Source organism: Crassostrea angulata, chromosome 8 (genome assembly GCF_025612915.1).
Source record: "Crassostrea angulata isolate pt1a10 chromosome 8, ASM2561291v2, whole genome shotgun sequence".
In the NCBI taxonomy this organism is placed as follows: domain Eukaryota; kingdom Metazoa; phylum Mollusca; class Bivalvia; order Ostreida; family Ostreidae; genus Magallana; species Magallana angulata.
The window spans coordinates 44196922-44429801 of NC_069118.1; the positions used below are offsets into that span (position 1 = coordinate 44196922).

General features: G+C 32.9%; 9 protein-coding genes across 13 annotated transcripts in view; 5 read left to right on the plus strand and 4 right to left on the minus strand.

Moving 5' to 3' along the window:
- The first annotated feature begins 1047 nt into the window (after positions 1–1047).
- Positions 1048–3632, plus strand: LOC128158203 (uncharacterized). The gene is made up of 2 exons (XM_052820967.1): positions 1048–2040; positions 2602–3632. The coding sequence occupies exons 1-2, from the start codon at positions 1120–1122 to the stop codon at positions 3424–3426; spliced, it is 1746 nt and encodes a 581-aa protein (XP_052676927.1). The 5' UTR covers positions 1048–1119; the 3' UTR covers positions 3427–3632.
- Positions 3633–11804: 8172 nt separating this feature from the next.
- On the minus strand, positions 11805–34067 carry LOC128158186 (atrial natriuretic peptide receptor 1-like). The gene is made up of 21 exons (XM_052820939.1): positions 33501–34067; positions 27514–27723; positions 26882–27037; positions 25238–25395; positions 24907–25042; positions 24653–24759; positions 23859–23994; positions 22567–22657; positions 21560–21677; positions 18860–19024; positions 18264–18368; positions 17901–17972; positions 17591–17759; positions 17168–17314; positions 16821–16986; positions 16390–16536; positions 15363–15555; positions 13320–13494; positions 12893–12991; positions 12341–12432; positions 11805–12083 (listed from the first exon to the last, which is right to left on the minus strand). Exons 1-21 carry the CDS (start codon positions 33955–33957, stop codon positions 11988–11990), a joined length of 3195 nt encoding a protein of 1064 aa, XP_052676899.1. The 5' UTR covers positions 33958–34067; the 3' UTR covers positions 11805–11987.
- A 14046-nt stretch (positions 34068–48113) lies between these two features.
- Positions 48114–55094, minus strand: LOC128158200 (uncharacterized). 2 transcript variants are annotated; one of them, XM_052820963.1, is made up of 7 exons: positions 54948–55092; positions 51905–51935; positions 51553–51669; positions 50808–50935; positions 50352–50493; positions 49794–49961; positions 48114–48422 (listed from the first exon to the last, which is right to left on the minus strand). In XM_052820963.1, the coding sequence occupies exons 1-7, from the start codon at positions 55065–55067 to the stop codon at positions 48139–48141; spliced, it is 990 nt and encodes a 329-aa protein (XP_052676923.1). In that variant the 5' UTR covers positions 55068–55092; the 3' UTR covers positions 48114–48138. The 2 variants fall into 2 exon arrangements, with proteins under 2 accessions (XP_052676923.1, XP_052676924.1); XM_052820964.1 differs by lacking the exon at positions 49794–49961 and having other exon boundaries at positions 54948–55094.
- Positions 55095–61950: 6856 nt separating this feature from the next.
- On the minus strand, positions 61951–150396 carry LOC128158184 (voltage-dependent calcium channel subunit alpha-2/delta-3-like). The gene is made up of 33 exons (XM_052820935.1): positions 148138–150396; positions 121187–121271; positions 113102–113209; positions 112482–112541; positions 109672–109855; positions 103513–103644; positions 102633–102699; positions 101416–101566; positions 100896–101063; positions 99575–99682; positions 98414–98492; positions 97440–97489; positions 93246–93371; positions 92678–92734; positions 92234–92401; positions 91191–91289; positions 90614–90706; positions 87292–87353; positions 87101–87186; positions 84139–84175; positions 83518–83615; positions 81928–82054; positions 78760–78801; positions 78399–78479; positions 77949–78067; positions 76633–76802; positions 75784–75834; positions 75418–75491; positions 66507–66600; positions 65788–65840; positions 65328–65380; positions 63042–63282; positions 61951–62332 (listed from the first exon to the last, which is right to left on the minus strand). The coding sequence occupies exons 1-33, from the start codon at positions 148326–148328 to the stop codon at positions 62134–62136; spliced, it is 3513 nt and encodes a 1170-aa protein (XP_052676895.1). The 5' UTR covers positions 148329–150396; the 3' UTR covers positions 61951–62133.
- Positions 150397–167313: 16917 nt separating this feature from the next.
- On the plus strand, positions 167314–170495 carry LOC128158193 (uncharacterized). The gene is made up of 2 exons (XM_052820945.1): positions 167314–167378; positions 168523–170495. The coding sequence occupies exon 2, from the start codon at positions 168523–168525 to the stop codon at positions 170254–170256; it is 1734 nt and encodes a 577-aa protein (XP_052676905.1). The 5' UTR covers positions 167314–167378; the 3' UTR covers positions 170257–170495.
- Positions 170496–171216: 721 nt separating this feature from the next.
- Positions 171217–175493, plus strand: LOC128158202 (uncharacterized). Its single transcript, XM_052820966.1, has 6 exons — positions 171217–171379; positions 172974–173082; positions 173444–173505; positions 173658–173756; positions 174179–174281; positions 175398–175493. The coding sequence occupies exons 1-6, from the start codon at positions 171258–171260 to the stop codon at positions 175491–175493; spliced, it is 591 nt and encodes a 196-aa protein (XP_052676926.1). The 5' UTR covers positions 171217–171257.
- A 220-nt stretch (positions 175494–175713) lies between these two features.
- Positions 175714–186839, plus strand: LOC128158195 (serine--tRNA ligase, cytoplasmic-like). The gene is made up of 11 exons (XM_052820947.1): positions 175714–175930; positions 178132–178202; positions 178850–178933; positions 180876–181034; positions 181627–181767; positions 182237–182392; positions 182887–183108; positions 184271–184400; positions 184975–185132; positions 185492–185621; positions 186092–186839. Exons 1-11 carry the CDS (start codon positions 175795–175797, stop codon positions 186232–186234), a joined length of 1530 nt encoding a protein of 509 aa, XP_052676907.1. The 5' UTR covers positions 175714–175794; the 3' UTR covers positions 186235–186839.
- A 2085-nt stretch (positions 186840–188924) lies between these two features.
- Positions 188925–198874, plus strand: LOC128158188 (uncharacterized). 2 transcript variants are annotated; one of them, XM_052820941.1, is made up of 7 exons: positions 188925–189082; positions 193680–194192; positions 194432–194558; positions 194833–195106; positions 195607–195712; positions 196774–196900; positions 197403–198874. In XM_052820941.1, the coding sequence occupies exons 1-7, from the start codon at positions 189051–189053 to the stop codon at positions 198243–198245; spliced, it is 2022 nt and encodes a 673-aa protein (XP_052676901.1). In that variant the 5' UTR covers positions 188925–189050; the 3' UTR covers positions 198246–198874. The 2 variants fall into 2 exon arrangements, with proteins under 2 accessions (XP_052676901.1, XP_052676902.1); XM_052820942.1 differs by having other exon boundaries at positions 188954–189086; positions 197403–198868.
- An 11507-nt stretch (positions 198875–210381) lies between these two features.
- LOC128158198 (carbohydrate sulfotransferase 1-like) overlaps positions 210382–232880 on the minus strand; it is a 24074-nt gene continuing 1575 nt past the window's right edge. For 2 of the 3 annotated variants that reach the window (XM_052820959.1, XM_052820961.1), the window contains exons 2-4: positions 221399–221482; positions 216664–216850; positions 210382–212570 (exon numbers count right to left, since the gene is read on the minus strand). In XM_052820959.1, the coding sequence (XP_052676919.1) occupies positions 211748–212570; positions 216664–216850; positions 221399–221482 (1094 nt within the window). In that variant the 3' untranslated portion in view covers positions 210382–211747. The remainder of the gene's footprint in view (positions 212571–216663; positions 216851–221398; positions 221483–232880) is intronic. The other variant, XM_052820960.1, reaches the window with a different exon arrangement.

Genomic DNA, 232880 nt, shown 5'->3' on the forward strand with positions numbered 1-232880 from the left:
CACTAAATATCTTCAGAACAAACATCAACGCTAATTCAAGAGCAGTGCATTTTATTTGTTTAACATTGTAGAAAAAAGAATTACGCATCGCATTACATTCTTATGTTTTATTGAAATGTCAACAATTACCTACAAGAAACCAAATGTTTGTATATATTGCACTACCGGATATCGATCTCGTTTGTTTTATATATATTGTCGGTAGTTATGCAAGTGATCGAATGGCAGGCTATTCAAGAAAAAAGACCGAGAGATAAAAAAAAATCTGATTATAGCTTTACAACCAGAAAGTAAATTACACAAGTCTCGTGTTCTCTCATTCTGATATCAGGGCCAATCCAATAACTAAAAGGTGACATTGATACACGGTAAGTTAAAGTAAAATAATTGTTTCTACATATCTCATAACGGTACAGAATTCCCTACCGAAATATTAGATTTTGGTCATGAGTAAAGTCAACAAAAGATAATTTTATTTTTTCTCATTTCTGAACCTTAAGTAGAAGCTATTTTCAATAATAAGAATGTGCGTTCTCTACCATCAATTCATACTTCCACCTAATTGCAACTTCTTGTGCTATTCCTGTAGGGCTCGAAAAAACACCTCGGATGTATTACATAAGCGTCCATGACAACCCTCCTTTTTGTAAAACTTGATATAAATGCAACCCATATTTCGAGTTTTTGAGGTTTGAGATATATATATATACTTTATTAAATTCATTGATATGCCCTAAAATATACAACAGAAATGACATACAAGGCTGTCTAGCTAACATTAAAATTGATGGGAAGCTACTTCATATTGTATTAAATTTCAATGTAAATACATTCGAGGTGTTTTCGGAGCGCTTCCGGAAAGGCCCGAAAAGTTGCGATTGACTGCACGAAATAATCAAGATGATGTCAGACTAAAATTCATATATAAGACGAATTGGCTATTTCTTTTATCCAACTTACTGATGTAAATTGATAATAAATTAGTTAATTTTACATACTCTTTACCATCAGTTCATTAATTTGTTTGAATAATACCATTAATTTTTTTGCTATGATTGCTACCTTTATAATCCGCATGAGTGGCAAATTTCTTTTATTTACTAACTTTTCTTTATTCAGATGGCATTATCTATATCCCAAATACCAGCCGACGCCCAGCATTATTTGGTGTGTGGCACTGAAGACTGTGAGAAGAACAGTCAATTTTACTGCAATGAATGTCACCAACCAATATGTGAACAATGCAGGGATGAACATCTAAAGAATAAAAAAACAAAGAACCATGAAATAGTTCCTTATAAGCAACGAAATCGACGACTTCCTGTAGAAAAATGCAAGATCCACCCCGCAAAAGACAAAGATCTTCTCTGTAAAGAATGCCAGATTCCCCTTTGTTCTAAATGTGCTGCCACAAAAGAACATCACAGTCATGTGTTTACCGACCTAGAAATAGTCTTTGATGGAAAGGTTTCCCTATGCCAAGAAGAAATTGCCAAAATTCGAAATTATTTTGAGCCTACTTCGCAAGGCTTAAAAACAGAAATTGCCGGAGATGTCACAGAAATAAAGAAGATCATAGACGGCATAAGAACCTCCATGAAGGCTGAAGCTGAGTCTGTGAAAAAGCTGGTAGACACAGTAACATCAGAAAAAATAGAACAAGTCAACAAAGTAGAACAATCATTATTACATACATTAAACGGTCAAAACCAAGAAATAGATAATTATATCAACTATCTCAGTGATTTAATCAAAACGTTTTATGGTTACCTATCTCCTTCAAACATACAGCAATTAACATTTTCTCTCAAATCAGAGAACTTTGTCATAAGACCCATACCAGAGACATCCAAACCAGTCCCACCCGTATTTACTGCTGGTCAATACAGCAAGAAAGATATCGCCAAACTACTGGGTAGAATAATTGTTCCAAACACTAAACCAGAGAACAGAAAAACAAAACTCATGGAAACTGTCTCAACAAAGTTGAAACCTACAGAGAAGCATAGAAATCGGGAAAGGGAGAAAGGACTATGTGCGGTTTTATGCATTTTTTGCCCCTAAAATCAAAGTTTTAGAAAGAGCTCTAAAAATTAGGTGAAAGATATTTAAAACCATATTGGAAATAAAGGTGTAAAAGGTTATCACCACAGTGACGTCATAATGTAGAAATGACGTCATGAAGATTGCATTATTTTGATAAATTGATGTTTTGTAGCAAAATATGGGTGTTTTCCGATGGTTTTTCGACTTGGAAACATCGAGCGCAGGCTTGCTCAAGTACAATTTTTTAGTATAATGTGTATATCTATCTGACTAAAAATATATGTTAAAATCGCACTTGAGCAGACCTGCGCTCGATACTTCCGAATGCAAAATATAGAGCAAAAATGAGAATATTTTCATTAGTTTGCAAATTTTCGGGAATTAGGTCATTTAGGTGACGTTATAGATAAACAGCAAATAAGCAATGATGACTAAAATCAAGATTAAAGTTATAGGCATCTTCTATACAATTAATTGTGAAGATTTCATTTTTATATGATACTATTTAAAAATTGATTAAAATCGGGGGCAGATATTTCACCAAACCGCACATAGTCCTTTGATGTGAAACAAACATTATTTCTATTTTCCTCTATCACCAAGGTCAGGGAGTACAAAGTACCAGGTGTTAATAACCTATTTCATATATCACTAGGTAAATCAGGCAGACTCTGGGTCAGTGATATATATAGTAACCTTGTCCAAACAGATCTACAGGGAAATAAGCTACAGAAGATACGAACCAGTGGTAGGGATGAAGGCTACCACACAGTCAAACAGGACGGGGATCTGATCTATACAGACAGACCAAATAAAGTTATAAATAGGATAACACCGGATAATACAATCAATGAATTTATTAAAACAGGAGACTGGGCACTACTCAGTATACACTCCTCCCAAATCAATGGGGACTTACTGGTGGGGATGAAGACAGATGAAGAGGGTAAAGTCACCAGGTACAACAAGACAGGGACAGAAATACAGAACATACAGAGAGACAACAATGGACAGGGACTGTGTAGTACACCACACTACATCACAGAAAACATGAATTGTGATGTCTTTGTGTCAGACTATTACAGTAATGCTGTAGTGGTGGTGAATAAATCAGGACAACACAGGTCCTCCCACACAGGTCAGGAGACAGGGTTTACTCCCTATGGAATATGTACTGATGTACTTGGTCACATCCTAGTGTGTGATCTTTTAAGTGACACAGTTTATCTCCTGGATCAGGACGGTCAGTTTTTGTCTATACTACTCACAGAACAACAAGGGGTGAAGCATCCCCGTAGTGTGTGTGGGGATGATGAGAACAATCTCTGGGTCGGACAATGGTACACAAAAACAGTGACAGTGTACAAGTATCTACAGTGAACATTAAAAATACGTTCATCAATTAGGTACTGTGTGTATGTTGTGAGACAATGTGACAACAACACTGTGATAGTGTACAATTAATGGAATCTATACAGTGTAAATTGGAGTACATATACATCACATGACCCTTCATATGTATGTTTGTTCGTATATCAATTAATGGATTGTTTTTATTGCCAAAGAATCGACAAATAAATGTTTAGTACATGGATTAACAATATATATTTTTTATAATCATAAGTAACTGCTTGCATGGATCTTGTTAATAGCTATCAAAAAACAGTATTCAGCCTACTACGGATATATTGAAATTCAGGGGACCATGCAAATTATTTCAATATATCCGTATTTCAATATTTATATAAGCGAAATTGGCTGACGTGGAGCCGCCATTTTTGAAAGTACAAACCCGATGTAAGCATAGAAAACCAAACCCGAACAAATTATTTGGTCATCATTTATCTATCACAGTTAACAGATTACATGAAATATAAGTCCTTCAAAGTTTGATTAAAATTATATTTTTGTTAAGTTTCATTTTGTTTATATCTTAAAACTCATCATAATCTCCGATCGCATTCTTTTACGTTTTAGAGAAAAATCACCATACTCAAACGCTTAAAAAAATGCTGAACGGTGCTTGTATATCATCGTTAGTGTACTCGCGATAATCTCAAAATCCTTAGCTATTACGAATTTAGGCTTTGTCCCCTTATCAATAGCCATAAGTAGTTCGTACTTTGTGTCCGAAGATAAGGTTTTTCTTTCCCGTGAGGCATCCATATTACATCCAGCCTCAATACACCCGTATACTTAAGAACAAAAAATTCAACAGTGAATTAATTTTACTTTTTAAAAGAAGTATAAAAACACACATTATGAGAACTTATCAATTCACACCTTTGTATATCAACCGGTCAGTCAGGCATAATTACTGTCACCAACCGTGAAAACAGCCGCCAGGGAGTACTTCAATATAACTGTTATAAAAACAACTAATTTTCACCTATGGGGACGAACCAGTGGCTTCAATATAAGCGATATTTCAAAATAGCCGATTTCATTATATCCTTTAAATCAATGCAAAGAATATGAGAGGCAAAAACTGGGGATTTATTTCTATTTCAAAAGAAGCGAAATTTCAAAATAAGCGATTTCAATGTAAGTGGAGTAAGCTGTATTTATAAACGGTGCTATCTAAGTTGTATGATGAAAGAAGGTAATATGAGGACTTTCGGAATGATATTTATAAAAAGGAATATAAAAAAAGACGGATGCATGACTGTATTAACCAGTGTCCTTGATAATGGATTAACAAATCATTCTTTGAGTATCATATTTATGATGTGATCATTACGGTCGGGGTGTGATCGAATCCAAGATAGTTGTAAGGACTTTATGATAGATTTGATTACATTCCGAATGTAATGATCGCCTCAAAAGTAACGGCTTTACAAAAAGTTTGCCTGACGAAACAACATTATTCCATAGGAAGCTGGTATCAAATGGTATCAAATAGGTTAATTATATAAGAAAAAATTCAAAATTGTCGATGCAGTTCATAAATCAATAAACTTAACGTGCAGGTTCAAGAAGCAATCTAAGTATTTTCCTTATCCAGTGCATATTGTTTACCTATTTAACTGGCTATGAGGACAATAACTTTCTATCGTTCGAATAGTTCGTATATTATTATACAGAAGAGAACGTTTTTGGTGGTAAACAAATTTGATTTATCCGACTTTGAATTCATCGTAGCGAGTTGATTAAACCATTTCACGGTCAGATAGAATAGAATGTTTATTTATTGCAATTTTACATATTTACAGAGGTATTATAAACATGTATTTCACATGCAATTAAATAATGTTATTGTTTCATATTTTATTAGGAAAACACGTGTATCAAATAATTGTACGCTTGAAAGCGGGAGAGAAAGCAGTCAAATTCTAAAATGCAAAATCAGGGGCCTTTTATTGTTTTCAAATTAAGCTGCAATATGTGCTGTTTGGACTCGTACATTAATGCCTAAAATTATGATTGTCAGTGATATTATGGCGTCAAGTTCTGCTTTACGTTTCACCCAAAGGATGAAATCGTCGATGCTTTGAATGGAACCACCTTCGAACCCATAGTAAGAGGGTCATATCTAATTTGTTGAAATTTCTTTTTTGTTTTGTAATAACGATACATATAAATTTATACTTTCGATTGAATGTTTTAGAAGGAATCTACCGACTTTATACTACTAGTAATTGTTTATTGTACATTTAGTTAGAGACGCTTATGAATGAAATCGCCCAATTGATCGGAATATCTTGGCACGCAGACAATAGGTAACAAATTGTTGCGATAACAGCCCAATTTTCACCGTTCAAACCTTTAAATCATGATTACACACGTACTTTGTGAATCTCTTTTTTTTACTTAAATACTCTTGCTTACTGTTTTTTATTTATATTCCATATAACATTTTGATTAATTGCAAATGTGTCTTTTTATGAACAATTATTGAGATTGCTTGCTTTTATTGCCAGCATTGTTTTGGAGAATGCAGCTTTCGAACCTAACAATGCCTGACGTCATGACGCCAGGTAATACAACTCGGTGAATGATTTCTTATTACTTATATTAATATACCTTTTAGCGATCGTTCAATTAATAGGTCCAGTTTTCACGTTATTTCATTTCGTAAAACTATTCAAGCCCTGCTTGCGATAAACAAGTACGGCATCAAAAACAAGTTAATTATTCAAGACTTTGTTTTGTTGTAAATGTACATACTAAGGAGAACACAATTATTGAACAATACGTTACAAATTTAATTCGTAAGTTTAAAACAGAAAAAGACACTGACAATGTGAACATTAGATACTTATCACTAAATAACAAGTTTTTCCTTTATCACTGCGTCATTAATCTATTTCTTCTTTTCTATTTAGTTTATTTTTTTGCTTGAAAAATGACGCAGACTAATAAAATGAAATTGTTCTTCATTTTTGGGGATTTTGAACATATAACTCATTTATATTGTCTGTCGTTCACTATATTTATAGTTATTGCCGTCATAAAAATTCAATATAAAGCGCAGGAAAATCGAACTCCAATAAAATAAAAATAGAAATGTAGAATGCTGCAAACTCAGACATTTTCTGCAAACTCAGATAATAATATTGGTTATATCGTTCAATTCAGTTGCGCAAACTACTCATTAATATGTAAATGAATGAAAAATTTTTAAAATCAAACTTAAAAGATTAAGATATGATGAAAAGGATGTGTGGTCAATAAAATGTTTAAATGACGAATTCATGAATTCATCACTATATCTGCCAAATTAAATCAAAGCCTAAAAGTATGTTATCTTATTTTGCTTTTTTTCTTTTTATGCTTTTTTTGTTTGTTTTTTTTTTATACGTTTTCATAATTAAGTATTGAACACTCAAGAATATTAAACAGCACCTTGAACACACAAACAAAACATTTCTAAACACTGTTTCAAATTTTTACTTCCGGTTGGTGATAGAGAGGAAGTTATTTACTACACCCATATCTGTTACAGAAATCATTTACAAATTGAAACAATAAAACTTCCATTAAACATCTTTTAAAACAAATTGACATCGGCAATTGATTCGAAATGCAAATAATTTTTTCATGCTCGTTAATTAAATAAACAAGTTGTTTCGTCATAAAAAAAGTTTTTTAGTCGACAGAGTGGATAGTTTCGGAAAGGATTTATTTATTGTTTATTTGTTGGATGTTGCTATTTTATACCTACTGTAGGACTGGTCAGTAAACTTTGTGTAGTAACCCCAGTGTGCACTAGGAAATAGTTCAATGGTTATAAATAACTAATCGCCGTTCGCCATTTTCTGTCTGTATGCGTCTTACATGACGTCACGAAACAGGTGTGCTTGTGATAAGATGATGAAAACTACAAAAAGATTGATAGATACATGGTATGATTATTACTTATAACATAATCAATCATTACGTCAATCAGTATGTCAATCATCAATAAATAAATTTCTTCAATCGACCGACAAAGCAAATCTACATAAGCCGTTGATTAATCTATTTCCGTACAACTGATTGAACATTTTGAATGCTACCTGTAGAACTACAGTGTTATGTAATGATATGTAATGATAGAAAGTATTTCCTGGTATAAAATTCTATGGATCGGTTATTATTTACAGACTTTGACGGAAGTGCCTTATTAATTTTACCTAAGGCGACAATAGGCATCTTCGTCACTGAGTTTCGTTGAATTCCGTCCGATATTGCATGACGTCATTCTAGTTTTATATCATCTCTTAGTTTTGAAATAACAACGTATCTTTTTACCATATTTAAATCAAATCTTAATTCATATATATAGGCCCCATATATATATATATATATATATATATATATATATATATATATATATATATATATATATATATATATATATTCAAAGTCACTTGCCAGACTGTATTCATATTGTGACGTCATAGTATATGTTCTACGTTGTGTTGCTATAGACAATAAACACCGACTGATGAAGACCGGTAACACGGTCGAAATATTTTGAAACAGTGTTTTAAAAGTTTTTTATTATATATATATATATATATATATATATATATATATATATATATATATATATATATATATATATATATATATATATATATCCTTAAAGCTATCAAACTGGGTTATATGAATGATAGTTATTTCCTCAAGATTGATATTTATATTGTACACTCTCCCTGCCGCGTGTTTGTACATGTTGTCTGCCTGTGTACAAAATTCTTCCTCTACCTATTTTCTTAATCCATATACCTTTGTTGTAAACCAAGTAGAAATAAATAAATTTGAAATCAGATTTGGAAGTGTGATGGGAGCAAGACTGTCGATTCAGTTTAATCTAGAGGTAAAGGAGAACATGTCTGTAAAAGAGAGCCTCACTTCTGATGGTGTGAATGGTTCCTCTGTGTTGTTGTCGCTTTGTTTTATAGGCTATTTGTATATCCAGATATCAACTATAACAGACTTAATTTGATGATGTCTTCACTTTGATTCTTCATTTTCTGCGATCGATAACAAGACCGCCTCTGGAAAAACCTTGATTCCACAATTACAAAATTATTTTTGGATTCTTTTAACAAACATATCGTAAAGATTTCAATAAGTGTTGTAGTTTGAGATATAAAAATAGTCACATCACCTTGTAAACTTATCAAAAACTCTAGAGGTAAATGTGTGTCACACAAAAGTAATTTCTATGGAGATGCAAGATAGCCATGCTCATATTTTGACTGTAAGACGACTGTATTCATCTCCTTCAGAAGAAGTGTTCTACATAAAAATACAAAAGTTTCAAAGTTGAAAAAAATGAACTTTTTTTTTTTACTTAATTATAGTTTATTGTTAACATTTCTTAAAATTTGATATAGATCTGATCGCTTAATAATTGACCATCCAGCCTCCCTAATTCATTTGCCAAGGCGTTCTTTCATATCAGTCATGCCATAATTATACAATTACCTCGGAGTCCTTGATCAAGCAGCGTGAACGATGAATGAAAATGGATCACTCTTTTTGATGCATAAAAAGTCATTTTCTTGTTAATATGATATAAGTATATTGTTATCAATCCTTTTGGTAGAAAGCTGCAATATGCGACAATTAATTACATAAATCAGGTTACACGGTGTCGGATAGTGCTATAGACTACAACAATAGCGTTGTGATTGACAGGTTCCTTTTATCAAAGAAAAACCTTTCATTCGTTCTGCAAGCAAACTTGCAAATTGTTTTTCTTCTCCGTGTAATGAGCAGAGATACTATATAACAAAGTACTGTTTCCAGGTCAATTTATCAATGTACAGGTTATATACAGTGTACTTTATATCACGCAGGAACATCTTCATTTCTTATTTGTTTTTTTTTGTGTTGTTGTCAACTATAAGTCCTTTTAGGCACTTATTTCAGCGCCATTGCGTTTTAGGACTTCACAAGTTCTAGCACTTGTAATTGATAAAAATATAATTTCTTAAAGATAACTTTGAAAATGTTGTTATAAATGTTGGCAATGTCCTAATTATTGTTTTTTGAAATTGTGCTGATGCCCGCATTTCTTAGTTATTTTATGATCACACAGTGAATTTAGCTTACCTACATTACCGATGGTACAGAAAAGGATTTTTTACATGTACATGTATTATATTTACATTTTTACATTCAGTTTATATTTCCACTTAATCTGTTCTGTATTCTGTGACTTTATCGTTAATAATATACCTCGAACCTAATTATGGCTTTTGAACAAAAGGAAAACGGCTTACAGTATTTTGCATTGATATATTATTGTACCACTCATACATGTATTTATCTGCAGATGCGCGCCTAATGGCACGCTTTTTGGTTCCTCCGTCTGTTAATTTTACACAGTACATAAACATTATGGCAGTAAAATGACAATACAAAATATCTTATAGAAATAAGCATCTAAAAATAATATGCTGTGTAATGCACACGAATAATGATACAGACGGCTACAGATGCATGTACTAGAAATAACAACAAGCAAGTGGGCTTTTACAGTCACCTAGACATTATGAATACTGGGATTTTAGAATAAATGAAATTGCAAAACATGCTCAACATATTTAAAGTTAAATACATATTGTTCAAATACCTATTGTACAAAAAATGCCGTCAAACAGAAATGAAGAATAAAGATTGGAGAAAATTGTTGATGCTGTTTTATTGTCAAAAGATGATTCTGTGGTTTCATTAATATTCGTTGAATACCAGTTTTCGTTGTAAAGTTTATCCGTGAAATTAAATATTCAATTTTTACTAATGTTTTGTATTGATTCATTGGCCACGAATTTACGTATCCTTGAAACTGTTAACTTCACTTTATCCATGAAAATTTATACTCTTGAATATCAATGAAACCACAGTAAATGGCGGTTTTTAGGCCTCTCTTTTCATTTTTTGGAATTATTTGGACAACAGTCAGCAGTTCGTCAGCTGTCTTGGCAAATGTCGAAATATTTTTTCGTCGGTCGACCAATTTTGTTTCTGTTGGGCCAAGTTAAATTTTTTTGCGCTGAAACAGTCGTTCAATAGTCCATCGAAAAATTCTCGATCCATCGGCAAACAGTTTGTAATGTCTGTCGTCGGTCAGCCGACATTTAAGCATTTAAAACTTTTCTTAAATGTCGGCCGATACTGATTGAAACTTACCGAATACGGATTACGTTAAACATCAACTGTCTATCAGTCGATAAGCGGCGGTTAGGTTAGATTGTTTTCATCGAAAAAATTAAAGCAATTCCCATTTTGCTACAAGTAAATATTTAGCAATTTCAAAATATTTATGTCAATTGCCGACCGTATAAATAAAACTGAATGGCAATGTTCGATGATTTAGCGACAAATCACCGACTACTTGATTTTCAAACTCTTGAAGATATCAATGATCCAAAAAATTTATGTGACTGCTCTGGATCGTCCGATACATATTGATTTTCTGCATGTATTTGACTTGAAAATAATAGAAAGAAAACTTTAAATATAAGGGAAAAAATCAGCATTTAAAATTTTATCGCTATACATGAAAACAAAAACGCAGAAAACTACATCCTTACTGTGTTTGTAATCTGAATCTGAGGGTAAGTTAAGCAATGCTGTACCCATTGTGCTACAGAGGTAAACATCATAGAATTTATCTATTAATGTTACTGAAACACAATTCTGTTAATATCGTAATTGGGTATAAATAATATAATAAAAAATATGCTCTACGGAAAAACTTATAATCAGATCAATAAAATGACGTTTAATGGTTTAAACATAAAAACACAGACTTAACTCATTGTTTTTTTTTAAATTAACACATTGTGTAAACAATGCTACTACAAAAACGACTATGGACTTCCGGTTTTTTCTCCATTCTATTTCTTCAAACGATTTTTAAACCTTTTTGTGAATTGCTTTCAAATTCATCAATTTAATTTTCCTTTTCTTTTCTTCGTAGAAATTATATGAAATTTGGCCTTCTTTTATATCTTGAAATAATATTTATATATTTTAAGCGTAATACAGGTTGATGCCACTATAAGATCTAGATGTACATGTAGATGCCGGTCTTGTTACCCAGGAGAGAACCATGGTTTTGGACTTTTAAGTCATATATATTTTATAATTCATCCTTCCTTATGCCTTTTTGTTAACTTTTTTTAAATGAAACTTCAAATGAATTTATTTGAATTTATCGTTAAAAGTTTTTTTGCTAAAAAAAATCAACATTTTTTGGAAGCATTAATTTTTTTTTTTGGAGAAAGAAAATCATTTTAAACATGTCAATTTTATTACTATTTTTATTTCAAACATTAGTCAACATCATTTAAACAAGTTTATAAAATATTCCTTACGATCATAACAAGTAAAATATTTTCACTAGAAGGACTAAATAAATGAATAGAACAGAAACACATGTCTCTCTCATTAACATATCGAAAACCAATTTTTAAAAAGTCCTGCAAATTTAAAATTTACTAGTCAATGTAATGGTTTTCTAAGTTGTTGAGTGTTGTCTTCAAATCATTCTCTGATTTACTTTCTAACCAAAACGTTTTCATCACTCCTTTTCCCTACAAACATAAACAAACAAATACACACACTGATTTCCGCGATTGCAGCAATAATCGAAGAGAGATGCATATTTTGAGATAAAATGCAGCTATGAGTTTTCATAATAAATAAAAAAGATCAAATTACACACTTTGTGATAAAACGCAGTGATGAGTTTTCAAAATAAATAAAGTTGCCCAATTACAACTGCTCGGTCAATTTTGTATCATAAGTAATCGGTGCGTTGATAGGAATCTGTAGTTGCACATACACTCACCTTTACATCTGTTTCCCCTCTCTCTGTAATGGTGTAATCATGAAATGTTTCAAGAATACTTTTGGTTGACTCAGAAATATGAATCTTCATCCCTGTAAAATGTCCATGAAATTTTGTTATAAAAGTATACATTATTCTGATTTAAATCTTTTAATTGCCGCAAAATTGTACTTAAAATTACTAGTAAACAACCAGTAATATAAAAATAAAATTGTTATATGATGTAGAAATATTTATTTTTTATCTTATATGTTTTGGTTGAAAATATTTCAATAGACATACTGAAAATGCTGGTGACAAAGTACAAAATCGTTTTTTTCTTTGACATTATGATTGACATCTAAAATATTGAAGCTAATTCTCGGAGTATGTCGAAAATCAAATAAAAAATGATGAACTACTGGTAAACATTGAGTAAGTTACTAGAACAGTTTACAGGTTTTCGTTCAGATACTGTTTCGTAAAGACACTGTCATTATTCCATCGTGTTTTAAGAAATATATTAGAGAGAGAGAGAGAGAGAGAGAGAGAGAGAGAGAGAGAAGCGCATGCCTTCTCCCGTGGACTCCATCCTAGAGGCCGTGTTGACGGTGTCCCCAAACAGACAGTACCGAGGCATTGTCAGCCCCACAACCCCGGCGACCACCATACCTAGGGGTTGATCAAAACAACAAGGATCTCAAATCTAACTCAATACAGAATAGAAATAAACAAGAAACCGTATTATCATCGATTTTTGGATTTAAAAAAAACCTCTAAGTGTATTGTGCAAAAATTAAAAAAAAAAACTGACAAAAGTGTGCATTACAGTTCAGGTATTGTAAAATATTTAACTTCTTTTTGTTAACACTGAAAATTACTCATTAATATTTGGCAGATTATAATTCATCGTTAATTGGAATACGTAGGTGTTAAATATCCATACATCAAATCCCGCGGAAAAAATAAGTTGAAGGTATACTTATAATCTTTTGCTTACCTGAGTGTGCGCCTATTCGTATTTTAAGTTGCTCGTTCGGTAGATGGCCAATTTGAAAAGATCGAACGCTTTCTCTGATGGTCAATGAGAGATCGGCGATTTCCTTGGCGTGAAGAGACCCTATCCTCTCTGGCAGGCCGGCTACAACCATATAGGCATCGCCGATAGTCTCTACCTAGTGTAAATATCCATCTTATTGTTAAAAAATATAACCACCTGTGTTTGCTGTTGCACCATATAATTTGATTCTACTGAATATCTAACAAAAGGCCCATCGGCCACATCGCTCACATGAAAAACTAGTTCCTTATTACATTCTATTCTAAGCATATTCTATTTCTATTTTAAACTTGGAAACTCTTTGTGGGGCCCCATGGCCAGTATTGGACTGTGTTTTATGGTTGGCTTTAACAATTTAGAATCTACACTTTCTTAGGATGCTTGCATACTAATCTCACAAACTGTGGCTTTTTAGTTCACGAAAAGAAAAGTTTTTAACATTTTCCATAATACATATTTCTATGTTAAACTCTTAGGGCACCAGTATTAGTACGATGGTCACACCTTGACTGTTTTAGAATCTACATCATTTAAGGAGGTTTGCATAGTATTCACACAAACTGAAACTGAAAAGAAAATTTTTAAACAATTTAACTACACAATTCTATGTTAAACTTTGAACCCTGCCTGTGGCTCCAGTTTTAGTCCGAGGGTCATAATTTTTACAAATTAAAATCTTCACTATATATACAAGCATTTATGTGAATATTGGCAGTTCTGGTGCAGCGATTCTTGAGAAAAAGATTTTTAAAACATTTTCCCTACGTATTGCTATTTTAAAATTTGAATCCCGCATTGGGTTCCAGTTTTGGTCCAAGGGTTACGATTTTTTACAATTTAGAGTCTTCTATATAAACAAGCTTTGCTGTAAATATTGGGATGTTCTTGTGCAGTGAACCCCGCCTTTGGCCCCAGTTTGGCTCTGAGGGTCACGAATTTTACAATTTAGAATCCTTACTCTATATACAAGCTTTTGTGTAAATATTGGCATTTCTGGTGCAGTGGCTCTTGAAGGGAAAATTTGTAAACATTTTTCCTACATTTATCTATATACAAATTTTAATAATTAGAATTATATAGTACACAACCATAAACCACGGCAGGAAGACACACTGGAAACAACATAATTTTAATCCAACGGATCAACAACGAAATCAAGCGTCTTATAGTCAGCGCTTTTAATATTCCTCTCTCACCAAAGACAGCAGTGTCAGAGGATTCGTCCAGGAATGGATCACAATATCCAGCTAACATAAAATGATTGATCACAACGATCAAATAGTAAACCAAACACGTCGTCTAAACTCCAGCTTGATGTAATCAAGAGTTTCTAATTTGTTACTTGGTTTTAATGAAAAGAACAAAATACACTACCTTGACAAAGTCCAACTTACAATCATCGATGAGGGATACCAATACAAAGAAATTTAGGTTCTTACTGTTCCACAGATTGCTTTCCTCCCTTAAACCCGCTAATATAAGCATAAATCAGACTACTCACTAATGCATTGTTTGAAACTCGCTAATGCTAATCAAAGTGATCAACTCTCTGATTTCAAACTCCTGACTGTAACAAATTACTATTTGAAGAATCGGAGATTCACCATAAATCATATAACATTTGTATTGGACCAACCGCTTTCTATTTGAAATATTATTTCTACCAAATTAAGATTTTTGATACCTTCACCGACAGAACGCCAGAACAACCATCACAGTTATAAACTACATAATGTGTCAACATGATTGAGGGAATATCAACCGAACTCAGTTCTTTGAAATAGAAAATCTATAAAACAAAGTGAACGAGGAGGCAGACAACATTTTGATTATTTCATCTTAAAAAGTGCAAAATAATAGATAGATAGATAGATAGATAGATAGATAGATAGATAGATAGATAGATAGATAGATAGATAGATAGAAAGATAGATAGATAGATAGATAGATTTAATGTTAGTAATTTCACCTAGATAGATGTACCTTGTAAACACGCCTTCCATTGATAATGGAATCAAAGCACGTGTAGAGGTCATTGAGAAGCGTCACCACCTGTAATGGCGAGCTCCGGGCAGCCAGCGCCGTGAACCCAACTATGTCACTAAAATATATAGTCACCTCCTCAAATGTTTCCGGGTCAACGGACTGACCTAGCTGTAGACTCTTTGCAACAGACCTGAGAAACAAAAACCGATCACTCAATCAACCATTCTGTTTACCAACTTATCCACCCATTTACTCATCCGTCCACTCATCCATCTATCCATCCATCCATTTATTTTTACACATCCAATTATTTATACATCTTTTTATCGTTCCAAAAGCTGACATAACTTCATCGAAGTATTTGGTTGCCACATCATTTTCGTTTGTTTCTCAACTGCTAATTGGGTATTTTTACGTTATGGTCGGTTGCTCTCCTGTCGATGCATTCGAGTTGATCAGATTTCTATTTGCATGAACTTTACTTTGTAGCAATACATGTGATATATGTATGTTCGAAAAAAAACTAAAAGAAACTACAATCAATAAAAAGTTAATTAAGGTACTTTTAAACAATTGCCAAGGTATCCAAATTATTTTGCATATATAGTGCTGTCTAGCTGCACCTTAACATCGAACACATGTGTCTTATACTGAGTGTCAATTCTGCTTGACTTTTGTAACCTACATCATCTTAATAATATTATTTTGCAATTTTATGCGTTTACTGTATATTGTTTACACCAAGCAAAACCGAGAATAGCTTGCTATCATATGTCCAACCTTTGATGTAAAGCAAGGTCTTTTTGCATGAAGGAAATAAAAATAACCTGAGTTAAATGAAATTACCATCACTTTCTTACAAATGATTGATTTATGAACGAATGTTAAAAAAATCATAAACTAAAGAATAAATCCCAACAGCCTGTGAGCACTTATCACTTTTAAACTGATATTTCCTCTAAATATTGAATTAAACAGTTTATTACAGAAAGTTTGATCAATCAAAATCTAAAAAAGTGCTTACATTGGAAGCATCCGGTTAAGGAGGTTTTCCGCTTTCTTTTTCTCCTCCACGTACGCCTTGGTTCTCTCCTCCACTAGGCCTTCCAGGTTGTTAGCGTACTGCTCCATCCGCCGAATCAAATTGTCCATAATGTTGTTACTACGACCCCTGGCGTGAAAGGGAAAGAACGTTTTTACTTTCAGACTTTTTCAGATCTGCGTTTAACTTGTAAACATGATTATCATATATTGGGCCATTAATTGTCATGTAGTAAAGAAAAATAAAATAAAACAATCTTTGAAATTTGAACACTTTTCTGTATGTTTAATATATAAAGCTCTTCATCGAATGGAGGTAAATATAACCTAAAAATGACCACGGCCATTAAGCCCTCTTAATAAGAACTCGCCTGCCTTCTGAAAAACTGCTATACCTTACATTTACCAGGATACCTGAAAATTGTTTTGAATCTTTTGACAATGACGTCAAATGCGGGTCTGTTGTCTGGGTTTTCCGACCAGCATTCCGTCATCAACAAATTGAGGCTTTCCGAGTAGTTATCGTTGATTTCCGGTCTAAATGGCGGTCTCTCGCCACTTTTTACCTTGTGAACTACGTCTAGAATTAAATGATACAGGTCATGATACCATACCTTCAATTCAGATATGCTTAAAATAATATCAAATCAGTTATAATCAACCCATAATCAATACACTGTAAAAAGAATTCTTCACTTATTTCTTGTTATTATGTCTTTATATGGTGTTTTTTCTTTAGGTCTTAATATTATATTTCTTACCAAATGCCACCATGTCGTAACTGTCAAAAGGGGCAGTCCTGTCTGCGATCTCCTGTAAAATAATCCCAAAGCTGTAAATATCCCCTTTCTGGGTCCCTGGGTTCCACTCCTTCATGCGCAGTAATTCGGGGGCCCTCCACAGGAGCTCTGCCAAAGCCGAAAGTTACTTACGATATAAATAATTCGATGTGCAATGTTTTTTTTTTAAAATCTTGTTATCGGTATTTCTTTCCAAGCATGGATAGCTCAAAGCATAGGTAGAATAACAAAACTAAACTGCAATAAAAAGAACTTTAGACTCTGAAACTATATTCATGTATACTTTTGTGATGTTTATAAATTGTTTTCCCTGGAAAGGGACATAACTTTTGAAAAGATTGGTTTACATGTGTGCATGTAACTATAGAACAGTAGTGTCCTTACTGTTATAATTCATCACTTCTTTCTTTGACTTTTTCTTCTCTTCCACCTCATAAAAACATTTTGGGCCGTAGCATCGCAACTTCAGCAAAAACCTGCCATCAACTACACAAGCAGAACTGCTCAGTCGACCATGAACTTTGACGTCACTTCCGTGCAAAAATTGCATCCCCTTAAATGAATATTTCGTTTGATAATAACCGGTAACCCTTTAATTGATTTATTTAATAAAGGTAATTTAAGACTTATCTTATCAAAAAATGAATAAAGTTTGTGTTGATTTTCGTAAATGAAAATTATGATTTCACCTTACCATGATAATATCCTGAATTAGGGAACACTTAAATGTCCAGTCCAGTTCAATGCTCTCGTTCTGTAGGATATCCTGTGTATAAAAACGAATACAAAGGTATCGTTGTCTCTTTGTACTTTTGTTTTTATTTCTCTCCCTAACTTGCAATTTTATTCATTCTAATTTTTAATACTTTAATACTAGTATATGGAACAAATATATGCAATTTATTTTGTTTTAAAGTTATGTCTGTCCGAAACACATGGAATAAAAACATTCAAATTTTAAATGTATCAAATCTCTCTCTCTCTCTCTCTCTCTCTCTCTCTCTCTCTCTCTCTCTCTCTCTCTCTCTCTCTCCTTGTGTTTGACATCTACTCTCACCTGTAGACTACCTTTAGGACAGTATTCCACCATTACTGATACCTTGCCGACATCTACACAAGCTCCGATAAACGCTGCGACGTTTTGATGACGTAATGAAAATAACTGCGATTTAATCAAAAATTTTAAATATGAAGTTAATAAAACTAATATTTATACAGAGCCTGCAATTTTTTGTTCATGTTTTTACCCTTAATACATTTGTAAAACAGATTTCCTAATTGCAAAAAAAAAACAACATAAAATAACCAAATATTGAAAGACTTTTAAGTAATGTATAATTACAGTTAAAGTTAGTTTTACTCTATGTTTAACCAATTTCAATATACTTTCCAGACAGTTCATGAATATCTTAGACCGTACAATGCTAGGTGGTGGCAAAACGATAGGATAACAAAAATATCTTTACATCAAATAAAATGAAATTTATCATATCAGTACTGGTGCATTAAATAATGAAAAATATATGACGGACGGCTATTTCTTTTTACTGGCCCTCGTATGTAGTTCATGTACATAAAATCAAAAGTTTCCAATTTGTAATACTTGTTAACCTTACTTTGTAAATGAAAAATGTGATAAATCATATAAAGGACCTGTTTCAACTCCAGCAAGTTTTTCTTATTGAGGTCAATGGAAGAGACCGAGAACTTCCGAATGGCAACAACAACTCCTCGGCAATAAGCGATGGTTCCGAACATCTGACGCCCAGTGTCACAAGTACGCGTAGATAACACATCAAGCTCTCTAACACTTTCGTTCTATGGGTTAATATGTAAGAGGAAAAATGACTTTTTTAAAAAACTTTTTTATTACAGATACAAAAGATTTATTACGTCTTTAAATCACGTTAATTTCTGAATACGCCTATAAAATTGTCAATTGTTATTTTTAATCTATAATTAAGGTGTTATTTTACTTTTTATGCTGTACAAAAAAAAATTGGGGAGAGACATTGTCACAAATCGATAAATTTATACAAAAAGCAAAGAAATATGCAACTGGCAAATCTCTAAAAGCTGTCTAATAGACGATTTACACAAATTAATTTGCTTTGACATCCGATACACGATACGTTTGCATGGTTATTTTATATATATAAAAAACCTTAATATACAGTTTTAAACACAGAAAAATAATGTTTCATATGAAACAGTTTTTGCTGACGTATCTTATATCAGAGATGCAAAAAAAAAAAAACCTCGTTAATTATATGAGTAAAAAATAACACATTTTAAACCTGTACATTCTATTAACTGAACATCAGCATTCTCTATTCGATTTTTGGGAGTTGATTTAAATCAACTTTCCTATGCACTTACTCGGGCAAACCGAAAGTGAAACAGTGTTTGGACCTTAGCACAAATCAATACCGCTCACAACACTTAATTCTTCAAAATAATCGATAAATCTGATGCAATGTATTCTGAAGCATTGTTTTTCGAGAAAACTTTTTTATTAATACCTTGAAAATGTTAAGATTTTAAATGGTTCAAACAATTTAGATATTTTTTGAAGCCGTATGTATTTCTACGCTAGAGTTTAATGTAGTCTCGTTCAACCAGCCTGTCTCCGTTAAGGACGTTGGATCCTGCGATCAAAAGTCTTTAAGTTTTTTTCTAAAGTATTTTTTATCATCTACACACATATCTAAACCAAAATTCAAAATAAAATTTTAGGGTCTATATGCTCCTTTCTGTGCTATGGTGTATTTAATATGACCTTTCTGCACTGAACGTGCAAATTGCACATAAATCGCTTTTCCCTCTATATTTTTTTTATCGAAATGAACCATGGTATCAAATACAAATTTACATTATTTAGAATTAATAAAATTAAAATTATCATAATGAAAAAGATTGCAATTTCTTCACCTTATTGATATTTTGACCTTTTTGCACTGAAAAAATACTATTTTTATTCATAAACGATTCAACATGCAATTAAATAATTAAAAAGTCTCAAACTTTTTCTCAAATTATGACAGATTTGTCAAAAGAAACTTAAATATTCAGAAAATAAAACCAAAAGTATGTGTCTATGATGTAAATTTTGAGATATGGCATGAAATAAGCTAATTTAATGGGGAAATTGGAGTTGATTTTTTCTTTACTTTTATGAAATATCACTTAAACATGCCAATATATGTCGATAGAAATATTGAAATATTGTTGAGATATGTTTTTTGAAACAACACGAAGATATCCCAATGCAAAAACTATCTGAAAATTTGGTCTGCACGGAAAATAAGAAAGCTAAAATTACGGTACTCTAAAACAACCGAGTTATGAAAAATGTTCATTTTCTTCTTCAAAACCTTCCGCCACAAAATATAGTCCCTTACTAAGCTCTCTAAATATGGAATTTTTCCTTCTCTTTTTCATTCAATATAGTTTGTTTGTCATTGTAAAAAAAGAAATTTACAAGTAGAATTCATATATGACACAGAATATAAGACTAGAGGTGACCCAAAATGGCTACCCAAAATCAGAGGATCGAACCTCTTTAATATCCGATAAAACATAGAGTCTCTCTTGCTTGTCGGAGGTAAACGGAGACAGCCGAGCGTTTGGTGGAAAAATATTGCCTGGGTCCATACAATTTCTCAGAATTATTTCGATTACTGATAATACTGGACATGCAAAATCATATATCGTTGATTTTAAAATAAATGATAATCGATAAAATCAACTCCCGTCAGTACATTTAAAATCAAAGTATTGAAAACACTGAGAAGCGATTGGCGACACTATTTTCAGCTTGCTGAAAATATTTGCATTAAAAATTCATTTTGGGCCACTGTAAATAGGTCAAAAAATGTTATATCATAAAAATGATATCAAACTGACTCAGCTTTCAATACTTTGATCATTATCATTGGTAGCGCTTAGATTAACTTTCTGGTTGCGTAGTTACTTGACAAGAAACGTGTAAAGCCAATCTCTACCAAGAGTTATCGTTCCTGCTTCGCTCCACTTATACCTCTGTTAACGTCTAAAAAGTAGTGCCACGAAAACATTGGTAATGGAGTATTACTCCGAGAAATAGTTCTTTGTTTGTTACCGTGATTTAACAATAAAAAATCTTTTTATTTCAATATTTTAAGCGAGGCTTTAACATCGAAATGTAGACTGAATACATATAAAACTATAATTTATAATAATTATCATGATTGAGAATGGGTTTTGCCAAGATTCGTGGTATTTAGACGTTAACAGAGGTGTTGTAGCGCAGCGTAATACGCCCTCTGGTGAGAGATTGGTGTAAAGCTTGAGCTAAACGATTAAAATACATACGTTTGAAAACAAATTGCTGGATTTGAAACTTCCGAATATTCCTGCCGACCCGGAAAGTGTGAATTGCACGTGTTCCCAATTAATTTTCCACTTCATCTCGTATAGTGCGTGATTCTTTCTGTGTTAAAAAAAACTTTCCATGAAGCTAAGTTACTAAAGTGAAACAAGGCTTTTTTAATATTTATACATATGAATGTCCAATGATGACACGAAAATATACGAATAATGTATTTTGCTGTTTTTGATTTTAACGTTTTAAACATACATGATAATCCAGGTGTCAGATTAAATGAACCAGTTACTAAACACAGAAATAGATATAAAAAATGTGTACACTATTATTTTCGGTGACATTATCAAATGACTCAGGTTTTGGGTTCAATTTGCAAGATTTCGCGATACATAGTATCGGGTAATTTTAAATGTTTAATAGAAACTGACAAAAAAGTGGTATAACTGCGTGAAATAGCTGCGTTAATGCGTAAAATAAATAAAGTAAATGATGCAAATACAAAATTTAACAGATTGTAGTCTATATAAGAAAAGAGTAACAAATTAGTTTAGACGAGAAGTGTCAAGTCTTTAGTACATTTATGCACAAAAATATGATTTAAAGAATAAAAACTGTTTCAAGATTTTGAGCGTAAAAAAAAATAAAAGCAAAGGAGTCTAGATAATCAACATATCATCCTTGAATTCTTAATTGTAATATCTTAGTCATAAACTATTAATTGGTAAATTTAATCTAAACATTTTAACTTTGAAATTTAAGTCTGGATATTTTTCTTTGTCTTTGAACAGAGCCATTTATTTCAAGGAGATAAATATAGTTTTAAAATGGCCACGTTACCATCGTACCTTCCTAATTTAGATTTATTTCAGATTAAAAGTTTTATTGGACTGTTTCAACGTTTTTGAAAAAAATATGCATGCATGTATATATATGGGCATGAATGATTATAATTAAACATAAAAAATGAATTGTTGATAAAAAAAAAAAGACAAACCTGTGGAAATAATAACCGATAATGAAAACAATGCAGATGGCGATGACAAGGATCAGAAAGCAGACAATAATGACCAAAGTCGTCTGGTCCACTGAAATACAAATTTGTCATAAAACGATTTACACAAAACTAATTGTTACACTTTAATATCAATAAGTTTTGCACATTCAAGTAAGTGTATATATATCTGGAAAAAAAATGCATGACCAGCTCATCGAACTCAAAATCACTGTATCATTAGTTCCACAACAGTTTAGTAACTGGAATAAAATGGCTACCAATTGTGCCTCATTGTTAGCAGACCTTTTTTGTATTCTTATGAATACAGACGAATCAGAATTTATTCAAAAACTTGTACGTGAAAAAATAAATCACTCGTTGTGGCCTTCAACTCAACATTCAGGTATATCGACGACGTATTATCAATTAACAATTGTTATTTCCATTCTTATGTCCCAGTGAATAAAAGATACCACAGAGTCTGTGTCATCTGTTTCATATTTGGGTATTTCACTGGAAATGGATATTGATGGTAACCTAATAACAAAACTTTATGATAAACGCGATGACTTCAATTTTTTCCATAGTCAACTTTCCTTACTTATGTAGCAATATACCTTCATCGCCAGCGTATGGTGTTTTTGTCTCTCAGTTAATTCGATACGCAAGGGCATTGTTTTCTTTTCGATTACGACAAAGAGCACACGGCGAGTGTGACTGTTCAGCAGAGGGTGCTCACTCCTCCTAGGCACCTCATTCTACCTCTCTATTTTTAAGGTCAGTGTGGCTGTGCTTGTAATTTGTATTTCGTTTTGTGGATTTTTGAGATGGTTGCCGGTTTGTTATTGTCATTTTTTTCATTCATTGACGTTTTATAAATGCGTTGAAATAGTGATTAAAATTACATATTCATTTGTTTACTAGTATCGATTATTTAATATTAGAATAATCAATTAACCAACCAATAAATCAAAAAGGCAGTAAATCTATAGATTTATCTTTACCTCAATTCATATCACCTGACAGCCACCCGTCACATTTTTGCGAGGTGCGTTTTAAGCTTAAATATTATTTTTCAAAATCACGTGTTTAAGCTACAAGTTTAACGACTAATTATCAATTACTAGTGCAATACTATTCAATTTGGACCCGATGTTGTAGATTTCTTTTGACTGTGTGTTTACATACACGACATTGTATACGTTCTCTTAATTTCAGAGGATTGTAAATAAAAGTCTGTAAAGAGATTAATTGAAAAAAAGACTAAGGTTTATTTAAATGTCTGCACTAACCATTCCTATTCCTAAGGCACAGTTCTCCGGTAAATCCACAATCTGGCACATCCACGGGAATTCCTTTGATCCACTTGATTTCCACTCCAGGTACAGGACTATAGAGAAGAGTGGATCCGAAAAACTTGCCCACCACCTGCATATAATCAACGCTTGAAATATTAATCCTAGTATCATAGGATGTTCTATATTTTAGTCATTAAATTGTATGACATATTCTGCGAGTTTACGATACGAATTTAAACATTTTTTTTTTAAATACGTCACTTTACAGGCTGTTGTCCAACAGATTTTTTTGTTTTCTTTAACTCTTCGTTAATTTTCCACTTCTTTCCTTGTCTGTTAAAGCAAAATTCATTTTTTCATATAATGTCCGTTTTCAGTCGATTTTTATTGTCCGACAATTTTCATTTTTGTCGAACCTTGTCCATTCTTCGACAAATGTTGTTGCCTAACAACAATTTTTTTCACATAATACCCAACTTTTGATTGTGCTAATTGTCCGATAATTTTCATTTTCAACCAACTCCGTGAACTGACGCTGTCTGCTTTACGACAACAACCCTTGACTGGCGATCGAATTCCGTTTTGCAACATTGTCCGATTTTGAATATATCCACTGCCCAACTATGTCTGTTGTCTAACAGTAAAGAAAACCATTTACCCGACAGTAAGGCATGCATAAGCCAAGGTTTTCATCAATGCCTGCTGTTAAACATTGTTTGTTGTTCGACTAAGTTCAATGTCCGATAATGTCCGTTGTCTAAAAGTAAAACGTGCATAAGTCACCGTACCTCAAATGCCGGGGGGTCCGAGTCCCCGTCCCTCAAATCAAACACGTCAAAGTCGGCAATTCTGTCACCAAACTCATCAATAGCCACCACCTCATCCAGAGCCGGAACTACAATATAACGCCATTAGGGACAAATGTCATAAACCGGTCGTCGTAGAACTTTTAGTCTAATGTTGTAAATTTACTTATGGTGTGTGTTCAGAGAGAGAGAGAGAGAGAGAGAGAGAGAGAGAGAGAGAGAGAGAGAGAGAGAACCTTTATATGTGCTATTCCAAAGTTTTCTGGCAAGTGCAAACCCATTGTTGACATCTCCACCTTCTTGTATCGTTTTGTTATAAGCGGCAGCAAGATAAATGACACTCGCATAGAACGCTCGAATGAAGTAATTATCCTGTAATTTGAACAATGCACTTGGTAAATATGGTTGAGTCATTTTCAAATGATATCAGACACTAAGATTATTCTCTTTCTCTTTATCTCTTGTTTACACACACACACATATACAATAAATAAACAGCTCTCTAAATCTCAAATCATAGCTATTATAAATAATACAGGTTTCTAAAGAAGAAGAAAACCTCCTCACTGTTTCGCTCTCTTCCAGATTATAGCCATAGTCTGCTAAAGCTCTGACTTTCACCTCTGACTTGAACTTGTCGTAAAGGTCACCAGTCTGCCGCATCAGTGAGAGCACGAGCACGGATTCATACGCCCTTTTCACATATTTATTCTTGTAGGAATCTTCTGTAATGGCCATTGTCAAAAAACAAGATTTAAAAATTGTAGGAATCTTCTGCAATTACTGTAATACACAGCAAATCAAATCATATGTAAAATCGAACTCTTAACTTATCATGACTTTCATTTAACTACGAATCATTGACATTGATATGTTTTTTGTCTTTTTGTGATCAGTTGGGGCTGCTCACAGTTGTGTCCATGAAAAAAAACACTTATGAGGTTCTCTCTGTCCATATGAGGCATCTGGCAAATTTGGGTATTTGTGTACGCATTGCGCCTTGCACTACTTCATTAACTATGCAGCGATAGCTTCATGTAGATCTTTAATTGCATGAAAATTACTAACAAAAAAGGATATTATGATTTGTTTGTTTTGATTTTAAAGCATCTACACACTAACATGATGATAAAAAATAATGCTTTTCTTTTCTTGCGTAAGAATATCAACCGGAAGTACAATTAGCCTACTTAATTAGAGTAAAGTTTATTTAAGTTTTGTTATTTTAGAAATCGACAAAACGTTGGGATATGCGATATTTATTATATCTATTTCATGTACCGTAATGTATAATGCATTACGTAAACAGATATTACATGCCGACCATTCCTTCAAAAGGAGTACTTGTGTAGGAATCTTTTATAGTGGTCATATTCATAATTCAAGATTTTCAAGTTTTTGATGATGACAAATGAAATTATGATCACACTTTCAGCCAACTATATAAAAGTAGACTTAAAAAATCATTCGTCTGCGATACGTTTATATTACGTATCGCATAGGAGAGGTGGGTGCTCCCTCCTGTACATGTACAAAAATAATACTGGGCAAACCTTGTTGTTGGCCTTATGAAACCTCAACAAAAAAACACGCGTTGTGGTTTTCAGACATGTATGTACACAAATGCGCCAAAAGTATGTCAAATTGTTTTCCAAATATATATATATATTATTGAAAAAAAGACTTATTTCTAAAGGTTATCTGGTATCATTTTTTCAGATTTTATGAAATATGACTTTTATTTTTGACTCATTCCTATATCTGCCAAATTAAATAAAGGCTTAAAAGTATGTTATCGTATTTTGCTCCCTTTCACTAGGTTTCTTCTTGTTTGTTTTATTTCAAATTTTTATTACTAAAGTATTGAGCACTCAAGAATATTAAACAACACCTTGTACATACAAACAATACATTTTTCAACACTGCTTTAAATTTGATGATTTGGTGATAGAGAGGAAGTTATTTTTTACATGCATATTTGTTACAGATAGATGAAATCAATTTCAAACTGAAACATTAAAATTTTAATTAAACATCTTTAAAAACGATCAGAGATCGAAATTGATTCGAAATGCAAATAAATTTTGCATGCTTGTTAATTACATCACCAAAGTGTTTTGTCATTTAAAAAATCGTTCTCGATAGAGTGGATAATTTCGGAAATGTTTTATAAGTTGTTTCTTAGTCGGGTGATTGCTATAATATACTTACTGTAGGACTGGTCAGTAAACTTTGTGTAGTGACCCCAGTGTGCACTAGGAAAGAGTTCAATGGTTATAAATACATAATCGCCGTTCGCCATTTTCTGTCTGTATGCGTCATACATGACATCACGAAACTGGTGTGCTTGTGATAAGATGATGAAAACTACAAAAAAGATTGATAGATGCATGGTATGATTATTATTTATAACATAATCAATCATTACGTCAATTAGAAGGTCAATCATCAATAAATAGAATGGCTCAATCTCCTGACAAAGCAAATCTACATAAGCCGTTGATTAATTAGTTTCCCAACAACTGATTTAAAATTCTGAAAATTACATCTAGAACTACAGTATTATGTAATGCTATGTAATGATAGTAAGTATTTCCGGGTATAGATTTCTATGGATCGGTTATTATTTACGGACTTTGACGGAAGTGCCTTATTAATTTTACCTAAGGCGACAATAGGCATCTTCGTCACTAAATTTGGTTGATTTCCGTCCAATATTGCATGACGTCATTCTACTTTTTACATCAGCTTTTAGTTTTAAAATAACAACGTATCTTTTTACCAAATTTAAATCAAATCTTTATTTTAAAAAAGATATATATTGATATAAATGGTTGACAAACCTCTTGCGAATTTGGATGCTTCGGACAAAATGCTAGAAAAGTCCACGGTAGATTTTGAAAACGGTCGCTCGTAAGGTCTGTTAAGGGTGTCATCCTGTCTAAAATCCATCGCAAGGTTCTTCCCTACTCGCCGGAAGAAGACCTCGTCTTCATCATACAAAATGGCGGTATGTCTCCATCCGTACTTAAGCAGTATTTGCTTCATCGACACTATTCAATCGAAACAAAACAAATTATGTTAATAGTTTTCTTTTTTAACTATATGTATCAAAGATAAATTTGACAGACTTGCTGTTTTAAGACTGATTGAAGTTGGTGGTTTTCATGCTTATCATTTAATTGGCCCATCTTGACTGATTTAGTTTTGTAACAATTCATACGCAAAATTGCTTAACTTTATCTTTCAAAAACCCTTCAAGTTGATCTAATTAATGCTTACTCAATTTCGTACTCCTTAAAATACCTAATATATAGTATTGAGTGAAAAAAAATTACGTAAAATTAAACCCCAATTAACCAGAAAAATTAAAACATCAGTTTCATCGTTTGGATTCCAAAACTACATTCCACACAGATGAAAACATCACTGTTCATGTATAAGATTCCTTGAAAGTTATTGGTATCTGTTATTTGTATAACCTTAAAGCTATCAAACTCGTTTATATAAATGATAGTTATCCCCTCCAGATTGATATTTAATTATATTGTACAGTCTCCCCGACGCGAATTGTTTGTACATGTTGTATGTACGAAATTCTATCTCTGCCTATTTTCTTAATCCATATACATGTGTTGTATGTCGAGTAAAAATAAATAAATTTGAAATCAGATTTGGAAGTGTGATGGGAGCGAGACTGTCAATTAAGTATAATTCAGATGTAAATAGAAACAGCATTGTTCAGATATCAACTATACCATACTTAATTTCATTACGTCATCACTTTGGTTCTTCATTTTCTGCGATCGATAACAAGGCCGCCACTGGTAAAACCTTGATTCCACAATAACAAAATTATTTTCGGAGTTTTTAACAAACATAGCGTAAACATTTCATTAAGTGTGGTAGTTTGAGATATAAACACAGTCACGTTCCCATGTAAACTTATCAATTACTCTGGAGGTCAATGTTTTCATACAGAACGAATTTCTATGGACATGCAAGATAGCTATTGCAATTTTTAGACTATAAGTTTGTGTTCATTTCTTTCAGAAAAAGAGATCTACATAAAAATATAAAAGTTTCAAAGGTAAAAAACAGATGGATTTTTTTAATTTTCTAAATTATTGTTTATAGTTAACATTTCCTAAAAATTTGATATAGATCTGATGGTTTAATTATTGACCATCCAGCCTCCCTAATTCATTTGCCAAGGCGTTCTTTGACGTCAGTCATGCAATAATTATACAATTACCTCGGAGTCCCTGATCAAGCAGCGTGAGGAAAATATGTGAATGGATATCACTCTTTTATATATCACTCTTTTATGACGTATAAAAAGTCATTATCTTGTTAATATGATATAAACATTACTTTGTCATTAATTCTTTTGGTGAAATGTTGCAATATGTGACAATCAATTATATAAATCAGGTTACACGGTGTCGGATAGTGCTATGGACAACATGTACAACAATAGCGTGATGAATGAAGGACAGGTTCCTTCGAAGAAAAGCCTTTTATTCGTTTTCCAAGCAAACTCACACATTGTTTTTATTCTCCGTGTAATGAGCAGATATATTATATAACACAGTACTGTTTCCTATCTATCTACATACACGTTAAATACAGTGGAACTTTATATTCATTATCACGCAGGAACACCATTCTTCGTTTCTTGTTCTATTTTTAGTTTGTTTGGTTGTGAACCATAGGTCCTAGACTTATTTCAATGCCATTCAGTTTTAGGACTTTGCAAATTTCAGAAGAACACTTTCAAAATGTTGCTATAATGTCTATGTATTAAATAATGTTCTCATGAAATTGTGCTGAAGCCCAAATTTCTTTATCATTCTATGATCAAAAAGTGAATTTAGTTTAGCTACATCACACATAGTTCAAAAATAGATTTTTTTTTTTAGATGTTTATGTACATGCATCATATTAACATTTTTACATTCAATGTATATTTGCACTTAATCTGTTGGTAATCTGTGACTTAAATGTTATTAATAAATAACACAACATCAAACCTTATTACGGATAATGAGCAAAAGTAAATGTCATTGCGCGATTTGTATATAATTACACTAAATGTTTAGCCGCAGATACGCACTTAATTGCACGCTTTATGGCTGTTCCATCTTTCATTCATAACAATTACAAATAAAGTAAACCTGATGGCATTAAAGTGATAGGAATCAAAAAGATGTTTTATACAAATACATGTATGTATCTAAAACAATAAAATGCAATGTAATGCACACGAATAATGAAGCGGACGCATGCGCGGATCTAGAGGGGGGTGGGGGTCGGGGGGGTCCCGACCCCCCCCCCCTGGAAAATGAAAATTTATTAAATTTACATAGTAAAATTATCGCGAAAATATGCCTCGGACCCCCCTGGCAAACACAATTATCCTTCGGACCCCCCCTGGAAAAATTTTCTGGATCCGCGCATGGGACGGCTACAGATACATGTACTGTGAATCACAAGAGGCACATGGGCCTTTACAGTCACCTGGAAATAATGAACATTGGAATTGACAGAATGGCGGTTTCAAAATTAAATGATTATGCAAAACATACTTAATTAAAAGTAAAATACATATTGTTAGAATCATCGCTTTTTACTAGTAAAACTCCATCTATATTTCAAAAATGACCAACGGCCGATGGATTTTTAGACAAATATGGTATATTTTGGGCGAATGTCAGCATTTCGTCAGCCCTTGCCTTGACCAATATCGACCTGTTTTTTTGTTGGCAGACCAATATTTTGTTTCTAGGGCCAAGTTAATATTTTTTCTGCGTCAATAGCCGATTTCTTTATTTAAACAGTCTGTCCTTCTTCGACCCTCAATTATCGTCCGACCATCGGCAAACAGTTTGTTATGTCTTTCGTCTGTCGGTCGACAATGAGGCATTTGAAAGTTTCTTAATTTAATGTCGGGATTGGCACCGATTGACGACTGAAAACCGACCGAAAGTCGACTAGTGTTTCGGGCAATTTTGACAAATCAGCTGATGGAAGATCGACCGTATATAGAATACGTTTAACAACTTTCGTTTATCGTCGTTAAGCGTCGGCCAGGCGGACGATGCCAATCATCATACTTTTTTAGTCAATAAATAAAAGAAATGCCTGCGTAGTATCAAGAAAATATTTAGCAATTTTTGAATTGTTTACGTAATTGGCCGACCGTAAAAATCAAACTGAGGCGCAACGTTTTATGATCGATCAACGATTCACCGTCTATTAAATATGCAAAATTTTGAAGTTATCGGTGTTACTAGAAATTAATGTGACTGCTCTGTGTCGTCCGATACATATGGATTTCTAGCACGTGTTCGACTTGAAAATGACAGGGAAAAAAACTTCAATTTTTGGGAAAAAAATTGCCTTTAAAATTGTATCGCTTGTTATAAAAACAAAAATGCAGAAAACTTAAATCCCTGCTGTGTTTGAACTTAGAACTTGCGGGTTAGTTGAGCAAAGCTTTACCCATTGCGCTACAAAGTTAGACATCAAGGAATGTATTTATTAATGCTACTTCAACATGTTGTCGTTTTTGTTCATTCTTTGCATCTATTGGCTGTTATAATTGTCACCTAGACGGGTGAAATTAATGTTCATAACACGGGCTAAAGGTTATTGTGCACTTAGTCTAATATAACCATTCGAAGGCTCTGTTTCGTGCAGTCATAGACATGCAAGTCCAACCCATCTGCCCATTGCTTCGTTTTGTTTGTAATATGGATATATGCATTGTCTAAAATTTGTAATTGTTTTTGTAGATTTGGAAGATGTGGGTTTGAAAAAGAGAAATTATTTTTATATTGAATGGTACGATTTTGTGCTTATTCATCAATATTTCATGTTTGTTTGAAAAAGAGAAATTATTGTTATATTGAATGGTACGATTTTGTGCTTATTCGTCAATATTTCATGTTTGTTTTAGGAAATGAAGAAAACATAATTAGCGTTATACATATGTAAACAGTTTCATAAAGGATTAAAATCGTTATGTTATAACGTCATTAAAAGTAGAAGTTAAGGGATGTCGAGGATACTTAAATTTACGATCTAAAGCCATGCAATAAATTCCCCTTTAATATGTGAATATTGTGCAAATTATTGTCGATGAGAAAAAATAAAACCTCATTAAATTGTAATGTATTACGTGTGGAAAACGTGAATTGATTTTTCGTTGAAACTTACTTCCATTGCAAAATAAATTTCTTTTCGGTATTTATAAAACTTGTTTTTTTTAGGTTTGGTGATTGCTGCAATATTGATTGCTGATTGACCCCGGCACCTCTTGTTTATTTTTTAAGCAGTGTTTGTTTTCACTTATATAACTAATTCTATATCTTCGTCGTGCGAATTTTCTTTTTTTTTTTGCTGACTAAGGGATTAAACCACCGTTAGAATCCATTTTCATTTTCTTGATAGCTGTAATTGGGTTCTAGGGCTAACTAAACTACAACTTTTAGTTATTTTATTATTTGACAAGTTAGCTGTGACTGATTTATCTCAAACAATCCATTCACAAATTAAGTTTGCATAAAGCTAATTTTATTATTTTCAAGAAATAAAGTTTTGTGGACTTTCTATTTTGGAGAAAAACAATGTGCAAAGTAGACATGCATTGCAAAAGACATCTATAGTCTGTCTGAAGATATTTTTCTTACATTATTCTATATTGATAATACCTCTGGATTCAAACGATATTCATTCAATAGTATGAAAAAAATCCCACGATTTCTCCCCATCTTGCTTGTGATATTTCAATACACGACTTAAAATAAAAAGTCTACGGGGATTTTGCAATGCAAAAGAGTTGAAAGTATCCGGATGATAACATTGAAAAAATGTGCAAGACATTTCCAGATGACTTCCAAATGGAGAGATGATTACGACATTTCTCTTTATAAATCTCTGTAAGAAAATTGTTTTCGTTCCTGTGAATTTTTCTGAGTGAAAAAGTTAATGTGTCAATAAAGAGATATCTTGGATATTTTCCCTACTGACCTTTTTCAATTTCACTTCTTTCACAGGTATGTGTATTTTTAATGAAAAAAAGTGTACAAATGTGGTGCATACCCACATTGGGAAAGACTTTACCAATATTGACTGCCTTGTACAAAAGAATTTCTGGAACTAGTTTTATATTAAATAATCAAATAATTAAAATTTTGGTTACGAAAATTTTGATGTACCATTTTATGCAGTACAGGGTCCATGAGAAGTGCGTTGCATTGTGTGACATTACTTTTAGATCAACCCTGGTATAATTGATTAGTTTTAAATTTATTAACATGTCTGTTAGATACATTTGCCCTATAGGCATTGTTCAGAGAGTTTTGCATTAAATACGGATTGATGACCATGGCCATTGTTCTGACTAATCTTATCTCCTGGGAAATATATAATAGTATATATATATAATAGTCAAGGTATAAACATTCAAAATTTATTGTATTTCTTTTACATGAAATAAATGTAGAATGTGGCGAAAAACTGTTAAAATGTTGTTAACTACCGATCCTCCTTAATTAAGAGGGCTCGATAGCGATGGCCCTTTTTTTTTAGACTGTATTGATCTTCTTTTAAAGAAGAGCTCTGTATAAAGATATCGGAAAATAATCAAATTTAAAAGCTAACATTTATAGATTTTATATATAGTTTATAGCTTATACATGTAACAATCCATCTTTAATGATTAGTACAATGAAGTTTTACAAAAAAAAAAACCAACAATGATTAACATGATTCTAACACAACATAGAGACATTCAGTATCAAACATCGAAAAACACACTTCTTACCTGACATTTTATCAATGGAGTAAGACAAAATGGTCGTCGTCTCGTATCCTTTCTTTTCAATGGGTGATCGCTCTAGTAAGTCCCCCACCCCCGTAACCAGGGGGACCCCCATGTACTCAGCCAAGAGCCCGGCGGACGCCACACCCTGCGAGCAAGCGGGGCCCAAAAACACACTGACGTTTCTGTGGTAGAAAAGCTCCGCCATCTTGCCAACGCTCTCGGTCCATGCACCGTCGCAATCGGTGGAATAGTTGCTGAGAATCAGTTTAAAGGAAATGTTGAACACCTTCTCAGCATCTCTCTGGCCCATGTCAATGGCCGGCGCGATCCTCTGCATGTCAAAAGGTAGAAAGTTGTCCGTCATTAACAAGACACCAACGTCTGTCTGGAAACAAGTCGAAGGAACAACGAACGTCAAAAACAACCATAACAAATAGTTGACTTTAGAATCATCCATCTCTTTGTAAATACTCCAACAGAACTTTTTCTTCTTTATTTCAGGTATACTTTCTACATATTCTCTGCGCCTTCGTTTGTGCGGTCTACGACTGACAATTCATAACTTCGATGTATATATACCCTTAAATGTTTTTGCACACAAAAGAACTGCTGTAGAATGACTTTCAGCAGAACTTAAATAGAAAGAGAGATGCTGACAACTGATCATCACCAATAATCAGGCGGGTAAAGGTAAATACGCTTACCGGCTCTTTATATCCAGGAGGCTCTTTATATCTAGGAGGCTTAATAATCAAGATGATTTCCCTCGACATTATATATAACATCTCTAAATCAACTTTCTAATTTATTGCTTTCATTTGGGTGGGGTGAGATGGGGGTTGAAGGGGGTTAAACATTTTAATGTTGTGCATGCATTTTTTTCAAGATCACACTGTGCTACATTCCTTGATCATTTATATTATTACCGTCGTAAGCTCAGAATAAAGTCGATATTTGTTGAAAATGTCAAGATTTGTGGCAATTCAAATTTATGGTTGGAGTTGGTTGATATGTTATTACTAATACAGATACTCTTTCCTCTTAAATTCTTGAGAATATTTTCTTCTGATGATCAAAGTTCAGTATTCGCCAACTTTAAATTTAACAATGAATTTTACTAGACTGTCATTGATGTACATGATAATTACTGTAAATGTACAACATTGAGCCGTGTGTCTTATTTACCAACTTGTTGCAAACTCAATTTCCGCTAAATATCGTACACGCTTAACATAAGTTTACTGTAATCCATGGCCTACGGATTTCTGACGCAATTTTGTAAAGTGATTATTACAACATGCAAGATATAGAATCAGTTGACACGCAACATGTTTAAATAGTTATATAGTATCAATTTATGTTTATATATTTTATTATATTAAGATATATTTTAGTGTGTACAATATTTCTTATAAACGTTGAAACAATATTTTCGCATGCATCAAAAACATTTTTTGTTAACGTGTTGAATGGCACCATAATTTGTAATATGATGCAATTTAGCATACATAATGTTCCCAATGAAAGGAAATGGGTTTTCAATCTTAATTTACATGTTTATTTAGATCAATAACATTTTTCTTTTTTGGCATGTTCACTAATTTATATATAAATGATTAAGTGTGGGCTGCTTTTCTCCTAAACAAGCTCCAAAAATTAGACAACCAAATCAAACATATTTATGATACACTTCCATTTAATAAACAAAACAAATAGTGAGATGTAGCTTCATTACGGGTTTTATCAAAACATCAGGCCAAAAAAACTTAGACGAGCTCACAAGTGTTTCAGTCTCACTTTTCCAAAAGAACCCTATAGTAAAAAAGTGAGACTGAAATAAAAAAAAAGTGAGCTCGTCTAAGATTTATGCCCCCGGGTCAGGACTCCCTAATAAGAATTTTGAAATGAAAAAAATTAGGTGATCTGAAGTTTTACACAATGAAAAATTACATGCACGATCAATATCTGTTTAATCATATATGACTACCTTTGCGGAAAACAAATATGATTCTTCTATTCAGTGCAAAACCTCTATTTCTGTGATAAATAATATGCATTAGTTAATAATACGTCTTTTCTGAATAATAGCAAATTCGCACAAAATATGGTTCTTTGTAGACCATAGTTCAAACAATGGAGGTATTTCACAAGTTCACCTGGTATATATTTAATTCAGAACGTAAGGGCAAACACTGGCTAATATTGTGATAAGTTTAGAACACTTGGGTTGGAATGAGTGCACGAGGATTGCATTATTTATAGGGATATGTTTAAATTTAACGTATGTTATACGATATAATATACGCTTGGGTAGTTTACGCTTTTTATACCTCGATGCGACTAAAATCAGAAAGTTTAGCCCAACATTAAGCAATATAATGATAATGAATAAATAAAGTTTTAAAGTAACGTCAAACGGATTAAAAATACGCTTAACATGCAGGTCGTATTGTGACGTAGGCAAGGTATGTTATACGCTAGATATCAATTTGTTTAGTCAATTAAATTAGGTGTTGCAACCAGAAATTGTATCGTTTTATAATTCTTTTTTTTTCCTTGTTTTATGCGGTAAACATATACGCTAAACACTTTCGTGTAACTAAAATCTGGAATTTTTGCAAAAGCGCTGCTTATAAGGATTCAAAAATTGAGAGTATTAAATGCTATACAGACTAGTTTGATATGTGCCTCTTTTGAACATAAATGATACATTATCCATAATGTTAACTAATATAACAATTCTACTGTTTAATGAAACAAACGTTTTACTGACTTTTAAATTGATTGATTAAACTACACGTTTAATTACATTAATTAAATCATAAACTGGATCAGTACTTTAAAAAAAACAAATACATCAACAAAGGGAATATATTTTAGCAGTTTAATTTTATTTCTAACAAACATTTTGATTAACAAACAGAAAAAAATAATTTATGTTGTATAACCTGGTTAGATATGTAGCCACGCCCCCTTGACAACCCCTGAACATCCAAGTCTGCCATCACTTTCAGCTGCTCTTCTGCCGTTGCTAAGCATAATCATGCGTGTTACAATTTTAATGTTAATTCAGATTTTATGCAAAATGTAAATAATTTCTGTCTTTAACGTAGCTCGCGGGTTTGCTGACGTCACAATAGGAATCGACGTAAAGAGTTGACCGTCATAGTAAACTCATAATTTTTTTTTTTAAATGACAAATGAGATATTTAGAAGTATAAAAAAAAATATTTTAAAAAGCATATATGCGGTTTATGATTGCTTATACAAAGATTTATAATATCAAGTGCTGAAAATTTACAGATGTCACATACATTGTCACATTTTGTTCTATAAAGATAAAGAATGAGTGTGAGTTAGAACTCTTCAATTTAAAGTCATGTTTTAAAATAGAATGCATGCATTAACTTCGCTTTTTTTTTTTACAATAAAAACTTCCGTAATCTGTACTACCGATTAAATTCTTAAATTTCTTTTGGCTTGAAATAAGTGTTTTATTCGATTACTTACTTATAATGTTAGTAGTTGCCTGGCATTTTATTTTTGCATTGATTGAATCAGAGTTTCATCAAAACAAAAATAGCAATTTTCTGTATCTTTACAGTCTTACATTAATTGCATTTGATAACATTCACAATAATGTCTAATAAGCATTTACATGTTCTAAAATGTGTTAAACAGCTAGTCTTGTCAATAAATGCATTTCAATTTTGGTGTTCTAAGACGTAAGGAAATGATGACGCCAGGCTAACGTCGTAATGAAAATATAATGTTTTGAGAAATCTTTTAAATCTTTAAAGTTTTTTTGCCAAAAATTGGCCGAGAACACATACTGATATTTTTTTTAATGAATTGATTCATAATTATCTCCTCTGTTGTTGTGTTGAGTATGATTAATTTCGTCTGAATCGTTTAAAAGTTTGGAGCATAGTTTTGTAATGCGTTTCTCGGTTAAAATGTGCATTTTACTATATATTTCATTGAAATCGCGTTGCTTCATTTTATTAATGACACTGTATTTGAAACGCAATAACATTATTACCGCGCAGACGAATCTTAAATAAATTTTAGAAATAAAACTATAAAACCTATGGATCACGTCGACAAATTTTCAAGGTAGGTTTTCTCACAAGTAGGTAAACCCGCGAGCTACCTTAATAATTGATTTTTTAAATCTTTGATCTTTAAATTTCAGGGACATGGTCACATTTTTTATCAAATTTCACTTTTCAATTTTTAGTGTTTATAATGCTTTAGAAATGCATTTCTAATGATCAACGGAAAGTTAAGTATCAGTCGTAGAGATATAAGTAAGATAAAAAGCTCTCCATTCCTTGATATGTAAAATAGGCTCCTGTCCTGTTTTTATTTACATTGGTTCATTAAACCGATAAAAGATGTTTTTCAAGCTGATTTTTTGTGTTCAAATCCGTTAATAGCATGAATAAATAGTTCATAGCGTTTATCTCATTCATTTTGGTTCTGAAACTAAAATTTTCACTTCAGCATTCAAAATGTAAAGAAAGCTTTGTTTACATAACAAAGCATTGTGAGTTCTGTATCTTGCTTATAACACGACATATGAGACTCAAATGTTGGTTGACAGTTGTAAATGCCTTATTGCAGCATTGTAAGCATTTAAAAATATATCTGACCAAAGTGTGACCATATCCCTTTACATAATACGAATTGTTTTAATTTTATGCTCAGATTGTCCGATATATCTGCGGTTTATAAAACATGCACTGTCTCAAACCAGATTATATCGGTTAAACTGGCCAACATAATATTCAAGTACACTGAACAATTGAAATAATCTCTTTTGTTCTCTATGCATTTAAATTGGGTTCACTATAAATAAATATATATAAATATTGGTGATTTTGTCATGAAACTAAGTATGCATTATACAAGAAGGAGTACTACAATTTTATACTGGAAATCCTAAAATTAAATTTTCAATGAGGCTGGATGATCAACAAATTAACCACCATATCTCCCTAAAATTTTAAGATATAAACTATAATGAAGTAAAAAATACATATAGTTTAACTTTGAAATTTAGGTATTTTTCGCATATTTTTATATGAACTCTTATTTAATAAGAGACCAATACAGTCAAAAAATGGCCCTGACCATTGATCCCTCTTAACAAAACAAATGTATGATAGCCAGTGATAACTACAAAGAGCACACGGTGGGTGTGACAGTTCAGGAGGGGAGGCTTACTGCTTCTTGGCATCTGATTCTACCTCTAATTTTGGTAGAGGATTGTGTTTTCTTGCCTCCGGTTTTGTATTTTACCTTTGGACTTTTGATTTTGGAACACTATTCGTTATCGCCATATTTCATTTGTAGTCACTACCGGTATCCCACTACATATACATTTTCATGAGATGCAATTAAAGGTTATTTACAAGTGACTCTTTTAAATTAAGTACAACAATTTATTCTTACTTGCGGGATAGCTGGATTCCTGCTATCTTTTATGTAAACTGACTTATTTCAAATCTTTAAATAAAGATAAAAAAAATCAAAAAGTTAATTTCTATCAGGAGTTAATGCTATTGTTATCTATTTTGAAATTGAAGAAATTCATGTAATTTCGCATTGCAAGTAGTTCTTAGCTTTGTTTAAACAATTCCGCACATTTTCCCCCTTAAATTATTGGCCTTTATATTATATATATTTATTATATATAGGTATTTATAAAAAAGTTGAAACACAATGCAATTAAATACATTGCATAAACTTTTTTGATTATCGTCAAGTAATAAGACTTGTCAGTGGTGATTTTTTCCCCTTAGGTCCAAACACTGTTAAATTATCAAAATAAAAAGTTCATATCCGGTTTGTTTGCCAGTGAAATGCTATAGGATGATTGATTGAAAACAACTCCCAAAAACATTGGCATTCCAAGAAAGTGATTATTTTATATGACAAATGACAATAACAAGCCGTCAACCATCTAAAAAATCCATAAAACGAAATACAATTTCAAAGCAGAGCAACACGGACCTCCAAATAGATGGAAGTATTATCAGGTGCCTACGAGGAGTGATCATCCTATGCTGACCTGTCACACCCGCCGTGTGCTCCTTGTCACAATTGGGTATGTCATCATCGAGGTATATATAATGAAAGAAATCCCCATAAGTAAAGAAAATTGAATCGAAGCTTCTAGAAATATCCCGCTAAAAACCAAAATAAAAAAAAAAATACGTTCTTTTTGACAAAATGATGAAAGCAAAGATAAAGTATGACAAAAAGAAACTAGATATTGAAGTAGATTGTAGGGAATACTAGACAAACGATTTTCCAAGCGCTTTGACTTGGGTGTTAAGAAAAAATCATAAACATTTTCTGAATGCGGAGAAGACAATATTTACGCTTTTATAAAGTGTGATTCCTGCTATTAGCGTATGACATTTTTTCCTTGTAGAAATAGAGTACTTTCTCCAATTTAAAATGTTAATCATCATCTCTTATGGCCATTAAAACATTTAAAAGATATCGAAATGAGAATACTAGAAAGGAATTTGCTGAATTTGATTTTTAAAAGTGTAAATGGTGACACTCTATCAATAATTACAATTGTAAATGTAAAGTAATTTCATTGATGTTTTTTACTTTCACTTGAAAATTTCGTCAAATCTTTTTCAAAGATTGTAAATGTCATCAAATGACTAAAGGGGCATGGTCACGATTACATTCAAAAATTATTTTTCCGACTATTACGTTTACAATGTTTCAGTTAGGCATTCTTGATAGGCAACCAAAATTTGAGTGCCATTCGTTTACTTATTAGCGAGTAACAAAGCTCACAATTCTTTTCTATGTAAACAAAGCAAATGCGTAAAACGTTAGGACCTGGTTATTTATCCTTAAAATGAAAAAGAAGATAGATAAATCAGCTGGAAAAGGATTATTGAACCTATGTAAAAAAAACAGGGCGCCAGCCATGTTTACATGACAGAGAATTTTGAGTCATGTATCTTGCTGATAACTCTTCGACTGACTCTCAAAAATTTGACCAAATTCGTGACCATGTCCCTTTAACAAAAATTAACAGCATTCAAAAATATACCATTGATAATTAATTTGCTGAAATTCAATTTTTGTGCTGACTTTCTTGATTTAAGAGAATTTTTAATCTTTCATGGTATTGGGCACGGAAGATTAATTATTTTCTCAAACCTTTTAATATTTTGCCGTCGTATTTGGAATCAATTTGAAAGCAATAATAACAAGATAATAGTCTTCTTGTTCTTCGAGTTCTTGTTGTGTTTCAATATTCATATGTAAACGGCATGTTTTTTTTCAGTACATGTCTAAATTAAAGAAAAAAATTTCTATATAATGTGAAAACCAAGAATTGTCCGTGCAGCTGTCGTGATTCAAAGAACGTTGGTACAGTGAACTTGCAAGTGACACTCGCAACGTTTGAAGGCTGTGAGAAGCGTACCTGCATCTTACAATTATTTTGCTAACTTTTGCATTGCCGACGAGATCTGACAATGGTCCTGACGTCTTTCTTTACCTCACAACAGTGCATGGACAATTACTAGTTTTCACCATAAATAGATACATTTTTCTGTTCTTTAGACATATACTGAAACAATCTAACGTAAGCAAGTGCATATCATAACGTCAAAAGAACTCGAGAAAAAAGAAACCTTTGGTGTGCGCAAAAAACTAAATTCAGCAAATTGATTTTTAAATATTAATTTTCCTGGCCAATATATCATCTTTGAATGCTGTTAATTTTTTGTAAACTATTTGTTGGACTCACATGTATCTTCAAAAAACCTATAACTTAAAGTAAAAATAAACATCGAATTACTTTGTTTTTACGATTTTTTTTAAATTTAAAAAGTGACATTTTTCACTGTCTACAAATTCTTCTCTGGTATTCTGACTTTGATATCCTTATGAAAACAATTTTTCAAAAGTTTTAATGGTGATCAATCTATTCAGAATGGAGAAAACAAACTGTTTACAAACAAAAATTATAATCATACTCACGGGAATTGCTTTGAGCATAACTATCTGATAATTTTATTAAAATCTGTGTGCCCAGTTTTTGCGCTTAATCCTACAACAACTTCCTCTGATATAATGTGTTGGAGTTTTGTGAAGATGGTTTTAGTTTAAAAAAAAAATATTGCTCTGCGCGTAAATATCTTTTTTCCTCACTTCGTAAACGTATATGATTCTATCTTAATTAGCACGATTTCACGTCGCAGTCATTTGGAAATCTTTTTTCCTTTTCTTTACCATCTACTTCAATATATTCCTGTTTTCTTTATTGCCTTTCATCTTTTTGTCAAAAAAAGAACACCCGTATATATTTGGTTCTTTTAGGAGGTTTTTTTTATTTTCTTGTTAGAGAGGAGGGTTAATTTAAGCTTCGATTTAATTTTGATGAATGGTAAAACATTTGATTCTCTTAACGTTAAGGGAACTTCTTAAAATTTAGTTCATATATATCTTGTTGGTGGGCGATTCACACCGACAACAGGCAATTGGTGTACGCATGACGTATGACGTACATTTACTGTGCGTTCAGTTCACGTGTCGATGGTGAGCACGGGGGACATGCAGCCAACGTACGTGTAATGCAAGGGAGAAGTTGAATCTCTATCATTCGTGAAGTCAAATCGTACAGTTATCTAACGTGGTTCTGGAGTCATGCGCAACTGCAACGTACGTTGTCAGATCTCGCAAAGAAACCATTGTGATTGTTGATCATGCCGCCGTGCAACCTTACGAGAAGCGTGCGTCCTTAAAAAATTATGATGAACTTGCGTGTCCCACTAGTTTTTCATTAAAATCCGCATGTATATCACCCGTAGAAACATCAGTTACCAGTTGTGAATGATGCTTTACGTTGCACTCTCAATCACTTTAACGCTTTTTAACGCTACAATCGGCCACGGGAGCCATGACTAGCAAAACCCGTTGTATACGAACGATCACCAAACACCTACGGCCAGTTTTTAACTGAGGTCTATGTTCCATGAAGCCAGTGCTCAGTTTATGATCGTGATTAAATTGGCATATTTTCTGGATTTATCATTAAAATTAAACTCTAGCAGGGATTAACTGAATGTATGAAACAATATTTGGTATTGTTGCCTGCTTGCACTGAAGATTTAAGAGGGATTATTTTTTAATTTACTCAATACATGTATTTATTTTCCTTCATTCTATTCTTCTTTGGGTCCTGATTTTAGTTTAGGTATCACAGTTCGAACTATTTTGAATTTACTCTATCTCAAAAATAGTTTTTAAACTAGCACTACAAATAGAAACTTCATTAAAGGACTATATATGATAAGGGCCTAAAATGGCCCCCTAAAATGAACATCATCATTTTACTGTAATTCTTTGTTTCCTTTGTACATATATATATGTGATGTTTTAATATTATGTTCATTTTGATTCAAGTGCCCACAATTTAGAAATAATGGTATCATGTAGACAGCCTTTTCCCGCCATTTTTGCATTTTTAGCATAAAACAGCTTGTTTTCAAGCAGTTTTTCTTTCCGCAAACATAGAGCGCATGCTTGAACAAACAAAATATTTTAATCAGAGATGTAACTAGCAAAGACTAATAACTGACAAAAAAATGTTCCTTGTTCAAGCATGCGCTCTATGTTTCCCATTCGTTAAAAGGTAAAGAAAATGTCAATTTTTGACTGATTTTGATTGAATTATAGAAATAGCGTCACGTCTGACGTCATATACTGCAAGTGAGTGCAAATAAATCAAATAATAGGTAAAAAATATAATTATATCAACTCCTCTTAAAAATAACATTACATTTTAATGTTCCCGAAACACTATGAAAAATGGCGAATTATGGGGGCCAAATTCAACTCCTATTATATATAGTTCTTTTTAGGTACCCAATTTATTATAGCCCCAAATTCAATTTAATGAATCTGGATGCATAACAGATATATATATATATATATATATATATATATATATATATATATATATATATATATATATATATATATATATATATATATATATATATATATATATATATATATATGTTCGGGCTTAATACTCAGTGCATGTACTTAGTCATAATTTTCATGATTAAGTAACAGTATGAAAGAGAAGAATGTGTCTTAATTGATGACCTTTTTCTGCCCTTGAAGAAGTGATCCCTTTTTAATTCATAAAAATCAATGCTAAAAAATTATTCGGTATTAGATTTGTTTTCAATCGTGTTTCTATTCCTAATGATTAAATTTTCTTTCTTCAAAGCATTCATTGATATTTTTTGTATTTACATTTTTGTTTATTTTCAAAATAAAAATGTGCTTGTCCTCAATAACATAACTGCAATCTTCATTTATTAATTAATGCTTAGGTATTAAGCTTCAGATATGTGAAAAAAATTTATAATCAACAATGATTCGGTTAAAGACTATAGTATTAAAAAAACATGACGGATATGAAACAAAAATTTGGTCGAAAATTGGATAATAACTTAAGATGGTATGGGACTCTTCCATGTTGCAACGTATCATTTATCGAAATAAACAGTAAAATTATGTGAAATTATGTAAGTAGTTTCTTTCCCAGTATTGCCACCTAACAGCGTAGCGCAGTAGGTTAGAGGGTTTACTTCAAATCTGTAAGTCACGAGTTCGAATCTCGTTGAGGGTTTTACAATTATTACCTCTCCTAATATTTTTAAAAGATATTTTTTGGTTAAATATTGTAAAATTTAAACATTCTAAACCTGTGAAAGGATATCAATTATAATGTATTTTAATCGACATTGATACCGACAGATGTACCATACCACCTTAAGAAGAAAACTAGTGAGTATATTATTACATAAATAATGTTCTTAAAAGTGAAATTTTTCTTCGCCTCAGTCCTTATGTACCATTTGCGGGCCTTTAGAGAGGCGAGGGTTCGAATCTTCCTGAAAAATTCCAATTTATTAATCTCAACAGCCAAAGTTCCCGAAAAGATGCCGCGAATCCATAACACCCCCGAAAAAAACTGTCCATCGGACCCACTCCTTCTCCCTATTAAAAACTTTTTTCTGGATCCGAACATGTGCCTCATCATTGATCCAGGGACGATGATTTACCAGCACCGTGACCTTGGAGTCAAGAAATTTACGAGCTCCAATCAACCACAGTGAAATGTGACTTTTTTTCTTAGAGGAAAATGGCATCAAAGAGTGAAAAACTTCCATTTCCACGTGATTATCGGAAAGGACAGAATGTAAATTGCCATATAAATCAGTCGTTGACTGAGTGACACAATATTCCGATGATTAACAAAAATGAAAAGGAAGAAAATTGTAAATTTAAAAAAAATATTACCGAGTCTAGGTCTTACTTATCTAAGTAGAGACAATTTTTTGAGTAGAATGCACAATTAGACGCATATCGCCATGCTTTTCTACGATAATGACCGATCAGGATTATGTCATACTATTTCGTATGATCTCCAACAAGACGTATTAAACTTCAAGTACAATACAAAAGCAGAAATAGGAAGGAAACTTTAAGAAAGAAATAAAAGCTAAAAACAAATGGTCTAGAGGAATTTTATTGTAACGTCAATTTAACTATAATATGAAAATGCTCGTCCTCCTTTTGTCTTTTTGCAGGAGAGCACTACGAAGTTCGTTTTCAAACCTACACAAAATTAGTCATTTATATTTCCTGTTTCGTCAAATTGATAAATATATAGTTTATCAATTACTAAATATCAGAAAGTGTATATTTATAGCCCGTGTAAAAAAATAAAGTATCAAACCGTTTACAATCCTCGACGAACGTTGCAAAATTTATAAATATGGGGGGGGGGGGTGGGGGCTATAACAGCACGCGCTTATCGCTTTAGGGTTGCAATATTTTAAACATAAAAAACCGTTAAATTAATGATTCTGAACGGTTTGCCATTCTCAAAAGTAAATATAAGTAATAAACAGCAATGTTAAAAAGTTCACCGGGATATGAACTTGGTTGGTACGTGACCAAATCTTCTGAGAAGCCCTTCGGGCTTCACAGGATTTGATCATGTGACTAACCGAGTTCATATCCCTGTGAAATTTTTAAATTGCTGTTTATTTCTCCTTTGTATCTCTCATATAACTTGACTTCTTATATTCAAATTCAAAATGAACGAGTAAACATTTCTACATAAAATATAAAAATAACATTTCGATCACAAATTGTATTGAAGTGCCTTTACAGCTGGAAAACTGATTACTTATTGCAGAAATACAAACATTTGCCCAATAAGTAACTTTTAAGCTGATTGGTTGGAGCGTTCAACTACTGTCCTGCAAATCTCGAGTTTTATTGCAGATTTGCGCACGTTGTAAAAGAAATCCCCGTATATTTTAAAATATTGAAAATTTTGTGTACAAATATTCATACGTTACCTTTAAAACTGTGACATGTAGTATGACCAGTAGTACTAAAAAGTACATTCAATTATGTAAAAATGTCGTTTTTATCGCCTGTATTCTAAAAGTTACGTTCACCTCGCCTAAAAGAATCCCATTAATTATCTTTGTAAACAAAGTATGAACATAAAATGTCAATATGAAAGAAACAGACAGTAATCAAGTCTGGTTTAGCATATTATCGACGTCTTTACCGACATTGTTAAAGTTCAAAACGACTCTGACGAAATGCATAGGGACATAGTGTAATTTCTGTGCGTTTTTTGCGACACGCCTTAATTACCATCTACGCAACCAACAGTCTAGGTCCATTTATTTTTTAAAGTGTGCATGTGCATAGACCTACCGTACAGCAATAACAAGGTTTCAGTGTTAAGGGTTACAGAAAATTCCTTTACTGTATGTTCTCTTACATATATACCTATTGGGTAGGAAACTGGTTATTTTAATGATCCCTATAATTGTTCTTGACAACGTTCGTGGTTTTGTCCGATGATCTCTTCCTGCTCTTTATGCTCCTATTTCTTCTCCTATACATGTATGTGCTCTTTTTGCTCCTATTTCTGCTCCTATTCATACTCCTGCTCTTTTTCCTACTCCTACTCCTGTTGTTTTTCCTGCACCTACTCCTACTCCTGCCTCTACTCCTGCTCATATTCCTGCCCCTCAATTTTTGCTCATGTTTCCCAATCTATTTTTGCTGCATTCATTTCTCTTCCACCTCCTTTGAGGTGAATTTTTTTTTTTTTTTTTGTTAAAGACAATGAAAATGATATATATTTATTGGACTAAAACTGCTGTTTTAAGCGTATTTTTTCATCGCACAAATGTCAAATTAGGCTCATAGTCGGGATCATCTACTCTAATCTTAGCACAAACTAAAACAATATTCTTTAGTAATCAACTCTTTTTTTTCATCTCTGTAAATGCTACGATAAATATATTTTTAAGGTCAAAAAATAAAACGGATGAAAATGTAGCACAGATAAATAAGTCAAGAAATTGAAACTGACATTTATCATGAAAATTCCAAAAATATCATTAATTTGCTTGTGGGGTTTGCTAGAACAGTACGAATAATTAAATAATCATATTTCGGGGCAATATGAGAACTGTTTTACCAATATTATTGTCATGTTACCAGCGGAGAACGTGAAGCAGACGCCTCCGGATCATAAAGCTCTCGATGTTTAAGACATAGTCTGAACATTTTTTATATAAATGTCTTATGATTGAAACCAAAAGAAATAAAATCAAATGCTAAATGACACAGTCTGAACATTTTTTGTCTTTTGATTGGACCCCCCCCCCCCCCCACCAAAAAAAAATCAAATGCTATTAAAGATGTATATATATTACGTTTACTTAATAGGTACAAATTTTAAGCGTATTTGAATGATATTGTAATTTTATTTATGATTGGAATTTGGACTTAAGTCTTAAAATGCTTTATCATCCCCAAACTTGGATTCAAAAGCACACATATAAACCTGGGGCCCGTTCCACAAAGCTATCTTATAACAAATATCTGTCTTAAGACCAAAATTTGTCATAAGTTTTTATCTTAGCTGTTTCACAAAAGTGTCTTAATTAACTTATGATAATCTTAAGATTGTTCAAAATCTTAAGACACCCAGATACCTCTCTTAAGTCAATTTTAAACATTAAGGTACACAAGGTTAAACCCATTGTTTAGAATTATATATTATTTCGACTAAACTCTGAATGTTTTTTTTTTCAAAGTGCGTTAACATCAAGGATATCAACGCACTTTGAAAAAAATAATTATTTTTTTTCAAAGGCGTTGACTTGGTCCCAAAATTAACGCACTTTGAATTTTTTTTGAAAGTGCGTAAACTTTCAAAGTGCATTAGAACATAAACATTTTGAATACAAATAAAAATAATTTTTTTTATTTAATCGCTCGCCCGCTCATTCCTTTTTCATTTGGATGTCTGACGAACAAGAAGTTGTTAGCATACCTTCAGTGAAACACAATTACTGCAACGTGATTATCGTTCCCCGTAGCTTTATAAAATGTTGTTAACCTGACGGATATAAGGTATTACGCTCACAATGAAGCCCGCACCTGACCCCAACAATTTATTAAGTGCTATACTCAGGAATTAATAATGATAATAAAAAAGTCTGCACATTTCTTACTTTTAATTTTAATAACATCAAAAACTTGTGTCACTCAGTCTACAATCGTAACGTGAACAAGATTTCACGTTTAAAATTTGTTCTTTCCGATTTTCACTTAAAACTAGAAGTTCTTGTACTTCACTTTTTAAGGTTTTTTTCTTTTCAGAAACACATTCGCTGATTGGAGCCGGTAAATTTCCTGACCCCAAGGTCACTGCGCTGATGAGGTCATCGTTTGACCCTGAGGTCATCTCGCTGATGAGATCCTCTTCAAATTCATTTCGTTTTCTCAGTTGAAATTTGTCCTCGTTTAAATAACCTATTGATATAAATCAAAACAAATAGACTGAATTAGTACATAGAAATATAAATATACTTGCTATGTCCCATTTTCATGTAAATAGGACTTTCAAACATTGAAACTTTGCTTCAAGTAGATATATATTATTAAAAAAGTTATTTAAATTTCGTAAAAATACACAAATACAATATTGAACACGTGTGTGTATAAAGTACTAAGTTATGCACTTTTTCAGTGTTCAAGAGAGAATACTGACTTTAACATAATGTCATATTTTTAAGACGTAGATGATAAAAAAATATGAAAGAACTATATATGATAAAAGTTAAATTTGGCCCCCATTATTCGCCATTTTTCATAGTGTTTCGGGTACAATAAAATGTTAACTAATTTTTTAGAAGAGTTGATATAAAATATATTGCTCATCTATTTATTTGATTTATTTGCACTCACTGGCAGTATATGACGTCAGAAGTGACGCCATTTCTATAATTTAATCAGAATCAGCCAAAAATTGACATTTTTCTTATCTATTTACGAATGGGAAATATAGAGCGCATGCTTGAACAAGGAAATTTTTTTTGTCACTTATTAGTCTTGGCTAAATACATCTCTGATTAAAATATTTTATTTGTTCAAGAATGCGCTCTATGTTTTCGGAAGGAAAAACTGCTTGAAAACAAGCTGTTTTACGCTAAAAATGCGAAAATGGCGGGAAAAGGTTGTCTTTACAATGTCATATTTCTAAATTGTGGGCACTTAAACCACAATGAATATTATGTAAACACATCACATACATATCTGTACTAAGAAAACAAAGAATGATAGTAAAATGATGTTCATTTTAGGGGGCCATTTTAGGCCCTTATCATATATAGTTCTTTCCTCATAGATTTTTGAAGAGGAAATGTGTCCACGGCCGTTATCCACAACAAACTTATTATATTTTTTATGTAGAATGACCGGATAAAGTTTTGCTGTGAATTTCGTTACGGGGACTGCTGATTACATAGTTTTCTATCTAAAAGAAAAAACTCAAGAGAATTGATGTCTCTTTTTCAGTCTTATGAAAATTACGGGAAAAAACATTTTAAATGATGTCATATTTAACCTTGTGAAAGTATTAAAAGGTGTACTTGTGTTAATAAATGTTACACTTTACTTTTTTGCGTTATTTTAAAAAAAAATCACTTTAAACTGGGGCAAGATGTGGCTAAAAATGTTCTCTTAATTCTTTGCATTTATAATAAAATTAGCCCTTTAGACGAGCACAAAAAATGCTATCTTGGCATTTGAATACTATAAGGTTTCCGACATATTGTCGAACACTTTGAATCAATATGTGTATATTCTAGAACTCTCCTATCATACAGATTGCAAAAAGCTTACTGGTAAAACCCGATGACGAGTCTGACTTCTTCTTCTTTGTTATCGTGATGATGAATGCTATGACCCCGAGAGTTCCCGAACCAACGACTAGTATGGATACTGATACTACTGCAAAATATCCACTTTTCCGATGGGACGTCATCGTACCATTTGTGGAGGATATTTTATCTAATTTCATAAATTGTTAATAGGTAGCGTCGATTAATTGTAGTGTTGATGAAGTTGTCATTGTCAATTCAACAAGAATCAATAATGGCAAAGTTTAGTGCAGCCTCATAAATTATGCATTCCAATAATAAAAGGTTTACAGAAGATTAAAGTGTGAAACCCTAATTTATGCACATCAAAAATCAATTGACCTTATGGCCAGTGGGACAAACATTTCTTTGGGGAACGAAAGTCTTAATTCGTTTGTAAAGTGCGACCACAATAGGTATACTATATTGTTATCAATAACAAGTTGTAGAATCTTCAATAACAGTCTCTTCATTTACTTTTAAGGCTATTTGCTTTAAAACACTACTTCTTTTATCCATTTCTTTAAAAAAATGCACACACCCGAGTCCTGTGAATTGAGTTCCATAGAAACCGAGCAAGCGGTTGCGTCATTTTCGGCGATGGTAGGCAGGCTCCAGACGTAAGCGTTGGCCATGTAGCTACCGCTCCTCTTATAGGAACATAACATACAGACAGACGAGCTCTGTTAAAGCAAAAGATATCCGATATATAAGCTTGTTAATTGTTGGGTCGATTCAAATTTGCTGAGTACATAAGAAAGGTGTAATAATGTTTGTTTTATGGCTATTAAAAAGCCGCCTGATTCGACTGTATTGAGTACCCACTGGTAACTACTCAAGATCAAGTTGTTACCTAGAGGTAAAATGTATTAAAAAGAAGTTTTGAAACTAAAAAAAACATCAACTACATTTGTGAAAAATAAAATATATTAGCATCGGAAACTTGCATAGTTTTTATCTTCTTTATATTGTCTTTTCAACATACAACAAACTGTACCTTCTTGACTTTTGTACTAGCTGTCCGCCAGGTGTCGTTGTGAAATGTGATTAACAAGGACAGAATTTCCCTCGGATTGTCCCCCACGGAAAGGAAGACTCGGTAACCTTTCAACCACCCAACCGACACTATATAGAAAGAGAGTAAGCTAAATCATCGTCAGAAACCCATGGCTAGTCTTGCATACGTTCACTAATTTTACCAATCGCGTTATTGCTAACGCTTTCATCCGACTGTAACAGATGCATGTTTTCATGATACGATAAACCTTCAAACACTTCTAAGAGTTACAGATAAATTTCATAAATGGGTCAAATTGATATTAATAGTAATTCCTGTCAATGCGTTGGTCAACGCTCGGTGAATATGAAGAAAAGTGGTTGTAAGTTTTCGACAAATAAAAAACTCTTAATTAGAAAAAAAAACAATAATAAAGCAACTAAATAAACAAATAAAATGAATTGGTGCACAAAGGGGATCTTTAAAATTTGTTATATCAGAAACGAGAGATAAATGACATAATTTTATCATTTTTCCAAAAAAAAAAAATAATGAAACCGCAGGATAGAAAGATTAATGGCCGAGAAAAATTCCATAGATAGATAGATAGATAGATACATGTAGATAGATAGATAGATAGATAGATAGAGAGAGAGAGAGAGAGAGAGAAATGCGTGTAATAATGGAATTTTTATCTGTTTTAAAATATCATCATAATGATTGGTATATTGGATCAGCAGCTTACTATCATTTGGTCCCATCCAACAAAAATAAAACGTGCTGTTATTAGCTGGCCTTATGACGTCATCACATCTTGGGGGACCGGGGTTTTCGTCGGAAATGTCTACATAGCTTAGTATATCTACAATTATATCAATGTAATAAAATTGGGAGAATAAGTTTTTTGGGAGTATACGATGAATATAAAAACTTAAGTGTAGAGGATGACCCCTTGAAATGAACGTATTACTTTAGAAAATATTATGCATAATAGTTGCGTGACAACGAATCGATGGATTGATGGATACATTAATAAAGAGATAGATAATCTTCCAGTTTAAGGATCGATGTTTTAATAATATATCTTTTGTACTTACTATTTAAATTCCAGTGGACAGTACACACACTCTGTAAAAAAAGAAGGTAAAATATTTAACTGATTTTTTTCATTGTAATACTAAAATTATAGAAGAGAGAAAATGAAAAAAAAGTTTAATGCTACATGTAATAACGCGAAAAAGAGTCGAAGTGCCACATATCCTGTACACTTTGAAACCTTTATTTGAATGGTTAATATACTATGTGTCGACATTATTTTTACTTTTATTAACAGGAATATTACATCAAACGCTAATAAAAATGCTCTTATCTGTATACAAAATACTCTGATGCTTTAAGTTATACAAAATAATTAACACTGACTTACAGATATAGTTCAGCTAACTGAACTGTTATATTTTTTCTACATTGGTGTGTACAGAGATACACACATTACAATAATATATATAGTGGGATCTAGAAAATTTTTAAATACAAGTTTTATCTTTTAAATTTTTATGTAGAAAATAGTTTACTTGTGCATTTGGAATAATTGACTGAAATTTAGATCCTTACGTCAGAAGTCAAAATAAAAGAGATACAGAGGTGACAATTCACTGTTTGTAAACAAAGCTTATATTTGTTTGAAAATAATGTAAAATATGGAATTATCCCATTTCTTTGACAAAATGTCTCTTAGTAAACAATGTAGACTGATTTAATATGTTTATAAATAATATTATCAACAGATAAAGGAAAAATTTATTGAAACGTATTCTAATAAACCGGCTTCGTTTCCAAAACAAAGAATGTCAAACTCTGTGTCCTTCTCATACAATGTAACTCAATATTTTACTTTCAAGTTTTGATAAAGCATAAAATTACCTAATTCAACTGTCCAAACACTTAAAATGGAAAAATGAAATTATTTTTTTAAGCTCACATCATGTCTAAGTCTCTTTAAGCGAGTAAGCGTTGACCATCTTTCACTGACAAATGTGTAATTTGTTTATAGTAAACACTAATACTGGACAATGACCGTCAACTTTGCTAAGACGTCATGTACATCAAATTTTAAGGTGATATCAGAAAGGTTGAATCTGAAACTTTTTCAAAGTTGTATTCGAAATAACACAAACCACATATGGTAATGATCATATGATAAGGAGGCTAATACTATATTTAGCATATTAAAGAAGATTTAATCAGCACACGTAGTTTAAAGTTAACATTGACAAAACATTGTCAATTAATAATAAGTTATTTCTGGTTGTAACGCGCTTTCTGATTGGCTAAAAAATTATTTTATATCGTATAAAGAATGTTGCCTACGTCATAGTAAGACTAACGTCATAAACGTATCAATACGCTTGACGTTACGTTTGAGTTTTGTACAATTTTACGTCATTATAAAGGTCAAATGAGCGTTTTATCTACCATAGATAGTAAAAAAATTAAATTATAAGCAATGAATTCAATATTTATTAGTTTTATACGATAATATGTTTTACGGTGTGACCGTTTGGGCGAGCGCAGAAGGAGCCACACATATGTCATCATTGTTAAATGCAACCCGTGGACTTAACCAAACCAAAAAAAATTTGGCTTTGTCTCGAAAACTTTTACCACTGCAAGGAACCGGAAGATATCAAACTTTTATTCCAATGGTCCCTTCCTAGGCTTATACACTTACACAAAAAAATACCACTGAGCATTAATAAAATGTTAAACAGACCTATTAAAATATTTTGATAAACACAAAGCCGGTTTTTTTTTTTATTTTTTATCTCTACTTTACCTTTTAATAATGATCATTAAAATCAATAAATTGTGTGTCTGTGTTATTTCTCATTTTGTTCCTTGTTGTTACCGGTGTTTTAATTATTTTCCTGTGTGACATCAATTTTGTTTTTAATCTTTTTAATTTTTGTACGCTATATAAGCGTTGTAGACATATGTGCCCTCCCCCTCTTTTTAGTGTGTGATCTCCAATATTATTGAAAGGTTTGACCACATATGCAACTTTAACAAATACATGTAGATATTTTTACAGTTTAATTTTTTTCTTTTATTTATTCATTACAAAATGACGTGGCTACACGTAGATCTAATAACGATTAGACTTTTCTTTTTTAATAATTTTTGTCACCTACCTAACGTATACAATGATTAGATCAATATGACAATATTTTTAGCATGGAACTTGCATGTGTATTTACTAAGCAAAAAAAAAAAATCATCAAAACAAAACTAATCAGCCAAAGAGTCACCGTTAATAGCGAGCGCAGTATCAGTATTAACGGTGACTCCCTATATACTGAGTACTTCCTACACATTACATTCAGTACAGATGCTTGATCCACCTCTAAATGTATCGCAGGGATCACTGTGACGTCATAGTTAACTTTTCGTAAACTGTCGGACAAATTCGGGGAAGGAAATGACGTCATAGGTACAGTTTTTTACGTAAGCATATGTGTTGTTTACTTTAATGGTTTTAAACGGATTTTTTATTGTTAAATGAAAATGATGTATGCGATTTACAGGTAAGAATTTTCCTTAGAAACGCTTCCTGTTCCGCCATGTTGCTATGCACTGCAAAGGATCACTGGGATAATAGAACGTTTTCACGCGGGTCCACAAAATTTTCTTTGAACAATGTGCAGATTTCAACTCGAATTTCCTCCGTTCGTACACGTTGTCTATGGAGCTCGCTACGCGAGCGGCGCTTCGCGCCGCCTCGCTGCGCTCGCTATAAAATGGTTTGAAACATTTTACGCTTTTTTATAAACCGTAGCGTTAACTGCCCCGACCCATTTTATATCGTATAAAACAAATAAATATTGAATTCATTCCTTAATAAAAATCAGTTAACATTGGAAATAATAAGGATCAGTACATCTTTGATATCTTCATTTAAGGAATGAATTCAATATTTATTTGTTTTATACGATATAAAATGGTTTGGGGCAGTTTACGCTTTATAAACCGCGAATATTAATGAAACCATAGTACTTCAAATCAAAGCATTGATATATCCTTAAAAAAAAATGTCTCCTTTCTTCCATGCAGTAATACTTGCCTCGTTTCCATAATACTTGCCTCGTTTTCACAATATCCAGTCACGTTACAGGATAGCAGCGAGCAGACACAGTTCACTGAACACAGCACTATACAAACACACGTGGATAAAGATGTACATGTATAGTCATAACTGAACATGGCCAAAAACCTTAGCGATGAGAGTTAATGTATATAAAATCTGTACACAATGATTGTTATCAATGAGTCATCGGTTATTCATTTCGCGGTAATGATATTCTTAACATAGGTCTATGGCCCTCAGGTATGTGTACATTAAGTTGTGTACACACAACACCGACTTTTGTTATCTGAAGCTAGATAGTGCAGCGATACGTGCATCTTTGTATGACAATAATAGTGTGTGTATTTACATGTTAATATAAATATTGAGAAGACATTCCTCCAGCATATACGTCGGAATCGGAGGGTGGGGCGGCTTAGCCTCCACTTTTTTTTTTGCAAAGTTAGACATAACCATTATCCCTTTTTTTGGCTTGTCAAGATTTCAGAATTTCAGATAAGTCGAGTCCCCCCGCCCCCCATTCACTTTGTTTAATTCCAACGCCATTTTCTTGTATACTTTAATTAAAAGCTCTTTTGATCAAATAATCTGTACGCAGAATAAACTACCGAAAACCAAGACTATTAAAGCGAATAAATAACTATGTACGGAGTACATAACTTTGTACATTGCTTTATGAATTGTTTGGTTAGCTTTCATATGTAATACTGTATCTTTAGTTAATACAACTGCGATATTATCGGGGACAGATATTTAAATGAAAAACAAACCAAAACGCCTTTTCAATTTAAGAGAGTTCGATAGTCGTGGCCATTTTTATACTACGTGTATACTGATCTCCCCGAGAAGAGGTGTTCTATGTGAAGATTTAGGAAAATATTCAAAATTTAAAGCTAATAAATATGGAATTGTTGACCCCCTCCTCGGTCCAAGCCTCTTTAAAATGACACTTTTAAAGTATGTTTGATACTTCAGTAGTTCTCGATATCAATAATTCAAATTCTTGAGATCGAGGAGTCGTTATTCCAGATAATGTAAATTCGTTGAAAAGAGTTGTTCAAGAAATGAAGAAATTACGTAAAGTTAACCGGCAATAAAAATCCCAACACGAACATGTCGTTACAAATGAAAAGAGTTTTGAGAAAGGTTGTGAGAGTATCTTTATTCATAACAGTACTTCATTAACAATAAAAAATATCAAACAACCATAAAACAGAAACCGAACAATGTTTGATACATACAGAAAATAACGGAACTGTTTGTCACAGTATAAAAAGAATTAAAACGATAATATATCAGTGCATGTACACCACACCATCATGGGGTGTGTAAATAAAAATGTTTTCTGGAGATTTTGTAGGGAACCGTTTGTCCTCAAGATTATTTAACTTGGACGAGTCAGGAATATTAATCCGGAAAATTTTGACCGAGTTTAAAGTTATGCTTGTCTATGTTTAATTGTTCTGGGACCATATGTTTCAAAGCTACATGCAAAAGCTACATGCTAAATAAATACTTTAATTCAAAATTTAACATTATTTCAACATGTAAAGAACAAGTTGAACTTAGCAACCGAAAGTCGTTTTGCTCCCCGTAAAACTATATTTGTGAAATGCATCTCTATAAAAGACCATATAACATCTAAATGAAATAATTTGTGTCGACAGGTGTTTGTGAAGTTGCCCAGGATTTATTTATAAATGAAAATACCCTACTTCAAAGGAATCTTGCTAGCACAACATATAAATGTGTGAAAATGACACGTTTATAAATCAGTGGGACTCGTAAAATGGTCTCATTTAACGTGACTCTGGTCCAATAGAAAAATTATTGACTTGGTGAGAAAAAATTGATCAAAGGGTTATACAGGTACTTTACCCCTATTCTATAGTAATATTTATCGCCGTTAACAGCCCCCCTTGTCTTTTGTTTTAGATGGTAAATATATGCTGATGCGGGTTTGTAAATATAAATCACTGCCAACCAATTTTTAAAAGGAAATCGCAAAGTAAATTGTCATCTCCATTTATTTAATAATCGACTTACAAGGTGATTTTATATACATGAAGGCAGTACTTTACAAGAACTATCCATTGAGTAAGTAGCAACTGATAACCACTTTACCTGATATAAACTATGCAATATACCGGTATAAACACTAAAGGCTGAACTCTGAGCAAAAATTATTATGGTCAATATCATCTACAGCTACAACTCTATAAAAGGTTGGGATTTCATTACTAAGTTTCAACCACGGAAAATATCTTGAGAAAATGTTTGATGACTAGATACAAGTAAGATGAAACATTACACTTAAACTCCTCTCCTGATTACAATGTTTATAAATATATGATATAAATTTTGTATAAACAATTACCAATTTAATTAATAGTATTCATATAAGACTTACTTATAGGGGCATTATCACAATTTTGGCCAAGATTTATTTTTCTGTTTTTAATGTTTACAATGCTTCAGTAAGGTAAGGTCTACCGAAATTTCAGTTTCAGTCATCAAGTTTTAAGCAAGATACTGAGCTAACAGTTCTTTCTTGTGTAATCAAAACAGGATACGAGCCTTGTTTACATAATAAAGAATCGTGAGTTCTGTATCTTACTTAAAATTCAATATCTGACCCTCAAATTTTGGTTGATCATTAGAAATGCTTTACTAAAGCATTGTAGATGATGAATACAGAAAAATAAAATTCAATCTAAATCGTGACCATGCCCCTTTAACATGTCACAGATAACTAAAAGAATGTATCTAAGACATATTTCACATGTCCATAACTATGTTTATACATTGTAAAGAAAAGTGACAACAAATAAATGAAAATAAACAAAACCAAAATAAATACAACAAGGATGTTCATTAAATATTGTCATAAGGGCCATCAATATATTATACAAATTTCTATATTCAACCATCGCTATAAATAACATATTATTTGGTGATGACATCATTTGATTGTTCTCAGTATATTTGAGACAACAAATACATGGTGGAGAAAAAAGAAACCCAAACATTTTCTATAACTTGAAAAAAATGCACTTATTCTTTGTATTCACATTTTAAACCATACAAATCATGAGTTTTGCATATCACTTTTTAAAAAGACTCCATGCTAATTAACAAAGTCATTGTGAAACATGGGCAAGTATTGAACATTAAATAATAATTGCTAACCAATGATGCTTGACACTCACATTTTGATTGAGCACAGTCTAGAATGGTCAGAAAAGTTGATAAAGTAATATCTATTCAGCTTTAAATTCATAACTATGCAACAAATATATTTCTTATCCTTAATCATAATTAAGCTGATGGTAGTCCTTTTTAACTTAATAGAAACGAGAAAATCCGTATCCTGGTTGTCCAGATCCTATATTCACTGTATGTACTAAGGCAATGTATTTTTGTCCATCTTCTAAATTCAAATGTTAACTCACATACTCATGCAAATACAAGTGTAACAATCTTGCAGTATTGAATATGAAACCCATTACTATAATATTGCAACTGCCAGTATAGCAATTATATCAAATTCTGATAAAGCACTTAAAAACACAATTAATTGTTACATAAATATTCTATCATAAAGTTTTGTGATTTTGAAATGATATAATACAGATTTATATACCGGTACTAAAATACTACTTTGTGAACTTTGTAGATCAATTAGATAACACCAGACCAGCAGATGTGTAGTTTGAAAGTGGCAGAATGTATTGTTTGCACAACTACAATGCAATATAAATTTATCATCATATTTATTCCCCTGAAAATCGCAATTTTTTTAATTACTTATTTCAAGTCATATGCATGCTAGAATATAATATCTTTTAGAAAAGGCATTAGATTGTGCTGATTTGAAATACTTTTCTCAATGGGGAAGGACCCTTGGAAGTAATATTTCAGAGCTCTTTTTCTTCGTATTTGTAAAAGGTTCAAGGGTGATCCTTGTAGGAGGAAAGATGTTCATGCAATAAGATGATCATGTTACTAATATCTACACAATGTCATGGAAAAGTCAATTAAAATCCTACAACCTAATCATGGAAAAATCAAAGTCCTAGGCGACAAAGTTTTTTTTATGGTAGACAGATTGTAAGGGCTGCGACACTTAGCATGGGATAGCAGTATGCACAATATATAAATTAAGAACCATGTAATACTGAATAACAACCAATGATAATATGCACTTCAAGTTTACACAGAGCTAAACACACTCTTTTAATATTCAATTTCTTTGACCATGTTCAATTCCTTAAAAAACCTGTAGATTTTGAGTGTCATGATTATAACCTTGATGCATCTTGAATGAGATGCTATGTATATAAATTTTGAAGGTCAAGGGTCAAAGGTCAAGTTATCTGCTAAACCAAAAGGTCAAGGCCACAGACAATACAAGGACAGGCACAGAGGCAAGGAGTCCACGGCAACCACATTCCGTGGTCTCTTCCTGTAAAATAAAGCCAAATATTAACTTTTAAATGATAATTGAAATATCCTCCGATTCTAAATTGCTACAACATCATATATTAAATTGTCCTGATTGACCTTAGTGTCAGAGCTTAACAACCCTTGAATAAATATCAAACTCTGCATTAAAGACTTCTACATAATCACACATTGTCATCTAAAATAAATTTGCATAACAGAGTTGTTGTTCTTTTAAATTGTACACACGCAACATCAGGAAGACAACTTCGTTTATTATATTTTCATGCTAAATACTGAAATCTGATTGGTTTAGATGAAGTTTATAATCGGTTCTATTACCTTCAGTGTTAGCAACACAGTTGGCAAGGAGTAACACAACGAATTGTTACAGTATATCTGTTTTTCTTTCGCGTGTCACAACATTTGTGAAAATGAGACAAATATGTAGCATATTTAATTTGCTACAGTCATTTTTTGCAATTTCAAAACTTTTTTTATAGAAAATGAAACAAGATATTATTTCATTCCATTCAAAATTTTGCGATTTGACAGAGATCGGGAAAAAAGCAAAAATTAGATCAACACGAAAATTACCGGATATACAGTAGCGGGTAAGGTTAGCTGTACAGTTCACGTCATTTCTAAAGAAGTCAGTTATGCTTGCCTTTCTTTACATTTAAGACAATCAGTGTGAAAAATTAATTGTGCCTGCCTAGGAGGGTAACAGTTGAAATTGACACCCCTCCAATAATATTGTCAACCTCCGCTTCACATTGATTGACAATGGTTACTCGGGGATGTCAATGTCAACTGTTACCCTCCCATAACAGGCACCAACTATATAATGACAGAGCGGTGGTTTTTTCTTATACTACAGTAACTGAAGATTGCGAATTAAATGCAAGGAACTAATATCCATATAAAATCAAAAAATTAAATTCTTGGGTAGAATAAAAAAATTACAATATTACACAAAACATTATTACTGAGCAGAACTTTACACTTTACAAAGCTGTTGCCATGTCAATGAACACACTGTCAGAAACCTTACACAACTTAACACATCATTGCATAACAATTAAACTATTATGGAAACACATCTTGCCAATGTGCTTAGACAAAACCTTACATAATACAATCATATATATATATATATATATATATATATATATATATATATATATATATATATATATATATGTGTATATATATATATATATATATATATATATATATATATATATATATATATATATATATATATATATAGTTACATTCACTCAGAAACAGTCACACTGTTACACAATACTCCTCCACAAACCAAAAGTCACATTGAATTTAACACAATTGTAACAAAGCATAGGTGTGTTGTGTGAAGCAACGAGGAAACAATTGTTCAATTTTCAATGATAAATGTATATAGGCTTATTCATGATTTTTTTACTTGTGTATCAATAGATTCATTGTCTCCTCTCAGAGTCTGAAACCTTAATTGGTGGATGAAAATGATCGAAACTGATAACAATCAATAAAATAACCAAATTGGATCATTATAGCTAAACTGCCCCAAAATGATGCGTCATCCAAAGCATGCAATGTTTACATATAACAATGGGACCTGTAAATCACACTTATTACAATTACAATAGATAAATCAATTACAAGACAATTCTAAAAGCTACCTGTAAATTTATCAAGGTCATATTAAAATAAAAATAAAATACAGACCCTGTCATAATTTTTTCCTTAAAAAACCTATTTTGCTATCCCTTTCAAATAACAACTGCTATGCTCACAGTTTGCAATACACTTGAATGTATTCTACATTCTTAAAGCCCTGTTTTGCTTACGCTTTCAGTCTGTCTTTTGCACAATCTTAGCTTGCTACCATCATAATAAGATAAAATGTAATATAATTATATAGGTCCAACATTGCCATCACAGATTCTCAGGTCCTACACGCAATGATTACTAGATTAACCAATTTGTAATGCGCTGGATTCTATATTGGAACTTTGTACAATTCACTCCCTAAATTACATAACATTTGCAAGTAATAAAAGTTTAATTTTGTGACAAAGATAATTAATAATAATTATAATTGCAAGTTTTTATATAGCGCTTTTAAATTGATGATGCATTTTCCAAAGCGCTTTTACAATTATACGCACTTTATTAGTATCGTAAACAAATTGTCCTTTCACTCTTTATTCAGCATTCACACTTTTGAAAAAAAAAATCCTTGTCAATTCCTTGATGATGTTCCGATTTTGATTTAAACAAGTGCGTCTTACCTTAGAACTCTGATCTACTCTGAAAGACCTACCTTTGGGTTCTAGTCTACTCAGACAGACTTACCTTTGGGTTCTATTCTACTCAGACAGACTTACCTTTGGGTTCTAGTCTACTCTGACTGACTTACCTTTGGGTTCTGGTCAATACAGGTCGTCTCCACCTGTACCCGCTCTGATATTTCCTGCATCAGTTCACATCTCTCTGTTTCATTATGTAATGTTCAGTCAAGGGACAACATTAAAAAAATGTATCATTTGAATAGAAATTCTGTAATAGATGCGAACCTTAACAAGGTTGATTTTTATTGGACTACGTTTTTGCATGTTCTTTTTATACTTCTCCTGCATTCATTGGGGACAAGTGAACAATTAGACCTTAATTACTTGTCCAAAAAACTTTTTCTTTCCGATCTCCTCTCACTTTAAAAAGCGCCAGTTACTTTCATAAATAATTGACTATAAAGTTCATAATATTCATTTTTTTTTTATTATTTTGCCTGCTTCTGAAAAAAGAAAGGATATAAACAATAGGATCGCTATTCATTGTGGCTACCTCATCAACCACGCCTGAGCAGTTGCAGTTCCGGTCGGACGACACCAGAATCAGGTTAGTATCTCTGATCCAGACTGCAGCAAAACTCCTGGGAAAAATAGAACCACACATGCATATTATTTATAATTACTAGCAAAGGAACATTGTCTCACTTTTTCATTAAAAATCTCACTATGAACTGTCAATATGTCTGGGTAAAAAAGTATGTATCGAAGAGGAAATCCTGGATATTTTTTTTTAATTTACACTGATTTTAACTAATTCTTACGTTAAAATAGGTACGTGTATTCGTTCGTTAAGAGAATTGGGCAGGCTATAGATTCTGATCAGGGTAATTTAAGCTAAGAGTTTGATCCTTAGCTCCTAACGACAGCTTTTAAATTTTAAAACAGGCAATGACTGTTCTTTTGCTAAATGAATGAAACCATCTACTTTCCCGTTGTTACTGAGGTGACCCTTAATTAAGTACTGCTGGTTTAAAGCCTTTCACCCTCACCTGGCCGCAATCAACCTACGTCTAAAAATCCCAGGGGATGAAAGAAACAAATATGATGCAGTTGTGCCCATTTTAATCCAAAAAAGACAGGATTGTTTTGGATGTCAGGCTGAATAGGTTACGTTTGGAGTATTCAATAAAAAATATTAAAATTTGTCTTGCAAATGTGACATCAGGGAAGACATTGAGAACATTTGTTGCAACTTGGACTTAAGAAACTCCAACAATTCTGGGTCTTCTATAACCCAGTTGACACCAAGAGAAAAAGTGAAATAGGCGGAAAAGAATACATGTAACTCACTTGGTACAGTTGAATGGAACACATCCTTTGGCCATGCCCTCTACAGAACCTCTGTGCTTCCTGAACACCGTGAAGTTGGCATGATAAGCTCTCTTTGTCATGTGACAAGGCACAAGGTGTATATTCTCTGGTTCCTTGTTACAATAAATGGCTCTTGCAAAGGTTTGGTATTGCTCTTGCATGTTTTCAATAGTTATGTTTAGACCTTGAAACACACATGGGTTGTCATTCACAGGTGCCGCTAAAAGGAATAGAAAATTAAAATCAGATGCATGCACATTTACAGGGTTTGTTGGGACATAGTTTTGTGCAGTACGTAAAATTACTCAAAATGTATTAAAAGATGCTCATGCATTAATAAAGCTTTTTAAAATCATGACACTAAAAGATTAGAAATTTCCATTTGCAAATTTTAAGCATCTGGGTGAATCAGATAGTATGAAATAGATCTGCAGATTCCATTGCAAAGTCTTAACCTGTCAGTTTTAATCATTTATAGAAATCCTGATCTAATTGATGATATACTCGAACAAAGTGAACTAGAAACTACCCGATACTCCTGAAAATTCAATTTCGAAAAATGTGATACCCCTGCAAACAACCCTACTGTATGTTGCCCTGTGTTAGCTGAAGCTAAGACTTCTGAACAATAGTTACCGTTTTGGGTTATTGGCAATTATTTTTTAATTCAAGTATTCATTTAATATAAATAATCAACATAGGTAATCACAGATTCAAAGCTCACCGAGACGAGGCATCATCTTTATGAGGCATCTTTATCATATTATATGAAAACCAGGGTTAATGCTCTTGGATATTGATGGATACTGTTTCGACACAATATCCTATATCATATGTTAAAAAACTGTATGATAATCATATGTTCATCTCATATGGTATTATAAGATACTGAACAATGTTTACCAATACAATAATATAAAATACAATAATGCATCCTATGAAACTTACACTATATTACTGTAATAAATAATGATGCAAAATATAATTGTAACATATGATATGACATTGTATCGTGTTCTACATTATTGTATTTGATCAAATAATACAAAATCATAACTTATGATATATGATCATATCATTTAACTTTCTACAGTGTAATATGTGATATAATTGTATCATATAAACAATACTGTATCATATCATACAATATTATATCATAGGAATCATGTTTACATATATCATTTAACAACAAACACATCTATTAAGCAGGTTTGAATAATTGGAGATTTTTTTTGCATCCTTGATAATGGAGATCTGGCTCTGCATCTGAAGCTACCTCTGCAATTCATTTATATTAGTTAAATTAATTATCCAAGTTTGAAATATTACTATTATCTATTAAATATGTGACATGTTCCAAAAAATTAAACCTCATTCAGCATCTGAAACCTATGGCTCAGAATTAGCATTCAAGCATGTCTGGTGCATCAGTAACATAAGACGCATCATCCAGGCAAGTTTGGCGAAGTTAGGACCAGTAATAACTAAGATATCACCATCAGAGGGCACCTGTTTCAAAAACTTTAACCAGCTCTAAAAACCTTAACCTCCTCCAGCATCTGAAACCTGTGGCATTCAAGCCTGTCAGGTGCATCAGTATCATAAGACACACCATCCATGCAGTTCAGGGAAGTTAGGACCAGTAGAAAATTAGAAATTGTTATGAAAGAAAACCTGCAACAAAAACTTTAACCTTCTCCAAAAACCTTAACCTCCATCAGAATCTGAAATTCATGGCTCAGATTCAGCATCCTAGTCTTTTATGTCCATAAGTAGGTCCAGATGCATCATCCATGCAAGTGTGGTGAAGATAGGACAAGTAATAACTTAGATACAGGACCTGCTGCTACAACAGAAACTTTAACTAGGTCCGGACGCCGACGCCACCGCTGACATGGACGCCAGGGGGTATAGCATAAGACTTCATCTCGGTGAGCAAATAAATTGTATATTAAGTTTTCCCAGATTTCATCAAACAGAACTTGTCTATTATTTTTACAAGCAATATAATTATTTGTGACATATATATTTTTTTATGGATGAAAACAACCTTCTTTATTCTTGGCAATTATTAACAAAATAATAATAAATAATAAGCTAGAACATGATCTTCAAAGTAAATAAATTAATTCATATACATGGTAATAACCATTTCAATTGTCTTCCTTTGATGGACCAATAAAACTTTTCCTTGACAAAATGAAAATTTTGAAATATTTGCAATTTAATTCAATAACTAAGTTCGAAGGTAAGACAAATTTTTACCTGTTGCTTTCTCTGAGTAAAACCATCCACTTAATCCAACATTTGCCAAAGTTCTGAAATTTAAAAATATTCCAACATAAATCCTTTCAGTCATCATTATATGGTGCCGTGGCTCAGGATACTGAACTGGATTTTATTTTTCAGTCGTTTTTTTTAATATTAAGTTAAAAAATTAAAATAAAATCAATAACCTTTTTATATACTTTTGTTTCACTTAAATAAATTATAGAAGTCGGATTTATATATATTTTTAATTGATAAACATGATATTTTATACTGGAATAATCAATCTAAAAAAAAAATCTAAGACCAAGAGTAAAACATGTGGTGTGCACACCCATTTCAAACATAAATTATCATATATTATTATCCTATTAATTGTACAATACTTTACATATTTTTTTTTTCAATATTGATATAATCCTTAACAGGCAAATATCAAGAATGTGTTAGAACTCACATGAGAAATTCCACAGCAGACCACAGCAGAATGTCAAACAGTCTCTTCAAAGGCTTAAATGTAAAAAAAATATAGCATATTATTCATTTTACCTCTGTATTTTTTCTACTAAAATTTAAAAAATGCTACATAACTTGTATAAATTTAAACAGCTAGTGAACTATATTCTTCGAAATTTGTTTATGGTGGATAGTCATCAAAGTATTAAGCAACAACACTTAGATTCCATTTGTATTAATCTGACACCATTTATTGTATACTTTAATTGATTTGAACGGTAACACTCAACTTCGGTAGTTTCATCTCGGCCCTTTTCAAGCTGTAGTTAAGATTATTATAACTAATACTATTTAGTTACAAACATTAACAAACTGATATTTAGAAGTATAATAGTATACCAACCACTCTGTATTTGAAAAATAGCAAGTTTATTGTCCCCTTGTAAATCCACTTAATTAGCCTCAAAAAAAAAAAAAAAATTCCAACACATTTTCACCTAATTTTAATTTCAAGTAAGTATTACTTTTCAAATTTTTATAACAATTTTAAAAGAATTAATCTTAAGATATAAGTGTCAAGGATCATAAGTCAAAATAATGAAAATAGAACCACAAGTGATTTGAGCAGATATGTGGTTTAAGGAAATTAGGGAGGGAGGGAGGATCTGGGGAGGTGAAACGAGGGAGGGGAAGAAGGGAGGAGGATGGTGTAGCACTCACACTGAAGAGGAATGAAGCAGAGCTGGCTCCCTCTTCCTCTGTCTCCTCTTCATATGTCTCCTTGCACTCTGACTGATAATCTGTGTACGTCTCTCTGCAAGAGCAAACACAAAATGTAACATCCTAATACAACTCTCAACAGCCCTAGCACCACCACTTAATGAGATATAATTAACACAAAATAAAACTCCCAAAACCTGCACTATGTATGAAATCTAAAAAAAATAAAATTACAATTCATTTGAGTCAATGTCTATCATCACTCTTTGGTAGTTGTCTTTTCCTTAGCATACAAGTCTTCCAACTCAGGATGAAGCTGTGCCATTCAGTCAACTAAAAAGTGACTGAGTGGCAACATTTTGCCATTTCGTTGCCTTTCAGACCTTTCAGTTAAAAAATAAACAGCAATTTAAAACATTCACTGGAATATGAACTTGGTTGTTCATTTGATCAAATCCTGTGAAGCTCAAAGGGCTTCTCAGAAGATTTGATCACGTACCAACCATGTTCATATCCCTGTGAACTTTTTAACATTGCTGTTTATTACTTATACTTATGTTTGAGAATGGCAAATTTTTTAGAATTATTAAATAACAATGCTTTTACGTTTACAATATTGCAACTGTCAAATGATGAGCACACAGGATGATCATTGTTACGTTATAAAAAAGTTCACACAGAATTGAACGTTTCGCCAACCTATAGGTTCATATAAGGAAGTATATTTGCTAATGTAAGTATTTAAACAACAAAATGCTTTCTTTAGCGATTCATTCGGGATATGAAGGTAGTGACATTGCAGAAAAAATACATAGCCCGCGTTTACGGGTTATATAAATTTTTTCTGCAATGATTCCTACCTTTATAACCCGCATGAATCATCAAAGAAAGCATTTTATTGTTTATATTAACATCTTTCTTTTAGCTAATTGATTATGAAAAGTATGTAAAAGTCTGACATTGTCATGATTATTTAAGGCAATCTGTGATTTTTACTATGGCGCTGAAGGTTTGGACCAAGCGATAAACAGGGCGTGTTGATATCTGTCCTGTCAGTTTCTTCCGCTGTAGATTTCGACCAATCGATAAACAGGGCGTGAAGCTTTCATTCTGGCTGTTCTATAGAGCTATGAATTAACTATAAATTTCCGTAAGACATAGAGGGAATAATACTTGGTAGATGTAACTTTTTAAAGCTGAACACTGGTTTACTTGAAATTGGAAGATAGAAATGTGTTAAACTTCAATTTTTACCAAAACAGGAAAAAGAAAATTGTTGGATTTACAAATCCTATCATGACACTTCATACTCTAAAAGGAAATTATTTGTAATTTTTTGTGTCTTTTGGAATTACATGCATGTTTATTTATACAACTACTTAACTTATATCCTTTTAACACAATCATGAATATTTTCCATTTCCTTAAACTGTATGCTAGCTGTTCATAATAAACACTAAGTCTTGTATATGAAAAACAGCACCCAAAATAAAACAGCAGCATACATTTCCTAGCACACGTTTTAAAATGGAGTCTTTTACACAAATGTAAGTGCATTTTTAATTTTTTTTTTTTAATATAGGCAATAAGAGAACTAATTGTTCTATTTGATGATCTGTAAATTTAATATTGTGAATAATGTAAATGTAAGAAACAAAAAAAGGTTTATAATAATTATATACATTTAAATAATGACACGCATGAGAAACTGCAGCACATGTCAGAGTCAGCGTTTGTGGGGATGTGTCTCACACTCGGGGCCTCACAACAGCTGGCTATCAGGAGGGAGATAGCAGACATTCAAGAAATGGTGCATAGAAAAATGAAAACTAATGATTTCATGGTCACTTACATGTTGAGTGGAAGTAGGCGAGAAGGGTTCAGACTGAAAGGATCAGATGTGGACTCCATGTACTGGCCAGAAGACCATCGAGTGATCATGGACATGTCTCAGATTGAGTATTACAACACAGCCAATACAACCTTGATTCTCTCTGAGAGTTCTGAGTGTCCACCAGGATTCACTTTACTTCAGCTAATAACATCATCAAGATACAGAGCAGTCCTATCAGCATGTGTCCAAATGAATGACAGATTCTATATCTCTAGTTCTATATACAGACAGCTAACTTGTTCATTAATTTATCCTAATTCTACTTTACATGGACCCTGTGGTAGTGGTGTTAGAGGAGGAATAGAATATGACACTGCCTGGTGTTTTGTTTGTGACTTTTGGCCTCTGTCTGCCTCCTCCTGGAAAGACAGATGTTATTCATGGCCTGATCCTGAAGTTGTTAACGACATTGTTAGAAATGGCTGTCACTTTGTAGCAATAGGACACCCATTGGGACCACATGAACATGAAGAATGGAGAATTTCTTTTTCTGAGGCAGAACATAAACTTGTGTCATCAATGAATCACTGCCAGTTTTTGACATATGGGTTGTTAAAACTTTTCTTAAAAGAAGTTGTTAATCAACAATTAGAAGAATCTAATAAACTGCTGTGTTCCTATCACATGAAGACAACAGTTTTCTGGGCGATTCAACAAAACACACTACCTCACTTGTGTCCACAAAATCTCCTGGCCGGTTTCTGGGTCTGTTTCAAACTCCTTCTTAAATGGGTGTATGAGGGAGTTTGCCCAAACTTTTTCATTCCACAAAACAACCTGTTTCTGACAAAGGTCCATGGCTCAGCACAAAACAGATTGTTCCTACAGTTACATGAATTGTACAAGAAAGGTCTGGCCTGCCTGTTACACAGTTCCTCTGTCAGGTCTTACATCATTGATGTCCTACATTATCCTATACTTTCTGTTTGTACAGATGAAAGTACATGAGATCTGAAGTTGAATTTGATGTAGAACTTGTCACGGAGTCCACTATGCCTTACCTACCGGTACTTCAAAAAGACACAGTGTCAAGTTGTTACAATACAGAAACTTACAGCTTACTTTAATGCATGTACTGCGTTTGAATTACACAACTTGTACACTAACAAAGGTTGCAACAAACAGATGTATATTGCAGACAAAATATCCTGTCACATGCTGAAATTAGCAGCAAAGTTTGGATTTGTTTCTGATATGTTGTACATTGCCATGTATTGTTACAAGACACTCAGATACAGGGAAGCTCTATCTGTTATAGAGATGACAAAGATCAAGTTAGATCAGCCATGTCTGATGTTTAATGGACATGTACACAAAGATAGGTATACTAAAGCTGTAGGGGGACAGTCCTGGTCTACAAAGATGAGACAGACTGTAGCATGGGATATCAGACTTCAAAATGATATCTGTTACATCAGTGAACTAATATCAGAACAAAAATCTGCTTTACAAGATAAATGGAAAGTATTAGAAATCCCGTTGTTTGTAATGCTATACTTTCTAGAGTTCTTGTGTTCCAGACACACTGATACAACATTATCACAAACAGTTTTATATATGCTACAGACCCTTGTCCACCTCGGTCAGGTATTGGTTGTACATGATAAAAACAGAGATATCTCCTGGGAGATCCTGGTGATCTGTCAACAGATCACAGGGAACCTCCAGGCTGCTCTATACGCATACCAACAGTCACTCACACAGGACCCATGGAACTACATACAAACTGCTACACAGAGGAGAATACATGGTCTGTTTCAGTCTGCACCATACCAGTATCGTTAATTTAGAATATGTTTATTGATTCAGTCTTAAAATGAAAAGCAATCAGCAAAATCAATATGTATTGTGGAATCAATAGAATTTGTGGTGGCTCAACTTTTTTGGTATTCATGGGCAACGCTTCCCCATGAATTCACATCCACGACAAAAACAAATTTTGAAAGAGTTAGTTTTCTTACTGAAAACCGACACATCTACGAAATTACATTCCCACAAATAAAAAAACACCTACAATCCACCAATGCAGAATCCACATAATTATTTGGCTCCCACAAATTTAAATGATTCTACAGTATGTATAGAACTAATACAATCATTATAACTCTACACAATTAAAATACTTGTACATAGTTACATCCCAACATTTATCTACCGTTCCATAATCACAAGATATTATAGACCTGCTTGTGCGCTGGAGAGCAGAACCCCAAATATGATTCATTGTTTGTGTGCAATCTTTTGTTTACGACTTTCTTTCTTATGATATTTGAAATAAAATTACCTTATCCTTACCATACTTTTAGCAGTGCTATGTATCTTACTTTCCTGAAGTTCTTTAGTCAGCAATAAGTTTGAATAGCATGAGAAAACAGGCTTCATCTGATCGTTCACAGTTAATTAAATGCTTGACCATTATTTATAAACAGAAAAAAGTGATTTGTTTTGATGTTCCATGTTTTGTTTAGTTCAGTTAAGTTTAATTATAGCTGAATTCTGTTTTAAAAATTTCAGTGTAAGATGTTTTAATCTCAAATCTGGTGTTTAATTTTATAGGTAATTATGAATTTGTATACTTGGAAAAAATTAAAATTAAATAAAAAAAAAATGTTTTGGATGTTTTTCAAATCAAACTCTTTTTTAAAAAATTCATAAAGCTTTTTTTTATTTCCAAGATATAAGTTTCATCATGTCATCAGGATAGACAAACAAAAAGTGATTGTGCATAAAAGCACACTTGAGCTTTCAGCTAAGTTGAGCTAAAAATGGATAACAATATACGTAACAGGAAAATAACTTTTGGAGTTCATTTTTGCTATGTAAGCTGAAATTAAAAAATTCCATGGCAAAAAAAAATTGAGTTTAAAAAGTTTTCGTTTGAATGGCATAGCAGTATTTCATACAGCCTAGTAGCAGATCATAAAAGTTGTGAATATGTAATTGTACAGATTGGTACAAATTTATCTCCTAACACTAATTAGTAATTAAACTTCTCTATCATCAGGATTGTAAAAATTATTACATACGTCTCTGATATTGACAGAATAATTGAACTAAGCCCATGCTATTGGAAGACTGTGAACACACGCATCATTACAAATCACCAATGCATATTATTAAGTCTCTATTACCGGTGAATATAACTTTTAAATTAAATCACCCTTAGTCTTTATTAACGCAAGAGGCCCACAGGCCTTGGCGGTCACCTGAGTACCGGACAGAGCCCTTAGACTGACATGTCAGAGTCTCATGTTTGCATTTTCAGCTTTATTTTGAAGTCTAAACCCTATAAATCTGAGACTCCTCTGACTGTTACCCCACTTTTTATATATTCTAATTTGATGTTTGAAAAACATTTATTTACATTATCTATACCAAAAATAGAAACTTTTGGTAATAGAGACCTGCACACCTTTATGGTCAATATTATACAGTTGTTGACTGGGGTCGAGGGCAACAGTTGATCTGTCGGACCGGCTCGCAAACTGTTGCATAAGGCCAAAGGCCGCGGGCAACAGTATGCGAGCCGGTCCGACAGATCAACTGTTGCCCGAGACACAGTCAACAACTGTTTTGTTATACCCCTTCTATTCAATAACACGTTTTCGCGGAATGTGCAGTCACCGGTCAACAGTCTTTTTTAACAGTCGATTTTAATAGTTCCAATCTAACAGTTCCAGTCCAACAGTCAAAATGCTGGACTTTTTTTTCGTATTGAGTTACATAGTAACTGTTTTACAGGGGTGTAACAATTCTTAACATTCCCATTTTCATTTACAACACACACAAAATGCATACAGCAAAAAGGGGCATGGTCACGATTTTGGTCAAAAATTATTTTTCTGGTTTTAATTTTTACAATGCTTCAGAAAGGCATTTTTAATAGGCAACCAAAATTTGAGTGCTATTTGTTGAGTTATATGCAAGTTACAGAGCTTGAAATTCGTCGCTATGTAAACAAGCGTTTGTTTACATTTTGAACGTTGAAGTAAAAATTCCAGTTTTAAACCTAGAACGGATGTGTTAAACGTTAGGAAATGCTTATCTATGATCAAAATAGATAAAATCAAAGGCCGGAACGGCCACAAAGGCGTCGAGCTGACATGTTCTTTTATATAGACAGATATCAATAATTATAATTTGTACTCATTGTCGTATATCAAATAACATTTGAATAAAAAAAGTAACTGAATTACGTTTAAATTTGTGTTGCTTTAAAAACAAAAAATCAGTATATTTCCTTATAAAATAGATAGTGATGCGTTTATAATACAATAACTCATCATGGTTACAAGAATCAAAAAAGACATTTCAAAGTTCAAAAATAAATTATTTTTTTTCTGCTTTAAACAGTCTTTGAACAATTTTCACAGGTTCATAATATGAATACATCAACAGTGTGCCCCTAATTATAATAATAAAACATACTTCTATTTATATTTCAATTCCCGTTTGAAACAAGATTACCTATGGTTGTTTACAAACAAATCCACAACACGTGCTATCTTAAATGCTTGACCAAACCAACTGCATTACCCTGTTTATTTATTGCAACAAAATCACTAGATATGTTTATCGCTTACATTTATATTGGAGACCGTGCCCGATAACAAATAAATTTACATATCAAATTTTATTTCTATCGGGCACGATCTCCACTTAAAATGTAAGCGATAAACTTAAATAATATTTAGTGAATTTTTTCACTTTATTGTATTCATCCGCCATTTCTTGATTAAGCAAATTTAGACTTATGCAATGAGTTGTCAATAGCCAGGGATGCAAAATCATGTTTTTTGTACACAATTTAGTTGAATAAATGGAATAAAAATCTTGCAATACGTTTAACAATTTAAAGAACTTATTTCTTATTCGCATTTAAAAGGCGGTGCAGAGCGTGAATTTTTGGACGATTGCCAATCCAGACGATCGCTAGAAGGCTGCCGAGCATTAGCTCGACGCCTTAAATATACACAACTGACCTAGAAAAAGGTTTTTACTAGTATATTGAACCTATGTAAACAAAAACAGGACACGAGCCTTGTTTACATGACAGAGAATTGCGAGCCCCGTATCTTGCTTATAACTCTACGAATGACTCTCAAATTTTATTATATTTTATTTATTAGAAATGCATTTCTAAAGCATTGTAGATAATAAAAACACAAAAATAGAATTTGACCAAAATTGTGACCATGCCCCTTTAAAGATAGAATTAATTCAATCAAACTGTGTATCAGTAATCAAAACGTTTCTAAAAGTTGTACACGTTCAGATCCAAGTAACATTGAACTCTAGTTTCGTTCAACCAGACGCTTGGCTGTCTCCGTTAATCTTCGACTACCAAGAGAGACCCTCTGCTTGTCAGAGATTTACAGAGACGGCCGAGCGTCTGGTTGAACGAGACTATATTGAACACTAGCGTAGGAATACATGCAACTATAAAAAACAATTAAATTGTTCGTACTATAAATCAAAGTACTGAGAGTACTGAAAGACGGGGTCTTGAAAGATTGAATTTGTAATTGTCCTGGATTTCCTCGAATATGCTTCCAAAATTTATGAGTTTGAATTAGTTGTTACAATTTATGTTAAAATCATAATCCGAAAATCAGAGACATATATAACAGAGATTGTCAACTCCGCCATTAGCGTGTAAATGTTACGGGACCAACCTTATTTTGAGAACTATAAGTGCAACAACAATCTTATATAAGTCATTAAATTTGAACCTGATAGTGAACAAGAACATGCACCTGTAAATATTTTACACATGTTTTATTTATGAAATATTTACAAAAACTCCTTATTTAGTTTTTAAATTACTTTTTTAAAACTTATTGACTTTTCACAAAGTAATGTTAATGCATTACTTTACTCATGTAATGGTAATGTAATTCATTACTTCAAAGAAAATTAAGTAATGGTAATTTAATGCCCTAATTCATGAAGTAATGGTATTGTAATGCATTATTTTACAATGTAATTCACCCCAAGCCTGATTCCAACTAAGCCGGAAAACATGAACATTAACATTTAACTTGGTTCTTCAATTGATACGATTGTATATACATGTATTATATGATGTATGAGTCTTACAAAATGTATAATCTGTTATAAATTTTGCTTACAATGCATTGTTTAAAATTTAAATTCAGTTTAATCAACTTTAACCCAACGAACGAGAAGGCAAATTCAGACTTGTTTTTATTTTCTTTGTACAAAATTCCTTTAGAGACGAACAGCAGTCATACCGCAAGTAGACTGAAAGCCAATGAAACACCTATTTAATTTGTAAAACATCTGTGTATAACCCGTCCCGATTTTAACTTCGGCTTGCGCATGGAGTTTGGTAGTATTAAGGTGAAAGATTGTAAAATAAAATTCACAACTTTTCAAAAATGGCGCATTGCGTTTGGGAACTTTAATTTCGATTCCATCATCAACCTCTTCTATTGATTAATGAGCTCGTACATCAACTGATTCGTCAACGGCGCTGTGCATTCAGTTACGTAACTCATTCCACATTTGAACCCAAGCAAGAAATTTTTTGATCAATAAAACATTTGTTTATTTTCTAAATAGAATTTTGTTTAAAGACAGAGGACTTAAAAATATTTAATGCGTGTTTTTATAATACATATTTACTGAAATGCTTGAAAACTTTCTGCACTATTTTCTTACGCGTAGACTCAATTCATGTGTTCTACGCGTGCCTTCCGGTTTGAGACTTCGGCTGACAGTAAACCAATAGACGGGGTCACGGGACCCCATCTAAAAATCTGACTTTTTTCAAGGTATTTATGGATACTTTTCTTTTGAAAAACAATAGTACAACATACAGAGCACCGATTTTATCCATTATTTACAAGATCTATGTCTTGTCAGCGGTGATGATTTGTGCTTAGATCCAAACACTGTTTCACTTTCGGTTTGCCAGAGTAACTGCATAGGAGAGTTGATTAAAATCAACTCCCAAAAATAGATTTTGAAACATATTTTTCTGATAGTATTCACCTGATGAACACGCCTTCCTTGATCAACATGGCCATCAGTCCTAAATCATCCGTGTCCCCCAGGAACTTGGATACCTACAGAAATAAAAACCACCAATACCAGCACAGTAAATAATCGGGTAATCTTCAGTTCCATAATTTATGTTCAAAATTCATAAAACTCCAAATTCCTATGGGCATTCTCAAAATTCCATGCATATGGGATTTCTCCTGAAATCCCATCAGCACTCTCAAAATCACATGGGAACTCTCAAAATTTTGTAGTAAAATTTGGAATTTAAGCAATCTGTTAACAGAATTAATTGTGGCATAAGACGTAAAATCCTAATTATTGATAGAGGAAAATTGTACAAATAAATAACCATACCCCTTCCATGCCGTAGACAATGTATCCATTGGCATCCAGAAGATGGCACCCCTGCAAAATACAGCATAAAACTAGGGCTTCATGTCACATCAAAATACAGCATAAAACCAGGGCTTCAATACAGCATAAAACCAGGGCTTCATGTCACATCAAAATACAGCATAAAACCAGGGCTTCATGTCACATCAAAATACAGCATAAAACCAGAGCTTCATGTCACATCAAAATACAGCATGAAAACAGGGCTTCATGTCACATCAAAATACAGCATAAAACCAGAGCTTCATGTCACATTAATATTTTAAATGGCAAATACAGGAATATACAAAACAAGCAAGTAAATAGCTAGTTTCCCCAACTAATTTGTATTTATTCCTATAAAAAGGAAAAGCTTAAGTTAATTATTATTGTTTTAAAATTTTATGATATTAAAATGGTCTGCTCAATGGTAGGAAAATTCATGTAGATATATTTGAAGTCCATTTGAATATTGTTATTTCATTAATACTCTTGGGCATCAATTTTCAAGTTAATTTGCAGGTGAAAAATGCAAATTTAAGACCACATAACGTCGTGGTGAATGACTTAAACAATACAACATGCTACAAAGTATTAAACATAGTATTAATCAACATTCAATTTCAACTTAACATCCAACAACGAAATCCACAAATATTGGTTGCTATTCAACATATACTGAAAACCACAGTACATTCAGGTAATGGTATTCTGTCAATTGGTATACAAGCTATTGAGAGTGCAGAGGGAATAAAAAATGCCAAAGGGAATTACAAACTGTTTTATTAAAAAGAAAATAATACACAGAAAAAGAAACTCTCATTAACTTACATATATTTCACATGTGAAACAACCAGAACCCCTGCATTTGTTGAAGAAGAGATACTTCTTAAAGATGTCAGTGAAAGAACTGAAGTTCTGCATCATTCCGGCGACAGCGATGTTAGAACGGTTCACGTACACGGGAATAGTGGACAAAATGGTCATGTTGTTTCCCTCCACTACAACGATCAACAAAACGTACTACAAAGATCAATATTTACATTCTACTGTGTTTTTCCATTAAATTCCGTGATGTTTAAATGCCTCTAAATGCAACACCTATTCACTGCGTATGAATTTACGAGTTATTTACATAAGTAGTTCTAAAACAGTGATTAATTTCTATGTAATCGGTTAAGAAATGTACATCATGAATGTTGTCGAAACACCATCTGATGTTTTATAATTATTCAACAACAAAAAATGACTTTATTGTTAAAAGCAACATTTTAAGAGTTATTTATCATGGATTATATTTTCATGCTTGTCGATCTCATCTCAAAAGTCTATGTCAAAAAACAAGTTTAAACCGGTTTAACAAAACAGCTGTTCTTGCTGTTACTACCGGTAATTCACTCCCTCCATGATCTGCACTTTATATCGATTTATTTAAGTGAACAATTGATTTCTTCAGTAAGGGATTGTAAATATAAGCAGTAAATGATTTAATTTTGACGTCGTTGTGTCAATAACTGCCGTCAGGTGAGTAGACAAATTATCGTTACGCGCTAACGTGCGTTATTCAATTTGTCTGCTCACCTGTTGGCAGTTATTGACACAACGCGTCAAAAATAAATCATTCAATGCTATAACAAAACGTACGATAACATGATTTTTGGTTTGTCCATACTTTGTCTATAGACACAAGCTGAATAGACATGTACCAATGATATGTACAAAGGAAGCATTTGTGATCAAAACTGGAATATTTTAAATTTTCCAGAAAAAATGATTTTTGATAGCATGCGATTTTTATCCAAATGAATGACTTTATTATTTATTACTACATGAGCATTTGCAACACAGTGTTGGATGAAGAGTATTGTAATTTCATTTATTCTACAGTACTGCGAAAAGAAATTATCAACAGAAAAAGGAAACTTTCCGCTACCCCTTGAATGCAAGAGATCATAAGCACTGTAATCCAACTTTTAATCGTGTGCAAGAAACTTCCTCGATGTTCGCGAGGGTCTCGTCGTCGACAAAACAGGTCTGGATAAGGCTTGGTCGTAAACATTGGTTGTCGCAAATCAGTTTTATCAGAGGTAAATTGTGAAATAAATTCATCATGAATAAAAGTTGTTTACAGTATTTGATAGACATACTGTACTCTTTGTTGAGAGGAATAGAGAATGTGTAGTCTATCTTCTTCTCCTCTTTGTTCATGATGGCCTGTCTATAATAGAGCTCCTCAATGGTAGCAGTCATGTTTCCCATCCAGTATCTGTTGGACAAAACAGACAGCAATGATTGGAGAGAGAGAGAGAGAGAGAGAGAGAGAGAGAGAGAATTAAACAAGCTAAAAGCTAAGAGGTGACACATGTACCTGAAAAGGTTAAAAGGTGTTACAGAGAGATTTAAAATAAAAGGGTTTTTACACTTGATGTCTGATACATTGTAGAAAAAGTAAGAACTGAAACTGTATGCTTTACAAAATTTTCCAAAATTGTGAAAGGAGAATGAAACATCGAAAGAGAGAGAGAGAATCAACAAGCTACATTTCAATCTGCATTTTATTTATTTTTTTTGGAAATAAACCTTGTTAATTTACTTACGGACTGATCATATTTTCTTTCGGTGCAACAAAATCTGTCAAGCCCCCTCTGGTTGCAATAAACAAAAGCTCAATCCCCTTCCTAAAGTCACAATTAAATACACAGTTTTGTTAATCGGAACCATTAGTAAGCCATGCACATAACTTTTGGAGAATTTTAAATTATGATAAACAGCAGTATAATTATCCATTTGTAAATTATGCAACATTATTGATGTTTGATATCTGTGATTGGCTCTTGTATATGATGCATTCATGTATTTAATGTTCATATATCTTTATGGGAAGGATAAAGTAAAAATAAAAAAAACATACACATCAATTCACACAAAATCAAAATCAATGCAAGAAAAGTTCCTTACCTTTCATAAAACTTTTTGTATTCAGGCTCAAATGAGTATTCACTATAAATAGTAAGAATTGAAAAAAATTCAAATATTAATGAGGCTTAATGGTCATAACCATTTATACAGTTGCTACTCTTTAAAACTTCAAACATAAAAGAGTCTGGTAGCAGAAACTTTCTTTTGAAATAATTTTTTAAACCTCTGAACAAAGAAGATTTTTTAAAAGTTTCAACCATATACAATAACATATTAAGCTGATGCTATTATATGGTATTATAACAGATAAATAACTTTGTCTAACATAAAAAATGATATCTAATTGAATTTATGGGGTTTTTTTTCATAATGACAATGTTGAGTTCTTAATTAATTTGGCGAGTACTTCAAAGCATTTCTACACCTATTTTTAGATAATATACATATATGTATATATATTCAGGTATGATTTTCATTGTGTCAAAATTAACATATCAAAAGTAATCTAAACAAGAGGCCAAGGTGCCACATTGCTCACCTGAGCAACAATGGCTTTATATTGGGTGTTCAAAGGATAGTTTGCCATTGGCCCCTTGGTAGTAAAACAAAAAAAGAATACCATAAAATAAACTGTATCCAAATTTTACACTTATTTTCCTACACTTAATCTTTGACATTGTACCCTTATGAAATACCATTTTTACCAAAAATAAGATCCTATGCAAGATATAAAACTAAGTTTCTGGTAGGGGTACACTGTTAACTTCCAATTCCCTTTATTTTAGTTCTGCCCCCTCACTTTATAAAACGATCAAATTATATATGAGAATATGCATATAGGTACATATTCATCTTCAACTACATTGTACTAGCTAGTTATTGTTTTTTATTAAAAAAAAATTCCTATTTGTGAAAGAAGAAAATTGTACCTCAAGGCGCTCAAATTAAAAACATTCCAAAAATTTAATTGGTCTTCCGCATTAAAAAGATTGTTGTTTACTAGGCGTGAACTTGTGCAACGTTTTATAACCTTACTCACTTGATCGATGAATTCACTCGAATGAAAAATGTTGTCATGTGATATGTTAAAGAGATTTTAAAATTTAATGTATATTCAATGAATAGGCATCGGAACTGGGTGGAGGAGGGGGGGAGGGGGGGGGGGGGGGAGCCCCCCACTTTTTTGCAAAGTTAGACATAGCCGTACCCAAAATGTTTTTTTTTTGCTTGTCAAGATTTCTGATACGGTCTAGCCCCCCCCCCCCCCCCCCCCCCCCCCCAAATCCATCTCAGTGAGCCTCAGACTGCAATGCATTGACAGGCATATTGCTCTATTTTACTTAGGCCCACCCTTTATTTTTGTCTTTATTCAATATCAACGTTAACACATGGCTAATAATCAAGATGATTTTCGGCTGTATTTTTTTCTTAAGAATAGTGATAATACATTTATCCTTGCAATAGTTTAAAACTGTTTTAAAGAGGTCGTTTTTATTTGTGTCTGAAAAACCAATAAAAGTTGGTGTAGATTCATCGTATAAGGAGGTGGCCCCAAAAAGTTGTTAAAGCATATCATCCTTTTAATTTTTCTGTTCAAGTCTTTAACGTTTAGTGAGACATTTCAGATCTAGTGATAACTCAAAACTTAAGCGTCAATTGTAGAATAATAAGCAAGATACAGAACTCACAATTCTGCTTGGTTTGAGTCAATTTTTTGTTCACAAGAGTTAATTACCTTCAACTTAAGATTTTTAAACTTGGCATTTTCTATTCAAAATGAACAAAAGCATGGCCTCAGTTCTGTGAGCAAAGTTCTGTATCTTGCTTATAATTCGAAACTTGAAACAGCTGAATATGGTTAGTAAAGAGGAAACATGCACTAAAACAAAGAAAGAACACAATTTTTTTTCATAATATATATATACCTATATATTTCTAGCAGCAAAAACAATCTCCGTTTAGACTGAAAATGCTGAGCATCTTAACAAAACACGTTGCATTATAATCAACCATAACGTAGAGATCGTACCGAATTACCAAAAGAATGTATAGTATTTATAATAAAATATGTTGTTAGTGCATCAGATTTTGCTCATTTTGCGCAGGTTAAGAATTAACTGTCTGATTTCCTAAAGTCTATATTTGATTCGATACGTAAAAATTCCAAAATACAGGCGATATTTCCCCTCAAGTTAAAAAGCATAAACGAAATTCAAAACAACGTAAAACCATGGTCACGAGTGAAAATGTCAACGCATTGAAAGATTTAACCTCAATTCACTTCACGAAATCGTCACAAATATATATAGCATGTTTCAAGTATCCCTTCGCATGTAAACTGTTGCACAACAAGCAAATTCACATTTGTCAGTTTGATCTGTTTGTCATGCGTCAACATTCAAACATGGCTGCTTTATACAAAGAACTTTCATTTTCGATATGGAATACCGAACCCGAAGTTATAAACTGATTGACCGCAATTATCTCTTTATTTTTGTAAATAACTCAAATTTGAAACAGAATTCGCCGACAATTTTTGCAATATATATTTTCCTTTCCATAAAGATTATTTATGCAACATTACGTTGAATTTGACTCAGTAGTCGTTGAAAAGAGGATTATTTAAAATGCACCCCCCCTTTTTCTACAGTCACAAGGTTTTCTCCGTTTTAAATAAAGATTGGTCTTTCATTTCTGCAATTTATATTCACCTTCCTATGAGGATGCTTTGTGTTTAATTTGGTTAAAATTGGCCAAGCGGTTTTAGAGAAGAAGTTCAAAATGTAAAAAGTTTATAGATGGACAGACGAATGACGGACAAAATGTGATCAGAAAAGCTCACTTGAGCTTTCAGCTCAGGTGAGCTAAAAATATTGGAGGTCCAATTTGTGACGTACTTCCTATTAAAATTAACATTAAAAGCAACTTTAATTTTACAAAATTCACATACCTGCCAAACTTATCAACTACTGTAGAATCAGAAATTTTCATTGAGGATTTAATTTTGTTATTTTTGTTGACAGTATGAATAAATCCATGACAAATTTTTAACCAAAGTACAAATCAATGAATACAAAGAGATTACGATATGACGAAATGAAATGCCAACAGAATTTTATTTGGTTCACAAACAACGAAATTTTGACCCAACAAAAAGATGTGCTTCTACAGTATATCTTAAAGCCTTAAATTGATCATGCTTTTTACCTCCCTGCTGTCTGCAATTTATTGGCTATGCTGAATCGGTAGTCCTCATGGCTGCCTATTGTGCCTCTTATAATCATCTGATGGTGGACTAACAGGTCGCTGTACAAAAGACTGTCCAGATCTGAGCCTACATGAATTTAACATACAGCATTAAATTCTGTTCACAATTTATAACATATTAGTTATCAAAACATTAATCTAAATTTAATAATTCTAATAATTCTGATGCCAAGATACTGGTTCTCGTGCCACAAAACTAAGGGGTTTTCAAATCCTCGTTACTTAGTGTATTAATTGTCATTATCTAAAAAAAAATTTGTTTTTCCTTTATAATAATATAAAATATCTTAACTACCAGTAAATAATCACGACCAGTTTAAATGAATAATATGAGTAGTTTAAGTTGATTTGTGTATACAAAATTTGAATATTTATAATGCTTTCCAATCAAATTTACACGACATTCCACTTTCAGTCATGACGCCATCAATGTGTGAATCTACCTTATACAATTTATGAAAACAAATTGACTGTTTTGATATTTTTAATTGTTTTTTTTTTATTTACATTACATAGTTTTAAAATATGAATAGGCACAACTAAGGCAAAACTAAGATTTGTTATTTAACAGAATGATTTATATGTAACTGACATTTCATATTGCTTCCTTACACCCCTGTGAATAAATAAAGTCACTTCCTTGAATCATGCATTCATTTTTGGTTCTTTGCGGTAAAACTTATTAAGCCATAGTTATTCATATCTATAAGACTAAGTGTGTAAATCAATATTTAAAGATCAATATATAGTCATTTTCCAACGTAAAAGCCAAAATATGATACATTGTACAAGGAAATAATTTCTGGATTATGCAATATTAATCAAACATTGCTAAAAATCTAACATCATAAAGACAAGCTTATTCATCTCTGAAGTGTCAGTTTTGACAATATTATAGTTTCCTTCTGTTAAAGTTAGATTAAGATTACAAAATAGCATAATTAGCTCATCTCAGTTTAATGGCAGCCAAACCCAGACTTCTGGAGAGATTAATTGTTTAACTTGTGATTTTGTCTTATAACACAGAGTATGATTTTCCAAATGATGATAATTACATGTAAAGTCTGTCCCAAGATATTTTTGCAGCACATTTGGATGATTTTTTACAAAAAAAAATAGACACACCTTTGTAAGAAGTGCTATTGAATTTGATGAAAGTGAAAATATCCAAGATATCTTCAATGACAAAAAAATCACAGGAACAAAAACAGATGTCTTACGGAGATTAAGAATGAAAAATGTTGACATCTTTTATCCATTCGGAGGTCACTCAGAATACGTACCTAGTCACACAATTTTATAACATTATCATCCAGGTACTTTCAACTTTGCAATGCAAAATCTCCGTAGACTCCTAATTTTAGCCATGTATTGAGACCTAACAAGCTAGCCTTTCAAAGGAAAAATCTTCGAAATTTTTCATACTATCAACTAAACATAATATTTTGAACCCTGGGGTATTTATAAATATCGAATATTTAAGAAAAGGCGATGCATAAATATCTTTAGACAGAATGTAGTTACTCTTACAATTTCCTTTCCCATTGACACATTTATATAAATCAAGTATCTTCAATTTTCTGTCAAAGCCAGTGGCGTGCAAAATATCATTGTTCCCACAGTAACGCCTGAAAATATAAAATAATCATCTCTAGAATGGGGGCTTCAAAATGAATTAGATAAAAATAAATTTGTAAAAAAAAAAAATTAAAACCCTCAAAATTCTGAAGTATTAACTTGTAAAAAGTGAGTTCCAAACATTAACAAAAATTTCAAACATTCGAAACTGAAGCAACTTTTCTAATTTCTTTCAATTGAAAAACTATTTAAAAAAAATTAATTCATATTCAATGATGGAGGGTTTACATTTCGTAAAACATTCTTTATCCATACATCATATTATAGTTTGGTGCAACATACTGTAAACGTACTACATTTGGCGGTGTATTCTATTTAGCGCTTTTGGTGGAATGCAGCCCTCCGCTAAATCAAGTACATCGTTAAATGCCATACATCTATGTATTAAGAATAGTCACATTCAGGAATACGTTAATTCAAATCCACGCCAACTTGTTCGAAAACTAATTTCCGCCAAATATCGAACACGCCAAATACAATACGTTTACAGTATTCCACTTTAATAACACTTACCATGGAGCGAACTCATATTGCCTCTGTTTGTTCTGGACTGCAAATAAAAAACATAATATTTTCAAGCAACAGCCAATGCAATAAAACCAAATTTAAAATTATTAATATTCTCAAAAAGATCGAAGTATACTGTAATATGTGCAATTTTTTTAAATTTTGAAATCAAAGAAATTGTATTCATGCTGTTTATATGCAAGATTTAAATTCATATCCTATGAAAAAAACCATATATTTACAATATCCTATTCAATACCACAATACATACATGATATCATTTTTTATCATCATGAAGTCACAGAGTAGAACATGTACAAGAATATGATTTAATACTTTGTGAAACCTTCAGCCATAAGATATGTTCAAATATCTCCGTTTCACAACTTGTATATTTTAATGTATGGGAAAAACAATTTGTAATGAAATCAATTTCATCTGAAATTCAGCAATCAACAATATATACAGAAATAAAATCAACCCATGTTATCTTTACTCATGTAGAAATGAGCATTAAATAATTTTTTCACCATGTAAATTTTTCACTCCTTTAATGAAAACAAGAGGCCCATGGGCCACATTGCTCACCTGAAGAACACTTAAAATCAAATTAATATAATCATAATTAATACAAACTACCTAGACAATGAAGAATAAAACATGTAAATCCTGTATAAATAAAAACCAACCCTACCCCTGGTGATCCTAATTTTCACAATTTTAATCTACACTACCTGAGGATGTTTCCACACAAGTTTCACTTTTCCTGGCAAATTAGTTTCTGAGAAGAACTTTTTTAAAGATTTCCTTTATATATTCCTATACAAAAATTCAACCCCCATTGTGGCCCTACCTTCCTCTGCATGTCATGATTTTCACAACTTTGAATCTACACTACCAGAGGATGCTTTTACATTAGTTTCAGCTTTCTCTGCTGTTTTGTTTTAGAAGAAGATTTTTAAAGATATACTCCATATATATCTATGAAAAAGTTCAACCCCCTTCCCGCATTGTGACATCCTTCCTCTGAGGTCATGATTTTCACAAATCTGAATCTACATTACCTGAGGATATAGATGCTTCCACACAAGTTTCGGCTTTCCTGTCTGAGTAGTTTCTGAGAAGAAGATTTTTAAAGATTTATACTATATATTACTATCTTAAAGTGTGACCCCCCATTGTGGCCTTTCCCTACCCCCAGGGGTCATTATTTCCATAACGTTAAATCTACACTACCTGAAAATGCTTTTACATACGTTTCAGCTTTCCTGGCTTATTTGTTTCTGAGAAGAAATTTTTAAAGATTTCTTCTACATATTCCTAGGTAAAAGTTCAATCCTCCATTGTTATCCCACCCTACCCTCTGGGGTCATGATTTTTTACAACTTTGAATCTAGGCTACCTGTGGATGCTTCCACACAAGATTCAGCTTTGCTGGCCAAATGGCTCTTAAGAAGATTTTTAAAAATTTCTCAAAAAAAAATCAATTATTCCTCATTAACTCCCCTTGAAAAAGAGCATGCTCCTTAAATTTTCACAACTTTGAATCCCCTTTACCTAAGTGTGCTTTGTGTCAAGTTTGGTTAAAATTGGCCAAGTAGTTCTGGAGAAGAATGATGTTGAAAATGTGAAAAGTTTACAGACAGACAAACGGATGGACGACAGACAAAATGTGATCATCTTTCAGCTCAGGTGAGCTAAAAAGTGGGCAAGCTCACAATTACTCTACACTCCAACATTACTTGACAATGCCAAATATATAACAAGTAAAGTATTAAACATATTTCTAAAAGGGGCATAACTCCTAGAAATGTCTGCACACCATCCCATAATATCCCTCTTAAGTTTCTTGAAATTCTATTTATTGGTGTCAGAAGAAATACACTGTGAAACTGTTTTAACTGTTTAAGTAAAGCATAAAATAACATTTATCTGGTAATTTTTGTGATGATCTAGTTTTCAAAAATTTCAAATCGCAAATTACTGTACAGTGGTTTCATTAATATTCAAGGGTATCAATGTGGTTAAAGTGAAAACCACAGTTTCAAGGATACGTAAATTCGTGGCCAATGATCCTATCAATACAAAATGTTAGTAGAAATTGCACTTCAATGAACATTTAATTTCATGGATAACAACGAAATGCACGAAAATTGGTATTCAATGAATATTGATGAAATCACAGTATTGAATATGAAGATATTAAATTCGGTATTATTTTCCTTAAGAAACTTTTACTATAGCAGAAAATGACTGACGCAAATTAAAAATGATACATATTTTCCCCATTTTCACATTTTGTGACACACGAAAAAAACCAGATAACAGTAAATGGCTTGGAATTTCATGTGAATATTCACATCTAAATATCATGTCCTCAATAACTCAAAAAATTTAATGAAATTTTGATGAGTAGTTTATTTAATTAGCCTTTTTTAGTAATATGTTAAAAATAGCTAAAATGTTCAAAGGGAAAACAATTCTTCAGAAAAATTGGACTCAGATTTTTTTGTATAAACAACCTTAAATGACCTAAACTGTATAACCTTTACTCTAACCAAATATTGTTTCATTCAAAGATGAAGTAGACATCAATATAGTCAGAGAAACAGACCCAAGAACACCTGTATATTCAATATATCAGACACAAGTATTATTATCTTTCAGTACATATTTAGAAAATAGACTCAAAGATACTGTCATGGTTAAATGTTTTCTACCACAGACCATCAAGTCGGTCTCTTTGATCTTAGTGTGAAAAATTACTGTATACAGGGAAACTTTCACCCCTTTTGCCCTTGTCAGCAGGTGAATTAAACACTGGGCGATTCATGCAAGAAACACTATTTTGTCTGGGCGAATTCAAGACATGGAAAAACCCTTTGCAAGTGAAAGAAGTGCGAAAAAATACACAGTGTGAGAATAACCCTGCATGCATACAGTAAGCGATAAACAGGTTTCTTATTACCATTTACACAGACCCTGTCAAACTTCTTCACCATGAGAGTGAGCTTGGATCTCCTGGAACTGTATGATGGCAAAGCAATGGCAATTCTAGAGAAAAGAATTTGAAAAAAAACATAATTATGTATTATCAATCCATAACATATAGCAGGGCTTGTTATGGGTAATGAAAAATGGCCACTTATTCTTACTCACTTATAAGGTGTTCCTGTGATGGAAGCAGTGTAGTACGAGTGGGTGACCACTTCTACTCGATTCTAAAACACAAACAGCAGCATGTGCAGTAAATACACAGTTAAACAGGAAGAACGATCTTCTCAATTAGCTTAACAAACTTAATTTCATTTTCCAATCTCTTTAAAAGCTAATTTTTTAAACATTGTCAAGAGACTAAATATGCCATCAACATGTTTATGCAAACATTTGTATAAAATTAAATCAGAAAAATAAAAGAAAAATTTCTTAATAAAAAGAAGTTGGCATACTGTATTAACATGCACATACTTGAGATTCCTTATTTTACGCGAGTACTTAATTTCGCAATTTAATCGTTTTGCTTCAAATCTCGAGAATATAAAATCGCGAACATCGATTTTTCATTGTATTTCCAAACAGTTTACATCAGATCTGTCAGAAAAATGAAAGCAGGATTTTAAAACATGTGAGATGTACTTCTTGCGATTTCACGCGGATAATAATTCCTCGCGTTTAATTAGGAATTTACAGTACTGTAAATGTTGGGTAATTTTAAATGTTTTCCCAAGTAATGGTATTAAGAAGCAATTATGTATTCCTTCCTTGTGGATTAGCCCAAAGTCCATACAGTCATGTATTACTCAAAACAATGGGAGTTAAAGTTTGGTTTGGCTCCTTTTAATTTTGCCAAAAGAGGGTGTAAGATTGTCATGTATACATTTATTAAAATGTTTCAAAAATAATAGTACATATTCTTTGTACCTTGAAAAACTTTGTTAAGGTTATGATTGTGTATCAATGGAATTTAACCTGATGGCCAGTCTTGCTAACATTTCCTGCATGACCACCCACCAAATTTCTCCAGTTTTCCAAACTTCATCGATTATTTTATAATTTATCCCACTGTCTACTTAAATATCACTTGCTACAGCAATCCAATTTAAATATTAAGTGATCTGAAGTATGAGTACTGTAAATTCCTTATTTTACGTGAGTACTTAATTCTTCAATTCCGCTGTTTAGTATCAAGCGAGAATATTAAATTATGAGCACCAATTACTTGTTATAATTTTCTATAGTTCAATACTCCCTGAAAAATAAAAGCAAGATTTTAAAATTCGCGATGGTTGCATCTTGCGATTTTACGTGGAAATTAATTCCTCGCATTTAATTAGGAATATACAGTATACTAGAGATGGATATTATCCCTGCATGCCATCAAGATTGTTTGCACTCACAGATTTATATTAATTTTACACCTACCAAGCATAATTTCCTCTATTTCTTATGGAAACTTAGTTAATTCATAGCTCTATGGAAATAGCCAGACTGAAATCTACACGTCCTATTTATCAATTGGTCGAAATCTACAGCGGCTGAAAGTGACAGGACTGAAATTGACATGCCCTGTTTATCGATTGGTCTGAACCTTCAGCAACCTTAGTAAAATCCCAAACTGCACGAAATAATCATGACGATGCCAGACTCAAAGTCTCACAGGAGTCGATTTTGCTGTTTCCTTTAGCTAATGCACTTTTGTACATTAACAGTAATTTAGTGAATTTTACTAACTTTTCATAATCAGTTTATTAATTAGTTAAAGAAAGATGTTAATATAAACAATACAAGAATAGAATTCCTGGGTCCCCCGCCGGTCAAGCAGTATACTAGTATCGACCAAGGCTGATTTAGGAACTTGACCAAGGTATTAGTGGTATAATCATTTGGTATACATTTCATTTAAATCCGTCAAAATTTGTAGGCATGAGAGCGCTTACAAGGTGAATTTTGGGATAAAACGGAGTCATTATTGTGGTCAAAGTCCCATAACTCCAACAAAAAGTATCGACCAATGCTGATTTTCGAACTTGACCAAAGTATTAGTGGTATAAACATTTGGTATAAATTTATTGAAAATCCGTCAAAATTTGTAGGCATGAGAGTGCTTACAAGTTCAATTTTTGGATAAAACAGAGTCATTATTGTGGTCAAAGTCCCATAACTCCAACAAAAAGTATCGACCAATGCTGATTTTCGAACTTGACCAAGGTAATAGTGGTATAAACATTTGGTATAAATTTGATGAAAATCCGTCAAAATTTGTACACATGAGAGCGCTTACAAAAAAGTGTGATGGACGGACACACGGACGCACGGACGGACGCCCGGCATTTCTATGTCTCCGCTCCGCGTTGCGGCGGGGGACAAAAATGCTTTCTTTGATGATTCATGCGGGTTATGAAGGTAGTGATCATTGCTGGAAAAATTTACATAACTTGCTAACGCGGATTATGTATTGTTCCTGCAATGTTGCTACCTTCATATCCCGCATGAATCATCAAAGAAAGCATTTTATTGTTTAAATAGCCCCAGTGTGAAGCAGGAATGCATAAGCCCAAATTATTCAAGAAACCCAAAACAGTAAAACATTGCATCTGTAGATTCCAAATTAAATGCGAGGAATTAGCTTTTAAATTAGCTTAAAATTTGCGAGAGGCACTTTTTGCGGATTTAAAAATCTCGCTTTTGTTTCTCAGACTAAACTAAATGAAACTATGATAAAATGTTGGCGTTCGCAATTTATATTCTTGTGATTTAATGCAAAATGGTTGAATAACGGAATTAGGTATCTGCGTAAAATAATATAAGGAATCTAGAGTATAACAACCCTGAGCTTAACACCAATTCATGCATGTCCATTTCACTTTCAATACCAAGTGGTTTAAAAATGTATTGAAAACTGATTGGATGTAACAAATTACATTAAATTTATGGTGAATCAAAACTTCTTGCCACTGGTGCTTTGCTTTTACCATGTTTTACAGTACAGTATAGTTTAACAACGTAGCTATATGACAAAATTTACATTTCCCAGTGTCATTGTCTATAATATTACCACAAATCGATTTTGCAATTTATTTCCTTAAGGTGGTATGGAACATCTGTCGATATTAATGTGGATTAGATACATGGAAATTAGAACACTTTCACCGGTTTAGAATATTTAAACTTCACACTATTTATCCAAAAATAGCTTTAAATTTGAAATTTTTTGGAGAGGTGAAAAATGTAAAACCCCTAGAGGGATTAGAACTCATGACTTACAGATTCGTAGTAAACCCTCTAACCCACTGCGCTACGCTGTTAAGTGACAATACTGAGAAAGAAACTGCCGATATAATTAGACTTCATTTTAATATTGTTTCTTTCAATAAACAATACATCACAACATGAAGGTGTCCCATACCACCTTAAATTAACACTCTCATTGTAGAAAAATATTTTCCAAGTACTAGATATAGGAAGAATAATTGGAACCTACCATTCTGTCATAAGGCACTGATCGGTCATAAGGCACTTTCACTTTGAGCTTGATTTTCCCTCGATTTGAGGCACTTAGTAATTTTTGTCTAAACTAAAACAAAATTAATTTTGTAATGTTAGCTAAATTTTGCATATCTCTAGAAAACATTCATCATTAACTTTGAAAATGAATAGAGCTTGACTTATTACAATGCTTTATAAGTACATGCATATTCAAAATTTAAGGAATTTAGGTGCTAAGTTTTTATTCAATCTTGCCAAAAAGCTTTTGTACACTGACACACCCACACTAACACAATCAGTGATGCTATATCCCCTCTAAGGGGATACTGTGGTTTCATTAATATTCAAGGGTATCAATTTTCATGGATAAAGTGAAAATAACAGTTTCAAGGATATACGTAAATTCGTGGCCAATGACCCTATCAATGCAAAGTGTGAATAGAAATGGCACTTCAATGAACATTTAATTTCGTGGATCAACTAAACCTTGAAATCAACGAAAATTGGTATTCAACGAATATTGATGAAACCACAGTAATAAAACCTGTGGAGTGAGGAAATAGTTCCCGTACCTCATGTAATTCTTCGTGATCTACAGCGTACTCCATCTCTGTGATGTCAATGGTGTTAAAAAAGGGACGGAACTCCTTCTCAGCTGACGTGCTTCCTTTCTATCAAAGGATACATCATCAACATCTATACATTTCTACATAATTATATAATGTAAAAAAAAATTCCGAACTATAGGTATAGTAGCATAGCTTTTCTGTCCAAACCCAATACTAAAATGACCAAAACATGACAAGAAATTGTTTTCAGGTTGTGTTTCAGTACAGATTTTTTAAACGTAAATATCGATCAAATCATTTTTTAAAAATTCAACAAAAACTTTTAATTTCTTTTCTTTTCTTTTAACATAAAAAACAAAACTTAAAGCTCACACAAAATTTGTATCAATTCAAAAACTAGACATTGTCTTGAATTCTTTTAAGTTAAACATAAAAAACAAAACTTAAAGCTCACACAAAATTTGTATCAATTCAAAAACTAGACATTGTCTTGAATTCTTTTAACATAAAAAACAAAACTTAAAGCTCACACAAAATTTGTATCAATTCAAAAACTAGACATTGTCTTGAATTCTTTTAACATAAAAAACAAAACTTAAACTGCTCACACAAAATTTGTATCAATTCAAAAACTAGACATTGTCTTGAATTCTTTTAACATAAAAAACAAAACTTAAACTGCTCACACAAAATTTGTATCAATTCAAAAACTAGACATTGTCTTGAATTCTTTTAACATAAAAAACAAAACTTAAACTGCTCACACAAAATTTGTATCAATTCAAAAACTAGACATTGTCTTGAATTCTTTTAACATAAAAAACAAAACTTAAACTGCTCACACAAAATTTGTATCAATTCAAAAACTAGACATTGTCTTGAATTCTTTTAACATAAAAAACAAAACTTAAACTGCTCACACAAAATTTGTATCAATTCAAAAACTAGACATTGTCTTGAATACGCTTATGCGAGACAGCATAGCCATGGTTTTCAGAAAATGAAAGCTTGCAAATATGGAGCCAATTAAATGGCACTCTACTTACTATCTTATGGTACATGGGCTTCATGTTGGGATGAAACAGTACATATCCGTGGTGAGTGTACATAAAGGTGTAGGCGTTGGCCCCAAGCTTGCCTTTGGGCACCAGATTGGTGATTTCTTGGATTGGTATGTCTGTCCCCATCACCCCCAATAATCGCCCACCAGTAGCCTAGTAGATTAACAGAGATCATTGTGCAAACACAGAAAGGAAATTGTTTGATGGTAAACTCAGTATAATTGATCGACAAAATTTCCCTGTCTTAGAGAAATGTAAAACTTTGGATGGTCATATACCAAAAAATCAAAACTACCTTAAGTAACCGGTAGTTCTTAGGCAAAAATACAATGCAACAGTCATTATCATTTTGTATATTATTTCATTATTTTGCTGGAATTCAAAAAAGAGAGTTAATCAAATGTTTAAAAGAACTTTTCATAAACTTACCGATGAATTACTGGTGTCAAACACTGGCATGGACACAGAAATAACCAGGCCCACTCCCTGTCAATCAAAAACAACAAATAAGAGGAATGCTGCCAATGAGTCGCTTACTGAAGCTCAACACAAATTAACTACCAATTCTATGCATTTGTTGTAAACTTCAACATTTCCCACACAGGGTGTTCAACAGAGTGGGTGTATGTTTTTATATTTCAATTTCCTTCTGATGGGCATGAATGCAAGTGTCAGCCCCCCTCTCCTTAACCTGCATACCGTAACTTTACTGCATGTAATGCATTTAAGTTTAAAATTTTAGCTCTCACTAATTTATCTTACTATCGTTAAAATAAAAAGTGGAAAAAAAATCTTCAATAAAAAATCAACATGTGAAATAAAGTTTGGAGAAGCCCAAAACGAATTAAAAATCGGCTAAATAACAAATTAATTCCACAAAAGCTGGACTTAGTTATTATTGCAAATAATTCATTTTAAAACTTTCTAAGAGTGCTTCTGGCAATTTTATGCCAACACTAATTTCTCACATATAATTAGGAATGGAAAGTATGTGTACCTCCCTGAGGTTCTGTGTAACCTCCGTAGTATAATCTGTGTACACCGGTGTCCATTTAGGGGTTCTAGAAAGACCGCCTTCTCTGTGGGCCATCCCCATTGGACGACTCAACACTCGAAGATAATACTGAAAAACAACACTAGAAGTTGAAGAATGCTAAAAAAAACCACTCGGAGATCATACTGAAAAAAATTGAAACACTTCCATGAACCTCTCATAAATAAAACCAGGATCATATTTATAAAACCTTCATTGAAATATATGCAGGACACATAAGACAATTCTTCGGAGAGATTTTTGGAAAACGTGGTGGGGGTTGGATTGAGGAACTAAGAACCTCCTTCTCCATATTGCAAAAACAATTACACATGCCAATAGTGAAGCATAACGAAGAAGCTATTTTGATTCATGAAAACTTTTTTTTAAACTTCTCCCCTAGGGATTTCTTTTTCTGTTCTACATATTAAAGTAATTGCTAAAAGGCATCAAATGGTCAAATAAAAAAACCTTTTTACCTACTGGTTTGCTCCAGGGGTCTTATCAAATTTTGTTTTTTTTATGCCCAATTTCCCAGATTTGTCAGATAATGGCTATTTTTTATTTGACAAAGGCGGAAATGGTGATCTTTATAGTATCATTAAAACATTCAGACATATTTAAGTAATAAATATATACATAACATCAAATATTAAGGGTCGATAAATAAAAAACATTGTTACTGTCTTGAAATATATGAATCAAGCTATATTTAGGTCGGTTAAGAAAACGTGACAGACGGCTAGGCTTGCTGAACTCTCTTCACGTTTTCGACCCGAGCCCAAATATAGCTTATACTTCGAGACATTTATGTTTATTCCACAAAATAATAAAAATGGCGTCAACCAAGCAAAAGATGACGTCACAATACAAATGAAACGCTGCGCGAAAGCGTGCGTACTCAATCTGTCCTCGGCCTCGTTAAATTCAATTAACTCATGTTTGCTGTAATAAAATCTTTGTAGCAGTATAATATCTATTTCAGAAATTGATTATTCAAAATCATAAAAGAAGTGAGTAAGATTAAAACAATTCTAAAGAGGTACTGTAACTGTACAAATTGATAAAGGGAGGAAAAATATTGTTTGTCTTTAAATCCATTTTATCTCCGCACTGGAGCAACAAAAATGAGTAGCTTTAATTTGTTTTGATACTATATTGGGCTATAAAAAAAAATTCCATTCATAAAAATATTTACATAGAAAGGAAATAAGTTCAAATTGCTACAATTAACTCAGTCTGATGATTTTCATGAAATATTGATGTATTTAATAAAATGAATTTGAATGAGATTTCATTCCCTTCCAAATGAGATAAAACAGAGAACATGGAAACTGGACAGCCTGCCTCATTCTTGTTCAGACGTTGATTGCATTGATTAGCTCTCTTTGATGAATCTCAGAGCAGAGAATCGTGAAAATGCCCGCCTTATAATTATTAGCACACAGCCCAAATGATATACCTACATGTCTCCATCAGCGACTGATCGCCTTGTAATCTCGGACGTAATTTAGCGCGTTTATCGCTATTGACACCAAATCAACATATTTCCAGATAAATGACATACCCAGGGGACAAATCACGATTCCTTTGTTCTCAGAAATGACTATCCTACAGAGGCATTTTGCAGACTTAATCTGTCCACCATTGTGAAATAGAAATAAATGAGTGGAGTTTGAGAGAGAGAGATGAGAATGAATTTTGACTTTTTACCCCCTCCCTTCTTGATTAAATGCAGCAATTCCCAATATTCAGTTGCAAAATCTTCCAATCTCTCTGCTTCTCTTAATTTGATTCTTGGTGTCGCAAAGATTTTCTCATTATGAAAGCCTTTCTAGTCGCAATCACAAGTGGTTTTACATTTAATCATTTCTACATGCTACTAAGTCTCATTTGATGAGAAAATTACTTTTCCGTCGCTATCTCTTTCCTGTGTTAAATATCCAAAAGCATTAATTGCATTTTTCTGTAAAACACCTACTTTTACATCTGGTCTGATACAGATAATGACTGTCAGTCTGTATTGCAATTTTTGTTCTTTATGAAGTATAGTCATGTACATAGTTTGTGTTTTGGAAATATCAAGGTGTCATCTGCATCATTTCATTGATTTTATTATACAAACAACATATTATCATAAAGCTGATAAGATTGTTTATTTGTGAGAAAACCTCACAATTAGGGTACATTTCATAAAATTTTAACATGGGGATCCAATGACATTATTACCCAGAAAGCCTGCAGAACAGTAGCTCCACAAGAAATTTGGAAATACGGACCATTGAGCTACAGTTCCATCCATACAAAAAACGTTATACCAATATTTTTTGTGCAAAAAAAATTTTGGAATATAGTTTATGAATATTGTTCTGGGAAAGTTTTAGTACCAAAAAATTTAATGCAATTAACATTTGTTATTTTCTTATATATATTCATACTTGCCAACCTCCAGCATGTGAAAATCTGGTCATGACCAGATGTGGAAAGTAAAAAATCTGGTCATAGCGCGTAACGACATTCACGATATATTAATCATGCATTTCATAGGTATATACAATAGAAATATGTGTTAAAACTTATGTGTAATACATGTACTTTATTGCAAAGAAGCATTTTAACTAACAGTTGCTGATTTTGAATTTTGTAAAGTGATCTAACACAGAAAATAGTAGGTTGTGTTCAGCTGAAAAAAAAAATGCAAAAAGAGTTTCTGCTACATTAACCTTGCTTTTGAACTCTGTAAATGATGGCATGAAAGTTGTAAGCGACTTGGAAGACTTTTGTGTATTAAAAAGCATATCTATACATGACTTAGCGTTTTTGAATGTTTAGTCAGATCATTTTGAGCACAAAATCCAATATTCAAATGTGCGTTACATAGATCGCAAAAGCCTCGTTGGAACCTATGGAAATTCATTTTCCCAGATATGTTGATAGGTAGCGACAAAAAAATCGTTTTCTTTTTGTTGGTTTTGATTCCGTTGGCCCCGATGAAGACCTTTTCTTATTGGAAGCCATCAAACTTAATGATTTAAACCTTCGCTTAGTCAAAACAACTCACGATAATAATTACACTTATTAAATAATGTGTCTATTAAAGCCATCGGCATTGTTTACGCGTTACGTAAATCCAAGCTTAGCTTGGGTTGATAACTGGAAGTCAAACGCGCAACGTAATTTACGAACCAAATCCGGAAATCGGGAGATTTTCGGGTTGTTCGACAAAAATCGGGTGAAAAGCATGACCCGCCGGGTCATAAAAAATAATCGGGTGAAGGGTTGAAAAATCGGGTGTGACCCGACGAAATCGGGTCAGTTGGCAAGTATGTATATATCTATCTACAGACTGAAATCTTTTTCAGTAGATTCCTTATTTTACAGGAGTACTTAATTCCCCGAATTCACCGATTTGCATCAAATCCGTAGAAAATATAATATCCTGAATGCCAAATTGGTTTCATAGTTTCAATTTGTGAACATATACGCAAGGTATGTCCAAAAAATAAAAGCGTGATTTTAAATTTTGCGAGATGTGCTACTCGCAATTTTACCCAGATATTAATTCCTCGTGTTTAATAAGGAATCTGCAGTAGTCTAAAATGGCCAAACCATCCGCCCTCTAGAGAAGTTTCGTGATGGTCTAAATATAGCTTTTTTGCAATCACTTTCACATTGCAAACAAAAAAAAACAACAACAACAAAAAAAACAGTACACAGAAAGTTTGATATCCCATATATTTGTTTCCTATCTTTACAATACTAGATTAACAAAAAATAAAGCTTACTTTGAGATGCAAATTTACCCATTTTTTTTCAAATTTTTTGACTCGCAAAAAAACTGGTACAGTATCGCAGTAACAGTGTACAGTAACGCTGGATTGTTATCATAGTCTCATTTTGTTTACATGATTTTAAAAACAGATTTTAAAATCCCAGCAATGTGCTTTTCGGGCTTTTACGTGGATATTAATTCCTCACGTTTTATTATTAGGAACCTACAGTAATGTATAAGATTACATGTTCTGAGTATGACTTAAAGTACACTAGACTAATTGTTAAACTTAAAATCCACTAGTGTTTAACTTAAAATCCACTTGTGTTTAACTTAAAATCCACTTGCGTTCAACGTAAGTCAATCCATGCAAACATTCAATTTACCTGAACACTTTCTTGTACATCTGCCAGTGTTGAGATGTGAGTGTAATATCCTATAAAAAAAAATCCCCAGAGTTAACATTTCAGGTATTTAAATCATTAAGGATGTCAAAATTTTTTTTTGATTGAATCTACTATCTCACATTTTTGCTTCAAACTATATTCCTTTAAGTATATGTAATTTAAATATATACTCTATACAGGGAAGTATTTGCCCCCGTCTTATTTCCACCCCTTAGTTGCCCGCTTTGTCCTTTTTAAAAATTTAAAACTGGGCAAATTCTAATATCTCAACTAATCTCTCTTCAAACACAACTGGCGTGTCTGGGCGAATTCAAGATGGGGCTAAACTGTTTGCAAGTGTAGAAGGGCGAAAATTACAAAGGGTGAAAATAACCATGTATACAATACTGTGGTTTCATCAATATTCGTTGAATACCAATTTTCGTGGATTTCGTTGATAAGTTGATACACTAAATTAATTGTTCATTGAAGTGCAATTTTTATTAACATTTTGTACTGATAGGATCGTTGGCCACAAATTTACGTATCCTTGAAACTGTGATTTTCACTTTATCCACGAAAATTGATGCCCTTGAATATTAATGAAACAACAGTATTTATTTTTAAACAATTCATGTTTAAGGTGCCACTACTTCTGAGACATTATCTTTTTATCACTGAACCAGAAATTGATTTTTGTTCTCTGAGGTACTATCAAAGGGTCTTCTATTTCATACTTTATTAGTCATACCACAGAAAATGAGTATTGGGAATTCGGTGTATAATTATACTTTGGGCGAATTTCTCAAAAGAATACAATGAAGCAGTCAGTGCATGGTCAAAGGGGACCCTGCTTAATTTCTATCTTTTAGCAGCTTAATTGAATGCCCAGGTCTCAGCTGTCTTCTCTCATGTTTAAACAAAACTTTGAAGTTCTTATACAAAGGAAGAAATTCATTCACCCCAATAATTACCTTTGTTGGCACAGGCCATCCATTTGGCGTACCTATTCTCCTTTACTTCCCGACCAACCAGAAAAGAAAACAGCCTCACCTAAAAAAAGATGTTACTTTAGATTCTAATTTATCCAACACATGTACTTGAGATAAAATGACATCAAAATATTTCATCAAATATAACATAGGCCACACCAATATAATTTCTTGTTCGTCGGACCCCACGCACTTGTCTTTAAATGATTAGAAACTATACAAATAATATTAATATAAATTTCCTGCATCCAGGAAATTTTGCGATGCTTTCTGTTCTATGTCTGCTCTTTTTTTCACATTTTTTAGAGTTTAAATTTATAAATCAGAAACAAGTAGAAGAAATATTACTGTCCCATCAAATTTATTTAATATGTAACCCCTTAAAATTTTATGCTAAAAAAAAAAATATTTTTTTCTTTTAATCGCTCGCCCGCTTGTACCCTTTTCCATGGAATGTCAGATGAACAAGAAATTATATTGGTGTGGCCATAACAACATGGCGGCACAATTTAATATTAACTGAAAAAATATTTCCAGCTGTTTATGATGGATCAACATGATAATCAAAACAGATATAATTTTTCCCTCTTGGACATTCCCTTCCCCATAAAAAAAGAACAAATGGTAGAAAAAAAGAGCAAAATACTAAATGGCCAATGTTGTGTCATAAATTTCCGCTCTCAACAGAAATGCCTTGCATGATGTCTGCCTTCATAGCGTGAAAGACTCGCACCCTACCAGTGAGTTCATCTATATACTATTGCCAAGATTTCATTCCCACAAGGCGAATAATTCCAATTTGCCAAGTTTATATGGACAAAAATAAGTTATTATAGATTTTTTTGTCTACTTCACTTTCTCACTTGTTGTCAGTCTTCGTTTTTAGATTTTGCTAAACACTTTCCAGACCTAGTAATAATGACCCTCTCCGGGGACTAATAATGCACACGCCAACGTCATAGCACTCTTTACGAACATAAAAATTAGAACTATATTGCATCTACTCCAGTAGAAAAAAAAACCAATTATGAATGAGATTTTCATAACTAAATCCCTGAGGAAATTAGAACCCAAAGTATAATGAAAATAGAAAAAAAACCAACTCGTCCTTCATTTAAGACCACAAACATTCTATCAACTCACCGTTTTATTTGGCCAGTTGTGTGTTTCAAAGATTTCTTTATATGTTTCTGACGGTCCGTCTGTGATCACCATTATGGCCTTGTTGCATTGTTCTTGTCCTTTTTTCTTCTGCGAGAAAAAATTTTAAAAATCGTAACCACGACCGCAACCAAAATGATTTCGGAACATCGCTCTCTAAGTAATTGGACCTTGCTGTTAAAGAGGCTTTAACCAGAAAAATGTGATTCACTTATTTATAAGCCAAACCTTTTACAGGGTATTGATATCCATTTTTGAATACCAAGGAAATCTCAGGGGTATACTTCTCTTGATTACGCTCCAATATCAAAGATATAACAAATATTTCTCAATCATCACTGTTCTTCAAAGATTTGAAGATCTGATACCCAATATTACATACAACTGTTAACTTTCAAGATTAAGTCATATTTTTCTAGCTCTTTTCATCATTAACCAGCAAAAAAAACAATTTTAACAAATCTTCATTTCTTAAGTGTTTTAAAAAAAATCCCTTGACATATATTAATTATCCATCAGAGCAACAGAGATTAGCCTGAATCAAATAAGAATGTGGCAGTCAGTCCATCTTTAGTTTGATGTCATCTGACAAGAAAATCATAGAATCTTGATTCTAACCCAGACCATGTCTATAATATTCTCGTCACCTCTAGTATATCAAACCACTGTTGTTTTATGTTAAAGTGCACAAATGGACCTCTGACTTGAACACCTTCATATCAAACACTGATCAATGACTCCATAAAAACAAGCACTGACTTATGACTTGAACAGCTTGAACTCCTTAATATCAGATATTGACCTCTGACATGAACTTCTAAACTGTATCAAACTTTGACCTTTGGCATGAACAACTTAATATCAAACACTGATCTCTGACTATAACCCCTCAATAATGAACACCGACCTCTGACTTTAACACCTCCATATCAAACACTGACCTCTGACCTTAACCCCTCCATATCAAACTCTGACCTCTGACCTTAACACCTCCATATCAAACTCTGACCTCTGACCTTAACACCTCCATATCAAACACTGACCTCTGACCTTAACACCTCCATATCAAACACTGACCTCTGGTTTGAACAGCTTGAACTGTTTAGTATCATATATTGACCTTTGACTTTAACACCTCCATATCAAACTTTGACATCTGACTTTTAACATCTCTTTATCAAACACTGACCACTGAACTGAACTGCTTGTCTAATGAACTCTTTCATATATTGACCTCTGGCTTTTAACATCTCTTCATCAAACTCTGACCTTTGACTTGAATGCCGCTACATCAATCACTGACCTCTGACTTGAACAACTTAAATGCCTCTTCCAGTGCCAGGTTCAGCTCCCCTGTGTCTTTCATCTCGAGCTTCTTGAACAGCTTGACAGCTCGCTGCTTGTTCTGTATGTTCGCCTGCATGAGTGTCCCACTAAAACAGTTGTCCAGGTAACGGGGTTTGTCAGAATACTGGAACCGAGTGAAATACTTAAGTTACTGTTATTGCTGAATTTTTTGCAGTAATATGTTTAATTTATCTTTAATTACAAAATTTAGATTAACCAAGCTATATACTTTAGTGATTACTTGTGAATCAGAAGATTTACAGTAAGAACAAGCAATTTGCTCAAGTTATTTAATGGAACTTACTGAAACCCAATAGAATCGAGGATTACATATTAAGTGGAAAAAATAATGACTTTTATAACATTACTGACCATTATAACTATCAACACAATTTGTCGTATTGATATTTGACACTACTTGCGCTAGAATATGATGTCAATATGACTCAAAATTGGATAATATCAACGAGACTTACCGTTATGATATTGAAGTGGTCATCGTCACTGAGTGTCTCTAGCAGTTTCTGAATGGTTTTGACGGTGATAATCCGTCGACGACCTTTCATGCTTCCGCTGGTGTCCACCAGTATCACCATGTTCTTGGGAGAACTGGCTGCCTTAATGTACCTTTTAAGTAAACACAATACACAAATGACAGATGTAGATTTTCTGTATGTGATAAGTTAAGCACTCAAGAATTTGGAGGAAAATCCACTCGAAACAGGACATTTACATTCAATATGATTCCAAAATTTACTTGCCAATGGTCAGAGTTAAGATCATGGGTATATGTGTGCATGGGTGGGTGGAAGTATTAGGAAAGGGGGGGGGGGGGGGGGCAAATGTTAAAGAATTAATCTGACCATGCCTTTAGATTAATGAGAAAAATGCTTAAGATCTTCTTGGTTTCTTTTATAGTTTTCAGTCTTTCATCTTAATACACGCTCTTCATATAAAATTGGGTCTAAAACTTCTTTTATCTAGTAAACCTTAATATTCTCATTTAGAAATTTTTAAAACGTCATAAAACCTATCCGCAACCATTTTGACTGGCCATAATAACCTTAATCATAACTTGCATGCTTAGCCCATTTCGAGGGTGGTATGTCCATGGCTATTTTTGGACTATAATGATCTCCTTTAAACAAAGAGCTTCGTATAAAGACGCAGTAAATTGTTCATAAATTTTAAAACTAGAATATTTGGATTTTTTCTTACTGATTCCTATTCTATGGCTAAAAATAGAATTTAAAGGTGCATGGATCTGATGGATAATTCGTTGACTATCCGGCCTCCTTAAATATATAGTCAAAGCAAGATACTGTAGAGCATACTGGTTCTATAGATATATCTTTACATTTTTCAGTGTTTTTACCTTAATAACACTACGTATCGATTTTGTACTATACAGTCTAATTATAACTTCAAATGACTTTTAACTGGGGCATCAGCAGGGTTTGCTTATTTATATTTTTACATTCAATCGTACAATGGCTGAAAATTATTATATACATAAGTAATAAGGAATCATTCTTTGAATATTATGAGGCTATAATTTTGATTGGGTCGTGATCAAATCTGTCATAAAGCCCTTAAGGCTTTATTGGATTTTACCACACCTCGACTGAAATTATCACCTCATAATACTTAAAAGAATGATTCCTTATTCCTTAAATATATAGATTGTAGATACCAGCTTCTGACTCTGCAGTCGTACATGTCCACACTCTCTTCTACGTTGTTCTTCGGCCATTTCACACCTGAGCAAAAAAAAACACACAGAAAGAATATTAAAATATATATCAATCAATCAAGCTACAGCTAGTTGTGTTGGTGGCAATTCTTTTTATGTTTTCATGTCTGTGTTTTATGACGTACTGTAAATATTTGTGGGATCTCAACTTTCTTGGTTTTCATAGGTACTTTTTACCAACAAATAAAATTAAAACCTACCTAATTATGAAACCACAGATTTTATTACTTATACATGTAAATAGCATGCAGTTTATCCTTGAATTTAAATCCAAATTTAAAGTATTTTTTTAAAAATTGACATTCTTAATAAAAATGCCACCACAAAATTGAATGAATCACAGAAGTCCGTTTTTTTGCAAGTTCAAACTATTTGGATACATTCTTCACCTGGAGAAATCCAGAGAAATAATCATTTGGACTGAAAACGAAATTGAAGAAAACAAACAAAAATCTGGATAAATTTCTGACCTGGATAAAATGTGGAGGAATAAAAATTTGAATTGAAAATGAAGTTGAAGAAAAAAAATCTGGATTGATTTCTGAGCTGGATAATATCCGGAGGAATGAACATTTGGATTGAAAATGAAATTGAAAAGAAAAAATCTGGATTGATTTCTGAGCTGGATAATATCCGGAGGAATGAACATTTGGATTGAAAATGAAATTGAAGAAAAATATATAGTTTTTTTTTCAATTTCATTTTCAATCCAAATGTTCATTCCTGATTATTATCTGACCTGAATAAAATCCGGAGGAATAAACATTTGGATTGAAAATGAAATTGAAGAAAGAAAAGAAAATCTGGATTGATTTCTGACCTGGATAAATCCGGAGGAATCCGTCGGCACTGCAGTAGTACTGCCAGCGGAGGTCGGACGTCTCCTTCCTGTTCTGTTTGAATATCGGATCTAGCTTCTTAGACCACTGAATCCCATTCAGGATGACTGGGGCTGTAAAAGGAAATGTCTTATAAAACGTATCAGACATATATTACTCATTTTGCTTAAACATTCACTGACAGTGCGATGAAAGTTATAAACTTGCAAATTTACCAAAGAAATTTGAACCAGATTTAAGTCATAGATCAAGAACATCAATCAAAGGATGGCTGAGAGAGAGAACATGAGTTTCCATGTTTAAAGGGAAGAAATGGACAGAACAAGAGTTTTCAAGTTTATGTGTATATAGAAATTTTAAAAGTCATTTTATTTAATAAGGGGGCTCAAAAAAATCATCACATCAAAACTTCCAGCAAACTTGCACATCTATACTTTTGTCACTATATAACAACTGCTGACAACAAAATTTTCAATTCAAAAGTGCCAAAATCCCCCCCCCCCCCCCCAAAAAAAAATTGAACTAGAATTTCCTGCTTATAAGCATTATGTCCTTTATTATTTCTTACATATTTCAAGAAATTCTGTTCAGTGGTTTAAGATAGGAGTCGCACTTAGAAAAATAACAGGAGTGACATACTGACTGACTCATGAAAGAATGATGAGTTAAATACAAGTTGCATGGGGGCACTGTAGATTCCTAATCAAACAAAAGGAATTAATATCCGCATAAAATCACAAGAAGTACAAATCAAAAATTTTAGATTCTTGCATTTTTTTTTCAGATATATGTTAATTACAAGAAACTTTGATAAAAATATGGCATTCATGATTTTTTATTCTTGCGATTTGATGAAAAAGGGTTGAATCTCGGAATTAAGTACTCGCGTAAAATAAGGAATTTACAGTATAAAATAACAAGATGTGCGACATTTAACCGAAAGGTTTTTTTAAAAAGTGTTCATACCTGTTAACCTTTCAGAGCTGCTATGTGGGAGAATCTCCCCCTTACCAACTTGGCTAAGGGGGAGATTTTGCGTAAACGACGTTTTTTCACGTGAAATGCAAATATATATTAAAAATACTGTTAGATACCTTACTTTACCATTGTTATTAATGCATTTGCAATCATTTTAATTTTTTTTATTTTTATGACTACCAGTGTGCAATTACAACTTGTGTTGCTGTACATGTTCAGAAAACTATTATTTTGTTTGCATGGTACAATACAAGAAGTCAATAGTGCCACTTTTTATATTAAGTCTTCTTATTGTTCAGTATTGACCCATCACTGCATGCTGACATCTAGGGTAAATACAGAAAATTTATTTTGCGTATTTTGAATTTGCAGTGAAACCCGGCCAGTTAAGAAAATACCAGTAAATAATATTCATTAAAATTATTTTTTGCCTTATATATAGGATAGATTTTTAATTCACAAAACAACATGTATTTCTCCAGTATCTTTAAAAATGATCTCTGTTGTAATGTCAATAGCATCCCTGTACCGGTATTATAAACTTTAAAAACTCTTGTGAAATGCTTTTACACTTTTTCCTCGAGCTTCACTTTTATCGGTAGCTTGTATAAACACTCAGTGTTCCAAACTCACTTTGATTTTTACCGACTGTGCTGGCCAGACAGAATTAGTCACGACTCACTGCACGTGGCTTGGGTGCTTTACCTGTGCACCTGTTAAGTGACACCACTGGCTGTGTATTGTTTTCTTTGGTGTTACAGAGTAAAATCAAGATGTTTTAAGCTTTTACTTATTTTTTTATAAGGCCTATGCATAACTAACTACGTAACTGATTTAAGTCAAAACCGGAAGTAATCCTAAAATGTAAACTGGACTATAACATGTCGTACTATGATCACGGTAGACAGTACTGGGATGGATTTTGATATATTCAAGCTACACAGCAGCTTTTTGAGCTCAAAATCAGAGAAAAAACCGGCAGTGATTGTTGAAATTAGCATGTAAAGATTCAGAATTTAGGGGGGGGGGCGGGGGTTGGGGGAGACAAATACGATTGCGGGAGAAATTTGTCTCCCGCGCGGGAGATAGGTTGGATGCGGGAGATCTTAGATTTTTAGGCCGTTTTGCGGGAGTCTCCCGCGCAATGCGGGAGGGTTAACAGGTATGAGTGTTCCAGAGTCAGATTTCAGTTTTGACCATAAATCTGTTGGCAAGTCACAATTAAAATATCAAGTTGATTTTAAAATCCACAAAGAAGAAATCATGTGTCAGGAAATTTGAGAAAAAAAAGAAACGAGGAACATAAAAAAAAAAACCAGCACACTACGACAAATCTGCAGATCATTGGGTTAGAAAATGACACATCAGCCAGAGAGATAGAGGGACTGCTTGGCGGCAGTGTTACTCATTAACAAGATAACAAAAATCCAATCAGTGAGGGGATTTAAAAACCATATATCTCTAACTATCACTGCTCGTATCCCTGCAAATGCGGGAATACGCCAATGCAGCCATTTCTGATACTTAGCTCTTTAGTTCTCACAGTATAATCGGCTATATAAATCAGTTCAAACAATATGGGACAGCGTTCAATTTCCCTAGGTTTTTAATCATTTTAAGGACTCATTTCCCTTATTTTGAAACTACTTATAACAATGAAATTCATCCACTTGCAAAAAAGAAAAAAAAAATGGTTACCGTGATAGTATTGCTTAATGACTTTTATTATATTACACTTTAAAAACTCGGATTACCACCAAAAAAAACCAATCATAATTAGGGCCAAAGTCTGAAATATAATGCTTTCAAATCTTTTTTTTTTTTTTTATTTTGACAAACATTGTAATCTCCATCACAATCAGCCTCCTGTTTTAAATAATTACCTACTGTGTAATTAATGGCTCCATCGATCAATACTCCCAATTCCCAGCCTAATAATTCCAAACACTCTAGCTTAGCATATGATATAATGATCACACTACAACTTGCTGATTACCTAACCATCTTTATTACGTACTAGACATATCGTGTCGACTCCATTTGTGATATCAATCCTTTTAGGGTGCAGAAGCTGGGTGAAACAGCTATAAGCAGCGAGATATACACAATATGGCATGCAACACGCTTGCACCACAATCAAAGAATTTAAATTCTCTTCTAGTATTCATAACATGAAGTTCACTTTGATATGTTGATGTTTTTAACAACTGGAGATAGTTTGCAATATGCCTTAAAAAAATAAATGAGTGGGAAAATTTCAATCATGTTTAAATTAGAAGATCAAAACACATTTGTTGAAAATTATTTTTCTCCACACTGAAGAGTTGAATGAAGAATTAAACAAAAATTATTTGAGAATATAACCTTGACCTATTTTTTCTTTTAGGTATAGACCTTGCAGTATATAATAAGATCTTGATCTGTATATCTAAAAAGCTTAAATTGTACAAAATATCAGAGACAGAAAGACTTCCTATAATATTGTATTTGATACACTGTGACACTCTAGAAAACAGGTTATAAGTCAAGGTCAGTGTTAAAAAAATGTTTTTTTGAGAAAACAGGTCATAAGTCAAGGTCAGTGATAAAAAAAATGCTTTTTGACACTCTAGAAAACAGGTCATAAGTCAAGGTCAATGAAAAAATGCTTTTTGACACTAGAAAACAGGTCATAAGTCAAGGTCAATGAAAAAATGCTTTTAGACACTCTAGAAAACAGGTCACAGGTCAAGGTCAGTGATAAAGATAAATGCTTTTCTTGTGCCAGATAGGTGAAATTTTTCAAAACCTTTAGCAGCTACATAAAATATCTCACAGAGAGACTTGATTAATCTTCATTCCATTAACACTGTGCATTTCAAGAATTCATTCCGGGGGGGAAAAAACTCATCATCGACGACAAATAAATGATTAAAGATCAAAGAAATCAAAACATGTTCTGTTGATGAATTTTTGCTCTGGATAAATGTTTGAACAGCTGAGGAAATTGCTCCGATTGTCTGCATGGTTTTACTTGTTTAAATTTTCTTGATCTTTGATGTGTTTTACCATCAAATTTAATGTTTGAGAGCATTATCTAGGGATCAAACATGTCCAATTACACTAATGTAAACAACAAAGGCTAAATAAACATTAGATTCAGATTGAAAAATAACTCATATGGGAAAGAATGTAGAAAATTGATGTTTGTGATGTACAGAAGGACTAACAGAGAAACACATAAAGAGGACAGAGGCAAATCCATGGGGAAATGGTTCAGAAAGTTTAATTGTTCATGTATTTGAGTATGAATGTTTTTCAGTTACTGTATTTATTAAGCCTGTAATTATAATGAACTTCTGAATATAATTCAATTCTATTCATTGGATGAAGATCTATAAAAGTGAGTTCATAAAAAGATGTATTATCTTTCTTCAATATGAACTATTATTGTTTTAACACAATTAAAGTTATATAATGAATGGCATTAAAAAAATATGGCCAGATCATATTGCTTGCATGTGTTGCACTTACTGCATGAAAATAATTAATTTATTGTGATAAACAATTTCAATGGCTTCACAAATCAAATCTCTATATTTTTTAGTACACCGAGATGGTAAACATTAAATTACACTAACAAATTTCATACTTTTTCAAAAAGACTTTGTGATTTATAATTGAAACCATAAAACTGCCTCAGCCCATGCTATTATATTGGACATGCTAGCCATGTCGGCCAACAAACATTAATAAATTCAATTTCCTTCACTGAAAGGATATACCAATTCATCTAAATGCAGCACATTAAGCTTGACAAAAGAGACAAAAAGAATGTTCTCTTAGATGAAGAATCCATTTGGTTACCTGCCCTCTATAAGAGACAGATAAACATTACACACCTTATTAACTATTTTATACAGGTAAAGACTTGTTATTCTTATTCAGTCTGCAATTTCTTGTAGTCTAAGAACAAAAAATGGATAAGCCTAGTTTTTTGTCATCAATTTTTTTCAACAACATGGATGTATTGGCACAATCTTTATATTCAATGTTTTATTATGTTTCATTCAGTATTTAATAAGATCCTAATTTTAATAAAAAAAAATTCAGGGACTGACCAGTTAGAAGAAAAATAATTCCAAAATTTGACATTCATATTGTGTGGGTTACGATGAATAGAGGAAGAGAAAGATGGAAATGATAAAATGGGACTGTGGAATCATTAGAATTTGTGGTGGCTTAATTTTCATGGTATTCATGGGCAGTTCTTCCCAACAAATTAACATTTACAACAAAAACAAATTTAAAAAGAGTTATCTTCGTTACTGAAACTTAAAATTGATGCATCCCGAAATTACATCTCCACAGATAACCAAAATCCAACAATCCATGAAAATTGGCCCCCACGAATTTAAATGATTCCACATTATATAAAAAACTAAAAAAACCACCTCTCATCTCTTTAGACAGCTAGAGGGCGCATACATTTAAACAACGAAATGCTCTTTGGCGGTTCATGCAGGATATGAAGGTGGCGACTTTGCAGAAAAAATACATAACCCACGTTAGCGGGTTTATATGTAATTTTTTTCAGCAACGACCACTACCTTCATCATAACCCAAATGAATCATCAGAGAAAGCATTTTATTGTTTATATTTAAATATTCCATCACACTCCCGTATTTGATACAGCAACACTTCAAATACAAAAGTGTGAAGAATATATAATTTAAGGTACCTCACTACACCTATACTTTTACTTTTTAAGACACTACGTCACAAGTTGGCGATTTAAATGTTTTGTTAAACTGTTTATATTGTTGAATTGGGTTGTATATCGTCGTAGCTCAGTGGTTAAAGTATTGGGCTTCTGAACCACAGATCATGAGTTCGAATCTGCTTGGAGCTTTTGTTCATGTTAACTAAATTAAATTTTTGAAAAATGTAATTTTTCATCCAAAATTGCATATTTTTGGCCTATTAGACTTAAATACTTCTTATCCATAATGATATCTATCATAATCAAGTAATTTTCTGCTGATTAGAGAAAATATTTCACGGTGTAGTGAGCCACCTTAAGTCAGATTGCATCAAATTCATGACAAACCAGTGTAAAGTTAGATTGCGTTGAGGTTCGATCAACTTATTAAGTTCATGTTGAACCAGTGACAGGTTCTACCTTGATCGTAGACATTGGTTGGCACGTGTATGGTGCTGTAGTTCGGGTTGATCTGGACGTCGTTGAACAGGGTGTCCTGCGTCAAGTTGATCATGTAGTAGATATCGAAGACCGACGATGAGTTGAGTCCCATCATCTCCATGTCTTCCTGACTTATTACTTTCTTATTGTTCACATATTCCAGCTACGAAAAAAAAAAATTCAGCCATTTATTTTAGTAGTTCATGTTACACCTGCTGCAATGAAATTTTGATATTTACACTAGAGGAGAGAGAGAGAGAGAAAAAGAGATTAAGACAGAAGCAGAGACAGTTTTGATTTCAATATTCTACCAAGCTCTTACAGATGCAATAGTCAGAGCAGAGCCTAAACATTCTACACCCTTCTACATGTTCTTATCCGAACAACAGAACCTTTAGATACATTTTCAGCCATAGGCCTTCATTTGTACATAATTAGACGCCATAAACCCCAAAATATTAACAGCCATTTTTATTTCATATAAAATTTTGATGCATGTGGTACTAACTAAATCTGAAATATGATAGCCTCAATAACAATATGGAAACTATGTATCATATTGAGGCAAGAGATTGATTTCAACAACAACAAAAAATCCCACAGCATGAAAATTCAATTGATCAGTTTTTGTTGCGAATCTCACTGACCCAGATTTCATGATTTAAAGAAACGAGAATCAGTTCATCAACAAAACTGACGCCGAAGAAACGGAGAACCAAGCGTGCCTTATAAAATCACGCAGTCATAAGATATAACAGCTAATAGGCAAGGGTTTGTGCATCCTGGACTAATAATTCTGATAAAGTCAGGTCATTACTTGATAACTGATAAACGGATGCCGTCACTTCCGATTGTCGCAGCATCGTCAGGGTTCTCACTCTCCATGACAAATAGCCTGCTGCCTGATGCTAGATATACCATTGATTACGTTGGCCAACAGAGAACTGTGCCTGAAGCACATTTTAATGGGAGGGAAAAAGGCATATATCTCGGGGATAATTTCTATCTCTTTCTCTCTGTGTCCTGATCCACAGATCAGGAGATGATGGTTCAATAAGAACAGCTCTTGAGCAAATATTGGGAAGGGATCGCTGTGACTCGGCGATCACTGATGTGTCATTGGCTGATCATTGATACCGGCAAAAAATCCATTAGGGCAAGAAATCAAATGTTCTGCTTCCGAGAAACAGCACGTGTAAATTCCTGGGTCCACTAATGCAATAATTTCAAATTTGTCCCCATTTATCTTTTTTTTTTCTGGTTCACCTAAAAACCACTTGGTAGTCTGTCAATTCTTAGTCCCTTAATTGCAAAAGTTTCTAACTACAAAGTCAAATCCCCTCCCAAAACATTTCACTTTTTTTTATCTGGTCATGCACAGATATAATTATTTCACCCATTAGTCGTTAACTCTTCTGCTATCATTCCAATCCTCTTGACTCTAATCAAACATAGCCACCATTACTATAATGCCACGAGATCCAATACCAATACTGCCCAGAAGAGGTAAATTGAGTTTGCAGGTATATGTTTGCCTGCAAGCGTTTCCTATGTTGCCTATCGAAGTAGTTAGTGTGGGTTTTATACCCGTGTTTGCTATGTTGCAATAACAGGTACCGTATTTCACGGAATTTAGGTCGATACGGTTTATTGGGCGAAGGAGGCCGTTTTTAGCCATAAAATAAAAAAAAGTATAAATAGGTCGACTTCGAAGAATTGGTCGAAAAATTACCGATAGTTTTAATGAATAAATGGTTTAAACCAATAACGTTATCATATAGTAGCCTTTAATCTTATTTCACAGTTTTAAACAAAAGGGAAATAAAATGTATTTCTTGGAAACATCGTAAGAAAATGTCTGAAATTGCGTCAAAATTTTCAAACCAAATAATTCAGTACGGCCGGTTTTAATTTAAGATCGTTTTTTATTACTTCCCTGCCATGTGTACAAACTGGTGTTAACCAGGGGATAGTTACCTAGCCTGGAGGCATGACTACGGTAGCACATGCCACCCTGTGTCTCTATGTGACTTTTACTGTGTATATACACACGAGTCAACCTCTGATCTTATTGAAGCCTGCAGGCATGAGTAGCACGTGCCGAGAGTTCTACTGTGTATAAATAAAGTCAGCGCTACCCAGACTGATTTCAGAGACACCTGGCTAAAATTTCATCGAAAGTTTTATGTTGAATATACAGAAAAAGACTTGTTCATGTATTCTATTATGAAAACAAATTGTGTTTTTTTTTTATTTCTACCCGACGATATTTCCCCCCGTAATTACCCTTTGTACGGTTCACATTTTACTTTTACCGCGCGAAATCGATTTCCTGTTTATCGTAAGCACACGATCAAAATGCATGACAGCATTTAATGATTCAGTCAGTGATCTAAGTAAGAAATGTAAGAAGAAATAAATCTATTTACATTTAATTTTGTTTAAATGATAAATTACTACAGTATATTGATTAAAATCCATACGATTTTTACACAGAAATTCAAGCAGTATTACAGTAAACACTCATGATTTTATTGGAGGGTTGCATAAATTTTTGCAAAATTCCAACCAAAAAAAAAAAAACATAAATTGGGCGAAGCGATGAATAGGGCGAGGTCCACATGTCAGGGGAAAAAAGTATCGACCTAAATTCCGTGAAATACGGTAGTTACTTTGTGGGTTTTATAACTGTGTTTGCTATGTTGGCAGAAGAGGTAGTTAGTGTGTAGGTTTTAAACCTGTGTTTGCTATGTTGCCAGAAGAGGTAGTTACTTTGTGAGGTTTTTTACCTGCAAGTTTTTCCTATACTCATGGTCTTTCCTGGCATTTTCTGCTGCTTTTACCAATTTCTGTAAACAAAAAATTCCAACAAATAACCACTTATTTTTAACCAAATGTACTAATTTAAAATCTTTATTTAAACGTAAGGATAGCATTGTTTTACCAACTATTTTTTGCTTCTTATTGGAATTGGCTATGCATGCATGCAATTAAGCTTGCAGCAGCAGTTGAATTTGTTTGTTGTTCTAGGAACAGCTTATCTGAATTATCACTGAATTCATAGAATTGGGCATGGAGAAAACTACCCTAACACTGACATATTCGCTGTTTCATGTTCGCAAAACGGCCTTTTGAAAAAGCCCCTGACAATGATATATATCATTAACATTAGCAGAATAACAATTCCTGAACTGTTCAAAGTAGGATACCATTAATTGTACGAAACTTTAACATTTGTGCCATTCAAATTTTCCATAGTTTTATTCAAATTTTACACACGGTAAAAGAAGAAAGTAAGACCTATCACAAATTCAGAGCATTTGGTGCATTATTGTCCCTACAAAATGCTAGAATGAAAAGTGCACCAATGATTGATTTCCATAGGTTTTCAAATTTTTTTGAATTTTACCTCAACAGCTTTGACCTTGGTCTTCAGAAGTTCCTCTATCTCACGGGCCATTTTGTCCACCAGGTCCTGGGGGTCAAACACCTTAGCTGTTGTCAGCTGCCTGTGGGCCTATATATAAATTTAAATATATTTATCACATATTAAGCTCAATATGCAGTGGATATCACTCTTGTAATAAATTTTTGATACGTGATACAGTTATAACGTAGTCCCAGGGACAGGCAATTTTACTTCATTATAAGCATAATTCAGTATATACGTCAAGTTTTCAACATGTAATAGGGTCTTTGGGAATGAAATTCACTTGGCTGTAAGCGTCAATTCATGATAAGCGTGTTCGCTATAACCCTGTTTTACTGCATATGGTTTTTACGCCATACGACGTCACATAAATTAAACATTATGTAGGTTGATGATGGATGTAGATTGGGAAAGTAACAAAATCATTCAGTTGAAAGTATAGAGCTTTAAATGTAAAGCATTTACTATTAGTAGATTCCTAATTATACGCGAGGATTTAATATCTACATAAAATTGCAAGAAATACATCTTGGGAATTTATAATCTCCCTTTTATATTTTGAACACATGTAAACTAAACAGAGCAATGGTAAAACTTTGGCGTTCGCGATTTTATATTCTCAAGATTTGATGCAAAACGGTTGAATTGCGGAATAAAGTACTCGCGTAAAAAAAGGAATTTACAGTAATGCTATTTCATTTTTTTCCTAAATTGATAAATATATGTTAGAAAATGCAATGCTAAATGTTTGTTAATCTTCAGGCAACAGTTTTTCATGTGTAAAATTGCTGCTGCTTGTAGTCAATATGTTGAGCGGCTCAAAATTTTAAATGTTAATTTACAGAGATTGAGATTTAACAAAAGATGTGGTAAAACATCGATTAAAAAGAATCTCTCATGATTTGCGATGGTATATGATTTTTATCCAACAAGTTGTTTGTTTTCAATCCATCGCAAATCATGAGAGATCCCATATGTATATTGTTTACTTATAGAAAATATACTCTTTTCCGCCCTGTGCAATTTAAACCACAAATTGCTTACTCGTGTGTAATAAACAGGAGGGGTGGGTATTAAAATTTTTTTACACATCCCTTTCTAGAAACCTTTGACTGTTATTACACACACTCCAGTCATCGGCCATAATATGCTGTAGAATTCGGTATGCATCATTCGATTCCGAGTATCCAAGTATGACATCAAATAGCTGCAATAATGTAGCCCTATCCCGATTTTTTTGGCAGGGTCGGGGATTTCAAGTACATAAAAACATTTTGGACTGAAGTCAGCCCCATTAAAAAAATAACTGCACCATTACGAATATCCTATGGAATTATAGCCCTGAGACTCCAGTAAAAATCAAATAAAAAAGTCGGAGAGGACTACATAATTGCAGCTAGAGGTCAAAAAATTATGTCGACGTCAAATTGACCAGCAAGTTTGTAAGAGAAAAGGATTTATCCATACATCCTATATCCTAGACTTAATTTGTTGCCAATAATCATCACATGATGTTTTTTTATTGTTTCTTTGATATTTTCAAAAAGTGTTATGATCATTAAAACAGAAATATAGTGAAGTAAAGTCATAAAAAAGTTAATGTCAGATATACAAGTAATAGTTACGCGGTCAAATTGCACTCACCAATATGTATAATTTAGTTTTCTAAAAATCTCTTGAGAGCAGGGTTTTTTAAACAAAGTTAAAGAAAATAATGAAATAAAGGGTAATACAGTGAAATAAAGGCCATGAAGAAGTTCAAGGCCAAAGGAAGTTTCAGGGCCATAGTGAAAGTAAATGCCAAACATTCATAACAAAGTTTAATTGCTCTCATTTGCATGTATATTATGCCTTTATTTCCATGCAGTTAAATGAAAAATTCTTAAAGCTGCTTGGTCCAATTTTTTTTGTAATTACAGTATCAAAATTTTTTCCATACAAATCATTTATCTTAGAAAGTTATGGACTTTCTCCTATTTACACCCGCAGAATCAGTCTCCTTTCAAAGTTAGAAATATTCAAAGTAAATAAAAATAATTTCTCTTTGGGCAAACGAAAAAAACAAACCAAAATGCATCACGGGAATGTTTAGAAAAGGAAACCGCTTGGTTTCGTCCCCCGAATGATTGGGGTTATTCAACCCGCATATGCTATGCATCGATTTTAAAGAAAGCAGACTTTGTAAATATAAGCAAACAAAACCTACACATGTTTATTTGTTATTTGTCTGATCATTTCGACCTTTATTTAAAGCGATGTCAAAGTCGTAATACAACCATACCCGTCTCGTCGTCAGTGGTGAAATTTAACATGAAGCGAAATAACGTGGTACCTTTTAATGTCGTTTGCTTTGTTATCAAATTTTGTACGTATTTTTCTTCATTGAAATTTGGCATAATTGATGGGACGTAAAACTACTGCAATGTCTATTATTATACATATACTAAGCATTGCCATTGTTTAAGAGCGTGCATAAAATTTGATATAAAATCGGACCAAGCAGCTTTAAATTAAATGAATTATAACAAGAGTTACTCTGTATGCATTGCCATGGCTATTAACATGATGGAGAATAAAAAAATTCCACATCTGATTCAATAAAACTCAATCTTTGTATTTGATTTCATTCTAATATATGCTAATTATTGTAGGTGTATTGAATTTCAGCTTTAAGTTTAACACTGAAATAATTTCTAAACAAGTGAAAAGCTGTCAATGTGACAGCAAACCGGGTTTTCTTTTATGTGAACTGTATCCATAATCCATGTCAACCCGTATCCAGTGAAATGGTGTACCATTTATGCAATATTTTGCCAAAAAATGACTAAGTTCAAAAGCTGGTATTTTTTTCATAAATTATCGGAAATCAAAATCCTAGCAATATGCACACCTCTGATATATGTACAATTGATCTGCAAAAGAACAACTTCTTATCTTGAAAACTGTAGGAGGAGTTTTCCGTACAATGAGGGTACCCTTTTAGCAGCTGTTCGCCTGCCATTTTCACCATTTTAATAACCAGATTTTTCCGTTGGAAACCCGGTTAAAAAATCTGACTTTTTATGGTTTCATCCAGACCAAAAAAAAATCTCATGACTTTAATGACACAATTCCTGGAGTTAAGCATTGATCCATACACTAAAATAATAGTCACTAATGCCAGAGACAAGATTACATTGAGACGTCTGCAGCGGACGAAAAAAACCTTACACCACATTAAACACTGTGTCTGATAATGAAGATCATCTAAGTTTAACTGGCTTAAGATATCACTTCTTCCGCGAGTTCTAGTGAGTGGCAATAAATAAATGTAGGCTCATAATAAGCGGCAAGTGTCAAAAACAGCCAATCAATCACTCCTTATGCTTATGCTCAGTGTCCAACCTACACACTGCAATTTTCGCGCTCATCATTCTTCATTATCACATAATCAACATGTTTACAGGAAGTTTCGCCGCAGCCAAGTGTATAACTTAATCATAGCATTAAATAAAGAGACCCAAAGACCTTGAACACAAAAAATACTGTATCTTTATAGCACTCTGGAAATTCTATATACTAGCTTGATAAAGAGGCTGGACACATGGTCACCAACATATGTTTTGATATAACATATATATTTATAATTATACTTTTATGTTAAATACTGAAATCTGATTGGTTTAAATGCAGTTGGTAATCCGTTCTATTACCCTCAGCGTTAGCAACACACTTGGCAACTGGTAACACAACGAATTGTTACATGTGCGTAAATTATGCGCGTACGGTACGCCGTTGAATTCACTTCATTTCTATATAAAAGCAGTAAAATTCTCTTTAAAATTAAGACATTCAGTATAATAAATTAAATACAGTGCCTGTTTGGGAGGGTAACTGTTGAAATTGACATCCCTCGAAAACAATTGTCAACCTCCACTTCGCGTCGGTTGACAATGGTTGTCTTGGGGTGTCAATTTCAACAGTTACCCTCCCAAACAGGCACTGTTTATATAATAACCATTCGATCTGCCTTAAAATTTCAGATATCATATCAATGCTCTGCCATGAGCTTTTTATACATAAGGAAAAAATTCATAAATTTAGCTTAAAATTCCAAATATGCTTCTATATCTTTGTACACAGATATTCATCCATCTAAAAGGAGATATGGTCTTAAAATAGCCATGACCATGCATGACCAGCCCTCTTAATTATAATCTGTCCCAAGATATTTATGCAGCACATTTGGACATTTTTTTTAAATTAATAAAAATACAATACCTGTGAAATATAAGTGCAATTTTAATATGTAGAAGGGAAAATAACCTAATCATTTTTTACCTCAAGAAAAATTGACAGGAACGAAAACTGATTTCTTATGGAGATTTATAATGAAGAATGTTGACAGCTTTTCTCCATTCTGAAGTCACTCGGAATACCTCGCACAATTTTTCAATGTTATCATGCAACCAGGTCTGTTGCAAAACAAAATCCCCGTAGATATCACATTTTTTAGCCATTAATCAAAAACTGATAAGCTAGAGGGGACGTTCCAAAATGAAATCTTAGAAATTTTTCATATTTCTTAATGAACATTATTTGAACCCTGAGGTATTAATTTACAAATATCGAGTAATTAAGCAAAATGTGAAACGAGGATATCTTGGGACAGAGTATAATTAAAATAAACACAAAAAAATTATGTTATTGTCAGTATAATGTTCAGAGAACTGACCTTAAAGGTTATAATAACAAATATTGACTGGGTTTGAGGGCAACATTGATTATATCAGCCCCCGAGGGACGAAACATTGCCCAACCCAAAGCGGAGGGCAATATTTTCATCCAAAGGAGGCTAATGTAATGAAGGTTGCCCAAAACACAGTCAACATTTGTTTTGTTATATAAAGAAACATTTTAACCAAAATTTAAGAAAGGATTAGAAAACAGATCCCCATAATTTTCTCAGCTCAACATAGAATTCACGAATTCAATGTAGCACTAAAGTTCATTTCCAAAATATTGTCGGCATCAAACGGTCACTGGTGATATTCAGCTGCCCATAGAAATTTAATTACAGATGTTCTACCCGATTTTACTTCACAGAAATTTGCTAATCCTAAAGCCGTTATGATAGCAATCTGTCACATTGCGCGTCCATTGTTTACTTGACTTGACTCAGATTGCCTATTATGAGGTCATCTTGTTTTTTAAGTAGCGAAGAGTTATGTCACCGTTTACGAATCAACACATCAAAAATGATTAATTGAAATAGAGGGAATATTCTCCAATTAATATTCAACATCAAAAAAATATTGACTGGTCAAAATTTTTCCAACGAGCTAATATTACAATTATTGAGTCATGAGTTGTCTAATTTAATAATACAGTTATTAAGTGAGAATATACTACTGAAAATAACAATAATTATTATCTGTTTCATAATAAAATCTATGACTGAGTCCTTTCTTGTTTTAAAATAATAATGTTGCTATTGGGAATTATTGATTAAAACTATCATTATTTGATTGTTATATGAGCAATATCAAAATTAATGAGCTTAATTCAAAATAAAATTAAAAATATTTCTTATATGCAACTTTTTCATTATATTCTACATGCAAAACTTGATTTAATATTCATTTCAAAATAATTATTGCTTAGAACACTAGCTGTATTAATGCATCATACTTTTTTATAAAATTTCCATTAAAGCTAAAACTTAATTGAAAAATATATTTTTAATCCACATTTATTTGTAGAATCTCATAATCAAAGCTGCATATCGATTTCAAATTCCTTGTTAACTTATTTAAATTGATACTCATAAAAGAAATTGGTTAATTTGTTTATCAGAATCTATAAAGCTAAACAATATATACAGTAATAAAAGCTAGCTGGCAAGGTTACTATAAGAACATGAAATGTTCTGAAAGTTTTATCATTTTATTGATTTAAATTAATGACATCTGTCAAAAGAGTTACACAAATTTTAAGGCTGCAATTAGCTGGAGAGCAGCACAACCACAGGTTTTGAGAAAAATCTCATATTCAACAATCACGATGAAAAATAATCTTTTCACCTAACCCCCCAAAGGGCGTACCGGAAGAAGATGTTAGCTATCGATATTGCTTTGATGATGAATATAATTATCCGATTCTGTCTTGGATTCCAAATATTTCCCTTGAGGATTTTTTTAAGGTAGATTATTGATACCATGTATTTCAATATGATAATTGCAATTCTGTTCCCAGAAAGCCATGTTGTTTAACCATTTAGTGATCATCAAACTAAAAGCCATATTCTGTATGTGACATTGTAAAAGAAGAAAATACATCACTAAAACCATTCTAGTACTAATGAAAATCATGAACAATGATGAACATCATACTTAAAGCTTTGAAATTAAGCAGAATATAATGTCTCGGTTTTTTTTCTCTAGTCTTTCCTTTAGGGCAGCTGGATGGTCAATAGAATATTAACCACATCACATAAATCATAATTTTTTAGAATGATTTGTTAATTTAGCTAGTATATTATACTGTTATTCATAGTCAAGAAAAAATCCATTAATTTAATTATTTAGCTTTTAAGTTTTTCAATGATTATTTCGGAAATCCCTATATCTTTATATGGAACTCTTCTCCTAAAGGAGATCAAGACAGTCTTAATATGGCCACAACCATCCAACCCTCTTAACTAACTTTTGTTTGTCATCTATCAGAAGTACCGGTACTGATCGAATCTCCAAATACTTAGGTCAGTAATCAAGTAGTTCAAAGTAAAAATACGAGGATCAATTATGATAAATTACAGGTTTTAAATTGTAAAGATCGAGGGTTTATGACACAGAGCCATCAACCAACAATGTATTTATACCCGTAACCCTGCTGATCTTTATTTTCCTGGACTTGAAAGGAAGCTCTAGAGAATAACAAATAAAAGACATAATTCTTACTTAACAATTTTTTTTCTAGTAAGTTTAATCTAAGAGCCATACGCTCTCATCCTCCCATCAACAGTGGCAATCACCAAACAAATCTGTCCTAATCCGATAGTGAAACCAATTACAAGACAGAATGTGCACGTTAATTAGAATTTATGTCACGATCTTCAAAGGAAAGCAAAACAATTTTAACAATAACCCATTACTTCTCAAATAGTTTAAAGTTTAGTTTTGGCTTCTTACATTATGCAATATTACATGTGACAGAAAAAAAAAAATCAAACTTTCTCACGGAAGTTATTTAATATAAAACATCAATAATGAACATTCTCAGAATTTGAGCAACTCGGAATAGGCTGACACCAGATATCCCATGAAAAAAAAATTAACAATCACAATAAAGAGAAACTAAAAGCATTATAAGGTCCCCGATCCTCAAACTTGGGAGTCTGTAATCTCCGGGCAATAAGCAACCTGATCTCTGCCCGGAAGCCTTTTATCATCGCAGGGAAAATTATTAAATGAAAGCCATACCATTGCAGGATTATACAAGGAAGACAAACTGTAAAATGCTGCATGTTGCTTACTGATATTTTTTGGGATGATAGTTAATGATGGAATATACTGAGGATTACTTTATTTTGTATTGTACGTATCTTGTATGTCTAGCATAGAACTGTCATTCATGTACTTATAGGTGAGTTTTTCTGTAATGTAGACATACAACACTTGGACAACAGACATATCTTTATAATACTTCGATCAACGACACCAACAGGTCCCCTTCACTTGTTAATTCTAAAGGGACATAACTCCATGGAAATTACTGTAAACCAAATTTTATTAGGAAGCGAGAAAAATTCGCAAGGTTCCCAAGAGCCTCGTCATCGCCAATATTTCTCACAGTGAACCTGCCCTTGTAGTTGTAATAACAAGGGTCTGTACATGGCTTACTCACGAAAATTAGTTGTCACAATCTTGAGTACATCTCCAGTAAATCGTGACATAATGTCGTCGCAAATAAAATGTGGTTTACATTAATCATACCGTTGCTTGGGAACACTGGACCCCTTGACTTGATCATTCTAAAGGGACATAACTCCCTGGAAATTAATCTGGACAGATTTTCCGTTTTTACCTCTTCGTTATAACTCCTATAAGCAGTAAGATTGTAGGTCAGCATTTTGATTTCTTCTCCAAATGCCTCTGTAAAATTCTCCATGCTGAAAAATGACAACAAATTGTAAAATATTTTCATCTTATAAAGGTCAATTTATAATCTTAAATGTTATTAACAATATGCTTTGTACATTCATAATGCTTTTTAATCTATAAATATTTAGCAGTAAAGCAGTAAAAGCAAAATGTTAAAATTTCTCAGCAAATTAAGTATGTGACATTTGCCAAATGTCATATCAGTATCGTCAAGCTTGGGACAGGTATATAAGGCATTCATCAATTTTCAATCATCTTTTCCTCAATGGCGATGATGATTTGCCTCTCGAAATGGAATTCATTTCTTAAAAGGCAAGAAGGACTGTGGACAACAGTTTCAGACAATATCAAATTCATCAAGACAGGACTGAGAATCATTGATAATTATAACTGTTTAGATGTCATAAAAGTACGCAGAAATCTATACTAGTTTATACTTATTCAAATTCCAATCTATGATACCCAAAGTTTCATTATACCAAGAAGAGTGTACTTTTGTAAGGAAGGGTCGAATGTCAATTTAAGGAAATAAAAGCTGTCAAATAATCCCTCAGGCTGTTATCTCAAAACTCTAGACTGCCGGACTTAATTATCGAAGGAAAGATCTTTGAGATATTCTAGGATTCGAGATATGAAGGTGAAAATGCCCACAAAAAAAAATAAAATAGGTAAAGTTGGGACTTTAAAATCACATTATTGGATTTCATGGTTTTCGAATCACTTGTGTTCCAGATATGTTGTTTTAAATTGTATATGGGGCAATAAGCTTCTGCTCCTGTTTAGTATAGATAGACATATGATGTAATGAACAAAATGATTTATCATAATTTCTTGTTAAAGACTGAAATCTGATTGGTTAAGATGCAGTTGATAATCCGTTCTATTACCCTCAGCGTTAGCAACACACTTGGCAACGGGTAACACAACGAATTGTTACATGCGCATAAATTATGCACGTATGGTTCGCTGTAGAATTCACATAATTTCTATATAATAGCAGAAATAATTTCTCTAAAATTAAGACATTCAGTATAATAAAATAAACAGTGCCTGTTTGGGAGGATAACAGTTGAAATTGACAACCCTCGAAAACCATTGTCAACCTCCGCTTCGCCTCGGTTGACAATATGGTCTTCTCGGGGTATCAATTTCAACTGTTATCCTGACCCAAACAGGCACTATTTAAATAGTATACTAAGGTATATGTCGTGAATTTTCTTCTATAGTTAATGAAGTACTACTTTATTATTCATTAAGGATGTGAATTTGTGCACGAGAGGAACCCATTTAATTTAAAAAATTGACCCATGAATTAAATTCTGTTGAATTCCCCGAGATACAATAATTCATAGTCACTTCCATTAAAAAAAAAAGGTCGAATTGTGGGCTTCATTAAAGTAACAAATGACAAGTACTTTTTAAGTTTTGTTGTTTAAACTGTCTCACTGATATTCAATCCTAGTAAAATATTACTCTTCTCAGTTTGCATCATATAATGGAACCATTCCAAAGTGTATTCTATTATTTAAAAGGAACTTGCAGCAGCCAGTAAGTCTGTCAAGGATGTCGAGCATCTGAAGTCAAAGACTCCAAAAGAAGTGAACAATACACTGATAAATCATTTATACAAGCAATATAACCAGTTCCTCAAAGAGCCTTGCTGATCAAGTTCTCCAATGTTTGCCGATCTTGATTTTAAAGATTTTATGCGAGTCAGATTCACAATTTCATGAGACGTTTTGTCTTCGTTTTGTTTTATATACACAGGAATTTGATGCCATGCGTTGCATCATTTCCAGAGTTTGGTGTTTCTCACCCCATGACTCCCCACCAGTGCATTAATTAATCTTCTCCGATAGACGACAACCACTGGTTTCAATTCCCTCTACATTAAAACAACAATTAAGTCTGAAAACTTTGTATTGATATTTCACAATGGCCAGCTGCAGAGTTGATCGTCTTTCAGTGTGCCGTTTCTTCCACTTGGAAACTCTCTTCAGGGCATGATTTCAATATGTTTGCTGCAGACAATTAGGTGTGATTTAATTTCCTTTCCGATCTTTCTATCTTTACATGTGAATCGCATCAGTGCAATCGATATTGCAGTCATTAAACCTTTGTTATAAATTACACTGCAGGAACCTCGTGAAATTTTCAGTGACATTCTTAGATTTATAAATCCTATTATAGTACTGATATTCAATGCAAATTGAATACTGCTGCATTTTTCATATTTTTTTTTCAATTTTTCCAAAACTGCAAATGCCATCTCATATAACCCTAAGTTACCAATCACTGCTGCATTGCATAACTGCAATTAATGGCGATTCCAGCACTCAAAAGCAATTATTCAATTATGATTCAGGACATGTTGCTCAGCTTCATGATGAATAGCTTTACCTCCTTTAAAGTGCAAGCATACTTAATATTAAGCTTTGGGCTCCTGTTGTAGCATTCAGCAGACACTCATCCGGAATCATTACTTTCCTGTTGTCAGTTGGTGCAGCTTAAGGATGGGACTTTTTCCACTGAATATGTCTGATCAGCGACACATCAGAGAGAATCAACTAGATCAACGATATGGAGATTTCTTTAATTGTTGCGATAAAACAGAATATATTGTCTCTCCTAGCACGTTACGATGCATCGTAGATTAATTTCTAAGCATCTAAGACACAACAGTGTCTGCATGGTGGTGGGTTTTTTGTTGTTCTTTTTTTTCAGTCTAATTAACCTAGAAAGTAGTAAGAGCTGTACATATACTATACTCATATAGAGGGTCAAAGAAACCTTTGAATGACACAGATTTAACCCCAACTAATGAAAAGTAGTTCCCCCACAGAATATGCACCTTTTTTTTTATCAGATTCCTTGAAGGAAAATACTGTAGATTCCTCATTAAACGCAAGGGATGAATATCCGCGTAAAATTGCGAGGAGCACCCTTCGCGAATTTTAAAATCTCGCCATCATTTTTTTGAGAGTTGAGAACTATGAGAAAAAAGAATAAAAGTTCCGCGCTCGCGATTTGATACAAAACAGTGGGATCGCGGAATTAAGTACCGAGTCTCGCATTATATAAGGAATTTACGGTTAGTGAAAATATTGACTTACAACTGACTCACAAAGAATATAATTAACCCAACATATAGATCTTTAACCTGACAGAAGTTTGAATTCACATTTCCACAAATTTGTGACCTTCACCTGTATATGACCCTCTGTCGTTAAATCTTCATGACAGGTCATTGGATGATTGAAGTCTGCAATTGTTTTATTTTTTTGATCCCTTAAAATCTTTTCTATTGCATGATGCATTTTGCTTATAAAGACAGCTACTTTAAATTTTTTGTGTGCTAATTTTACATGCCATTTTTTCTTTAATTCAAATAGGAGGAGGGGGAGTAGGGTGTCAGGTTCTTTTTTTTTTAATAACTGCATGTTTACAGCTTAAGGTCAGAGTTTGGTTGTTAAGAAAGAGTAAAATTTGTTGAAAAAATCTGTGTTAAAAAATTGTTGAGAACAAATCTGCAATTTTCCTAAGTTCTTTTTTTCTCTCTCTCTCTCTCTTTCTCCCAACAATTATGTCTTAAACACAGAAATTGACCAAAACTTAGTATTGTTCCATAAAGGAATATTCTGTCGCAATGTCTAGACAATAATCACATCTTAACATTGCATTGTGCATGCACAACAGTTGCCTTCAAGTGCTAACATTGCAACTTAATAACAGAGTCTTTTATATCCTAAATTCCAGCAAATAAACTCGAGGCCAAGTCATCTCAGGGGTCCTTTTTGATGTGAATGCATGCAATGCCTTTCCCAAGCCATAGTTATTGCTAAATTATATGATATTGCTAAATACAGTTAGCCAAAAGGGTGTCTGTAAACAAAGTTCTAAGCACTGTCAATTTGCATTGAATAATAGGGAAGATAGCAGCTCATGCTAGTTCATATTGATTTCTAAACACCACATCATTAGCAATTAATGAATAATGATTCATTGGGAAACCTCTGAGAAATTGTCACCTTATTCGCCCCAAACATAAAAAGTCCATGCATGCCTGTAACTTCCTGTTATCTCATTCCAGTTGATTGCAAGATAACCATGAGTTTGGGACATATAATTTTACATATTGTATCAAATTGTTCCTCCTTCAAATTCCACTTAAACAGCATGGACTGTAAGCACCCGTTCTCGGTTACTGTAAATTCCTTGTTTTACGCGAGTACTTAATTCCGCAATTCCACTGTTTTGTATCAAATAGCGAGAATATAAAATCGCAGTCACCAATTTTTTGTGTTAATTTCCTATAGTTCAAAAGTGTCTGAAAAATAAAAGCGAGACTTTAAAATTCGCGAGGGTTGATTCTCAGGATTTTACAAGGAAATTAATTCCTCGCGTTTAATTACGAATTTACAGTATCAACCACATCTCTAAACTCAACACTTTATATACATGTATCTCAAGTGTCTTCCTCACCAATTTATTTCATTGTTATTAAAAATAATATGTAATTGAAATATTATTTTACATTATTATGGATTACTATAGCACTCAATGCAACTTTTTATTTTCAAATTACAGGAATAAGGCTGCATGTAATTAAACAGATTATGATAGACTGGGCTGCTAAGCCTGTTAAGGAGGCTCTGTATGGTCAAGAAATCAACCATCGGATCTATTGAAATATTTTATCAAATCAGCAGAAAATTCATTGATTATGATTGATAGATATAATGAATAAGAAGCATTTAAGTCAAATAGGAGAAAAAATGTGTAACTTTTGATAAAAAATTATATTTTCAAAAATTTAATTCAGTATACATTAACAAACTTTAAAGCTCCAGGCGGATTCGAACTCAAGATCTTCAGTTCAAAATCCCAATAGTTAAACCACTGAGCTATGACAACATACAACCCAATCGAATGATATAAACAATTTTACAAAACACTTAAATCGCCTTCTTGAGACGTAGTAAACTGTCATAAAAAGTGTAAGTCTAGGTGTAGTGAGGTACCTTAAACTATTATTTCATAAAGAAAAAAATCCATATATTTTACCTTCTAAATTAAATGGGTATTCTTTTCATCCAGCCTTCGGCATATCGGAGTATCAAGTAGCATTATTTCCTGGCTATTATGCTCGGGATCGCCCTTCAAAAAAGCTAAAAACCTACCTGGAAGTGACGTCACATACCGTATAAATAGTGCTCCCACTGCGATAAACACTCATATTTTTTCTGGCGACATCGGGACATGAGCCCTTGTCGGTTATATGGTTATTGCGGTGTTAATAAATTTTCTAAGACGTGGTCTTAGTTGCAAGGTTTGTAAAGCCTTTAAAAACGAATTAAATCTACCAATGACGAAGTCTTGGTTTGAAAGGATTGATAATCCGTGCATTTCGTTTTACACATGGTTCATGTGGTTTTACAACTCAAGTTGTACAATACACGTTGTGTATTTGTTGAATGCACGATTAGAACACGCTGTGTTCAGAATTTTGTCGTGAATATATTTTACCGCAAGTTTTACAGTACACGTTGTGTATTGGTTGATAGTACGATTATAAAACACGTTGTGTTCAGAAATTTGACTACTATAAACTTTACATCGCAAGTTGAATAATATACACGCTGTGTATATATATTAAATAGTACAGTACAATTAGAACACGCTGTGTTAAGATTTTTTATGGTTTTATTGATCTCAATATCAGGGATATAAATGAGACAAGAGATGGAATTTCTCTTAACTGCTGACTGATACTGGAGATAATTGGTTTACGACCTATAATTTACAAAATGTAGTGCTCATAGTAAAATGACCAAAGGTCTGAAGTTTGAACAAAATAACAGTCAGGTTAATAATACAACTGTCCTAAATCATGTAAGTGAAAGAAGATGTCAATTTAGAACATCTGAACAGGCTGATGCAATATTTTACATGAAATTAATGTTGGTTTACTGATCATTATATAAAAAAGTATTCAAGGCATCAGTTTGCACATGATTGAAATAAGTACAACTGATGATATCAGTAATATAATTTGGTGTCATTGAAGACCAAACAAGAAATTGCACAAATGGACTTGAATTTATTTTGCTTCTCAGAGCATTTATACATTGGCTGTAAAATGTTTTAATTCTAGGATGAGAAGCTTACATATACATATGTTTTCTATACCACATAATATATGGTGTTTTCAAGTTATTGTCACAGAAAAGATGATTGTCTACATTACATTTATTTATATTACATTGTACAGTCGAAGTTATACATGTTGTGAAGTTTGGAAGAAAGAAACTTAAAATCTTGGAGAATCATAAATTTTTTGAAAGACGAACTGATTCATAAAATATTAGAGAATTAAATTGATAACTGTTTGGAATGGGTGCAAAAGACAATTTATGCAGTGTTTTGAATCGAATCAATTGTTTGTGCAGTTTTATTCAGATATAAAGTTTGAGTTAAGAGTTATAAAGTTTGACTGAAGTGACAGTGAATGTTGAAAACAGGAGTACCAGTATTGATTAAAAAATTTGAATGAAAGACATATATATGTCTAAGTTAGTAGTAGAGAGAAATCAAACAAACATTAGGGTACTTGACTTGAAAAGTACTTTTAAAACAAGTACATGTACCGGTAATATACATGTATTCAGTCAAATAATTAATATGGTTTTACTATTTAATTGTTTTTTGCATCCATAATTATTACAAAAGTCATAAACCTGCACATCATTATATGATTAATGAGGATGATATGAGGAACAAAGAACCAAACATTTATTGACTTAGATGATTTGATTTCAGACACCATACATGAATTTATTTTAAGCTAATTGAAATGAAGATAGACTTCATGGAAACTAAGGCTTGATAAGTATTGTTATGACAATGTATGACATAAAGAAATGAAGTTGTTTGATACATTGCTGAAATCCTGAGATATAATACAAAAGAAAAGGTTCAGAGTGAAAGAGGATCAATGTGATGAGAATGAAAATCCATAAATAATACAATGTTCACTATAACCCTATTTGTTATAACAATAAACATTAAAACTTATTACCAAAGTATGGTACATGTTCAATTAGATTGAAATGAAAGAGTATGGTATATATTAAAGAAAGAGACTATATGTGACTATCTTTTATTTCTATCCTAAGAATTTGGTGAATTAAATTTTTACCATATGTCATGTAGAATTAGATCAAATATAAAAGCTATATATACTAGCCTGTCTAGATCATGAAATGCAAGCAATTTTATACCAAGACAAATTGTCAATGGAGATCAGTTGTTTTACAACCTTCCTCTTTAGGGAAAATCCAGTGATAAGGATTATAAATGTAACTAGAGCAAAGCTCGTTGCAAAGCAACGAGTGGGTCTTCCGTTAGTGTCGAGAGTAAAGCTAGAAGTTCCAGTAAGAAGCAGAGATCTAAAACCAACTTCAAGAGAAAATTAAAAAAAAATAAAAATAAAAATCGAATAATTCTTGGTACGACTAAACAGTATCTGAATGATTTCAAGAACGAATTAACAGAAACCTTTACAATTTCCAGAACGACTTAATAAAAAAAAATCCCAAATGTGTTCAAGTACGAATTAACAATTACCGATTTTTTTAGAAACGAGTTAATTTAACTTAGAACATAACACTATTTTCTGAACCAAAAAACGTGGAATTAAAATTTCCGGAAAACTCAATTTTTAAATCACAATATCTCTGTAATGCATCGTCTGATTTTAAAACGGATTTCAGTTTTTAATTAAGCTTAATAAAAGCTCCTTTGTTACTTTATAATAAATATCAAATTACTGATCAGAGAAGAGTTATCATAAAAAGACTGAGTAGCCCTTGTGGCCCCTAATTTGAGGGGCCAGCTCCTTTTTCTTGATATCAAATAAAAGGTCTCGCTAATATAAACATATTTTGTTATACAAGTGTTCATGAATTGTAAACCGTTCTCGAAATATTTGTACAAATGTGTTTTAGGGGCCGACCCTTTAACCCCTTACCAGGCCCACTAACAACAAAATTTTTGGTATCACATTGTTAAGAACATTATTTTGAACAACTTTTGTTCTACATTGCTTTTCAAAATATTTCTCCTTTTTCAGATATTAATGATCAGAGTTTTGAGTTTTGGCCCCTTGAAACCCCTTATTACGTAATATATGCCTTAGGTATGGTATTGTATAGATGAACAGCTGTACAATGAACATGTTTGCTTCTATAATTATTAACAAAATATGTTTCAGTAAAGAGTTATTGTAAAAAGACATTAGAGCCCATTTGGCCCCTAATTTGAGGGGCCAGCCCCTTTTTCTTGACAACAAATAAAAGGTCTTGTAAATATAAACATATTTTGTTCACCAAGTGCTCACAAAGTGTTAACCGTTCTCGAGATATCTGTATAAATGTGTTTTAGGGGCCGACCCTTAAAATCCTTAGTATGGCCATCATCAAAAAATTAAAGGTGGCATATTGTACAGAACATTATTTTGAGCAACTTTTGTTCTACATTGCTTTTCAAAATGTTTCTCTTTTTTCAGATATAAATGATCAAAGTTTTGAACTTCTGGCCCCTTGAAACCCCTAATTACGTAATATATGACTAAGCTATGGTACTGTATAGATAAACAGTTGTACAATCAACATTTTTGCTTCTATGATTGATAACAAATTATTGTTCAGTAAAAGGTTATTGTAAGAAGACTTTAGAGCCCTCTAGGCCCCTTATTTGAGGGGCCAGCCCCTTTTGATTTATATCAAATTAAAGGTCTTGCAAAAATAAACATCTTTTGCATTACATTATTTCACAAAATATGTATACATCAAAAGATATTTCAGAAAATGTTCAAAAATTTCGTGGACAAATTTGGTGCTTATTTTCAGGTTCAGGCGAGCTTCGAAGCCTTCAGCAATTTTCATAAGTGAAGGCAATGGGGTACATCTACATACATTTATCTACAATCCCTGAAAATTTCAAGCTTCAACCTTGATTAGTTTCGGAGGAGATGCGTGGACAAAATGACCCTTAAAAATTTACAAAATCGTCAATATCTGAAACCGGAAGTGACGTCATAAGTTTAAATTTTAATAGCCTCGAGTATTTACGTTACCAAATAAGTTCTGAAAATTTCGTGTAAATCGGTTGAATAGTTTTTGAGATATAAGCTACAAAAAAAGTCAGAGGAAGAATAATAATAACTAGAGCAAAGCTCGTTGCAAAGCAACGAGTGGGTCTTCCGTTAATGCCGGAAGTAAAGCTGGGAGTCCTGTAAGAAGCAGAGCTCTTAAACCAATAACAAGAGTAACTGAAATAAAAAAATGAAAAATATCGAATTATTCCTGGTACGACTTAACAAAATCCGAGTTATTTTAAGCACAAATTAACAAAAACCTTTTTGATTTTAAGAACGACTTAACAAAAAAATTCGGAATGTGTTCAAGTACGACCTACCAATCATTTTCGGTAAGAGTTAATTTTATTTTGTACATTACGCTTTTTTTTAAACCAAGGATGCGGAAACAAAATTTCCGGAAAAATCAATTTTTAAACCCCGATTTCTCTGCAATGCATCGTCCGATCTTAAAACGGATTTCAGTTTGAAATTAAGTTTAATAAAAGCTCCTTTGTTGCTTGATGATTAATATCAAATTATTGGTCAGAAGAGAGTTATTATAAAAACACTTAGTAGCCCTTCTGGCCTCTAATTTGAGGGGTCAGCCCCTTTTTCTTGATATCAAATAAAAGGTCTCGCTAATATAAACATGTTTTGTTCTACAAGTGTTCACGAATTGTAAACCGTTCTCGATATATCTAAACAACTATGTTTTAGTGGCCGACTCTTAAACCCCTTACCGGGGCCACTAACAACAAAATGTTTGGTATCATATTGTTAAGAAAATTATTTTGAACAATTTTTGTTCTACATTGCTTTTCAAAATATTTCTCCTTTTTCAGATATTAATGATCAATGTTTTGAATTCTGGCCCCTTGAAATCCCTTATTACGTAATATATGACTTAAGTATGGTACTGTATAGATAAACACCTGTACAATGAACATTTTTGCTTCTATAATTAATTACAAATTATTTTTCAGTAAAGACTTATTGTAAGAAGACATTAGAGCCCTCTTGGCCCCTAATTTGAGGGGCCAGCCCCTTTTTCTTGATATCAAATGAAAGGTTTTGTAAATATAAACATATTTTGTTGTACAAGTGTTCATGAAATGTTAACGGTTCTTGAGATATCTGTACAAATGTGTTTTAGGGGCCGACCCTTTAACTCCTAAATGGGGTCATAAACAAAATCATTTAAAGTTGCATATTGAACAAAACATTATTTTGAGCAACTTTTGTGCTACATTGCTTTTAAAAATATTTCTCCTTTTTCAGATATTAATGATCATAGTTTTGAACTTCTGGCCCCTTGAAACCCCTAATTACGTAACAAATGGCTTAAATATGGTACTGTATAGATAAACAGCTGTACAATGAAAATTTTTTCTTCTATAACTAATAACAAATTATTGTTCAGTAAAGAGTTAATGTAAGAATAATTTAGAGCCCTCTTGGCCCCTAATTTGAGGGGCCAGCTCCTTTTTCTTGATATCAAATGAAAGCCCTTGTAATTTGGAGCAACTTTTGCATTACATGTTTTAACAAAATATGTACACATCGAAAGGTATTACAGAAAATGTGCAAAAATTTCGTGAAAAAATTTGGTACTAATTTTCAGGTTCAGGCGAGCTTCAAGGCCTTGAACAATTTTCATAATGGGAAGCATGGGGGTACATCTACAGACATTCATCTACAATCCCTGAAAATTTTAAGCTTCTACCTTGATTAGTTTCGGAGGAGATGCGTGGACAAAATGACCCTTAAAAATTTACAAAATCGTCTATATCTGAAACCGGAAGTGACGTCATCATTTGAAAATTTGATAATATGTAGCGACGACGTTGTTCTATCAATCCTGAAAATTTCGTGCAAATCGGTTGAGTAGTTTTTGAGAAATGACGCTCGAAAAAAGTCAGAAAAAGAAAAAAAAGAATAATAAGAACTAGAGCAAAGCTCGTTGCAAAGCAACGAGTAGGGTCTTCCGTTAATGTCGGAAGTAAAGCTGGAAGTTCCTGTAAGAAGCAGGGCTCTTAAACCAATAACAAGAGTAACTTAAATATAAAAGATGAAAAAAAATCGAATTATTCCTGGTACGACTTAACAAAATACGAATGATTTTAAGTACGACTTAACAATCACCTTTCCGATTTCAAGAACGACTTAACAAAAAAAATCCGAATGTGTTGAAGTACGACTTAACAATTATTTTTGGTACGAGTTAATTTTACTTTAAACATAACGCTATTTTTTAAACCAAGGACGCGGAATAAAAATTTCCGGAAAAAAATAATTTTTTAACCCCGATATCTCTGTAATGCATCGTCCGATTTTAAAACGGGTTTCGGTTTTAAATTAAGCTTAATAAAAGCTTCTTTGCTGCTTGATGATTATTATCAAATTATTGGTCAGAAAAGAGTTATTATGAAAAGACTTAGTAGCCCTTCTGGCCCCTAATTTGAGGGGTCAGCCCCTTTTTCTTGATATCAAATAAAAGGTCTTGCTAATATAAACATATTTTGTTCTACAAGTGTTCATGAATTGTAAACCGTTCTCGAGATATCTGTACAAATGCATTTTAGGGGCCGACCCTTTAACCCCTTACCGGGGCCACTTACAACAAAATTTTTGGTATCATATTGTTAAGAACATTATTTTGAAGAACTTTTGTTCTACATTGCTTTTAAAAATAGTTCTCCTTTTTCAGATATTAATGATCAGAGTTTTGAGTTCTGGCCCCTTGAAACCCCTAATGACGTAATATATGACTTAGGTATGGTAATGTATAGATTAAAAGCTGTACAATGAACATTTTTGCTTCTATAATTAATAACAAAATATTGTTCAGTAATGAGTTATTGTAAGAAGACATTAGAGCCCTCTTGACCCCTAATTTGAGGAGCCAGCCCCTTTTTCTTGACATCAAATGAAAGGTCTTGTAAATATAAACATATTTTGTTTTACAAGTGTTCACAAAATGTTTACCGTTCTTGAGATATCTGTAGAAATGTGTTTTAGGGGCCGACCCTTTAACTCCTAAATGGGGTCATAAAAACAAAAACATTTAAGGTAGCATATTGTACAAAACATTATTTTGAATAACTTTTGTTCTACATTGCTTTTCAAAATAGTTCTCCTTTTTCAGATATTAACGATCAAAGTTTTGAACTTCTGGCCCCTTGAAACCCCTTATTACGTAATATATGACTTAAGTATGGCACTGTATAGATAAACAGCTGTACAATGAACATTTTTGCTTCTATAATTGATAACAAATTATTGTTCACTAAAAAGTTATTGCAAATAGACTTTAGAGCCCTCTTGGCCCCTAATTTGAGGGGCCAGCCCCTTTTTCTTGATATCAAATAAAAGCCCGTGCAAATTGAAACAACTTTTACATTACATGTTTTAACAAAATATTTATACGTCAAAAGATATTACGGAAAATGTGCGAAAATTTTGTGAAAAAATATGGTGCTAATTTTCAGGTTCAGGCGAGCTTCTAGGCCTTGCGCATTTTTCGCAATTGGAAGCATGGAGGGAAATCTACAGACATTCATCTACAATCCCTGCAAATTTCAAGCTTTTATCATGATTAGTTTCAGAGGAGATGCGTGGACAAAATGACCCTTAAAAATTTACAATATCGTCCATATCTGAAACCGGAAGTGACGTAATCATTTGAAATTTTAATAATCAGTAGCGACATTGATGCTTTATAACTCCTAAAAATTTGGTGTAAATCGGTTGAATAGTTTCTGAGAAATAACGCTCCAAAAAAGTCAGAAAAAGAAAAAAAAGTATAATAATAAAGAAAAAGAAACCGTAGAATAACAAAAGGGTTTTCCGTTGAAAACGGAAAACCCTAATAAAGAAAAAGAAACCGTAGAATAACAAGAGGGTCTTCCGTTGGAAACGGAAGACCCTAATGAAAAAGAATCTGAAGAAAAACAATAGGGTCTTCCGTTGGAAACGGAAGACCCTAAAAATACATCTGTAATAGAATATTGCAATGGAAGAGATATAGTTGAATGGTAAATTGGCAATAAACAGTTATAAGTTATTGAATAGAGTATTGAATATACTGAAACATGAGAATATGTTTGATTATATATTTATAGAGACACTGAAATTTGATTTTTTGAGATTCTCTTGATACAAGATGGGTTACATGAGTAACTTTAATTTGGAATTACGATACACTAGCAAGCACCATGTTTACAATGTTCATATTGAGAAAAAGCAAAGAACAAGCTGATTTTCATACATTTATTATATAATTACCATATATGTATTAGTTGATGCATTGGAATGGTTTCCAGTATATGTGAATAATTATTGATTATCTCTTCAGAACTTATCATCATAACTGAAGTCTTCATGAAAAGACAAATGTTACAGTGTATATATTTACTCGCTAATGGTGTTTAGTATATATGATACTACAAATTTAAAACAGATTTTAGAATGTTTCTGGTAATATTTAGAATTTGAATCGGAAATAAGGCTATGTAGTAGCTGCAACAGAAAATTAAAATGATGGAAAAACTTTTAAATATTAAAGATGATTGAATTTCTTTGCAAAAGATTGAGAAAGTTCTTTTTCTGTATTTTCTAATTGTGTTACGGTATATTGATTGAATATATGAATCAACAGGATTTATACTTTCGCTTATTTCATATTATGAAATTTGATTATAATAAGTTATTTCAAGATAGTGATTGTGTTTAATCATATCACTCGATCAAAGGACAAAGATATTATAGTACAATATTTACTATTGAAGAAATGTTTACTCATATTTAGCTGCTGGCATATATGTAAATAATGTTACACTAGATATAACATATCTGATTCATAAATTCCAAGAAAGATTACAGGGAACACATTTGTTCCTCTTTTTGCCAGTGGGTGAAATTAATAAAGACAAGGTGAATTACAATGCCCTACATTGTCTCTCAATGAACAAAGCTTTGTCTGGGCAAGTTTTAATTGGGACAAAACTGTTTACAATCTAAGAAAATAACATGGGGCAAAAATAGTTCTGTTTACAGTTCCCAATTGTTGGTCTTATTGTGATTACATGAATATAGATATATTGACGACCAAAAAATGACATTACAAAGAACTTAATATTAGATTTCATATCTTGTCATAAATTGTTAATACACAAAAAATTAATGTCATACAATGTTCCCACTTTATAGGGAAAAGTTACATATACTCCATGAATATACATGTATATGTAAATACATGTAATAGATTGTTTATTATGATACATATATTAGATTTATGGAAAATGCAATGTGAATTCCATATATTCTTAGAGAAAACAGTACCTAGCTAGAGGTTAAAATCTTTATAGGTCATTTATATTAACTTAAATCATATTGAAGATATAATTATCAAATTTAGAAAAGATTGCAAGTTTTGAAATTAGTTTTCTTAAAACTAATTAATTCATGCAGAGTTTGGTTGTACAGTGTATTAATATATCAAAATGGATGTGTTATGAAAGATTAACATTTTGATTTTTGTATAAATACCACATACCAGGAAAGTCATAGATATTGATTTAAGAATTTTCAAAGGAAGGAATGTTGATGTTCAAAGACATCAGACAAGATTATACCTGACATCCTTCTGTACACAAGTGAAGACTATATTGCTTTTACTGATAATATCTAAAGTTTCAAAGAAAACTTAACTTATCCTAATATATAGCTATATGAGCTAGAAAAAATAGGACATACATGTATATATAAATATGATTTTAGTTTACAAAAGAATGATTGACATATAAGTAATTAATGAAGAGTAAATATTTTTCTGATCAGAGGGTCATTGTACCTTAGTTATGTTGCAAAACTTAATCATAGTTACATGAATATGATACAGGTACTTTATATTCAAGGAAGAAAACATTTGTTTTCTACATTACATTGGAAGCTAGAAGATCATACATTTGATTACATTATAGCTGTATTATAAGTGTATATGTACCCAAAATACATCAGACAGTAAAATCTGACATTTCAATGAATGCAATTCATTCTTTTTTCTATTAACATCTTACAGACAGAAAATTAGATATAGTTTGGATTTTACAAACAATGTATTTATTTATATCACAGAGAAATGAGGCAGAATGGTTTTAAAACATTATTTTCTGAGAAAACATTAATCATGCAGCCACAATATGGACAATTATTAAAGAAATTGGTGGGGAAAATAATGGGTACATTTGATGTGTTTTGTGGCTAAGATGATCAAGCAATTTTGTGTTTCCACATGATGAAACCAAAGTTGATTTATTAAAATGGTCTATGTTATTTATATCATTGATTGAGAATCTTCTCTATTTGGAAGAATTTTTTATTTATTGTCAAATACTTTGAAGATGCTACTTGATACTCCGATATGCCGAAGGCTGGATGAAAAGAATGTCCCCCTCATCCAAGCATTCCCCCGGATGTGATGGATGAGGGGCATTCTTGGAAGACAGCCTGAGGCTGAGGAGTATCAAGGTTCCCTCCCTGTATGGGTTTTGAGAATTGTTTATCCCACCTCAAATTAAAATACATATTTGACAATAAATCTGCTTTAAAATTATGAGTGTTTATCGCAGTGGGAGCACTATTTATACGGTATGTGACGTCACTTCCAGGTAGGTTTTTAGCTTTTTTGAAGGGCGATCCCGAGCATAATAGCCAGGAAATAATGCTACTTGATACTCCTCAGCCTCAGGCTGTCTTCCAAGAATGCCCCTCATCCATCACATCCGGGGGAATGCTTGGATGAGGGGGACATTTTCCTACATTTTTATAGAGCTCTTTTTTCTAAAGAAGATCAATATAGTCTTAAAAAGGTCACGACCATCATGTTCTCTTAATATATCACCAGCACATAAACTGCCAGTATATATAGATATATGAGCACCTAATTGGTTGATGGCATTTATACCTTCAATTCCGAATCTTTTTATTACATCCATACTCATAGATTTTAATATCAGATGAACTAACAGGATGTAACGTATACATCTAATTTATTTTATTGCTTAATTAAAAAAGGTTCACAACAGGGTGTCTTCCGCCCGGAGTAGCATATATTTGCAATATTGCCTATAACAGCAACACAAGAAACTAGCCTTTTTTAGTTTAATATAAAGTCTGAAAATAAAAAATGTAGGTATTAACAAAAAGAATTCTACTGCTGCTATAGACCCTGAAACATTCTCTTTTCCCATTTTTCTGCATGTTCACAGTACATTCACACTGCGCTCACCATTTGTTCACTTACCCTCTCCAGTCCACTCCAATCGTGCTCGTCATTTACAATGCACTCACCATGCGTTTACCTTGTGCTCATTGTTCAATCAGCATTCACTTATCATTCAGTCAGATAATATTATATTTAGGCTGATAAAAAACATACATACATCCATGTAGTTTTTTTGTTATTTTCTCCTGATTACCGAAGAAGACAATGTAAGGATAACTCCAGAGGCACTCAAAATAAATCGTTCATCTTGCGTAAGCCTTCGCCATGCGATTCACCGTTCACTTTGTGCTCTCGTTTGTGCTCTATGTTTTCTCACCATTTACCACTCATAAGCCTTCACCAAATTCTGTTCAGGGTGCATGCACTAAATGTTCACTCAAGAGTGCGCTCGTCGTGCCCTTAGTGTCACTCATGCTCGCGTTTGTGTTCTGAGTTCGCTCATCATTAACCACTCATTTTATAAGACAAGCCCTCACCAAATTCTGTTCAGGGTGCATGCACTCAAAATTCACTCAAGAGTGCACTCACTACTCAAGAAGGAAAGTAGAAGGCTTCTTGTTACCAAGATCACATTTTTTTTTTATTTCAAGCACATTAGTTTGTCAATATCATCCTTATAAATGATTGTTCAATTTGTCAATGATAATTTCTTGAAGAACTAATTTATACTGCAGATAAATTCCTTACTTCATGCGTGTTCTCAATTCTGCGATTCAGCTGTTTTGCATCAAATCATGAGAATATAGAATTATGAAAATAATATATTGATCATAGTTTCATATTGTTCATATCTGTTGCTATTATATATTAATTCCTCGTGTTTAATTAGGACTACTACAGTATTAATAAGTAAAGGGCAACGTCAATAAACATTTTCTGAATCAAGTGCATCAATTTCTTTGAGCAAATATAAAATTGTTTTGCTAGTTTGTACAAGAGTTAAAGCTGACATAAAAACTGTTTGTCATTTGTCCTATTTATTGGCATTAATTAATATGACAATACATGATGCAAACAAAACTGCTTTTTTGTGATATAAAATTATCAGAAAAATTTGACGGTTAAAAACTATCATTCTTGGGCGCATGACTTAACAATAGTTGATAATTAATAATAATTATGGTGCTTGTTCAAGCCTAATGGGCTAATTGTTTGTTTGCAATAAATGAAACTTACGTTTTAAAAATGCTAATTAATATAACATTAAAACTTCCTGATGCCATATTTTTAAACGGAGGGCAATTGGATCAAATTTTTAATCATGAATAAACTTCTTCTGTTTACCATTGCTATAATATATAGACCCTTTAATATTGAGCAAGCACTGACTATTGGTAAAGAATAGGACCAAGGGAAGGTAGAGATGAGCTAGGGTCCAGGGTAAGATTTAAATTAAAACAGAGCTCTGCTAAGACCTTGACCTTAGACCTTAAAAACTTGAATTTAACCTCCTTGCTGTCCCCACTAGAGCTTTACCTATAAACAGTCTTTTGGTAAATCTGATCAAGATTATGCCAAGGGTGGAGAAACTTAATGTTTAGTCCTGAAAAAGAGATTTTGCTTCTGACTAAATGATTGAATTTTAAGTCACTGCATACTCTATAACACCAACATTTTCACTTTGTGTAAATTCAGTAAATATGAGCAAGATGATCAAAACCTCAAGGTTTGGTGGGTTTTTTTATTCAAAAAGGCATTATCTTGACCTAGAAAAGTTGTTTATAAGATTACGGTGCACATCCTTTACGCAAAGATTAATATACTGATTGGGTGAAATATAAGCCCAGTTTACGGCAAAGAAAAGGGAAAATATTCTCCAGACAAGGGATGAATTTATGAATATAATATTAATGATTAGCAGTTGCCAATATTTTATCAACTCTTCATTATATAACATCAGAAATGCTGCTCATTGACACCAAATCCATCTCAATGGCATGAGAAATTCCATACGAAAAATGTACAAAAAACCAAATTTATGGTGGATATATAAATAAACTAATCCGAGTTACAATGAAGATGTTTCATGACAGAGAAACATACAAATCCCTGATTTGCTTCAAATTTCCTCCTTAAATGGTCTATCAAACAGGGCTAACTAAGTGTTGCCGATGTTTTGCCATCTTAATGTATAAGCTCCATTACGATGTTAGTGAACCATGTTCTTGTTATTGGGCCTCCGTTAATTGAGGTTAAAACAATTTTCTACAGAGAGGTAGTCAGGCATTATTAGATTTCTTAGACTATGATGTACTCAACTTCCAATACCTTTAATGGTCGTGGTTATTTGTCAATGTTTTCTTGAGATTATTTTACTTCGCATGCTGTCCAAGAGATAATTTATAATGGCCATGCCAATAAAGATTCTTTAAATTAATTATTCTGTGATCAATTTTTACTTTGCATGTATTACTAAATGAAAAAAATATATTTATTAAAGAGGGCTGGATGGCTGTTGTGGTCTGCCATTTCTAGACTATATCAATCTCCTTTTGATGAAGAGTTCTTATTGAAATTTAGTGAAAATTATTTGGATTTTCAATCATTTTCTTTATAACAAAATAAAGTTCAACTTCGATATCTGGAACACTGATCGATATCTTGAATACAATAAACATGTTGAAGTGATTTGTAAGTCATGACTAAACCACTTAATATTTTTTAAAAATTGTTTACCCTTGAAACCTTGAATACTGTAAATTCCTTATTTTACGCGAGTCTTAATTAAGTGATTCAACCGTTTTCAATCAAATCGCGAGAACATAAAATCGCGAATGCCGAAATTTTTAATGTAGTTTCATGTAGTTTACATATGTCCGAAAATAAAAGCGAAATTTTAAAATTTGTGAGATGGGCTTCTCGTGATTTTACGCGGATATTAATTCCTGATGAGAAATAGGAATTTACAGTACCCAAATATCTCAAAATTTTTAAACAGTCCCATTTACTTCGAAATAACAAAGTTTGACTGTAATAATTAATGGCCTTAAAGAAATCATGATCTGATGGTTACATTAGACACACTGAGTTGATGTCAACAGTTGTATCTTCAAAGAAAACTTTTGAAATTGCATTGCAACTAAGTCAGCTTATAACCTTGTGTCCTACATTAAAATCAGTAAGTCTTTTTTTAGAGATATATCCAAAACCCAAAACACCATATATTTACACTGAAACTGAAAGGAGCACCTTCTCCATGTTTGACCATGACCTTATTCTTGTACATGGATCTTAAAAACAAGTGGATTTGCAATTAAACTTGGGGAAATAATATCCACATTAAACTGCAAGAAGAAATTCCTTTGCAGAATTTAAAACCTCTTAAAAGGTCTTATTTTTCAGACGAGTGACAGTTGTGTACTACAAAAGTTGGGTACTCGCGATTTTATTGTCTCACAAATTGATTCAAAACAGCAGAATTTCGGAATCAAGTAGAAATCTACAGAAGGTGAACTGCAACATCTTCTGCTATGATTGCTCCCTTTATCAGATTCTTTTTATCACCAATTAGGGATCTCCTATCATATGTATATTTTCTACCTGCTAACAGCCTGGATAAATGCTTAACATTTCTGTTTATGATATGACTTTCACAGCTGACACAACAATTTTTTATAATTGTCCACGATACCTTTAATGCCATGGAAACGCTGGAGAGAGTGATAACATGTATATTAAAAAAGTCCATGATATTTCTGGATCTCATTTTTTTTTCAAGATGACTGTGCACAATCTCAAGCAGGATTCAGGCATTGCACTGAACAATGAATTCTTCTTTTTCTGATTGAAAATAATTGGGGTAGGAACAAGGATATCTAGCTACCTTAATATTAATGATTTTAGCCAGGTTGAATTTCTGAATACACAGTCTTGGGAAAGAACTCAAGCTGGTTCATGGGGGATAAATGGTCATGACCAATTTTACAATTATATACATGTAATAATCTCCTTGAGAGGAAGAGCTCTGTAATCTAAAACAAGTATTCCTTTTAAAGGAATGATCGGCAATAATGATATATAGATTAAGCTAGAAGCAATCAACATGATCAGTTTGATGTAAAATAATTCACTGTATTTTTACAAAATATAGAATATTCTGAATCTGTACACCATAATTTCATCATTATAAACCGTCAACAAATTTAATTTTGAAATAAAGGGGAAAGCCGTTCGTAAACTTTTATTGCTTTATATTTTTAACGTAATTATTAAATGTTAATGTATCTTCTTTTTCAGAATACTAGGTAGGGCTCTTCAAATAGCATTATCACGTATAAAAAGAAAGAGTTGTATTAAAATAATTTAATTAATGCGACTGAAAAACATTGAATGCCATCATAACTTGCCATTGAGGTCACATTATAAGGTATCAAGCCGTCTTCCTAGCTACTATTATGCAACATCAATAGATCAAGGTCCTTCTTATGATCGAGGTCAGTTCAACGAGGTCAACTGCATTACTGAATGAATCTTTCGATCAAAATTCTTACGCGTGAGACAAAATGTGCATTCTTGAATTAACAGGTCGAACTGTGTTTAATGTGTATTTGCATCTCTTAAGGTAAATGAATAGAAATAAAACTGAGCAAAATGTTATATAAATACTAAACGAAAGCTTCAAGTTTTATAAGAACTACTTATGCAAGCGGAATGTGTGCGCACGTGGAAGCATTTGCCGGATGCCTCATATGGACTCAATAGTGATCGGCCGAAGCCGATCACAAAAATATATATTTTAAAAAATTTAAAAAAAATTATGAGAAAACCATTACTATTTAATTGTTTCCAATTTCTTTTTTTTAATTCTTCCATGCAATTATCTGATTTGATAGTTTGTTTCGTATTATTTTAAACACACAGAGATAATTTACCTAGAATTTATATTCATAACTTCTACAACTATAGTCAAACTTGACATAAAAAGTTCAAGATATCCAAGTATTTGAAATATTGAGGGTAATATAATTGTAAAACAAGATATCTGTGAGCCAATGTTCACTAGTAATACCCTCGCTCTAATGTGAATATGCAAAATAAGCAAAGTCGTCATTTAACAGAAGTTGACGTGCGATTGGTACAAAAATATATCCCACGATATAGCATGACTTGACAAATAGTTGTTTTTTTTTAATTTCAAGCACCTGCAATGAATAGTTGCTGAGAAATCTTTCACAAAAATTTGTTTGAAATTTTTGGCTAAAGATAAACAGTCGTCATTTAACAGGAAGTTGACGTCTGATTGGTAAAAAAATACATCCCACGATATGGCATGCTGAAACAAATAGTGTGTTAAAATTTCAAGCATCTGCCATTAATAGTTGCTAAGAAAAATGCAACAGAAATTATTGTTTTCATATGGACAGATAGACAGAAGGACGGATGGACATGGGCAGGAACAGACAGACACACAAGGGTAAAACAGTATACCCCTTACTCCTTCCGAACAGGGTGTAATAAGTGGTTTGGTCACTTACAAATCACTTCGACATATCCATTATATTCGAGATATTAGTGTTTGAGATACCAAAGTTCAACTGCATGTAGTTTAAAAATCAGAGAAATGATTTGTTAAATTTACACCGACAGAGGTTAATTCTCAGTTCAATTCTATATGCTTATAATAATTAGGTCCGACTACAATGGACCTAATAATAGTGAAAGGAGTACTAACAAGTCCATTCCATTTCATTTACCCAACACTTGTAATACGTATACATTTAAGGGTTAGCTACTATATCAGTCATTTAGATGACTGACTTAAATTATCTGCACATCTCTGCAGATTATCAATTTTTTACATGATCTTATTAAAAATTTCCACAATAGAATAGCAATTATTTGTTACTTTTTGCAGTTTCGAACTTAATTCAGAATCACTTTCCCCGATTCAACACATTTTTTCTCAATGTGTATTTATTTATTAAACACCCATTAGATTAGTCCTGAAGATTGGAAACTGATCAAATTACGCACTAATCTTGTTAAAACAGACTTTTATAACTCTGGAGTATATTTCAGATGCATACCACGGAATGTTAAATTGAAACCATGCATTGTACAGAGTTGTAACTTGATTCTGGCATGCTTGAATAATAGTTGATAATGGCCCTCAAAGGCAAAGCTTTAAGCAATGCAGACTTGCTTGTAAAAATGTATTTCCCAAGTTTAACGGTCCTAATTTTTTTCCTTCCAGACCAATGTTCCTTTAATATTCAACTTATTTAATAAAATAAAGCTATACAGTAGCCCTATAATATAGATAATTTGGAAGCTAGTTTTTGCTAGTCGCTTCAAATCAATTGACTGCTTATAATGCTTTCAAAAACAATTAATCTGTTATATACTATAAATCCTTCAACTATTGATTGCAAGTGAAACACAATCACTATAAATTGCAAACTCCACTTCATGGGGTAATGCCTGCGATAATGAAATTCCTACAATGTCTGAAAGCAGGTGCTGCAAATCAGTTATGAAATAAATCATTAATGTTTAATGGGCTGATATTGTGTTTCAGAGCTCAAGTGTCTTTCAAATCTTGGTTTTACAATATCAAAGCACAATTAGTACCGGTACTAGGTTAGTTTTTTTTCAAAAAGCTTAGTCATATATTTATAAGAGTCAACTAGTGGGTGACTAAGGTAAAAAATGAATTTAATAAGTTGATATTGAAATATTCTACGTTCTCCTGAAAAACTATACTCTGTCCCAAGATATCCTGGATTTACATTTTGCTTAATTGCTTAATATTTATAAATACCTCATAGCTCAAACGATGTTCATTCAAAAGTATGAAAATTTTTCAAGATTTCTCAGTCAAAACACCCCTGTTAGCTTATCAGGTTTCAATACACTGCTAAAAAATTTGATGTCTACGGAGATTTTGCATGCAGCAAGCCCGGGTGATAACGTTGAAAAATTGCGCAAAGTATTCCGAGTGTATTCCGAATGAAATAAAGATGTAAACTTTTCCCATTATAAATCTCCGTAAGGAATCTGTTTTCGTTCCTGTGAATTTTTCCGAGTGAAAGATGATACTGTGTCAATAATATTATCTTGGAAAATATCCCTCTCAACTATTTCAATTGCACTTCTTTCACAGGTATGTGTATGTTTATTAAAAATCGTCCAAATGTGCTGCATAAATATCTTAGGACAGACAATAGACATTTACCGTATACGACACTTCAGTAAAACATGCTTATAGTGATCATGCTTAAAATGAATTGATGCTTATTAGTAATAATAGTGAAGTGCTTTTTATTCCCAGTAGGCAGTAAACAGATTGTAAAATAACAAATATAACAAATTATGTTTATAATGAAGCAAAATTGCCCGTCCTTGGCATTTTGTTATAGGCGTGTTTTACTAAATACAAAATGCAAAGAAGGTTGCCTTCTCATTTTTGTCGACTGTTGGTCAGGTCGAGATTGCCCGTCCTTGGCATTTTGCTATAGGGCTAGCGTGTTTTACTAAATACAAAATGAAACGTGGATTGGCTTCTTATTTTTGTTGACTATTGGTCAGGCCGAGACTCACTACCACTGCATGGGCCGACTCGGCTTCATTACAATAATCTTCACAGCAAACTTTGGCCGTCTTGTAACTTTGCATAGAATACTCTCTGAACTTTATGAGCACTTATCTTTATTAACCAGTGGAGATCCTCGTGCAACAATCCAGCAGATGATCATTAAGGGAGCTACAAGTGGAAACTTGACCATGGCTGAAGACAAACATATATATATATATATATGATGCCCATAGCCTGTAGCTAGACTCTAGGATGCAGTTTGACCCTCAAACTGACAAGGCCCTACCGTCATCAACTTTTCTCAAGTCAATACTCGACCTCAAGTCTGAGTATTCGACATCTTAGATTTATGCACTTTTAAGAATATTTAAGTGATTTAAAATGTTTTTGACAGTGCGGAGTCTGCAGAGCTCTTACTAACTCTTCCGAATTTTTTCATCAAAATGTCTAACTTCAACCCAGAAAAAAAATAAAATCCAATCTACACAAGCTGCAGTACAAATTTATAGTTTTGTCCAATTCAAACATACATAGTCAGACCTCAGGGTAACTATAATCTCCATGCTTGCTAAGTTGAAGGTTTTATTTGATGTGCATCATAATCATCATAATATGCCATTACAATATTTAATTTTTATTTGTTTAATGTGAATCAAAATATATGATACACAAATGCCATGTAGAAAGGTTTAACATCATCAGATCATGCTGTTAAAAAATAGATAAGAATGGGCTATTTTTTAATCTCACACTTTGAAGACAAAAAAATTAATCAAATTTAATATCTATAATCTTTCTATAATAGTCAATGGCAGACAGCATTTACTTTTATTTCATCGGCATTTTAGTAAAAATCCCTGGTATATATAGAGATACATATAAAAAAGCAAAACCAATTTTCTGATGGATTTTTTTTTCCGAGGCAGACTCCTGATGCATGTTCGTTGTTTTTTTGTTTATAGTCATATATATGCCTAGTTTACAAGATTTTAAGAGGTAGTAAAGTTCGCTAATGGTTTTTATTAATTAATAAAAAAAATGTTAGTCCGCAGTGATCTAAAACAATTACAAAGCAGCTTCGACATATAATCAATTTTTCCCGTGTTTAATAATGCATGAGTTTCCCATTTGTTTAGGATATGAGCATCATCTAGTACATGGTACAAATAAATTTACAATCACCTGAAGCTGCAAGGGGAAAGTTTTATGGATGCAATTGAATGAAACTAAATAAAATTGTATCAATAAAGACGCGTCCCTAACACTGAGGGAAAACTCAGATGATACACTATTACAATCAGGGAAAAGGAGCAGAAGTCTACCTTATATATACCTAAAATTTCTAAAATATCTACCGGTAATCTCCCTTTTCTGTAGTCTCAGTTCTACTTTTCCTTTTTGGAAGTTTTTTTGAACTGATCGCAGTTTATAAGTCATTTTAACCTAGCTTTCATAAAGACTTTAACTTCTTCAAGCAGTTAGTTTAACTTTTACACAACTAATAAATAAATTCCTATTTCAATTCTAGTATATATAATCTTTATATAATGAAGAAAAGTCTCTCTCAGGTACAAGAATAAAGCCCAGTCAAATTTTTTAATTACTCCACATTCGATCCTTTTAATGAAGACTATGAGAACATGTGCAGACATACTAGAGGGGGTGGGGGGTCCCCCTGCAAATTCAAATTTCTTTAAATTTACATTATAAAATTACCAAAAATAATCCTCCGACCCCATTGCCCTGAAAAACTCAAACAACTGTCATTTTACCCCCCCCCCCCCCCCCCCCACCTTGGAAAATTTTCCAAGTCTGCACACATACAAAAACCAAACTTAATTATCTACCTGTAAGTCCCTTTTTAACCCAACCTTTCCCTTTAATCATTGATACTTCAAAATAACATAAATTCCACAGGGGGATCAATTTACCATGTTCAAACGAAAGATTAGAACATTTATGTTGCAAATTCCATGTATATTTTTCCCTCCAAATTAAGAAACAATTATCAAGCATGTAAAATGCCAAGATTGTTTGTGTGCAACATTCCAAATGTTGACAAATGTGCTGAGTTTGTTAAAGCAATATGAGCTGTATTTTTTAGAATTTTATTTTGCTGTAACAACCTGCTAATATGATAAGTCTGCATGTAACTTAAACTTTTATGATAAATAAGGTTGGAAAAAATCATTAATTTTTTACAGAGGAAAGATATCTCTTCTAAGGAACATATAGCAAATAAATTTTTGTACAGGACGACAATAATTCAATTTTGCTCCAATTAAGGCTCCTTAACTGCCCTTATCACAAAATTTTGGCAAAAAGAAATTTAAAAACCATGATATTTCTGTCATTTTAGTAGAAAATAACATTTTCGTTAAAAAAATTTCATCAAGGGGGGGGGGGGGGGTAAATAGATATTAAATATAATTTTATAGTTTAATTTCTTGGCACCATACCTGCATGTGCTTTTTGGTAATTATTTTTTGGGTCCCTTTAGATTGCAGGACTTTTCAATGTTTCTAGTTTTAAACTTGGAAATTCTAATCATAGAATATTAGTACGTTTAAAATAACAATTTATCACATTCTCCAAAATATTGAGTAGAAATAAATTCCATATGCCTGTATCATAGTCCTAAAACAAATTCGTTCATACATTTTTCAAAGGCTGAGTACATAATTCTACACTGAATGCAGCCATTAATATTTTTACTCTTGTTATCTTCATTTCTTAAATCTTTAACATGTTGAATAAAAGAAATACGTTCATCTTTTCTAAGGGGTGAATCGGTACAGTGTAGTTAAAAGAAAAATGACTATCATGTTTTGAATTAAGCAATTGGTATTAATTTTTAAAGCATGAATACTACGATATATAATAATTCAAAAAGAGAAGTTTTCCCCAGAATTTTACCTTTCAAGAGGAAATGGCTCCATGGGTCCCATTGGTGGTAAGAACCCTCCTGTGGAGTACTGACCCCCAGGGGGTGGATACTGTTGCCCTTGGGGGTAATGAACCTGCCCTTGTGCCACATTGAAATATAAGGTCACAATAATTCCCATAAAACACATTGTAAAATTTGATTTCACATAAATTCCTTTCATCTTATATGGAGACTAATCAAAAATTGAAAACACATGTATACTGTCGAATGTGCACATGAAATAACTGATCAAATATTGCTCGCTGCTGAAGTCACCAGGCAAGTGTCATTCTATTGGGAAGCGTCCAATCATGTGTGAGACAGGGCATCTTCTCTTTGTTTCTGTTTATAAGAAAACAGGTCATCTCCACAAGACTCTCATTTCAGTATATTAGCCTAAGTTATTTTGAAATATGAAATGTCAGATTAATATTTCATACGACCATTAGAGCACCTGACAAAACCACGGACTCCTACTGCGCACACTTGTATTATAGACTTAATGAACTTCCAATATGCCAGGGAAATTTAATAAATCTTCCATCACAGCTAAAATTCAATCATCGCTATCAAGTCCGCTTTCGACTTTAAAAAAAAAGATTTTTACGTACACACAAATAGAAACGTTAAATAATCCGGGACCCGCAGTAAAACAAGACCAAAGTAATTTCCAACAAATAGACTAAAAAAACACAAGGTGTCTAAAACCTTCTCATCAAAAATTCATAAAGAGCAATATCCCATCATTCATCAGCAGTCATTGAAAACGGCACTCTCCTGAGAGTTGATAGTGGCTACCAGAACTTGCTATACACAACTTCCTGACTTCTCACATAACAGGGAGGGTGAAATACATGTCAGTTGCATGTAGAGCTACAACTATACACGGCTACCTAAGGTCTATATTAATGAAAGTACTAGACCGCAGCTGTCTGTAACAGGCAGAATTATCTTCAAATTGTCCGGGATCGAGTTCTGGCTGTCGGTATTGGATTTTAATCAATGGTCCATGCTACATAACAAAAAGGGCGGCTATAACTCAATTCCACTCACAAATGCCCTCTGGGTACCAGAACAATACAAGCAGATTGTGCATGATAATGAGAAAGCAGAAATGTCAATATGTACCAGTGTCACAATTCACAGTCAGGCCTCCATTATAATAAAATCCAAAAAAACAGCAGGAGAGATGTTCCAAAGCTCCTTGTTTCCAATATTTGTTTTGAAGAGAGTTTGATAAACATTTGCTTCAATAATCAGCCGGCTGCATTGTATTTCCAATATTAAGTGTCCAATGATTCCTTGAGCTTAATGTTGGCAGCAGTTTGCAGAAAAACACTTTATACAGTTTCCTTCATTGACTTCTAGCTAGATCAGCCATTCCCACTTCGATACATTAACACCGAGGTAAACTATTTTTCCAATATCCTCTCCTCCTTGTTTTAGGCAGAATGAAGGAATTAAAATCTAAAGGGATGCCATTATTATCATCATTTCAGTCCAAGATGTCCATTAAATACTCCAAGGTAAAAGCGAAAAAAAATGTCAAAACAATGAGTCACTAAAACTTGATACGTAGATTTTTTAATTAGCACTTACGACAGAAGACAAGTACCTGATCGACGAAGCATCTGTATTAACCCACGTCCAAAGAAAGTTATCAGTTGCAGTGTCCTCGCACAAACAAGTCTTCGCATTACTTAACCTGTAATAATAAATACTGTCACGCGTCACTAGACGAGCCCTCGACGTCGGTAATAGACTCGTTGTTAATGAGCCCACATTGCTTCCTCTTCGCTTACTGGGAAGCCCAGCTTGATTCTCCTTCCTTCTTTCTGCTTCTACACGCTGAAAAAACCAATCCTTGATGGTATCGCAGGAATCTTGGAGAGCAAGAGAGAGAGAGAGAGACTTGTTTTCGGATCTTCTGGATTATTCAAGAAAACACATTAAATTCCCACCTCTCCTTCCGATATTTATGAGGTTTAGCTGAGCTGTAGCTATCTGATTGATATAGTACCGGGATTTTTTTTCTTTCAAAGATTTGCATTCCCTTTATGAATCAATGCTGAACATCTTTATCTTGTAAAGGTATCAATATGATTAATTTTTTTTTCAATTTTCACTTGATTTATTTTGTTTGGAGTCCTTGCTATATTGATTGGATGGGATTAGGCAAAATATGAGCTACTCTACAGGAAGTCTAATGGTTTATATCTAATCAAGCTTAATTCCTTTCCTTTTTAATATTTGGCATCTTATAATTCTTTATCATCTGATGATCCTCATTTTATGAATTCCATAATTGAAAAAGAATTAATAAAAAAAAAAAAAAATGGGAATAGAATCTCTCATAAAAGCTCAAATAGATAAAGTCATTATGCAATCAATACGATCCGATTATTAATCAAAGTTTCACAGTGATAAAAGATATTGTTTTTATCAAACAAGAAATAGCCTGAAAAATTCCAAACTGAAGGATTCTAAATGACAATAGTATTGATAATCTATATCGCTGCAACACTTATCATTCTGACAAGTGTATTGTTATGCTATAGTGTAACGAGCGCATGTATTGATTCATAGAAATATGGACATGCTGTTGAAGATATCTATAATGTAGATCTTTTCGTCCCATCTTTGGCATGGAACTCTTTCTGCTAGTAACAATACATGCATGAGTTTAATCAAAATACATGTATATATTCAATAGATACAGGAAAAGAAATTAATGTTCAAACTTCAAAGCTGTGGGAAAAAGTCCTCACCCTAAAGATATATATGTATAAATATATATATATGCCAATAATAGGTCTTTTATCTAAAAAGAGCTTTACAGATATGACGTTTTGTACATGTACATACCCAATCGGGGTATAGATAGAACTATCGATTTATGGATATTATCTTAGAATATACATATTTAATAATCTTTGTTTACTTGATATTTTAATCTGACGGGCCAGACATTTACAGCAAAAGGTTACTAGGTCTTACAAATCAGATATTAAGTATTAATTTAAAACAAACGCAGTGAACATCAAAGCATATTTGAAGAATATCACTTTCCTTTTCGAATCCATTTTGCCATTTTATCATGGCATGAAATGAGAATGTCAATGCCCATTACCTAGCTGCCCCTATTGTGAGAATGCATGCACGCTTCATCAATAGAATGGAAATCACACTTCATGGTTTACAATATCGAACAATGCAATGATATATTATTCAAAACGAGAATGCAAATAGCTTTTACTTAGCAGCCAAAAACAGAATTGGTAATTATCCCCGTCGTAAATATTTCTGGCAATCAATACCCCTGTCAATGACGAGAACCAGACTTGAGGTAATACTTTATGGAGCATTCCCATTGCATAATTAAAGTATGTAACATAAGTCTACTCAAGTGTGCTTTATATTCAAAACAAATGTTTACTTCCCTAGAGATATAAGTGAATGGCAAAAAGTGCCTAGCTCTTGAAACAAGGACTTTAAAATTGAACAGTTTTTTTTTTCATTTATTGATACTGGTCTTTGGAAAGCTCACAATTCTTGTGAGCTTGTAAGCTTGTACACCTTAAAAACACAGGTTTAAACCCTGATATTTACAATTGCAAATATGTTTCCTTAAATAAACCTATATATAGAATAGCGAAAACGTTCAATTCTGTATTAACTTTTTCATGACTTCACAATGATCATAGCACGCGGTTATCCCTGGTCTTATTGTAAACATAAAATCTCAGTAATTTTAACAGTTCCGAACGATTTGTCTTTTTCAAACGTATATATAAGTAATATACAGAAATGTTAAAAAGTTCACCGGGATATGAAGTTGGTTGGTACGAGATCAAATCTACCAAGACGCCCTTTGGGCTTCACAGGATTTGATCACGTGACCAACCAACTTCATATCCCAGAGAACTTTTTAAATTGCTGTTTATTTCTTGATAATGATTTGATCATGCTTGATGTGGTAGTAATTAAGACAAATACATACAATGTAATTATCGGTATATGCATGTATTAAACAAGTACATAGCATTACCATGATCATCATGATTATATACCCAGCTATTTTCCTTTGACTTTTTCTGGACTGTTTCTCTAACATTTTTGTCTGCGTACTAATTAAGGAAAGTGATAATTATAATCAACAAAACATTTCAATCATATTGTTTTTGTCGAAAGCTTGAAGATTGCCTACATCTACATCATGACTTCTTCAATCAATAAATCAAGAATTTATTTAAGATATCATTTTGTTGCTGATTATCAGATATGAACAGATATGGTCAGGAGTGATCAAATCCGATAAACAGGGTTGTCTCTAAAAATTGAAGTAGAAGGAAGAAATAAAAAAGTAGATGGGGGTCTGGAGGTCTAGCTTATAGCAGATTGTGTTTGAAATGCAATAATAGCCAGGTAATTACGTCATTATAGGCAGGGTAATTCCCTGCCCCCAGGGTCTTAGAGACAACCTTGAATAAAGCTCGAAGAGATTTTTTATATAGGTTTGATCACGCCTAATCATATTTGATCAACTCAAAATTTGCAAAAAATGATTCCTTATAACTTATAATTTTAAGTAATTGTATGATTAAGTATTAAAATAGTCATAATAGATTGATGAAATGTATTAGACTATACGTTACAAAATTTATTCTCAGTGTTATCACAATGTAAAAACATTTCGTCTACTGTCTGCAGCCTTAATTTACTCTATTCTGTATCCCCAAGTTGGTATATGATATCTTAAGCATATCAATATTTCATAACTTCAATTTTCCCAAGGTTTATTCATTTTAATTTGCATTCTACATCAATTCTTTTGACTTTCAAAATGAATGACAATTGCTTTTAATCATTTGAATGCTTAGTCACTGGATCTCATTAGTTAACAAGTGAGTGCATTAGTTTGAGCTGGTATCAGCTTTGTGTTAAATTCCTTCACTCTATTTTTTTATTGATTTATTTAAAAATATAGTTTTCCACTCATTTCTTGTGTTGATGTCGCCATCCAAGAATTTTTTTTTTTCTGAAGAAACAAAATTCTTTCTTTCCTCAAGCACCAGTATCAAATAAATGTGAGAATGGATGGACTCTCTCTCTCTCTCTCTCTCTCTCTCTCTGTTATAATTAACACTGACCTTTAGGGTCGGGTCGAGCATGTCGTGCGGCTCAGGTAATGGCCGGTCACAGAGGAAGTTTGTGTGTATAATCAGGTTACTGAAATCAAACAGCCAATCAATCAAATTAGTATTGATCTTAGAGAGAGCATGCAAACAGATTGGGTCATACACTGAATTAGAGCAAAAAATCAATAAATATTCCTCCTAATGCTGTAAATATATACTCATCTCCTTCCCATAAAGGGGAAAACATTACACCGATGAAACAAATAATTGATGATCTCTGTTTACCGTGTGGTTATAGATATGAACAGTGCTTGGAAAATGTCAGGTATGGTTTTCATCATGATCGGGTAATGTCTTACGTACGATCCGCGGATAATAATTCAAATATAAACTATAGTATTACTAGCTGGTTCGTTATTGATCAGCGCAGCTAACAGCGGAAAAAGAAAACAGTTATTAGAGACTTCCTAAAATACGTTATTAAAATTTGTGAAATGTATATAAAAGGTCTTGCCATATTCATAAAATAGTATTAACACCCAAAAAATAGCTGCTGTAAGAGCTACCTGCAATCATATATTTGGAGAACTCTGTAATCAAATGAATGGGTATCACACAAAAAATTTATATAAAATTTATTCAAGCTAGGGTATAAGATCTCTTTTAAGGTTTTTAAAACGATGCGTTTTTAGCCTATTTGCGTATAAATGAAAATCTCATTGCTCTCCTGCAGTGTTACCGCAAAATAAAATTAATTCCTCTTCACTGTCTTTAAGAATCAATATTAATATGAAACCTCAAATGTAATTACCTCTCTTTTTAGACTTCAGAGGAGTTTTTTTTTCAAGATAATCAAATGATTCTAAAAATAAAAACCTTGAAAAGTTGACTTTTATTAGACAGGAAAATTGTTCTTGACTGTTTCCTAGCTTGCAAGGAAAATGACTTGCAATTGGGGGAAATGTAGCTTCCAAATTTCCAATGCCTTCTGATGTTGTAATGTACAAAAAAACAAAAGAAATTACAAATTGTATTTCTGATCCATTAATATATTTTATAAGAAAAAAAATATTTTCATTATTGAGACTGGGTGGTCAAAAATTAGCCATCATATTTGCTTCAAATTTTTAAGATATGATTTGTTTAGCTATATAAATTATCATTTGGTAAAGAACAAAATCCTTAAACATGTATTTCATCTTTTGAATTTGAGTATTTTTTTATATTTTTTAAGCAGAGCTCTCCTTTAATGGAGATCAATACAGTCTAAATATGGCCATAATCACCGAGCCCTCTTAAAATGCTGTAAAACTAAAAATAGAAGACTTTGCATGTCCAACAAACTCATTTCCAAGTATACATACAGCAATTAAGACATTGGTGAACTGATGTCTAATCAAATCTTTACAGAACTGCAGCCGAATCAGGAGATGGTGCAAATTCTTCCACCGTTTCCACTTCCATTTTTTCTTCCGTCTTGGGTAATTAGACCAAATTGACAAGCTGATGTCAAGTACAAGTTCCATGGCAGCACTAGAGTGCACATGCACTAGTGTGCACATCAACCTAAGGAGGAGACAAGGAATACACTCTCTGATAATTATACTGCAAATAAAATGCTGAAGACCGTTCATTACCATACATTGTTGGTCACAGGGATTAATTTTGGTGGACTGGGATGTACCATTTCTTTTTCAACATATTAGCAGGGACGTCATTTAAATTCCTTGATTTGCTTTTATGGATAATGAATATTTAGTAAGAATGTGATTATAAAGGTGTAAACACATAAAATGCATGGAAGCTAGTTGAACAGCAAGTGCATTCCATAACTGCCAAATTACTGAAAAAGTTTTTTTTCATGACTCTCACAATATTCATTTTCACTGATTTGTGATATCAGTTGCTTTCATTGGCCTGGGTTTGATGTCCTATTGTTTTTAAAATTTATTTCAAAACAAATTACATTTCACCTATAGCTGATGCATAATTTGATTTTAAAAAAAATTCCGATTAGGTATAATTTTAAACAACATTTGCCAAAAAATATTTCCACATGACAAAAATGTTGATAAACAGAATTTTTTTACTTCTATCATATATACAAGTTACAATCTTATGCAATATGTTATGAGTAATTATCTAGCCTTTGATCAATCAACAATACATGCATTTAAATAGAGAGGTTTAGCAGACCAACGGGTATGAGTACTTGTACTCGTTGGTTACAAGTTAGAACTACCCGTACTTACTGACGAATAAAATAACCGAGTCATTGCATGTTTTGGAGAAAGAGATGTGTACGTGTATTAAAACTCCAATAACATTGAATTTTAATGAAAATTTATGGTTGGTGATATCAGTATTGAACTTTTCACATTAAATATTCAGGCTTAAGAAAAATAAACATATAATTTATAAAAATAAATAGTCTTACGGGTACTTTGCAAGTTACACGTATTCAGGTACTGTCACATATGTGTAGAAATTCGTCATTACACAAACTGATGACGTAATGCACATAATTTTCTTTCTACACGTACACATTGGTTTGCTAAATTCTCTAATATTAATTAAACAAAATTACTTCATCCTTAAGTTTTTTTTCATACCAATTCACATTTAGCTGTTTAAATTTATTCAAATCAACAAAACAACCTGGTGATTTTAAAACCCCAATATTGAAATGCCATCAGAAAACTGTTATTACTGCAGGGTATCCAGCATATCGGGGATCCTGCGAAACAGATTTTCTCTATTAGGGGGAACTCGGGGAAATACAGGAAAGGGGGAGGGGCTATCTATTGTACCAGAGATCCAGAATTTACCCCCCCCAGCCCCCTACCCCCGGTTGTACGACGCCTATACCCTCTGGGGGAAGGGAAGGGAACAAGTCATATATATTTGTTGCAACTTCACGAGGCCTATGTAGTTTTCTTGAGTTTGAATTTTTTAAGGGTAGCGGGAGTCCAGAACCCAACAACCCCTCTCCCCCCTGCGATCTGCACTTCGCGTGCACCGGGCATGCAATAGGATGTGCTACCCGTAATTCCTGTTTAGAGGTGTAGGAAAATCCCTTACCATGCTGGCTCTGTTATAGTCTGTACACATGTTTAGCTCAGCTATCATCTAAGCAAAACAGCTCTACTAAATTTTGGGTGAAATTATAAATAACATCACCTGCAGTGGCATTATCTGCGACTTTCCATGTCCGTAGGAACGCGGGAAATATACGGATGTTGCACTCGGAACTCCCAATCGAAACATCACTCGGCCCTTTCCGTCAAGTCGAGAATAAACGGAAACGGAAAAGGCCGAGCGATGCTCCGATTGTCGGATCTGTTGCACAAAATATTCGATCATTTCCGCTGTCACGAATACAATCTTATCATTGGCGGCATTGGCGGATCTAGGATACTACTAAGAAAAGAAGCCCGGTGGTTTTTTATGTTTACGTTTAAAAAATACAAGCAGGCACGTAGCATCGTTTTTCAAAGTGGGGGGGGGGGGGGGGGCCAGACTCATCCAAAAAATCTTGACAAGCAAAAAGAAAAAAAAAAAAATTAAACTTTTCTAAAATCTTCAAAATCTTAATTACATACTCCCAAAAAAGTGGGGGGGGGGGGCAACTCCATGATAATTCAATTTTTTATATGTAAATTTTGAAAAATTTGTTACTGCGAGAAAAAGTGGGGGGGGGGGGGGCAGGCCCCCCCTGGCCCCTCCTGATGCTACGTGCCTGACAAGACTATTCCTTCATATAATGTGTAACGTTAACTCACCCTGATCTAGCTTTGCTAGTAGCCAAGATTCTTAGCACCGCTCCTTAAAGAACATCATCATGTATGCATGAAGACTTTTTGCTTAGAAGATAACCCTGATTTCAAACATGACTTCAGTGCAAAATCAACTGCCATAGTACTGCTTATATATCTTGTAGCGGTTTTTTTTTTTGGGGGGGGGGATGAAGCCCCTCTCAAAATACAACATGATTTCTCTCTCTCTCTCTCTCTCTCTCTCTCTCTCTCTCTCTCTCTCTCTCTCTCTCTCTCTCTCTCTCTCTCTCTCTCCGTGCATGCACTTAATAGCAATTAATCACTGATAGAACACAGACTTTACAGTAGAAATAAGACTTCAAAATAGTTGGCTTGTACATGTACCTCTGTTTAATTTACTGATAAATGATAACAGTATCATTCTACATGTATACGTAATTCAAGAGAAATTCAAAGAGAAATAAATTATGTAAATATAAACAGTGAAATACATTTCCATAAGGGACAACAGTTTGCGATTTCTACTGATTTTGCATAATTATTGACTGTTTATAAAAATGACATAATCTCGACATCAAAGGTTGTTCAACGGAAACTTTTGAAATAAAAAAAAATCACATGAGAGAAAAGTAGAATACATGTATATAATTAATCCCACCATAACTTCATCAGAAACCCACGAGAAAAACAGAAACCTACATGGGTTTATTATTGTCAACTGTATTCAACTGTTATGTAATCGTCCCAGTAGCTTCCAAAACAAATCAAAGTACATGTACTGAAGATCTGATGGGAGTTGATTTTATTGATTATTGTTCATTTTTTTTTTAAATATGTAATTTCGCATATAGCAAGTAGTTTATTAGTGCTATATTTGAAGAATTACACACATTTTTGTTTCTAATATGAATTATCGGGCTACTCCGAGCAATAAACAGAAAAACCCCATAATGAATCTTGTTGCGTAATATTTAAAGATAGAATTAATGCCATCAAATTGTAATCGAAATATTTCTGGAAAATTGTATCCAAGCAAAATTGAACTCTGGCGTAGGAATTCATACGACTCTAAAAATATCTGAATTGTTTGTACCATTTAAAGTCTGACTATTTTCAAGTAATTTATTAATAAGTTTCTTTGAAAAACAATGCTAATGAATGCATTCAGAATTTATCGATTATTTTCAAGTACTTAAAAGAACTAAGTTTTGTCAGCGGTAGTGATTTGTGCTGAGGTCCAAACACTGTTTCACTTCCGGTTTACCAGAGTAACTGAATAGGAAAGCTAGTTGATTATGATCATTTCCCAAAAATAGATATATTGCGTTGCAGCAATTTTGAAAAGGGTAGAAAAAAATTGCATGGAAGTCGTATAGTTGGAAGTAAACATTCAAAGATTCCCTCTTTCTCCTCTCTAATTAACGTTCGGACATTCATCATGAACATCTTTTTTTTAAATCAGAAATTTACCTATCAGTACAAATATTGATAACAGAAAATGACAGCAACATTTTCAGCAGACGTTTATGTTGACCAGCGCGCTACTTTTAAGAATATCTAACGCCACAATAAAAGCCAAAGTGAAAGCATGTACGTGTTTGCAGCTTCCTCATTACCATACATGATTCAGCACCAAATCAACCAATATCCGCTACGTTGGAAAAATGATAATGATGATGATAAAAATGAACAGAGTAATAAAAATATGCAAATATCTGTCAAATGTACTCAAAAGAAGATTACAAAAGTCTGTGAGAGGAAGTTAGAAAATATGACAGCAAATGGACAGCAGCTTCGCCGACGAGGATACAGCTGACAAAAAGGAGATTTGATAAAGACAAGGACGGGGATTGTGCCTGATGGACCGTCAGAAATGGACAGATTGAATTAATGTCAGGATAAGGGAGGTTTATTTTCCTTGATGCTAGTATACATCTATGCAAGAAAGAATCTTCATAGAGAGCGTCAACATGATCAGAAGTTGAAGTATATGACAGAAAATTTTAGTAGACTTTAGACCTATTGTCTTTTCTCTCAAGCAATCTAAAAGCATTGGCATTAAAGAGGACAGGATGCTCGTGGCTCATTTTTAGGCTATATCTACCTGTTTTAAGCGAGAAGTTCTGTATCATGTTATAGGAAAATGTTCAAATTCGCGTTTTAATGCTAACATACTAGTATTTGAATTTTTTCTCTTTTATAGATAATAGTTTATAATTTAATTCTGGTTGTAACGCGGCATTTGATTGGATAGAAAAATTAAGTTAAATTTGTATAACCTGGTTTGCACGTCACAAGACACGTCACAATGCACTAACGTCAAAAACGTACTAATCCGCTTGACGTTACGTTTGAATTTTGAACAGATTAATATCATTTTTAAAAGTAAACTGACTCAATTTGTACAGCAAATTACAGAAAATTAAATTATAAGGAATGAACTCAATATCTACCCAAGTTATACGAGTATAACCTGGGTTGGAGCAATTTACGCTTTTTTATAATCCGCTTCGCGGATTATAAAGCGTAAATTGCCCCAACCCAGGTTATACTCGTATAACTTGGGTAGATATTGAGTTCATTTCTTAAATGACCCAAAATACCATATTAAAAACTGTAAGGTAGATCTAATGGCTAATTTGCTGACCACCCAGTCTCCAATACACTGAATTAATATTCCGCCAAACAATTTTAGACTACATGTATATAAAAGAAACATTTCGCAAAGAATGGAATTAAAATATTTAGGCATGTTTCTATTAAAAATGTGAAAGTACTATATATGGTTTAAACCTAAAATTGCCCCTTCAATGAACATCGTCATTTACTGTTATTCTTTGTTTTCTTGGTACAGGTATACATTTGAAGTTTTTTTCATAATTTCAATTTTGGTTTACACAGGATGAATCTCTGCCATTCAGTCAACTGAAAGGTAACTGAAAGGTGGCATAGCTATGCCATTCAGTCACCTTTCCGGACCATTCAGTTATCATTCAGTTCACTGAATGGCAGAGATTCATCCTGCGTTAACTGCCCACAGTTTAAAAATATGATATCATAAATTTACCTTTTCGCTTTTCGCTTTTTTAAAGCATAAAACGGCTTGTTTGGAAGCAGTTTTTATTTTAAGAAAACATTGAGTGATTGCTTGAACAACCAACGTATTTTCATCAAAGATGTATCTTTCCAGTACTGATGAGTTGCAAAAAGTTCGTTCTTGTTCATAGCGTCGCTCTATATTTCCCATTCGAAAAAAAAAAAAAATTAGAAACATGTCAAATTTGACTGATTTTTATTGAATCATAAAAATAGCATCAATTCCGACGTAATATACTGCCACTGAGTTCAAATAAATCAAATAAATAGGCCAAAAATATAATTTATATCAACTCTTCTAAAAAATAACAAAACAATTTAATGTACCTGAAGCACTTTTAAAAATTTGCGAATTATGGGGGCCAAATTTAACTTATATCATACATTTGTATATATTTCTTTATCTGTCTCTTATGACTTAAATGCATTCAACTCCACATGCCACACCTTCAAAATATTTTTTAAAAAGCACTAGATAATTAATAAGATGAACCACCCCTTGCCATTGAAAGCATTTGTTTGTCCTGCCATTGTAATACACTTATGCCAATTAATATGAAAAGTTTTAACTTCTATTGTGCGTACTGGATTCCGCGTCTTAGGACCGGTGTCCTAAAAAGAAACATAACCCTTACTGCACGTCTAAGATTGCCAACATATAGGAGTAATATATGTTCTACCATATAAGAGAAGGAGACGTAACTTTAAAGAGACTTAGACAAGATTTAAGATCAAAATTTTATTTTTCATTTTTTATGTACATAATGGTCATAATCTCAAGTTATAAGAGGTATACAGAAGTTTTGAAATCATTGTTATGTAATCAGAGTTCGAGTCATATAATGTATAGCATGGAATAACCAGTTATTTGTCAAAACGACTCGTGGCAAACAAAGTAAACAACTAATTCAGTGTGTTCACAAATAATAAAATAAATAGAAGAAAGCAATATTGACTTGAAACTTATTAAAACGCATGTAAACAAAAACAAGGCTTATGCTTTGTTACATAGCCCTGTATCTTGATTGTAACTCAATATCTGATTTTCAAATTTCGACAAAGAATTAAAAATACCTAAATTAACCATTCTTAATATAAAAATTGATCTTTTTTTAAATTTGAGCCTAAATTGTGTCTACGTCTCTTTAATTTTATGAACCAGAAATATGAATGCAGCTCACTGAAAGTGTTTATTGTACCAGACATTTATATTCTTAGAAAATACTAAATGTCTGAACTTGTTACTTAATCTCTGATACTTTGTAATTATAGAACTATAAGTCGGTTCTGCGAAACTGACAGGAGCGTTTTAATACTAGTTTTAATGAAAAGTATTTTTCAGTGCTTCATGTGGGTACATGTACAAACTAGTTAGCATTGCCAAAAACTATAAATGCGAATCTAGCTATCGCTATCTTCAGAACCCAACTGTGTACCGAAGTTAACATTTTATTGGTAGAACATTCTCTACGTATTGACATATCTAAAACGAGGCAAGCTTCTGACAAACAATTCAAATTGATAAAACAAGATTGTCAACTGTCTTTACTGAAGTAATCATTTCGTAAGTTCTATGGTCGATACGACGGTATTTTCAGCAAATGCAATACAGTGCTAGCTCGAATGATGACTAGCGTTTTTCATACTTACTTTTATGCCATTATTAATCACCGAATTGTCTTCGGATTTTTCCGTTTACTCGATTAAAAAGACCATACGGCGGATGTGACCGGTCAGCAGAAGATGCTCACCTTTATGGCACCTGACCCTGCGTCTGATACTTGTTGAGGTTCGTGTTTGTTCTGTTCCTGTTTTGTATGTTTCCTTCGTTCTTTTAATTTTGAACACTGTTCGTTATCACCACAATTCATTAATAAGAAAGTGGAAGAAACTTTATAAGAAATAATTAAGCATGTATTAGAACATCTTACTATAGTCTTCAAGGTAATGGCAAAGTGGAAAGATTCCATCGTACTCCTAATGACGTAATGGCTAGGACAATTAGAGACAACGCTCAAACAAGGCATATCCTATTAAGACGTTGGAAGGTATCCGTTTTTACCCTAACAATTCACCAACATTTTCTCCGTACTACTTTATGCATAACAGATGTGTTGTGTTACCTCTAAATACTTTAATGAAATGCAGGAAAAGATCAACAAGAACAACACGTCAAGGCTTTCATGTTAGTATATCGCAATATGAAGAAGGTCGAGACAAACCAGTGTGCTGAGAAGAGAACAAGAACAAAGATTTTCTGGTAGGAAGCCTAGTCCACCTAGAGAAAAACAAGAAAAACGTGAATGTTGGAAGAAGTTGCCATCATATTATCGAATGTTAGATAAAAAAAGACCGGTTAATTTCGTGGTGGCAAGAAACCAATAGAAAGGATTAACTACCAAATGTCTTGCACGACAATTGAGACCGGCTAACATTTCTTACCCTCCCCCCCCCCTTTCAAAAGCTATAGAAGATTTCTGTAGAACCCTTAGAAAAAAAACTATGTGACTATGTGGTGCCACTTAAAATGAATCATTACAGAGATCGAGCATATGCAATCAGGGTCATTCAAGGAGCGATAATTTAAAACAACGTGATAGACAAGAGTTATCAGACAAAGAAACATACCCTTGGCAAAACTTCGAAGAAGATCACGAAAGATTAATGCTGTTAAAGTGAACAGCCGACCTTAGACACACTGTCAGACAATTATCGGTCAATACTATGGGATATTCCTAGATACCCCAAAAGTACCCTTTGACGAAGATATAGAAATAGAAGAAATAATCATTGAAGTAGGTTAAAGATTCAGACCAACCTCTAAACCGCGCAAATCAATCCCTTAGTCCCGGAAAAAAACAAGCGAACAAAAGTATACTGAAGGTAGTTTAGCTATTATAAAACAATTAGTCAGATAAATAGGTTAATTAAGTTACTTTATTTTCAATATGAATTGAATAAGCTTTGTATACATTGCACGCTTATAAAAAGGTATGAAAGAATGGTCCTCTTTGACATTGAAACAGATATCGAGAAACCACCAACTAACAAATGTGGACATGGCACCTCAGAAGTTTGAATATGCATAGAAAAAAGTAAACTGGCGACTAATTCAAAAAGCCATAAGAGCGAGTTGATTACAAATCTTAGATTTCTGGTAAAAGCAATAAAATACTACGATCGACATTAAATTTTGAGTATGGGACAAGGTTTCTCGGGTTTACATGGTAAATGATCATTGTCATTACCCCATTTTATATTTTCGAATGTAATTCAGATATATCCGATATTTTTCAGAAATTCATCTACAATAGTATTTTAGTATTTCTGATATGAAAATATTATGGCATAACGATTGAAATATACATAATTTTATGATTAATTTTATAAACTTATTAATTATTGTTATATAATCATCTATTGTCATTTTCCTAATTATTTCAAACCAAATGTGGTTAAACAATAAAGTCAAAAAAGTAGCAGAGTGCAACATACCTATTTGTTATGTGATGTTTTACTGTACAAAGATGAAGGTGGTTTAATTTCGAGCAGATAGAGGTAAATTATTTCATGAATATGCGAGGAATAATGCTATATGCAGTAATAGTCTATTTTGAAAATTATCAATTAGGGATAAATGTTTATAACGTGGACTTTACATAGCAAAAAAAAAAATACAGAAAACGCGATAAGTACACATGGAAATATATATCAAATGGACAAGCTTTAATATTGTTTATTTTTACATTAATGATTTTCAAAATTTCTTTATATTACATGTAGTATTACCTTTTTTATGCAATGAAAACAAAATTATATTATATGAAAATATAGACCATTCCGGGATTTTAATCTAATATCATTACGGAAATTCTACAGAAGTACTTTTGCTATATAAATAGTTCATTATTGCTTGCGTTTAATTGTAAATGGGTAATTAAGTCCAGTGATGAGCATGAGCCTGTCAACACCGGGTCGAAAAGATAAATAAAACGCTACTGCTGACCACGGTGCGTCAGATCATTAGTGTTGACTTGATCACATTTACTTATAAGGGTTGGAAATCTGAGGTACAGTGTCCGAGCGTATAAAAAAAAGAGATGTGAGGAAAGCAGTTATCAAGTAGTCAATGGATTAAGCTGTCTTTTGCCTCTTCTTTTTGTACAGACAAGATGATATCAACATACGTGCGCGCTTTCATAAAAGTAAACATAAATGATTCATAAATTTCTTGTAATCAATATCTTTATGTTTTATTATACAATATATTATATATAAATTGTGGAATTTTATTTGGAATGTTTTATTTTGAAAATAGTTTGAATTATAATAAAAGAAGTAGTCATCTGGAAGCTGTATTTTGCCTCCTCATGTAGAGGATGAAATGATTCTGGTTTTTAAAACGTGACGTATACAACGCCAGCAGGTGTCTGGTCAAGAACAAATAAGGTCCCGAGGATGAAATGAATTGAAATATCATATTGGGAGGAACCATACTATGATAAAGTGTTGGAGAATCCGGGTATCGATCCCAGTACCCTCTATGGTACTAAACAAAAAGCTTAACCATGGTCAGTGTACGACCAACCAGCGCAATCACTCGACTATACTACTCTAGACACGACTATAAGCGAGGACATATAGCACATGGTTCTTAAATTTCGATGGTTTTCATGTTTTTTTCAAAAAAGTTGGATTTTTAGAAATTTGCCTCCTTGAAACAAAAATCGGAAATGGCAGTTTTCAAGAGAATATCTGACTCCTATTGATTTTTGGGAGTTGATTTTAATCAACTCTCCTATGCATTTACTCGGGCAAACCGAAAGTGAAACAGTGTTTGGACCTAAGCACAAATCAATACCGCCGACAACACTTAGTTCCTGAAAATAATCGATAAATTCGATGCAATGTATTCTGAAGCATTGTTTTTCAAGAAAACCTATTTATAAATACCATGAAAATAGTAAGATTTAAAATGGTACAAACAGTTTAAATATTGTTTGAAGTCGCATCATGTATTCATACGCTAGACTTTAACCAGACGCTCAGAGAGTCTCTCTTGCTTGTCGGAGATAAACGGAGACAGTAGAGCATTTGGTTAAACAAAACTAGAGTTTAATCTCGATACAATTTCTCAGAAATATTTCGATTACTGGCACTACCTGCCATGCAAAATCACATATCGCTGATTTCAAAATAAATGATAATCGATAAAATCAACTCCCGTCAATACTTCAGTACTTTGATTCTTTTAAGGAGACTGGTTTTTTTTTTTACAACAATGAGGATTTTCCTTTGAAAAAGGATAAAATTAAGCACATTTTTTGTGTAACCATTTTAAAATACATTTTATGATCTTATCAAAGTTAGAATGGAGTTTCCAGATTTAGTTCTACATTGCTTTAAGTATAACGTTGCATGTAAAAAAAATTAACATCAAATAATATATTTTTAATCTTTTTTTATTTTATCTGCAACTCTTTTATGGAAAATAACATATCTAGGAACTGCAACACCTTCTTTAAAAGTTGTTTTACCCTAGCCAAACGTACCCCCACTCCTTGGGTTCGCACGCGTATGCTGAGTACAGTTTAAGATCAAAGATTAATTAACTGTCTTCAGGAAATACTCCTTCCTTCAATATTTAGATTATGTAAAACATTAACGAGGTTAAAGGGAAGTAGGAAAACCTGGAATAGGTGACATTAAACGGTATATCATTATAAATATAAAAATTAACAAAGGAGAGAAACATCTCATTCATAAACGTTTCTATCTTAGTGAACAAAGTGTCATGTTGTGAATTTTGAATGTACTGTGTGGGTGTAAATACAAAGTTTACAACATGACAACACTTGTCATGTTGTAAATTTTGTATTTACACCCACCCAGTAAATTCAGAATTCACAACATGACAAAAGAATTCATACATGTATAATTTTACATGATTGCACTACATAGGCGTCGGAACTTTGGGGGGGGGGGGGGGGGGCTGGGGTGGGGGGGGGGGGGGCTTAGCCCCCCCGCCCAACTTTTTTGCTTAGTTAGAGCTAACCATTAGGCACATAGCAGAACAGAGGGTTCAGCCCCCCCCCCCCCCACTTTTTTTTTTGGCAGGAAATATAACTGTTCCGTAATGTACGTTTGAAAGATTGAGAAGTTGGAGTCAAAAGCCCCCCCCCCCCCCCCTCCACGATTAGGATTTTTATGATTGGGGGGAAAATGATTTGGCCGGAAAGATTTTTTTTGTTTTGGAAGCATATGATCCTCTCCCCCCCCTCCCCACCTCCCAACGGATTAGGATTTTCAAGATTTGGGAATTTTTTCTCAATACTTCTGAGGATCAGTCTAGCCCCTCCCCCCCCCCCCACTTTTAATGTGCTTCCGACGCTAGTGAACTATCGAAAGGACTCGGTCCCATGCTAATATTTCAAATACCTTCTCTGCATAAATCACAAATTGAAACTACAGAAAATATGCCTGAGTAACTCTCACACCGGCAAACAAAACTACCCCAGTTCGGAAAAATTATGGATCCGCCCATGGCATTCAGCGTTTCCGCTGGTTTAATTTTTTAATTACACTATCACTTTAAGTTTTCCATGAGTTCTTTCATTTGCACTTAAATATGCACGTGCATGTAGAGAATGTATGTACAGCGTATACAATTATTAATATTTATACAAAGTACTGGTCAGTATATCTTTTATGGTGACGAACTTGAGTACCCAACATACACGGAGTGGGGGAGGAGTCCAGACCCCCCTACCTCAATGAAAAATTAAAATTTATCAAATTTACATAATTAATATAACAAATATGCCACGCTCCCCTACCCGGAAATTTTTGTTGATCCGTTCATGCAGAAGAAAACTTTAATTTATTCTATAAGCCATGTATTTCAATATAAATCTTTTATTTTTTATCTTGGCAATATATGATCTGTACACTTAGTTTAATTTAAAAATGTGCTTTAGTATACAGTGCATAGATTTCTAATATCATAGTACCAATATCACAGAGACACCCTGCATTAAAATTTCAAATAAACTTTGTTTATTCAAGGTAGGAGGTCAGGAGATTTAAACTTTGTCTCTACGTGTACGTACATGACCAGGAAGTAAATTACACAAGTCTCCTATTCTCTCATTCTGACATCAGGGCGTTATTCACACGATATTGCCTACCAGTGTAACTTGTAAAAGGTCACATTGATACACGGTAAGTTATAATAATTGTTTCCATATCGCATGATGGTTAGGAAGTTGATATATTCCTTTAATGTTGGGTTAACTTCAAGATTATCAAGTCGTTCAACAATGGATAATTTTGTAAATGTACTGAACCGAAAGTAGTTGCCATTTTTTGAAAGAGCGACATGTATTTTCCACCATTGACGCATACATTCACCTGCAATATTTTTGTTTACAAAAAATGTATACTTTAAATAAACCAAGGTCACAAATAGATGAGACCTACGATGGTCAATTGGACTTATAAGTTCATAATTGATTTTTAAAGGGAGGGTATAATGCACGGCTCTTGAGGGGTTAGAGAGGGGTGTCTATAAGCCCAACCCCCTCTCGTCAAAATTTGAATATTATATCATATGGATTCACGGTTGTAGAACCATTTAAACAAGAGCTTCGACTTTTGGTAGTTTTATCAAAAAGCAAATTGACGTAAGCCTGTATTTTTCAGTGCTGGCCACTCAGACATGCATGACTCTTTGAAATCAACAAGATTTGTCTGGCTTTTGAGCCAAGAATACGCAATCTGTGTATATTTCATTTGAAACCAGAATATCTATAGGACAACTATGTTATGTCACCTCTAGTCTAGAAATTCTGCATCTTATATTAATTCTTTAATTCTGTTTGTACATCTATATTTTACAATGCCAAATAAAACATATTAAATAAAATTGTTTAAAGAAAATTACATATTATACAGAAACGACCGCCCACCCCCGGATTAGGAATTTCATGATTTTGGGATTTTTTTTTCTTGGGTATGATTTTTTTTTAGCTATAGGTATACCACTAAACCCCCCCCCCACCACCACCAAGGATTAGGAATTTCATTTGGGAAATAGGCTTTTTTGTCAAGATTTCTGATGATTATTGTAGCCCTCCCTCCGATTTTCAATTCGGAGGGAGGGACTCCCCTGGAAAAATTTTCTTGATCCGCCCATGCATTTACTGCTGTTTTACGAGGGAAGGGGGTGGTGTACTTATGTATTTATATATATGTTTGTGTAAGGGGGGCTTATGTCGATATTATTGACTCCCTAATAATATATGATAGCAAAATAAATAAATGTAACAGCTCCCTTAACTTACAAACTGTACTTTTCTCATTTCAGATGGCATTACCTGAATCCCAAATACCACCCGACGCCCAGCATTATTTGGTGTGTGGCACTGAAGACTGTGAGAAGAACTGCCAGTTTTACTGCAATGACTGTCACCAACCAATGTGTGAACAATGCAGAGATGAACATCAGAAGAATAAGAAAACCAAGATCCATGAAGTGGTTTCTTATAAACAACGTAAACGACCGCTTCCTGTGGAGAAATGTAAAATCCATCCCACAAGAAACATAGAACTTCTCTGTGAGGAATGCCAAATTCCCATTTGTCCCAAATGTGCAACCACAAAAGAACACCGCGGCCATGTGTTTACTGATCTAGAAATGGTCTTTGCTGAAAAATGTTCACTTTTTCACGTAGAAATTACCAAGATTCGAAGCTATTTTGAGCCTACTTCTCAAGACCTGAAAAAAGAAATTGCGGGAGATGTCACAGAAATAAAGAAGATCATGGAGGGTGTAAGAACAGCCATTAAGACTGAAGCTGAGGCCGTAAAAAAGCTGGTAGACACAGTCACATCAGATAAAATAGAACAAGTCAACAAAATAGAACAGTCATTATTACAAACATTTAACGGCCAAAACCAAAAAATAGATGATTACATCAACTATCTCAATGATTTAGTCAAAATATTTTATGGTTACCTATCTCCCTCAAACATAGAACAATTAACATTTGCTCTCAAATCAGAAAACTTGGTCATTAGACCCATACCAGAGACATCCAAACCAGTCCCACCCGTATTTACTGCTGGTCAATACAGCAAGGAAGATGTCGCCAAATTACTCGGTAGAATAACTGTTCCAAACACTAAACCAGAAAACAGAAAAATAAAGCCCATGGAGACTGCCTCTACACAGATGAAACCTACAGGGAAACAGAGGAAACAAGACAGAGAGAAATCTGACATGAAACAAACTCTGTCTCTGTCTTCCTCTGTCACCAAGGTCAGGGAGTACACAGTACCAGGTGTTAATGGTGTATATCATATATCACTGGGTAAATCAGGCAGACTCTGGGTCAGTGATCATATTGGTAACCTTGTCCAAACAGATCTATTGGGGAATCAGCTACAGAAGATACGAACCAGTGGTATCAGAAATGAAGGCTACCACACAGTCACACAGGACGGGGATCTGATCTTTACAGACAAAAACAACAAAGTCATCAATAGGATAACACTGGGTAATACAATCACTGAATTCATTAAAACAGGAGACTGGGAACCAATCAGTATACACTCCTCCCACATCAACGGGGACCTACTGGTGGGGATGTGGAAGGGCATAGAGGGTAAAGTCACCAGGTACAACAAGACAGGGACAGAAATACAGAACATACAGAGAGACAACAAAGGACAGGGACTGTATAGAACACCACACTACATCACAGAAAACATCAATGGTGATGTCTGTGTATCAGACTATATCAAACATGCTGTGGTGGTGGTGGATAAATCAGGACAACACAGGTTCTCCTACACAGGTCAGGAGACAGGGTTTACTCCCTATGGAATATGTACTGATGCACTCGGTCACATCCTGGTGTGTGATAGTATCAGTAAAACAGTTCATCTCCTGGATCAGGACGGTCAGTTCTTGTCTCTACTACTCACACCACAACAAGGGGTAAAGTATCCCAATAGTGTGTGTGTGGATGATGAGAACAATCTCTGGGTGGGACAAAGTAGAACCAACACAGTGACAGTGTACAAGTATCTACAGTGAACATTGTATATCTATACATCAATTATGTACAGTGTGTATGTTGTGAGACAATGTGACAACAACACAGTTGTAGTGTACAGTGTATGATTACCGGTATATAGTACATATACATGAACACCATAGATCACTGCTTAAATCTTAATTCTTCACAAATATGGATACCCAGATAGAGGTGTCAAAAAGAAATTGTTGGAAATTTATATAAAACATTATCTAAAAAATATCATAATTTTCTTATATATATATGTGTGTGTAACTGGTGTTTTAAGGGTGTAATCACGCCTGGTTGTGAGTTTACACATTTATTTGCCTGCCCCCGGAAATATATAAGGGATCAGTCTTTCAATAATCAATAGACAATAATTTACTAATTTTTAAAATAAAATACGAAGTTGAACCAGGGAAAAATAAGGTACAAAAAATAAATAGTGTATTTATCGTTAACACTTTGGACCAAATTAAAAACAAATCATATTTTACAGACTGATTAATTCTCTTCAAAAGAAAAGAAACGTTTTAGGAAAGCAAGTCTATGTATTTTGTAAGAATTTTTACTTAGAAATATTATATAATATAATTCTCTCTCTCTCTCTCTCTCTCTCTCTCTCTCTCTCTCTTAAAAATTGTCGTGCGTAAATAACACTAAGTTGACAATGATGCAAAGTACATGTACGTGTAATTCTTGTTGCGCTCGCCACAACGGAAGCACCGTAAAACGTATCATGATGCTGGGCAATGCAATTTCATGAAATTGCATTGCCCAGCATCATGATACGTTTTACGATCAGTTATTAAAAACTTCGGATTTACCAATATACAGACAAGTAGAACGTAATAGGTTTTATTCATTAAAGAAATAAAAAAAAATTCCATGTGTGATTGACAAAATTTTATTAATGACGTCACAGTACTATACACCATTGTCGTGACGTCACAAATAAAAACCTCGCGAATGTATTATGACGTCAGGTAAATATCTTCGAGAATGAACAATATTAATCATGCAAAGGATTTCTGAACAACTCCGTCGCCTTTTTCTACGATTTATGCGACATAGCTGGTGGATTTATGAAACAGGTGTAGCAATTTCAATTGCTGTTCCCCTTTGTCTCCAATATCTATGGTAGGTAGAATTTCATTAAACAAATCATAAATTTTACATTTTCCCTGCAGGATCTGTGCAGAAGTATTATCTTGTAATCGATTAAGAATTGAAGCTCGTGTTTTTTCCCCGTAAATTGCGATTGGGGAGATGGGGTTCCGGGGTTACCAATGAACAGAGAAAATGAGACTTGTTTTTTATGTTGATGGAAGGGAGGAGGGGGTAGAGATTTAAGAAACGAAGCTTCATTCTTGATAGAGGGGGGGGGGGGGGGGGGGAGGGGGTGTTAACATGTTAACATAGAAATTAAACGAAAAACTGCATCAGTGCACGTATATCGCCTTGATGCCGAGTTGCTGTGTAGCTTGCAGAATGGTTCTCCTCAGTTCTTTTAATTAACTAGACTTTGACCCGTGCGTGCACGGGTTGACATTGCATATCGAACATTTAGAAATAGGTACATCGATACACCTTATTATTGACATTTACATAACAAAGCTATAAGCCTACAATAATGCTATTAATTTCACTACACTTTCCTTAGTTTGAATAACCTAACTGTGTCTCGGGAAAAGCCCCTCCCTTACTTATACCCGTAAAGTAGCAGAAAATTGCAGAATCGCTCTGGAACGATTTTGGAGAAAGTTAATGAATGATGTTGCCTTGAAAATAACAGTCAAATACATCACAACAAACCTTTTTGAGACTGCAAATACCTTTCAACTAAAAATTTTAATCCATAGAATGGAAGAACTCAACACCTTTTCACCAACGTACACGTAATCGTATATTCTTTGTAAAACTGGGTCTGTAGGACCTTATTCATTTTTACGATAAAACATATTCTATCTTCACTCTCCTAACAAATATAATGTAACATTTTTGCATGTAATCAAATATTTTTTGTCATCACGAAGATGAAAGTAAGTGCTTAGTTGAAATGTATATTTGTTATTTTATACTTTCTCTCATAAGAAATCATTAATTTATATGAACAAAATATATAGCAAAAGTCCAATGAAAATTTACCCGTATTTGTATTATCATTTCTGAGTTTATTCAGGCAGATGTGATATTGTGGAAACAAATATAAACTAAAGATCCCGTTAGTGTGAATGTATTGCGCAAGTGCAAGATTGTAAAATCCAAAAAATCCAGGTGATTTCCGGGATTTTTTGAGGAATTTTCGTTGATTATTAATTAGCGAAGCTTAACTGAGAAAAAATAAAAACAAATTGGTAATCTTCAAGTACCAAAGATGTTTAAAATATATAAAACAAAAGACAGTATTCTTCCGATTTCTCGGTATTAAAGACTAAAAATTCGAGTCTATTATTTTAATATAGTAGTATAGATGATGAAATAAATGTATTCTAAATTGTTTGTGCGTCTCGTTTCTATCTAAAATGAATCGATCAAAGTAAAATTAAAATATGACATAATTGATGAAAACAATCACAAGAACGGTTAAATTTAAATAATCAATGTCTAAGAAATTGTCTCCTTTTATGGTTGTTCATTATAATTCATGTTCCAGTTTTAATTTCAAACTGCAGATTCCCCCTACCTTTCATTTTTTAGAACTTTAATTAATTCACTTTATTGCCTCGTTAAGCGAGGAGCCTCAACTATCGCTGACCCAGCATGCCCTATCCCCGGTCGTGACAGATCTGGGATTTGAAATAGAAGCAACCTGCAGATACCTGGAAGGTCACTTCAGATATGTAAGTTTTTTTCTTATGTGGAATGTCATATGAATTTTATGGTCGAAAAGTATTTCGACATTATTTTTACAAAGATTAAATTCCCCGCTTATGTTTTTCATTCGTCGAAGTTCCATTTGTTAATTACAAAATCCCCCCCCCCCTACCCCCAAAAAAAATTCTTAAGATCTAATATTTTTTCAATCTGATTATAAAATCAGATATTTGATCTGTTCTGGCAAATTCGATGTCGCTACATAAAGTTATCGAATTTGTCGGAGCGGATCAAAGTTCTAATTTAAATCAGATTGATATTAATTTTCTTTAAAAAAAAAATGAATTTAGATCGAGTTTTTTAAATGACACTTTATTATCCTTTCAGCGTGTTTACAAATACATTACCATTCGAGTAACCAAAGTAATTTGGAGGCTTCATTTTGAAAGGCAAGTCTACGCACAACACTGCAATTATAATACATGTATTAATTTCTTTTAATTTTGAAAATAGAAATATGATAGCTTTCCAAATCTACAACGTTCTAAATACATTCAAAATTTTAATTGATGTATCCATATTTTAAAACTTATGAATTCAGGAGAGCTCCATTGAGGTACTGCCATCTTTTCCCGCTGTTTTTGGAGTTCCTGACTCTCCTGATTGTTGTTGTACTGCCGATATATGACATATATTCCTGGTGAGTATGATGAAACCATTTTAAGTACATACATTTTATTAAGTTTTATCTTAAGAAATTCGAAAATTATAAATACAGCATATTTTGGAATTTGGTGGCAATGGAAGTAAATTTTATTTTTTTTATGGGGGGGGGGGGGGGGGGGCTATACTTATCAGAAATGAGAAGGGATTATAGTGATGGTGATGTCTAACTTTGCAAAAAAAAGTGTGTGTGTGTGTGGGGGGGGGGGGGGGTCTAAGCCCCCTTCTAAAAGAAGGGAGTTAAGACCCTCCTCCCCCGTTTCCGACGCCTATAAACTTTGAGAGCTTTAATGTTGAATCCTGTGCAATATCTTCGTTGGTTTGACGATTTTTATAAAAAAGGTTAATCACGCAAGTTGCATCAGTGCTGTATGGACTGTGTGTTTTTACTATTTGCAGTGAAGAACGTCCCCTTGGTGAACTTGGTGAAATTCTAGAGGCCAGTCTAAACGATCTTGGATTTGTGCGGTTAAGACAGTGTACTAGCCTCTCTGTATACGATGTAAGTACATGTACTTAATGATACGCTTTTAGTCATTAGTATTGTAGTCATTAGTCATTAGTATTATATTTCTTTGTTTATATATCTTGTGAAGTGTTTTTTAAATTTTAACACTCAATGTCATTTTTTTTCTTGACAAGGTTAAGATACAACTTAACACTGTTCAGGAAAGGCTACAAATTCATGTGTTTTCCTTCAAAAGTGACAAATGTTTTAAATTAAATGAATAAATATAAAGTATACTATGGTGGCATATCTCTGCCCCTTGTGAGCAAGTTATTTTTCCATCAAATATGTCGACATGCAAGATAAATATGTTGACATGCAAGATAATTATGTCAACATGCAACATAACTATGTTGACATGCAAGAAAATTGCAATCAGATAAGAATTATACAAAATCTCAAAAATTCTCAAATATCGCCCACTTGTGACATCAAAGATGCTAGATGCTACCTTTTTATGTCGACATGCAACTTATTTATGTTAACATGCAAGATAAATATGCTGACATGCAACTTACTTATGTCTACTTGCAACTTATTTATGTCAACATGCAACTTATTTATGTCAACATGCAACTTACTTATGTTGACATGCAAGATGAATATGTTGACATGCAACTTAGTTATGTTAACATGCGAGATAAATATGTTGACATGCAAATTATAAGTTGTATGTCAACATAACTTAGTCGCATGTTAACATAACTAAGTTGCATGTCGACATAAACAAGTTGCATGTCGACATAAAGAAGTTGCATGTTAACATAACTAAGTTGCATGTCAACATAAATAAGTTGCATTTCGACATAAAGAAGTTGCATGTTAACATAAATAAGTTGCATGTTGACATCAATAGGTAGCGTATCTAGCATCTTGAATGTCACATGTTGGCGATATTTGAGATTTTCTTATTTGATTGCAGTTTTCTTGCATGTCAACATAGTTATGTTGCATGTTGACATAACTATCTTGCATGTCAACATATTTATCTTGCATGTCCACATAATTAATAGAAAAATAACTTGCACACAAGGGGCAGAGATATGCCACCATAGTATACATTTATATCTTTTTTAATTTCTGAGTGATAAATTATCTGTCTTCTTGTAGGTACTCCGTCGTTACGTAATTTTTACCTTGCCCAGGTGTGCCATCAGGATGTTCCTCTTGTGGAGGAGGCGCGGGCGACATGAAGACGGGCGATGATGAGGAAAAAGGGGAGGGGTGAAGAAAATGAGGTCTCTGAAGAAGTCAAGTATGAATTCAACCTCTAATGATTAAATCGCTTAAATGTCATTTATAATTGATAAATGTTAAATTTTAAAATTTTGCGTCTAGGTTCACGCCAGATGGTAACAATCCATTGATTGCGAAAACGAAACATTCATGTAGGCACCTAATGTTATGATTTCAGACATTACGCATGCGTATTTCGCACTTCCTCTCCACGTTGAGATAGTGGACACCGCCGAAAGTTTGGACGTTTCAGGGAATACAAGAAGCAAATATGGTGTTAGATATCGAACTATTTAGAGCAGACAAAGGGGGAAACCCCGACAAAATCAAAGAGAACCAGGCCAAACGATTCAAAGATGTGACCCTTGTGGATAAAGTAGTAGAAAATGACACGCAATGGAGGAAAAGTAAGTTACTGGTCTGGGACAAAGTACACAGTGCTGGCTGTTAGAATTTTGACACACAGAACTTCTTGTCCAGTTCAGTAGTGTGAAATAAAATATGATACCGATACAGATTGTGTATTTATTCTTATGAATAGTAAAAATTTGTTTTGGTTTATTTTGATGATGCAATATTTGGGTGATGCAACTACCTTGACATATCGAATAGAATAGATCTAATGTTAATTTCATTTCTGCCTGTTGTAATAATTTCATTTTTTGTCTAGTTCATGGTTCATCTTTTCAATTTCATTCAGGTGAAGTCTTGTATTTGTGGTTTGGGACTTCATTATGGCGCATATAGTATGATTTAGCATGTGAAATAAAAGGGGTAACTAGATTTACCGAAAGACCCCTGATTTACCGAAATGCCCGGAAAACACCGAAATACCCTTCAAAAACACCAAAATGCCTCATTTGGGCACAAATATTTAACATCATAGTTTGAATCTAAGTGTTTAAATGTATTTCCCAAATTTTCAGTTTGATAATGTAAGTATTTTGACGTAAATAGCAATTTTTAACATGTGTAGACATTGGGATAAGAACGATAACTCTTGCATGAATTGCTTTTCACTCGAATAGAGGTGTGAAATTTTCTTCCCAGAATAAAATAACTAAGAATTAAAAATAACAGTTTATCAGCTTTTATTTTGTAATATCATATAATAATTTGACATGATAATACTATAAATATTCCTTTTTCTATCAGAATTGCTCCTTTCTCTTGCACACATATATAACATGTCAACGCCAAGCGAAATCTTTGATTTGCGTTTTAGTCAATAACCACGAAAATCGGCTGATTTATTCAAAAAATTAACTTTATATACAATAACTATTTATATACAACACTAAACATACACTATTTTTGGCGTAATAATGGGCATTTTGGTGTTTTTGAAGGGTATTTCGGTGTTTTCACTGGGTATTTCGGTAAATCCCGGGTATTTCGGTAATTCTATGTACCGAAATAAAAGTAGTGTTTTGGTCTGGTCAAATGTTTTGATTTCTAGTTCCTGGGTAATTTTGATGTGTAAATGTTTATTTTGGAAAAATATCAAGAGAATATATCGTTCTAATTATATTGTATTTCAAATAATCAATGAAAATAAATATTTGTTGATAAAATTTAATGTTAATCAAAATATGTTTTTTCGAAGGACAATTCCTGTTTTCGTTCTCATCATCTCTGAATCTGTTATCCGTGTCCATGTTCGAAACTGAAAATACTAACATGTATTAATTTATTTTATAGAGAGTACCTTTGAAACAGTGGTATTTTCTGTGTTTTAAGTTAAAGTTCGCTACATCAGGACTATATAATACCTTTAAACCTATATGCCTATAAATTGCATGTATTGATCATATGTTGATCATTTTGTTTGAATATCTTCATAGCTCAGTTTAAGTATCGGGCTTGCCAATCGCAGATCCTTAGTTCAATTTTGCCTAATGTTTTTGTTCATGCATATTTTTTCTGCTTGAAAGAAATTTTAGAAAATCATCCCCCCCCCCCCCCCAAAAAAAATTGCATTTTTTTGTTCCTCTTTGACTTATACATATTTTATGAGTCATATAATCCATCATAATCAGGTCATTTTTCTGCCAATATAAAAAAATAATAATAAGGTACATAGTGAGCCACCTTTAATCAATGGTGGCGAGATCTGAAAAAACATTTTTAAACAGATTATTATTTTATTTTGCCTCATCAATTAGTGTGAGAGGAATGGGTTCTATATTTGAACTTAGCCCTTATAAACTACATGATAGATATGACTTCACCTGTACCCTTGAGGCATGTAGATTTACATAAAGTTTTAAATGTGTAAGGCCCCGAAGGATGGTTGTAGCCAAAGAATAGGAAGTAGCTGAAAAAAGAACTAAAATTCTATCTAAGCTAGAATTCACTCAGGGGTCTCCCTATTAAATATTTTTTTTTTATAAATCTTTTAATAAATTCCAGTTAAAACATTCTCATCAGAGAAAGTCTTGTCACAAAATAAAGATTGGAGCTGTACATGTGGGGGGAGGTTTTCTTTAAAGTATTTCCTTTAATTTCAATAAGTCTATAAAGTCTGTATTTTCATGGAATATAAAAAAAAATCTAAGAGATCAGAATTTCTTGAATATAAATAAAAAATGAACAATTCTACTTCCAGAAAGGTTTAGAGCTGACCTGCTGAACAAACAGAAGAATCTCTGTAGCAAAGTGATAGGAGAGAAGATGAAGGTGGGTATTTGTATTGACTCTGATGAACAATTAAGGGAAATTCTTAGAATAGTAGTATACATCATACATGCAGGGTTGTCTCTAAAAATTGAAATAGAAGAAAGAAATAAAGAAGTACAAGGGGGGTCTGGGGTCTTGCTAATAGCAGCATTGTGTTTGAAATGCAATAATAACCAGGTAACTAAGGCATTTTAGGTGGGGGAATCCCCCCCCCGTTAACATGTACAATTGTAATTTCTATCATGCATCATACATATCATCTTTTTGAAAACTGATTCTATAATCATTATATCTGTTTACTGTAAATAACAATTATGAAATATAATGCAAATAGAATTCATACTGCATTATTGTTTTCTGTAATGCATTTCACCGCCAGTTTGAAGTAAGAAGTTTCTATTTATAGAAAATGAATTTTAATGTTATTTCTATTTTGGGAAGTAGCTGTCATCTCGGAGACAAGTTAACAACAATTTATGCTTTGAATTAAAGTCATCTAGTCTAAGAGTTGCACTCTAACTAATGGCAAAGTTGCGAAATTCCACTAAATAAACATCAAAAATTTCTTGCATTATATAGACTTACTAGCCATATTTTATGACTTATGTCAGTTTAAGTTTGAATAGATTTCCTATTGTTTTTTTCAGGCAAAGGAGCCTGCAGGAGAAGACAAAACCGTGCCAGACAGTATCAAAAACAACCTAGAGGAGTTCACCAAGGAACAAATTCAGGTTTGTAGTGAAGGAGATGTGTCAATCACAATGGGACATACCGAGAATTGGTGAATTGGGAAGTAAGGTTGGGCTGGGGGGTCATCACCCCAAAACCTCCCATAATTCCTTCCACATTTCCCCAGAATCCACAATAACATCAATTGCGATCTAGCAACATTGACTGCAATAATTAAAAGATAAAAAGAGAGTTTATGTATGTATTTGATTAGTTCATGTTGTAGAAATAATGAGCATATTCTAAGTACTTATAGTGAACTTTGTCTGATCTATAATTGACTTTTCATAAAGTCACATTTATGGCATCATAAAATGTTTCTTTAGCATTGTTTACATTGTCTTCATAGAAAGTGATCTGACAGATCTAGGTCAAAAGTCAACTTCTTTTTAAAAATTTAAGGTTATACATCAAGTTCCAAGATAAATTGTAATTGACACAAACGTAATTTAGGTAAGGCCTAAGAAAAAAATTGGTTTGTTTCCGGTTTCCCGACCGACCCTAGATTTTACCCCCCGACTCAAAACTTTTTTAAAGGATTTTTGATGGAAAATTGTTTATTTCCATTTTTATCCGATTTGGAAAACAGTTACTCACAAAAACGCTTGAAGCAGTTAGATCTGTTCAAATCAGTGTAACTCAAACGTTTTGTTTCAAAATGGCTGTATGTGTCCATGTGTTGTAGATTTTACTAGTGCTCTCATGGCTGGCAGAGGAAGTATCTGATATATAATATCATTTTTGTGTTTTCTTAAGACCAGCTTAATAGGCAGGAATGATATTAAAAGTATTTCTCATTTTATACCATGCAGCAGTGTCAGTATCTAACTGGCATGTATGGATACTGCAATATTAAAGGGGAGAAAAATATGTGAAAAAATAAAAAAAAATTCCGACCGACCCTACTTTTTTTCAGCATGAAACCGGAAACAAACTTTTTTTTCTTAGGCCTAAAGGTATACTTGCTATAATTTTCGTCAATTTTGAATGAAGAGGAAAATGCATGTGTTTAATTACTTACAACCTTTATGCTGTTAATTATAATGCCCAATTTGATCACGTAATTAAAGATATCAAATTTGAAACAATAAAAAATATTTATTTTCCTGCCAGGAAAGTAATGCCTCCTCATGAATATCAATCTATCATGTGATATCGACAGCTAAATTTAAACCATATCATACAAAACTTGGTGGAATGTCAACACCTTCATAATTGTTATACTGGTTGTTTCACGAAGGAAATGGTAAAACATTTTTCAGTTTAGTAATTTAATTGGTCCTATATAGGAGGTCGAACAAAAGAAAACAGAAATACAAGCATGTGAGCATGTATATAACTATAAACAATGACGTACGTAGGCCAATGTCTTTTCCCCTATGGGCTATTTTCGGTAGGAATTATATAAGGAATAAGGAATCATTCTTTGAGTATTATGAGGTGATAATTTCGGTCGGGGCATGATCAAAATTTGATCCGAAGGGCTTTATGATAGATTTGATCACGCCCCGACCGAAATTACCACCTCATAATATTCAAAGAATGATTCCTTATTACTTATATTTATATAATTTTAAGCCATCGTATGATTAAATATAAAAATATAAATAAGCAAACCCTGCTGGCGCCTCAATTTGGCGTCATTTGTATTATGGGTTTTATAGTAAAAAATCGATACGTAGTGTTATAACAGGCAAAGACACTGGAAAATGTAAATATAAAAATAAAAACCTGAGAAATTCTTGTATATTTGTAACGACATGGGATTTACCATTGTAATTTTTAGATCAAATTGATTTTTATAAGTGAACAAACACATGTGTTTTAACTGTCATTAAAACTTAACGCAAATTATAGTGTGTATAACCTTAAGTTGGCTACTGTTCAAAATGACCAGACTCCAAGACTCATTATTTTTATTGAATTTTTATTTTTTGAAATTAGGCGCTGACAGTTGTGCAGATAAAAGAAACCAAAAGTATGATCGATGAACAGATGAAAATTAATGACACTGAGTTAATCAAGCATGAACAGGAAAGGAACGAGGCCCTGAAAGAAGTCAGCAACCACCTGCATGAGAGCTGTATCATCAGCAACGACGAGGTACACAGAGGGTTGATTCTTGAGGAAAAAATGATAGCGTAGACATTGACGTTTACTTGGGGCTCCTCATTGATGGGAATAGGTTCAATAGTACCCGTCCAGTGACATTTGGTGCACTGACGAAAATGTTAATTTTGTTAAATTCAAAATACTTTAGAATTGATTTAATTTTCGGTGTTTATTTAGCTTTTTTTTTAAAATAATATTATTAAATTTTGTACGTTGGCTTAATACAATTCAATATGTTATAGAAAATACTTTTATAAAGCATACAAAGTATTTTTCAGCTCCATTTTTTGAGGCGCATCGCTATCAGCGATGTAGCCTCATTGCTGTCAGCCCACTTCTCTCGGCTTATATACAAGCGGCGTCATAGAACTCAAGTATCAATGCGCCAAAAAATATATAGTGCCGTTCTGATTGTTACGTATTTTCAACCAGGAACATATATTAAGCATACAAAGTATTTTTCAGCTCCATTTTTTTATCTTATAAAAATAGAGTCTATAAATCTTATTGGATATAATAAATCTAGATCCTTGTGCGTTGCTTTAACCTGATTTACTGCATGTAACTGTTTTCTTTTGTTCAGGATGAGAATGGCATTGAGAGGACGTTTGGGGACTGCGAGTCCAGGAAAAAATACTCACACGTGGACTTAGTGGTGATGGTGGATGGAGTGGACAATGACCGGGGGTCAGTGGTGGCCGGGGGAAGGGGATACTATCTCAAGGTCAGTGTTTCATTTAAAGATGCTTTTAGACGCTGTGTTTTACAAGTAGAAATAATGGATATTTAAACAATAAAATGCGTTCTTTGGTGATTCATTCGGGATATGAAGGTAGCAACGTTGCAGAAATAATACATAACATAACCCGGGTTATGTTATTTTTTCTGCAATGACCGCTACCATCATAACTTGCATGAATCATCAAAAAAGCATTCTACATGTATTGTTTATTTTAACATCTTTCTTTTTAACTAATTGATAAGTCTCCCGTTAGATCTGAGTCTGACATCATCATGATATTTTCATGCAATTCGTAATTTCTCTTAGGCTACTGTAGGTTTTGACCAATCGATAAATGGGGCATATAGATTTCAGTCTGGCTGTTTCTATGAATTTCCTCCAAGTTTCCATAAGAAATAGAGGAAAAGATACTTGGTAGATGTAAATATATATAAATGATTTTATTTAACAGGGTCCATTGGTCTTCTTGGAGCAAGCTCTGATTAATCTCGCCATGCAGTCTCTGTACACCAAGGGTTATGTCCCTTTGTACACGCCGTTCTTCATGAGGAAGGAGGTCATGCAGGAAGTTGCTCAGCTGTCACAGTTTGATGATGAACTATACAAGGTGGGCATTCATGTGTTCTCCTTTGGTCTGCCATTGGTGAATGAGATTTATTAATAAGAAATAAATGAAAAGACACAGATGAATTATTTCATACTTTTAACATTTGTATCTGTCAGTCATGTGTTGTATTTCACATACTGGTATCTCAAAAAAGTAGAAGGTACCTTGGATGCCAGGAAAAGGTGTTTTACTGCAGTGCCATGATAGCAGTATTACTATCACTTGAGCTTGTTTGTCATTATGAAACTTTCACCATGAATCCACCCTTTCTTATTTTCTTTGTGTCAAAATGCATTGTCAATTGTGTATGTTGAGGTTCCATCTATAAATTGTATTTAGTATACATATTGATTCCATGATTTTTAAATATATACATGATTAAAAAAAATAAAACTGTATTGATTACATAATAATCAAAAGAGTAAAATTATATTTAGTAAATTATTACATTTAATATATATTTACATTTATTACACAAAACCTATTCATTACAGGTCATAGGAAAAGGCAGTGAAAAGGCCGATGAGAACTCAGTGGATGAGAAGTATTTGATCGCAACCTCTGAGCAGCCAATCGCTGCCTTCCACCGTGATGAGTGGGTCCCGACTGATGACCTTCCCATTAAGTACCTGGGCTACTCCACCTGTTTCAGACAGGAAGTGGGGTCGCACGGAAGGGACACCAGGGGAATCTTCAGGGTCCACCAGTTTGAAAAGGTTTAAAATTTACTCAGTTGAAAAAATCTCTTATTGACAAGATTTTTAAAAATTTAATATGATATTGATAAAAATGCTTGTAGACTTGCTTTAATGCTGTAAAAAAAAAAAGTAAAAATTTGGTTGGTCAATTATGGAGGCAACCAAATTTTGATCAGGATTAGTGAAGATTGATGTGTACTCAAGGTAGAAAAAAATATTGCCATATAGGGTTGGATACGGGTACACGGTACCAATACCATACCGAATAGTTGCTTTAAAAATACTGGTAAAATACCGTTTCATTTTATACCGGTACTAATAACGGTATTTCTGAAACCTTTTTATTCCTTTAAAAGGATTTTAAAAAACGATTACAGACTCGCTAAAATCGAATTCTTCGCGTAGTAAAAGGACAGGCTAATTAACGAAATATGCGCTTTATCATTCTTAGTACGATACTTGATTCGACTGCCAATACTTTAATAAATGAATACATAATTTTTTCTTAAAACTAAAATACATTTACAATGATAGTGATTAAATTTATTCTGACAATAAATGCAAAATAAAAAGACAAAATAGCGAAAAAGTGTTTTATTTATTTCCGTTCTATTTTCTGATATTTCTTCAATTAGTGCGACCAAACAATGGCTGGCAACCGGGTAAACCGCTCCGCTGTCTAGTCTCATTTCAGTAGGAAATCAGATTGTGGTGTTTGCAACCATTGCCAGTTATTTTGCCTGGGAAAGGGGGAAAACACAAGGAACTTTACTAAACAATTGAGAATCAGATTCAATTTATTTGTTTGTTAATCTTTTATTCAAAGATTGAAGCATAAACATAGTTTGTAAACTCATATGTTTTTGTAAATATATTTATTGAAAACTATTATTTATTGAGGTCTAGTACCGTATTGTTAAAAATACCATATCGTTTCAAAAATACCGGTATGGTATCGTACCGTTTCATCCTTAACGGTATCCAACCCTATTGTCATATATAAATGTACTGTTGTAATTATGTTGAACAAGATAGAATTTTTTCCACATTACATACATGAAAATATTGCATTGTAAAAAAAAAATACTGAGCATAAAAGTAAGATATCTACTAAAACTCAACTTTTCAACCAATTTGAAAAAACCCAGATTTGATATTAGTCATGAATTGTGTTTCCCAGATAGAGCAATTTGTCCTGACCTCACCTTTTGAGAACAAGTCATGGGAAATGTTTGACGAGATGATCAACAATGCGGAGGAATTCAACAAACTTCTGGGCATTCCATACCGAATAGTAAACATTGTATCAGGTAAGAGTTCACAGAAGTTTAGCTTTTGTTTGGCTGCATTTTGTGAAATACTGAACCAGAATTTACAGTGGCAGTGAAAAAAGAGCTTGCATGCTATTTTCACAGGAGAAAAAATTTGCTGGTTACTTGCCTGTTAATTTTTATTTTGGCGTGGTCAATTAAGAAAAATTGTTACGCCATGAGATAAAAAACCAAGGGTTTGCAGTGTAGAAGATGTTATAAATTCGAAAGGGCTGGGTGGGCATGGCTATTTTTAGACTATTGATCTCCGTAAGAAGATGACCTCTGTATAAAAATGATGGAAAGACTTGAACTAAAATACATAACATGAATTTTTCTTTACCTAGTTAATACATGTTATTTTATGAAGGTTTAAAAAATCATTTTAAGGCTAATCTAGTGGCTGATTTATTGACTATCTAGCCTCCTCAGTAGAAAAACAAAAATTTGTTTTGCATGTGAAGGAATATACTGAGTTGAAAAGAAAAAAGGAAATTTGATATGCAGTCAAAAAATGTACTGAAGTGAAAAATAAAGTGCTTGATTGTAAATATTACTGATTGGTACCTTTCAGGGGCCCTGAATAACGCGGCTTCTAAGAAGCTGGATCTGGAGGCGTGGTTCCCGGCATCTGGAGCGTTCCGGGAACTGGTCTCATGTTCCAACTGCCTGGATTACCAGGCTCGCAGACTCAAAGTCCGATACGGACAGACCAAAAAGATGAATCAAGAGGTCAGTGTGTAAACTTTATATTTAAAGAACATATAACTTGTTCAGTTGAGTCCCTCCCTCAATCAGTTTTGTTTTTGTTTTATCTTTTTACTGAAAACATTTATTTTAATGAAAGGTTAGGTACTCATGATGAAACTTTGCAGTAAGTTTCATTTTTGGCTTTTTTTTTTTGCCATTGATTTTTGTTTCAGTCTCGCTGTACTATAATGTTTGATGGTTAATTTGAATACACAATTTTATGAAATCTCCAATACACATTTATTTGAAATTGTGCTCCAAGAAGCTAGAAATCATTCTTCTTTTTCAAAAATTAAAATTAGATGTATGACTTAACAGTTGTTTTGCATGTATTTACACAGGCAGACTACGTACACATGCTGAATGCCACCATGTGTGCGACCACCAGGACGATATGTGCCATTCTGGAGAACTACCAGGTAGAGGACGGGGTCATTGTGCCAGAGGCCCTCAGGAAATATATGCCACCAGGTGAGAGAGAGAGAAAGAGAGAGAGAGAGAGAAAGAGATTGAGAGAGAGATTTAAAAAATAGAATCGTGCATTTGACATGGAAAAAAAATTATAATTATGAACTACATTATCAGGTTTTTAAAGAAATGAACATTAAACATGTATGTATTATCTTTAGAATAATGCCCCTGTCTTATTTCAAAGTGCATCTAACTATAAAAATTCTTACCTTTAAATACTGTCTTATGTTAGGGAACATGATAACTTAACGTTATTCTCAGACACTTTTAATGTCATAACTATCATTAATTAAGGTGAAATTGTAATTAATTGTTATTTTTGAACACTTTTAATGTCATAAGTATGAACATATTTTAAGTTAGGGGATATCATAACTTCACGTAATTGTAGGAAAGATAACTGAATGCCACTGAGAAAAAAAGTTATTACAAAGTTGAATGTCTAACATTGTGTATTGAATTTCCTGCAGGATATAACGAGAAACTGCCCTTTGTAAAGCCAGCTCCTATTGACCAAGAGGAGAGTAAGAAAACAAAGAAACATAAAGACGCTCAGAAAAAGAAAGACAAGAATGTCGCGGAGGGCGTGGAGAAAATGGATCTAAACAAGTGATTGTGCTAACGAGGACTAATTTATTATTCTCTTAACGATGTCTGTGATGATTTTGTGCAGTCAATATTGATGCAGTACTTATATGTGTAACATTGTTTCGTTGTACACTCGACTCATCTAAATGATCTATATCGTCGGCTCAGTGTACACATTACGTTACCAAATCATGGGAATTATTTCTGGACCTTTTCTCCTTAGATCATGAAAATGCAATTTTTTTTATTTCCATATACATTTTACGTCATGTCTCTGAGTGCAATGAGAGATTTAAGTTAAAAGAGAAAGATATTCTTTTATGAATTGCTTATGAAGACAAAATTAAGATAACTTTTAAATATGGACAAGAATTAAGATTTGAGAGAAAAATGCTCTTATGTATCTTTTGTACTCTTATCATTATAAAACAAAGAAAGGTTTTTGGGATATATTAGCATACAAAATAAATGTGCATTATATTTAATAAAATGTTAAAATCGCAAAGTGCTTTTTTATGTTCATTCTGTCTGTTTTGTTTTTGATGAAGATGAAACTGTCTACCATTTCTCCACTTTGTGGAATATAGATTGTTTAGTTTGTGGATAAATGAAATAAAACTTGAAAACTTGTTTCATTTTTTGATTTCTCTACCATATGTATTTCAGCATGATTGATTATATGTATAAGCCCTCGAAAAAAAGAGGAGAAAAAAATCTATAAGGTGACATGGAAAGAAAAAAAATTACTTGTACATGGATTTACTTCATGCGAACACTGGTCTGTTGTTTGATGACTCTTTTGACTCATACTGCATAACAGATTGAAGCAAGCAACACACCATGAATCATTGATACACGGCAAGGGTGCATCTGTTGATTGTAGATTGTACTCGCTCAGGTGAATGAGTCGATAAAATTCGATCAATGCAAGAGTCTACACTATTGTAGGATCTCTTTTTAAATGATGATTTTGGGGAGGGGGTGTACTTCCTAAATACACATGACTTGAATTATTTAGTAGATCGTATTTAAAAAAGGATTTTTTGGAGATTTTTTTTTTTTAATACAAAAACCTGACCGAATTCATGGCCACTAAAATATGACTCTTATGTATGGCCACCCTTATAATTAATTGAGTCATTCAATCAAATCATATAATAATACTTTTGTGGATAGTGACCGGGGGGGGGGGTGTCTTAAGTTTCCATACATACTGCAGGCTTCTAGCATCCTTATTCAAAGCGGACAGGTCAGTAAAAAGTGGAAGGACCAAGCGGTGTTTTCATTTATTTATTTTTCTATAATTAAAAAGGTAAATTTTTCCTGAAAAGTGGATAGGTCCCCTATGGTGGCATATCTCTGTCCCTTGTGAGCAAGTTATTTTTCTATTAATTATGTGGACATGCAAGATAAATATGTTGACATGCAAGATAGTTATGTCAACATGCAACTAATTATGTTGACATGCAAGAAAACTGCAATCAAATAAGAGTTATAAAAAATCTCAAATATCGCCAAAATGTGACATTCAAGATGCTAGATACGATACCTATTGATGTCAACATGCAACTTATTTATGTCGACATGCAACTTAGTTATGTCGACATGCAACTTATTTATGTCGACATGCAACTTAGTTATGTTAAGATGCAACTTCTTTATGTCGACATGCAACTTATTTATGTCGACATGCAACTTAGTTATGTTAAGATGCAACTTAGTTATGTCGACATGCAACTTATTTATGTCGACATGCAACTTAGTTATGTTAACATGCGACTAAGTTATGTTGACATACAATTAATAAGTTGCATTTCAACATATTTATCTCGCATGTTAACATAGCTAAGTTGCATGTAAACATATTCATCTCGCATGTCAACATAAGTAAGTTGCATGTTGACATAAATAAGTTGCATGTTGACATAAATAAGTTGCATGTTGACATAAATAAGTTGCATGTCAACATATTTATCTTGCATGTTAACATAAAGAAGTTGCATGTCGACATAAAAAGGTAGCATCTAGCATTTTGGATGTCACAAGTGGGCGATATTTGAGAATTTTTTAGATTTTGTATAATTCTTATCCGATTGCAATTTTCTTGCATGTCAACATAGTTATGTTGCATGTTGACATAATTATCTTGCATGTCAACATATTTATCTTGCATGTCGACATATTTGATGGAAAAATAACTTGCACACAAGGGGCAGAGATATGCCACCATAGTCCCCTATCCCCATTGCAACTTTTCCCAGACAGTACACATTTGTCATTTGCATTAGGTTTTGATCCCGTTTGAAAGGATGACAAGCAACCGCCTAGCTGTAAATCTGAAGAGTCTGCCACTGTTAATATTAACTATGCAAACCTCAACTGATAATTTAAATGTTTTGCGAAATTTTGGTTCATATATTGTTGAAAAATGAATAAATATTTATAACATGAGAAATGAAAATCCCAGCTAACCGTCCGTCACGCACATCTCTCTCTCTCTCTCTCTCTCTCTCTCTCTCTCTCTCTCTCTCTCTCTCTCTCTCTCTCTCTCTCTGAATTTTAAAGCAAAAGGATACTTTTCGCAACGCAAAAAACCGGTTTTTTGTGTTTGTATCTCCTTGCCTTTAAACAGCTTGACAATGGTTGAAGAAATCTGATTCCCTCTCATTATTGATTCAACTGACTGTAGCTTATACTACACAACACTTGGGGGTTTAAAACACACGTGGATTATGCAATATAACCACCCGACCTCGTTTGTGTGCACTCTGCATGGACCAAATAAATTAAACCAACACCTACAGCACAACTAGGGCACTAGTATAGTAACACTTCCTGAATATGGTTGCTCGCCTCTTGACCAAAATATACATGTAGGTAAGGACTTTTCTTCATTTTTGTTAAATTTTTGAGTTAAGATGTATAACATAAATGCTTTTACGTGATAATCAAGAAAAGGAAGTAGCTTTAAAACGAATGTATCGAAAGCAGCAGGTGTATATACATGTATATTTACGAAGGCACGGTATATATATACATTTATCAGATACATGTATATCGATACAGTCTGTGATTTACCTGCTTATGTATGTATGTTGACAGAGTTCTAGCAATTTACATGTCTACCGAAGTAAGGAGAATATTATTGCAGGGACATTTTTAAATATGTATCTTAGTAACTCGAAACTAATTCGTAGAAGTACATCTATGTCATTCTATAATTATAACAAAACATGCATGCCAGTAGGTTTACATATTTAAATGTAACCCCCCCCCCCCCCATAAAAATGTTTTAAATAAGTATTTAGTATATATAGCTTGAATACAAACATGCAGTCATACAATTTTGTCATGGATTCTTCACACAGTGGTATTGATATTGAAAGATCACTCTAAAATATATGTATTCCCATATTACTTTCTCTTGTTTATATACTGGTACTCTAGCAAACATCCAAATGTACATATACTAAAGTTACTAAGTTTTTGCCCGACTGATTACGTTTATTGTATATGCCAGCTATACGACCGACCTCGACAGAGTTTTGACCTTTCAGGATTTTTATTGAAAATTTAATTTAATTTAAAAGGCATGAAAATAAGAAGGCCAATGTGAATTTAAATCATGAATTATTTACGCTTTATCTACGTTTATAATCAGATATTTAAAAAAAAAAATTCGTCTGGTATGTTCGCCCTATGAAATAATTTGACACTTGTATGAAGTATGAATCAATTGATATCAAAATGTCCAGCGTTTTGTTTTTTTTTTTGAGTACTCGCAATAAAAATCTTTTTGTATTACCACAATCTTTTCAATTTGTTTTTGGAAGCTTTTGACAAGATTTGATTGAAGAAGTTAATACTTAAAGAGTAAGAAATATCTTCTCAAATGTCACTCGCCTAAATATAGTCGACAACCTTTTTTTTTTAACAGTGGCTAATGAATAACTTGTAGATCGAATTTTCCTGTCAAAGGAAAATGCTCTGGGGCTTCAAATACTTGAGTATCTAATACAAATGTTTACAACAGCATTAAAATATTTTTTTTTATAGAATGCAACTTTTAACTGCAAAATTGCTGATACCAAACTCTGTCAAACTTACATTTTATTACGACATATGTGTCATAAATACCCTCGATCGTATCTGTGTTTTCAAAGGTGAGGTTTAAAATGCATGTGCATGTATTTTACATGTATACGTATAAAATTACAGAATATCTGTGGCAGATTTTAAATTTTGACACACAAAGTAAGAGCGTTTTTTAAGATCAAATTTTGTGATATGTAATCATGGTAGTTCTGTATGATCGATTTAAAAAATATCTCCTGACTCTTAAAGAAAATCTGCGGATTAAAAATCATTTTGACCTTGCCAATTAAAAGATATTATAAAAAAGAAAGATTTGTGCTATAGGGATCAGGTCCCACCGTCACCAACTTTCTTCAAGTCATTACTCATGCCCCAGTCACACATTCACGGATCAACTCCACGGTTCTACTACGGAATATTTTCCACGGTTGACACCGGAAAATCAAATAATCGTTATTGCCCCAGTCACACATTCACAAATCAACTCCTAGGTTCTACTGCGGAATATTTTTTCCACGGTTGACACCGGAAAATCTAATGATACGGAGTTAGTACGGATGCACTACGGAATGGATACAAATTGATACATACGAATTACTCGGATTTATACGGAGTTAAAACGGACTTCTACGTTCTAAAACGGTTTAGTAAGTTTTTCTAAGGAAGTACTACGATGGTTTCATCCGTAGTGGAATTTTGAACATGTTCAAAAATTGTCGCAGCTATACAAGTATTGCTGCGTTTGGATACGAAATAACAGACGGAAAAGCCACGGGTCAATACATATCGCCACGAATGATTCCGAATCGCTTCCGTAGCTAATTCGGCATTAAATCCGTGAATGTGTGACTGGGGCATCAGCCTCAAGCCCGAGTATTGATTTCAAATTTATACACTTTCCATACAATTCCGTGAAGGATTTGAGTTGAGGACTTCAGTTGAGAGATTTGAAAACGCTGGCGACGAGGCCAGTCTGATTAAAACCTCCCCATTCTCATTACACTCGTCTGCAGGTGCACGGTGAAAGGGGGGGGGGGGGTGGTTTAAATCAGACTGACTATAATATATAGCTAGGATTTAGCCACTTGAACTGAGCTAAGCAACGTTCCTCTAAAAAAAAAAACCCTGATACAACTCGTGCTTTACAATAGGTTAGATATCCATACACAACTTCTGGCCTAAAGTTATGACATTTTTATTTCATTCTTTTATCACGAGAAAACCAAAAAGCAAATATTTTATATTCTTATATTCTTATATTTTCACCAAGTCCTTTTAACAATATAACTTGTATATTTAAGTATATTAAAAGGGAACTAGTAAATCTGATAAAGCTGTGATACACTCGACGTGTCCATCTTAGTAGATGATGTCGTGGAAACATTTATTTTATGTATTGATTGATTGATTGTCGTTTTGCAACAGATGCAGGAAAACTTGGGCAATGAACGGTTAAAATGACCTCACTTTTATACAAAAAAACGAGGGGTACTATGTACACACTTTTTATATATCTACTAGTATACAAAAACTCATTTTAAGAGGCCAGAGGCAAGAACAACATTAGTACCAACTATATATACATGTAATGTAAACATATTTTTGCGAACACAAATCTCTATGTGGATTAAACGTCGTTGTTCACGTACGTAACACTAGCAATCGCAACTTCTCGGGACGTTCCTGCAAGCGGTGATATAACCTCGAGGTGTCTTTCCGAGATCAACCGTAAAAGTCCGAGAAGCTGCGATTGGTGTTTCTAGCTTTCTCTGATCTACGCTACAGCGCCATCACTTATAAATGTTATTTTACATTAATGAAACATTAATTTTACAAAGTTTATACCGTAGAATGACATTAAGGACACACGAGACGTTCCTCAATTTTAAATAATTTTCATTGATATTTTATTCCTTATTTATGAACATTTAAACCTGTTAATTAAACCTGTTTATTACCAAAAATTCAGAGTATATTACCAGGCTCGTTTCGGAGCCAGAATATTTCAAAGAACTATATATGATTTTAGTCAAATTTGGCCCCCACAATTTGCCATTTTTAAAATGATTCAGGTACATAAATTTGTTGTGTTATTTTATAAAAGAGTTGACATGAAATATGTTTTTCACCTATTTATTTGATTTAAATGCACTCACTGGCAGTATATGACGCCAGGAGTGACGCTAATTTTATAATTCAATCAAAATCAACCAAAAATTGACATTTTTCTAAACTTTTTTTCAAATGGGAAATATAGAGCGACTCTTTGAACAAGAACGAACTTTTTGTCACTTATAAGTATTGGAAAGATACATCCTTGGTGAAAATATTTCGTTTGTTCAAGTAGTCGCTCAATGTTTCCTTAGAGAAAAACTGCCTGAAAACAAGCCATTTTATGCTAAAATGAAAAAAATGGCGGGAAAAGGTAAACTTTATGATGCCATATTTTTAAATTGTGGGCACTAAAATCAAAATGAAAATTATGAAAAAACTTCAAATGTATATTTGTACAAATTAGAATTATATTACATTAAACTATAATTAAAAAATTATTATGAAATTAGGAAGTGGAAATGTTCACATTGTGGATATAGGAAAAAAAATAAAAAAAATGGAAGATTGGTCGCGACCTTAAAGTAGAACAAAGGGTTGTTGAGTTTGTTTAAAAAATACTACAAAATACATCTTTACAGTGAAATTAATATTAAAAATTCCATCTAAGTACAAGATTTTTTTGTTTACGTCCTACAGAAAAGGGCGTTATGTTATTCCGCAAATCATGAAAACATATACATAAGAAATTCAGGCTTAAGAATTTTTTGGCCTGTTATAATTGGCATATAGTATTTCAAACTATATCAATATCAATGAAAACAATGAATTATTTCCTGTAGATATTTCAGATGAATCCAATTTTCATTGGACTTATCTCCATGCAATAAGCCAAGGGTCAGATTATTGCGGAACATTTACCGCGTACAATGGTAAATTATCCTTTTTTTAACATGTTTGGATGGCCTTGGCGTTTTCTGCACGTTCTGTTCATGCATTCGTTCTCTTTATGACACAACTTATAAGGATTTAAAAGCCACGAACGTTTTGCACATATTTCATCACGTGACTTTGAAACGATCAGGTGTGCTAACCCTCTCTAATTTCTTCACATTGAAAAATGCTGGTCATATTTCTTTACTGTTAGAGATTACGCAATAGGACATTCAAAATCATAATTAAGGAATATTTAAGCATTCCTTGAGTCTTGCAATATTGATGAGATGATCAATCAGCCGATATGTGCCGACTGAGTGGCAGAAAGTGTTTTTTCCCTAAAAGTTGGATGTATTACCATATCCTATAAAGAAATTCCTATTTTAGAATGGGTCCGTCTAGATCTATTGTGTTGGTTGCAATAACGTTTCTGATGCTGTCGTGTCAGCCACCGTCAGTGACAGGGTCAACTACCGAGGCAACCAACTCAACCAGCACTCTGACAATGTCTATCACCATACCCATCTCACCATCTGATGCACAGACCACGCCAAAAACCGCACCCACTTCATTATTAACTTACGCACAGACCACACCTAGTTCGCCATCAACTGATGCACAATCCACGTCTAAAACAACCACCATCTCGTCAACTGACGCACGAGTCACACCGATTTTGACAGCCATTGACCCACAGACCACGTCTGAAACTACGCAAATCTCATCATCTGCTGCTGCCCAGAATACGACAATCTCATCACCCACTCATGCTCATACAAGTGTGAATGACATTAATATCACGAATCGAGCAGTGGCAGACTCAACAACGACTCCGATACTGTCTACATCCACAACTGTTGAGAAAATATTCCCAGAGAACTCGCAGATCATCGAAAAACTGTAAGTTACTTAGATTACTGTAAACATAAGTGTGCATTTGTAAATTATTATATATTGTAAGCATAAAGGTAGTAGGTATTCTTTCGTTTAAAAAAGCAAAACATGAAATCAACACCATAGATCCATAGATAGATAGATAGATAGATAGATAGATAGATAGGGATGATTTTCTGGAAAGATACCCACACACATGTTAAAAACAATTTTTTGTCTAACTACATAGTTTTTATTAATGGCAGACTCCAGGCTTTTGGAGAGGAATTCCTGAAGCTCCTTGGCTCCCTGTCCCTGCGGTGCGCCGTGAACCGCTTTATACTGGGGTACAGTGACCTCCTAGCGAACGGATGTAGTAGTGAAGCACTGCAGGTAGGAACTAGTACAGAAAGTACAGAATTTCTTTATTTATACGTCTGCATGTAATATTCTTTCAAAGAAAAATAATCATTATAGAACACTTTGTGCCTATTAATGCTTTATTTATTATTTATTTTGAACAAGAACATAGAAATTGTTATCAAAATTATAACAAAAGTTGATAGAAATATTGCAACTTCATACTTCAATAAAAAAAAATAACCAAAACATCTATATCAGATAATATTTATGTTCTTGTTACATTTTATCATTTATTTCGGGTCAGAATGTCGCTACTACAATCCAAGAAATCTGCACAGATGAGCAGACGACATGTTTGCTTAGTCAACAAAAGTCTGAAAGAAATGGGATCCAGGTCTGTATCGATTCGACGGTGAGGACCAATCCATGCCCGGAAGTGGTGGTCTCCGATCAGAGGTATTGTGGGGATTTCTACGTTTATACCCTGAACTGTACAGTACTACAGCAAAGTTCCCCAACCGTAGCTTCAACGACATTGATGACGCCAGCGGCCCAAACAGTCACAGACAAGAACTCCAGTATGTTTGTAAATGGAACATTTCTCACTGAACTAAGATTTTGGACTTTTTTTTTTTGCAAGGGCTGCAGCTGTTTCATAGCTCATTTTTAATAATTTGTGATAGATCTACACACCAATGGAGTAGCAAATTAAAGATGATATAAGTTTATTTATAAAAAAAGATCTTAGCATTGAAGGTTTTAAATCTTTGGTTTGTTTTCTTTTCCCGTAGTAGAGTAAAGCAAGGTTTTTTTTTTTTTTATAATGAATCAAATAGTAAATATAATTGGTTATGAAAACTTAAAGAGAAAGCATACAATACAATGATACATCAAATTTAACAAGAAACGAAATTGAAAGTAATGGGAAAATTAAAGTTCAAACCTTTTTATGACACTACCTTGGCGTTATATATGCTTCTAAATTATATGTACAAAAACCCGATAGAATGATTTTGTATTTCAAAATACTATCATCATCAAATGAATATACCTTTGTCTATGGATTTTTTTTTGGTAGACACAACGGCGGCCAGGTATGCGGGGGCGGCACTTGGAGGATTCCTAGGGGGTATACTGGTGACGTCACTGGTCCTGTACTTCGTATATCAACACCGACGTAAAATGTAAAGTGCAAAAGTTTGCCAGCAATAATTATGTTTGTTAACTTCATTAACTTAAAGCCTGATAACAGGCCAATAAATAACTCTATGAGCCTACTTTATATTTTAGCTCACCTGAACCGAAGGCTCAAGTGAGCTTTTCTGATCAAGATTTGTCTGTTGTCTGTCGTCGTCGTCGTCGCTGTTGGCATTGTTGTTGTCATAAACTTTTCATATTTTAACCTTCTACTCACAAACCACTGGGCCAAGTTCAACCAAACTTGGCACAAAGTATTATTGGATAAAGTGAATTCAAGTTTGTTAAAATAAATCTTTAAAGGGGAGACAATTTAGAATTATTGAAAAATAATCGGTATTTTTCATATATTTCCTTCTAAAAACCCATTTAGACAGAAAAGCTGAAAAGTGCGTTGAAGCATCCTCAGGTAGTGTAGACTCAATTTTTTTTTCAAATCACGATCCCGGGAACAGGGTTGGGTTATAATGAAGGGGTGAATTTTAAAATGGAATAATATAGAGAACAAATTTCAATCTTCTTCAAAAGCAATCAGCCAAAATAGCTGAAACTCGTGTGAAAGCACAAGTGTGAAGATAAAAGTTTAATCAAATCACGGTTCCATGGAGAAAGGTGGGGCTACAAAAGAGGGAGATTTAAGTAGGAAAGGAGTTTAATTCTTTAAATAAAAATATTGTTGATTAAAGTAGGAAGATTTTTAACTTTTTGTGCACAATCCACTCTACAAAATTGTTAAGATATTTTGAATTAGTTACTATATGTATAATGCTGATTTGATCGGAGTTATTGCTTTTGTTGCTAAAGTGAGCGATGTGGCCCATGGGTCTCTTGTTTTATTTTAGATATGAACATTTAGCAATATACTTTTATTAAGTAAAGAATAATTCTAAATATTTAAGCTTTAAAAGTTGAATGTTTTCCTGTTCAGATTTCTTCTTTTTATTATGATCAATGGCCACATCTGCCCAGTTACACTCTGCTGAGCATTGGGAAATCAAACTCACCTTTTGCACTAATAGAAATTTGTATATATGTTTGGTTTTTGTAGGGAAAAACAGCGTGCATCGTTGAGCAGTAACAACTTCCCCAATTTACACCGTCCTCTTCCTAGAATAGAGAGCGGTGTTTATAACAAGATAGAGGACATGCATGATGCAAGGAAAGGGAGAATTAATGTATGTATAATTCCTTTTAAATACCTTAATATTATTAGTCGTTATATTTATAAAAATCGAATATTTTTCAACATGAATTTTCATCAGCCTTTAATAGTTACTGTACTGTGTTAACTGACAATTTACTTTTAATACAAGAATTACACTTATGAATATGAAATATTTTATTCATGTAAGGTAACATATTTTTCTTATTATTTAACGCTCTTCTTGTGATAATCTATGGGGAGTATTTGAAGTTTATTTTTTTAAAATCAGATGATAGGGGTACAATTCTAGTATTCAATTTAAAAATGAAGTCAGAAATACATATACACTTGTTATGGTACCATAATAATTTTGTCTATTGCCAAACGCTTTTATTGACCAACGTACATAAGAAGGACGGGTTTAAAAATCGGACATTTTTTTCTTTATTACAAAAAAAATATTTAGTATTAATTATTAAAATATCTCAGTTTGTTAAAAAATTCGATTAAATGATTTTTGTTTTACTTTACAGCCAATCTGGGTTAACCAGAACTATGACTCTCATTTTCATGGAGGTGGAACCGTTGAAAACCAAAATGTCCTTGGACAGAGCGCCATGAAGAAATGCGATAGCTGCGCCAAAGGATTCTACACGTTTGATCCCCGAAAATCCGTCGATGAGGGTGTCCTTCAAGCGCCAACTAGATTTGGAAAGTTGAGTCCTATCCTTCCAAGGAACAATTCCAGTTCTCATGGACTGGACATCATGGGGTATCTTACTCCAGGTAAACTGTTGGCCAAAACTGAAGGTTCAAATTGTGCAGACGACTGCCGTCGAGCTGATGACGTTTCTAACGTAGAAAGGATTAGAGGCGAAGAGGAAACGGAAATAGGAATAGCACCCACCAATCAAGATGCTTTGGGAATTCCAAATAACGTGGATACTGTTAACAATGTTAGTGCTTCTGTGAATGATACCAACACGATGGCAGATGGTGAACCTGGAGTTACTTTTAGTATCGACGAGACCGGTATAGTGAATGAGGCGTTCGAAGAAGATACAGCCGGTTCTGATTCTGCTGGAAAAGGGGCTTTAGAGGAAGTGGAAAAAGTGGGACTAGAACCTAGTAACGATGTTGATTGTGAGACGGTGGTTTCTGATGAAGTTACAAACAAAGAAATTGAAAGTTGTCGTAATCCGGATAAATCTTTGGTGGAAGGGAAGTTTCCAGAAGAAGTGATTAAGGAAGAAGAACCACTCTATCACTTATTAGAAAAATTTCCAGAGAAAGTGGTCTCAGATGGAGTGCCAAAACAGGAAGAGGAAATGAACGAGATAATCACAAAAGAACAGGAAGTGAGTGATGGGAAATAAAACAAGGAATATTGAATTACAGTGACGAAATAAAGATATTCAGTACAGTTTGTGATACAAAATTCTTAGAGTATTTTGCCACGTTTTTGCCAATGGACGACTATTGCTAGGTATATTCATATCTGTCAAGTTTCTATGAACATATTTGTGCCATTGTATACTGTTGATCTTGAACATAAATCAGTTTGTAGATACGCAGTACATCTTATATATGTCTAACATATATATTTACGTAATATCTACATGTATACAAATTGTAGCCACGAGGAGATTATCATATTACTGTGTTTTATTTTTTGTACACTTTATCTTATTACAATAAAACTATACATTTTAACGTAATAATTCGTAATAAACATGTGATATTGCTGCGCAATATAATGAGCTATCGTATGGAACGCCAAGGTTGCCTTCTGTGGTTGATAGCCACATCATAATAAAATTGAAAATAAAACAGTTATTAAGAACCAAACCATATACATGTGAGACATCTCAGCGTCACATATGGAGATTCCTTTAAGTGTGTATTAATACATTTTAAACGGTCATGATAACGATTTGGGTTCCTTTAGTTACTACCATGAACGACCAATTTGTTACTTTACTTGCTTCAGCACGACTATGAACTGTTTTCTATTATATTTAGCAGAAACTGTTGAAGTTCAGAACCTCTCGATAAAAATGTTATAAATGCACTAAATAGGGGACAGACATCGTAGGAAAAGGGTGTGTTTTTTTTGCGCCTGATTGAATTCTTTTTTAATCCATTTTTGAAACCACTCCTTTATAAAAATGCCAGAAAAAAGCGCAGCAACAGGCTGACCGACAAGCAGACGACAAGCAATTATACTTGGCTACACGCGGTCCATCTCAAGGTGGCTTAACATTATGACTGTACATTACATGTATGTGACAAAACAGACTGAATACTGTATCATGAATATGCTATGACAAAAATTTCAAGGGGCATCCATGAAATTTTCGTTACGATAAGTTTTGTTTTAGTCCAAGTGTTTATGTTCAGTTTAGAGTAAGGGAGACAGCGATGTTTTTCGACGAGTTTAGTTCGATAAAGTCGCGATAAAGGGATGTGTAATAATGGTATGCATTGCTTCACAAGGTTTATTTTGCTTTCTGTTCTGCTCTTAGATTGATACAAAAGAACTACATCCGATCTCCAGGAGTGTAGATGCCAAGGAAAAGATAAATAAGTCCAGGGAAATCAATATTATAAGTTGTATGTGAACCAGTAGTAATAATTTCAACTAAAACTGATTCAAGCTCCTCTCGTGTAATATTTTTGTGAACAGACAAATTAGTTCAAAGGACATATTAAAATTGATCAAAGTTTAATAAATATTCTCTGTGATATGTTAATGTTTATTTTACCTTCATTTGAAATAGCAGAAAAAAATCAGTGGTTTTTTTCATCTTAGAAAAACGATTTTGAAAAACCAAAATATATACAGTATATCTATCATTTTTTTAAATGATAAAATTGAATGATTTTCGTTTTATTCGAAACATTTTGAAAAAAGAGATGTAAGAAAAAATGCTTTTATTTAACTGATTAACTAGTTGAGATATAATATATCTTTCATCTTTTGATCAACAATATTTTTAAATGTCACAGTGTCATAAAATGATATTTGCAATTTTAGAGTTATCGGACTTGATATGTAAAAACAAAATTATTTTTTTCGAGAACCATATCTAAACAACACTTGTAGAGCCGTTCATTACAAAACGATTCACCCATCTAAAGTGTTTTGCAAAAGGAAAGAATTAATCAATTAAAATTTTAATTTGATTGCATTATATTAGATGGAATCTTCGTAAGTTTATCAATGCGTGGATCTTAATGAGTGCCCTATATGATGGTAGGCGAGGAAGAAAAAGTAAAGAACCTCATACCCACTCCCTTTTCAGAAATTTATGTTCTTAAAAAACTGCAAATATTCAGAATATGAAAGAGATTGAAAAGCAATTTGTGATTTACTATAGGTAGCATATACATGAATATTAGCTATTTTAGTACCTATAGGAACCCAATATCCATTACAATTAATATCATAAGTAAAATATACATAGCTGTTTTTTGTTTGATAAACATGATGTGATCGCCTGTCTGTCCTTTTTTCTCTTTTTTCTTTTTCTCTTATATATAACTCTTTTGCAAAAAATTATGCAAAATATTTATTTTTTTGTATCATGTGAAATTAAGAGTTTCAATAAAATGTTAAAAAAAACCCAAAATAAAACTCGTACACCTCTCGTTCAGGTAATTTTTGGCTCCGCTCTCTTAATTTTGACTTCAAGAGTACCACCCAAAAGGAGCGCTTCTTCATTATTGATTGATATCCTTTTAAAAACGTTTCATAATATATAGTAAGTGGTATCCTATCTACGAAGGATCGATAACGGGTTCCAATTTAGATATGAAGTGATAGGTTTGTATATGTAGGGAGTAAACTTCAATAAAAAAGAAGCGGTTAAAAGAAATTTACCATTTGTTTTCATTTCGCTTCGCCCCCAGCTTTCAATTATGTTTTAGCCTGTATATGTAGCATGACATTGCTACTTTTCTCACTTCCATCAAATTAAAAGGGACGGTTAATTGAATTTCTTTATGGTATTTCTAAGCTTGTGCCTTCTGACTTTGTTTCCTGATAAAACATTTATTATCGTCTTGCATTCTTGAATAAATGAGGTTCCTTGATAATCTGGCTGAATACAAAACCATCGACCAGCTCAATTTGTAGGATGGTCTACAAATGCTCAATAGAACTAAAGCACCTTTTTGTAGCGTGCTTAGGACAAACAATAGGCAAACAAGCTTATAACCCAAGTATGTGGTGTTAAAAACAAATTGAACACATTGAACCATTAAGGATAGAAGTATTGTTTCATTTCTAAGAAGTTACGGGACCCATTTATGAAGAGATGTAAACTCGTCATCAATATTTTAAATAGTGGAAAAGGTTCTTTACAATACTTTGAGGTGGCCAAAAATCCCTTTGCTGTTTTTTTTATGCACGACAAGAACTTAATGTTAAAATATAAAATGACAGGAATACATCCCAGCACAAAACATCATGACTTCTATCTAAGACATGAATAATGAGAAGAAAGCACTGTTCCAGCTTTGATGTAAAGAATATATAATCCATACTATAATTTCCGGAGTAGTTTTTTGAGCTGTTTGTTATCGATTTGAAACGCTCTGCAAACGTTTTCAAAAACATCAAATGATTCACAGAACTTAATTTTTGAAGGTGTTTGTAGACTGATATACATAAGATCATAGACCGGTATTTAAAGATTAATCATTTTTGGGACGCAGTTGACGCTAATACATTTTTATGAATTTCTCTAGCATTAACTTGAATAATACTCGTATGTTTTTTTATACAAATTTTATGTCGTCAAACCTATACGAACTACACACATGGTTTAGTTTAACTTTGCTTTGTTTCTATCAGTGTCTTCATCTAAGTGACAATATCAAAATAAATTTTTTGAGGAAACTGGGTTGTCAACAAGTTAACCATAAGATCTACAATTAACTATTAGAAAGTATGTTTTAAGCAATAAGTTTTACTTGATAAAGAAAAATAACACATATCTTATATTTAAAATTTCAATATATTAAAAGATTTTTGCATTAACTCTTTTTAAAAGGAGATCCATATAGTCTAATAATGGCCACGGCTATCGAGCTCTGTTAAAGATATATTACCGTTTGATATCTTATTTTCAAGATCAAATATGGTTTAATATACCCCCTCCCTTATCGATGAAATTCGTCCCCCAATATGAAATACTTTCCGACGACCATGTGACAAATGAGCATGGAACACTTTCAATTCTTCGTTTCTTCTTGATTCACACACACAAAAAAAAAAATATCGAAATTTGATTGTACCAAAGAACTCATATCTAGGCTTATCAGCCGCTTCGAAGCTGTGAATATTGCATAGAATACCTTAGTCCGCATTCATAACATTGATTTCCTATCTAGAAAACCACCAAATATGAAATGAAGAAATTTTTTGTAATTGTCAAAGATTGCTGATCAATAATACTTAACATAACCAGTTTGCACATAGCTGGTTGAATTCATAGGGAATTGTTATACCTTATCTTGGAACAAAATTAAGATATTAATCTATGAAAGATGACGGTATGAGACAACTTGTAATAACATTGTCCTTAATTAATTTCAATCTCAGGTTATAAAACAATGCACAACCGATGAACTTGTCATGTACGAAGGCAGGATGATAAAAAAAATTAACTATCAGATCTGCCACAAATGTTTTGAATATGATTTTTTAGCGACTACCCATTGTTAAGTTACTAATAATTAAAAAACTCCGAGCTTTAAAATTACACAGATATTCCCCAATGTCTCTTTAAAAATATTTTAGCTTTAAAATTTGAATCTGTGCAATATTAAGAAAATGGCACATACATGTATATCCCTCAAGGTCTTACTATTCATGTACAGTAAATAAAATCAGAAGAGCCCGATGCCTAAGGCCGAGGCTTATATTGTACATATTTATTTCTTGGCTTGTCTGTGCAATATGTTAAACAATGGAACACCATAGCTACCTTTTGTGGTTAGATTTATTATAAAATAATGCTTTTCAATAATATACTCTATCATTACAAGACTGTGCTTTATTATTATATACTGCTTTATTTTTATATAATGCAGTTATTTCATTTAGGTTGGTGCTTTAAAATATTACGCAATAGTCATTTTTTTATCCTGACGCGTTCATTATGAGAAGGTGATCACTTGCATAAGAAATCCTCATATTTCATTTAAGCGTAGGCGGAGTTTTACAGTTATTAAATAATCACAGTATGATATATTTAAAAAAAAAAACACTATTATAAACCAACCCACATACATTTGATACATCTAAAGCGTTTCTTATGAAAATTAAGTTTCATCTTCAAGTTTGCATAGATTTTATATGGGCAATGAAAACAAAGTTATATAATAGTGATCTTTTAAACATTAAAATGAAATATTGTTTCATTCCTTCTTTAAAACTCGATTATAGAATTATGAAATAAATTATTAAATATATTGACTGAAGATTTGAAAAACTATATTTTTTCATTATTATACATGTAACTGGTGAGAAAGTATGACAGCAACCCCCCCCCCCCCCTTCCGCGATCTGCCTCCATCTTTTAAATCAAACATTCATCAAATAAAAAATCTTTAATTTTAAAATAGTGTTAAATATCTGACCCTCTAACGATTTATTACATTTACGATATCAATATAAATGCATGTATCAATCAACATTTTTATAAATTCAGTTTATAGATGCAGTTAATTCATAATTGCTCAATAAATCTTATTGTCTGTAAAAACAGTGTATATCATATTATGAACCCATTTTCAAACATATTAAAGGAATCACGGAAACCCATTTTCGAATGTTGTTGAAAACTGATATAAAAACAAAACATAGACTGATAAATTAAATCAATTTTATGTAGGCACAGTTGGTGCTTGCGCATATGATGCATATGAATTAGAAATTATAAATGTGTATTGATGAATAAAAATTTCTATAGTATAAACTTGCGTTCATGTATTGATACACATTTTATGTCGTCAAACGTACATGAACAATTAATGAATATTATCATGTTCAACTCTGCTTTTGTTTCATGATTTGCCTTAATCTAAGTGACAACATAAATATTACTTATTAGCGATGTTCTACAATTTGATATCTTATTCTTAAAGGTCAAATCTGGTTCAATTTAACCCCCTCCACTCCACCCCCATTCAATCAATGAAAATAATTTCCGACGTAATGAGCCTATCTGTACTTTTAATACTTTGATTTCTTCTGAATTCACACAAAACTCCTAGCAATAACTGGAAAACTCAATAATACCAAAAGATCTCATATCTATGCTTATCAACCGCCTCAAAGATGTGAATATTGCACAGAGTACCTTAGTCCACATTCATACCATTGGTTTCCTATCTAGAAAACTACCAATTACCATGCAAAAAGGAGATATTTTCTCATAATTGTCAAAAATTGCTGATCAATAATATGTTACATAACAAGTTGACGCTCAGCTGGTTGAATTCACAAGGAAGTGTTCTTCCTTATTTTTGAAAAAAAGAAATCAGTCTATATCAAGTTATGGAACAATGGAAGACAGATGAATTTGTCATGTACAAATGTTGGATGATCAACAAATTAACCATAAGATCCTTATGTTTTTTGGATATTTTATTAGCTATCAACTACCATTTCTTTAGTAACAATTCAAATTATTTTTGCTTTAAAGTTTGCATCAGTGTAATCTCAAGGAATTGATACACATATCCCTCAGTGTCTCACCATTAATATACGGTAAATAAAATAAGAAGAGCCCGAGGCCTAAAGCTGGACCTATATTGACATGTTGACTTCTCGGGTCATCCACTCCTTGCTTTTCATTATTAAAAAAAATAAAATTTGGGTTTCACGTTTATTATATGATCGTCGTTTTGGAGCGCAAATTGTGCGAACAGCATTCTAATAAATCCACATTTCTTTCCGAAATGACAGATAGAACAAAGGTAAAAATGCTAAATTGTCAAGAAGGGGAAAAAAAGTTTGAAATAATTTTTAATATGGCCGTTTGTACATGGAGAGTTATCTCTCTTATAAAATTGGGAAGGTACATTTAAAGTCTATCCAAAACCCCATAGCTGTTGCAAATTAAAATAATTAATAACGAGAAAAAAAAATAGATTATTTATAGAGATGTTTACATTTGAAACAGCCTTATACGAGTCCAAGGTGTATAACGCTACTTTAAAAGGAAGAACTTGTTAAAAACCTTTTTATAAGAGTATTGTTTAAATTTTATCAGAACTTTATGTAAATCTGTATCAAAGAACGAATCGTTTATGATTGGATTGACGAAAGTGGAATATTTCAAACGTTACAAAAACGTTTATTCTCGAAAATCTAAAGCGACACAAATAAATAAATAAATAAATAAATAAATAGATAAATAAATAAATAAATAAATAAACAGAGAGATTTAAAAATTTTATACTTTAAGAACATTATCGCCAACCCTTTAATAAAATATCTAATAGGAGTACAATTAAACATTACAAACAAGTCTTTAGATAACAGGCAGGTGACTGTAGAACAACTCGTCCGATGTTTAAGTGCACAATAAAATGATAAAACATAGAAAAATAAGTGTACTAAATACTGTCTATTATTTCGTTGAAATTATCTTCCTTTAACATGAAATATTTAAAAATTCAAAGGTCCATGCATCGAAGTTCAACAATGTTTCCTGTCTGAACATATTTTATTGACTAAACAAAAGGATCAGAAACAAGTTCTAACAACTTACAAGTTCCTCTCCTTAGAAATAACAATAGTTGTCATGCATATGAATATAGAACAAAAGAAAATATAATAATGATACACACAAAGAAATATTATTTAAATCTCAAGGATTCGTCTATAAACTTTTGTACAGAAGCAAAAATGCTTTTGTTGATATGTAAAGGTAGGTTGTTGTTGCCATAAAAAAGTAAATTAGTATCAGAAATAAATAAACTTTTGATACACCTCTACAAGTAAAATAAAACAAGCCGATTGCAGCTCGATACTGCTCGACTGAGTTCCCTATTACCTAACGGACTGCAATCGACAAAAATATTTGCTTCTAAATAAATTGCAAAATCAGCAGTGTGTGTCAAGTTATTAGCATGACAGAGAAAATGTTCAAAAAGCATATAACATATAATACAAAAAATGGAAAACAAGACATAAAAAACGAAAATAAATGTAGCAGAAACGAAAATAAATGTAGTACATGTATAGGATGTATATACATGTGTAATAATATAACATGCAAAAAAATATGAAAGAGAATAAACTCAATACAATATAAATACAAAACAAGAGGCCCAGGGGCCATATCGCTCAAATAAGCAACGATTGCCTTAATTCTGATCAAATTAGCATTACAGTATCAAAATATATTGACAACTTAGTACAGTAGATCTTGCTGAAAAAAAAAATTGAAAATCTGCCAATTTTTATCCACCTCTTTTTTTTTTTTTTTGGTAACTACCAAGTCCCTTTTGTTGTTGTACCTGTAAGAAGATTTTTCTCTATTCCTATATACCCCCCCCCCCCCCAATATCGTGGCCCAACTTTTCTCTGGGGATTCATGGTTTCATCAAACTTAAATCTGCATAACCTGTGCTTTCACACTAAGTACTGAGTTTTGGACCGAAAACTTTCCCAGAATATTTTTAAAGATTTTCTCTATATATTCCTATGTAAAAATTCAAACCGCCATCACGGCCCACCCTATCACTAGGGACTATCATTTTGCAAACTTGAATTAACACTACCCGAGGATGCCTCTACACAAGTTTAAGCTTTTCCGGCCAAATATTTTTCTAAAGATTTTCTTCATATATTCCTATGTAAAAATTCATCCCTTCAACCCTACTCCTGGACTATTATTTAAACAAAATTAAATCTATATGATCTGGGGATGCTTCCACTCAAATTTGGGCTTTCCTGGCCCAATAGTTTTGAGAACTTCAAGAAGATTTTTAAAGATTTTCTCTTTATATAAAAATTTATCCCCCATTTGGCCCCGTCCTACCCCTAAGGACTATGATTTGAACACACTTGAATCTACATTATCTGAGGATGGTTACACGTCAATTTGAGCTATCTTGGCCTAAGAGTTTTTAAAAGAATTTTTTAAAAAGATTTTTTCTATATATTACTATATATAAAACTTGATCCCCCCCCATTGTGGCCTCCCCCTTCCCCCGGGGACCAAGATTTGAACAAACTTGAATCTACACTATCTGAAGATGCTTGCACTCAAATTTGAACTTTTTTTACGGCCTAATAGGTTTTGAGAAAAGATTGATCAAGATTTTCTCTATATATTCCTATGTAAAAATCCATTCCCCCATTGTGGCCCCACCATACCACCAGGGACTATGATTTGAACAAACTTGAATCTACACTACTTGAGGATGCATTCACTTTAATTTGAGCTTTTCTGCCTAATAGTTTTTGAGATGAAGATTTTTAAAGATTTTCTCTATATATTCCTATGTAAAACTTGATCCCCCTCTTGTGGCCCCTCCCTTCCCCCGGGTACCATGATTTGAACAAATTTGAATCTACACTACCTGAGGATGCCTCCACACAAGTTTAAGCTGTTCAGTCCGAATAGTTTTTGAGAAGAAGATATTTGAAAAATACCAACACATTTTCAATAATTCTCAATTATCTCCTCTTTAAAGAGGGCGTGGCCCTTCATTTGTACAAACTTGAATCCCCTTTACCTAGGGGTGCTTTGTGCCAAATTTGGTCGAAATCTGCCCAGTGGTTCTTGAGAAGAAAATGAAAATGTGAAAAGTTTACAACGACGACGACGACAACGCCGACAACGACGACAACGACAGACAACGGACAAATTGTGATCAGAAAAGCTCACTTGAGCCTTTGGCTCAGGTGAGCTAAAAATGAGCCGGTTTTTCCGAGAGTTTTTAGTAAAGCAAACTCTGCACAGACAGAATGGACAACACAAAGTAAATACTAAGAAACGAAACACAGTTATTGAAGACAAAAGCTGAGTTTTGCATGTAGTAAATATTTACAGAGAATTTATACACCCAACATTGAGTGTCGAGCGGGTGGACGTGAGCTTTTGAAGAAACCATTTGAAGGAGGCAGCTAGTTGGATTTCATTACATATGGATAATTGAATACTTTTTTCTCACGCTATACTCGTAAAACTAATGAAAATGACAGTGAGCCTTTTAAGCAGAAAATAGTGGGGGGGGGGGATAGTGGAATTACACAGGTACATACATTATAATAAATATAAAGTAATATATCATATGCGCAAAGAGGATTTAACAGTATATAGATATGTTTAATGTATGTAGTATCTCTCTAAAGTGCTAAGTATTGTATCTAATAATTTACAAATTTAGATATGTTATTTTAGCTTGTTGCCTTGAGAGACGATTTGAATTTTATCAATATTCAATGAAAAATATTTCTATTTATACACCACTATCCCTTCATTGTACATAAATCATGTTATCTTGAAAAAAAAACATGAAATATACCTTTGTTTCTGACTGGATCGTTGAAAAAAACGATATTTTTAGTTCATCAAAATATGAAAAAAACTACATGTTTAAAGTTATTTTTATTTAGTACATATACACGAAAGTATACCGACGGGATGCGAAAAAGGAAATGGCTCTTATATTGAAGTATCATAAAGTTCACATTATTAGCAGTTAAAGAATCAAACATCGTAAATTGAAACAGTCCCATTGGTCTATAAAAATGTCCTTGAGAGATGACCCAAATCAATTTATGATGCTTTTCCTCACCGATTGATACAATTAGTGGCTGACCAAGTCATAAAATGTTGGCCTCTACATCTTTCAAGTGTTGGGTTGAGTGACCGTAAAGTTCTTAAACGTCATCAGAAGATTATGTTTTGGTAACAAAGGAAAAGAACTAGCTATAAGTGCATCCTCCCCCTGACCCTCTCTCCTCTCTGTACTGACCTTTTTCGATAACTTCGACTAGAGCCTGCTGGTTTTTGTATATTCATTTTTGGAGTTATTATAAGTAATCACGATTCCGAAAATAGTTTAGCGTTCTTTGATAGTTACATTATAAAAAAAAAACCAAGATAAACGAAATGTAGTTTAGAATTAGATGTTTTATATTTTTATAATGTATTTAATAATTTCCAAAGAGTCTTTAATAGATCCAAAATTAAAAATAATAACACGATAACCTAAATTCAATACCCCCCCCCCCCCCGTCCCGCCCCCGCCACATGGTTTTGATCATTTTTCATGAGATCTATACTATCTACTGAAGTTTCTGTTAACATGCAAGAAACAAAAGTTGTATACATTTTGTAAATATGACATGCTGTGATAACGAACAGTGTTTAAAATTAAAACTTCAAATTAAAGGAAAATACAAAACAGAGCTCTCAAAGACGGACCTCTTAAAATATAGGTAAGGATTGGGGACCGTGGAGGAGTGAGCGCTCGCCAAAACTTGTGCTGCGGGTAAAAAGAGAATGTTTGCGCTCTGTTGAACAGGCTTCTGGTCTAATCAGAATACACCCCTAAACTGAGAGAGAAAAATGTTTCCGCTATAGTGTTTTTGTGTGTTATATACTCTCTCTTTCTCTCTCTCTCTGAAAAATCAGATGCATGGTTTATAATTTGTGATATAAATGTTATGATACAATGCGTTTTGATGCAGAAATATAATTGTAAACTGCCTAATAATACATGTAAGATCATGCTAATTTAAAAAAAAAAATGTATTCCCATTGAGAAAAATATTGACGTCCGTATGAAAATGGATAGTGTTAAGTAGTAGCATTCTTGCGTTGGTATAGATTAATAACATTAGCTCTTGTGTGAAAGCATCCTCAGGTAGGGTACATTCAAGTTTGTTCAAATGAGGTCACAACAGGGGGTGGGGCAAATTTTTATATAGAAATATATAGAAAAAAATCTTTAAAAATCTTCTTCTAAAAATCATTTGCCCAGAAAAGCTGTAACTTTAGTGAAGATTTCTCAGATAGTGTAGATTCAAATTCGTTATAAACGAAATCTTGAGGCGCAGGAATCCATTTTTTACAAAGGAAAACAGTTCATTATGTTCACAAAAAAGAAAGGTTATATTCAAAGATTTTGATATATTGCTGAATCTTTAAATTTTTTTTGGACTTTGTCAGTTTATATCCCATAATTGAACAATGCTCTAGAACCTTTTTTGAGAACTGCAATGCTCAACATTTGATGTGCCTATAAAATAATTCCGATAGAAAAGAGACTTAATTATAAACATAATAATATTAAGGTGATTCATACAAGATCTACATGTATTACTTAGTATAGAAGAGAGCGCTAGTAATTATCTTCAAATTGCTGTATGAGCGCCTTAAGGGTCCCATTTTAATTTGTTTTATTAAATTACATTTTAAAACATCACCGAATAACATAGATTTTTTATATACACACACAAATAAATTAAAATTCATGCTTTACGAAAACTTTATTTAACGTTGTATAAAACATTAAACGACAGATTCATATCAAAAACTAACCAAACAATGAATTATTATAAAATCAATTATAATGAACACTGTAGGCTTCGTAAGCTTTTTATTGGAAAAGTGTCAAAAATATGTTGAAGGCGGTATTTTTTTTTTTACACTTGCATCATTGAATTAAAAATTAAAAAATGTCCTGTACCAGCACATGATGTTGACAATAAAGCTTCTGAATATAAAACACAGTAACAATGTTAAGACTGCCAACATTATCAAAAAGGCATTGAATTTCTTTAAGAATAAATCTATCTTATGCACAAAAATGAGATCACTAAAATAAAATGACAATCTACCAATGTGACGTCATAAAAATATGATTAACCTGATGCTAGAGGAAAAACATGGGCACCGACGGAAGTATAGTCAATATAGCAATACTCCGCCAAGATTTTGAAAGCACTGATAACTATAACGCTACCATATCATACTTTAGTACTTTATAACGTATCAGACGAGTTAAACATTTATTTTTGTACTAATAGAAAAAGGCAGCGGGATGAAAATCTAACAAGGTTCTGAACATGAACTATTTCAACAAGAGTGATCAATTTTACATAGTGCGCATAAAATAACATAGAAAAACGTGGAACGGCAAAATATACTCCACTGGTAAATAAAAGACGATATGAAATGAGTATCAAGTAAAAACCAATATTGACAACTAACAGGCAACTCAGAGGTTACATGGTCAATGAATGAGATGAAGGTGACTTTGTAAAAGGATTTTATGAACTAATGTCAAATAACTTTTCTTAAATCATGAGGCGATGACTTTATGACATACCCTAAAATAAATTAATTAAGAAAATCGAAGCACTTTCTACTAAAATAAGGAAGTATTTTCACTGGTGTCTATTGTATAAATTTAAGAATTACTGGGATGGCTACAGAGCTATAGACCGCTTCGGTCTAGCTTCGGTCGGCTCTGGGTTTTGTTGACCATAACAATAACACTTTGACGAATAAATGTAAGTTCCTGCTACATGTATTTCAGTGCAACAACGAAGTAAATCACTAGGTCAGACTGAAAAATCAACAAGAGGCATCTTCTTGCCATGGTTTGAAGTACATAATCTCTTAACAGCATTGAAATCAAACGCATATGATACAAAACGGTAATCGTTGAAATAGCATGTCTTTGCAACTGATTACGGTTCTTTTCTTCTTATCAAGTTTCAAAATTATTGGTTCACTGACAAACCAAGGCACAAGCAGTTACTAGGCAACATGTGAGCCATTACACGGGGCATACATTATGACTTTACAATATGTGGAATAAAATATTGAACACTCTATCACGAATACCGGTATCCTATGGAAGAACTTGTTAGGGATTTCCATGATGTTTTCGTTACATTCAGTTTGTTGTAGTCCAATTGTTTATATCCCAGATTCGAGTACAGAAAAGAGCAATGTTTATCGACGATTTTCAAATCATTTTTGTGGATAATTGATATCCAACGATAAGCATTGGCGAGGGCGTTTCCCCTGTCTGTACAGTAGCCACAGGCCTTAACGGGCCCTCGCATTAACTTTTTCACAAAGTCTCTAACACGCGTTGAATAATTGCTATGAAAAAATTTAAATATCTTTGGCACAACAATAAAAGGATTCTGGCACAAATTTTCATACACCACCCCTAGCATTCTACTTCCATGGCATGGCTCTAGTTCTTTAAATGAATTTAAATTTGTAGACATAGTTTGACATAAGTCTTTTGAAGCAATTGATACATTTTTACCCTCCGTTACATCCTGCTCGAACTGCGAATTTATTATCCCACGAGGATCTCGTATCAAATGAAGAACTTGAAGCCTAGGTAGCCATTTTAAAAGTTTTCCCGCCAAAGACACCGTCAATCGAATTGTTTTCAACGTCCGAGTTTTCGACTCGAGGCATTTGAGGTGTAATATTGGAATGCATTGCTTTACGAGGTCTAGTTTGCTTTTTGTGGTATTGACTGGATTGATACACGAGTAATATTTCCCATGTTCAGGTGTGAAGGTCTTAATAAAAGAACTGGTAAGTCCAGGAAGATCAATATTTTTGAAGTTGCATGTGAACCAGTGGTAAATCATTTCCGTATAAACCGATTCCAGCTCCTCTTTTGTGATATTTCTGAAATAGACCAATGAACACATCAAGGAAAACATGCATATTGTTCTTTGAATTGTCAATGTCATTTACATATGAAATAGAGGAAATCTTCATAGAATTTTACCTGAATTATTTTACACGGTTTTATTATCAAACTGCATATATCTGTAAACATCGTGTAATTTAATTCCATTCAAATCGTTTTGCATAAAAAAAAAAAATCAACATGGATAAATAGGTAAAAAATTAAATAAGATGTGACATTACAAATCTTTATTTCATTGAAAAACAAAATGAGAAATAAAAGTCGACATGAATTCACTAATTCACAGAATGAAAATTAGAGCAATAGAATGAAAACAGCAAACTAATAATAATATTAATCGTACTTGCATCGACTGAATGTTGTAGAGAAGGGAGAACATGAATCCAATGTTATAACGACAAAAAAAAAAAAAAAATAGAAATTAGACAACCGCCCTTTTACTGTGTGCTTTACTTGATTTTTTGTAAAGTGTATTGCAGATGAACGGTTTTAAAAGTTAAACTTTTTTCTTGATTTGCAAGGATTATGAGTCTTCGCTATTTAATCTATTCCTTGATCTACATGAGTTGGTGGGGGTAAGCGGGTGAGATAAATTAATACATTGTGAATCGACGCTGCCCTCCTCCCCAATATTACACCGTTTAGGTACACATTTGGATCCGCAGTTACTACCATATGTTATTGTAAAAATACAGGCCTTCAACAAGCACTTTTTGGTACAAAGAATTTCATCGTCAATTGTTATGCTTTACATAAAAATAGTTCATGGATCTTTGAAACAGTGGCGTATGTATTACATCGACCTGGGACAGCGAGTTTCGATTTGGATCTTAAGTAATTTTTTTCTTTTTCTTTGGAGTAAAAATCAGTGTGATCATCTGAGAAATGAATTAATTTTATTTTCTTTCCGCTTCATTTCTCGAGTTGTTTTAGACTAACATGACGTTGATATTTTTAAAACAATAATCTATCACTTTCATCTCAGTTATGCAAAAGTTAATTAAAGATTTAATTTAAGGTAACAAAATCAATTGCTTTTCGCCATCGCCTATTTAAATTTGTAGATTTAAATACCAGAAAAATGAACGGTTTGAAAGCAAATCTTTTTTTTTGGTTTGGGGAAATGTGAAATTAAACATCTGTTATCGTATATTTTTTCCGAGGGAGGGGTGAGAGTTTTGTCACAGTTTTACTCAATCTATATTTTCTAAAAGTCATTCAGCATCCTCCATGGTAAAAATTCACGTCAATTTAATTTTTCCTCCTGCCTTACATGTTTTTTTTTGATAAATTACTTAGTTATATTGTTGAAACAAAACCATCCAACTGATGAACAAAATACATTAAGGATTTGCTATTTGCTCTGCAGATGTTCATTAGAACTAACTCAATCTATTGTAGCCTGTAAATGACAGACACTTCTCAGGGAAATGTATTTCCCGAGAGTGTGAAGTTAAACATTACTTTAGTATTCAGGTTCATGTATCTGTTAATTCGTAAAATGTTCCATCCCATACAAATTATAGAACTCATGCTTCGAAGGGATAGAAACCTATCACTTCTTATAAATAAAAAAAAAGAGGAAATGAGCAAAATCGATACTTTTGATGTCTCTCTGTTTAGACATTTCTATTGTTTTATTTATACATGATATAGACGTAATGTTGCGGGATGGTTTACATAGGTAAAAAGATCTCTAAATGAATAAATTTAATCAAAAAGAAGTATTGATATGTAATATATGGACCTGAAGTTAACACTCGAAATGTTCTTAAAAGTTGTCATCATAATGGCTTTATTATTGATCACACGTTGATGATAACCCAGTAATTAATACTGGGCTTGATATTTACTAGTTATCGACACCAGCTTCCTTAATTCCTTAAAGGAAAATGAGGTTGGTAAAGAAAAACCGTACGATAAACATAAATTCATCCAGTTTCCCCCCCAAATTTCATGCTTATTTTTACAGACCCATTTATCATAGTTAAAAGGGCATGGTAAAAATTTTGTTCAAAAAATTATTTTTCTGATTTTGATGCTTACAATGCTTCAGTGAGGCATCCCTAATAGGCAACCAAAATTTGAGTGTCATTAATTGAGTTAAAAGCAAATTACAAAGCTTACAATTTTTTGCTAGGTAAACAAAGCTTTTGTTTACATTTTGAATGTTGAGGTGAAAATTTCAATTCTATACCGAAAATGAATGTGTTAAACGTTAGGAACTCTCTATCTATGCTTAAAATGAATAGGTAAATAGGAAAATCAGCTTGAAAAAGAGTTTTTATTGGTGTATTGAACCTACGTAAACATATAGGGGCATAAGCCTTATTTACATGACACAGATTTGTGGGCTCTGTATCTTGCTTTAAACTAAACGACTGACTCTCAAATTTAATTTTATCATTAGAAATGCATTCATAAAGCATTGTATCTAATAAAAATAGAAAAATAGAATTTGACTAAAATCATGACCATGCCCGTTTAAGATGTACAGTGGTAGCAACGTTATTGTTGACAAACGACACGCACGATTCTGATACACGAACGATCACGCACGATACACGAACGATCACGCACAATACACGGACGATCACTAACTTACTGAATTTTTACGATACACGAAAACGATAAAACACGCAACCGAACGATTCTACACCATTAAACACGCAAAATCAAAATTAATTTTTAAGATTAGAATTAAGAAAACGTATTGCTTTAATTTGTATTGCTTTATGTTTGTGTTTTATTGAAAAGCGGCATGTACAGTAGCAATGCACTGTTTTATATTTTACGAGTAAACAATTTACACATCCATACAAAAAAATATATGATTCATACACAAATTAATTTTTTGTCTCCATAACGAATAATAACTTAAATTTAAATTAATTGAAGATAATGCATTAACTACATGAATTTATTTACATACGAGTTGACTGTTTATGTAATCCAGGTCCCTTACGTACGATTTGATTATGCGGGATAGAGGTAAATTTGTTACCTTGTTCCATAGAATTTCGATTTTACACATAGAATATTTTCATTATTTACAGTACATAATTGATTAATATCTATTTATTCTAAATTTTAAAGCGTCTATAAAAAATTATTTCAAACAAATGTTTACACAATGAACCAGATAGGAATGCGTATCGTATTCTCACTTGAAAGAAAAACGTTGGGGATAACCGTTTAGTTTAAAACGGGGAGTGGGTAAGCTTGACCGCTTCATTCAACGTGTCGCTCTTGCTAATATGATTAAAATTATGTGTCAAGACACAATGGATGCTTGATATAGGCTGACTATAACATTATGCAAAACTAACTCGACCGAACAAAGGATTGAATTAGCTGTGGAAATACTTGATAAATGTATTTAACCACGAAAGAGAGAATAAATGCTAACAACTGTCAATGTTTTTCAATAAAAAAAGTTTAAAATTCACATTGTTTTACAAAAAATACTTCTCGTTGTTTTAAGAATAAATCCTGACATTCCGTAAAAAAATAACAAAACGAAAAAACGAACGAACACGCACGGTAAAAAACGCAAACTATTTTTCCTGATACATGCACGATCCAGCACGTTACACGAACGATCACCCACGTTACACAAACTATTTAACACGATTGGCTTGTCAACAATAACGCTGTTACCACTGTACATCTATGCGACACCCCGAATTACATGTCACAAAAATGTTTTTAAAAAAACTTCATCCAAAACGCAAAAAAAAATAATTAAAAAATTTAAGAGGTTTGGACTTACAAATCACTTTGACATGTCTAATGTATACGAGTTATCTGTCTTCGAGATATCGAAAGTCAACTGTAGAATGGTTTATATACAAAAAAGTAATGAGTTACATGCTGACCTTGATATTACCACAAACGAAACAAAATTAACTCCAAACATAGTGTCACAACCCTTCAATCTAATTAATCACAGTTATGATGAAAATTAAGCTTAATTGTTCGTTCTTTGATTTCGACAAGATATTGCATGTTGCAAAGCTTGGATTCGGTTCCGAGCCGTTTGTTATCGATTTTAAATTCTCTACACACCTAATCGTTCCATTGAGAAACTGCACGGGTCTGTTTTCCTGCACGGCGATCGTAATGCCATGGAGGGGCTCAAACTGATAGAAATCAGCCTCTGTGTGCCGCACAATGTCTGCCGTGAGGGTGGACCCCCCTCTCATATAGGCTACCACCAGCCGCATCCGGGTATTTTCTGTGATGGAATAGTGGTCTGTTGAAATATGAAAAATAAAAAATCGTTCCATTCCTCCATTATGTTAATTAATAGTCAACAAATTACTCGTCAGAACGAACTCACATTTTAGATATGTTAAGATAAAAATTTTGGTTTTCTAGCTAAAAAATTCCAAATACGTTAGCTTTACAAATTCAATATTTCACAAAATCCTTCAGGACGTTGCATTGGATCCTGCGATCAAAAGTCGAAAAGCTTTTTTCTAAAGTTTTTTTTTTAAACTTACACACAAAGCTTAACCAAAATTCAAAACAAAACTTTGGGGTCTATATGCTTCATTTGGTGCTACGGTGTATTTAATATGACCTTGCTGCACTAAAAGTGCAGATTGCACATAAATCGCTTTTCCCTATATATTTTATTATCGGCATAAACCATGGCACCAAATACAAATTTATACTATTTAAAACAAATAAGATTAAAATTATCATAAAGAAAAATGTTACAATTTCTTCACCTAATTGGTATTTTAACCTTTTTGCACTGATAAAAAGCTATTTTTATCCAGTACCAATTCACATGTAATGTAATTATTTAACAGTTTCAAACTTTTTCTTAAATTCTGATAAACTTTTCAGAAAAATCTTAAAATTTCAGAAAATAAAACAAAAATATGGGTCTATAGTGTAAAATTTGAGATATGAAATAAGCTGATTTTAGGCAAAAATTGGGATTCATTTTTACTTGACTTTTATGAAATATATGTTAAATTTGCTAATATGTATCGATAAAAAATATTGAAAAATTGTAAAATTATGTTTTATGTAACAAAATGAAGAAATCATAATGCTCAAACTATCAAACTATCAAACTTTTGTTCGAACTGAAAATGAGGAAGCTAAAATGACGGTACTTTAAAACAACTGAGTTATGAAAAATGTTCATTTTCTTATTAAAAACCTTCCGCCACAAAATATAGTCCCAAACTAAACTCTGTAAATATGTAATTTTTCCATTACTATTTTATTTAAGATAGTTTAATTGGCATTATTAAATTTGAATTTATGGGTAGAATCAGTTTATGATGCATAATTTCTAGAATAGATGTGACCCAAAATGGCTACTTAAAAACTGAGGAACGAACCTCTTTAAGATACAGAGCTCTTCTCTTAAAAAGTTAACATCCAGGCCTTTTAAAAAGATATCTTTAGATTTTTAAATAAAACAATGAATATATATCGTTTGAAGCAACATTCGCAAATGTATTTTTTCCGGTCATTAGAAGACGTATTTTTTTCAATCAACACTTTTATAACGGTGGGTAGAAAAATAGTAGTTAATAAAGTAAAAATTGCTTTTTTATGGAGGTCTCAAGTGATAAAGAAAAAGTTAGGAAAATGTTAAGTTTGAGGATGATAAAACAAAATAATGTGTTTGGGAAGATTTTTTTTTCAATTATAGCTCCAATGAATTGTTTAACAACCAGCCTAGTTATAGAAAGAAATATATTATCTATGTTCCGATATGGCACAAATCCTGCATTCAATTACATTTAATTGCCAATTAATCTTTCTTCAGTAAACATATAGTACCAATGTTGTTTAAATGAGTTTTTTTTTAATCTGAAAAGGAAGCTTTTGAATATAAAAAAAATTATTTATATACGTTTCACTTGTCTAATGTATACGTCATGTAATTCAACAGTATTATCAGTGCTTTTTCAAAGTTTTTAGAATCAGACTTTGTTGAAAGAGTAAATATAAAAAAAAAAATCATTGATTTTTACTGATGTATTTTGGAGTGATTTTATTGATGAAAAATGTACCTAGGCAATTTATTAAACTTTGATTTACACTGATGTGGTCCCACCTGCCATATAAGACTGAACAATAAATTACCACATGGACAAAACATGTGCACAGGGATGTATATTTCGCTGAAACAGCGTCAATTTCACACAGCAGAGCAGATATTGACAAACAACTTTCCGGTTATGACAGTCTATGAATATTAATATATTGAATATCAGCATCTCTTAGCGAATTAGAATAAAGGAGATCAATATGATAATCTGACAGCTTGTTTTGGTGAGCAAACTCGATAGTAACATCCCACAGAAAGTCCAGGCTCTTGTTAAAACGCATCTAAAACTAGGATCTAGGTCATTCGTCATATTATAAAGCTAAGTTACGTTGAGTTCATAATTTTTAATGAACCTTCGATAAAACTAAGCGTGCATAAAATTAAACAATATATTACTCTCTCAAATACAAAAGAAGTAATAATTTATTCAGTGAAAAAAAATTGAATAACCACTATTGCCAATTTCTTGTAATAGACTAAATTATGAAAATTTTAACACGAAACCCAACCCCCCCCCCCCTCCAGAAATGATTTTGCCACGATCGGTGACTATGTTCACCTCATGTTCCATAAACTATATCCTCTAAGGAAATAATTTTCAGAATGCTTTAAAATTTACAGAACTGAACTTAAAATCGGAAGATATTCCAAAGTATAATTTTTTATCAAAATTTATTTTGCATATATGATATTCCCTTTGGATTAACCCTTGTAAAGCTCATAGCAAAAACTCAGAACAATAATGGACCAGACTTGCATATATTTGCACACATCCAAAAAATTTAAATGTTGCACAGAGTATACCTTGGTCCACCTTCATACCAAAATGTATTTTCCTTTAACATTGGTTCCCCTATTGATATAATTACAATGCAAGAGGCACCTTTTTCGTAGTTGTCAAAGACTTCCGATATTTATTATTAACCACAACTTGTTGACTCTCGGCTGACTGAGATGAAAGGGAATTCGTTATGTAAGAATTATACAAAATAAGGAAATAAATCTAAACTATTATGAAGGTATGTGACGCACATACACCGTGGTGAGGTAATATTTCTTTTAAAATAAGTGTTAGAATCATTAGTCATATAAAAAAACAGTCCTAATTTATGTTGATGTGTTAGGCGTTAACTACCAATCTGCTTCGATGATTGGATATTAAACCTTGTCATTATTTACCCGTAGAAATGTTTTATCGGCGTTCTACATCAGTTACATGTACATTAAAGGGGCATGGTAACAATTTTGGTTAAATTTTATTTTTCTGTTTTTATTTTTTTGCAATGCATTAGAAATGTATTTGTAATGATCAAATGAAATTTGGGTGCCAGTCGTTGAGTTCTAAGCAAGATACAGGGCTCACAATTCTTCGTCATGTAAACAAGGCTCGTGCCGAATTTTTGTTTACATAGTTTCAATATACCAGTAAAAAATCTTTTAATGCTGGGTTGTCTATCTTATTATTCATTTTAAGCATAAAGAAACAGTTCCTTACGATTAACCATGCCCCTTTAAATAAAAGGCCTTGCCATATCAATTAAAACAGAATTAAAGGGGCATGGTCACGATTTTGGTCAAAAATTATTTTTCGATTTTAATGTTTACAATGCTTCAGTAAGGCATTTTTGATAGGCATCCAAAATTTAAGTGTCATTTGTTGTGTTTTAAGCGAGTTACAGAGCTTACAATTGTTTGCTATGTAAACAAAGCTTTTGTTTACATTCTGAATGTTAAAGTAAAAATTTCAGTTTAAGACCTAAGATGAATGTGTTAAACGTTAGGAATTGCTTATCAATGCTTGAAATGAATAAGAACATAGACAAATCAGCTTGAAAAAGATTTTTTACTGTTTTACTGGTATATGGAACCCACATAAACAAAAACAGGGCACGAGCCTTGTTTACATGGCAAAGAACTGGGAGCCCTGTATCTTGCTTATGCCTCAACGACTGACTCTCAAATTTTATTTGATCATTACAAATGTATTCCTAAAGCATTGTAAATAATAAAAACAGATAATTAGAATTTGACCAAATTTATGACCATGTCAATTTAACGTAGGTAAATTTATTACTAGGGGTATAAATCGCGCTTACATTATTGTTATACCAATACAATGTACATCACACTTCGCCGTAATAATAGAAACAATTCCAAATGCAAGTATAAAACTTTCTCCAACGTTTAAACTGTAACTGTTCTTATAAAATAATATTAGTCATATGTACATGTTATAATCATTTCTCTTTTATTATGGGCAAGGTACATTTAAAGTCTATTTCCTACCCTCATATATGTTTCAAAAAACTACTCGAAGACAAACATGAGATATTCAGTTGGACTGTTTTACATTTACAGCACGAGTTGAGAATATATATATATGTCTTGAGAATATGTCTATGAGTTGAGAATATATATACGCCTATGATTACGCAGTTAAGTGTTTTCCTTCATATTTGTAAGTAATGGAAGTCTTTGATAAAATCCTTTTTATATCGCTTTTTGTAGTAGATATAGTTATGTTTAAAGTACTCGCAAATCTTAGGTCACTGAAGCGTTGAAGCGAGGGGTTGTGTCAAAAATAGTTCGGACTGGAAGTATTTGATAAAGCATCACCAGTTTGATTAAGCAAAGGTTCATCACACGGGTAATATCACCACACGTATGAGATAAAGAATGTGTTTAAGTGTGGTTATATGAATGTTTGCTATGAACACCTACCTGTAAGGTGAATTGGTTTGGGATCCGATAGGCAGAATAGACTCTGCATACTTAGGTTATTTATCATATTGATTGGTCCCTTTCCTGTAAAAAGATAATGAAAATAAAGACTCGGAATATAAGAAATAAAAGAAAAGAAAGAATCTTTTTTTGAAATAAGCTCAAATGCACATCATAATAAGAACTGTGAGATATGACCGATGAGTCTTTTAAGGGTCCTTGACACATCTGAGGAAAATTCTGCAAACAAGCCCATTCTTCTAAATTACTTTAAGACATGGATATGAATTTTTAGCATGTGTTCGACATGAAAATGACCACAAAACCTTTCAATTTTGGGGAAAAATCAAGTTCTTAAATTTTACTGCTCTTATGCAGCGTTCGAACTCGGGGCCCGCGGGTTGGTAGACCGAAGCTACACCCATTGTGCAACAGAAATAGTCACCACCTTTTGGCGATATAAACTGTTTCTAAATGCGTTCAAATCGCCATGTTGTGACGTACTGTCATAAAAAGAGGATCCCTAAATGCCCGGTTTTGCCGAACAATTGAAACCCATCCGTAACAATGTGCCGGATAATCATGCCAGTGCCAAGGTGGCTTTTTTCATCCGCTTAAGATGCATTTTCGGAAAAATCCATATATACCAAATGACAGACTATTTTCTACAGAGTATATAACCACTTTTATTTTTAGTGTGTTTCACCTAACAGGTGAGATATTTACCTGTAAAAATTAATATCCCATCGGAAAATGATAATTCCCATAGGAGAATTGATTCTCCTACAGGAAATATTGACATACCTAAAGGATTTTTAAAAAGTCCTATAGGAATTATATTTCCTATAGGAGAATGGTATTTCCTGTAGGCATTTGATTCAGGCATGTAGGTTTCCTATAGGATATTAAGTTTTCCTATCGGATGTTATCAACTCCTATCGGAATTGAAATTCCTATGGGAAGTTCTTGTTTTCCGATAGGAAATTTCAAATTACCTAAAGGAAATATCTCACCTCACAGGTGAGATACAGTGATAACAAAGGTGGTTGTTAATTTTTAAGCAATGATCTATCATATGGCATATTTGAATTTTTCGATATATGCAGCTTAAACGGGTGCAAAAATGCCACCTTGGCACTGGCATAATTATCCGGCACAGTGTTCCGTGCATGCATCGACAAAAGTGGATTCGGACAGTCTTTGATTTAAACACAAACACCATGTACTATGTATTCACATGTTATAATACTGGGCAACAATTTGCCTATCTAAGCCCGTTTCCAAAAAATGCAAGGTAAGATGCTACTAGTAATGAAAGATCAATTAAAAATGAAATTCACATTTTTTAGTAATGACTTTAAAGACAAAGAATGAGGATAACTTCAGACGATACTAACATACAACACTGCATCAGTTTTTTTTGGTGGCTGTTAAAGGGACTTGGACACGATTTTAGAACAAAGTTTTATTTTTTTATTTTTTAGATATAAAATGGTTTACTTGCACATTTTGAATAATTGACCAAAATTTTACAGTTATGATTTAAGTTATAAGAGAGATACACAGGTAAGAATTCATTGTTATGTAAACAAAGCTCGAGTCTTATATTTGTTTACAAATAATGTAAAGTATGGAATTACCATTTCTTTGACTACATAACTCGTTAGAAAAAAAGCAAACTTGTGCAATGTGTTGAAAAAATATATATTCAATAGAAGAAAGCAACTTTTGACTGAAAATTTTAACACTAAAACACATATGTAAACAATGTATCTAACTCAATATCTGACTTTCAAATTATGATAAAGCATTACAAATACCCATATTAACCTTCTAAACATTAAAAATGGAAAAATAAAATCTGAAATTTTGAGCTCAAATCGTGTCCAAGTCCCTTTAAATTTGTAAATGATATGCATTTGCACAGTCTGCGCCACGCATATAATGTATAACATCTAAGGTACTCTTGCAAACAATGATTACACAGTTAATCATTTAAATTTCTGGCTTTATTTCTTAGCTGACTGTGTAGAATGCTTACTAATTTAAAGCTTAGTCTATTTTCAGCATGAAGAATATTCAAAGCCGTTCCACAACCTTGTTAAATCTCTTTTAAAAACACTCCTCATATGGGCATTGATTTAATTTTTACGCATAAGAAAGTGCACTGGCATAATGATCCGGCAATAGATGTATTAAGATAATCTTTGTTTCTAAGTGGATATTGATCACATGTGTTAATGGACGTGGGATTAGCTACTCCTTTCAACTATCAGTTGCAAGTTCGTAGACCAGTTTATAAAAAAAAATTGAATTAACCTTTCTTCTGTCAGCTATAGAGACTCAAGACCTAATTCATCACACAAAACCGCTTTGAAGTTTCTTAATCTAGTTACTATTCTAGCAGCAGTGACTTGATTTTTGGTCATAGTTTTGCTTTTTTTATCCATAGCATTGTCCCAAATAAGTAAAAAAAAAACAACAACAGGCGTTACAAATGAATAGATTATCTCCTAAGGAGTTTGTACGTAGAGTGTGCTTTGAACAAGTCTCAATAGGTTTAACTTTTTACAAGCTTTACGATAGACAGTATCAATATGAAAAGTCCAGCTTTCATAATAATGGTTTGTAACATATCTATCTTCTGGATTCTTGATTCAACAACGCCAAATTTACACACGATGATTAGAAATCATTATTCAGCTTCATTGTTGATTTGTACTTTTATTGGGATTAAACCAATTGCCTATACGTAAGAACATTTTCCTGTTCTATCAATGTCTTCAAGAAGAGGAAAGGACGAAAAAAAATATACACTTTAAAATAAATCAAATAGAGAATGTGTTGTAGAGGAGATAGATTTAATACCACGGTCTACAATAACATCACAAAAGAAGTATCATCAGCAAATCTGCGCAAATTATTAGTTATGTTACACGACATATCACTGATGTACATAAAACAAGAGGGTCCCTAGTAAAAGATCCTTGGCGGATACCTACATCGATAAATTTATAAGACGAAGAAAAACCCATTTCATGGACATTCTGTTAAAATGAAAAGTGAAAAAAAACCCACTAATATAGAATGAAATACAACCCCCAGACTTATATTTAATGCCTTTAAGAAGGACTTTGGATTAAAGTAGTTTAGGTAAAAGAACAAGATTAGCTTTGCCCCCCCCTTCCCCAAGTCCCTTCTCAATGCTTTATGATTTAAAAGATAATGTCTGTCTGTAGGTAATACTATTATTTCATTAGGAAATATTTTTCTACAAAAGAGATGTTTTAAAGAGAAGTGCTAACTCCGGAAAAAAAAATCAGTTTCACAACAGTGTTGCCTGCATGAAATGTAGACTTTAGTTTAGTGTTACATTGTAATTCTAGTTTGATACGTCCAGAAAGAATACATTATATGGGTGAATAATGATACTTTATTGCAGAGAATTTTGGAGAAAGTTTTGATTATGTCTCGTATAACCAACAGGAACAAAAAGGAACTTTCTCATAACCGGATAGTTGCGGAAAACAATTAAAATAATGTATACTCTGTACATCCTATAGGATAAATAGAAACTTGTACTTGTGTTTAAATGTTCATAGAGGATGAAATAGAATTCTTTAACCAAGACAGCTGTGTATTAGGAAACTCTCTCCAATCAATTAAAGTATCTAATATATAGATTACATATTTTAATAATTTGTTTTTGTTTGGGGCATTGAAATTTGTTTAGATTTATAAATCAATTTAGTTTGTTAAAATTATGATGCAATTGGTTTCATCACTTTGAATTTCTTATGTATGCCTGTAAAAATTGGTTCATTTTGATTAATAATAAATCTATATTTGTTCCTGAATAAATAATTGATATAAAAATAGAATTTTATTTTACCCAATACATGTAGATAGTACATGTATCAAGCATAAGATTTGTTCATATTAAAAGAAAATTAATATATTTAACAAAATTAAAATGCCGTGTTATTTTTTGTAACACCCTCCCGTCTTTTTAAATCAGCTACTTATATTATCTGCTATACTGAGATCTGGTTCAGAGTTTTGCAAATTTAGTACACACAAATGAAAATCGACGAGATGCGAATGGAAAATGGCTCTTGTGTTGACGAGCCATAAAGGTCAAACTAATTAACGAAAAAAAAAGACTCGAGCAGTTAACATCTTCACTGTAATTTTGTGGATAAGAAATTTTTTGAGAGAGGTTAAACAAACACAACTTAATTCACGACTCTTCGTTGTCGCTGATTAATAAAGTTTGTGGCTGATAAAATCATAAAAGCTTTTGACTTCATTCTGTGTCTAGTGTTGCCGGGTTAAGTGACCATATAGAGTTCATTATAGATATTTAAAAGAGGTTTATATTTTAGTTCTACAATATATATTTATCTCTAAATCTCTACCTAATTCGTCTTTTACTCTTTTCTTTCTATCTTTCTTTTTTTTCATATTCTATCTCATAATTCATTCATATTATCTTAAAGTCTATCTCACCGTCCTTCGCTTTATAGTCTTATCCCTTTTTTCTTGTCTTTCTTTTTATCTCACTCCCTTTCTTTCTCTCTTACATTCTCCCCCGTTTCTCTTTATTTACTCTCCCTTCTCTTTTTCTCTCTCATATACAGTCTGTCTTGTCCGTCTGTCTTGTCCGTCTGTCTCTGTCTATTTCTTTTTCTATGTATATACCGACTTCTGCATGCATTTGTCAATTAGAGTTCTTCCAGTGCCTTTTGGTAGTTTATAGACTTTTAAAATGTAATCGCCAGAAGATCATCGATAAGAAAACTTTCGAAAAACTAAAAATATGAAGAAATAAAAATGAAAGTTACTTGGTCTACTTTAAACTATTCAGATTATTTTCTCTGTAGGAGACGCATTAACTTTTAATGTTGCTTTTGAGTATCTCTACTCAGTGGGACTATTGAAATTCCTTGCTCTTCCATTGAGCCTCTCAATTTATTCATATTAGACGGACTATAATAGAGTGTCTGTTGAAAAAAAATTCGTGATTTTTAAAACTGCGAACCCGTGTCAATGAACTAAAATTAGAATCAACCCGTTTAATCATTTCGGTTAAAATATAGGCTACGTTTCCGCATTTAAAATTTTGAAATTCTCTTCTCTTGAAACATTCTGTTTGCGATGTTTACACAGATAACTAAAACGTGACTGGTTTTTTTTTCAATGGTGCCTAAAAACCGATCTCTTTTTTTCTTCCTTCTCATTAAATATGTGTTTACAACATGTGTTTGCATTTTCAAATTGCGCTGTAAAAAAATCAATGAATTCTCAATTCAATTGACTTTGGGACACCTTTTCTGCCTTTTAAGTAAATTACAAACGGTCGATGTGGTATATATTGTTATATTTTATAGAATACAATCAACAAGATAAAATAAAAACCCCCAAAACAAAACAGATAACTTTGGTAGCATTGTGTTGAATGAGAAAAAAAATACAGACAACGTGCATGCGTTCCTCGACACTTCCATTTCGTATACATTTAACTATGCTTACCAGCTTACATGTTTTCTTCCTTCGACTTTTAATTTGTTTGATAAAGGCTATGAAGAGAGAGAGAGAGAGAGAGAGAGAGAGAGAGAGAGAGAGAGAGAGAGAGAGAGAGAGAGAGATCCAAGCTTTCCTTCTTTGCTAAAATTATATTTTTCCGAAGCATTTTGAGGAAACCCTAAAATCCTTTTATGATTTTTTGGTATCCCTTTATATCCAATTCGTATTATGGCTAGCAGGAGTTGCCTGCCCCCCTCCTTTCTAATAAATATCTACAAAATATTTCATTGCATGTGATATAAAGCTTGATTTTATGGAGAATTGAACCAATGTTTATCTTAAGTTATCAACAGTAAACAAGAAAAGTAATTATACTGCTGTTAATCTAAAAACACAGTTTTGAATATCCCTTATGAATCGCAGAACCAGCATACAAGTTTCTGTCTTACTCAATCCCCAATGGAAGCGATAGCAAGTGATCGATTATTCAGAACGACACCAATCTGAGATAATTACTTATACAAATCAAATGACAACGCAAAGAATGGTTCAACGCTTCAGAAAGTATATAACAACATTGGACAATACAATGCAAACGATTCTTAAATGTTTGCTACAGTGTAAACAACTACAAGTAACCAATGAATGTTTTACGCATATCAATTTTTTTTTGCGTGTTACAAATTTTGCGAAATTGGGGGAAATGTTTAACGTTTTTTGTTTTTTTTGCGTCAGTCATTTTTTTTTTTGCAATTAAAAAGTTTAAAACAGCAAACAATACAAGGATCAATTCCTGCTTATTAAATGTTTGCGATGTAAAAGTATTAGAGAAAAAGCGAATATTAGGTCATTGCAATAGTTACATTGTACTCGATAAACGGTGTAAGAAAATTTTTTTTTACGTCTTTAAAAAAAAATGATGTTCAATATGTGAATAACACTTTTTTTATAAGATCAAAACGTCTTTCTGTAACGAAAATCAAAGTAAGGAATACTTTCATAAAATTTCAAAACAAAACTGACCAAAACGAATTATATAACAAAAAAAATTAAGCTAAACACATGCATAAAAAAGTTACTAAAAATAAATACAGATCGTATAGTAAACATTTTAGCATGAGATTATCATACATTTGTAACTCCTTAACACCCCCCCTCCCCCGGTCCCCGCCCCTAGAGCAAAAATCCAAAATCACCAAAACTAATGTTGATTCATTAATCATGTAAACTAAAGTTTAGTTAGAGAAAACCAAAACTCTGTGATCCAAGGAAAAATACCATCTATCAACTGCCTGCTTCTCTCTCTCTCTCTCTCTCTCTCTCTCTCTCTCTCTCTCTCTCTCTTAACAAATTCTATACCTCTCATTAAATCACACAGATCAGCCCCATATATTTCAAAATTAAATTTGAATAAAATGTAGAGTAAAGTTAAAATAAAAAACGCACTCATCATCCTCTTTCCACCCTAAAGTTTCTCTCTCTCTCTCTCTCTCTCTCTCTCTCTCTCTCTCTCTCTCTCTCTCTCTCTCTGTGTGTGTGCACTCTGTTTTATTGGCCCCTGTTTAAAGAAATAATCGCACATCTATACATCCATGACTTAATCGTAAAGAGAGATGTAATATGACACGAAGCACTGTATTGTCCGCCAGTGGTTTGCTTCGTAGCGGATCTAAGCGATTTGACGTCTTGGTATTGAAGTATTGAAGTAAGAAGCTGTCATTTACACAAGTTAGGGTGTCAGATGTTGTCTTTGTTTACAGGGGTAGGAAGGTCATTATTATATGTAAAGCCCCCATGACCGATTTAATGCGAAAAACAGCTAGTGTTTATTTTAGGTGTTTTGATTCAATAGATGTGTATGACATAAAATAATACTAAAGTATTCACTGTGTATCGACATTCCATACACATACACTTCTTAATATTTCAGTCTCGGCGTGGCGTTAGTTTGATGACATTCATTCAATAAGAAATTAAAGAAATCTCTGAAAAACAACTCTCTTTTCTCATCTTGCATATACATTTCCATGCATAATAAACTAGAATAGCAATTTGTGTACTGGAACAATCTTAATTTGTAGCCACACTGTGTATAGCTGTAAAATCACTCCTACTTTTGCTAACATTTCCAATCCGTTTCGATTAAAAAATATGATGATCGCGTACAACCTACCTTGAATAACACAGTGGCATTCCGAAAACTTCATAAAATATATGAAATATATATGGAATCCAATGAAGCCCATGATCTACCTGGCCCTGTATGTACATACATGTTTTTAAAAAAAATCATCGACCTCCCCCCTTCCCATCTCGAGCAGACAGAATTATTTTAAAAACGTACTTGAAAAAAAAAAAAGAAATTTGTCGATTAACTTATACCGGTTTGTTTAAATACTTACCAGATCTAATAGAACAAATTATAGCAACGTAAAACAGAAGCAAAGATCCGAGAAAAACCAACACATATCTCGTTGAGAAGATACTTTGAAGTACAAACATTTTGTTTCCGAAAAAAAAACCCACACAAAATCTAGGAATAAATAGTATCACACAAAAACGTTTTGTTACTTTATAGATACAGTGTATATTGTACACATCTCCACTGCTTTTAAAATACAAGTACTGTCGTTCGCGAACTGCTGTGATGAAACTACTATGCATCTCCACAAAGAAATAAAAAGGTTTCCGTTTCAGAAACGCCCTTTTCTTGTTGCTAAAACTTTGTTGGGAGCTTGATTGGTTTTTGAATTTGCGAAAAGGCGAGTTCATCCTTTAGATGCCCTAGTGTCACATTGATAACTCGCTTTAAAAAAGTATAACTTAATATATGATGAATGCACATAAACATAATAACATTTTCGTTTGCTTTAGGCTCAACACATTGACTCGCGTGTAATGTATTAAAAATGAATCTGTTTGCGTTAGAGTTCATTGTTTTAATGAAAAGGAAGTCTCTGAAAGACATCTTAAAGTTCTTTTTCTCATCATTTTCTTTCATGCATCAAAAACTATTAATTATAAAACCAACTATACTTTGAAAAGCCCCCCCCCCCCTCCAAAAAAAGAACCATACAAAACTAGAAATGTGATGTATGTACCAGAACAATCTCAATTTGTAGCCACATAGAATAAACACTTGTTGTGTATTATGTTTAGTCAGTCGTGGGGTTAGAATAACCCCCTTGTACACAATGATAACATCTGACACCCTAACCCGTGTTATTGGCGGTTTCTTACTTCAATAACAAGATGCATGGCTACGAAGCCGTTCACATCCCCTACAGAGCAACCCATCGGTGAACAACACAATGTGTAAATAGTTCCTGTTTAGGGGGGCAACAGTTTAAATTGACACCCCGAGAAAACCATTGTCAACCGAAGTGGAGGTTGACAATGGTTTCCGAGGGGTGTCAATTTCTTCTTTTACCTTCCCAAACAGTATTATTTATCTTATCATACTGAATATCTTTATTAGAAAAAAACTTCACTGCTTTTCTAAATCTATGGCCAACAGTACGCGCATAATTTACGCGCATGTTACAATTCGTTGTGTTCCCTGCTGCCAAGCGTGTTGCTAACGCCGAGGGTAATACAACGATTTATTAACTGCGTCTAAACCATTCAGATTTCAGTATTTAACATGAAAGTATAATAATACTTGTTGTCATATCGTATCTTTCTGTACGATTAAGTCATGGATGTTTAATTGAGCGATCATTTATTTAAACAAAGGCCATTAAAACGAACACCGAGAGTAGAATGATCGTACATTTGCATGTAAATGTTTACTTTTGGCTTTTTGCAACGTTTTAACAATTGTATTAAGATTTTAGGGTGGATAATCAGTGTTTCTTTTTTAAATTTATTCTCTTTCATTTTATTCCAATTTAGTTTGACATTTTAAAGGGTACCTCCAGTCAATTTGTTTTATTTCATGAAATACTCATCTGATCATTTTAAACACAGTCTCGAAAAAACCCAGTTTGTAGGCTGTATAGTTCAGCTGGAATTAATTTTAAAAGATGTCAAACCTAACTGAGAGTAACCTTTCGCTCAACCTTATATGTTAGCAAAGTTATGGCTGATTTACCCGATACACAATGTTTATTCTAAGTAGCTACACATTGGGATCATTCAAGTACATGTTTCTTCATTTGCCTGCTATCCAAAGATAATTTTTTTTTTACACGTATGATATCCAAGACGAGAAAGAGAGAGAGATTTGTCTTTCAGGGTTTTCTGTTTCACTGAATGAATGAACTTAAACTAACGCTTCGCCGAGACTTTGATACATTAATCAGTGAATGTGTATGGAGTGTTGATATTTTAATTCTTGTATGTCAAACTGTTCTTTTATACAATGCGTATATATTTTCGTTTTCAAAGATATCCACGTTATAAAAATGTTAAAAATATCTTCAGAATATTTGGGGGACTCATAAATGCCACTCTTAACAAATGTTTAACATGCAGTTCAAAATAAAAATAAACACCTCAGGATGAATGACCATCTTTAAGTTCTCCTTAAAGATAGCTTAAAGGTGTTTAAAGGTAGCTTAAAGACGATCTTTAAGCCACCTTTAAGCTAGATGTGTTGCTTAAAGGTGGCTTAAAGAAAGCGTAAAGATGGCTTAAAGGCAGCTTAAAGATATACACAAACCTGCACCTGGGCACACGACACAACTGTTGTGTATATCTTGTATATTCTGTGTTAGTTCCAGGGGTTTTCTTAAGTTGGACAAACAATAGACTCTAATTAGATATACACAAACGAACAAAACTATGTCTAGACAAACAAAGCAGTAATCTCCTGCCTGATATAACATAAGCAGTTGAGAGTCTTGTATCTAGCAGATCTAGAGTTAGACCTTGAAATATTGAAAATTGAAAAAAAAAAATACAAACCTTAAACCGATTATCAAATTAAATCATGCATTTTTGGTTCATTAGCTTTAATTTGTTTAATAACCAGATGAACTGAGAGAGAGAGAGAGAGAGAGAGAGAGAGAGAGAGAGAGAGAGAGAGAAATTTCACCGATTAATTTATAATAGGAAACAAACATACTTTAATTAGTTTTATGCACAGATTAGGATACAGAGACTGCGCTCACCCCTACAATAATTTTGAAACCCGAAAAAAATTATAAAGAATTTTATAACGGCAATCTGTGTCCATCGGAGCGGTGTTGATGATAGATCTGTGTTTAATGGAGCGACAATTAAAACTGCCTGGAACACCACCCCCCTTCCTTGGAAATTATATTATCATTCGGATGACCCCCTCCCATCACTATAAAAGAGCTTTTTCATTTGATATATGTTTTTATTGTTCAGCTTGATCAAACTTGACTTAGAGGGAACTTAAAGATGGTTTTAAGACAACTTAAAGAGAGCGTAAATGCCACTTAAAGATGCTTAAAGGCGGCTTAAAGATGGCTTAAAGGTGACTTAAAAAAGTTTGGACATTAAGGACCTATAAGCTCAGCTTAAAGGTGACTTAAAGGTGGCTTAAAGATGGTATATCCTTTAAGCCACCTTTACGCCACCTTTAAGCCACCTTTAAGGACTTGCTTAAAGATTGTTTTTCGCCCTGTGCACATCTTGGATGAATATATGCAAACAAAGCAATGTTAGATTAAGATTAAGGTGTGGCGTAGACAGATGTCAAAGTTGACAATTATCACACATTGAATCTTATTGTTCAAAGTGCCCCCATTCAGTTTAATTCAAAGTTTGACCAGTCTTATCAGGATATAAACCATCTACCGAACAGTACTTGTGTATCCCCATTCAACAAATCAAATCAAAACACTAAACTGGGTATATCAATCCGTGAGAAATTTAAAAGATGATGATCAGATAAAATATACGAAGTATTACAAAGTGACATTCCCAAAACGGCCAACAATATATGCAACTTAAAAGGTAAAGATGACCATACCCAGGTTTTATA

Excerpts from the sequence above, each read along its gene's own strand:
- LOC128158203 (XM_052820967.1), top strand. The coding sequence starts at position 1,120 with ATGGCATTATCTATATCCCAAATACCAGCCGACGCCCAGCATTATTTG. Across the intron at positions 2,041-2,601 it reads GGGAGAAAGGACTATGTGCG|TCCTTTGATGTGAAACAAAC; the intron begins GTTTTATGCATT and ends AACCGCACATAG.
- LOC128158202 (XM_052820966.1), top strand. The coding sequence starts at position 171,258 with ATGCAAAGGATTTCTGAACAACTCCGTCGCCTTTTTCTACGATTTATG. Across the intron at positions 173,083-173,443 it reads TGGAAGGTCACTTCAGATAT|CGTGTTTACAAATACATTAC; the intron begins GTAAGTTTTTTT and ends TTATCCTTTCAG. Across the intron at positions 174,282-175,397 it reads CTAGCCTCTCTGTATACGAT|GTACTCCGTCGTTACGTAAT; the intron begins GTAAGTACATGT and ends GTCTTCTTGTAG.
- LOC128158186 (XM_052820939.1), bottom strand. The coding sequence starts at position 33,957 with ATGGATGATTCTAAAGTCAACTATTTGTTATGGTTGTTTTTGACGTTC. Across the intron at positions 16,987-17,167 it reads TTACGACATGGTGGCATTTG|ACGTAGTTCACAAGGTAAAA; the intron begins GTAAGAAATATA and ends ATTTAATTCTAG. Across the intron at positions 16,537-16,820 it reads AGATTCAAAACAATTTTCAG|GGGTCGTAGTAACAACATTA; the intron begins GTATCCTGGTAA and ends CTTTCACGCCAG.
- LOC128158200 (XM_052820963.1), bottom strand. The coding sequence starts at position 55,067 with ATGTTCAGTTATGACTATACATGTACATCTTTATCCACGTGTGTTTGT. Across the intron at positions 51,936-54,947 it reads CTGGATATTGTGAAAACGAG|AGTGTGTGTACTGTCCACTG; the intron begins GCAAGTATTATG and ends CTTTTTTTACAG. Across the intron at positions 49,962-50,351 it reads ACTCAATTCACAGGACTCGG|ATAAAATATCCTCCACAAAT; the intron begins GTGTGTGCATTT and ends TTATGAAATTAG.
- LOC128158188 (XM_052820941.1), top strand. The coding sequence starts at position 189,051 with ATGGTTGCTCGCCTCTTGACCAAAATATACAT. Across the intron at positions 189,083-193,679 it reads CTCTTGACCAAAATATACAT|AATGGGTCCGTCTAGATCTA; the intron begins GTAGGTAAGGAC and ends TTCCTATTTTAG. Across the intron at positions 194,559-194,832 it reads GTAGTAGTGAAGCACTGCAG|AATGTCGCTACTACAATCCA; the intron begins GTAGGAACTAGT and ends ATTTCGGGTCAG.
- LOC128158193 (XM_052820945.1), top strand. The coding sequence starts at position 168,523 with ATGGCATTACCTGAATCCCAAATACCACCCGACGCCCAGCATTATTTG.
- LOC128158195 (XM_052820947.1), top strand. The coding sequence starts at position 175,795 with ATGGTGTTAGATATCGAACTATTTAGAGCAGACAAAGGGGGAAACCCC. Across the intron at positions 178,203-178,849 it reads TGATAGGAGAGAAGATGAAG|GCAAAGGAGCCTGCAGGAGA; the intron begins GTGGGTATTTGT and ends TGTTTTTTTCAG. Across the intron at positions 178,934-180,875 it reads TCACCAAGGAACAAATTCAG|GCGCTGACAGTTGTGCAGAT; the intron begins GTTTGTAGTGAA and ends TTTTGAAATTAG.
- LOC128158184 (XM_052820935.1), bottom strand. The coding sequence starts at position 148,328 with ATGAAAGGAATTTATGTGAAATCAAATTTTACAATGTGTTTTATGGGA. Across the intron at positions 112,542-113,101 it reads CCAAGGTCAAAGCTGTTGAG|AAATTGGTAAAAGCAGCAGA; the intron begins GTAAAATTCAAA and ends TTTTGTTTACAG. Across the intron at positions 93,372-97,439 it reads ATGTACAAGAAAGTGTTCAG|TATTATCTTCGAGTGTTGAG; the intron begins GTAAATTGAATG and ends GTTGTTTTTCAG.